Source organism: Homo sapiens, chromosome 5, assembly GCF_000001405.40.
Source record: "Homo sapiens chromosome 5, GRCh38.p14 Primary Assembly".
Taxonomy (NCBI): domain Eukaryota; kingdom Metazoa; phylum Chordata; class Mammalia; order Primates; family Hominidae; genus Homo; species Homo sapiens.
In genome coordinates, this window is record NC_000005.10 from 56,420,220 (window position 1) to 56,708,577 (window position 288,358).

The 288,358-nt window shown below is 42.0% G+C and overlaps 2 long non-coding RNA genes and 1 pseudogene across 2 annotated transcripts, besides 13 other annotated features; all 3 read right to left on the reverse strand.

Annotated features, from left to right (window-relative positions):
- Nucleotides 1-37,575: 37,575 nt before the first annotated feature.
- LINC01948 (long intergenic non-protein coding RNA 1948) lies at nt 37,576-61,550 on the reverse strand. The gene is made up of 5 exons (NR_104664.1): nt 61,334-61,550; nt 47,493-47,593; nt 44,768-44,848; nt 43,790-43,897; nt 37,576-37,724 (listed from the first exon to the last, which is right to left on the reverse strand). It is a non-coding gene; the product is annotated as a long intergenic non-protein coding RNA 1948 (long non-coding RNA).
- Nucleotides 59,949-60,118: an enhancer, noted in NCBI's record as "active region_22565". NCBI's record gives its function as "activates an Ori minimal core promoter by ATAC-STARR-seq in GM12878 lymphoblastoid cells {active_cell/tissue: GM12878}" and the evidence as "EXISTENCE:reporter gene assay evidence [ECO:0000049][PMID:35858748]".
- Nucleotides 61,319-61,478: an enhancer, noted in NCBI's record as "active region_22566". NCBI's record gives its function as "activates an Ori minimal core promoter by ATAC-STARR-seq in GM12878 lymphoblastoid cells {active_cell/tissue: GM12878}" and the evidence as "EXISTENCE:reporter gene assay evidence [ECO:0000049][PMID:35858748]".
- Nucleotides 84,373-84,895, reverse strand: RPL26P19 (ribosomal protein L26 pseudogene 19; annotated as a pseudogene).
- Nucleotides 91,063-186,037, reverse strand: C5orf67 (chromosome 5 putative open reading frame 67). Its single transcript, NR_161255.1, has 6 exons — nt 185,803-186,037; nt 135,922-135,968; nt 114,911-115,009; nt 112,863-112,936; nt 93,543-93,706; nt 91,063-91,517 (listed from the first exon to the last, which is right to left on the reverse strand). It is a non-coding gene; the product is annotated as a chromosome 5 putative open reading frame 67 (long non-coding RNA).
- Nucleotides 94,432-94,932: an enhancer, noted in NCBI's record as "H3K4me1 hESC enhancer chr5:55810478-55810978 (GRCh37/hg19 assembly coordinates)". NCBI's record gives its function as "activates a minimal SCP1, AML or CMV promoter by ChIP-STARR-seq in naive H9 embryonic stem cells {active_cell/tissue: H9 hESC(naive)}" and the evidence as "EXISTENCE:reporter gene assay evidence [ECO:0000049][PMID:30033119]".
- Nucleotides 113,982-114,534: an enhancer, noted in NCBI's record as "H3K27ac-H3K4me1 hESC enhancer chr5:55830028-55830580 (GRCh37/hg19 assembly coordinates)". NCBI's record gives its function as "activates a minimal SCP1, AML or CMV promoter by ChIP-STARR-seq in naive H9 embryonic stem cells {active_cell/tissue: H9 hESC(naive)}" and the evidence as "EXISTENCE:reporter gene assay evidence [ECO:0000049][PMID:30033119]".
- Nucleotides 124,869-125,069: a silencer, noted in NCBI's record as "peak5248 fragment used in MPRA reporter construct". NCBI's record gives its function as "represses an SCP1 promoter by STARR-seq MPRAs in K562 erythroleukemia cells {active_cell/tissue: K562}" and the evidence as "EXISTENCE:reporter gene assay evidence [ECO:0000049][PMID:32103011]".
- Nucleotides 168,581-168,660: an enhancer, noted in NCBI's record as "active region_22567". NCBI's record gives its function as "activates an Ori minimal core promoter by ATAC-STARR-seq in GM12878 lymphoblastoid cells {active_cell/tissue: GM12878}" and the evidence as "EXISTENCE:reporter gene assay evidence [ECO:0000049][PMID:35858748]".
- Nucleotides 168,791-169,050: an enhancer, noted in NCBI's record as "active region_22568". NCBI's record gives its function as "activates an Ori minimal core promoter by ATAC-STARR-seq in GM12878 lymphoblastoid cells {active_cell/tissue: GM12878}" and the evidence as "EXISTENCE:reporter gene assay evidence [ECO:0000049][PMID:35858748]".
- Nucleotides 180,127-183,023: an enhancer, noted in NCBI's record as "VISTA enhancer hs1638". NCBI's record gives its function as "enhancer in: midbrain (mesencephalon)[5/9] | forebrain[6/9]" and the evidence as "EXISTENCE:transgenic organism evidence [ECO:0001131][PMID:17130149]".
- Nucleotides 217,066-217,635: an enhancer, noted in NCBI's record as "OCT4-NANOG hESC enhancer chr5:55933112-55933681 (GRCh37/hg19 assembly coordinates)". NCBI's record gives its function as "activates a minimal SCP1, AML or CMV promoter by ChIP-STARR-seq in primed H9 embryonic stem cells {active_cell/tissue: H9 hESC(primed)}" and the evidence as "EXISTENCE:reporter gene assay evidence [ECO:0000049][PMID:30033119]".
- Nucleotides 217,243-217,537: an enhancer, noted in NCBI's record as "tiled region #1284; HepG2 Activating DNase unmatched - State 1:Tss". NCBI's record gives its function as "activates a minimal TATA promoter and a strong SV40 promoter by Sharpr-MPRA in HepG2 cells {active_cell/tissue: HepG2}" and the evidence as "EXISTENCE:reporter gene assay evidence [ECO:0000049][PMID:27701403]".
- Nucleotides 249,983-250,277: a silencer, noted in NCBI's record as "tiled region #489; K562 Repressive non-DNase unmatched - State 22:ReprW". NCBI's record gives its function as "represses a minimal TATA promoter and a strong SV40 promoter by Sharpr-MPRA in K562 cells {active_cell/tissue: K562}" and the evidence as "EXISTENCE:reporter gene assay evidence [ECO:0000049][PMID:27701403]".
- Nucleotides 250,227-250,276: an enhancer, noted in NCBI's record as "active region_22569". NCBI's record gives its function as "activates an Ori minimal core promoter by ATAC-STARR-seq in GM12878 lymphoblastoid cells {active_cell/tissue: GM12878}" and the evidence as "EXISTENCE:reporter gene assay evidence [ECO:0000049][PMID:35858748]".
- Nucleotides 266,389-266,538: an enhancer, noted in NCBI's record as "active region_22570". NCBI's record gives its function as "activates an Ori minimal core promoter by ATAC-STARR-seq in GM12878 lymphoblastoid cells {active_cell/tissue: GM12878}" and the evidence as "EXISTENCE:reporter gene assay evidence [ECO:0000049][PMID:35858748]".

Here is a 288,358-nt window from a genome sequence, read left to right on the forward strand (position 1 = left end):
TGGGGCTGGAGTTGACAAGTAGAGAGGTAAGAGTCAGACAAGAGAAGGTGACATTTGAACTGAAATCTGAGTATCCAGAGGCACCAGCCAGGGAAATATCTAAAAGAAGAGCTGAAAGATGAGTTGGAATGAATTCACTGAGGAAAGTATGCAGGAAAATGAGGTTGCAGAGGTAAACCACAGCCAAATCAAAAGCAACTTTTAGTCTATGATCTTGGAATTTATTCTAAGTAGCATAGGAAACTCTTAGGAGAGTCTGATCTTTGATTTGTGGATTAATGTCTTTCATTAACCTTGGATTAAATCTTAGCCATTATCTCTATAAATGTTTCTTCTGCCTTATTCCTTCCTGTTCTTTAACACCAGTTTCCTGTATATCAGACCATCTAACAGTGTCTCACATCTAAAACATTCTATTGTTTTTCTTCATTCATTTTCTCTTTATGGTTTAGTTTAAATAATTTCTATTGAACTGCCTTCAAATTTACTGATCTTTTCTTCAGGATCAGTAAAGGTTGTGTTCAGTATTGTAGTTAAACACATTGAATGAATTTTCCATTTCTAATATTGTAGTTTTCAGCTCTATAATTTCCCCTCAATCCTTTTAGAGAGCTTCCATTTTTATGCTAAAGTTCCCTGTCTGGCACAAACTAATTTCCTAAAATATTTTTGTTGAATGAATAAATTGGTTTTGCTGCTCTGTCAGGAAAAAGGATTTTTTAAAATACAGAAAAATGTTCACATCTGTACTGAAAAATTTAGTGTCATAAATTAGTGATCTTCCACTAAGACTCAATAACTCATGGTACAACCAGGTGATAGCCATTTCATTTGAATGTTTTGCAAATTTAACCTTATTTTGGAGACAGCTAATGTAATAAGGCACTCTCATATTACTAGTATTCTTATACTTGGTCAGTTCCTTCTGGAAGCTCATAGTAGGACTAGACCCACAGGCATATAAACATCAAGGCACTTTGCTCAATAGTGCAGAACTATAGCAACCATAATAAATGTCTCCTTTTGTGAATGATTTAAATAAAGCCAGAATGCCTTTGGGTTAGTTTTTATCCCTGGAAAAAGACAAATCATTCCACTGGCAACATATAGAATATGTTCCTTGGAATAAATGACATATGACTTAAATTTCTTCTCTCTAGAGGATAGTTTTGGCAAGCTTCTCTATGTGCAAATGTGAAAGATACAGTTTTCACCTGGAGTAGAAAGTCCCGGAAGTCTGTCCTGCAGAGCAATCACTAGAGTGCTAGGAATCCCAGAATTTAACAAGTAAAATTCAAAAGAAAAGTAAAAGTGAAAAGGAGAAGTCTCAAGTAATCCATTAAATGTTTCTGGAGCAGACAAAACAAAATAACAAGGCAAGGCTGTGGAGTTGCATAACAAGAAAAACATAAATGCATATTTTCCAGAAAGCACTGGCCTCTCACATAAGTTTAAAGAGACTGATGCCTCTGGCGAGGGGATTATACTAGAGTTGCAATCACCTTTATGTTTTATTAGTGCTTATTATTACCATGGTGAACACAATGCTATCTGCTTCCCTGAGTGTGTTTGAAGTATAGGAAAAATCCAAAGATTTTTATAAAGTGAGGGATGGTGATACAGTACAACTCCTACGTGCACATACATATGGACGTACACAGAGAGAGACTCAAAAGAGTTGCATTTTAATTTCTCAGCAGAAGGAAACTTAGATTCTTTCATATCCATCTGTAGTTTCTAGACATTATATGGAGAGACAGAAATCTGAATTTGGCCAGTGGCGAGGGCTGCCCAGGGTTTAATTAGATCAGCACGCAGACTGGGATATGCTGACCTTTTTTGTCCATGCTAAGCCTATAGGCTGTATTTCTGAATGCCTCCCTCTCTGCAAACTGTAACAGGAGCTTTCATTTTAAAGTGCTTTCCAAACTTTATTCCTTATTGCCCTTGAGGAGAGGCCCTTATTAGTCTCTCTATTTTGCTGACTGGAATGAACTGACCTGCTTAAGGTCCAGTGGGAATTAGTGCCCAAACTGGAATTACCACTTTGGTACCTTTGGACCAAGTCCCAGGAACTGGCTGTTAAGGACAGGGCTATTGTGGTTCTTTCTCCTCCTGCTCTGTCTCTGCAGAGTTAACCCACTCCAAGGAATCGTTTTTGTCCGTCTGTGAGCTTTGGTTTTGATTTCTGCTAACTGGATATAACCATATTTATGGTATTTTCTGATCTTGTCAAGTGTATTTGTGCTATTTATGATGTTGACAAAGGTTCACTTTTGATTAACGTTAAGGAACTACTCTGTGCCAGGATCTATATACGTCCTCAGACTTACAAAAGTTAGACAGCTGGACACATTCTGCTCCTATGTGTATATCCTTGGAAAATTTTCACATGGGCCTGTGAGGGGTACGAATAAGGACACAAGGTTGTTTTTTTTTTTTTTTTTTTTTTTAATGACAGTGAAAGTTGAATGCAACTTTTTTTTATCAGAGAATTTTCAGGTTATTCATTTATTCAAAAAATATTTATTGAGTGCCTGTGACTTGCCAGGTCTCAGCAAAACCATCAATTATCCTGCAGCATTCATGGTTGGAGCTGCGCTCAAGTCTTCTAGGGCCTTACTATTGTAATACTGGCTGCCCACCCAGAACTACCAGCATTTGAACCTCTTTGTCTGGGAGGCTTCCTCTGGTTGCTGGAACCTGTCTGCCCCAGGGCAAGCTGGAAGTGTTGAAGAACTGATGCCTGCCTGCCCATGCCAGCACCTTGCAGCAATGACTGCTCCAGCTCCCTCCAGCTCCCTGGCTCCTCAGGTGGAAAGACCAGCAATGCTCTACACTGGCTCCCAGAGCTCCCCAGTGGGGTAAGCTCCTCTTGCCAACAATTGGAATTTGCTAAGTAGTAATCCCTGTATACTGGCTGCCTTGCCTTCACCAGCTCACTTCTCCATGCCCTTATAAACATTTCCTGGGATCACCTCCCCAAACTACCCGTACTTGAATCCTGTCTCAGGGACTGCTTCGGAGGGACACCCTCTTAGGGTGTCATTGTTTATGTATCTAATATCACTAGTTTAAAAAGAAGTTTTAGAAGAACCCTAAAAATGTTTGAAAAAGAGGGGGTCTATGATCTCAAGAAGCTCCCAGGCTAGCCATCCTTTTTCCCAGAATGAGGGGAGAAAAGTGAGTGTTTTAATACTTATTGCAAAGGAATCTGTATATTAGATTAACCCATATGAAATTGCTGATATTTGGTCATTGTTGACATAAAAATGTCAGTTTCATCTTCTGAGAAATCAAAAAGAAAACAAAAACAAAAATGTCAGTTTCATATGGCTCAATAATACATGGATGGCATTTTTCTTTTCTGAGACAGAGTCTGCAGTGGCCTATCTCTGCTCACTGCAGCCTCCACCTACCGGGCTCAAGCAATTCTCCTGCCTCAGTCTTCCAAGTAGCCAGGACTACAGGTGTGCACCATCACCCTGAGTAATTTTTGTATTTTTACTAGAGATAGGGTTTTGCCATGTTGGCCAGGCTGGTCTCGAACTCCAGGCCTCAAGTGATCTGAATGGCTTGGCCTCCCAAAGTCCTGGGATTACAAGCATCAGCCACTGTGCCCGGCCAATACATGGCAGTTTTCTTGCTTTTCTTGCTTTGTGTTTTTGTTTTTGCTTCCATTTAAGTACCAAATTCTTGCCAACTGACAGAATGAATCACATATTCCAAAGTGGCTGGCTACCATAGCCAACATTGCAGCTGGCAGGATGCAGGAAGAGGGAGAAAGTTTATGCTTCTACCATTAACGATGTTTCAGAGGAGAAACACCTTGTTTCTCCTCAAACCCATTGAGCAGAACTTAGTGGCCACTCCTAGCTGCAAGGGAGTCTTAAACAATGTCATCTTTATTCCAGATAGCCATGTCTAGTTATAATAAAGGCTACTTTCACTATAGAAGAAGGAGTAAACAATATTGGAAGATATCTAGCACTCATGCCTCCCTAATTAAAATTTTTTTTACTAATAAGAAAGCAAACAACCAGAGAGGAAAAAGGGGTCTCCAATGAACCTAACATCAAATGTTTATTTTTCTGCAGTTCTTAGAATTAGAAGGAACATTTAAGATCCTTTGATGGTTTTATTTTATTTTACTTTACTTTATTTTCTATATTTGTGTTGGACCTCAGTTACAGAGGGCTAATTGAATCATCAGTTTAATTTCATGATGTATCACCATCACTCATGCCATGGCCTGCTCTTGTTTCTTATTTATTTATTTATTTTTTCTGTTTTGAGATGGAGTCTCGCTCTGTTGCCCAGATTGGAGTACAGATGCACAATCTTGGCTCACTGCAGCTTCCGCCTCCAGGGTTCAAGCAATTCTCCTGCCTCAGCCTCCCAAATAGCTGGGATTACAGGTGCCCACCATCGCACCCCGCTAATTTTTGTATTTTTAGTAGAGATAGGGTTTCACCATATTGGTCAGGCTGGTCTTGAACTTCTGACCTCAGGTGATCCACCTGCCTTGGCCTACCAAAGTGCCGGGATTACAGGTGTAAGCCACTGAGCTTGGCCACTTGTTTCATTTTGAAATGTATTCCAGGTCATCCTGAATAACTACCCCCATCCCTAGCCCCATCCTCATGTTAGGCTACACCCTGAATGTTTGATATCTATCTTTGAAATTGTGCTTTTCCTTACAAATTATCTGCTATTTTTGCATGTATGTATTTTTACTTTACATACACCGTATTGTGCTAAGAAAAACTTTGTTCTTTCTCTTATTTTTTTTACCCATCATTATGTTTTTAATATTAGTTTGTATCAAATTCTATATTTCACGTTATTTTGCTACACAATTTCTCTGGCTGTGGACTCCTAATTTGCCTCCAATTCCCCACTGCCAAGAAAGCGACACAATGATATGCATGCATACTCGTACTTTTCTGGACCTTTGTGATAATGTTTCAAGGGTTATTTTACTGTACAAAGTAAGATTTATGCACAGTAGTTGACTAGGCACTGCCACCTTGTTCCCCAGAATGTCCACACTGCATTCCCACCAGTGGCACACAAGACTTCGTTTCCTCATACACTGCCTGCCTTCCAAAAAATTTGACATTATTACATTTCTAATTTTATGAATTTGATGAGAATAAAGCATATGTCATTGCTGCTTTAATATGTATTTCTCCACTTACTATTTATTTGTCATATCTTCATATATATGTTAGCAATTGGGTTTTCTCTTCTGTGACTTGTCTTTTTATATCTTGACCATTATTGTCTTGCATTTTTGTCTTTTTCTTATTGATTTGCAGAAATCCTTTCATACTCCCTGTATAAACCCTTTGTCAATTAAGTCATAAAAATATTTTGTTCATGAGGGTAATTCTTTTCCTAATCTGTCATCTATCTCTGTCCATCATTGTTGCGGGTTTTGGGTCTTTTTACAATGCTCTACCCCATTCTCAATTATATTCGTCTACATTTTTTTTTACTAGCTGTATAGTTTTACCTTCACATTTAGGTCTTTGGTCCACTTAGAGTTTTCCTTTGCATTGGTATAAAGTATGAATTTTGTTTTGCTTTTTTAAATATAGTGACTCCGATTTCCTAACACCACTACTAAACAGTCTGTCCTTTCCCTATTGATTTGTATTAGCATTGTTTTCATATATCAAGTTCCCCCATACACTCTATGTACTTTCTCTCTCACTCCCTCTGAGATCTTCGTTCCACTCCTTTGGTTATTTGTCTTGAACTCTTAAGTAGTCCCAAGTTTTAAAGTGTATAGAGAGTGTATACACATACACACACACACACACACACACACACACACACACATACACAAAGCAACATAACTGGTCTGGCCTAGAAAATGTGGGACTTGAAAGGAGATTCTGTGCCATGTAAATGGCAAGAAAGTGGGAAACAAGAAGTAAACCAAAATTCCCAGCATCGATCTTTGACCCCAAGAGTGATGTCAATGGTGCCTATACCCAGCTTCCAGGCAGACGGGAACTATATTCCTCTTCTATATTTCTTCTTGCTCCATGTCCACAGATGTAGTTTTGTATTTCATATTTGTCCACTCAACTTTGCTTCATAAAAGTTTGAGATGTCTTACAAAAATGCAGTTAACCAAGCAAAAGATAATAACACTAAAATAAGTGGAGAAAATGAGCCAAGGAAAAAATTAAAATTGCAATTTATTTCATTCAGAGCCCAAGTTAGTTTATAGCAACCTCAACTCACTTTGATTTTTTTTTTCCATTTGTAGTTCCTCTCTTTCTGTGCTTCACAAGGTTGTTCAACTTTTAGTGTTCTTGTTACGTTCTTTAGGAGAGGAAATGAAGACCCCGAAAGCTGCAGGTTTGAAGAGGTTGTTGGACGAAGGAGGTCTAGGTGGTGAGGGGATTGATGAGATGCTGTGCAGTTACCTGATAAAAAGACTGGAGACAAAGACTCAAAGAACTAGGGCTCTTGTCCCTCTTCAGCCACTGACTGGCTGCGACCTTCACTCAAACACAAATCTCTCTTGGCTTTATTGTCCTCAGCTGCCAGTGGGGAGGTTGTCCTCATGGTTCCAAGGTTTCATCCAACGCCAGCATTTTCTGATTCCGCATGCTTTTTTCCTCTGGGGGCATCAGTCACCAGCTCCCTCTGGAGACATTTTACAGCTAATATGCACACCAAGCCAGCTGTTAGTGCTATAACTGGGACATTCCCAGAAGGCTAATTAGCCTGCTCCCCTGGCTCAGAATAATTACTCCACAATATTCACATGACTCTTTTACACCAGGAATTCATCTCCTGTAGAGGGTCTCACAGATGTATCTTACGTATAAAAGAGAAGAAACAGCAAATGCATTCCATAGCCAAGAGCAAATAGCCTCTATAAATTGCATTTTCCAGCAAATATCCAAAAAAGTTAGCACAGAATCAAAGAAACTAAACTGCTCTCACCCAACTGTCCTCTAGTCCTCCAATTTTCTGGTGCCACTCCTTTTCCCAATAACCAAATAAACCTACCTAGGCCTCCACTTGGCACTGACTGCACATTCAGGTATCTCCCAGTTACATCTGTACTCCATCCGGAAGATATTCTAGTTGACATCTCATACTCCTTGCTCCAGCTCCTCCCTGGCTCTTTGGTCACCCCAAATGTTTCATTACTTGGCCTGCCTTGCAGCTCAAAGTGATCTCAGCTGTAGTGGCCAACAGCACAGCCTTACTGAAGGCTGGGGTGTGCCGGAGGGGAACTGTTTCCCAGCATCCAGGAAACAACTCAAAATCAGGATTCAGGCCTAGAACTACCCTGAGAATCCACTGGCCAAACACCATCAAGGGGAGCCTCTTACTGATTTTCTGTCTTCTTGGTCTAGGTCTGCTGAACCCACTTCCAGAAAAGAGACCATTCTCCCATCACTCTGGTCCTCTGCTTCACTCGACATGGCCTCCAAGGCCCTACATGGTTGAATCTCTGCTCTCCTCTGAAAGCTCATCTCCTACTTGTCTGTCCTCGGTCCAGGCCCTGCAGCCACCCGGGCCTTTGGTAGTTCCTAGAGAAGCCCTCTGCCTTCTCCCACCCCAGGACTTTTGCACATGTTGCCTGCAACACTCTCCTTCCCCTTCCCTCCATCTATTATGTACTTAATTCCTATACTTCCTTTAGCTGTCATCTCAGTTACCCCTTCTTCTTGGAAGCCTTTCTGATGGCCTGCACCTAGGTCAGGTTCCTTTGTTACATGCTTGCACAGAACCATATTATTTCCTTCTACACTTTTAGCAACACATGGAACTAGCAAAAAATAGATTTTCCTCAATGGCCTCACAGGTCTTGGGTCAAATTCTAAGCCAGACATTAAATCTTGAATTCCTGCACTTCTCCCCCTACCCAAGCAAATCAAAAAGGCAGTGGATTTCCCCTATTCTTCTGCCATATGATAATACTTTGTATAACCCAGTGTTCCAAATGATCACATTTGAATTGATTAGTAGATTCCCAAATTACTGTAGTTCAACTGTCTTTCTAACATTTATGTTCCTAGAGCTATAAAAGAAATGGAAATTGTGGGAAAATCTCTGCACATCTGGATAATTTGTTTTTACCTTCCAGTGATCCTTCAGAACTCTAAATCTTTCATTTTACACATTGAAGGAGTTTATTCACCAGCATGGAAGTTTTGCATAAAATAAAATTCAATTTTAATTTTTATAATTATCACTGTTTTAAAAAAATCCTTCCTTTTTACATTTTTTTATTATGAAAAATAGAATAATATAACAAATCCCTAAGTACTACTATCTTCATGTACCCATCAAAATTGATCAATGGCCAATCATGTTTCATCTATACTCCCACTTACAGCAACAAATTACTGCTTTTTCAAATAGCCTATTTATCTCTAAAATAGATTGCTTCGTTGTTTTAAAGCATACTGGGAAAATTGAAATTTGGCATCAGTTTGGGTTCCTGCATCTATATCCACCTATTGAATCTAGAATGGAATAAAAAGTTGCATTGTAAAGTCTACTAGCTCAAATCTTAAATATCTGATATCAGTCAAAATGTCAGGTACTCCAACATGTACATGGATTAAGTATAGCTCAGAGTAAAGTTTGTATTGTTTCCCCTTTAAATCGAGAAGCAAGTTTGGGTAAGATCTTTAACATCATAAAAACAATTCAAGACAATTTTCTTTAAAAGAAAATTACACTGCAGTGAGGTAGTTCAACTCGCCCTGTAAATTCTGAAAAGGCATTGATTAATAATAATACAGTCTGAGTCTCTTAAAGTCTCCTTCTTTATTAACTGGCTCTTTTCCTCTGAAAGTAGAGCCTGGATTAATATTTGTTGATAAAAAGCCTGAGTGGACCGGCGGTATGATCGAGATTGAATCTGGGCTGACACTCTTGGTTGTTTACCAGACAAGCACACCCCTTCTGTCCACTCTGCTTGGGCACTGAGCCAAATGGTGTTAGGGAAATGCAACTGCTCCCCTGGGGCAGGACGGACTCAGACTGTGGGAGTTGCTCAGTGTGACCCCATTCCCCTGCACCGTGATTGGTGCAGAGGGACTGTGTGATTCACTTTGAGCCAGTTAAATGTAAGGGGAAGTATACTGAGGCGTCTGGGGAAGATTTTGTCCCAATGATGGATGGAGAGAAACTAGGAAGGGGCACTCTGACCCTTGCCTTCTACCTGGAATGCAGTTGCTGAAGAGATGGTATCGGGAGCTGTGGCAGCCACGTTGTGGGAGACAAGACAACTCTGACTCACTGAGGACTGAGCAGTGGAACAATGGAAAAAAACCTGGCTGCTTGATGTCCTTAGCAGGCCTCTGAATAGACCTTACCTCTAGATTTTTTGCTGGGTGTAGAGAAAACAAACTCCTCTATTATGCACATTTCCAGCAGATACAGCATGTATCTAAACAGAATAGCAAGGGCTGGTTATACTGGTGTGGTTAGAGTCACTTCAATCTAATTCACTGAACATTTACTGAGCACCTACTATGTGCCAGGCTCCGTGCTAGACATTGGGGAGCTAAATGTATAAAAGAAGTAGTCTCTGCTCTCAAAAACACCTATCTAGTAAAGTTTAAAAGAAAGGCATGAAACTTCCAGGGGATATTTCCTTGAAGAAATAAGACTGCTGTGCTCCAAAGTGGTGGATTTAGTGTCCACGGATTGGTAAGGGTGCCTGGGTAAGAAGTCACCTCTCTCAGAAATAATAAAATCACACATAGAAGCATCCTATAAGAAGGCATATATGCTTCTCATCCTATAAGAAGCATAGCTGACTGACAGGCATGTACAAGCTCAGGAGCTCTAGGAAGGGCTCTGACCCTCTCCTATTGCCTACATTCCACACCTGGAAACTCATGGCTTTGGCTTAAGAATTTGTCCCTTGCTAAATTGCAACTACCCCTGAGGAGCAACACATATTTCTTCTATCATTTAAAAGGAGAATTAGCGCTCTTGTGAAGGTTCTGGGGACCTGAAGAAAGGTGGGTGGAAGTGGAAGGAGAAGTGGGCACCAAAAAGGAGGTTGGGGACACTAAGGTGATCCACATTTTAGCTCAGGGCCTGCTCTGAGCCAGCTGAAATAAACCATAAAAGGGCAAGTGATTTGTGATTTTTCTGACCATTCCATCCTTGGCCTGGTTTTTCTTTTTAAAAAGGTTTATGGAAAATGGAGACACACCCAGAGGGTGTAGAGGCTTTCACATAAAGATCCAATTGGCCTCTCTAGTGTGGAAAGCAAGTAGGGTAGAATCAGGAGAGAGAGACCCCATCCTGCTATTCATAACTCTTCCGAATAGCCCTCCAGGGAAACAATGGAAGGAGAGAAGCCCTTTGAATTCCAGTCACTACATTGGAAAAGCATAATTATGCAAAATATGTAAACAAAAATTAGCCAACTGAGAGGGATGCTGGAGAGTGGTTTCACTACAGCTTGAGGTTTAGATGAACACCCCTAAACCTCTGAAGACTCTGCCTTCAGAGCACTGCAAGAATGTCCCCCCACCCACACTTCCTCTGTCCTGACCCTTCCTTTCTTGCCTGTAGCCCTAATTTCCTGGCATCTCCTTTTGTTTCCCAATGAAGCTCAGGCCATTGTCTGTTCCTGGACTATCTCCTGGGCATTCTCGTCTACAAAGGGTTTCAGCTCTAAAGTTTGAACTAATCATTGCAACCAAACTGAAATACAGAGAAGAAACATTTCAATATATGAGGATGAGAACAGCATTGCTCTGTCTATGCAAAGTTTTGCCTGAATTACCACAGGTCCTCAAATAACATCTTTGTTCAATGTCATTTCATTATAAGGTTGATGAAAAAACAATTGCTTTCTGGCCAGGACCACTGTCTTTGTGGAGCCTGCACTCTCTCCTCATACCTGCATGGGTTTTCTCCAGGTCCCCTGGTTTCCTCCTAGTACCAAAGATGTGCCCGTGAGGTGTATTGGCATGTCTATGGGGTCCCAGTCTGAGTGAGTGTGGGTGTGTGTGAGTGTGCCCCGCAATGGGATGGTGTCCTGTCCGAGGCCGGTTCCCACCTTGCACCCTGAGCTGCTGGGACAGATTCTGGCAACTCCTTAACTCTGAACTGAAAGAAGCAGGTAAGTATCTCACTTGTTTTTATTAACCTTTCTTAAATGCATGTATAGATCACATTTGTTTCGATGTTTAATATTTAGAAGTGTTTTGATCGGCCAGGCGTGGTGGCTCACGCCTGTAATCCCAGCACTTTGGGAGGCCGAGGCGGGCGGATCATGAGGTCAGGAGATCGAGACCATCCTGGCTACCATGGTGAAACCCCGTCTCTACTAAAAATACAAAAAATTAGCCAGGCATGGTGGCGGGTGCCTGTAGTCCCACTACTCGAGAGGCTGAGGCAGGAGAATGGCGTGAATCCGGGATGTGGAGCTTGCAGTGAGCCGAGATCCAGCCACTGCACTCCAGCCTGGGTGACAGAGAGAGAATCCGTCTCAAAAAAAAAAAGAAAAAAAAAAAAGAAGTGTTTTGATCTTTTTGTTGTTAAGAGACAGGGTTTTGCTTTGTCACCTAGGCTGGAATGCAGTGGTGCAATCATAGCTCACTGCAGCCTTGACCTTCTGGGCTCAAGGGATCCTCCCACCTCAGCCTCCTGAGTAGCTGAGACAACATATATGCACCAACACCCAGGCTAATTTTTTAATTTTTATTTTCTGCAGATGAGTTCTCACTATTTTGCCCAGGCTGGTCTCAAACTCTTGGCCTCAAGAGATCCTCCTGCCTCGGCCTCCCAAAGTGCTGGGATTACAGGCATGAGCCACCATGCCCAGCCTGTTTTCATCTTTATTTAGAAGTTGGAGATGTTTTTGTGACCAGAAATAGGCCATAGGAACTTAGCTGTTGTTTATATCAATTAGCCTACAGTAAGACTGGTTTTGTTTTACATCATTTTGCTTAAAATCAGTTTCCAAGAACATATCAATAATGTCAATGTTAAGTGAGGACTTACTGTTATCTCTATCAGAATAGTGAATTTTCCGTCTTTGGCCAGTGAGGAATCTCTGACCTCTTTCATTCGTTTTCTCCTTTAAGCATTTCTTGAGTTCCTACTATGTGCCAGGCAGCAAGATGAATATGGAAGGCACAGTGGTGAGCCCTATAGGCACAGTGTCCCCTCTTGAGCCACTTTTATTCCACTGGGGAAACCACTGAAAAAGTGTCCTAAGTGTTATAAATTGAATTCTTGGAATGTACATCAGGGAAACCCCAAGGAATGGGTGATGCACAGTTCTTCTTAAAGAAGCAAGAGGTGACATCATCAGGAGAAGATAGAAAGACACTGGATGAACAAAACAACAGCATCCAGCAGCTGTAGTGAGTTGAGACCATAAATGTGGACAGAACTAGCTTAGAGCCTCCAGTGGAGGAGATGACCAGTGAAATAACATTTGTGATGAGGCAGGGCTTGGCTGGGCCATAGGCAAAAGAGGGAGAGGATGAGATGCTCATCTCAGCCTTGAGGGAAAGTTGAGATAGGAACAAGCACAGTACAGTGGAGGATGACCAAGAGGCAGCACAATAGAGGCCCAGAGCTAATGTTGGGCAGCAGTGGGAACTAACGTGGCATGGAAAAAAGTTTTTTGCTTGCAAAAAAATGTTTCTAATTCAATTATTCATAAGTTATGTGAGTCTCCCCAACTGGCAACTGGTCAGCTTACTTGTGAACCAAGTAAATTTTAAGATTGTTAGGTTTGGGGCATTTTATTTAGATGACTGTCTAATAGCGTTTATCAGTGATTTCATTCCCACATACCATTGTACCTCTTCACCAGGCCAATAGATCAATAACCTTAGGCTTTCTCTCTCTCCTCTGTGAGACAGCAGAGGGAGAGAGGGGTGGGGTATCCCAGAAGGAGTAAAGGACTGATCCCTCACCCTGTACAGGGAATTCTGCAGCCATTCCTACCCAGCCTGGTCTCTGGCTCTAATTAGAGAAGTCGTATCTTTCATAGATCTGCCTTTTAAAGGTACATAAACAACACTGCCCAAGGCCATTAGTGCATTTTTAAAAAGCTAAAAATGCAGAAAATCCTCGAAGTATTTTATAAGTAAGTACTCAGAAAAGCTTGATGAACACCAGAACTTTCAGCAAGAAACTCTGCTTCACCCCAATGCTAATATGCCTTGCTAAGAGATCCCAGACTCCAGCCTCCCCAGTGGAAATGCTTGTGAAGTCTGTGCATTTTCCTGTAATACATTAAGAGGTCTACCCTGCCTGTAGGTGAGCTAAAGCTAAAGCTTAAATGCCTTAATTATGCTTAGGGGGCACCAGGCAAGAAGAGGAAATGGCTCTTAAAAAAACCAATGCTGCCTCCCTACTCTCCAGCCACAAAAAGTATTTTGCAGTTAAACTGCATTACAGAGATGTAACTTTACCAACCAAGTATGCTGGGTCTATGGGCGCTTGGTTTTCTTCCTGCCCAGGACTTTTTATGGCCTAGTGATTTTCTAGGTCTCTTGCTATGTGAGGTTTAAAGTCAATGGACCTTCTTAAATAGGTTGGAAGTGGCTTGGGAGGCAGAGATAGTAGTGGTGATAAAGGAACTGAGAGGGAGGATGGGAACTTGCCCTGTCCCTGCAAGACTTCTCCCAGACCCAGGACACTCTCCATCCCTACATTGGTGGTTAGGGAATGTGTGTTAGTCTGTTCTCACACTGCTATAAAGAATACCTGAGACTCGGTAATTTATAAAGAAAAAAGGCTTCGTTGGTTCATACTTCCACAGGCTGTACAGAAAGCATGATGCTGGCATTTACTTGGCCTCTGGGGAGGCCTCAGGAAGCTTTCAATCATGGCAGAAGGTGAAGGGGGAGCAAAGCACTTCACATGGCTGGTGTGGGAGGAAGAGCAAGTGCGGGGAGGTGCTACACATTTTTAAACGGCCAGATCTCATGAGAACTCTATCTGAGAACAGCACTAGGGGCATGGTGCTGAACCATTAGAAACCACCCCCATGATCCAATCACCTCCCTCCAGGCCCCACCACCAGCACTGGGGATTATACTTCAACATGAGATTTGGGTGGGGACACAGATCCAAAGCACATCAGAACCCAAGACAGTCACTGGGAGTCAAGACAACTAGTTCTGAAACTTACTCTTCCAGTAACTAGTTTAGCAGCCTCAAGAAAGTCACTTCACTTCTCTGGGCCTTGTTTCCTCATTGGTAAAATTCTGCTTTAGCCCAAGGGATGCTGAATTCCTTCCACCTCTACAATGCTCTGATTTGTGGATGTGAGGCCAGTCCGAGCTATTGCTGAGAAGGGGCAGGTTATAGCCACCATAAGTGTGCTCACAGGTCAGAACATGAGCATTTTAGATGAAGAGGCATTTTCAGGCAGCAGAAGCTGATAAGGCTATGGAGGATTTGTAAAGTATTGACAGTGAATACTGCAGAGGGTATGTTACTTCCCTTGCTTTAGAATGCCCATGAGATGCCCTTTGTGCACTAAGGCCACCTGTGCACGTCCAGTGTCCAAATCAGCCACCCCCCATGAAGCAGTCATCAGAGACACCTAAGAAATATGGCTTCTTCAGTGTCATGAAAGTGTGTGGGTACTTCTGTTCCTATCAGACCAATGAACTTGATTTGAAGAGTGCTTTATTATTATTTTTTTTTCCAAAAGCCTATGAACATCATTCTTTCTCTCCCCAGGCCTGATATTATTATAATGATAAGGTTTCCCTGTCATAATTATATCCCCTTGTTCTCTCTGAAAACCAGGAAAATACTTAAAAATCAGAGTCTGAAAGGGCAGCTGTCACCCTAAGACCTCATCCCTATTTAATTTAGATTAGAACAGGGCAGTCATTTTCATCAGTCATCAGGCTGAGTGAAAAAGGAGTCCACTCCTCCCTGACTCCCTGGATTGCTAAAGAAGCATTACAGACAGATGAATTAAATCATAAGCCCTGAGCCAACTCTCCCGCCTCACTCATTATTTCCTTATTTAATCCTTTCAACTTTCCTATCGAACAAATAAGCCCTCAGGACCAGAAGCACGCTGTTTGAGGGTAGATAAGGCAGTTGCCTTTCCCTGGAGCCATGTGTTCCCTGAGTTTGAAACCTAGAAAAGGACCTCCAGCTAGCCACATGGACACAAATATACCTGAATTCAAACGTATACATGTGCACCCAGTTGACAGTGGTGGAAGAAGCCCTTTTCCTTTGGTAATTTCTTGGTATCACTAGGGCATGTTTTTATTTTCTCTATTCCTCGGCAAGAATGAGGTGACCTCCTATAAGCAGGATTTTTAAGAAGGAAAGGAAGAGAGCAAGGCGCCTCTGAGCCTCCCAGGGAAGAAGGAGGAGACCACCTGGGAAGAATGTGGTATTGAGTGGAAAGGCTGGAGGTCGGACCACTGAAATGGTTCATACAACTTTATATGGAGATGTCTGATTATCACTAATTACTGTACCTTAGAAAATAATGGCTTCCCCCTCTGTGCTTCATTAATAATTCACTATTAGATCTGTACTGCGCTTGTGAAAGCAAATAGGAACATAGCGGAGACATCACCCCTGACTGAGCTCTGAGGGTTGCAGAGAGGCTCACGCACAGCGTAGGGGCCAGAAAGCAGACCAAGAAGATAGAAGGAGCTCCCTGTTTCTCAAGGCTCCCAAGGAGGAACACCACATGTGGCTCCATGGAAACTGACTTAGTGAGACAGACAAATACTTCAGGTACAGAGGCCAATAATCCATAACTCTATCACTGACTGTAAAAGTGGTCATGAATGATGAATGCACAACACAAGTCATGGGAACTTTCAGGTCAGCTTCACCCATTCAGAGAATGCTGCAAAGCCTCAGTCATTCAGACCTTACTATTTGAGAACTGGTAGGCACATAGATTGGAATTAAAGGTACTCAGAGACAAATGTGGTCAACATCCTACTTCATCTTTGGCCTGCCACAGGCACCTGAAGGAACCAAACATCCAGGCTTGCCCAAAATTCACTCAAGACATGAAGCAGACACAGCATGTGCTTGAAAAATGTAATGTTTTTAGCAAACTGTGGGGTTCCAAATGTGAGGTAGAGGAATTTGACTTGACAGCTACAACTCTCTCTTTCTCTATTCTGTCTGTCTCTGTCTCTCTCTCTCTCTCTCTCTCTCACACACACACACACACACACACACACACACACACTTACAAGCATGAAGGGTACGTTGAATCCAGAAATGATTCAGGCAAATTGTTTAGGTTATCTGAACTCTGCCCTCCTACCCCACCACATAAAAACCAAGAACAAAGTAAATTACAACAAGCATTCTTTTAAAGGCATAGTGCTTTTAAAGCAAAGAGCTTACAAGAAAGAAAGAGAAACCCCTATGTTTCAGATATAGAAGGAAAACTGAAAACCAGGCCAGAGAGTGTGGGAGCTTTTGTGGTTCTTTGGCTATGGGAGAGACTGGTATGAAGGGGTTTGGTTAACAGTAATCTTGGGGCTTGAATGCTAATGCCTATTGGAAACAGCAGTTAAAGTACTTTGTTATGGTGAAGGAAAGTGAACCTGAGACCCCTCATAAGCTTGGCACTCCAAAGGGCTGCATCTCAGTGAAAGAATGAACCAGGAAAAATCTCCAACCCACCCACCAGCACAGGGATGCTGTCTCTGCCAGAGCTTTCTATAGAGACAAACGTTTTTCTGAGAATTCATATTCACAAGCTTTGCCTTCATGAGTTTCCGGTTGACTATTTTTATATCTATATATTCTTAGAAACTTAGGTTGAAAAATTATATTAAAGATTGGTCTTGGCAATTCTCAAAATACGATATACAAATGGCCAACTAACATATGGAAAAATGCTCAACATCACTAATGATAAGGGGAATGCAAATCAAAACCACAATGCAATACCACCTTACTCCTTCAGGAATGGCCGTAATCAAAAAATAATAGATGTTGGTGTGGATGTGGTGAAAAGGGAACACTTTTACTCTGCTGGTGGGAATGTAAACTAGTACAACTATGGAAAACAGTGTGGGGATTCCTTAAAAGACTAAAAGTAGAACTACCATTTGATCCAGCTACCCCACTACTAGGTATGTACCCAGAGGAAAAGAAGTCATTATATGAAAAAGTTACTTGCAAACCTATGTTTATAGCAGCACAATTCATAATTGCAAAAATATGGAGCCATCCCAAATGTTCATCAATCAACGAGTGGATAAAAAATTGCGATGTATATATACTGTGGAATACTACTTAGCTATAAAAAGGAATGGAATAATGGCATTTGCAGCAACCTGGATGGAATCGAAGAACTTTATTCTAAGTGAAGTAACTCAGGAATGGAAAACCAAACATCAAATGTTTTTGCTCATAAGTGGGAGCTAAACTATGAGGATGCAAAGGCATAAGAACGATACAACGGACTTTGGGGATTTAGGGGAAAAGGTGGGGGGAAATAAAATTCTACACATGGGATACAGCGTACACTGCTTGGGTGATGGATGCAGCAAAATCTCAGAAATCACCACTAAGGAACTTAGTCATATAACCAAACACTACCTGTTCCCCAAAAACCTATTGAAAAAAAAATTGGGCTTGGGTCTATGGTACACCAGGGACACCTGATAGAAGTAAAAGGAAGATGTTTCCAGCCAATTCTACACAGACCCACAAATAAAGTCCTGCTAAAGTTGAACTAACAATCTAAAATCACAAGCAATCTTCCAAGAGACTAAAATTAAGCACAACACAAACAGCAGGATTGGAACCAAAGAACTTCAAATAACTTGACAATTTGATTACTAATTTAAGTATCATCAATAATTTGATGATTAAGGACATAAAAGAAAATCCAAACCACAAGGAATAGAAAAGACACTTAAGGAGTAAGCAGAATGGAAAATATAAAATTAGATCTCCACCTTTATCCTACATGAAATAAACTCCAGATATATTAGTATCTAAATGTGAAAAAGCAAAGTTTAAAACTTTTAAAGAAAGCATAGAAGAAGATGATATGACATTGGATAGGGGGAATTTTCTTATACAAGACACAAATATCTACAAACCATAGAGGAAAGGACTGATAAATTTGAATTTTATTAAGATGAAAAAAAATTGAGAGAAAGAGGGACCATAAACAAAGATAGAAGAAAAAAAACAGTCTGGGGGAAGATACTTGCACTTTATATAAAAATAAATCTCATAAATTAATAAGAAAGAGACAGTTAATCCAATTGAAAGAGGTATTTACGATTCACAGAAGAGGTAATATAAATGGTTAATAAACACATAAGAAGATGCTCCTGTTCACAAGTAATTAGGGATTGCAAATAACAACAAAAGTCTGCATGATGAAATACCTATATGCATTGTGAGTGTGGGGCATGTGTTGGAACCACTCTTGTGAAGAGAAATTTGGCAACACCTAATAAAGCTGAAGTTGTGCTCACTATCTCTTACCTATCCCCAAGGAGACTGGTACATGGATGTTTATTATTACAGCTCTGTCCGCGACAATCAAAACATGGGAGGATCCTAATGTCCACCAGTGAGCAGTGCATACACACAAAACCACCACATGGGTTCTTTATGGGCATAAGCACATGCTGAGAATGATACCCATCTACTTAAAGGTAGGGATTATCTTGGCAAAGAGAAGAGAGTGTGAATGGGGTTCTGGTGGCCTCTAAATACAGCCATACATCGCTTAACAATGGGGATATCTTCTTTCTTTCTTTCTTTTTTTTTTTTTTCGTGATGGAGTTTCGCTCTGTCGCCCAGGCTGGAGTGCAGTGGCGTGATCTCAGCTCACTGCAACCTCCGCCTCCCAGGTTCAAGCGATTCTCCTGCCTTGGCCTCCTGAGTGGCTGGGATTACAGGGACCTGCCATCATGCCCAGCTAATTTTTGTATTTTAATAGAGACACGGTTTCACCATGTTGGCCACGCTGGTCTTGAACTCCTGACCTCAGGTGATCTGCCCACCTCGGCCTCCCAGGGTTCTGGGATTACAGGTGTGAGTCACTGCGCACGGCCACAATGGGGACACTTTCTGAGAAGTGCGTCATTAGGTGATTTCGTTGTTGGGTGGCCATTGCAGAGTGTACTTCCACAAGCCTAGAAGTATAGCCTATGACACATCAAGGCTATAAGATACCGCCTATTTCTCTTAGGCTACAAACCTGTGCAGCATGATACTGTGCTGAACACTGGGCAATTGTAACAAAATGGTAAGTGTTTGTGTATCTAAACATATTTACACATAGAAAAGGTACAGTAAAAATATGGTATTATAATCTTATGGGACCAAGGTGATATATGTGGTCTGTTGTTGACCAAAACATTATGTAGTGCATGACTGTAATTGTATTTCTTAAAAGACTATCTGAAACTAATTAGTCAATATATTGAGGTAGCATTTATGTAATCTTGATGGTGAGTACATAGGTGTCTGTTAACTTATTGTCTGTATGTTTGAAATATTTTATAAGTAAAAATACAATTTAGAAAAAGGTGGCATTCAGGCAGTGATTGCCCTAAATGAAACCTAAAACGATCCACAGAGCTTTAAATGCTATTAGAGGAATAGGTTCATTGATTCCATAAATATTTATTGATTGCCTTCCCTACAGTAAGTGTTGTGCTAGGTGCACATGAAACATTAATTGAACCTTGCCCTTGGATTCACTTGCGGGCCATATTACAGCTGGCAGTGATTATGAAGGTCCTTGGAAGTCCAGGTTAGTGTTACCTTATGCTGAATTCTGCTCTATATTAGGCCATCTTGTAGGACCTTTTCAAGTGTACTTTATCTTGATATAAGCCTGGAAAAGCACATTATAATAGCTAATAAGACCTAACGTAACTTATAGAATTCTAGGCATAGCCCTAAGCCTTTGCATGCATTATGTCTTTTTATCCTCACCACAACCTTATGAGGTAGGTACTATCATTACCCTCATTTTATAGATAAAGAAACTGAGGCACAGGAGGTTAATTAATTTGAGTTACGTCACCTAGCTAACTAGTAGAGCCAAAATGTTCACTTTGTCAACTTAACTCCAATGCACATCACTCTTAAGGTCTCTTTTGGTCTGTCTGTCCTTGTGTAGTTACAGTTGAACTTTAAGTTCTCTGGGCAATGCTTCAGGACACCTGTTTTATGTGTTATGGAAGAGCAGGATGCTGGGTCTGGAAAGGACCCTTAAAGTTCATCTGGTCCAGTGGAATGGTAAGGTGTGAGCTTCATGAGAGCAGGAGGTATCTTCATTCCATCATTGATGAGTCCCCCTGCCAGTTACATAGTAGTAGCTCAGTAAGTATTTATTGAAAAAATGAGTGTTGAATAATTTTGTTTTTTAAAGCATTTATTCAAACCTCCAATATTAAACAGATCATATCAGAGATGCTCTGGTTAAAGTTTTTAAGTGGAGGTGGGGCCCAGAGTTCCACAGTCTAGAGCCTGCTCTAGAACTACCCACAGCTTGAAGGCTACTCATCTAATCCAGATCCCTGCAGTACAGATGAAGATGCCTGATGTCCAAGGAGGTTTAGTGTCCTATCAAAGACCACTCTGCTAAGGAGGAACAGAGCTGACTTTTCTGATGCCGAGTCCCAAAGTTCTTTCCCCCACCACAACATAAGGGGGTAGCCTGGCCCCCAGACTCCTTACAACTGAGAATATACTTATAGGAAAACGACAGCTGCTTGGCACATAGATGGTTATGTAATTCAAGTTACTCAAAGACAACCTTAATTTACATGTGATAGCTAAACAAAGATTTTCTGTCTCATAAATTAAGAATGAGCAATTGCATTGTCTACTACCACATCCCATGAAATACCTCTAAACTCAGAGAACTCTTTGTTGGTTTTAAAAGATACCAAGATCCATTTTATTGCTTGTTTGAAGATTATTCATTTTATGGCTGAAGGGAGATTATGGCACTTTTGCTATCCTCCAGCCTTTCCCCCATCCTCCAAGAACCTTTCACCCCACCTGCCTTGCCATGATGAAAATGTTACAGGAAACACTCAGCAAGGGGTTGCTCGGAAGAAACCTGTGTGAGAATGTGTGCCTTCGTTTGGGTATGAGAGGGTATCTACCAGCAGGGATGCCCATCCAATTATCTCTCCCGAAGGCGCACTCCCTATTCTTTTAGGAGCATATTAATCATTTTTACTCTTCCACAGGCATTTCCAGTGTTGTCAAAACAGTGCCTGCCTGCATCTGTTTTCTTCAATTGGCCTGGGTTCCAGGGAGTGTTTGTGAGAGAGGAGAGAACAAGAGATTGACAGTCTTGTGTTGACATTTTGTGGCTGTTTGGAAATGAAAACAATCCAGGTCTGATGTTGTAATTCCTCCTTTTATGGGCAAAAAGCAATGTCTCAGCATGAATGAGCATAACCGAACACACTAGGACACACCCCAGACACACTGTGTACTCCCGGGACACTCACCATGCTTTTAGTTACTGCTGTTGTAGAATGAAAGGCAGAAAAGGTCTTTTATTGAGCCAAAGAATCAAGAAATCTTTTGATTCTCCATACCCAAATCTCCTACTCCAGTGGGATGAATAAAATGTCAAAGAGAAAAAAAAATCCTGATTTTTTAATTTACTATATATATATGTCTTTTTTTCTTCTTTTCAAACTATAATATTAATCACAACTCAATTTTTAGTTACCCAAGTAATAGATTTTCATTGATAAATATGAAAACAATATAGATAAACAGAACTTCTCTTTACCTATTCCCCTAATCTGACACTGTTCTTCATTGTATATCATTATTATCCCTCCACTGCACATATCTCCAGGCGTTTTCTAAGTATTTACATTCATATATGTCTATTTGCATATAGGAATGCACATATTTATTTGGTGGGAATTTTTGTTTAATATATAAATTGTTTATATGGTACATATTTTACTATGACTAGCTTTTCTAACTTAAATATGTGTTGCATATTTTCTTCATATCAGTATGTATTCATTGATCTTATTTGCTTTAAGAGAAGTATAATCTTTCATAGAATGGATATATGGAAATTTATTTAATTATTTCCCAAATGATGAAAATTTAGATTATTTTCAATTTTTTATGATTACAAGCAATAGTGTGATGAAATTTGTTGTACTTATCTTTTTAAGCACATGTGCCAATGTTTTCTATGGAATAGACATGAAGAAATGAAATTTATGGGTTAAAGGGTAACACTTGCTTTTTAAAAGCAACAATAAAAACTATCTATCTAACTGTCTTAGCTTGAGCTGCCATAACGAAGTATCACAGACCAGGTGGCTTAAACAACAGACATTCATTTCTCACAGTTTTGGAGACTGGTAAGTCCAAGATCAAGATGCCTGCAGATTTGGTTCCTGGTGAGGGCCGTCTTCCTTACTTGCAGATGGCCACCTTTTTGCTGTTTCCTCACATGGTGAAGAGAGAGAAGGCTCTGGCTTATCTTCCTCTTCTTATAAGGACACTAATCCCATCACGGAGAGGGCCCAACTTCATTTAAACCAAATTACTTCCCAAAGACCCTATCTTCAAATACCATCATATTAGGGGTTTGGGTTTCACATATGTATTTTGAGGGTACACAAACATTCAATCCATTATATATCTATTTATCTGAATTGGTAATAAATTCCTACAGAAAAAAATTACAAAGTCAGGATCAAGCGGAATCATAAATCTAAAAGCAGGCAGACAAAAATGGTGGATTTTAATTTAACTATATCAATAATCACATTAACTGTAAATGTTCTAAACACTTTATTAGAAAACATAGATTGTCAGATGGGATTAAAAGAAAATAGCAAGACTCGACTCTATCCTACCTACAAGAAACCCACTTTATATCTAAAGACATAGATAGTTTAAAAGTAAAAGGAGAGAAACAAACAGTAGTCTAACACTAACAAAAAGAAAATCAAAGTGCTTAATAACAAACCGGACTTAAGAACAAGAAATTATTACCGGGGATGAATGGGTATTAGATTATAATAAAGAGGTCAATTCATAAAGAAGACATAATAATCCTAAATGCGTATGCGTCAAACAAAGTAGCTTCAAAATACATGAAACAAAAATTGACAGAATTGAAAGAGTAAATAGACAAATCCAGTTATAGTTGGAGTCTTTAGCACTTCTCTCTCAGTAATCAAATAGAAAAAATAGACAGGAAATTACTAAGAATGTAGATAACCTAAACAGCACTGTCAACCAACTTGACCTAATTGACATTTAGAGAGCGCTTTACTCAGCAACAGTGGTACCTCAAAAATATTAAAAGAATTTAAATCTTCCAAGGTATGCCCTCTGACCATGATAGGGTTAAAGAAGAAATCAATAACAGAAAAAGATTTTTAAAATCCCCTAATATTTGGATATTAAACAACATATTCTAAGTAACCCATGGGTCAAATAGGAATTCACAAGAGAAATTGGAAAACATCTTGAATTGGATAAAAATAAAGATTCAAAAGGTCAAAATTTGTAGTACAGCTAAAGCTGTAATTAGAAGAAAATATGTAGCATTAAATGCTTATGTCAGAAAGGTAATTGGAAAACTCACAAAATTGAAAAGAGCAATGGAGAAACAGAATCACAACAAGCAAGAACAAGGGACGAGGCAGTAGCTAGACACATAGCCACGATCATGCTTCCCAGCAGCTCTGCATCAGTTGCAGGCTACTGGCTGCCACAAGTTGCCTGGAAGCCTCTCTTGGCTCCAGAAATTGGTTCTTACCACCCCAGCTGTTGCCACCCATAACAAGAATGGTTTCCTTCATTTCTTGACACCAGCTCTCTCTTCATAGTCCAGAGCTTGAGAGTCTGATTGGTTGAGCCCAGGCCATGTTCTTCTATCCTAGCTATAAAAGTTGATAGGAGAGTAAGTGGCTTAAGTGTTCAGTTTCTGTGGTGGCAGGCTGTGTCTCCAGTAACAACTCAGAAAGTGAGGATCTCTCCAAACAAAAGAAACAATTTCAGAAAAGTTATCACTGTGCCATGCCACCATCTTTTCCCAGACTCCTGTTTTCCTCCCAACAGCCAATCATTCTCGTTAGTTTCTAGAGTAGCCCCAGAAAAGGATACATATGTGTAAATTTCTGTGTCCCTCCCCCTTCTTTATAAGTGAATAGAAATTTATAAGGTTATTGAGTGAGACTTTCCCTGATACTGTGTAGCTGGTTAGAAAGACCCAGACCTGAGATCGAAGTGTACCCTATAGTTTAGAGAGGATTTTGATTGGTAGCGTTTGGGAATATTGGCAGGAAAGGGAAACTAATGTCTCACTCCCTGACTTGCTGCCTGCCTCACATGGCTGGACAACTGGATATGAGATTTAAATAGGACATGAATGAAAAGTCTAAACTAAACTAGACTGAACATTGTTTAATTATGACAATGAGCCCTACCCAAGATGTTGTTTGTCACATGATGGCAAAGGAGACTTTGACAGAGTGTGGTGAAAGTATTTATTCATATTGGTGACAGTACTTAGTTGCAGTCAATAGAATCCACTCTAGCTAGCTTTAAAAGAGTTTTATTTAGGTATATAGAAGGCTCATAGAACCACTGATAAGGTTAAAGAATCAGACTCCAGGCTGAACCCCATGGACCTGACCTCAAAAGCATTTCTGCCTCTGCCACAATATAAAATGAACAAACAAGTAAACAAACAAACAAATCAGGAAGCCACCACAACTTCTGGCTTCAAGACTGTTTTTGCTGATAGAGGCCAAATGAATGCTCCATGTCCTACCTTCTTAAAATAAAGTTAGTTTTAAATCAAAATTTTTTTGTAGATATAGTTTATTTTTGCAACCTGAATTATACGTCCCCATCATTGGGGCATGGGAAATGGCAATATATGGTTGTTGTTTTTGATTCTACATTGGAAAATTTGGATTTAAATTATGGGAAATATTAGAATGTGGAAAAGCGTTTAATAGATTTGGGGCAACACAAATGACAGTATTGACTATAGCTACCCTTGGAAAAAATAAATCATTTTATGTTAATTCACATTGAACTGAGACTGTGCAAAAAACCGGTTGAAGAAATATATAGCTATGAACTACAAGTTATTGTTGTCATTTAAAATGTATCTATATCTGGTCGGGCGCGGTGGCTCACGCCTGTAATCCCAGCACTTTGGGAGGCTGAGGCGGGTGGATTGCTTGAGGTCAGGAGTTCAAGACCAGCCTGGCCAACATGGTGAAACCTCATCTCTACTAAAAATACAAAAACTTGGCTGGGCATGGTGGCATGCGCCTGTAATCCCAGCTACTCAGGAGGTTGAGGCAGGAGAATTGCTTGAACTTAGGAGGCAGAGGTAGCAGTGAGCCAAGATCATGACACTGCACTCCAGCCTGGGTGACACAGCAAGACTCTGTCTCAAAAATAAATAAATAAATAAAAATTTAAAAATAAAAAATAAAATATATCTATATCAGTTACACATAGATTTGCTTTGGTTTGTTAGCGGCTGTATAATATTTCACCATGAGGATGAACTCTATCATATTAAGCCCTCTAATGATAGAAATTCAAGTTGCTTGCTATCTTTTACTATTTTTTTCAATAGCAAAAGTTTTTTTTTTAAGCTGCAATGCAAATCCTGGCACACAAGTGCAAGTATAACAACATCTTCCATGATTATGTCCCTTCTAAATAACAGGCTAGAATCTCTTTGCTTTTTCCTCCTGAGTTAAATAAAAGGATCCTTTTGTTCCTCTCAAGAATGTACTACATAATTTTAAATCCATTCTTGAATAAAAGTAACAGCAATAGAAACAGACTCGTGGCAGATGTAGCTCTCACATCAGCCACCAGCTACGTCTGTGACCTCAGGCAAGTCACAAATCCCTTTGGACTTAATTTCATTACCTCTAAAATGTAAGGGTTGGACAAGGTGATCTCTGAGGCCCAGCTACTAAACGGTGGTCCTTAGTAGTGTCTTTAGGATACGTAATATTGCCTGAACATTTTATGGCATCAATAATTATGCCTTTTAGGTACAGTAACTTTCAGTTTCTTCTCGTGTCTCCATCCCTTCTCACTTTCCCAACAGCAAAAGCAGCACCTCAAACAGAGTAGATGGTTAGTAAACCAGTTATTGACCAATGGGACAAGCCTATTGAATGAGAGACAAAATTTGAATTTATCCATTCATTCATCATCCAAAATAACCAACCCTGTGCTTTGCTTGTATTTCAGTTCTAGAATATTATTTCCCAAGAATTTCTATACTTCCCTATGGCTAACGAATAGAACCATCCTTTACCGATTCCGTTCTTTTGCAACTGGATTATTTAGTATTGTAAAGTATGGTTATAAAGTAAATATTTTTTTCCCTTAAATTTATTCTATTAGTAATGTACTCTTTAGTCCTTTGGAAAATTTGGAACTCTAAATAATCCAAATCCCTTCATGGAAATCAGGCAAAACCTGTTCGAAGAGTTTCTCTTTAATGTCTATGAAAGTATTTTGTAAATGCCCCACCTTAATGCAGCTCTGTGATTGTGGACAAAAAAGTAGAGCCTGGGGTCTTGAATGGACAATGGATTATAATGAGGTAGATAACCTTGGAGCATGGTGAGAACAACATACACTTCATTGGGCAAATCACATTTTGCCTCACTAGCTGTGTGGCCTTAGGGGAGTTACCTTACCTCTCTGGGCCTCAAGTTAATAATACTTTCTTGGCAGGGCTATTGTGAAATCTAAACAAGTATATGTAACATGTCTGTCATATGTAACCCCCCCAATCATAGTAGTTGTTAATATGATTACCCATGCAGAGTGATGTTGATGAATACAGAAGGCATTCTAGAATAAATGATGTTGAAATGGTAGGCTAAATGCAAAGCCACAGTGAAGAAGGCAGGGCAGCCTGAACCAAGTGTAAGGAACTACCCTTTAGCTTCCACGAAGCCACCTGAATGGAATCTCCTGCTGTCAGCTCACCAGACGCAGTCTCCACAGGTTTATGTAAAAGCTGGTTATGCTCTTAATTTGGTCCACTAAAAAATTGTCCATTGTCTCCTGGAGTGACCTTTATGCCGAAAACATCATCTAGCTATTCATGCAGAGGTGTATGCAGTGTGTCTGGGCTATCTTGGAATGCCTCTTCTATTACCACATTCAGAACATCACTTCCGCATTCCCTCCTCTCCAACCCAACTGCTGCCTTGTCTCAGGCTGTTATCCACCGTTCCCTGACCCTTGCACTGGTCTTGCCTGGAGCCTCACTCCTCTATGAGCTGTCTTTAATCTGGCTGCCAGAGTTATTGCTCCACTCCCTCTCTGCTGTCTACAGGGGGAAATCATATTCTTCTGTAGCACTTACAAAAGCCTCCATCACCTCTCCTCCTGCCTCTCCAACCTAATCTCCACCATTTCTTGCCATTCTCTCCCCACCAAGCCCCGCCCAATCAAACTCTACTCTCCCAGGAATACTGATCTATTTACATGTCCCAGAATGTTCTATGTTTTGTATTGCACATAGAGTTCCTCCTGTCTGGAATGCCCTCCACAAATGTGTTCATTTGAGAAGCACCTACCAGTTTTCGTGATGTCTTCCCTGGCTCCTTTTCTCAGCTTAGCTGTGCTCCTCCCCTGCACCCACCCAATCTTCCAGACAAACCTCGATAATGCAATTGCCTTACTGCAGTGTAATGCTTTGTCTTTGGCCTCCCACAGTCATATCACAAGGCCCTTGAAAGGCTCTTTGATAATGAGAACTACATGTGTTTTCATCTTTATATCCGTGGGACTTAGAACAACACTTGGCACATAGCAGGTGCATGATAAATGATGGTACCTGCTCTCTGTATCAGTTGGGAATGAGTTTGGCTGCAAGTAACAGAATACCTGGCTGAGAGTATTTCCCACAGAAGTAACACAGGGAATTATTTCCTACAGATAACAAGGTTTCTGGAAGCAAGTAGTTGCTGGTGTTGGCTTAGATATTCACTGATGCCATCAGGGTCCCTGGTTCTATCTTTCCCCTTTCAGTCTATTCTCAACACAGCAGCCAGAGTGATCTTAAAATGTCAATCTCAATCAAATCATGTCACCCTCTCCTCCAACCCTCCAGTGATTTGCTTAATGATTTGCTTGTTTTGCTCAGGGGAATAGCTACAGTCCTTATATTAGCCTCTAATGCCCTGCCCAGGGTGAATACCTACTTTTCTTTTTTCCATAATACTTATCACCATGTGACATATTATAGCCTTTATTTCTCAGATGTTATATATTGTCTTTCTCTCCTGTTACCACTAAAAATAAACACCAAGGAGGCAGGGATTTTGTGTGCTTTTTTCACTGCTGTGTCTCTAGCAACTAGAACAGTGCCTGGCACATAACAGACACTCAATAAATACTAGTTGAATAAATAAATGAATGGCTCTTTCTACTTTACCTCCCTTCCAGTCTAAGCTTTGTCTTCATCTTTGTTGCCTCATGGCTACATGATGGCTGCTGCTTTCCAGACATCATGTCCATGTCCAAGGCAAAAAGAAATTGGGGAAGAGTAGTGCCAGACACATGGGCCCTCTTTATCACATAAGCAAAACTTTCTCAGGAGTCCCAAGCTGACTTTAGTTTATATCTATTTGGCTTGGGTTATGGCACAAGCTACCAGCAGCAGTGAGAGAAACTAGGAAAGCAAGTAGGTAACTGGGCACATTGCTGCCCTGAGCAAGATCGATAAGAAGAGAAGGGCTGGACATGGTATCACTAACTGGGTCTACTGTGAAACTGCTAAAGGAAGAACCCAAACTTTGGGAACAAAATGGGAAATGCACCACCCTCTCCTAGAATCATCTCTGCCTCACATCCCTTCATTTCCCAGATGACCTGCCCTTGGCCACTGAAGGAACATGAAAGGCACAGGCAGCCTGTGGCCTGAGGCTCAGAGAGTGCAACAGAGACCTTAGTGTCTGCTCCCTTGAAGCTCACCGGAAGGCCAGCATATAATAGCGTTCAAATAATTGCATCTCTCAGGCTTGCAAGCACGCTCAGCATTGTTCAGGCAAACTGTGCCTTCCTGTGCCTCTGAACTTGGTCACCGCAGATCAGCCCTGCCCAGTCTTTGGGTGCTCCAGACTGCACACTGATGAAGAAACTTTGGCAACTGTTAAATTGCCTGCAGATGGGTCCAGTCACGCAGAAACATTCATGCAGTGTCCTCCAGACCCTTTGTGTGCTTCCCCGGATACAAGAGAGTGGGACCTGGACCCCCCCTCTGCCCAGCAGGCTTATGCTGCTCTACATCCTCTGGGGAAGTGACTGCAGCTCATTTGAACCTAGAAGCAACCATGTGATTCTCTCCCAGGCCGTGGTTCTCCTGACACATGTAGCAGAAGCCATTCCAGGAAGAAAAGGTGCCTGGACCCTGGATATTAGGGCCTGAAGCAAGGCATCACCAGGAAATTCTCTTCAGTTATTTTGGCTCTGACCTCGATTCCATCATGATGCTTGTCACCACATTCTTCACTAGGTGAGGGGCACCATGAGGATAGTGACTGTGTATTTCATCTGTTTGTACCTCTAGCACGTAGCACACTGCCTAGTACCATAGCAGGTGCCAAATAAATAGGCACTGAAAGAATGAATGAAAGATTCCCTGAAAATAGAATGTGACAGGCATGTGGAAGCGAGAGGGGAGAGGGAGCCTGAGGCACCCTGTGGGTGGTACAATACTTCTTCATAGCCTTTGCGTTACAGTCTAAAGATTTTACCAGCTTCAAATATTAAACACCTAGAGAGATTTTTTTTTCCACTTTTGCTGTCTTAAGCTCATTAACTTTCTTCAAGGTTTTGCCCATTGTTGCCACTGGAAAGAAAGAGGGAAAAAATGTTAGCACGTCCATGGAATTTGCAAAGTTACCAAATAGTTTAATATCCAGGTAAATCAATGGCAGCTCAAAAATTCCATGATTGTGTAATCCTGCCTCAGCTTTTTAATATGAGAATATTTACCACTGAAGGAGTACCTTGATCCCCTCTGACCAGCTGTGAGCTTATTAGTCTAATTCCCAAGTAACTCTAATCAAACATGATCATTTAAAAAATCTTCAGTAGCTAATCTTCCTCTCATTCAATTAAAAATATCTGTCATCTTCTCGATGTGACATCCAAAGGCTGGGAGTCCCAAACCTTGCTAAAAGAGAAAAGACATTTTCCCTATATCATGTGCTGGGGTATTTCCAGGGCTTATAATGGTGAGAAAGAAATGCTCTCCTGTATCCTATGCCAGCCAGTAGCATTCTGTCCAAACAATTCCCACACACTCCCACCCAGATGAATTGTATTTAAAGAGAATAGATTTTCACCTGAACACTCTATCTGATTTAGAACTCTGCTTTTCTCCATGAATGCAGAGAGAAAGCTATAATTCTTCACAATCATGAGCATCTTTAGCCTTGGGAAGTATGTCAACGTGCTGGAAGAAGGTAGTTGCTTCTCAAAGGCTGCCATGTTAGAAATCCATATGGCCAATGTTTCTGCCATTGTTCCTTTCCTGCTGTGAGGAAAAGTGCCTATGTAGTCTCTGGCTACACGTGATTGTCCTGTGTGATACGATGCCATGATCTGGCCGTCTCTTACAGTACAGCTTTTCATTCCGAGATAGCCTGTCGTGCTGGCTGTTTTGGATGAAGCTTGGCATGAGCACAGAAAGTCCATACAGCCACCCACAACTTGATCTACTAGTTGTGAACGGAAACTTTTGAACACGTTCCACCAGCTGCACAATGGTACCATTTATTACTTTATTCTCAGGGGAAAACGTTTGCTGTGTGAATAATACCAGGGACTTATGTAAGCTTCTTCATTTTCAGGGAGCTTTATGGGTGTCAGCAAATTCACACAACACCCTGGTAAGGTAGCAAGGTATTGTTATGTCTTCTTTACAGGGAGAGAAACCAGATCACAGCATCGGATTTTCCCAAGGCCAAATGGACAATAAGTGGCATGGACTTATTTCCAGAGAGATCCATACTATTCTGCTGGAAAGCACAAAGAATTTCCCACTCACAGAAAGTCTCAGTGGGATTCAATCCTGGACTTAAAACTTGTGGATTAGTACCCTGACTTTTGATGTATCTCCTAAATGTTGCCTTACTTTGGGTTTTGTCCAGATAGGTAAAAAGAGCAAGATAAGGCAGGGGCACCCATCTAGGTGAGTGATGAAGATTTCAGTATCTCCCTTGCCACAGAGTAAATGTCTAATCTATAATCACAAGATCATGGGGGTTTGGGGGTGTGTGAGGGGATGTAAGTATCTATAAAGCCCCATGAGAAAAAAAAACTTGCAGTATAATATAGAACAGATTTGTTTATTTCAATTGCTGTTTAGGAGATTGAGAAAGGTTTCCCTATCAGCTCCAGGAACATACTAAATACCTGCTGTAGTGAGTTGAATTGTGGCCTCCAAAAAGATATGTCCAAGCCGTCAACCCCAGTACCTCTGACTGTGACCTTATGTAGCAAATGGGCCTTTGCAGATGTAATTAAGGAATGATCTTGGGATGAGATCATCTGGATTTAGGATAGGCTTAAATCCAACGACAGCAGTCCTTAAAAGAGAATGGCAGTGGGAGATCTGAGACACAGACATAAGGAGGGGGAAGACCAGGTGAAGACACGGGCAGGGACTGGAGTGATTCAGCTGTAAGCCAACGAACGCCACGGGTTGCCAGCAGCCACCTGAAGCCAGGAGGGCGTGGAATCGGTTTTCCCTCTGAGCCTCCAGAAGGAACTGATTCTGCCAGCACCTTGATTTCAGGCTTCTGGCCTCCAAAACTGTGAGAGAATTAATTTTTGTTGTATTTTAGGTCACCCAGTTTGTGGCTATTTGTTAGACTAGCCCCAGTAAACCCTCTTCAGCTCCTTCTTCCAGTCTTTAGAGTCATATGGACTTTAACCCAATTTAAAGCTGTATACACGCCATGCCAGACATTTCATTTTAATTGTTTTATTTTTGTAGAAATGGGGTCTTGCTCTGTTGTCCAGACCGGAGTGCAGTGATGTGATAATAGCTCACTGCAGCCTTGAACTCCAGGTCCAAGTGATCCTCCTGCCTCAGCCTCTCCAAATCTTTTAATTTGTGTGTGTGTGTGTGTGTGTATGACAGAAAGAGAAAGGGCATTCTAATTCGAAAGTGATTGAAAATTATTCTCCTGGATAACCATCATTAGTGAATGAAGAATTGGATTATCTTGACACATCTCACTGTGAAAGCAGAAGGGCATCTGGAAGGCAGAAGAAGTCAAGAAGACAGTGGAGTGAGTTCAAATTCTGATTGCAAAGCAACAATTTTCATACCTTCTCTTCTCTAGGCCACTGCACCAAGGAGCACACATGGAGCACAGAATAGCCTTTAAAAATAATAAGGTAATAATTACTAACACAAATTCATGACACGAAATTCAACTATTATTGAAATTCATAATATAGAAATGACAACCTCTAAAATACATATGGTACATATTCCTCTGATATTTTTATCCCTGCTCAACAATATAAATACACACACACACTCTTTCTCCCCCTAACATTTTAAAAATTGGAATGGAGAGTAGGTCTGCAGTCAGCCTGGTGCCTACTAATTTTTTGGAGCTAATTCAGCTTGACAGAAGCAATGTTTGCTGAGTGTGCCTGGGTGTAAGTCCTGTTTCTTGCAAGCCTTGGGTAAGGCACAAAACCTTCACAAAATACATCTGATATGAGATTACTTCTATGGTTAGAGAACAAGTTTGTCAAACCTTTTCTCTCAAAGACTCAGTAATAAATATTTTAGGCTCATGGGCCATAAGGTCTCCACTGCAACGACCCAACTCTCTGGTGTAGCGTGAAAGCAGCCACAGATCATGTGCACATGCATGTGCATTTGTGCTGTATTGTCAGTACACTGCTGCAGAACAGATTACCCCACACTCAGTCAATTAAAACAACACCCACTTATTATTTCTAGTTCTGTAGGTCAGAAGTCTGGGTGGACTTAGCTGAGCTGTTCACTTAGGTTTTACGCTGCTGACATGAAAGTATTGGCTGGCTGGGCTCTTATCTGGGGGCTTCCAAGCTCATTCAGGTTGTTGGAAGAATCCATCTCCTTGGGGTTGTAGGACTGAAGTCCTGGTTTCCCTGCTGCTTGTCATCAGGGCCACACTCAGGGCTCCTCTGGGCAGTTCATAGTACAGATGTTTGCTCTCTTCCTGGTCAGCTGTAGCATGTTTCTTTAACTTCTATTCTGCTACCAGCAAGAGAGAACCCTGTTGTAAATGGCTAGTATGATTAGGTTAGGCGCGCCTGGGTAATTTCCCTTTTGAAGAGCCCCCAAGTCAACTGATTAGTAATCTTAATGACATCTGCAAGAATTCCCTTTGCAATAAAATGTAACATAAATCACAGGAGTGATACTTCAGTACATTCAGAGGTTTCACTCACACTCAAAGGGAGGCGATTAAACAAGGATGAGCATCCCTGGGGGACATTTTAGAATTCTGCCCACCACAGCTGGGTTCTAATAGAGCTTTATTTATTGACACCAAAATTCAAATTGAATACAATGTTCTTGTGTAACAGAATAGTGTTCTTCTTTTGATTTCCTTCTTAATCATTTAAAAATGTAAAAATTCTTAACTATTGAGGCTGCACAGAAACAGGCAAAGGCCTGGATCTAGCCCATGGCCTGTGGTTTGCTGACCCCTGGGCTAGAAGATCAAGTAAACAAATCTTGAAAAAATACCAAAAGAGAAATTGTCATAGTGCCCCATCCAGTGCCTTGATCACAGTAGGTACTCAATGAATGAATGAACAGATACTGAGTTCCAGGAGAGACAGAAGACACATGCACCCCACATATCCTAGAGCTGAGTCTGCTGCTGTGGGTAAAATACAAACACTCCCATCTCTCCTTTTGAATGTGAGACCGGGCATAATCACAGGACGTTCAGGTGACCCAGAGCTCAGACTCCAGCGCCTTCCACATTTCCCTCAGGCTCCAAAGCAAAAGCACGGTATAATTACAAGGGCCATGTTGCAGTTTAGGTCAATCCAGCGCATGTTATCTGATAAATGAATTCCAAAGCCAAGCGAAACTCTCAGCAGTCTTTCCCCAAGATGCTGGGCTCAGCATCAGCGTTCAGTTCTCCTTAATTACAGGTTGGCTTGTTTTGTTGCGCAATAGTGCCCCAGCCCGGATGAATGTCATTTCCTTTCTTGGTAGGTGAAATGGATGAGGTGAGAAAGGCCCGGACCACACCGAGAATCGAATGCATGGTAAACATAGGGCCACGGGGAAGTCTTGACACCGCTCGGCAAGATCTCTCACCGATGGATCCACCCTCTATGTTTTCTGATTGGACACATTTCCTGAGATGGGAAGGATCATGCTATTGGCTGAGGCTGCATCAGGGGAGTAATATTTACTCTGGAAAATCTGGGAGAGGGTGTCCCAGTCTGTGAACTACCCAGACCCCCACGTTCACAGAATACTAGGATGAGGAGGATCCCAAGGAACACCTGCATCAACTCTCATGTTCTACAAGGGAAGAAGCCAGGTCTCAGGGACATTAAATCACTTTCCCAAATGTACCAAGCTAGTTAGAGTGAAGAAAGATCCTATTTATCCCAGTTCCCAGTGAAATGCCATTTCTGCTCCATACCTTCTCTTCTCCATGTGTCCTATGCTCTCGCACTTTTTGTGCTGCTTAGCGTTTTGCCCAGAGGTGTGCCAGAGATTATTGCTCATTCTTTCTCCTTCCACGGTCACAACACCTCCCTGGGCTGGTGTCACCTCTTACTTTGCAATTCAAAACGTTGAAGAAGGTGCGACCTGTCTAGATTTTCGTGTAGCCTTCTCTCCTGATTGCTGTTTCAGATAACACATTCAGGGTGTTGGTAAATAGCTGTGAATCAGAGCCTCGGGGACAGCCTGGTTTGGTGTGTGGATAGTCTGGCTAATGTCATAGCAGTCCCTGCCTTAAATATCAATGTCCGAGGAAGGTGGGATGCTGTTTCCAAAAGATTGATTTGCACTTCTGCTAATATATGGCTGAGTGTTCTTTAAAATGGAGTATTCTGCTTGCCCTCTGCCACCTTCACAACACCCTAAATCTTTGGAAGAACGTGCTTCTTGTTGGACCTACAAGTGGGGAGCATCTTGCCTTGTCCGGCCTGTCCCAGTTTCTCGGGAACCCTTGAGGTTTCTGTCCCTGTTCCACATACTTAGCCCCATCTCCAGGCTTCCTGTCCATCAGCCTGAGAGACCATACTCTAGGAGTCTTAAGTGCTGAGTTCCCTAGTGGGAACTCACTGGACTGCAACGCCCCAAGTCCCTCCTTCTCTCTCTGTGCCTTGGGATGGGCTTTGTGCCAGCTGTGCCCATCCTGCTGTTCTGCAGCTTGGTGCCCCTTCCTAACGTGATGGGCCTCTGCTAAGGTCATGTTCTTTCACCAACCCAGGGTCCTTCCAGCTCCTCCACCAAAACAGTGCCCTGGTTGTCCTCACTTGTCCCATCTTCAGCAGGGAGGCACTTGATTCTGTGGCATTTGGCACTGCTCACTGGGCTTTCTTTTCTTTTCACTGTAAGACTCATGCATTAGATCTGTCTTGCTATAGTCCTAACAATGTCTCTGTGTCCCCACTCCCATTCAACTCTTGCCATTCTCCAGCCATTGCTCTTGAAGAATGTGGGACTAATAACCCTGGGTAGGGTCACAAGGCCCTGCAGAGGTGATGCCATGAAGTTGCCTACACAGAACTGCCTCCCTGCTAAGAGTTCCAGGATCAAATTCTTCTAGGTGCCTGCTTGGGTGGGTCCTCATCCCCACCCCTGCCCAGGGCACCATCTGTGGGAGATTAGGAGGTAATCACTGTCTACCCCTCAGACACCACGTGCTGCATGACTGTGTCCTGAGGCAGCCACATGGCTGCCAGCTCTGAAGGTCCTGAGATCCCCATTCTGAGGCCCTTCGCTGACTCACTGCTCTCATTCTTCTTTCTCTGTCCACTCTCAGGGCAACTACATCCACACGGTGAAGGCAGGGCCTGTGTAGTGGATGCCAGGCTGTCTTCACGTACATTTCTCTTTCTCTTAAGCATCCTGGACCATAAAGCCCTAGTGTGCTGCTCCTACCTTGCCAGTAGGACTCCTGTCTCAGCTCCGTCTCCTGAAGACTGACCCTACAGGAGAGATACAAGCATCTCCTGTTACCTGTGCCCAGATGGTCCTTAAAAAATCATTTTCCTATTTGATAAACATAAAAATGTTATGTCTGACCAGCCAACAGGCTCTAGACCTGAGCCATCTAGGAAGATGAGGCCCCACCCCTAACTGGTGCCCTCTTTGCAGATTCACTGATGCAGATTCTTGTCAGCAGAGATAACTTGTCAAATTTTACTTTCATCAAGAGAAATATAATTAGAGTGATGTACTTTTCATTTCTAAATTATGAAATTCTATTATAATGTGAAATATGTATTTTCAAAGTATACATACATTTCCTTTTAGAAATGTTGATATACCTCCCTAGGAACTTTCCTTCCTTTTGTTAGAAAATCAATGCTGTAAAATGTTAGGGAACAAAAGAAAGGTATGGAGGAAGATCAACCTTGTGGGACCCAGGAAGAAGCAGGGAAGAAGAATCCCACTATGAAACTACCTTTCCAGGACAAATAATGTTCTCAGAAATGGGCATGTACTTTGTCTCCAGGCAGATAGCCTGCCCATTACATTTTTGTTTTGTTTTGTTTTGTTTTGTTTTGTTTGAGACGGAGTCTCACTCTGTCACCTAGGCTGGAGTACAGTGGCACGATCTCGGCTCACTGCAGCCTCCACCTCCTGGGTTCAAGCGATTCTCCTGCCTCAGCCTCCTGAGTAGCTGGGACTACAGGTGCCTGCCACCATGCCCAGCTAATTGTTGTATATATTTTTTAGTAGAGATGTGGTTTCACCATGTTGGCCAGGCTGGTCTCGAACTCTTGACTTCAAGTGATATGCCTACCTCGACCTCCCATTACGTTTTAAATAGCACAGCTCTCTGCTACGTTGTATATTTCCCAAATAAAAAGTTTTCAGCTCAATCTCTAGAAAAGCTCTGCTTTATCAACTTTCTGTTTCTCATGCCATGAGTTGACTATGACTCTCTCACGCACCTGCCAATCAGTTTTATCACTTGCCATTAGGAGGTCCTTGGGAAGCAATGGGAAAGCTCCCCAGTCCAGAGAAACTAACTTCAGGCATGTGTCTGAACTCAGAGGCTCCAACCAAGAGCAGGGAAGGGCCTTGTGGGAGGTGAGTGCATTTTGGATATGGGGAGCAAGGCTGGTGGGATTCTGCTAACGAAACTGATCACAGGTGACAGGGCTCTCCTTTGAACTTGATTATTTTTAAAGTTCACCTCTCCCTGATCCATAACGAGGTCTGGTGAGACTTGTCATAGTCCCAGAATTATTTCGATCATTCCAGCTCAGCCGAAACAATGAGAGAACATCAATATGGCAACTCCTCAGATGTCTGGGAAGAGGGATCATCACCCAGGCCTGGGAGCTCTGCGCAGTTTTGTCTGCCTTGGCTCCAAAGTGCTCTTTGCCCTTAACACTGCACCACTGTACAGATTCACACAGCTGGCACTAGCTCCACAGTGGCTAAGGTTGTGCTGCTTAGGACTGACCTGGAGGAGAGGGGAGAAAAAGATGGTATTAGTGGCTCCCTTTCATGTCAACAGGTTCACTGAAAAAGGAGCAAAGGGCTTAGTCATGTTTTAATGCTCTCAAAGCTTACTATGTATCCAGGATATTTTGGGTTATATTTAGTATTTGATTCACGTTTCAATTATTTTAGCAGTAGACAAAGCAAAAGCTGAGTGAGTCCCATGCAGTAAAATCCTAAAAGCTTTTCCCAACCTAAAGACAGCCCATAACTTTCAGCTTACATTTTACATGAGGAAAAACAAATGTTTCAGTGAAGCGTCCCAAATTCTTAGAAGAATCAGAGATAAGAAGCTCCCGCCAGCAATTTCAGTGTCCCTGGCCCAATTTAGTGGTTTGTGCCTTGGCAGAGCTCCTACTAACAGGACAGAGGACTCTTTGGGAAGACAGAGCCCATTTGAAAGGCGAGTGTTATTTATAAATTATCTCCAGATGGTCCAGTTCCTACAATTCCTACGTTGCTCAGACTCTCAGAGTGGAAATTTTAATCATAGACTGTTTGAGGTTGATTTGGTCTAAGCGAGGGACAATTTTGAGGATTCAAACGACAAAAAGAAGGCAGAAGAGTTATCTCTTGAGACTGCTCTCCGGAGACCTGCCCTTGCTTGTGGAGCCTTAGTTAATCACCATTTGTTTTCTGCTTTGCAATTCACAAAGCCCTTTTCTCAGAGTTTCAGACAGGCCTCCTCCCTTTGCACCTGGGAGAAACTACTGAAAACATCCTCCAGGGTAGGAACCACACTGAATATTTAATTTACCTTTTTAAAACATCTAATACATATTAGATGTATAGATATTATATAAAAGACACAGGTTAGGTATTAGAACTCCAATCCTACCTGTTTCTCTTAAGCACGTCCCCACATCAGGAACTGTTGTCTGATCTACACTTAGCCTGCCTGCCTACCTGCCTTCTTTCCTTCCTTCCTTCCTTCTTTCCCTCCCTCCCTCCCTCCCTCCTTCCTTCCTTCCTTCTTCTTTCCCTCCTTCCCTCCTTCCCTTCCTTCCTTCCCTCTTTCTGTACTTCAATCTTTCCACCAGTCAGTCCTTCCATTATTTCTTTCATTTATCCAGCAAATGTTTATGAAGAACTTACTATGTGCCAGGGATGGGGTTAGCTATGGCTCAGAATTCAGAACACACTTTATATCTCAGTGGAGAAAGAAGTAGCATGTGAGCCCTGCCCACCACAGACCTCTGCAGAACCTCATGAATTCCAGCCAACATATGACAGTCCACATATGCAAAGGAAAAAACCCTTGCCATGCTTACGTCTACCGTGGTGAATGCCAGCAAGACTCTGGGGAAAGATTATCTGTCCAAGTTTATGAAATTAAATGTGCCCTTGGAGTGGGGGTGGGGGTTCTCTTGGGCCTGTAGACATCATTTAACTGCTTTAATAAACCCGTCCTGGAACTTCCCTATCATGGTACTTCTTCATATCTGAGATAACTTCCAATTTTAGGTTACCTTTTCCTTTACTTTCAGCTAAAAGCAGCATACCAGGTGCATGCCTCAAATGGATTATACCATAATTCAGGAGTTGGCAAATTATAGGCCTATGAACAGCTGTCTGTTTTTGTTAAGTAAAGTTTTATTGGAACACGACCTCATCCATTCTTTCAAGTACTGTCTTTGGCTGCTTTTCCATTACAATAGCAACATTGAGTAGTTGTGATAGAGGCCAAATGGCCCTTAAGCCTAAAATTCCTCTATTTGGCCCTATAAGAAAAAGTTTGCAAACCTTTGCCATTCTTGAACATGATCATTCCTTTTGTTGTTGGATATTGTTTTTCTAAGCTTCTCCAAAAATCATCTTTTTAAGCAAGGTTTTAAACCTGTCACTTGGCCATATTCTTGCATATAAAACCAAATGTTATAAATCGGGAAAGAATCCAATTAGAAAATAAATAATGCAGGCATGGAAGTAATTTACAATAATCTTCTAGATCATCTGGGATCTTATTAGAGTCTGCCAAAGGTTGCGGTCAATGCGCAAGATTACATTTTCCACGTATAAATAAGTACAGGTAATTATAATAACGAATTCAAAACTACAGCCTAATCCAGGAGAAGAACAAGAAAAAATGTGAGTTTTTTTTTTCTCATTTTAGGTTTAAATCAGCCAAACTAAACTTCCTCCTGGGCTGAAAGATGTTGCTGGAACTCACATCACAATGAATATTTTTACAGCTGAGGGAGAAAGGGCCCTGAAATGAGTATCCAGGAGGCCCTCCTTAAGCACCCTTGCTTCAGAGTTCTGCAAACCAAATGTTGGGGAGATAACGACTATTGGTTAAATAAGGCACAATCAAAGTCTGTCATGTAAATAGAGCCAACTATATATTTGATATTTTGGCTTGTTGCCATATTCTCTCGCTCTCCTAAAGAAGAAAAAAAAACCCTTCTTGTTAGAAAGTTCCCTGGGATGGCTGAAGTTGCCTTCCTTTAAACTACTGGGTGGCAGGCAGCTCTGCAGTTAATTAAAATTGTGGCTGCACAGGTTGCAGGAAGGAGCAAATAACTTACTGAACTTTGTGGGAACTTCAAGATACAGTGGCCCCAGCCATGCATTTCTCCTTGCTTCTTTAGAAGCTGCTTACAAACCTTCCCCTTGGTGCAGAAAGAACAAGATATTCACGTCTCCTAAATGTTTGGGGGGCTTCCAGATTGTCCTCAGGTCAAAACCTGTCAAATAAACTGGTGAGGTGCATAATGATCTGAACAATCTTTGTGGATGAGCCGAGCCTGGTTCTTTTGTCAGGGGGAGTCATCTAGGACGAGCTTGGCATCCTGGACAAAGTCCAGAGTACACAGCCCCTGAAGGCAATGCTCCATAAATGCCCAGGATCTGGCGATGCTCTACACACACACACACACAATGCCAAGTGCAGCAAAAACATCACCACTGAACTCTCGGGAAAGCAACTAGACAACCACTGACTGCAACATATTAGACTCAGAGTGTGGACAATTAGAGACAGAAAGTTTCAACTTTATGAATATTCAACAGGAACCAATGAAATTGTTTTTGGAACGCTCCCATTTACAACTTCCAGCCCATTCCACAGTTATCTTCCTTCCAAAACATCTGATATGGGAGTCTTCCACTTCCTTTCCCAAAGAATGCTGGATGTGTGCTAAGTTTTCCATCTCAACCATGTAAATCAATAACTTTTGCTCCCTGTTTCTTAACTGAGAGAGATATTAACATCTGTGACTGAGAAAGTACTCAGTTTATTGAAGGGTTTTAACCTTTATAATAATTATAGTAATAGGAACATTTATAATTAACTGAAGTAAGTAAATTTTTCAACTTAGGAAAGAACAGTTAAAAGTTGGGCACCTTTCCTTTTTTTAACTTGAAAGAGTTTTGATACATGTTATTCGCTATCTCATTATAATTTTGACATATAGCCTTGTCAATGGGTAGAGAGAAGTACTATTTATTTGAAAGCATGTGAAGCTCAAAGTGATTAAATGATTTAGTAATGTTGCAATGCCTTCTTGTTAGCCATGTTTATGGTTATTATTCTATGCTACTACATCTTTTCAAAAGACAAAAACTTACAAAAATTTAGAAAATCACTCATTGTTTCATAACTTAAAAAGAAAAACACTCAACCAAAATCACTCATTGTTTCACAACTTATAAAAGAAAAAGACTCAACCAAACAAAGATAAATAAGGACATAATTTGGCGGGAAAGTGTGGGTTTAACTGTCAGAGCTATGTAACTAAAGGGATGCTTCAGGAAATTTACCTGGCCCTCTGAACCTCATTTTCTCATCCATAAAATGGGTATAATAATATCTACCAGGCAAAATTGTTGTGGGAATTGGGAATAAAATACACAATGTCCCTGGAATACGGTGGACCCACCACAAATGGTAGTTATTCACATTTTGGAGTGAACGGCATTAAGGCATCAGGCGTTTGGATTTTACATATGATTAAAAATATTTATTATACATTATGTTCTATTATAAACATTTGTCTCTTTATAGACTTACATTGCCTAATAAAAAGTGCATATAACATTTCCCATGTAAATAATTCCTATTACCAGACATATAGGTAGTTTCCTATCTTTACTCTTACAGATAACATTGTGATGAAAATCTTTATGCATGGTTGGGCGCGGTGGCTCACACCTGTAATCCCAGCACTTTGGGAGGCTGAGGCAGGTGGATCACCTGAGGTCAGGGGTTCAAGACCAGCCTGGACAACATGGTGAAACCGTGTCTCTACTAAAAATACAAAAATTAGCCAGGTGTGGTGGCACACACCTATAATCCCAGCTACTCAGGAGGCTGAGGCAGGAGAATTGCTTGAACCCAGGAGGCAGAGGTTGCGGTGAGCCAAGATGGAGCCATGTACTCCAGCCTGGGCAATAAGAGTGAAACTGTCTCAAAAAAGAAAAAAAAGAAAAGAAAATCTTTATGCATAAAGCTTCATCCACATTGAATCCTCAGGATCAGTTTCCTGAAGTAAAATTTCTGGGTCAAAGGGAATGAAGCGTCTAAAGGCCCATGATTTTTGGGGCCAAACTGCTTTATAGAGAGATTCTGCCGATTCTCATGAGCATCAGCAGTCGGGGGAGGGTCTTCTCACCTCACTCTCACTAGTCTCTGTTTCTGTCATTCCAGAAGTCTGTGCAAATGTGATTGCAAAAAGAGCATCTCCTTTGTTCTGATTTACATTTCCTTGGTTGCTGGTGAGGATGACTCCAAATATTTAAGTTTAATTACTAATTAATTATTCTTTTTTCCCCCATTTTTGGGGTCTCATTTTTTTTCCCCATAGATTTGTATGAGTTCCTTATTTATATGAACAATGTTAACCTTGCTGAGGTACCCAGCCACCTAAATCAAATGGGCAGGATGGGCCGGGAGAAATAAGGCAGAAATGACTGTAGAGGAACCAGTATAGGGGCCATTGGTGACATACTGGGCTCTCAGTAAAACTGAGCCCCATGATTTCCTCAAACTCTCTGAAGGTATAGAGCACTCAGAAAGTGAAAAAAGGGGAAGAGAGTCACATCACTAATATTTGTTGAATATTAAATATGACTATTTAATCTCTTATGTGCCACATATGTACTGTGCAATGATTACCTGTGCCAGTCTTTGTTCTAAATGCTGGGGATATTATAATGAAGATATGGGATGGGGTCTCCACTTTCATGGAGCTTATTTATCAAATGTTTCTTGAATGTCAGGCAGATTTTTAGAGGCCTTCTAATCCATCACCTCAAGAACTCTATGTGATATTGTTATTTCCTTTTTTCGGATAAGAAAACTGAGCCTCAGTTGGGTTGGTTTAGAGCAGAGATCAAGCAGTTTAGTACTGGAGTCAGGATCTGAACTCAGGCACTCAGGCTCCAGAGCCCACAAGTTTCACTATCCTAATAAATAAGATAAAAGCTTAAGTACAGACAGTCTTTGCTTTGCACCTTAGTGCAGGATTGTAAGAATGACCTTGCAGGCTGGGTATGGTGGCTCACACCTGTAATCCCAGCATTTGGAGAGGCCCAGGAGGGCAACTCATCACTTGAGTCCAGGAGTTCGAGACCAGCCTGAGCAAGATGGTGAAAGCCCGTCTCTACAAAAAATACAAAAATTAGCTGGACATGGTGGCATTCACCTGTAGTCCTAGCTACTCAGGAGGCCGAGGTGGGAGGATTGCTTGAGCCCAACATGTCAAGGCTGCAGTGAGCTGTGATGGCACCACTGTACTCCAGCCTGAGCGACAGAGTGAGACCTTGTCAAAACAACAACATCAACAACAACAACAACAACAAACAACAAAAAACACCAAAAGACCATGCAGAAACCTCACAAAGAAATAATCATAATGGTCCCATAACCTTTAGAAATATTTGTCAAAACATTAAAAACTCTCTCATTATCGGTTATAAATGTATAAAGAAATGAAAAAAATGGTAAAACAAATATTTATTTAGCATACTGTAATTTTACAGATTAGAAATGTTGAGAATTGTGTTATTTCTTTGTAAAAAACTTACCAAGAGTAGTCTGAGAAGTGCATTCTGTATTCTTTCATGAAATGCTCAGTCAAGTGCAGCCACAAGAGGAGACAGAGGAGAAGCTCAGGAAAACAACACTCACAGGTCCTAGAGACAGGAGACAAACCACACCAGGCAGGGCCACGTGGGGTAGCCTCAGGGTGGTCAGGAGGCAGAAAGCAGGGGTACAGGGAAAGCCGAGGCTACAGCCTTTATTGGGGTTTCCCAGCAGGGCAAGGGCAGTTTAGGACTGGCTAGTTTGAATCATTTCAGCAGGCACTTAACTATACGGGTGGTCTTTAGTTGCCTGGTTCCTGGCCTTTGGTTGACTAAGGCAGAGGAAAAATGTTGCCTCCTGAGGTGCAGGGGCCACATAGAGGAGAGATGGCTCTAGGTTGGGCAGTTTGCGTATCAAAGGCACACTCCCAGCTGAGCCCTTTGCTGTGTCTAAGGATTGGCCAGCCCTGGGAGGGGCAGTCAGACAGGTTTTTAAGATATTAAAACATCATAACATACAGAAAATAAAAAAGATAAATAATACACAGTGTTATCTTTTTGTCATACAACTTACAGTATAGAAAAATATATTTTCTATGCCCTGGTAAATTGTTACTCTCCTTTCTAAATTTGAGTGAGCACCCAACATTTAATCTTTTTCACTTTTAATTCATGAATTAACTCTGAGAGTTCCTTTAATGTGATTTTTAAAATGTAAATTTTAATTTTTTTTTTTTTTTTTTGCTGGCGTCACTTCCTCTGGGATATCTTGCTCCTTGTCCTCACTTTCCTCATTTATGTCAATAAGGTCACCTTCGCCAAGTTCCTCTGGCTGCCTATGTAAAGTCTAGGATGCCTGAGTGTTGACATCCCAATCTCAGCTATATCTTCTCACCTCCATTTATGTTGGATTTGAATCTCACTCCCTGCGTTCTCATTTTTCATTTCTTTGCTTCACTTTCATTTTTGCTGGCCACTTACCTCCATTGATTGTCCATTTGTGTAAGATGGCACATGGGTCATCACAGGAAGACAAGGAAGCACAGCGACATACTTTGCTGTCTGTGTGTGAACCAATAACAGGGTGTGGTGACCATCACTGGCAGACTTTGAAAGAAGTGATGTGAGTGGTCACTGACTGATCATAGTGCTCATATTTACAAAAGTGATGTGTGTCCTGAAGAGCTAGCAGTGAAGTCTGTGCTTCATGCAGGAACTGACAGTTCATAGACCATGGTGAATGAAATCTGAACCTTGCCCTTGCGGGGACTGCATCTACTTAACTAAACTGACTAAAGGGTCATGATTGAAATTCAAACATATTGGAAGCCCAATATGTTTGCAGTATGTTTCCCATATTGGCAAAGGAAGAACTATCTGCTTCTCGGTACTGAATCTTGCACAACTATAACAAGGAAATGATAGCACATTTTAAAGACGACGACATGGATTTTATTTTGTCAAGTTGTTTTTTTCCATTGTGTAAACTAGCAGGGTGTGGCCACAGCAAGCACTATTGTTTAATCATTCAGTTGAAAACTCAGCCCACACATCTCTCCTCACCCAGTGGACCTGCTCTTTTAGGATAATTCCATCTAGCTCACAAAGCCGTACTGAAGATATTTCCTGTCTTCATGCAAAACACTTCCATCATCTCCCTGCCCAGGGGAGGAAATGGAAAGAGAACGCTTATCCATCACAACAGGATATAGAGCTGTGGACCTGATTCTACCCCACGTCTCTGATTTAATGTGCAGTCCGAACCCAGGCACAAATCTAAGCAATACACCATATGTGCAGGCCCCAGGGGAAATCAGAACAAGCCTGAAGGAAGTTAGGCGAGAGAGCAAGCCCAGAGACAATGTATATTCTTTGCTACACATTCCATTTCCTTTGGGCCTGGATTCCATGGGTTTCTCTGTATGTATCAGTGTGCATGTATGCTTGGAATGTATCAGTACATGTATGTATCAGTGTGCATGTATGCTTGGAAGATTGGTTTATGAAGGGCACAGAAGTCTGCATCTGATTCATCCTGGTGCATACGTGATTGCAAAAGTGAGAAGAGGAATATCAGGAGGAGGAGGTGCATGAAAAGGGGAGAGTGAGGTTCTGGCAGGATCATTCAGAACGCACACTAAGGCCAATATGTTCAGAAAGGAGTGTGTAGTAAGGAGAAGAGTGTCTTAGTTTGGGTTTCCCAGAAGTTGGTCCTGAATACAGGAAGTTAATTTGGGGAGTAATCCCAGTAAGACCAGGAGAGTGCAGAAATGAACCAAGGACGACAGGGAAGCAGACAGGATATGACAGGGACAGGTTATGAATGCGGACACTTGGGGCTCAGTCACCCTGGAGACCTCTGTGTGGCGATTCAGAACATGCTGCCAAGTTGTCTCACCCAAGGGATGAGAAAGCCGAGGTATTTACACACCAAATCCCATCCTGGTTGAGGGCTGCTTGCTGTCGATTGCCTTTTCAGCCCTTATGGCCAAGCCTGCATATGCAGAGCACACTCTCAGGAGGCCAGGGGGAGCCTAGAGGCAGACTCACAAATTCTTACAGTACAAGGCCATCTGGAGTGCACAAAATGGGAAGTAGCCACAGGTACTGGTAGGGCACCAACAGGGCCTGCTATTAGGTTCTGAATGTGGTCTGGGCACTGCTGTAAGCACTTTGCATGTGTTAACGTGTGAGATGCTCACAACAAGCCTACAAGATAGGTCTTGTTATCACCATTTTATAGATGTGGCACAGAGAGGTTAAGTCACTTGCCCAGGCTCACAGGCTCTATGGAGCCTTAGCATATGTGTTACAGCACATTGGCAATGCCCTCCGCAACGCATGCTTTTATCTTCTCTCTTTCCTTGTTTTCCCGCAAACTCTCCTAGGTTTTTAAGGCTTATGATAACTGAAGAGCATTTGTTGGTGCTAGGTACTTTACATGAGCAGGATCCCCAACAACATAGGGTACCAGCCACCCCTGGACAGTACACCTGAGCTTATATAGAAGGAAGTACAGTTCTCTTATTTAAGTCACTGTGCTTGGGAATCTCGTCATCACCATGAACACACAGGGTAATGTTGGAGTTCTAAGCACGGCTCTGGGACACCAAACACAGAAGGAGATATGTGGACCCAGCCCTGCTGCAGCAGTGAGACCTTATACAGGAGGGGCTGAGTCAGTGTCTGAAGACATGCATCCCACCCCGTCCTGAGTGCTTCTTCTCTTGCTTTGATTAAAGGAGGACTCAGCCTCTTGTAGATTTCCGTTCCTTGTGGAGGGAGCTGATACAAGAGACAACATGATTGAGTCTTCTTTGGCTCCCCCACGAGTCACTGCTTGAGCCTGCCTCACCAAACCAGTCCTGAGGTCTCAGTGCACAGAGCTGTCAGCAAACCTCCCGCTCCCTGTTTGTGTTGGCTTTTGTCACTGTGCCATGGAGGTGTTGGCTAAAGCTGTTTACTGGCTTAATTTAAAAACACCTCGAGGTGTTCTTAAAATTCTGCTTTGAGCAGCAATATGGACAGAATGGCAATGAAGTCAGAAAGCAATGAAGATAAATAGAATATAACCAAACAAAATTATCATAAAATCACATGGAGTAGCTTAAGGGAACTTTTGAAAAAGTAGATTATTTAAATATAATATTACACACATATATCTACACATACATAGACACACATATATGTATATGTATGCACATACCTGTATAATTTCAGGAGATCTTATTGTCTTCATGGAGCTCATTTATTCATACCATAGAGGTCAGGCCATGTTCTAGGCTAAGTGCAACTCTGAAGCACGTTCTTCCAGACCAAAAGAACAGAACAAAGCACAGAAGACTTAAAATATTAGTTTTATATGCATGAAAAATAATGGCATCAAAAATCAGACTCCTATGGCAAAAGCCACCAACATGAGCTTTCTTGATTATTTTTATGGGGCCAGGAACCATTTGATAGCGGAATGTGGGTAAAACCAGGCGATATGAAGTGAGGAGCTAAAAATCGGCTTACGTAGCATTGTCAGTTGCCTAAACTGAATGTCAAGAGAAAAACCTTAGAAAACTGCTTGTCCAATCTCCAGGAAACAAAGGCTCAAAGAGGAGAAGCTCATGGAGCTATTTGGTGGCAGGGTGACAGCTAAAAGTCAGCTCTCCTGTCTTCAACTCTGCACAACACTTCACGGCTTCCCTCGTTCAGTGTTCTTAATTTGTCACAGTGCACTGCAACACGACATTGAGGGAAATTCCTAAAACTTACAATCCCTCCTTCTTCCTCACCCTATTTCCTAGAGTCATGCCACATAGCCACTTTCCCTACCCAACCCTGGCCACAGGTCCTGGCCGGCTGTCTTGGCTCTATGCAGGTAAGGGTTAGTCAGAGGGGAAAGTGAAGAGGGAAGTCAGGAGAGGAGTGGGGTAAGATTCTCTCTGCAAGCGGAGAGGCTCAATTAACAATGACAGAAGAAGAATTCCAGCACTGTCTCCCTTCCGCAGCCCAAGAATAACATCCAGGAGTCAACACCTCTGCCTCCCACATGCTAACACACAGTCTCTTTGTCTTGTGTTGAACCTTTAAGCACTCCAGAACCCAACTTCTATGTTTTCTCTCTCTCAAGGGTTGAATGGATTTAATAAGCATTTCTAAAAGTCACCTGAGAGTAGGCTTGTGAACCAAGGCAGATGTAAGCTCTCTGGGTTTTGCTCTTTCTTTGAGGTGACTCTATAGAAGAGAAACTCACTGGAACCAAGGTACTAACATTCTTCAGCCTCTAAGTAGGCACAAATTCTCTCATCAGAGGGATCTATAGAAAGCCAATATTGATGGGGCATGAGTTCCTTCTGTCTAGAAAATAAAGACCTTACTCCTGATTGAGCTGGTGGGGAGAGGGCAGGAATGTACAAAGTCTGAGATACAACATTATGTTGGTTAACAGCACCCATTCCCAACTCTCACTCCAGCAGCATTACTTAATGTAATATTTGTTCATTGCTTAAATTATTATTATAGCTTCAGAAAACGCCACGAGTGTATGATCATGATTATTATCTGGTTGTGGTTCTAGCTTACAACGTAAAAATGTAATCACATGGAATAAGAACCCTCAAAAGACAAGAAATGGAGGAAATTAACATGTTACACATCAGCATTGGTCTTTGTCTGTTTTTTATTAAGTATGTTCCCAAAGCACTTCATAGGGGAAACTAAAGACACGTGGAATGTTTAAAGAGCACTGCACATCCAAATCATTTGATTCCCAGCTACAAGTCATTAGGGTGATATTATTAACCTCAAGCACACTTGGGAAATGTAGGTAAAGGACTGACAAATTTGGAAGGTCTAAAGTAGAGATTACATTTGTGCAATTTCAAATTTTAGCTAAATGAGTATTTTAAAAGCAAAGTATATTAGGTGGTTTCTGTGTGCCAGATACTGTTCTAAATGCTTTCTATATATTTTATTTCAGTATCATAAAAATCCCATGGACTAGGTACTATTATTAATCCCACTTTACAGTTGGGGAAATTGGTGTTCAGCATGGTTGGTAACTGGCTCAAGGCTACTGAGCTACTTAGGTGGCAGAGTCAGGAATGTCTAACTCCAAAATGTAGGCTTTTAACAAGTATGTTATATTGCCTCTCAATACCTAGAATACAAGGGTAATTAAAAAAATAAGACACAAGAATTTTTGAGATTATTCATTCGTTTTGTGTATGTTTAGTGATGGTGTGTCTATGCCAGGAACTACACATGAGGAGCTGAAGATACAGTTGAAAACTGACTAGGTTCCTGCCCTGTGGCATTTACATTCTAATCTAGACAGAAAAAAATACATAACCATAGAAAAAAATAAAATTAATGTAAGCTGTAGTAAGTGCTATGAGAAAGACAAAGATCCTGATATATTAAATAAGGAAGGAGGACTCTCTTAGCATAAGTTCTCTGTGGAAAGCTTGGCAAAGAATTGCACATAGGTGGTTTCTTTTGGGAAGTGATCACAGGGAAGAGCAGTGGGGACTGGGGGAAAAAAAAAAGAAAGAGGAAAAGCTGAAACTAGGGTGCATTCTCAAGTTGGTCACTGCTGTGTGCCATGGGAACAATTCTGCCGGGACACCAAAGAGTAGAGGAGAATGCACCTCAGAACTGTCCAACCCATAGAAGGAAGAGATAAACACGGGTCCACCACCTCCCAATGGTCACGAGTTGTTCATTTCCTCCCGTTCCTAGGCTGTGCGTGCAAAGCTCCCATCGCAATACCAGAGAAATCCTGGGCCAGAAACTGAAAGAAGCCAGGTACAGCTGAGGCCAGGGGTTGCCAGGTACTGTCACCCAGACAAAGTTTGTTGCTACGATGGCTGGCCAAGAGGTGGGCTGAGTGGGCTGTGAGGACACACAAGGTGACCAATACAGAGACCTGTGTTAGGGGGCTGTGTCAGAGAAAGCTTCCCTGTGGAGGTGGCTTTTGTGATGAGATTTCAGGAGGACAAAGAGCTAAGCATGGTGAGAGCTGAGAGAAGAACATTTCCAAGCATAGGAACCAGCCATTGAAAGGCCCTCAGAAAGAGGTAGCATCTTTCAGGAACTGACACCCAGGGTAGCTGTGATAAGGAAAGGTGAGAAGCAGCCCAGGATGTCATAGGGGTGCAGTGCCAGGTCACACAGAGGCTTGGAGAACATGATAAGGATTTCATTTCTAGTGAATACAAACTCATTGAAGGGTCATAAAAATGCACTCTATTAACCTCCAAACAAGGGATCACAAGAGTTTCAGAGCTGAAAAAGAACCATAGGTGTGAAGCTGAGAGGTCATTCTATACAAGAAAGAACAAACTGGTTGATAGTTCCATTGGCCAAAGGTCCATACTGGGGCCAAGAACAAGGGCTTCCCTCAAAGTCAACAGGGCCAAATTTGTTGTGCACTGCTGAGTTGAGGGAGCTAGTCCGTAGTTCCAGTCTCTGACACAGAAATTGTTGGTAAGAACAACTGAGAACCAAGGGTGGGATGGGATGAGGGTCGGGACTCGATGGATAATATTTGAAGAACTTCTAAGAGTCAGGGTGTCTTACATTTTATTTTATTTTATTTTTGAGATGGAGTCCCCCTCTGTTGCTCAGGCAGGAGTGCAATGGCATGATCTCAGCTCACTGCAACCTCCACCTCCCAGGTTCAAGCAATTCTTCTGCCTCAGCCTTCCAAGTAGCTGGGACTACAGGCACACACCACCACGCCTGGCTAATTTTTGTATTTTTAGTACAGCCGGGGTTTCATCATATTGGCCAGGCTGGTCTTGAACTCCTGACCCTGTGGTCCGCCCACCTCGGCCTCCCAAAGTGCTGGGATTACAGGCGTGAGCCACCCTACATTTTCTTTGGTGCCAGCATAGATCATTGCTTTTAAAGAAAAGTCTCAAATCTCTAAGACTTGGGGTATTAGAACTCTGAAAGAGACTCTTGTACTGGGAGCTCCTGAGTCTCCCCACTTGAGCTTCAGTTTTATCTTCCTCTGATAAGTCTTTCACTTTGATTTCTCCTGTATCTGCTGTGCTGGGCCCAAAGGAGGTATTAACATTCTGGTCCAAGCCTCAACAAAACCCCTTACCCTTGAGATATTTGTTGAACAGGAATTGCCTATGTTTATTTAAACATATTTGCCACATGATTAATGAGCAACATAAAACGCTTACACCTGGGAATCATGAAACTTGTAATTTCCATGCTCCTTGCCTATCTGACCTTTCCTTAGCTCACAGGTACATCAATACACATCCTGTCTCTGTAATACCTTTGGTGGTTGTGTTAGAGCGGACTAACTGCTTAACAAGTCCCAAATTCCAGTGACTTAACACAGCAAAGTTTATCTTTCATTCTGGTCACATTCCCTTACAGAGCTACTGCAAAGTTCTATTCCATGCAGTCATTTAGGAATCCAGGCTCATTCCTTCTTATGGCTCTATCCTCTTCTGAGTTTTTGAAATCTTCTCCATTTGGCCAGTGTAAGGCAAAGAGCACACGTGGAAAAGGCACCACTGCTCTCAGGTGAGGCACATCCACTCTGATGGAAACTAGTCTTACAGCCCACCCTGGTGCACAGGGATTAAGAGGTGTAATCTATTGGGATCCCAAGAATAGGGGACCTTGGGTATTGTGAGCACCAGCAGCCCCTACCACAGTGGTGGAGGAAAACAAAGCACTATTAACCTTCCAAGAAAAATATGGAAGCTGCACATATGCTTTATCATGTAATATAGGCCAGGGTCAGGGGAGTATGCTTGGCTTCCTAAAGTGCATGCAGAAACAATGTAGAGTACACATTGCTATCACCAGAGCTTAGAAGAAACTCAAAGAGCCTGGGCGCGGTGGCTCATGCCTGTAATCCCAGCACTTTGAGAGGCCGAGGGGGACGGGTCGCTTGAGGTCAGGAGTTCGAGACCAGCCTGGCCAACATGGTGAAACCCCATCTCTACTAAAAATACAAAAATTAGGCCAGGCGTGGTGGCTCACGTCTGTAATCCCAGCACTTTGGGAGGCCGAGGAAGGCGGATCATGAGGTCAGGAGATTGAGACCATCCTGGCTAACACGGTGAAACCCAGTCTCTACTAAAAATACAAAAACAAAATTAGCCAGGTGTGGTGGTGGGCACCTGTAGTCCTAGCTACTAGGGAGGCTGAGGCACGAGAATGGCGTGAACCTGGGAGGCAGAGTTTGCAGTGAGTCGAGATTGCGCCACTGCATTCCAACTTGGGCGACAGAGCGAGACTCCGTCTCAAAAAAAAAAAAAAAAAAAAAATTAGCTGGGCATTTTGGCGCATTCCTGTAACCCCAGCTACTTGGGAGGCTGAGGCAGGAGTATTGCTTGAACCCAGGAGGTGGAGGTTTTAGTGAGCTGAGATTGCACCATTGCACTCCAGCCTGGGCAACAGAGTGAGACTCTGTCTCAAAAAAAAAAAGAAAAAGAAAAAGAAGAAACTCAAAGAATATGATATGTATTAGGACAGCAATTTTAAAAATATTACTACACTACTTATTCCAAATAATAAATATTGAAGAAATTTTAAGTGAAATATATTTAGGCGTCTTTTTCTCTCTCTGACTCTTTAGAAATTGTAAAACTTCTGAGCCTGCAGGTCTTCTTTTTTCCTTTTAATTGTGGTAAAATACACATAAAATTTCCCGTCTTAATCAGGTGTAAGTGTACAATTCAGTAGTATAGAGTACATGGCATGGTTGTGCAACCAATCTCCAGGACTCTTTCCATAAACCCAGAATAATTAGTTAACAGTCAAGAACAGGAATAAAATCTAGATTTACACCTCCCACATAAAGATCATAAACATTTCTTTAGAGTGACAATAATGTTATTTTGCCTAAAGCTTGATTTTCAGTATATTGATCATTATCGAGCAATGTTATTTATTATTTTGTTTTTTAACTGTGGTAAAACTTACATAATGTAATTTGCCATCTTAACCATTTTTAAGTGTATAGTTCAGTAGCGTTATGTGTAGTCACATTTCTGAGCAACAATCTCTAAGACTTTTTCATCTAGAAAAACTGAAGCTCTTTATCCATTAAACAATTCTTTCTTCCCCCAGCACCTGGAAACCACAATTCTACTTTCCGTCTCTTAAGAATTTGACTACTCTAGGTACCTTATGTAAGCAAGATTGTATGGTAGCTGTCTTTTTATAATTGGCTTATTACTTACTATAATGTCCTCGAGGTCCATCCATGCTGTAGAATGTGTCAGAATTTCCTTCCTTTTTAAGGCTGAGTAATATTCTATTGTATGTATATATCACATTTTGTTTATTCATCTACCCAGTGATAGACACTTCGGTTGCTTCTACCTTTTGGCTATTATGAGTAATGCAAGAGCAGCCGTTATTAAGGTAAGTTTTGAAGATGGAGAATCACAATGAACAACACACTCACTGGTGTGTGCGTGTGTGTGTGTGTGTGCGCGTGTGCACATGTTCATGCTCTTGTCACCTTCCTCCTACTCACAGACTCAGAGTGTGGCAGAAAACTAATAATTGAATCTAGGACACTTGATTGTACCATTTTCTTTACTCCCATAGGACAGGTTCTTATGTAATGAAAGTATCTCTTAAATTTCATCTACTAAAATGATAATTTTCTGAAAGAATATGGGACATTGTCCAAGTAAAGGGGTTTGAAGTTGCACTAGTTAATTACTCTCAGAGTTAATCCCTCAATAAGTTACTTGTAAGTACCTATTTGGTATTCTATTCAGCGGAGGTTCTGGTACATAAAAACAGTGCACAGTCCTTTCCCTGGTCATAGTTTAGGTATAACGTAAAATACTAGGCTAACACTTTCAAATGGTGTCTACTGAACATCAGTGTTCAGTGTGATGTTAGTAGATGCTTCATAATAATAGCGTTCCATGGTCAAATATGCTTGACCATGGAACACTGTGATACAATTTTTAAATTTTTATACAAACACAACTTAATTGAGGCCCAAGCACAGGGGTGATGGGGTGGGAGGGGAGTATGTCTGTGTTGAGTTCAGTTACGGGAGCGATTTAGCATCTAGTCAAGGCAGAGAAGTCAATCATTGAGCAATCACTGGTAAACAAAATGACAACTCATCTAGATATCACACATTATAATTTTCTCGAATTAAAATCTTTCTATTGGCAACTTTCAAAACTCTTGTGCATCACTGGGCTCATTAGGTAAACTGTGTAATGTCCGGGTGTCTCATGGTGGTAGATTTCTAGCCCATAATGGTGCCAAAAGTTGCCCACCCATCAAACGCACCTCTTTCACCACTCTCAACTTTAAGCCCCCGGAGTTGTAGATGTATCTCTCATGGGCTCACTCTTCTAGAAAAGGTGGGCTTTTCTGGACATAGTCCCCCAAACAATGCTGAGGCCCATGCCATGAGGGCCATCACCCAGGGGATAACAGGGAGGTGAGGGCCTTCCTAGGCTGTGACCCTAGTGATGCAGGAGCAGCTCTCTTGCAGCTCTCACTGAGGCAATGTCTCCCATGACCTAAGCAGAAATGCGGAGGAATCCCATCCACACTCCTGGAAGCCGGAGAGCCCTCTCTCCATAGGACGCATCCCTAACCCTTGGGGAGGGCCTTGAGAACAGCTGCCACAGAGGTGAGGCAAAGCTTTACCTCCACCCACTTAGGGTCCAAGCTAGGCCTGATAATTAAATTGACAGACGAACAGGACAAAAGCATGCAAATTTACCCTCAGTTTTGCATGATACAAGAGCCCTCATAAGAAAATAAAGACCCAGCTTCATCCATGTCCCTACAAAGGACATGAACTCATGATTTTTATGGCTGCATAGTATTCCACGGGGTATATGTGCCACATTTTCTTCATCCAGTCTATCATTGTTGGACATTTGGGTTGGTTCCAAGTCTTTGAAGCTGGAAACCATCATTCTCAGCAAACTATAGCAAGGACCAAAAAACCAAATACTGCATGTGAACACATGGACACAGGAAGAGGGACATCACACACTGGGGCCTGTTGTCGGGTAGGGGAAGTGGGGAGGGATAGCATTTGGAGATATACCTAATGTTAAATGACGAGTTACTGGGTGCAGCACACCAACATGTCACATGTATACATATGTAACAAACCTGCACGTTGTGCACATGTACCCTAAAACTTAGAGTATAATAAAAAAAGAAAAAGAAAAAGAAAATAAAGACCCAAAGAAATAGCAAAACCTACATATATTAGGTCAAACAAAGGGAGGCAATCATGGAAAAGTAACTTAATTATGTGTAGAAGCTGAAGGAAGATATGAATTATCTTAACAAGGTTTGTTTGTACAAAATTCTCTTGGCTATGACTCCCCATCAAAGAATGTTTCTTTTCTCCTGGCACAGGGAAGGAATCTTTTTCATGGCAGCTTTTATCTCCTGTTTTCAGGAAGAAAAGGGGAAGATTAGAATGCTCATCTTGCCTCTGCTGTTTTGCAAGTGTCTTTCACTTGACGTAATCCCTATGTCAAAGTGGCATATTTTGGGGTGGCATATTCTGCCAGCCTGCACCAGTTTGACCTCTTTGTCCCTCCCTCACCCTGAGCTCCATCTGAGTGCTAAGCACAAACCTCCCCTTCACTAGCTCTTTTCCCCCAAAGCAAAGCAACCCAGGCAGACAGCTGCCTATGGTCCCAGCCCGATCAGTCCCTCATACCGCCCCTGCCATGTCTGAGTCTCAAGTTCATGTACTTTTTCCTTTTGATCTTCCTTCAATATCATAAGCTCCCCGAGGACAGATGAGCTTGTATCTTATTTGTCCACAGCACAGAGTAAGTATCACAGTTTTTCACTGACTGACAATGAATGAATAAAGGAGCAAAGGCATCTATCTAAACAGTTTCCTTGGTGACCTAGTGATTCCAGGCCAGATAGCAGAAAGCTGCCACATTGTTTCCAAAAAGTTAGACAAGTAGAGGTTTTATTTACATGTTACCTTGTTTCTGAGCTCTCTAAATCTGTCATCTTTTATCTACAACTAGGGTTAATATTCACTAGCCATATAGTATGAAAACCCTTATCAGATTCCAGTGGTATGACTGTTTGTGTTTTCTACTCAAATAATAAGATGATTTTTTAGAAGGCCAACCTAGGTCGCTCTTCCGTGTCCTGGGGCCGAAGCAGCAATAGAAAGCCTGGTAATCGGACACCTTTTGCCCCACAGTGTCACCCTGAATGAGTCTTTTCTTTCCGTTCTCTCTTTGCTTGGTCTTTTCCAGACTAGCTTTCCATTTCACAGCTTTGCTAAACATTCAGGTCAAGGTCAGAGCAAAGGGACTATCTCAAGGTGGAAGGAACTGAATTTAGCCACATAGGGCCTCTCCCTAATGAAAGCATTCAGCACCCAGCCAAGGAATCTATCTATCTTTAGATTCCAAAGCAGAAAAAAGGAGAAAAAAAAACTCCCTTAAGAAAAATGCCAGTTTTGCTTTGCTTCTGCTCTAAGCCAAGCCTGTTTCAGGTTCCAAGGAGGTTGCTCCTTGCAGAAGGGAACGTGCTACAGAACACATCAGAAGACCTGAATTCTATTTCTGGCACTCACTCTGATATTCTGTGACCTTATCCCCGGCTACTTGAAGAGCTTTGTCCTGCCCCCATACCCACCCTCTGCCATCCCCTTCTTATTGCAACTTTGTGTGTAAGTGTGTTAAGACTCAGGGAAATTCTCCAAAAGCTCAAACTCAAGTGATCTTTATTACTTGGGGCCACAAGTGCCAACCAGCCTAGAGGGGTTCCTGGGAATAGGCGGGCGGATCACGAGGTCAGGGGATAGAGACCATCCTGGCTAAAAAGGTGAAACCCCAGCTCTACTAAAAATACAAAAAATTAGCCAGGAGTGGTTGCACGCGCCTGTAGTCCCAGCTACTCGGGAGGCTGAGGCAGGAGAATCTCTTGAACCCGGGAGGCGGAGGTTGCGGTGAGCAGAGATCTTGCCACTGCAATCCAGCCTGGGTGACAGAGAAAGACTCCATCTCAAAAAAAAAAAAAAAAATGCTGGCTTCCTGCCTTGTGATGTGGCAGGACTTAGTAGGCAGACTAAATCTGCCTACTAAGAAGTAGACATGGAGATACAGAATCTTCCACACGGAATAGATTTTACCAGTTACCTGGAAGCACTGGCATGCCCATAAAAATCTCCTCCTTTGAGAAGCCATGGAACTCTGTTCTGCCATCTACCCAACATTCTAGAAATTTACTTGCATCCTCTGAGAACCATCTGTGGTACTGGCATCCGCAACCTGTTGATGCAAAAACATGAAGCTTCTAGTGAGGAGGGAACAAACCCCTCTCTTTTGGAGGTATCAGTCTTAGTGTACTTTGTGAAAAGGGAAATGATCATGTGAAATAGTAGATGGCATTTTTCTGACGCTTTGCACAAACCTTGATTTCACATGGTGCTGTAGCTGTGTTGCTGGAAACAGTATAGCCTGGAGAGGGCAAACTTTGGAAGAGACCAGCTGGGTAAAATCCTGACTCTACACTAGGTACTGTGTGGCCTTGAGCAATTTATTTAATGTCCCAGTTTCAGTTTCTTGTATACAATAGAGTTTCCAAGTGGACCTAATTAATCATGAGTGTAAACTGAGAAAATGCCTGTACACTGCTTAGCACAGTGTCTGAACACATCAATTGCTGTATGAATGCTATTAGCAATAATATACATTATTAATAGTTATTAATAAATAGCACTTTAATTCATATTAAAATTAAATATTTTAATTAATAACTATTAAAATTAATGAATATTATTAATATTAACACTACATTATTATATTATCTGTTAATAGATAACATTATAAATAATATTAATAGTCCAGCCAGGCACGTTGGCTCATGCCTGTAATCCCAGCACTTTAGGAGGCCGAGGCGGGTAGATCACTTGAGGCTAGGAGTTTGAGACCAGCCTGGCCAATATGGCAAAACCCCATCTTTACTAAAAATACACAAACTAGTTGGGCATGGTGGTGCACACCTGTAGTCCCACCTACTTGGGAGGCTGAGTACGAGAATTGCTTGAACCCAGAAGGTGGAGGTCACAGTGCCCCGAGATCACACCACTGCACTCCAGCTCCACAGAGTGAAACTCTGTCTCAAAAAAACCTTAATAATAATAATAATAAGGCTTATAAAAAATAACCTAGGGAATTCATTAATGATGAGCAAATGGAAGTGATTCAAATAACCCTTTTGTGGCCCTAAAATATCCTGATAGGTAGCTATTTTAGCACGTGTAACATTCCATTGTATTCTTTATTTCTTTATATCTCCACTATTCCAAAGCCTCTCCAGGGCAGGGAATTCTCTCTTTTACTGTAATGTCACAAAGTCTCCTCTATTACCTGTCCTATATAAATGTTGTTGAGTAAATGAAAAGTGAAGCCATAAATTAATGAGTGAAGGAGTAAGCAAGTAAACAAATACTCATTTGAAGGGAATATTTTTTGCATTAAACCAAAACAACTGTATCTTATACAAACTATTTCTAAAAAGATAGCATTTTCCTTATTTATTATGAACTATTGCCAACTTCCCTTCCCCTGTCTCTGAGAAATGCAAAGTCCCTGATTTAGAGTAATTTCTCAAGAGTTGTTTAGGGGTTGTCTTAGTCAGCTCAGGCTGCTATAACAGAATATATATTGTAGGCTGGATGGCTTCAACAACAGACATTTATTTCTCCCAGTTCTGCAGGCTGGGAAGTCCAGGAGCAAGGTGCCAGCAGATTCTGTTCCCGATGAGGGCCTTGGTCCTGGCTTGCAGATAGCTACCTTCTTGCTGCGTCCTCATGCAGGTGAAGGGAGAAAAGGCTCTAGTTTTGCTTTCTCTTCTTATAGAGACTAATCTCATCACGGAGCCCCACCCTCATGCCATCATCTAAACCTAATTACTCTCCAAAGACCCCCCTCTAAATTCCATCACATTGAAGGTTAGATTTTCAATATCTGAATCTTGGGAGGATGCAAACATTCAGTCCTTAGCAGGTGCTGGAAGTATTAACACAGTGCCCAAAAACGATAGAATATTTTTGGTAGGATGAATCCACTTTCAACCCTGGAAGCCAGGCATTTCAGAGTGGAAAAGAAAAGAGAAGCAATAACTGCACAAATAAGCATCTTATTAAGGAAATCACTAGGTTTTTGAGGGCTGCACATTCTATGCTTTCTAAAGGATGATGTCTCAGCAGGCGGAACGAAGCTAATCTTGCCTGGCTGCACTCTTCTGTTCTGGCAGGGGGCTGGTGCCGCTCCCTGCAGATGCCCACGATGCCAGGCAGCCTGGTTTAGTTTGTGGAACGTGCTCTAATCCGTCAGCACAGCCACAGTAGATACTCTGAAAACTAAGAGAATCACCTTCAGCAGCTTATCGACTAACCACAGGCCCTTATCTCAAATGGGAACTGATTCAAACCGTTATTCAAGCTTATTCAAATGAATTTGAGAGTCTACTAACAGCCCTGGCTACATAATTTGCCGGGTGCAGTTCAAACTGAAAATGCAGGGTCCTTTTCAAAAATTATTAAGCATGTCAACATGGTGTCAGTAGAGCATCCAACTAAGCACACGTCGGCTTCTGAGCACAGGTCACAGGCCCAAAAACCCAGCCATGCCAAGCAATGACTATCCAATAAGTCAAACACCAGGAAACCCCAACCCCTCCACAGCCCTGCGGCTGCTGCAGCAGAAAAACAAAAACAAAACAGACACTCAACACCATCAGCATCAGCTCTTCCCAAACCACCAGCCTTCCTCAGAACCTCCCTCATTTGACCTGTTTTAACTCGTGTTCCCTCGACCTTCAAATTTTCAGTGTCCACAAAGCAGATCAAGGCTATCACAAAACAAAACAAACACCAAAAAGCCAACCCACTGGATCTAGAGACCTACGGACTTGCCCTCCTGATACTTGCAGCTGGTGTTTAAGGACGTGCCTGCCTTGGGCGATGGGCGGGTAGAAACCTCACACACCAAAGCCCATCGAGCTAAACTCAAGGTTGCGAACCCCAACCCCGGTGGGAACACGGTCTGCAGACACGCTCCCTTAAGTCCCTGTCGCACACAATAAATTGCTTTCTGAATATTCCCTTTACAACTGCAAAAAATAGAAATGGCTGTAACTGTGCAGAGAAAGAAAAGAGAAGCTGGGATGAGCTCCATCAGGGGCCGAATCTGCTTCTCGCTGGTGGATACTGTGATAAGAAACCTAGATCTGAACGGCCTCACAATGGCCTATTTATCCGGCTCTTACGCACGGCCGGCAGCCCCGGCTGGGAATCACGGGGGTGGCAGCCGTCCCCGGAAAACGGCGGCATTCCGACACAGGAAAGCCCGCGGATCAACTGATCTGCAGACAACGCTTCTTCCTTCCTGGGAAGCGGCCACAAAGGCAGCCAGCTGACCCCGGCCCAGCGCGGCTCCCGGCCGAGGAGGACAGGGGCGGGGTGGGGAGGGGGGGAATCGTCGCCCGCCCCGCCCCCACCCCCCAAGTTTCCTTTGGCAAAAGCATCCCAGGCGTGGTTCAGGCAGAGTCCACGCCAGCGAGGCTGGGGCCGAAACTCTCCACGCCAGGAAGGCGGGGTAGGCGGACCCGCCGCCCCCAGCCCCGCGCGCCCGCCGCGCCCCCCACGGCCCCCACCAGCTGGCTCTTCCGGCCGGGGCGGCCTTGGCCTGGGGCTGGGGTTGACTTTGGTGGGGGGACAGGAAGGACTGGCACAGCGCCCGCGACTGTCCCCTGAGGAGGACCCTCCCTACGACTTTTGGTCAAAAGCAAAAAGAAACACAGACATGTGCGTCACCCCGGGAAGCGCGCGGGGGTTTCGCTCGCGTTTCAGGAGCCGACTTCGCATCCTCCCTCGGTAGGGGGGTCGGGGGTTCCTAAAATTTACCCCCCAACTTCACTTCTCTGGCGACAGAGCACCTTAACAGTTCATTTCCCTCTCGCTCTCAAGTGAAAACATCTTATTTTTGTGTTAAAATGTATAAAGACACCATGAGAATTGGCAGGAGGTCAAACCGTAGATTCTGAGATGCTCCGGTCGCTCCCCAGGAAGCGCTGTTTTCGGAAGTGTTGACCCAGCAGCTGGTCCCTGCTGCTCTAATGACACGATGTGTGCTTTCACTTTTTCACTCCCAAAACGACGTGGTTTGGAGTCTTGAGAGCCTTGGAAATCGCTGCCCGTGGAGGGAAAGGTCTGGAGAGGCCAGGCCAGGAGAGCAGACATGCTGCAAGAAGCGGAGGCAGCCCTGTGAACTCGCCTGGCTCCGCAGGGAGGGGCGAGGCTGTCCAGGTCGCAGGTGGAGCTGGCCAGCTGCGAGCCAGGATGTCCTTGCTCTTTCCAAATTATACACAGTTTCCACAAGGAAAAAAGAGAGGGGTAGGGGGTCCAGGCAGATCTTCAGCTGTTTGTATACTCTGCACCAGGAGGCGCTATCATCAGCCCGGACCCCTACTCCACAGGACTGAGGAGACCACAATTCTTCCCTCCAGGCAGAATCGTGGACCCAATATTCCCGTCTCCCCGAATTCTCTTAACTCAGTATACTGCCATTAACAGCATAGTCAGCCTTCTGGACTTGAACTCCAGAAGGAATTTTGTCTCATTTAGTGCCTGCAGGGGAGCAGGATGAGATAGTACCTCTTGTACCGGCACAAGGTCTCTGAGTTGACTCTTACATAAACATTGCGCTGTTTCTAGGGACGGCATCATTTCTTGACCTAGAGAAACAAAGATATTGTGGGAAGGACCCCTGATGCTCAGTGGCAGTTTGGAGACCTGGCATTAGCCTTACTCAGTAAGGCTTCCTGATCTAGCAGGACTGATCCAGTCAGCTTTGATGATCCCCTAGCCTGGTACTGGGATTCTTCCAAACACCCATGAGATCACCCACATCTCACAGGGGCTGGTAGTGTTCCAGCAGAGAAAGGTGAGGGTAGCAAGCAGTAGTCACTTTGGGCCTGAAATGAACATCTTGGGGTTTTTATATCTGCCCACCCACTATGGGACATTATTGTCCCTTCCTCTTTGCTACAGTGTTTCCAGAAAATGAGAAGTAGCATCTTCTTAGAAATAGATTGGGTACCCTGTCTTAGACCTAGTTCCTTTTTTTTTGTTTTTTTGAGACGCTGTCTCACTCTGTCTCCCAGGCTGGAGTACAGTGGTGCGATCTGGGCTCACTGCAACCTCCGCCTTGGGGGTTCAAGTAATTCTCCTGCCTCAGCCTCCTGAGTAGCTGGGAATCCAGGTGTGTGCCACCACACTCGGCTAATTTTTGTATTTTTAATAGAGACAGGGTTTCACCATATTGGCCAGGCTACCCTTGAACTCCTGACCTCAAGTGATTCGCCTGCCCCAGCCTCCCAAAGAGCTGGGCAGTTACTTTTATTATAGTTCTAGATAACATAGAAAAGAACATGGAAAGCAGCTATGCAAGCAAAACACAAACACAAACAACCCTGTTAAAAAGTGGGCAAAAGACATGAACAGACACTTCTCAAAAGAAGACATGCAAGCAGCCAACAAATGTGAAAAGATGCTCAGCATTGCTGATTATCAGAGAAATGCAAATCAAAACCACGATGAGATCTCACACCACTCAGAATGACTATTATTAAAAAGTCAAAAAAACAACAGATGCTGGCAAGGCTGTGGAGAAAAGGGAACACATATACATTGCTGGCATTGCTGGTGGGAATGTAAATTAATTCAGCCACTGGGGAAAGTAGTTTGGAGATTTCTCAAATAAAACAAAACTACCATTCGACCCAGCAGCAATCCCATTACTGGTACATATCTAAATGAAAAGAAATCGTTTTACCAAAAAGACATTCATTTTTATGTGCTTCACAGCATTATTCACAATAGCAAAGACATTGACTCAGCCTAGGTGTCCGTCAATGGAAGACTGGTACATATACACCATGGAATACTATGCAGCAATAAAAAAGAAGGAAATCATGTCCTTTGTAGCAACATGGATGCAGCTGGAAGCCACTATTCTAAGCAAATTAATGCAGGAGCAGAAAAACCAAACAGTGCATGTTCTCACTTATATATGGGAGCTACATATTAGGTACACATAGACATAAAGATGGCAACAATAGACACTGGGGGATACTAGAGGGAAGCAAGGGTTGAAAAATAACTATTGGCTACTATGCTCACTGCCTGGGTAACAGGATCATTTTACCCCAGACCTCAGCATCACATGTATATCACACAATATACCCATGTAACAAATCTGCACATGTACCCCTGAATCTAAAATAAAAGTTGAAATTATATATTTAAAAAAAAAAACAGGACAGAACATGAACTATGGTGACTATTTTCAAAGGAGGGAGACTTTGCATTTGCCAGGGTTCAGGTTTTATAATATATTCTTGATATCAATATATTTTAAAAGATATCTGGGTGAAGTTTAAAAATCCCCTGAACACACATTTAATAAGCTATCTCCGAAACCTATTGAGAAAGGCTGTTCTTTGCCTGCCCAGACTCTGCCTCTTCCATTCTGACTGTCCTCACAGCCAATGGGACAACCCGTAAGAATAATGAGCTCTGGCCACCCAGCCCCATCCATGGTCAATGCCTCTTGCGGAACCCATTGTCTTTGCCTTATAGGATTGCAGACCTGGCCTCCGACTCCTAATGGCTTGCTCTATTTCCTGCTTGCACTCTGCCTCTCTCCATCTAATGGCGGAGCCTCCCTGGCTCCAACCCCCTGTGCTTTCCCTTAATGTCCTGCTCTTCCAGACACTCCAGTAACTTCCTTGCCCAACCTGTTGGCTTCCATGGCAAGTGCTCCTGGAAAACCTGATCGGCCCCTGCTCCTCTAAAGGGGTTCTGACACACGCTCCCCTTCAAGTTGCTATAGGACATCAGACACCAAGATTGTGGGCAATTACTACCATAAATAAATGCACAAGAATACCACGGTTCTGTTTGAAGAAAGTGATTAGGATTCAAGACCGTCTACACATAACGGTCTATATAATGGCTTCTTGCTTAGACTTGGTCACTTCCAGAGTCTTCTGTCCACCTCTCTCCCATCCCCCTCCTGCTTCCCCATTAGTTTAGTAAAATGTGCTTTGCAGAGAGCCCAGTTAGTGCCTTCCTACAACTGAGGATTAATGAGGCAGCAGAGAGGTCCAGGCCCCCACTTATTGTCCCTCCCATCCACTGGGCAGTTCCTCCACTCCACTGAGTCAGGAAGGAGAAAATTCTAACCACCAGGACTATTTTTTTTTTTTAACATCAAAGTCCTGCTGAATGTAAAATGGTACCATTACTATGGAAAACAGTTTGGTGGTTCCTCAAAATGCTGAACATTGAATTACCATATGACCCTGAAATTCCACTCCTAGGTATATGCCCAAAAGAACTGAAAACATATTTAAACAAAAATCTGTACATCAATATTCATAACAGCACTGTTCACAGTAGCCAAAAAGTGGAAACAGCTCAATTGTCCATCAATGAGTGAATGGATTAATAAAATGTATGTACATACAATGGAATAGTATTCAGCCATGAAGAGGAATGAAGTATTGATACAAACTATAATCCAACATATATTATATATAAAATACAACATAAATGAACCTACAAAACATTAAGGTAAGTGAAAGAGGCTAACTAGTTGATCATAATAATGATGATAATGAGAATGATAACTTATGATAGTGAAGATGACTATGATGATGGAAGAAAGAGGCTTAAAGGGGGTCCCACAAGTCTAGACAATATAGCATCCCTAGATTCCCTGGAGCAGGACAATATTTCTGAGCAATCCTAAGCCTTGAGCCACTTTGACCCCACTGTTGGTGCAGCCTTGCCCAGATCAGGGTTGGTAAGTAACAGAATCCAAGTTTGTCCAGTATCAGAGCCAACAATAATTCAACTGCACCTCAGGCTCCCTAAAATGGCAGTAAAGTTTTACAATTATAGCTCTGGGATCACAGAACTTCTTAGACATATATATATAATGAGAACATTCACTAATACTGAGTGCTTCGTATATACCTGGCACTGTTCTATGTGATTTATATATGTTAAGTTGTTAATTCCCACTGAAGTCTTGTGAACTAGGCATTGTTATTAGTCTCATTTCATAGATGAAGAAACTGAGGAACAGAGAGATAACATTTGTGTCCAAGACCTTATAGCTGTCAGGCAGCAGCGTCTGGATTGACACCCAGAGAGAAGGCTGCCACCAGGCCTCTGAAAGAGCTTACTGGGCAGGCACCTGCGTGATTACTTCTGGCTCTTCTCCTCCCTTGTAGAATCCCAACATGCTTCTCTTTTGTTCTTTCAGGGAGACCATGTCCTCCAACATCTGGCCCGGCTACCTTTGGCACCAAAACTGTATACATACCCTAGAGCAGAGACTTACTGAGTTTCCTTGATGGTATTTTTGTGCTGTTTCCTACATCAGGATATAAATACAACAAAACAATAGCTTGTCTTTTCATTTGCCTTTGCTGTTGTCTGTGCGATGAGCTCTGGGTGAAAGGACACTGGGACAGTATACAAATAGCTTTGGCTCTGAAGGTAAAGGCTTTTCTTTGCCACTGCAGGAAGTTCAAAAGAGATTTGTTCTTTTTTTGGGGACTGGGTGAGAGAGACTGATTCACGATTTTATTTTATTAGCGAGTTCAAGAGGCCTGGGATATTCATCTTGCAATGCTGTTTTGCATTTGTCTTTCTCCTTCATTCTCCAGAAAACCAGTAACACTAGGCTATAAAGCCATGAAGCTTCCCAGTTGGTGAATTCGGGGTGCTGGGGACCTAGATAGGGAAGAAGTTACTAGTCTGAAGAGGGCCTAGATGTGGCTTCAGTAATACCTACTCTAATACTTTCCCCTCCCCATTTTACAGATGAGGGAATTCAGTCCCAAATGGCAAAGAGACAGTTACCTTCCTAGGTCGGTAGTAGATGCAGAACTTAAGCCCTGGCCAGTCCCCTAGTTCTATATTCAAAGTTTTTCCCTGCCATGGAACCTTCCTCTCCACTGCCCCTGAAAGAAGTAGAGCACTGTTAGAAGAGTCAATGGATGCCAGGCCTGGCAGAGGTCAGGCTGACAGCAGATGTCAGAGGTGGTAGAAGCCAGAAGGGCCAGGGACAAAGTTTAAGGCTGTGGTCATAAAGCAGAATGTCTAGTCTCTGCACTGATGGGTCCCAATTTCAGAGACAGGTGGAGTGGTTCAAAAATCTCAATTGCTTATTAAGAGAATAATTGCTCTGGAAGTCATCATGCAAGGTGGCTGAAATGGGGGAGTGTATTAATCCATTCTCACACTGCTAATAAAGACTTACCCAAGACTGGGTAATTTATAGAGGAAAGAGATTTAATTGACTCACAGTTCAGCATGGTTGGGGAAGCCTCAGGAAACTTACGATCATGGTGGGAGGGGAAACAAACATGTTCTTCTTCACATGGTGGCAGCAAGGAGAAGAGCTGAGCACAAAGGGGGAAAGCTGCTTATAAAACCATCAGATCTCATGAGACATTCAGTATCACAAGAACAGCATGAGGGTAACCACCCCCATGATCCCACTGAATCCCTCCCATGACACATGGGGATTACGATTATGGGAACTACAACTCAAGATGAGATTTGGGTGGGGACAAAGCCAAACCATATTAGAGAGTATGATGTTCCTTCACTGGGAACCAGTGGTATTTCTGGTACTATGCAGGGAATTTCAGTGTATTATCTCATTTAATTCCCAGAACAACTCCATCATGTAAGTTTTATTAAACTCTTTTCACAGCTGAGGAGACTAAGGCTGAGAGAGGTCTCACAGCCAAAAAATATCAGGACAAACATATGATTATGAGTTCATTTGACTTTAAAGTTAGGAGGCTCTCCATTAAGCCATATGGCCCAAAATAAGACTGGGGTCTCTTATCTCAGAACTTTGGACTTCCGCCACGGACTTTTCCTTCCAAAAGAAATTTTTAAATTGCTATTGATATATTATCCATTTTTCTTAGATTTAGTCCCAATAGGACTAGTGGGAAGTTGGAAAATTCCTATGGGATGGTGTGGCTCTTCCTCTGACCTTGTTTAAGACACGCTAGTGAGAGGTGACAACCTGCTAGCAGCCCTTGCTCGCTCTCAGCACCTCCTCGGCCTCGGCGTTTGCTCTGGCCACTCTTGAAGAGCCCTTCAGCCTGCCACTGCACTGTGGGAGCCCCTCTCTGGGCTGGCCGAGGCTGCAGCCAGCTCCCTCTGCTTGCGGGAAGGTGTGGAGGGAGAGATGTGGGTGGGAACCGCAGCTACGTGCCTCCTGGTGGGTGTGAGCTCGGCGTGCCCTGCACTCGGGGCAGCCAGCTGGCGCCACCGGCTCGGGCAGTGAGGGGCTTAGCACCCAGGCCAGCAGCTGCGGAGGGGGCGCTGGGTCCCCCAGCACTGCCAGCTCGCCCACACAGTGCTTGAATTCTTGCCAGGCCTCAGCCGCTGCCCCCTGCTCCGTGGCTCCTGGTCCCAAGGGCTGAGGAGTACAGGTCAGCAGCGAGGGACTAGCGGGCAGCTCTGCCCGGGGCCCTGGTGCGGGATCCACTAGGCGAAGCCAGCTGGACTCCTGAGTCTGGTGGAGACTTGGAGAACTTTTATGTCTAGCCAGAGGATTGTATATGCACCAACCAGCACTCTGTGTCTAGCTCAGGGTTCGTGGATGCACCAATCAGCACTCTGTATCTAGCTTATCTGGTGGGGACTTGGAGAACTTTTAAGTCTAGCTAAAGGATTGTAAGTACACCAATCAGCACTCTGTGTCTAGCTCAGGGATTGTAAACGCACCAATCAGCACCCTGTCAAAACGGACCAATCAGCTCTCTGTAAAACGGACCAATCAGCTCTCTGTAAAATGGAACAATCAACTCTCTGTAAAATGGGCCAATCAGCAGAATGTGGGTGGGGTCAGATAAGGGAATGAAAGCAGGCTGCCCGAGCCAGCAGCGGCAACCTGCTGGGGTCCTCTTCCACGATGGAGTTTTGTTCTTTTGCTCATTGCACTAAATCCTGTTGCTGATCCCTGTTTGGGGCCGCACTGCCTTTATGAAATGTAACACTCACGGAGAAGGTCTGCAGCTTCACTCCTGGGGTTGGCCAGACCACAAACCCACCAGGAGGAATGAACAACTCCAGACAGGAGGAACGAACTACTCCAGATGCACCACCTTAAGAGCCTTGACACTCACTGTGTAGGTCTGCAGCTTCACTCCTGAAACCAGCCAGACCACGAACCCACCAGAAGGAAGAAATTCCAGACACATCATAACATCAGAAAGAACAAATTCTGGACACGCCATCTTTAAAAACTGTCACACTGCGAGGGTCTGCAGCTTCATTCTTGAAGGCAGTGAGACCAAGAATCCACCAATTCTGGGCACATTAGGGGAATGTCTCTGCCTCTAGGCCATTCAACAGACCATGGGGTGGGGAAGATGCAGGCTTGTCCTCTACCCTGTGACTGTCTGGGCCACCTAAGAGAGGTAGCCTGGAGGAGTGGCCAGGAGCAGAAACTTTGGCATCACACTGCCTGAGATGATACCTGCTATTATTTACCAGTTTTGGGGCCTTGGATAAGGTATGTGGACTTTCTATGCCTTATTTCTTTCATCTGTAAAATGGGGTAATAATACTACCTGCTTCATAGGATTTTGAGAGAATTAAACCAGTTAATATATGTAAAGGGTGTAGAGGATTGCCTGGCTCACCGTAAGTAGATTGAGCATCATTATTAATATGCTTCCAGGAGCCATTTTTCCTAAGTCTTGGATTTAATAACAACCAGGGACTGAATAACAACCAGAATCCTGGAACCAGCTACCACTTTTATTGAGCACCTAATCTCTTTGCTAGGAATGCTTTGTACGTACCACGTGTAACCCATAGAGATGTTAGATAAACATTATTATCTCCATTCTACAAACAAGGAAATGGAGGCATCGAAAAGTCAAGTGACTTGCCCCAGCTTACATGACCAGAAGGTGCCAAGCTGGTGTCTGAATCTACATCAGTCAGGCTACAGGGTCTCTCCACTGGCTCAGCTACTTCTCCAACGCTGGGTTGGTGGTTTCCAGCAAAAGTCATCTTTAAACATAATGTCTTTTTTTAATTTTTCATTGTATTTTTTTATTTTTTTGGAAGAAATGGGTAGTTAAAAAGTAAGCAGTGTGACTGTAATCAGATGTTCTCTAATTTGCCCCTTTGAAAAGAAAATTAAGGTGGAGGAGCATTGTCATTTAGTAGGAGCTGCTGAGGCCAGACAGTGTCCACTCTGGGCTGTGCATCGCCTTCCTGGGAATCTAGCCTGGACTGACTTAACCTCAGCCCACATGTACAGTAACCAAGCAAATTGAGGTCGATGACCAAGTTAAACACATTTTCATGGATTCAGGACCCTTGCTCTCAAAAAAGAGGTTTAAAATGATATTGATCCAAACCTCTTTGTTGTACAATGTTCTGGTACAGGAAACTGGTGATGATGATAGTGATGGTAATAATAAAAATGACAGATGGCTCTCTTATAAGAGCTTATGGAGGGCCAGGCACTGTGCTGCATGCTTTACACATATCATCCCATTTAATCCTCACAACTGTCTTTTAGAGCCCCTTTTATGGATGATGAAATTAAGACTTAGAGAAGGACAGTCCCTCATTCAGGTCACATAGTGACATGTGGAGTCAGGATTCACATTCCTGCTGAACTCCTAAACTCCTAAGGTTACATGCCTTCTGCACTCTTTGAAAAGGGTCTTTCTTGACCTAAGTCAAAAAGAAACATGCAAACTCTAGTTGTCCCAAAAAGAGATGGAGTCACCTATTCCCTCAACTCCAAAAGTCACTTGAATTCTGCCTTGAATTCTTGAACTTTGGGAAGAGATGGCAGGTTCTACCTGAATCTCTCAAACACTTTTAAAAGTGGAAGAATTATAGCAAAATATCAATTATTGACAAATGTTCTAATTGTCCTTGAATGTTCGTCAATCAACAAAGTCCTACCTAAATAGGTTCTCTCCTTCCTAATAGATCCTGGGGTAAGAGTTAAGCATTCTAATTTGCTCTTTTGTTCTGAGTTAGCTGGAAATTTTGCCACCAGTATTAAAACAAGAAGAATAAATTTATATGTGGAAACACTTTTACTTCCCAATACTCTAGAGTACTGTTACAATGAGACAGCAAAGTTATCCGTTTATTCATCCGATCATTTAATTGACATTTATGGAGTGCCTAGTATTTTCTCAATACTGCGCTAGAGGTGCTGGGAAGAGAGAGATAAAAATAAATGATACTCTCTTGTTCTCAAGTTGCTTGCAAATTTGCATGCATTGGTTCTAGTTTGGATTTTGCCAAATCCAAGGAAAAGGATCTTCAGCTGGTCCCGCAAAGCAAGCTCCAGAGAAACTCAACCGCAGAATTCCATTACTTGTATAGCTTTCTGGGTATGAAAAACAGTAAGAGGAACTATCACAACTCTAGGGTTTTTTAAGGCATGAATCATAAACCAGATCAACAGGTATGGTGACGGGCTTGCCAGTTTAGCAATTGTCTCTATAAAAGGAGAGAACTACTTGATCAGAAGGAAATGCCAACGCTCGCCCCCACCCCACAGCCCTCCCACGTGAAGCTCAACCTCTCAGAGTGCTGTTGAGATGCTGTCTGTTTTGTTTTGATTCCAGCTCCCTCTCTACCCAGCTGAGCCACATAGAGAGAATGAAGCCTGCCATTTTGCACACAGTTTTGCCTTTGCGGCTGTTTATTTTGCTAAGACTCTTAAACCTGTCAGCGAAGCGGTTTCCAGCCCAGTCTCTGTGGTAATAATCTCCCTTTCTAAGAGATAAGCACCCCGAGTGAGACAGATTGGAAGACAAACTAACACACCAAAGTTGCTGAGTACACACGACTCTTTAAAGATGGCCTCATTCACTACTCAGGCTTTATTAACTTCAAAAAAGAAAAAGAACAACAACAAAAAAGTCGAGCTTGGAGGTTTCAGAAACTCCCTAAGAAATTACTAGAAACCCCTCAGTGGAAAATGCCAATGCATGCACACATGTCTGACCCAGACCCACATTTCTTGCAGTACAAGGGCTGATGGAGAAACATCAGCAGGGAAGACCTGTTGGGGAGCTGGAGGGACAGGACCTCTTGACAAGCCTAGAGTTTACTCAGACGTCCCAAGTTCTGAGATATAAACCAAGTTTTATCCCCAGAAAACCAAACCAAACACTCAGATGAAAAAATGCCACTTCTCAATTTTCTAAAATCAAATTAAATCTTACTTTGCATCCCCTTTTCTCCAGGGCAGGAAATTTATTCTTGGTCATTAGGAAGGAACTCCTTACCAAAGATAATGCTAGATCCTTTTGGCAGGGTTCTTGTCCATCTTCCATGGCCTGTTTAGAAGTCATTGAACTTTTTTGTTTTGCTGCTTAAATCTTGATTTTATTCAACTGTGGGACAGCAACATACTCAGGGAAGGTGGGCCCTTCCCCAAGCTCAGGCAAATGGAACGTGGTTAGTTTAACCTGAAACTGTGCAGCAAACCTACCTTTCCTTCCACCTGCAGTGTGGGATGGGCATGTGACTGTGGATTTCTGGGATCTTCCATAGGGTGGGAGTGACGCAGGGCAAGTGAGCCCCCAAGTGGAGCTTAGCCTATAAGAGTTCTTGGCTTTGCCCAGGAAATAATTCAAGGGTGGGCCGGTGGTAGGGTAGAAGAAAACAGCTTTGTTGAAGCGGCAGTGTCACAGCTCTGTGACTGCTCCTGCAGAGCAGGGTTATCCTATAGGCAGTGTGTCCAGAGTAGCAGCTCAGTACAGTCTTGCAGTCATATTTATACCTGCTTTTAATTACATGTAGACTAAGGGGTGGTTTATGCAGAAATTTCCAGAGAAGGGGTGCTAACTTTTGGACCATCAGGCCATTGGCATGGAAAGAGTGGTAATTCCCTGTTGTTGCCATAGTGATGGTAAACTTACATGGCATGCTGGTGGGCTGTCTCATGGAAAGCTGCTTCTGCCTTGTCCGTGTTTTAGCTAGTCCTCAATTTGGTCCAGTATCCAAGCCCCACCTTCTACCTCAGGAGGAGAGTGTGAGAGGGGAATTTCCTATTTAATTAAAACAAAGGCATGTGAGGCAAAACTCCATTCTTTCCTTCCTTTTGAGCACATCCATGTGAGGCACGATGCTTGGACCTGCAGCAGCAGCCATCTTGTTGTTAGGAGGGGAAAGGAGAGCATCACCAAGAAGCCGCAGCCTCCTGACAGTGTTATGTTGCTGAGGTTACCTCTCTGGAACCTCTTGATGTGTACCATGAAGAACCCTTGATGTTCAAGGCTGTTCTAATTGGGTATTCTATTACTCACTAAAAGCAGCTTCCATTATACAATCTTTGAAGTCCTGAACACTGAGGACAGTGTGGTCTTCTGTGGTCCACCCTGTGGTTTTCCATCCGTGCTGGTCACCACTGATAATGTCTGAGCCCTCATCGTCTCCTGTGCAAACGTGCTTCACTGTTTTGGTGCCAAACGTGAGTAAGGTGGGGGACCTCTGCTGACGATTGCCCCCCCAAAGCCTAGTGTTCAGTGTCCCTGGGGCACCACACAGCCACTGCTCAGTCACTGTCCTGGGCTGCATTCAGGAGCCCACAGGAAAGCTCCTGCGTGGCAGTAATGCTGCGGTGACCTTGCCTCCAAGATCAGCTTGGGTGAAGAGGTTTTGATGTTGTCAGGCCTTCCTACGGCTTTTAGTAATAGGCAGTTGTCACTGGTAACAGATTCTCTGTCCTCAATTCATTCACTCAAAGCTAAGAAACTGGGTCCTGAGGCAACAGTCGGACCAGGCTTTAAAATGACCTCTGGAAATTTGAAGTAATGGTTTGGTTGAATAACTGCCTAGAAAAACACTGGGTTCTCTCCCTCCGCTTACCCCACCCACCCTACTCCATTCAGGATCTGCACAGCCACGAATCTGTTATGCGGATGCATTTTCAGTGCTCCCTCCCTCTTTCACAAGATATCTCCCCTTCAAGGACTCTCCCAGTGGCCAAGGACTTAAAAGCAAAAACAAACTGAATAAAGTTTCCATTTATCTTGAAAAGCTAGCCATCGAGTGGATTAAAGGGAGATCGAAAGACCTAGAAAGGTAAACCAAAGGTTAAGGATTCTTTTCTCTCCACACTGGAACTTCTTCATGTTACAGTTGATGGTCCATGGCTCAATAAGCTATGAGCCACTTCTGGTTCCTCAGAACGGTGCTTTTAGAAGCAGAGCTGTTACATGTCAATAAGCGTAACATTTGCCTGAAGAGCTTTTTTGGTTTAAAAGCATGTTTCTGGAGCCTAACTTCTTGCGATTCGAATTCCTCAGGCCTGGGATGGGGCCTGGAGAACTTGTTTTATGTTCAGCCAGCCCAGGCCATACTGACTGAGTAGTTCCCGAGTCCACACTGAGATACGCTGTCCTGCCCCTTGGAGCCAGGCATTTCATTTGGTCAAACGCAGCCTCCACCTTCTTCTCATTATAAGTAGCCTCTTAATTAAAGAAAAGAAAAAAAAAAAAAACAGAGTTAAAATAGTTCAACCTGAGGTTTTGCCAAAGCACTCAGCAAAAATGTTTGTTGATTCCAGAATCTAAAACGCTAAATGAGGGTCAAAAATGAACCTCAAATTACATTTGAGAGGAGACTTCCTACAGTTACTCCATCTTTTGTAGGAACTAATCGGAGCTGGTGTTCTCTAGCACACACTTTTTGGCAGCTTCATAAACTGTGTTTGAGGTTTCCCTAATTCTCCTGGCACCCCAGGGAACGGCCTAGGGAGCTCTTCCATGCAAATGAATAGTTTTCCTTATCTGGTTCTCAGAAGTTCCCCTTTCTGATGAAAACCACTCTGAAATTGGTTACAGAGCAGGGGCTGGATGAGAGGCCCCAGCTAGCCAGCCAGCACCTCTAAATAAACAGAAGGGGTCACATGATTTATCGGGTGATGAGTGTTTGCTGGAAAGCATGTGGCGTGAGGTGACTGTCCAGTCGGAGGGAGTGGGGGAAAAAAGGCACAAACATGCAGCAGAAAACTCCTACTTGCTTTTAAGGGAAACTCCCCTCCTGTAAGGACAGTCCCCGGGAGGCCCTTTATGAACCAGGCGAGGAGGAACGTTGTGGTTTTATGTGGGGGGCTGAGCTGGATGGGACAGGCTGGGAAGACGCCAGTGATCTGGGAGCAGGCAACTGTCTCCTAGAAGAGTCTCTTTTCCAAATGTTTCCCCAGCGTCTTCTCAGATACTCCTGTTTAATGGGGTCCTTCCTGTGATCTGGTCAGGTTTTCTATTGGTAACCTGAAAAATATTTGCTTGATACTTGAGCGATCACTCACTTGACAGAAGAACCTACTTATCCAAGGCTTTTGGGGTGGGAGGTGACAGAGGGAAGGGCTAGGGATGGAGGTGGACAGGGTCAAGCTGGCAAGTTAAAAGAGAGAGTGGCAATGGTTACACAGGCTCTGGTCAACTGCAAGGCAAGACTATCCGGGCTGATTATAGCGATCATTGAGCTGCTTTACCCAGTACTGACTAAAATTCCAAATGCTTAATATCCATTCTCAGGGGTCAACCACGGTTGATAAATTTCAGCATAATGCTCATATCTTTCCTACTGAGGACTGAAATGTCCTTATCTCTAAAATAACCTCTACAAATTAAGGAGAAAAATCAAAGAATGCCCAAAAGATAGGAACATACAATTCATAGAAAAGAAAATACAAACGGCTGTTAAAAACAAGAAAAGATGTTTGACTTCTGTGAAATCAATTTACAATTATTTCAAAATAGATGATTTTTAGAAGGTGGTTAAGTTTCACTCATAATGAGAGAAAAGCAAAAACTACATGAACTGGAAAGAAGTATAAAATGGGGGTTACTGGGCTCTCAGTCCTGTCCTGTTTCTTGACCTGGGTGCTGATCACATTGTGTGTTTAATTTGTGAAGACATTGAGCTACACACTTAGGATCAATATATCTTTATAAATATATTTAAATTTTAAAAATTTAAAAAGTACATTGGAATTCCATTTTTTTACCTGAGTGTCAAAGATAAACATGATAACACATGATACTGAAAGGGATGTAGAAAAATAGATACTCTCATAGATAAAAATTATAACACAATATTGAAAAGGATGTGAAGAAATACACACTTTCATACATTGTTAACAGGAATATAAATGGTACAGTTTCTATGGAGGGCAAATAGACAATATCTATCAAATATACCAATAAACATACCTTTTGACATAGCAATTCCACTTCTAAAATTTCTCCTACTCACACATGTACCAAATGATATGAATACAATGTCATTCTCTAACATAGTGTTAGTAATAGCAAAAGATCAGAAACAAACTAGATGTCCATTTTAAGGAGGCAGGCTAAATAAATCACTGTAGTTCTATAAAATGGAACATTACACAACTGTAAAAAAAGGAATTGGAAACTCTTGATGTTCTGCAGAATAATCTCCAAGATATATTGTTGCATTGAAAGAAAGGGAAGTATAGAAAGAAAAGCATATGTAGTATTCTATCATTTGAAAAGGTAAGGGGAAAATTATACATATCCTCACTGACATATAAATAAAACCATCTCTGGAAGAATATACAAGAAACTGGTAACATAGCTTTCAGGTGGGAGAACTGAACATTTGGGGAACAAGATTTGGAGGGAGACTTTTGCCATATTTCTTTTGAAACTTGAATTTTGAATTACATGAAGGTAAAATCCAGTCCAAAAATAAATGACGTTTAAAATCTTAAGCCTGGATTTTTTGTGCTATGTAATATCTTGACTTTTTAATTATTATTTGGACTCCACTTTCATATTTCTCTCTCTTACACTTTGTCATAAACCATCCCATCGTCAATTACATCTGTGAAGAGCAGGGAAAATTCTACCTTATAAGATCTGCACATCAATTATGATAAGACCTGACTTCAGAAATGTTTAACTGGGAAAATCACATGCCATCTAGAATGGAGAAAATCCGTTAATCTGCTTTGCTGACTTATCAGGCCCCAGACCATGAACTACCATCACATGGCAATCAGCGACATTTTTCCCTCCTGTTCAGTATCATTTACTAAGTAGCAGTACAGTCCATTAGCCTTTGGTCTGCCATGACTACTGTATCATTTTCTGCTATTCCCACTTGCTTCCTGAATAGGCTCTTGTTTCCTCTTTTCTGGGTAGTCTGTTTATTCTCCCTCAATTGTGCTATCTCCTGCATCTCACTAATGAGCTTCATCCTGTTTTTGACAGACCATTCTCTGTTTCGACAAGGTAAAATTGATCAGTGAATTAAACACATGTGAAACATCTCCAAATACAAACCCACTACAGGGAAAGATTTAAATGCTGTCCATTTCCTTGCCGATAATAACTTGGAAGGCAATTTTAATAGCCAGACGGATGCTGAATGGAGAGCTCTGTTTAAACTGTGTCTTCCATAAATAGAAACAAAGTGCAGACATCCTGCCTCTTAACTTGACTTCTTTTGTCATCTAAAGCTTTCAGAAGTATGCCTTTATTTGTTTTCTTGATTTATCTCTTTCCTTCTACTGCAAATGAGACTACAGCCAGGGAGCACCCACAGCAGGACTAGGGCTGAAAGGACTCCCCCTCAATTATCTGTCACTAGGAGACCCCCATGACACCTTGGGCCACCCCTTAATATCTCACTGCCTTGTGAAGATGAGCCAGGTGAATCTTTCATTTGAATTGCGAATTTGATCACTTGACTCCAAAATGAGACATTCCATTCAACCAAATGGACATTCCTTATGAACCAGGCAAAGTGGGAGTTCAGGTAATCCAAAAACCTGAAATTGCATTTTTAAGTTTTGTCTCTCAGACTCAGAAACTTTCAGAAATAAAAAGATGTTAGAAATGATTTAGACTCGGCTAGGCGCAATGGCTCATGCCTGTAATCCCAGCACTTTGGGAGGCCGATGTGGGGGGATCATGAGGTCAGGAGCTCGAGACCAGCCTGACCAACATGATGAAACCCCATCTCTACTAAAAATACAAAAATTAGCTGGGCGTGGTGATGCAAGCCTGTAATCCCAGCTACTCAGGAGGCTGAGGCAGGAAAATCGCTTGAACCAGGGAGGCGGAGGTTGCAGTGAGCCAAGATTGCGCTACTCCAGACTGGGTGACAGAGTGAGACTCCCTCTCAAAGAAAAAAAAAAGAGATGATTTAGACTTTTAGACTCAGAATTGATAACCTGAGGCTCTTAGAAAGCTCCAGAGTGCACGAATGGACTCACGGATTCTCTCAGTCCTGGTGGGCTAGGATATGCTGTGGAAATCTGTCTGAAACTGGTGGGTTCTTGGTTTCACTGACTTCAAGAATGAAGCTGCGGACCCTCACAGTGACTGTTACAGTTCTTAAAGGTGATGTGTCCGGAGTTTGCTTCTTCTGATGTTCGGACATGTTCGGCGTTTTTTCCTTCTGGTGGGTTCATGGTCTCGCTGGCTTCAAGAGTGAAGCTGCAGACCTTTGCACTGAGTGTCACAGCTCATAAAAGCAGTGCAGACCCAAAGCCTGAGCAGCAACAAAATTTATTGCAAAGAGCAAAAGAACACAGCTTCCACCAACATGGAAGGGGACCCAGTGGGTTGCCACTGCAAGCTGGGGCAGCCTGCTTTTATTCCCTTATCTGGCCCCACCCACATCCTGGTGATTGGTCCATTTTACAGAGAGCTGATTGGTCTGTTTTACAGAGAGCTGATTGGTCCATTTTGACAGGGTGCTGATTGATGCATTTACAATCCCTGAACTAGACACAAAAGTTCTCCAAGTCCCCACTAGATTAGCTAGACACAGAGCGCTGATTGGTGCATTCACAAACCCTGAGCTAGACACAGGGTGCTGATTGGTGCATTTACAAACCTTGAGCTAGACACAGAGTGCTGATTGGTACATTCACAATCCCTTAGCTAGACATAAAGGTTCTCCAAGTCCCCACTATACTCAGGAGCCCAGCTGGCTTCACCCAGTGGATCCCGCACCAGGCCGCAGGTGGAGCTGCCTGCCAGTCCAGCACCGTGTGCCCGCACTCCTCAGCCTTTGGGTGGTGGATGGGACCAGGCACCATGGAGCAGGGGGTGGTGCTCGTCCGGAAGGCTCCGGGGGCGCAGGAGCCCACGGCGCAGGGGAGGCTTAGGCATGGGGGGCTGTGGGTCCTGAGCCCTTCCCCGTGGGGAGGCAGCTGAGGCCCGGCGAGAATTCGAGGGCAGTGCCGGTGGGCTGGCACTGTTGGGGAACCCGGCGCACCCTCTGCAGCTGCTGGCCCAGGTGCTAAGCCCCTCACTGCCCAGGGCCAGTGGTGCCGGGAAGCTGCTCTGAGTGTGGGGCCTGCCGAGCCCACACCCACCCGGAACTTGTGCTGGCCCGCAAGGGCAGCATGCAGCCCCAGTTCCCGCCCGCGTCTCCCTCCACACCTCCCAGCAAGCAGAGGGAGCTGGCTGCGGCCTTGGCCAGCCCAGAGAGGGGCCGCCACAGTGCCGGGGCGGGATGAAGGGCTCCTCAAGCACGGCCAGAGTGGGCGCGGAGTCCGAGGAGGCACTGAGAGTGAGTGAGGGCTGCGAGGGCTGCCAGCACGCTGTCACCTCTCAGTAACAAACACTTTGAGAATCTCAGTGGCTTCAAAGCAACAAAGGCTCATTTTGTACTCATACCACATGATAATACAGGGTTGGCTGGGACATTGCTCCTGCATCATCAACATACTCCTGGACATGATAGAAATGCAATATCAGGAATATTGCTGGCATCAATGCAGAAGGAAAGAGAGCTAAGCTCTTAATTCTTCAACCTAGAAGGGGGACCCTTTGCATCCCATTGGCCAATGCCTGAGTTCAGTTGGGGTAAAGAAGTATAGCCCTTCTGCCAGGAGGATAACTACTTGGAGAACTGTTTACTGTAAGGTCCACAAACCCTTAAAATTGTATGCAGAATTATATGTTAGCAGACATATGTGCATGCTTCTGGGAGCAGTTCTGCAGCTTTCAGCCTCTTCCAAAAAGAGTCGTTAACCATTCCTTCCCCACCCCTCACAAAGTTGAGAACCAATGGTTTTAGTCCAAATTCCTTATTTTACAGATGGAAGAACTTGAAAGCCAGATCTTTAAACGACTTGCCAAAAATCAAAACGATGTCCCCAAACTTGCCAAAACAACTGTTAATTGGGAGCAGAAGCAGCCCCTAAGACTGTATCAGGGAAAGGCCACCCTTTCAGGCACAGCAGAAGGCTCCAGCCTCCGCTTAACCAGCTCTCTGCATCCAAATTTAATTTAGAGAGGAAGAAAAGAGGTCATGGGAAGGGTCTTTGTTTCCTGTAGGTTTCAAATCCCAAATGGAGGTTGGAAACTGGTAGAGGATCCTCCTTGGAAACTTTTGAAAAATAACTTGTTTGAAAATATTTCAATGCCAAGAAAAACGTGACCCCTGGTCCCTGTCCCCTACTGTTCGCCTTTCCCTTCGGCCCTCTTTCCTTGTGTCAGGTAACCTGGGCTTCCATCATATTCTTCCAGCTTCCTCATGTCTCAACTGAGCTTCCCGTTGGGGACCAACAAAAGACATTATCCTGGAAGAACTGTTTTTTCCATCTCTTTTCATAACTCCATTTCCTTTCCGGAAGACCATGTGTTTTCCTTAATTCATTTCAGCTCCCCATCCTGCCTCCTCCCTTTTTCCCCCCACCTCCATCTCAGGCTGGAATATCACTCAGCTTCTCAACCAGCGTGGCAATGTTTCATTTCGGCCTTCCAAACAAACAGAAGTTGATGAGTCTCCTCTTCTGATTCTCCAGCATGAAGACCCTCTCCTTTGACCACTGCCGCCAATACCAGGATGTATGGGAAGAGTTGGCAATTTATCTACGTTCTCGATTCTCTTTTCTCTTCCTCTTCACTCGGTTAACTATTTTCTCAGCATATCCCTCATTTGCTGTCCGTTTTCTATGATGGACTTTTGTCAGGCCATGGTGGGGGACCAGGAAAACCAAACATTATTTGTATAACAGGTAGAAGTTATTATATATCAGCATAGAAGGCAAAGATGAACTGAGACCAATAACTATGTGATGGCAGGAAGCCTAGAATTCAGGGACATCTGCCTTCAGGTTTTGTGGAGCCTGAAGTATTTGGGGACCTCAATAAGAAAAATAATTTAAAATTGCGAGAAGGTAGTCAGGCATCAAAGTAAATATTTGTTTAGACATTAATTTAATTACAAGTGAATATGTGTTTATAATTCCTCATCCTCCCCTCCACATCAACCCCTTACAGGACATCAAGTATAAGGGAGGGGACACTGGAGTGGAAACAGGCAGCAGTCTTAGCCAATTAAAGTAAAAATATACTGTATTTGCAAATTTGACAAAAATGCACAATCACATGAACACCTTGCTAGGGCTTCTCCAAAGGTCTTGGGAAGGCGCCCCTGCAAGTGAGTGGCCCTAAAGTGTAAGATTCACTAAATTTGAGAGTCAGACTGTGTTGGAGATAGATGTAGCCAAAATATCTGGAAGGTGAAACAGGTCAAGAAGCCAGCAATCAGTACCTAAAGTCTCAGGCAAGATCCAATATTTATAATTTTTTTTTATGTCAGCTCTAGTTTTTTTCCACTCCCCCTCCCCTCCAATTTTTTTTTTTTTTTTTTTTTTTTTTTTTTTTTACTGCTAATGGCTTAATGCCCCAAGCCTCTAAGGACTTACATTTTGACAAAAGGTAAGCCAATTAAGGAACTCTTCCCAAAGAAGTGATTTTCAGTGCCACCAATATTGAGAGGAGTGAAGATTTCAGGAGTTGGGGACATTGTGTCTTCTCCAGATTCCCTCCAATCACACCAGGGACTCCTGGAAGCAGAATGGAGGGATAATGAAGTTTTCCATACGGAGTCCTGGACAGCCTTTAAGTGAATTAAGAGCATAGCGTATAAGAAAGGAAGGACAAATTGCATTCTTTGCATGTACACTGAAGGCTGATCCTGAAAACACCTTATGATGCTTTCTCCCCACCACATATTCAGATTTATTCTACTCTGAATTACTACATGGATTTTCCCATTCATAAGGTAAAAAGATAAAGAGATACCCTCTCCCTTCCACTCAAGAATGGTTGAGAATGGGAAGAATTTTCTTAGAGAAAAATTCCAACTCTTCCAATTGTTGGAAGAATTTTGTTCAGCGAAAATGGTATAAAGGAAGAAAAAAATTAACCTCAAAGCCAGTAAGGGAAAGTATGAAAATGATAAGTTTGGGTCAAATATCTGTTACAACCCATGATTCTTTCTAATTCATGGGGTTTTTTTCTAAGTCCAATATCAGACTGTGGTTCTTATCTAGGGGAGACATCCTTTGGTACTTGTTCTTTAGAACTGTGCTTATCAACACTTTTCTCGAGTAGCATGGACCTGTGTTCTTATTTAGGCACAAATGGGATGCTTGTTCCCACATACGGTCCTGCACAGAAGTTCCTGCCCTTGCCCTAAGGCCTGGCCCAATGCATATGGAGACTAACTGGTAACACACCTATGATCTGACTATCAAAGTCTTAGTCACGCCACCAGATAGCAACTTCCTTGCTTCATAAGCTTTAGCATGTCTTCCTTCACAGAAACAAGACAACATTTACAGGGAAATTCCAAATGTAGGTGATCCATTAACTCACTTAAAAACAGTCTCTTATTTCCAGGGCAATGGAAAGAGATTATTTTCTTCCAGTCTAAATATAGGCACAAATGAGAACTGAAACCACAGGGCTGATAACAATACTGTGGTTGATTCTTTTAAAGTCACTATCAGCAGGAAGAGCCAATGGGAGTGTTCAGTGAGGGAGTGGGGGTGGGAGAGGGTCAGAGAGACAAGGAAGCAGCCAGGTGCCAAAGTCGAAAGCATCATTTGACTTTAATCCTGTTCTAGAAACTCTGGTTGACATCTAAGTAAAGTCTGTTTTTATTTTGGAAGAAAATCACTCTTGTTTATTTGGGAAAATATTTTTATAAATTAGTTAAGTCAAACAATTTCTGAGTAATCCTAAAATTTGAGGTACTTGAGTGGCTTATGAGACTATACAAGTGAAGAGTGTATTAAAATAGAGATCTAAATACTAGACTTAGGAGCAACCAAGTCCTATTAATTGAAAAGACTGCTAGATTGGGGTAGGGTGGGGAGGGGCTTTCTAGTATCCTGAAACTGGGAAAAAAATCAGGGAAAAGAAGATAAAAATATCTTCTGTATCAAAAACAGAGCCCAAGGCTATGAACTAGACCCACTCTTCACCATTTGTCCTGGTGAGACAGTCAAATTGGCGTGGCTCTGAGCAAGGTGGCTGGTCCGTGCTGCCTAAATATGGCTACAAAGGCATAACCTGAAACACCAGATGGGAATGTTCAGATGCAACCCAGGGATGATCACAGGCTGGGTGATCTTATAGACTAGAGCGTCCCACGGAGCCCTAGAGTGGGGACGAGATGGGAATCTGAACACAAACTCTGCCACTCACTAGCAGTGACACCTAAGACAATCACTCCATTGTTCTAGACTTCATTTTCTTTGCTTTCAAAGTAGGACTGAAAGCATATGATTTGGGAGGGTCCTGAGGTTCTGACTATAGTCAGACAGGTCCACATATGGAAGGGCATTTAATGCTTGGGTATGTATGTTTGCACTATTAGACTGCTGGGTTGAGATGTTGTAGAAAACATCAGAATGCTAGTTGGGAGCTATTGTTATTGTGATTCCAGTTACCCTAAATCCTTCTTGACTCCCCAATGGGTATAAATACATAATAATTATGACTATTACCCATAAGGCCTCAGTCAACATTAGGGGTGTTAAATTAGCTGAGTTGTTGGACCAGAACACCTCTGAGGCCCTTTTTAACCAAGGATGTCTCATGATCCCAAGATTCTTTTTGGACAAACTTTAAACAAGTTAAGATCAGGGTCTTTAGGAAAAAGTTATCTGTCTTTGCTTCTCTTTCATATCCTTCTTTCCTTGTTTTAGAAAATTAGATTCTTTTGGGGATTGGTATGGGGCAAGAGGAAAAATGAGGAGTCTAGGCAGAGTTTTTGTGATGAGGCCAAGATCTCCTAATTCCATGGAAGAAAGTGAGATGGCTTGTTTAATGTGGAAAGGACTGAAGTTGTGGATTCAAGGATCAAGGATATATTTTTCCCCTGGACTGTTTCTAGGCTGGAGGAGCTGCACAGGATTCACAATTGAGGCTACAAGATAATCTGCTACAAAACTTTTATTTTCCCACCATCCCAAGCACACCACCCACCTCAAGGCAGGAGCCCAGATGAAGCATATGATATTAATTCTCAAGGGTTAAAACACTTTTCAGTATTGAAATTTGGGAAGCTTGAATACTTGAAGGTCACATACTTTGTTGGTGGCAAAATGAGCTCTAGATCTCATCTTGTTATTAGTCTGCTAGGGCTGCCACAGCAAAATACCACAGAGTAGGCAGCTTACACAAGAGATTACTTTTCACATAGTTGTGGAGGCTAGAAGTCCAAGATCAAGGTGTCGGCAGGGCTGGTTTCTGGTGAGGCTTTCTCCTTGGCTTGCAAATGCCCGCCTTATTGCTGTGTTCTCACCTGGTCTTTCCTCTGCATGCATGCCCTAATGAGGCTTCTTCCCCTTCGATAAGGAATTCAGTTCTTTTGAAGAACAGTGCCATCCTTATCACCTCATTCAAGCTTAATTACCTCCTTAAAGACCCTGTCTCTAAATAGAGTCTGACTAGGGGTTAGGGCCTCAACATATGAAATTTGGTGAGACATAATTCGGGCCATAACACTCCCTAACTCCCCATCTAATGTTCTCTCCACAGCAACACACTACACACCAACAGCAATGTGTGTGCAATGGGTGGTAGGAGAATACTAATTTCATTATTAAGTTGTGAAAAATCAGTGTTTTTAGAGAGATTCCAAATAATTATGGCACTCTTGGGTATTCACAGGTATTTTTTTTTCTTTGTTTCAAGTTTTAATCGAAGCTTGTATATAAGATTACTTTATTCCTGCATCTTCTCAATTGTTTCTTCCTTGTATTTGCCCTTTTCCTTTCCTACTTGGCAAGATTTGGCTTTCCGTTCAAGGATCTTTTCACAGTCTTTGTCCAGTTTTAGCCTAGTGATAACCACCTTGCTGGGGTGAATGCCTACGTGGACAGTTGTGCCATTAGCCTTTTCCCGCTGCACCCGTTCAATGTAGATAACATATTTCTTCCTGTAAACCTGGACTACTTTGCCAATTTGCTGACCTTTATAGTGTCCACGTACAACCTGAACTTCATCATCCTTTCGGATGGGCATGGATCACACGTTGTACTTCTGTCTCAGCTCTTTGGAAAGAGGGGAAGACATAGTCTTCCTTCGAATGTGGGAAGGTGCATTGAAATGCCTTTTGCGATTCTTGCTTCGGTCGGAAGTCACAAAGGGATTAAACTTCATTTTGGCCACTCCTGCTTCGGTGATAGCCGCAAAAGGGAAGAGCCAGAGGTATCTAATAAAAGGTAATAAATGAAAAAATAAAATGCTCTTTCTTGCTCTAATTTTAAGGCCACTTCAAGGATGCCTTGAGGGGTCATCTTTTGATATCAACCAGAATTTACAGACTTCAGTATTTCTACTAGGTGCTTTAGCCTGGATGAGAGGCTAAGACAGGAAATTTTGCTATTTTATTTAATATTTTTAAAACTGTCATGAGAAAACAGGATTGGATGACAGATGGCAAGTATGTGACATATGTGACATCATTTTATCTTCTACCAGTGGCAGACATTACTTAACAATCATGGCATTCACTGAACAGAGCTTCAGAATACATTCAGTGCAGTGCCTCAAATAGCATTTTTTTTTTTTTTAAAGAAAGGGTATGTGACTTTGGGAGACTGAGGCAGGTGGATCATGAGGTCAAGAAATTGAGACCATCCTGGCCAACATGGTGAAACCCTGTCTCTACTAAAAATACAAAAATTAGCTGGGTGTGGTGGCATGTGCCTATAGTCCCAGGTACTTGGGAGGCTGAGGCAGGAGAATTGCTTGAACCCAGGAGGCAGAGATTGCAGTGAACTGAGATCGCGCCACTGCACTTCAGCCTCCAGCCTGGCGACAGAGCAAGACTCTGTCTCAAAAAAAAAAAGGTATATGAAGAGATGAAATAATGTTGCCAATAGCTAGCATTAATTGTGTGCCTACCAAGTCCCATACATTGTTTAAGTTCTTTACACATATAAACCCATTTTTTCCTCATGACCACCCTATCAAGTAGGCACCAATAGAATTAACATTTTTCTGGTGGGGACAATGAGGCACAGGCGCCCAGCAAAGAAGTGGAAGAACTTGGATTTGAACTCAGGCCATCTGGCTCCAGAGCTGTGATCATTGTCATTCTGCTATACTGCTCTCTCTCACTCTAGGGGCAGTACTAGAGTTAATGGGGGGATATTGCAAAGAGTCAACTTGGGTCAAAAAAAGAAAATAACTTTTTTTTTTACAGTAGGATGGTTCCAATAATTGAATTGATAGTCACTTGTAATATTCATCTCCCTATCACTAGAGACACCAAGCAGAGTTGTAGAGCTATCTGTTAGGGTTGTGGTGCAATTAGTTTCTGAACTGGATAAAGAATGGAGTGAGTTGGGTTATAGCACTTCAACTTCCATTTGGCTCTAAAAGTCAAGGATTCCTTGACTTAAGCAAGGATTCCTTGACTTAAGCAGTGCGAGCAAAACTAGAAGGAACCACAAGTGACATCCTTCCTGATTCCTTTTTACCATATCCTTTACCCCCCAGCATTGTCGAGCAGAAAGAATGCCCAAAATTTGAATAAATCACACTGCATTTCAAAAATAGACACTCACTAGATGCCATATAAAACTCACACAGCCCCAGAATACAAACAGTAGTTGTGAAAAACTAAACTGAATTCTATCAAACCATTGTTCCTTCATTAGTCTGAGCAGTCTTACTCCTCTTCTTATCACACTTTTCTGGGAAAGGGGACAAGTTACAGCAACAATAAAAGTTAGGTAAGTTTGTTAGTTGTCAATGAAGTTGACAATGTCTTCAAATATTAACTCTCTCTTTATCGTGCCTCAAGAATGGCATGCTTTGCAAGGCAAGCATCCTTCTCTGGAATGTGACCTTGGCCCTTCCAAGGAGCAGCAAAGAAAAATGCCATCCCTATGAGGTTACCATTTACTGATGGGAAAGAAAATTAATGGCGGTTGCCAAATCATTGCAGATGAAACTCACATATGTCAAATACTGAGGAATCTTCTAATACATTATGTGTCATTCCTTCCAAGATTTTTATCCAAACAGCTCTTCTACACTTCTGAAAGTCTGTAGTGTTACACTGTGAGCCAAGTGTGAATGGCCTGTGTCACTTGTACACAGCTCCTGTGACCTCCTGTTTCAAGACAGAGTTTGACCCTTTCCTTGGACCAGCTCCAACCCAGACTGTAGCCTTACTTCCTAAATTTTTTTTTTTTTAGACGGAGTCTCACTCTGTCGCCCAGGCTGGAGTGCAATGGCGTGATCTCGGCTCACGGCAACCTCCACCTCCCAGGTTCAAGCAATTCTCCTGCCTCAGCCTCCTGAGTAGCTGGGATTACAGGCACACACCACCATGCCTGGTTAATTTTTTTTTTTTTGTACTTTTAGTAGAGACTGGGTTTCACCATGTTGGTCAGGCTGGTCTCGAACTCCTGACCTCGTGATCCACCTCCCTCAGCCTCCCAAAGTACTGGGATTACAGGCTTGAGCCAGCATGCCTGGCCCTTACTTCCTAAAACTTAAAGAACAAAACTCACAGAGGAGTCCCTTCTGATTGACTGGTATACTTCAGAGGACCCACCCCTAGGATCAGCTTGAGTCCAAACTCCACTACTGAACCAACACATGGCACCTTGGGTGAGTCACTTAAGGCCTCCACTTTCTGTCACTTATTTTCTGATACCTGGAATAGAGATAGTGACCTTTGGTCTTGACTAAATCACAAACAAAAAAAGTGAAGATAAAAGAAAACTCAGTAATATATAAAGACTGGTTAGAAACACAGGCGTAACAGAGACACAAGGGCAGTAGAGTACCCTTTCAGTGATTCACTTACAGAGGTAGTTCTGGAGAGTCCACAGGGGGTGTAGTTATAACCAGCAGGTGCTAGTGTTTATACAGGACGGATCAAAATCTGTCCTCAGGATTTAAATATACTAGACTATTGAAACTGGATACCTAATTCCAGGTTTGAGTAATTATGAAAAAGTAGATGTATAGTTGCAGTGGGGGAAAAAGGTTTATGTTTCCATTTAATAGTTTTCCAAATGTATGTTCTGAGAAAGACTTAACAAATGGGTTTATAAGGATCAAGCAGTCTGCTACTAGACCAATGTAAACCTAAACAACTAAATAGAAAAAAAATGTTGTTTTGAAAGTTGGGTTTTAGATTTTAAGGAGATTTGGAGGGAATAATAGGAAAGATTGTTAGATAAACTTGTTTACTGCTTAAGAAAAAATAGTCATAAGTTAATACATGATGATAGAAATAAAGGAAGAAGAATGACAGCTAACATTTCTGAATACTTACATTCTATGTATTTACATCCTGGCTACTTACATTCTTTCCCTATTCTAAGCACTTTTCACGTATTAACTCATGTCCTCATAGCAACCTTCTAATCTAAGTATTATAACATTATTATCCTCATTTTACAGATAAGTAAACTGAGGTAGTAATCATCCTCTTCTCACTCTTCTCAGCAATCAAACTTCATACTTAAGACCAGCCTGTGAGGTGTGCATTACACATCCTCTATGTGGTTGGTTAATGAAACTGAGATTCAGCCATGTTCAGGTCATACAGTTGGCAACATCAGAATGTGACCCTGATCTCCTAACTTGAAGAACTTTCTCTCCTGAATTGGGATGCCATCCAGTTAAGCCATAATAATGTGCTAGAAGTCCTTGTCTAAAGACTTTCTGAAATTAGATGTCCTCTAATGCATCGTTTAGTGTCTTGGTCCCACACTTGTCTTAGCAGGTCAGCTACATCTGGAAGTGTGTTCAGTCCTGGGTCCTGCTCCAAGCAGGATTTCAGGGCAAGGGCATGGCGCTGGGCGAAAGGTCACTTCCCTTTTGAGATTCTCTGACACTCTGCCCTTTCTTTTTAAGTATCCGGGCACCACTGGGCCTTGAATTGTCCAGGCTACTATCCAGTTATTTCTTAAGGATAACTTTGGCCATCCAAAATAAATCCCAAAAAAGTGACCAGTTAAAATAGTATATTGACAAATTACTACCATGGGTAATATGCATTTTTCTTTTTTTTTTTTTTTCCTCACATATTTTGCTAACTGAGAAAAGGTTGGCACCCCTTGTCTGGTTCTCTGGTCCAATCTATTTGTGTTTCCAAGTTTTGTACTATTAGACTAATAAAAAAATAATGCTCAGAGACTTGTCAGACTTCTTCCTGTATTGAAGCTGACCACTGCACACCCCTGAGACAGTCCCTATGACCGGGTGTTCACCTTGAGGTCATACAGTGCATGGGAACAGTTACATAAAAGCCAAAAGAGGGGCTCAGCATGAGGTCAGGAAGCAGCCACAGGCAGCAATGATCAGCTCTTGCAGTTGTATTCCTGCAGCTCACATGCTCTGCATTTGGGCTGACTTACTCAAAGTTCACCCAAGTAAGCCATTGGATTGATCATGAAATCAGGATTAATTCCCCTGCATGGGGCCTCTGGCCTCTTTCCATCAACATTTTTAGAAGGGTAAAATTTTATGTGTTTTTTAAACTAATTTTTTCTAGTCTTTTCCTTTCATTCATCTGTACTATTGCTTGATTGTAACCATAGTGCATATACAATGGTTTAATCCTGCTTTTTATTTACTTAGTGGCTTATCATGGGCTTTTTTGTTATAGTTGTTTTCTACATAGCCTTCATAGTGACTGTTATTATTTGGCTCATGAGGCAGCCATTTCTACTCCCCTGCTCCCTTGCTTGTCTTCCATTATAGATTAAAACAAAAACCCCAGTGTTTCTAAACACCCTGGTGCCAGGAGTACTCATGTACTAAAAGGCCAAGGAAACATGAAGAGACGTCTACTGAGATACTTTAGAGAAGGATTTTATTTTCCAGATAAAAGGGACAGACATAAAAGAAGGAGAGGTGCTGAAATCACTCTTCTTTTCTTTTCTTTTCTTTGTGCCTTGAATTGGGTCATCATGCCTGGAGTTTCAGCAGCCATATTGCAGTCATGAGGAGATAGGTGTGCAGACCAAACGCCAAGATGCTAAGAATGGCAGATGTAAATGTTAGAAAGTGTTTAGACCAACCCCAGGACCTCTCACTTCTGGACTTTTTGTTTTGCGAATAAGAAATGTCCTTAGGGTATAAGCCTCGGTTAGTCAAGTATTCTGTTTCTTACAACAAAAAGCTTTCCTAACTGTTGGGGTCTTTGCAATCGTCATTTTAACTTTGTTCAAATATGCCTAGATCCTGCAAACCTTGGCAATAGCAGGCAGTTTGTGGAAGTATTTCATGGAACCTTCAGGTAGCTTTGGGGAGTGACCAGGGTGTAAGAAAGTTTGCTTGATGGCACAGGTTGCGACTAGTCTAACTTTGTCCCCTTGCCTTTATTTCCTGGAAGCTGCCTCGTGGCTCAAGGCAGAGGCCTGGTCTATTATTTACATTTTTCATGCCCCAAGAGTGTCTCTGAGAGATTCCCTAGGTATCTGACATACTCACATGAGGCTGACAAAGCATTAGGCTGAATTGTTAAAATTAAGCCAGGAGCTGGAAACCAGGCTGATTATCTGTAAAATTTAGAGGGTCTTGGGTAACTTGTCTTCTTTCCTTCCAACTTCTTTCCTCCAGTTTCCCCTTCTCCTAACTGCCTGTGTCTCAGCGCATCTACTCTTTTAAGGCCTCTTCAAGTTCTGAACCTTTCCCTGCCCCCCTTGCTCATTCTGCATCCCTTTTGCTCTCTTAACCAGCAGTCACCAAGGAAAAAACAGCCTTTCCCAGGATGGCTTCTTGGGCCTCTTGGGCCCACGTGCTGAAAGAGTATAAATCCCAAGGTCCAATAAGTTAGAGAAGTGTTGCCTGCTGAATGCGTCTTCTAGGAAATTCACTTTGTTTATCAGGATAGAGAAATTGTTTGAATCTCAATCAAGCCACTATTTCCCAAACATATAAGACTTCCAATCCTTTATTCCATGTTAATATTCTGTATATGCAGGTTCTACCCATCATTTGGGGGGAATATTGTGCTGAAGACACTCTGAAGTGACTGATCGTAGCCACAACTCCAAATTCTCTAATTTTGCACACATTTCCCCAATCCTGTAGGCTAACCCCAAATTCTTTAGTCTGGCTTTTTAAGGTCCTCCACAATATCTACAATCTAGTTTGGAAGCCTCATTTCCCATTATTCTTCTATATGAACTTTCTGCTTCAACAAAACTCTCCTATTCCTTGTTCCCTAAATAGTCTCTGTCCGTTTCTGCCTCCCTATTTGCATACATATTCTTTGGGGGGAGGGGCTTCTGAAATTTCATAAAGACGAGGAGAAGTGTCAGAAGTTCTTAATTAGTAATTTAATATTGTATCTTTTGGGATGCTTTGTTGCAAGCCACAGAAATAGGCTCTACTTAATTTAGGAAGAAGAATTTATTGAAAGGACACTGGGAAACTCAAAGAATTCCTAGAGTATCCAGAGAAAAAGGCTTGAAGACTGTGCAGCCAGGAACAACACTGTAAATTCCACTGCAGGATTCATTCATTGAGGACACCATAGCAGCCATACTGCACCTGGACACTGCAGCTCACACCATCTGCACCATCAGCAAGTGTTCTTGGATGCCGATGCTAGAACCACTGGCCCTGCTGCCTCTGGGAACTGGATGTAGCTGCCATTGTGTCTTAAATCTGCCAGAATGGATTTGGCATGTTCCTTTCTTTTTGTCACTAGCAGATTCAAAGACCATCTGATTGGTGGAATCTTGATCACGTGTCCATATCTAGTGGCAAGGGAGACTGGGAAGTCCAGTGTCTGGAATTTCAGCTTCTACAGGAGGAGCTGAGCTCTATCTCATAAGAGGATTTCCTAAAGAGAGGAAGAAGTTTCAGATGATGAGTGGTCAAAAAGAATGACAATTGTCTATATTGTTATGTCATGGATTATTGAGAAACACAAGAGAAAGAAAGACTTTTTTAATACCCCCAAAGGAGTTTACAGTTTAGCTAAGTAGACAAGATAAACAGATGAGATTATTTAAAAATAAGATAACATATAATAATGTAATAAATAAGACTGCTTAATTAAAAGATACTAACATTATGCTGAACATAATCAACAGAGTTAGAGAAAGTATATTTATATGTTACAGCTCCAAGCCATTGCTTTTCCAACAGATGTTTTTCTAGGGCAAAATGTATGTAAACAAGCCCTGTTTGCACCTAGAATATTTCCACACATCCACCCAGCTTCATTTTCCAAGCTTATTTGCACGAAGGCAAGCTCCTTGATTGCCCAAAAGATGCACGGTGCTCAGGACTGAACCATGTGTAATTTAAAAAAAAAAAAAAAAAAAAAAAAAAAAAAATATATATATATATATATATATATATATATATATATATATGACAGATATTAAGTCTGAAGAATCAGAAACAATGGCATGAACATGGTAATGGGTATAGGTTTTGACCTGGAGTCAGAGGGAAAGAGAATGAGCCTGGAGTTCTGGGAAATCCATCATCACTCTTCTGCATTGTGTGGTCACTTCTGTCCCTAGGGAAGGGCAGTGCTAAGCTGCGCCGGGGTAAAGGCCTATGCAGAGCCAAGAGTTGAGTGCTTTTCCTATGCTGTGTCAAGGTCACTGCTGCACAGGGCATTTGGCAGCTCCGCTCCTGCAGTCAGCCAATGGCCACTCAGGATTAACAGTGAATGCTGTGTGGGCAGAGCTGGAAAAAAATGGGTCACTTGGCTGGTTATGGGATATAGAAGGCCAGCATCCAGGGCCTCCACCCATAACAGCCATCCAGTCCCAGGGCCCTGCTGCTCCTCCACCTTTCTCTTTCACGCCATGCAGCTCTCTGCATCACATTCTCCACCTTTCTAGGTGTCAATGTGGCCTCCAGAAAGAGGGTGAAAGTGAAAACAAAACTAGGGGGAAGAAATTAGGTGACAGCTTCACTCCTCCAAGAAGGAAAGGGATTGTGCAATATGGTAGAAAGAAAACTGATTCAATAGCTTTCTCTAGCTATTATCTGGGCGATCTTTGGCAAGTGATTCTCCCTTCAAATCATCATCAGTAAAATGGGATGATATGAGACAACTCGTGTGAAATTATAGCATTCTAAAAAGAACAACTACCTACAACTAGGTTAGTTCAAAAACTATCTTCAGTCCTAAGTGATACTTAGGAGTGATTGCAGCTCAAGCTGCTGGTGAGGGACAGCCGATAATCTTCTGCTGTGGCTCTTGGCTTTGTTTGCATCCAAGAAGGTTCTTAAAGAAAAACTCTTCTATGTTAAGATTGGTTGGTGTAATCAGAGCACAGGCATCAAGAGGAGCTCTCATCCAGCCTCGTCATCCACCCCACCTGCTTGGATTCTCTTTTCCATATCATGTGTGCATGCATGCACACACACACAGACACACACATGCTCACACTCCCATCCACACACCCCTGAGGAATGCATAAAGTGTAATAATGAAGTAATGACTAATGCCTAACAAGGGCAGTATGTAAAATGTTGTGCCAGTAGTGGACCTAGACTCCCAGGTTTGGAAATCCTGACTCTGCAGTTTGCTTGCTGTATGACCTTTGACACATTCCTCAACCTCTCAGTCCCTCAGTTTCCACATCTACAAAATAGGATAATAATAGTACCTACCACATAGGATGTTGTGAGGACTACCTGGGTTGATACACGTAAAGCACTTAAGGTAGGACCCAGCATGCAGTCATTACTCAATAACATTAGCTGTTATAATTTTTAATATTATTTTCATACATCTAACTGAGTGCAGTTGTATTCAAAGCATGGGTAAGAAGAGGAAAAATGGATTGTACACGTTTTGTGTGCTGTGTCTTCTATATACATGACTTTATTGAATCCTTACCTTAACCTGAAGCTCAGGGCTATTATTATTCTGAGGCTGATGTCCAGACAGGTAACACGTCCAAGGGCTGGAAAACGGGGAGCTGACATTCAAACCCGGGTGCTCCTGGCCCTGTGCTCCCAGAATGCCATGCTTTCCCTTCTCTGGGACACTGCCACCATCACCTGAAATCATCAAAATTCTTCTTTGGGAATTTCCTTCAGAACTTGATGACTGTGTTTAGAATTTCCTCAGCACTGGCAAATCTTCTTTTGAAAAATACATTGTTAGCATTTTTAAAAAGTCATTTATTGTCAAGATGAATAACTCAATAGGGTAATACTGTTTGGGGCTAAAATTAAGGTATGATTAATGTTTTTAAGTGGCTGGTTAACCAGTTCTGTAAACAATTCCAAGAGTAAAAGTTCTGAAATATTTTTGAAAAACTCAATATCCCAGAAAAACTGCACTTCCCAGCCCTCTTTTGGCTATGTTGGCTCTGACATGCTTCTGTAGATGGGTTTTTAACAGCTTGGTTGTTCCTTGAATATGTAAAAGAACATAGATTAAGACTGTTTGCTATGGTTTGGATACTTGACCTCTCCACACCACATATTGAAATTTGATCTCCAATGTGAGAGGCGGGGCAAAAGGAGGGCATTTGGGTCAGGAAGACAGATCACTCAGGAGGAGATTAATGCCCTCCCTTGGAGGTAAGTGAGTTCTCGGTCTATTAGATCCTAGCTAGAACTGGTTGTTAGAAAAATCCTGGCACCTTCCCCTGTCTCTGGCTTCCTGTCTCACCCCGTGATCTCTGTACACACTGGCTCCCCTTCCCCTTCCCCCATGAGTGGAAGCAGCCTGAGGCCTTCACCAAAAGCGGGTGCTGGTGCCATGCTTTTTGTGCACCCTGCAGAACCATGAGCCAATTAGCCTCTTTTCTTTATAAATTCCCCAGCCTCCGGTATTCCTTTACAGCAACACAAGTGAACGGAGACACTATCTGAGCATAATTATGAGTTGTGTTTGGGGCCTGTGGTAGGATGTGAGAGTTGGCATTCCCTGCTCTTTGCCTGTCTTTCTACAGTGATGTTCTCCTCCATGGTCCCTGGAATATTCTTCTGTCTCCAGGCCCCACAAAACCCAGAACCATTTTGGAGGACAGCATGACAGAGGAAGAGGAATGGCATCGAGAGAGGCACTGTACATGCATTATTTTATTTATCGTCAGAGCAGCCCGTTTCACTGGGGGAAACTAGGCCCAGAGTGGGTCCAGAACCTACTCCAGGTCACACAGCCGGACAGAGCAGAAGCAGGGGTGGCACTTGCCTCTAGATTCCACTTTGCCTGTGGCCAGAGCAGCGTTCTGGCCACCCCAGGCCGGAGCACCTCCCTGCTGAGCCCTTTTAAGTAGCCTAGATTTGGAGGCAGAGCAGTGTAGGCTGGGGTGTAATTAAGTCATTAAGCTGACTGCTCTGGCAGGATGAGGCTTTCTGGCCCACTTGTTCCCGGCTTCAGTAGCACCGATGGTTCCCGGAGATCATCCTCTTTGTGCAAGTGTTTGACTCAGTGGTCTGTACTGGAATTAGACGGATCCCTTTGCCACCACCTCCGGCCTCTAGGGCTTGTGCTTTGGAGGCCCAGCCTTCACATGCTTCTCCTCCAGAGTAGGCTGCTAGAGAGAAGCTGCTAGCTGTGTTGGTGCCCTTGACACGGCTGTCCACATTAACTTCAAGCACTGCCAAATTGGCAGGTTAAACAGGGAACCATCACGTTTTCAAATTCTGTGTTTATCTTATATTTTATCTACCCCAGAACTCATCTTCAAAAAATGGGGAAAGAGAGATGAAGGGGATGATAGAAAAACAAGGTAGCTGAACTTGTACTTTAATTGAAAAAAAAAAAAAACATAATTACTCTAAGCAAAAAATAGTTGTAGACGAAAGCACATGTTCAAAGAAACAAAGTGATCAAAACCATACTAACTTTATGTTTTTTCTCTTCCCACCTAACCTCCAGATTCCTGACTTGTTTCATCCTACTGGTTCTTTTCAAATTATACCTGTGATAATTCAGCTGTTAAAAGAGGAGTTTTGAAGTCCTGTTAATACGTGACTCGAGGAAAATCCAAGGTAGGGAGAAAAATTAAACTCCTCCACCGCTCTGGGGAACTTGGCTTTCTAAGGAGACATTGTTTTGAAACCAAGAACAAGCCAGAGATGACCAAGATTAGGTTTTATACTTTGCTTCTCAAGTCCTGATCCTAATCCATTAGAGCTAATTTTGCCTGATTCCTTTTCTGTATGCTCTGGGCTTGGGTGGGTTTCTCTTAGATGGAGGAAGAGTCAGGAAATGGGTTATGGGGAGGGAGAAAGGGACAGATTTCATTAAACTGCCAAAAATAGGTTTATGCCAGTAATAGCACGTATGATGCAAACTTGCTTCTACATGCAGAATAATCATCTGTATGGGAAGTTGCTTATGAAGATGATGACATTTAAGAGTTTGGCATCCCAGCAGTTTTACCTTTGATCTTGGAAAACTGCCCAAAGTAACTAAGTCATTTACAATCTGCCTTGCTTGCCATTTGAATTATTTTGAGGGTTGAGGGGGCACTTTCTTCTTCATTGTGCATTACCGGAGGCCTACTTTCTGATCTAAAAGAAGCAAAATAGGTGAGTCTCACACTCTGTGATTAAATAACACAAGCTTTGCTCTACAGTGACCTTATTTATACTCCAAATGACAGCCTACAGCAGATCGCATTTGACAAATTTTAATCCTCTTAAACTGAAGTCTGAAACAGATACTCGATAGGCTCTTCATTGCGCCAGAAGTGACAATGCTGTGCTCCTCATGAGGCTCCAGTGGAAGCTGAATCCTCACAGAGGGGCAGCCATCTGGGACTCTGGGTGGAGGCCAGCCCACAGCTCTACACCTCCTGTCTCACCTCCACTCAGCTCTGAGGGTGGGCTGAGGGCAGAAGGAAGTGGAGCTGGAGTTGTAGAGACAGCGGTTTAGTGGAGGGCTCTCTGTCCTGGCTAGTTGAGGTGCGTGATGGGTAGTGGCAGAGAGAGGGGGTAGGGAGTGGGGTGAGGGAAGTCCAGGGAGCCCCGACAGGTGGAGATGGGGAAGTTGGGAAGATTGGAAAGAGAGCGTGTAAAGGCAATGAAACATTTCCCCTGCTCCTGAAGAAAAACATGGACGAGGAAGACATGGATGTTGAGGCTTTAAAGCTGACTTTAAGTAAGGGAGATTGTTCCAGATTATCTGGGGGCCTGGTTCACTCCACTGAATGGCCTTCAGAGCAGAACTGAGGCTTCCTGATGAAGAAATTCTGACTGTGCAGAGCAACTTTGGCCCGTGTCCAAGAGTTGAAGTCTGTCTTTTCTGACAGCCTGCCCTATTGATTTCAGACTTGCCTATCCAGTCCCCATAATCAGGTAAACCAATTCTGTGCAATAAATCTGTTAATATCTGTCTCCTTCTGATGTGGTTTTACTGGTTAAAACTTGACTGATGCAGATTTGCAGCCTGGAGTCCCCTTCCAAACGTGAGAATTTGTGGCTTCAGCTGCTGGAAGCCTGGCTGTGGCAGAGGCCCTCAGCTGCCAGCTGTCCTTAGGGAGTGCTTTGACTGAGCAGAGTCCCCTTGCCCCAGGTCACACTCCCTTCCCAGGGCAGCAAAGCTCCAATGACTGTCTGATGTGGGGCTAGAAAGGCTGGGCCCCTGGCCCCAACTCTGGGTAAACCCAAGGGCTGCCTCAGCTTCAGAGCTCCCCATGAACTTGGCTGAGACCTTCATTGTGGCTGCATCATAGCCCCACTGCTCCCTTCACCCCACCCTCCTTTCTTCCCTTCTTACCCAGGCGTTGATTCCCAGAGCACTGCCTGATAAACCTCCTGCCCAAGAATTCTCATCTGCTCCCCAGGAAACCCCATCTGTACCAGGAACCTTACTCCACTGAGTTTCCATCTATTTCCTGCATCTTTGACTTTCCCTTCTTATTCATCTCTTTCCCCTCGCCACATGTAAATGCTCTAGGCTCTCCCATATTAAAAAGAAACACAACCAGGAAACATAATAACCATTCCTAAATTGTGTCATCCTCAAGTTGTGGCTGGTTTTGTTTGTTTGTTTGTTTGTTTTTTCCATATCCCAACTTCTTGAGGAGCTAACTGGACACTGTCTCATCTTCGCCTTCCACTTACTCCTCGATACAGCATGGCTTTTCTCAGCTGCCATCACTCCCTGAAATTGTTCTCAAGAAGGTCACCAGCAACCTCCTCTTTATTAAAATCCCATGACACTCTTCAGCCTTTCCTATATGTGACCTGGTGACTGGCAATGTGATTTTCTTTTGCCTTGATGAAGTTGTTGTCTGGCTCCAATAGCCTCCATCGCCCCCTCTGCACTGGATTCCCATATATCTCCCTGGCTGCTTCCCTTCAGTGTTCTTCATGGACTCCCTTTGTCAGCTGTTCAGTAGCTCCCTTTGTCAGCCTCTTTCTACTCTACACTCTCTCCTTGGGCGATTTGGCCACATCTGTAATTTCAAAGGTCACCTGTGTGCTTAAAGCCTACCAAATCCTTATTTCTAACCTCAGCCTCTGTCCTGGACTCTGAATGCTGCATATCCAACTACGGAACGTTTCTCCCTAAATGTTTTATCTTGTCTAATACTGAATTCACCCTCACACATGTTCCTCCCTTCTGAGCTAATAATACAATACATTCTTCCCACCAACAGAGCCTGCAGTGATCTTCAATTCCGCACCCCCACCCCACCTCCTCCGCCGCTCTCTCTCCCTCTCTCTCTCTCTCTCCCTCTCTCTGTCTCTCTCTTTTTCTCAACTCAGCCACTGGTCACTAGGGATTGTGGTATCATCCTCTTAAATAGTGTATTCTCTCAAAGTAGCCCTACTTCTCCCACCTTAATATTTCATCTCAGATCTTCACTGTTTCACATATTTTATAGCATAATAAACAGCGTTTAAAGCTGAGTGATCTGTGCTCCACACTGTGGAGGGCTTGGCTCTGTCCTTTCTCTGGTTACACCGCTAACCACAAGTCAAGAAGTCCATAGGACCTACAGGACATTGCCACCATGGGCCCACACACCCCAATTCCAGGCCATGTTTCCATACCTAGAACTGTGGATTCCCTGTCCAAATGGCCTGAGCCTGCTTCCAGGGCTGACGTGGGACTCTCCCACAGATCCATGCCCCCACGTGTATTCTCCATTGCTGGAGTGCATGCCTGTAGGCTTGAAAGTGGCAACAGGTGGCTGTTTGCAGCGGGGAGGGACAGAGGCTGGACGGAGGAGTCAGATAGTTCATATGCACATGTGTGCAGAATTTCTTGTGGTTCTAGATGGAGCTGGGGTGTCAGGCAGAGGGAGAACAGGGGTAAGCTGTGACTACTTTCAGTCTTTCTCCCAGCCCCATGAATGCTGGGGAAGAGGGTTCTGGTTATGAAGCATCTTTTATACACCAAGTACAAAGCTAAATAATGGGAATTAAAGATGAACCAGACATACTCATTGCCCTCCAGAAGCTCAGGAACAGACAAGAAGGGGAGCCATTATAAAATGAGATGAAATCCATTTTCATAAAGGCATGTTTGAAGAGCTGTGTGGGGTGGCAGGGTCAATCCCTGCCAGATAATAGGGAAAGACTTCTCGCATGGGAGAACATTTGACCTGAAATTTGAAGCTTGAGAGTAAGTTTGCCAAACCTGAGAAAGCCACTGTCAGCAAAGAAAACAGCAAACATTCAAAGAACCATGGGCGGCTTAGTGGGCTGGAAGCTCTGGGAGAGGTGGCTGGAAAGGCATCAGGACTGTCATGAAGGGGCTTGTGGGGTTTGCTTAGGAGCTTCTACTTCATCCCAAAGGCCATGGGGAAGCTTTATGCATTTAAAGTTGGGGACTCAGTGGGTATTAGCCACACGTTTGAAAGATTTCTCTGGACTAGCCTCTTAAGGGGTTTCCTCTTCTCCAGCATCCACACCCCTCACTGAGAGTCCAGCCATCACCCTGCTGCCAATCTCAACCTTCTGAAACCCACATTGGATGCTGTCACTCTTCTGCTTCTTCCCATTGCCTCCAGGTGAGAGCCGCATTTCCACTCCCTTTCTGTCCAGCCCCTCTCCTGCCTGCTCAGTCTCTGCCATGTGCTTCTTCTGTTGCAGACATACCCCATCGCTGGCCCCACCCCAAATACACCACACTTTCAGATTACTCTGCACCAATGCTCTTCTCCAAATTGCCAGCCTGAATAAGTCCTTATCTTTCAGGCAGTATAGTGGAGAGAAAAGAGCACAGATTTTACATACAGATTGATCAGGGGTGTAGTCCTGGTTCTGCCACTTCCTGGCTCTGTAATGTTCAGCAGGCCACTGAAACTCTGAGCTTTGGCTGCCAAACCTCTCTAAGGGACATAACACCCACTTTTCGAGGCTACTGTGAGGATTAAATGCAATAACAGAGGTAAGTGTGTGGCGTGAGCACAGCAGACTGCACCTGGAGTGAGCCTGCTGGACCCACAAGCCTGCTGGACTTCAGCTTTCCCCGCAACAGACCCCTGCTGCGCTTCCCAGTATGTACATCTGGAATCTGTCTTAGTTCCTTGCTCTAACCCAGCCTGGTTCCTGCCACATTCTTCACACCAAGGGAGGCCCTGCTCCCCAAGCCCCAGCCATTGCCTGGTGTCCTGCTGCAAACCCAGGGGATCCCTGGAGGCCACGATGCTGCCATTTGCCCGCACTCCAGCCCCTCTCCACCACCATGTCAGCCCCTGCCAGAGATGGATGCTGACACCCATGGATCCGAGCTCATTGCATTGTTTGGATGTAATTTTGATTTCATTGCTATTCACCTACAAAGTTGCCTAGCTCCTAAGCCCAAGTTCTGCCTTTTTCCACCTTATTCGCATCTTCCCATCAGCTAGCAAAGGATGGCTTTGAAATCTGTGCCTTATACACTGTACAATAAGTCCCATGGCTTATGACCATAACTAAGGTGATTATGTAATTTATTATCTAAATCATTACTTTTTGAGACTGAAAGGGCACAATCAGAGTTAACTAAATGTGTGGTCATTCAACCCATAACCCAGATAGCATTGGTCACTGGGGAGATGCAAGAGTGAGCCCAAGAAAGAAATTTTTGTCTTCATCTATCTCCTCTATGGGCTGTGCCTATGTTGCCTTCAGCTGTAGAGACGTCACTTGTAATTTTAGTTTGTTCTCATCAGCCCGCTCTGTTGTTATGGTTCACCTAGGGAAGCATCCAGCCACTAAGAAATAGAAGGGAGAACAATGCTTCACTGCCTGCCATGCCTGAGGCGCAGAGCGGCTGTTGGCTGCTCTGCCAGGAGCTCTGCAGGGACATGGCAGCCGTGCTCCGTGTGGGTGGGAAAGGTGGCAGCATTTTGCGGTGCTCGTCATTCTTATTTGACAACTGTTTGGGGTTTTAGAAACTCTTGGCATTGGTTTATAACACCCCACCCACCCTGTCTCGGTAACTACCATTTGCCCTCCCTACAAGAGGTCATGCCAATTCTGAGATGAGGCAAGGCAGGCTCAGCAGCCCTGGCTGGCTCCCACTCTGACACCTAAAGAGCTTTGTCTTGCCTCTGGTCAGACTCACAACTTCCTGTACCCCTCAGAATCAAGCCCTTATGAGGGGGTTCAAGTGCCAGAATGCTGACTTCCCACAGACTGGCAATGGAAATGCTTTCAGAAAGCATATTGAGTTAACATGATTTTTAGTCATTTGCATCATTATGAGAGAATCTGTGGGTGTGTGCCTTAGAGAGTGTGAACACATTTATTCTGGCGTTTGATAATATATTGCCATTTAAAGGAAATTCCCTTCAGCTCTTTTATTTCACCATCATGTATGGCCTTGAGCTAGCCCGCCATATGAACCTCCTAGGAGTAGGGTGAAATGGAGAAAGGAACCAGGACCAAGTTACCCTGTATACGTGACAGAGATAATGGAGGAGGGGGTACAAAAGTGCCCACTGAGGGGCTCAAATAATACTCTTTAAAGTCTCCCTGCAGGGCAGGGCATGGCAGCTCATGCCTGTAATCCCAGCACTTTGGGAGGCCGAGGCAGGCAGATCACGAGGTCAGGAGTTCAAGACCAGCCTGGGCAACATGGTGAAACTCCATCTGTACTAAAAATACAAAAATTAGCCGGGCGTGGTGGCAGGTGCCTGTAATCCCAGCTACTCGGGAGGCTGAGGCAGGAGGATCGCTTGAAACCAGAAGGCAGAGATTGCAGTGAACCGAGAGCGCACCACTGCACTCCAGCCTGGGTGAAAGAGCGAAACTCCATCTCAAAAAAAAAAAAAAAAGAGTCTCCCTGTATTGTGCCCCCACCTCAACTTTGAGAATTACCATTATATTTGTTTAAGTCCTCCTAAAACTAGTAATTATTGAGCGATTGCTTTGTACCAGCAGTTCCTAACCCACATAATCACCATGTGAGCAGGCACTGTGGTCCTCACTTTACGGATGTGAACACAATGGCCCACAGACCTTAAAACAGTTCCCCAAGAGCACACGCTAGTAAGAGGTAGCTCAGAGCCAGGTCTCTTGGCTTTGAAATCTGTGCCTTATACATTGCACAATAGTCCTCTCAATTTTATGCTGCAGACCTTAGCCACAACGGAGAGATTCAGTTCTGTGTGTGGTCCATTTATCATAATGACTGTCATCTCGGGTAGAATAGACAAGGACAAAATGTATACTGCCTACCTTTTTGAAAAAGAAGTATATTTGGTTGTTCTGGGATAAGGGATGGGGAAGAGAGTGAAAGCATTCAAATTAAATTATAAGGATATGATAGGCCAATTTAAAGATAATCAAAGTCTTTGGGTTTTCATTATTTTATTTTGCTTGGATTATTCTTGAATTGGCTGGAACTCCAAATCATGCTTAGAATTAATTCCCCAAATCTTGCATTTAGGAAAATGGCCTCAGAATGCAATTAATAAAATGGCAAATTTTAATTCATCATTCTAAATTCTCCATTACTTCAAACACATATTTCAGGCAGATTTGATATATAGGTATTTGAAATTACTAGGAGTCATAAAACAAGGCATTAAGTCTGGAATCTGGAATTTTCCCTTTAGAATAAACCTGCATTCGATGATTATTCCTACATGAAACTGTGCTATTGCAGCCCTTGCTCCATTATTCAACTTTGTAAATAGGGTAGATGGAATCATAGGAAGCAGTGCTGACAGTTACTAAAGTGTAGTTGGAGGCCTTTACAAGTTTAATAAAACGCAGGGGAAAGGGGAAGAAAAAGAATGGGGTTTGCCCTGGAAAGGAGATTCCAGGGTCAGGAGACAATTGTGTAACTTTCTGAGTTCTGCCCTCCCTGGGCCAGGCCAGGTCACTTGGCCAATTCTTGCCAAAACTTTTCAACCCAGTGACTCAGGAACTGGACTTTTCCATTCTAGCCTGTGGGAATGTGGCTGTGATTTTATAACTGAAGTCCACAGAACAATGGGATTTGCCTTTTGAAAAATTGCTTTTCAGACACCAGTACTGCAAAACACCTACTTCTACTGGCTCACCAGTGGAGCTCTTAAAACTTTTTAAAAACACTCAGTTCTTGGGTGAACAACACACCCAGCCTCTCCCCAATAACTAGAAAAAAAGGTCAGCATCCTCCACATTTGAAGGTCAAAGTCCTGGTCAAAGATGCTGTTTTGAGTCACCCATGGATAATGGCCAATTTGATAGAAGATATAGAAACAAACAAACAAACAAACAAAGACCATGTAAATCAAGCTTGCCTTTAGATGTTTGGCCTAGAATAGGGAGTATAGCTTAGTGCCTAAAAACTTGGACTGTGAAGAGAGACAGGTCTGGGTTCCAATCTCAACCACATAGGCAAGTTATTTAAACTCTATAAACCTTAGTTTCCCATCTGTAAAATGAAGATGTCGATTGTACTAACATATATTTGTTATGAGGATTACATTTTTAAAAATTCACACAAAATACCTGACATAGGGGAAATAATAAAATCATATTGTATAGACAGAAGCATGCTAAATAGAGGATTCTTGTGTCCACTGAATGCAGGTGCTACTGTGTGAGGCAGACTCAAATGGCCTCTCAAGTGGCTGGCTTGCTTGCCTCTTTCTCTGCCTTCTTACAGGAAAGCAATTCCTAATGCCTGACATGGCTTGAAAAAAGCTGACAGGGAACAGCCTCCAGATATAACTGAGCAGGAAGCTAGAAACAGCAATCCCTGCACATTCTGCTAAACTCAAGTTTGAGGGAAGTCTGGTGGTGCATCCTGGCTTGGACTAGGGAAAAGCAACTGGCCAAGATCATGGTCGAGCCACCAATTATCACCTCCTCTGAGGAACGCACACCCTTTTTTAAGTAATCAACCAATTAAAATTTTAAACTCAGGAATCTTTCTCTTAAAACATACAGATTTTTATTACAATTTCAAAAACATCCAAGACAATTATTTATAGCCTAAATGCAATTATTTATAGCCTTGTAAAAATATGGGCCAGATGAATAGAAAAGACGGCTGGTTTTGTTCATTTGTTTTTACTCTCTCACTGCACCACTATGTGGTTTAGAGTTACTGCATTTTGTTGTTAGCAACTGGATAATTTCCAACCGGTTATAAGAATCGAACCTGTTTGGTTTATCACACACAGACACACACACAGAGTTGTGTATATAAATACAATCTAAATGTCCCCTCAATGGGTAAACAGGAGTTGAAACAGTTGGAATATTCATTACTATGGGTAAGTTAGAATTGTATGAACGTGGGCAGAAAATTTTCCTTCCCTGGGTCTTGGGTTTTTGAAATATAAATAAATGCACCTAATTATGCTTACAGATTGTTTCATTCACCTAGCGGTGTTTTAAAAATGTGAATGTGAATGACTTTTCTAAGCACTCACTTCCTAGTTCCCTAATATCACCCAGCTGCCTGCTTCTCACATTTGCTTCTCTTCTTGGTGCCTGGAAGCATTTGGGCTTGCAGACCCTGCATGAGATGATTTAGGCTTCCTCTAACTTCCAGACTCTGCTATCCTGATTCTTACTGAGTTGCTGAGTTGTCGAATCTCTTTGTTGGGAGAGTAAGTAAAACTCTCACTCTTTTACAGATAGGCTTGCGGATTTATTAGGAAGAAATGAAGCATGCTCAGACAAAAAGAAAAAAAAGTCAATTTCTTATTATTCTTCAATTTTTTAATTTCTTTGCAGATATTTTGGAAGATCCCTGTTCTGTAACTCTACATTCTTATCTGCAAGGTATCACTTATTTCAGCCAGTTAATAACCACCTCTCCTTGTCAAGATGTTATATCTGAGACACTCCCAAAAGTTTCTGCTGGTTTTTCTTCCTTTGTCTTTGGCTTTCCTTAGGGATATTGGGCAAATATCCCTGACAACTTAAACCTTGATGTGACAAATAGAGATTTCACATTTATGATTAAACCATCATGATTCCACAAAGGGACAACCTGAGCCTTCATTTGGTTTGGGCTTGGAGCCAACAGAAGTTGAGTCAGACACTCCTAGTGAGTAAAGGCTCGCGGGCTCAACTTGGAATCGAGCAGGGCAGAGGGGCCTTTGGTTGTAGAGCTGTACTCAAAGAACATAACACTCCTCCTGCCAAACCAAACTTAATGGCTCTGCCCTCCAAAAGTCACAGCTTTTATCAACCAACTGGTATTCTACTGTGAGATGCACAATCTATCCCACTTTGATCTCAGCAACAATATGCTTGAGGCAATGATCTCAATTTTGCAATCATAGCTGAATTGATGTAAAACTGGGGACAATCACTTTACAACTTTCTTTACTCAAATCTCATTTCTCCCTAATAGCAGAGCCACTGCCCCCAAACTGACAATCGGCTAGAACAGTGTGCAGAATCACCTGAGGATCTTGCTGAAATGATAATCCCGACTCAGTGAGCCGGGAGTGGGCCTATGATTCTGCCTTCTGACTGCTCCCAGCTGATGTGGGTGCTTATGGTCCACAATTGCATTTGGAGTAGCAAGGACCTAGACAGCTTTGTCCATTTCAATTAGGTGTTTATTTGCTTCCAAGTGCTGACTTCTGTGCTAGGTGCTGGGAATACAAAGATGCATGAGACAATTGCTTTCCTCGGAGAGCTCACTATTTAATGAAGAGGTAGACACATAAATATCTAACTATGGTGTACATGATAATTGCTATCATTACAATATGAATGCAGTCCTTTGGCACCAAAGAAAGAAGTGAGAGATAAAATTATAACTTACAATCAATGTACAAATACTCCTATCTCTACCTACCTCTGCCCTTTTTTTATCCTGTGCATGTTCCAACATGAAAAACACTTGTAACGTGGAACCCAGATCAGACCTCCCTTAAAACTGATATTTCCAAGAAGTCAAGCTCTGGACAAACTGCATATAAGCAGATGCTTTCAAAAAGGTGAAATCATGATTCTCATATAAATATAAAACGAATGTGTGTCAAATACTTTATCCAATTAACACTGGTCGAAGAGCATTTGAGAAGCTACGTATTTAGAGGCAACGTTAGGATAAGATTGCCAGGTCAAGCACAAAGCTGGTCAATATCCAACAGAGCCATAAACTGTAAGATAACTTTTGGGTTATCTTTTCTAAGGGACAGAAATTATTTGCACCTCCAGCAGATAAAATCTGCCTGTTAAGAACTGGATCTCTAGAGCTGTAAGGTAGCTCAAACAATAGAACGTCAACCTAGCACTAAGTCCCTGGTAACCTCTTTCGCTTATTTTCAAGTTTCAGATAAATTTTCTGATTTCACACCCAGCCTCCAGAAAATTATTGCAAGATGGGAGAAGATCCCCCTTTACTTCAACTAGCTCTAAAGGTACTTTAGAAACTGAACCTTCCTAATTTACCTGATTGGATCTCATTCCCAGATGAAATGATTGTTAGTAATAGCATCTGTCATTGATTGAGGTACTAGATTATGTGTTTTAGGTACATTATCTCTCTCAGTCTTCACGTCAGCCCTTGAAGTAAGTACAACTATCCCTCCCTGACAGTTGATGAAATAATCTCAGGGAGGTTAGATGAGTTGCCCAAAACCATGCAACTACTGGCACAGCCAGGATTCAACACAGTAATATTATTATGAATACAATAAGTAATTAGCAAATGAATGTGAGGCCTTAATGTTAGACAAGAATAGGTTGGGTTTGGGATCAACGTGATTTGTACGATTTTTTTTCCACAGTGCTTAACATTTGCAGGTCCTTTGGATGAGGGCATTGTTTTCAGAACCTATGTTAAAAATAGAATAATATTTGATTGAAAAAGAGTGGGGAGGCCAGGAGAGAGCAGTTTGCTATGGGACAGACACTGTGGCATTCCAGGCTGCAGTTTTAGGGCCTGGAACCACAGGAGCGCAGTAAGGGCAGGGCTGGGCAGGGCTGGGCAAGGCAGGGTCGGCTCACACTCCCCACCTCTGGCTGCTCCTTGGCACCTGGCTGCATGGCTGGTTCACTTCCTCTGCTACCACGAAAGCTATTTCTCAGGACCTGGGATGAATAATCTAATCAAGAATGATGCCACCTTCCCAAGAAGCACTTCCTGGCCACTCCCCAGTCACCTCCTCAGGACTACATCCTCCTGAGGGCCTGTCATAGAACTTTTCTGCTTAGGGTAGGTAAAGGGACGTCCTAAGAGATGAGCCATTAGCTGGGGTGGGGCAGATTGCAGAGCAGGAAGGCAGTCTCTCTCAGAGCAGAACAGGGCTACAGGCAGGCAGGGAGCCACAGCACCTATCCCAGAGGTCATTTCTGATGTTAGAGTTCCCTTGGATATTTGTTAAAAAATGTGTCCTCCCAGACCCCAACCCAGACTTACTGAATGAGAAGAAACTCAGGGATAAAGCTCAGAAATCCTTAATTTTTAACAGCCTCTCTTGGTGATTCAATCTGAAAACCTTTTGTCCCAGATCACTAGTTCTTACCCCTGATTTCACATTAAAAATTAAAACCACCTGAGAAACTTCTTTTTTTTGAGACAGGGTTTCACTCTGTCACCCAGGCTGGCGTGCAGTGACACAAACTTGGCTCACTGCAGCCTCGACTTCCCAGGCTCAACAATCCTCCCACATCAGCCTCTCAAGTAGCTGAGACTACAGGCACACGCCACCACTCCTGGCTAATTTTTGTATTTTTTTGTAGAGGTGGGGTTTTGCCATGTTGCCCTGGCTGGTCTCGAACTCCTGGGCTCAGGCAATCTGCCTGCCTCAGCCTCCCAAAGTGCTAGGATTACAGGAGTGAGCCACCATGCCGCCCCCCACCCTGTCCCTGAGAAACTTCCAAAAGCAGCATGTCCTGGCCCAGAAATCTGTACTTTTTAAGTTCTCTGTCCCACCCATTCCAGGGAGATTCTAAAGTAAAGCTAGTGTGGAAAACCATTTTTCTAGAATTCAGTGCTTCTCAAACAAGCGTGCATTCAAATCATCTGGGAATCTTGTTAAATGCAGATATTGATCCCGTACGTCTGGGGCAGGTCCTGCGACTCTGCATTTCTAATAATCTGTGGTGCAGCAGATGCTGCTGGTACTACTTTGAGTGGCAAGATTCTCCATGGTAGATCCTTAACCTTGGCTGATCACTAGGATCACCCGTGCCGATTGCATTGGTTTCTTAGGGCTGCTGAAACGAATACCAGAAACTTCTGGCTTCAAATAGCACACATTTATTCTCTTACAGTTTTGGAAATCAGAAGTCCAAAACCAGTTCCACTGGGCCAAAGTCAAGGTGTCAGCAAGGCTGCCTTCCTTCTAAAGGCTGTAGGAGAAATCCATTTCCTTGACCTTTCTAGTTTCTGGAGGGCACTTACGGTCCTTGGCTGCTCATGGACCCTTCCTCCATTTGCAAAGGGCATCATCACTCCTATCTCTGCTTCCCTTGTCCCCTGGCCTCCGACTCCTCCCCAATAAGGAACCTTGTGGTTACGTCAGGCTCACCTAGATAATCCAGGGTGATCCCCTCATCTCAACACCCTTAACTTAATCACACCTGCAAAGTCCCTTTCACCATATAACAGCATGTTTATAGCAGTACAATTCGCTATTGAGAAAATATGGAACCAGCCCAAATCTCTATCAATCAACGAGTGGATGAAGAAATTGTGGTGTGTGTATATATATATATATATATATATATATATATATACACACACACACACATATATATATATACACACACATATATATATACACACACATATACATATATATAATTATGTTTTTGTATTTTTGTATATATATTGTGTATATACATATACCACAATTTCTTCATCATATATTCATATAGATATATGACGGAATACATCATAATTCATATATATATGATGGAATACTACTCAGCCATAAAAAGAAACGAATTAATGACATTTGCAGCAACCTGGATGGAACTGGAGACTATTATTCTAAGTGAAGTAACTCAGGAATGGAAAACCAAACATTGTATATTCTCACTCATAAGTGGGAGCTAAGCTATGAGGATGCAAAGGCATAAGAATGACACAATGGGCTTTAGTGACTCGGGAGGAAAGGTTGGGAAGGGGGCGAGGGATAAAAGGCTACAAATTGGGTGCAGTGTACACTGCTTGAGTGATGGGTGCACCAAAATCTCACAAATCACCACTAAAGAACTTACTCATGTAGCAAAACACCACCTGTTCCCCCCAAACCTATGGAAATTAGAAAACAAAATCACAGGCTCCAGGAATTAGAACATTTTTGTTGGGGGTGCATGCATTCTTCAGCCTACCACAGAGATTTTTTTTTTTTTTAATTCTGAAACTGAGGTCCCTTGGTAAAGACCCTGTTGTGTTTGGTCTAGGGCAAGGCCAGGCCCAGGTATTGTCAGAGGCTCTGGGCTGAGGACAGCACTATGCATAGGGGGTTTGCGAAATGCCGCTCCCCCTAGGCCAGGGCACACTCGCGCAGGGCTTCCCTCCACCCCTTCCACTGATTCCACCCTGGACTTCCACTCAAAAACCCCAGCACACAAACTGAGGCCTCACAAGAGAGTCAAGGAGGCAAATGTTGGTCTTTCCCCCTGCTTGGGAGGCCATTGCAATTAGGGACCTGGTTCCTGCTTTTTGTCCTGGGCATTCACAGAGCTAGGGCAGCAGGCAGAGGGTTGAATCAGCCCTTCTCCACAAGCAGGCCCTGGATATTAGTGCGTTTCCTTTTTATTTGGCATTTATAGTATTCCCAGCCACTTCTCAACCCTTATAATTATAACCCGGATCCCACTCAGCCTCCTTCGGCTCGGGTTTAAAAGCTAAGCGATCTCTTGAAGCAGCCAACTATTAAAACTTCATGGCCTTTTACGAAATATCAGTTGACAGAAGGTATTATGAAACATTGCCTAGTATAATTACAATTACAGTGCAATTGTCGACACCCATGAGTCAAGCATACTGTGTGAAGTGACAGTCGGGATGGCATAGTTTCTTCCCTCGCTGGCTGCCCAGGCCTGGGGCTTTCCTAATCCGTCTCCATTGCCTGGTCCTTGCCATCAGCTCTGAGGGGCGAAAGCCAGCCACTCAGCCAGACAGGGGCCAACCGCACTGGTGGCTTCTGGCCTTATCTTTGTATGATGCAGCATGCTGGTTTTCTACTAGGCCTTTCCGGGGACTTAAGGCATGGCTTTGAGCAGGGGCTGGGTGTTCCATTTTCCTTTACGACTTCAGCTACAGCAATACAAACAAGCCCTGGCATGTGCCTATCGGCATGGCCACCTAGGTGTCCCAGATGAGTATGATTTTTGGTGGGATCCCCAAGAATATCTATCTCCCTGCCCTCTCTGACTGCCAAACTTCTCCAGGAAGGGCTGTACAGATGCTTTAAGTCTCTCAACACTGCAGACTAACTTCAGCCACCATCTCTCTCCTGTGCTATCTTGAAGATCACCTCAAGGCTGAATCCAATGGCATTCTCCCAGTCCTCACTCTCCTTAATCTCTGTTTTCAGTTTCATGCTGTTGAAATTCGCTCTTAGTATAAAGTCCAAATTTTATTACTATGGGCTATGTCATCTGGCCCCATCCTACCCTTCCAGTTCTATCACATGTCCCCTTCCTCTCTGGTCTCTGTGCACCTGTCACCCTGGCCATCTGCTGCCCTCCAATGTGCCAAGCTCTTTCCTGTCTCAGCAGCTTTGCCCTGCTTTTCCCTCTGCTGGAAAGCCCATCCACTCTTCTTCCTTGGCTAGGTGCTTTTTCACCTGCACATCTGAGCTGGAATAGCACCTGCTGAAAGAGGTCTTCCCTGGCCGCCTCTCTAAAAGGATGTGTCACCCATTCTTAATACCCTCTATCACAGCAGCCAGCTTACTTCCTTCATAACCATTATTGTCTTTTGTAATTATTTGTTAGTTTCTTACTTGGCTCATCTGTTTTTTTCCACTGGACAGCAAGCTTCTCAAAGAGAAGGACCAGATTTGTCTTGTTCATCAATGAATCTCCAGCGACAGGAGCTGAATACATAGACTGAATTGACTGGCCCCCTGTATAAGTTCTCCCTTGGCTCTGCGCTGTTTTGCTCTTCTGCTCTTCTCCCGCTTCTTCTTTCCTTCATTGGCCTCCTCCACCATTTCTTAAGGTTTACCTTGACCCCACCTCTTCTTGTTTGGTTTGTTCATGAACTCCTGTGAACTCAGCAGCCTCCTCTTGAGGGCTGAGAGCTACGTCTCTACCCACCTACACCCTAGGGCCCAATATCCAGCCTTCAATGCCCATCTTCTATTTTATTGTGCTTGCCAGACATTTCCATCAGGAAGGTCATTTTCCCCTAAGCCAGCTTTTCCTCCGGATTTCCGTATTTCTCTTGATGGTATCTTTCTTTAGTCATTTAGGCTTGACATCTCGGCACCATTTTTTACTCCAATCCTCTTCCTTTATTCAATCAGGTAAAAAGCTACATAGTAGCTACACATTATCCTCTGCCATGGGTCTTCTTCAGAAGCATAGCCCCTCTTTCCTGGATTATGCAAATAGCCGCTTAACTGATTTCCTGACCTCAGCTTCTCCCCACCATGCTCCATCTTTCTGTCACTGTATTAGTTGACACTGTATTCTTCCAGTGCTCAAACACCTTTAGTGGCTCCCTACTGGCAACAAAGTAAAGTCCAAATTCCTTAGCCTGATAATCAGGCCCCAAGTTACCTTTCTGGTTGGCCTTCTATTATTGCCCCATCTGTAGTCTCCATGTTCTAATCCAATATTTGTCATTCCCCTCTGAGCCTTCCTACCTCTGATTCTTTGCTTCTGCCATTTTCTTCATCTGCAATGCCCTCCTCCATCTTTGTCTGACAGTATATCAAGAACCACTCCCAAGGCTCCCTTTTTTATACATTTTCCTTTGATTCTGTCCAACAAGAATGACTGAATGCCATGCCTATCTTTTATGTCACTTTTCTCTGAATTTCAGTTATATCTATACCTATGTCTTTTTTAGACCATATTCAAGTTCTATGAGGATTTTTAAAAAAAAACTATGTCATAACAATTGTTACTGCTTCAATGCATGAATACCCCCATGCCCACATGTGTGTGTGTGTGTGCAGACACATACACACGCACACACACAGAGGTAGTTAAAAGTCTTTAACAAGGGCTGTAAATAATTGTCCTCAAGGCACTCTACGGAGAACTCACTGACACCCATGAAAGGATGGAGCAAGTTTATGTTACACAGATGTCAGAATAATGTTGTGGCTTACTCTCTATGGAGCTTGGACCTCTAAATTAAACTGAAACAACCCTTGTGATCATCCTCCCAGCCGTGATTTAACTGCAGTCCCTCATGGAAGGAAACCAGTCTGGACCTAGAGGAAATCAAGCTGTTGTCTGAAAGGCTGGATGCAGGGGCTGAGTGAGCACAGGCTCTGTCAGTACTGATCCCAGTGAGCTTGTCACAGGCATCTGTTTCTGCGGCACGACATAGAGTATTTGCCAAAGGAAGTTGGGGACTTCTTAACCAGTGACAAATGGCTCTCTCATCTCTGAGCTCATGTGGCACTTTTTACCATTCATCTTTAGGGAACCAAAGCAGTAAACATGTCAAGTAACCATTGTAGTGCCCAGTGGCTAGAACACACCCGACCCATAGTAGACACTCAATGTTTCATTAAAGAAAGAATAAATGCATGGGCTTCTCTATTCCCCTCTCACCACGGGGAAGCTCATACTTCCAAATATTAGGATGAAGTGCCTTCTTACCTGGCCTTCTGGGACAGCTCACAGAACACCGGCAACCACTATTGCTTACCTGGAAGCTTTGTCCAGGCACCTGGCATCATAAGTCTCAGGCTCCATGGAAAGAGCCCACCTGGATCTGGAGTTCTGCATGGGGGGTGGGGGGGAAAGAAAAAAATGCTTTAAAATCAGAGAAGGCCTTGTGTTGCATCTCAGTTCTGTGACCTTAGACCTATGCCATCCAATATGGTAGCCACTAGCCACACGTGGCTATTTAAATCGAAATCAAATAAAATTAGATACAATTAGAAACCAGTTCCTTAGTAGCACTAGCCACATTTTCAGTGCTCAATGGCCACATAAGGCTACTGGCTTCCACACTGGACAGCACAGACATAGAACATTTCCAACATTGCTGAAAGCTCTACTGGGTAAGCACTGCCATAGACAAATCACTTAGCATCTTTGAAGTCTCAGTTTACTCATTTGTCAGTTGGATTGGATGGTAACCAAGGTTCTTTTTTCTGAAAATTTTGGAAAGTCTGGAATCCACACCTATTCCCTTCGAAGTGCTAGAATATGACTGGTTGACGAATAATTAGAATATAAAATGGCCAGAGAATAATGACAACAGAAGTTTAGCTACAAGCTTGGTGCAACAGTTGGAGAAAGGGGAGAAATTTGCTTTGACCTGGTACTTTGCAGACTCTCACTATGCTAAAGTCACACCTTGTCTTTCACCCCCTGCACTTATAGCCCCGCTCCCAAGCCCTTCCCCAGCCTCAAAAAATATATTCAACTCCTTGAGCCTACTCTCTGCTAGTTGGCTAAACTGATCAACTAAGTACCACTACATTTTAGTGTTGATGCCCAAAGGGTTCAAATGATAGCTTAGCATGCTGCAGGGCAAGAGCACAAGCCAGGATTTAGCAGAGCTCAGAGCTAGACCTTGACCTGTCACCATGCAGCTGGTAACTTTGGATAAGTCACCTGCTGGGGCACAATTTCTTCATATGTAACATTATATATAAGTCTAAGGACTTCAAGGTCATCCCCAAATCCAAGATTCTAGATTGTAGCATTAGGGTTTTCCATTGCACTGGCCAGTTTGCACTGGCCATGAAGGGATTAGCAAGATTGTCTCTAGAGTGATGAGGAAGGTCTCATAGAATAGGCGTATTCCCCTTCCCAAAGCCCTAGGCTAGGTAGTACAGTGCAAGCTGCCCTTGTTTCTAATCGAGCTCCCTCCTGCAGATGAGTCACTCAGCAGAAAAGGTGTGTCCAGGCGCCTGCCTGCCTCGGCTCATTAATGGAATTCCTTATATGGCACTTGTTTTTCTGACAGGCAATATGTTCTTGGAAATGAAGCTTAAGTCAGGTCTTCAGGTGACATTCAGAGAACATTTGCTTTGTTTTGTTTCACAAAATGTGGTCTCAAGGCTAACAGTCCTTTCACCAGGAAGTTTCCTCCTGGACATGTTCAGCTGCCACAGAAATAGTTCAGATTCAGGGCCAAAAGCAAGGGGCATAGTGTGCCCTACTCTCTCCCACAAATAATCCCATGTTCTCTGAAAAGAGGGCACCACGAAGGCAGAAGCCCAGACAACTGGAGCCCTGCTGTAGCCAGTGTCTCTGCCAGGGTGGTGTGGAGATGCAGAGTCCTGCACGTGGTCTTCCCTTCCTTCTCTCTCTTCTTATGGCACATGGGCTGCTGCAGTGCAGAAAGGCTTGGTGTGTCCATGCTGGCTGGACAAGGACAATGAGGGTATGGCCATATTCCCAGAGGGGAGTTTGGGTCAGCATGACCCTGTACAGTGAGGGTAGCTCACTCTGCTCACAGACTGAACACAGGACCTTCTGCCTGCGCCCCCACCCTCCATCTCTGGAGAATGCTGGCCTCTCTTAAGTCAAGACCGAGATGCCCCAGCCCCTGGCAATAGAAACTGTTCACCCTGCCTGCCTGAACCTGGAGTTTTCCAATACCATGCATGAGGGCTAGTTATGTGTCAGGGGCCATTTCATGCCTCACCGCATTGTCTCTGAGCCTCATGGTCACCCTGCAAGGTAGGTATTATTATCTTTCCTACTTTACCGATGAGAAGAATGGGGAGCATGACTTACCTATAGTCACCCAAACAGACAAGTGGCTGAGCTGGGACCAGAACTAGCTCTGGGAGGCTTTGGTACCCATGCTCTGGTTCTTTGAAGACTGGAGCCCTCCTAGAATAAATGAGTTTAAGGTTCAGCTATTAAGTTTGAAGAAAAGTCTAGGAAGGGAAATATATTTCTTTCCTATTGCTGCTGTAAGAAATTGCCACAAATTTAGTGGCTTTAAAAAACACAGATTTATTCTTTTAGAATTTTGGAGGCTGGAAGTTCGAAATAAATTTCAGTGGGCTAAAGTCAAGGTGCCAGCAGGGCTCATTCCTTCTGGAGGTTCTAGAGGAGAATCCATTTTCTTCCCTTTCTATCTACAGGCTGTCTGCATTCCTTAGTCATGTATCCAAAGGCCCTTTTGCCATATAAGGTAACATAGTTACAGGTTCTGGGGATTAGAGAATGGATACCTTTGGAAGGCATTTTTTCAGCCTCCCACAGGGGATTTCTCATTCACCTTGAGAAACATAAATAGTTGTTGAAAATGCATTTCAGTTACCTCCTTCACCTCTGCTCAGCCCTTTTCTCTTCCCCTTGGGTGGAAAGCAGGTCTGCAGAGACCCAGGGGTCCTGAGATGGTAGAAGGAGAAGACCCCACACAGAGGCGCTGGGCACATGCACCCAGGCCACTCCTTGCTCCTGTGCACTCTTTTCTGTGGGGGTGGAGGCAGGAGAGTGAGAGGTCAGCGGCCTAGGGGCTGATACATTAGCTTTCTCAACCTCCTTTCTCATATGAAGGAAGCCCCCATTTCCTCTAAACTGCTTCACTACGATGGCCAGAAAAAAGAGCACCTATTTGCTTTAAGTATGTATTTTGTGTCCCATTGCATTTGAAATATGTCCAGTTTCCTCCCATGGTCTTCACAAGGCCCTGCAAGATGAGCCTCCTGGCCACGTTTCCCGTCTCGACCCATGCCATTGCCTTCTTCCTCCCTATGTTCTAGCCACACAAGCATGGCTGACACAAGAGAATGCTCACAATTTCAGCAGAACCAGCCATTGTTTTTTTCTGGTACTGCTTGCTGATAAGACACGTGTGCAGTGGCTTAATGTGTCCACATATGTCAGAGTCTTGCTTTCCACAATGCTTAGACTGTCTTTGAAAACAGAAATGTTATCTAAGCAACCTAACCCCCTTATAGATTTTTTTAAAAGCCCACAACAAAAAAGCATTAAAGTAACTAAACCAATACCTTTAAGTCACTCAAGTTCTAGCTAGGGACTGTTAGAACGACTTCTTCCTTCAAAGCCTAATATATTTTGCAAAATTACTCCCTGTGTGGCAAGCAGGATGGTTAATATTATCCTTACTTTAGAGATGGCGAGACAGTCTCAGAAAAAGGAAGACAAACAACTTTTAAATAATAGTCCCAAGACTAGAGCCCAGTCTTTCTTTCTTTTCTTTTTTTTTTTTTTTGAGATGGAGTTTCGCTCTTGTTGCCTAGGCTGGAGTGCGATGGCGTGATCTCGGCTCACAGCAACCTCTGCCTCCCAGGTTCAAGCCATTCTCCTGCCTCAGCCTCCAGAGTAGATGGGATTACAGGCATGCGCCACCACACCCGGCTAATTTTGTATTTTTAGTAGAGACGGGATTTCTCCATGTTGGTTAGGCTGGTCTTGAACTCCGGTCCTCAGGTGATTCGCCTACCTCGGCCTCCCAAAGTGCTGGGATTACAGGCGTGAGCCACTGCGCCCGGCCGAGCCCAGTCTTTCTAAACCACCCCTCCTTCTGTGCTTTGCACCTTAGGGTACTTGAAGATAAAGGATAAGGAACACTGTGAAAAGACAAAACAACAGCGAGGTCTGCAAAATGATAAGCAACACAAATTGGATGCTGATAAAAAACTGGACACAATCTATAGATATATGATATATGATATATGATATACCACTATAGAGTTCAGCTTGGCGGGACCAGAGGGTGAGAGCTACTTCTGGGGAACCCTAGCCTACTTGGCTGCTTTCAGCCCGTATGTGCCCTGCACCCTTCATCCCTTTTCCTGCAATTTTTCTGTTTCTCCCTCCAACTCCACTCTGACTCAGACGTCAGGAGACAGCAGCTGAGGCCAGTGGGAGATGAGAAGGGGAGGAGGGGGCCAGAAACCATCTCTTCTCTGTGCCCCACCCACCCTCATGGCCCTTCTATATGTAGTTGATTAACTTTGCCCAGGTCATTCTTGGAATGCCAGAAGTTGGAGGGCAGGAAAAGAGGCATTTCTTCCAGAGTTTTCAATGGACGGGTCTTCCTAAAACATTTGCAGGGGCACCAGAATATAAAGTTTTAGGCTCAGGCCAGTAGTAAAGTGTTATGTATGCATGTTTTATTGCTTGTTTGCTTATTTCTAATGACCAGATCTTAGAGGAGAACATGGGCTCTGCTCTCTGACCAATGGGCTCTAACCCCCATACTATCTTGGCCAGGTCACAAACTTTTTGAGCCTTAATAGTCTCATTTGTACAACTGAAGTAATAAGAATACCCACCTTTCTGGGATTGTAAAGAGGATTAATTAAGATAATGTATGATGCCGAGTAGTTTCTCAATAAACTAGAGTTATCATTGACTTCACCGTGCCTGCCATCTTGAATACAGTCTTTGATCAACAGGTGAATGGATGATACATAAAATAAGGTTATATCATTGCATCCATGTTGCAGACATGAACCAGAGCTCTGGAATCCAAGAAAAGTTTTGGCATTCCACTCTCCCTTCTCAAGGATGACTTTAATCTTCAGAACCCATGTATGGATGCTCATTGTGGGTAAACGTGAATTAGCAGTAACAAATCACGAAGCTTCCAGGAGGATCCAGGAGTCCTTTTTCTGACCAGGCTACAACCATTAACAGGTCTCAAACAGCATTAAAAGAAATAGGCTGGAATAGAAAATACCAATAGTAAGGGTATTTTTTTAGCTTTTGTTTTTTTCATATGAAATTAAAATATAGTAGAATTTAATTTACTATAAATTTATAGTAAATTAAATTCAGTATGCTGTACTCATGTATACATATAAATATGCAAACATAAATACTTATATGTATTATTTTATTTATACTTATTTGTATTTATGTTTGTGTATTTATATGTATACATGTGTATAGCATACTGAATTTAATGTACTATATAGTTCTTACTTTGGGTTATAATCCAAAAACTTTCAAAGATGCTGTTCTTGGTATAGACATTGCCTTTGCCCAATTTTCATAGAACAATAATTACTGTGGATTGTCCACCTCGTGACTATTTTTGGACTGTGTGTTTTAACAGAGCAACACCAAGAGTGAATATGAGAATCTAGGGTTTGGGGAAGACTCATGTTCTCAAGCTGCCTGCCTAGGTCATCCCCTGTTTCTTCAGGGAGCAGAGTTAATGGTACATTTTAAGCAATGGAGCCATTGAGTGAGTGACACTTGGGAGTTTACATTGGTGGGGGTATGTCAGTGACTGCTTGTGGGTGCTTCCGCTGCCCATATGTATGGTGCAGGCTGGACTTCAGGGAAATATCACGGAACACAATGACCGCTTACATTCCTTGCCCTGCGAACCACATCTCCAGCTCGGTCTCTGCCATTTCTGAGCTGTGTGTTGAGCCCTTCCTCTATAGGAGGAAAGTCTTCAGGGTAGGAAAAGAACCCTGTGGAGGAGCACAGGAGCATGCAGCATCCTGTGACTACCCCTCCTGGCAGAAAAACAATGGACTCTCCCAATGACGCCAGTGGTGATTCCTCACAGCACCTCCACTCAGAGATAAGTATTCATACTGGTTTGAATTAGACAGAAAATACAGGAATAATAAATAATGCTCATCTTTCAGGGACCATAAAAAAGGAGTAATTAATGTGAAATTCAGAGCCATTTGATGATGAGAAAGGATGAAGGCAGCCTTCCTGGCGAGACGATGTGGAAAGAGCAATGGACTGGGAGCCAGAAGGCCTGGTGTGCAGGAGCAAGTCTACCACTAACCAACTGATCTCCTGGACACACCATAGCCTCTCTAGGCTTCAGTGTCCTCATCTGTGAAATGAAGGAGTCAGTATAGGTCATGGGGTGGAGAAGGAAGAGGGTGTGGCCAGATAATTATTTAAGCCAAATAACTGTTCATTGAAAAATTGACCAGAAGATACAAAAACCCATCAAAATGAGGCAACTCTGAGGCAAAATGGGGCCCCAAAGTCTGGGGCCCCACTTTGATTTCTCCCATGACAGGTAGAATCCTCAGGTGGCCCCTAAGAACCCCAGCCCCACTGTGTACCTCCTTCCTCTCATTTATTCAAACACTAATCTAAGTACTGCTATGGGGGAATTTTGGAGGTGTATTTAGAAGTCCAAATCCATTGGGCTTAAGATGGGGATATTTTCCAGGTGGGTCTGACCTGATTATACGAATCCTTTTACAGTAGAGAGTTTACTCTGGCTGATGACCAAACAGAAAGCCAGAGATTGGAAGCACAAGAAGGATTTGACACATCATTGATGGCTTGAAGATCTAGGGGCCCAAGTGGCAAGGAAAGTGGCAGTTTCGAGTAGCTGAGAGCAGCCTCCACTCCACGGCAGCCAGCCAGAACAAGGACTTCAGTCCTATGGATGTAACAAGAAGAAACTTAGAAGTCAGCTTTTCCCCAGAGCCTCTAGGCAAGAACTCAGCCTTGTGAGACCCTGAGCAGAGAATTCAGCCACGCTGTGCCAGACTTCTGACCTACAGGACTGTGAGATACTAAATGGAGGCAGTTTTAAGCTGCTAAATTTATGATAATATGTTTCACAGCAACAGAATATCAATACACTCCCCACATCGCATGGTGGCTGGCAAGGACCTCCACAAAATGCCAACCTCTGAGGATCCCCATAAAGACACCTGAATTAGATTGTCTCTGCCATCTTTCATGGCTGCAAGTTTCTACATTCCCCCCAACATTTCATGTCGTTCTGAGAATAGCTTGATGGAAACCATATTTGAAGCTGTGAGCTGTAGAAAGTCTCCACTTCTTGTTTGTTTTTTTTGTCTAGTGACTTGTGGGCCATCAGAAAGAAGTGTGAATTGCTAAGTAATAATTGTATAACATGGAACAGGGTAATAAACATTTTTCAGGGTTTGGTTGGTCCGAGAATATGGAAAATGTATTGGTAGTCAGTAGAACCAAGTTACATGTCACCCTTGGGTAGGCAGCTGACTGGATGAGGCAGTTTACCGCCTAACTAAAGCTCTAATCTCAGAATGTCAGAGTCTCCTTTGTTCTGGCCACCCCAAGATGAAATTACAGCCAAGCATTATGTTCAGAGAATAGTCAGCCCACCTAGGCCACTTACACCAAGCCAAGAATGAGAAGAATTTGGCCAAGGAAGCTGGTGGAGTCCATCTTTATCCATTGTGTTGTTCTCTTTGAGTGTCCTCTGATGCAAAGGAGGAAATTCATGGTGACTTTAAATGTCACCAGTGTTTCAATGAAAACAGGAATATTGCCTATGGAAACACTTCCTGACTCAGAAAAATCGTTACGACCTCCAAGACCCTAATTATCCCAGGCGGGTCCCAACACTCCCTTGGTGGAACTACTTCACAGTAGGGAAAGAGAGCATAATAGTCAGAAACTTGGATCTGATTCTTATCCCTGCCACTCACTAGCTGTATGCCTTAGGTAAGTTGCACAAATTCTTTGAGCCTCAGTTTCCTCATCCACAGGGATGACTAAGAATGCCTTCCTAAATAGGAATAATAGTGCTCACTTCATAGAGATCTAGTGAAAATTGCCTAAGATCACATGCATAAAAGATCTCATACAGTATTCAATAAATGTCAATCATAGTAGTAGAAGTTATATTTTTATCATATTTGTCCTTTAACAGTTTCCGTATTGGAAACAGTTCTTCCATTCTAGGGGAAATTTATCATTCTGCCTCTGACCTGGTCTTCATTCCTGAAGAATTTATGGAGTTCCTACTGAGATAGCCAGGGTTCTCCTGGTAATCAAAATATTATAAATGACCTATAAGAAATAACCCTTTTTCTCTAGGAGCTCATATTTTTATATTAAAAAGATATGCAGATTATATAAGCAAAATGGAATAAGTTAAAGTATCAACCACAAATTGCTGCAACAATCTTTGGTATCATTTATCATCATCATAATTATTATTATTACTATGAGTAGCTGAAGAATAACCACAGGATTCAGTGTTTAATATGCATTCTTAGGCCAGGTGCAGTGAATCACGCCTGCAATCCCAGCACTTTGGAAGGTCAAGGCCGGAGGATCACTTGAAGCCCGGAGATTGAGATCAGCCTGGGCAACAAAGTGAGACCCTATCTCTACAAAATATTAGCCAGGTGTGGTGGCATGTGCTTGTAGTCCCTGCCTCTGGGGAGGCTGAGATGGGAGAATTGCCTGAGCCCGGGAGGTCAAGGCTGCAGTGAACTGTGATCAAGCCACTGTTCTCCAGCCTAGGTGACAGAGAGAGACCCTGTCTCTTAAAAAAATGCATTCTTGGCCAGGTGCAGTGGCTCACACCTGTAATCCCAGAACTTTGGGAGGCTGAGGTGGGAGGATCACCTGAGGTCAGGAGTTCAAAACCAGCCTGGCCAACATGGTGAAACCCCGTCTCTACTAAAAGTACAAAAAAATTAGCTCGGTGTGGTGGTGGGCACCTGTAATCCCAGCTACTCAGGAGGCTGAGGCAGGAGAATTGCTTGAACCCAGGAGGCTGAGGTTGCAGTGAGCCAAGATCACACCAATACACTCCAGCCTGGGCAACAAGAGCGAGACTCCATCTCAAAAAAAATGCATTTTTAGACTTTAGAATAAGCAAAGTTCAATGTGAACTTATAGGTTGGGAAAGGTCCTATGTGGGGTGGGCAGGCAGCAATGGGACTGAAGCCATGGAGGGGGTGGGTGGAATTCACTAGATGCATGGAAGGACAGCTCAGCAGGATACCTGAAGTTGAGGCTGACTAAAGTGTCGTCAGGATTTAAAGGTGTGACATGTTAGGAACTGAAAGTTTGTGTTAGAACACTGCAGGTGAGAAGCTTCTATCAGTAAAGAAGACGCTATTTTAGCAAGCTTTGAACATCACACTTGAGTGATGGAGACTTGGCACTCAAACAGCTAATAAGAAGTCATGTAGATTGTTTAAGAAATGGAGGGCATGTGGAGATTGGCACTTGAGGGCTAATCATGGGTAATTTGCCCACCTCTTTTGAGTCTCAGTTTCCTCATCCACGTGGGCAGTGGTGTGTAGGCTGGGTGGCCCAGTGGGGAGACTGGAGGAGACAGGGAGGTCAGTGCAGAGGCTGCTCTACAATGCTTCTGACAGAGGTGAAGAGATTCTCTAGGGAAGTGCTTCTTAAACTGCAGTGTGCACAAAAATCCCCTGAGACCTTGCTCAAATGCAGATCCTGATTGAGTCTCTGCCAGGACTATCTCCCAGGTGATGCTGATGCTAGTGATCAGGGACTACACTTGAGTAACAAGGACCAAGACTAAGAGTTACAGCAGAAATGGAGAGACAGAGATGCATGCATCAAAGGAAGACCTGGTAGAAGCTAGCCTTTGATGAAGTACTGAGACATCCTGCAACGTGGATGAAGGTGAACCTCCAAAACATATGCTCAGTGAAAGAAGCGAGGCACAAAAGAACACATAGCGTATGGTTCTGCTTTTTTTTTTTTTTTTTTTTTTTGAGACGGAGTCTCGCTCTGTCGCCCAGGCTGGAGTGCAGTGGCGGGATCTCGGCTCACTGCAAGCTCCGCCTCCCGGGTTCACGCCATTCTCCTGCCTCAGCCTCCCAAGTAGCTGGGACTACAGGCGCCCGCCACTACGCCCGGCTAATTTTTTGTATTTTTAGTAGAGACGGGGTTTCACCGTTTTAGCCGGGATGGTCTCGATCTCCTGACCTCGTGATCCGCCCGCCTTGGCCTCCCAGGTTCTGCTTATATGAAATGTCCAGAAAAGGCAAAAAGCAAAAATATTGGGCCAGTAAGCAGATGAGTGGTTGCTTAGGATAGAGAGTGGAAAAAGAAGTGATTGTGTGTGGGCATGAGGCTTTTTAGGGGGTGAGAAAAATGTTCTGAAATTAGATTATGGGGATTGTTATACAATTTTATAAACATACAAAAAATAGTTGAATTGTATACTTACAGTAAGTTAATTTTATGGTAAATAAAGTTGTTAATTTTAAAAAAAAGATTCAATACAAGTTTGTGTTTGAAACATAGGAGATAACAGAAAGGAAACAATACAAGAAGAAATTCATCTGTTAAGCCTGTTCCATGGACAGGCTAGCTTTTGTTCTCCCTTGCTTCCTCCTCTTGAAAACAGCGAGTCTGATGGACTGGGATCTGAGCTCAGAGCTAACCTAGGTATTTTAGACACTTCAGTAGTTAGAGAAATTCCTTTTAGTGATCCCAAATCACACCTTGGGTATAACTACCTCCACTGCAGGACTGGTCAGGTTAGCAACCTGGAAAGGCATGAGGGGAAAAGAATGAATCATCAGAAAATATATAGTGTAATCATCTGAAAAGGTGACTCACGCATGAATTTTTACATGCCTATTCTTTACTCAGACCCCAGTAATATCTCTTACATTGAAAAACTATACGTCCTCAGGTTTCCAAGCACAAAATTGTGTTCAGACATTGCATTGCTTTTACCACAATCTGCATACAGCACCAGAGTCTGGAGATTCTGGGTCAGTGTGATCCCAGGACCAGTAACATCAGCATCATCTGAGGACTTGGTAGAAATACAGACTCTTACGCTCCACCCTAGGATTACAGAATCAGAAACTGGGTGTGGGGCCCAGAAGTCTGTTTTAACAAGCCCTCCAGGTAATTATTTGCATGTTAACATTTGAGAACTACTACTGTAGGTCATGATATGTGCGTGCACACACACACACACACACACACACCAGCCTCACTTGGGAAATGATGCTTATTCCAAGACAAGAGCTACTGTCTTGTAAGGGCAGAAGTTATGATGGCAAATATACGGCAGGAATGCAACCACTTCCATCTTCCCTATACATGCCTGTCACCACTAATCCATCACTGCAATCTTTCATAATGAGTCAGGGTAGCAGTGCCTTTGGCCATCTAGCAGGAGAAAACCTCACCAGGTGTCCTGCACTAACATGGAGTTGGGTGGGGAAAGGCTGAAGTAGATTTAGAAATTGCAATGTGGAGAATTTGGCAGAAAGTGAGAGCCTGATATAGATAGTGTTACTAATTCCCCACGGTCTTGGGTGGCCCATAGGAGATTAAGAATTTCCTATTATCCAAGCTGGGGAACATGGGCTGAAAGATTGGTAGATCCAACAAGGCCTGGAGTCCAAACAAATAAACTCACAAAGTGCCAGAATCTCAAATCCAGAATTGAGGGGCAGAATGAAACTGTCAGATGCGAACATGAGGTCCCAAAGGCCAGGTGGAATCAGCCACATCTGGTGGAAACTGATGCAAGTTATCCAGTGACAAGGTAGGACAAGGGACATCCTGGAAGAGGTCACAGAAGATCCACGGGACAGCTCACACCAAAGACCCCCCTCCCAGCTTCCTTGTTCAAGAAGAGTAAGCTTTCCCCTCCCAGAAGCCATTTCGGGGAGGAGAAGGTAGAAAGGATTTTCTTTGAGAACACAGATATAGCCCTGATATTGAAATACTTAACTGAATACTTACCCCAAAGAGGCAGTTATAAACTGGAAGAGACTGGGTTATCTGTGAAACTGTGAGGTAGATAGGAATTTTAGATCTGTTTCAGAGAATAAAGTTAAAATTTGGGGGGCAAACATCTGATTTGTAACTGTTCATAAAGCTACCTATCAAAATGTTATGGATTTCAGGTTTTTTTTTTTTTTGTCTTGACATTAGTTTCTCCTGGTCCAGCTAAAACAAGCAGGGCGTGGGAGGCAGATGCAAAGGTCGGCATTGGCCTCAGAGGGTTGACCAGCTCCAGGTTTCAACACGAGGTGCCCCTTGTCCTATTTCAGAATGCTTCCCCTTCAGCCTAAAAGGTTTCAACAGTTAGTGCTTCCCCTTCAGCCTAAAAGGTTTCGACAGTTAGTGCCATTTGGTCCAGTCACATAATCACAGCTGGTAATTGGAGAAGGTGAACATGTGCTTCCAACATTCACTTTTCGTAGACTCATTAGGTCAAAGATCATCTGAGCAAACCCTCTCATTTTACAGATGAGGAAACCAAGGTCAAAGAAGCTAAACTAAGTTACTCGCGAGCTGTAGCTGGAAAAAAGCTGGAACCAGAATCCTAATTGCTCCAAGTCCAAATTCACAGCTCTTTCTAGCACATCAAGCTGCTCATAAACCAGAAATGATCCGTTCCACACACTGTAATCATAAACCAAAACCCAAAGATTCCAAGTAGTCTCTTTCTTGAAAGAAACCATTGGTGTTTGCTTTACTTCTTCTTCCTACATGTGTTTTGAGAGATGTTGTGAATCTCCTGATGAAAAGCTGTTCTGAGAGAAGCTGAGACAAAGCCTCAGTGATCTATGGCTGCCAAAGTCAGCCCCTCTGCAGCTGTACCAGGACAGAGGAGGCGGGGAGGCAGCCAAGCTGTCTTCAGTGCTGTATTCAGAGGTGCGAGCGCCTGGAATTCTGCAATCCAAAAGGGCCTTCTGGGGGTCAGCTGCCTTCTTAGTGTCTTTGAGGGATCACCCTTTGAAGAATCATCCTTCGACTGAAGGAGGACTTTGCACATGTCATGCAGTGTGAGTTTCAAAGACTGCCAGAATCCAAAGTCTCGATCAATCCATCAGGATGGGGACAACTTTTAGACAGGATCTGGTGATAATGTGGTGCATATCTTCTTTCTTCCATGACCTCAGAAATTTTGTTTTTAATTTGTGCTGGGAAGAAAAATGGAAATCAGAGCAATCACCTGGATAATTTTCTCCAAAAACACACATTTGCTTTAGTTTCCTGGAATGACTATTCATGAATGCGTTCAGATGCAAGTGTTATTTATCTGTTAGCCCCATAAATCTCATGGGGAGCTGTGCTTGGCTAAGGGTATCGGGTTGGAAGCCTAATTGCAACTCTTATCCAAAGTGACCAGAACCTTCCCAGTTACCCAGAATAAAGGACCCCCAGTTCCTTCTTTGTGTGTGTGTGTGTGTGTGTGTGTGTGTGTGTGTGTGTGTGTGAGAGAGAGAGAGAGAGAGAGAGAGAGTGCCATGTCCTTAAGTTGCATTTTCAGTATTGATTTTATTGTGGTCTGCTAATGTTTATATGGCTTAAAAAATGTTCTCTCCATGGATAAGGTCTCCACCTCTCAGGCCACAATAATACCTCGCAGAATGGACAAGCATGGATAATTTTCTAGTTTAACTCCAGGGCCATGTGCATGCCTCCTATAGGCCCTAACATGAGGGGGGCAAATAAATTCAATAAAGTTTCATCAAGTCTTACTTGTTTTCTGCTATGAACGATTTAATATTATAATTATTTTTAGCATAGAGGAAATGTGTATCTACCTTGGGGATAAATGATGATTCTGAAGACATCTTTGCTGTCAATTAACATGTTTCAGCTTCCCTAGAACTTGAGGAGAGAGGTTGGACAATATTATATTTGGCTAATGGCAAAGTCTGCAGACACTTCAACAAGAAAGTGAATGGTAATATCGCCTTGCTGATGCTTGCCATTTTCATTTCTCATTCTCATATTGGTCTGAATAAAACTGTGAAAACTTTCCCTCCTTTTTCTAAATAGTCCTCTTTTATTTCTCTAGAAACAAGAAAAAATAAAACACCACATACACGTATCTCACCCCTCTTCCCTTTGCCTCTCCTACTGCCTGGGCCTTCACTAGACCCATTAGTGCTGGTGGCCAAGTTGTCCTCACTCTCATATGATTTCAAACCCTTACGTTTGAGAAGGTTGATCACAGCGGGAGGTCACAGGAAGGCAAGCAGTCTGCATTGGTTCTAGAGGGCAAAATTCCTAGATAATAGTTCCTTCCTCTGCTCACCTGGGTTTTCCTTCCTTACACTGTGGAAACCAAGGTGCTGGTGAGCCTTGTGAAGCAGCTATTAGGTCTCAGCCATTAGCAGATGGGCCTCTTGGCATATTCACGCCTGGGTGAGCTGAGTCCTTGGGACAGATAGTACCACGATGGAGAGAAGAGAGAAGACACACCACCTGAGGATATTAGGACCAAAGCCCCCATGGGGAAGGCTTGCACACCACCATCTGCACCAGAAGCAAGTAAGCAGGTGCATTTTATAGAAAGAGTAACATTTGTTTTCGTGGAGGAAGTTATTATTTGTATGCTTAAAGCTTTTTAAAAATATCTGCTTTGAATAATCATTCACATGAAAACCACACACTAATGGAATTTTAGGGTTGGAAAAGATCTCAGCTCTCATCTAATTGAGCCCTTGCATTTTAATGATAAGGAAAACAAAGTCCAGAAAGTTTTCCCCAGGCTCTCGGAGTAGAGAAGCCACGGTTAGAGCTAACTGAACCCAGCAAGACAGTTCTTTAAGAAGAATGACAACAACAAAAAATCCACATTATTTAATTATTAGCAAAAAAAATACTTCTTGAGAGAGACAGATAGAAATACAGAGACAGAGACAGAGAAAGGTGGTATAGAGCATGCAATAGGATAATATAGTGGCTAAAGTACAGGCTTTAGGACAAGCAGACCTGACTTCAAGGCTCAGCTCTACCTCCTATTAACCATATGCCCTTGGTTTAGACCACTCTGGCCCTCAGTTTCCTCATCTGTAGACATTTGGATGATAATAATAGAGCAGACAGTGATCTAACTTCTCCTTCCATATTTGTAACAGAACTCTGATCCTAGTGACAAGGATGAGGGGACAGATTACCTGGCCTATGGTCCTTAAGGCAGCCTAAGGAAATTTAGACATATATTAGTACACATTCCCTATAAATACTTTTAATTGATAGCCCTGACTAGATAGGGGCTTGAAAATGTTTTCCCTCTGGCTCTAATTGACTTTTTTCAAAACCTTATTCCTCTGTATGCCTCAGGTTGGCCATGAACCTTGATTGGTCTGGAAGTCAACCATGTTGGTTCCTTTCTTCTTGTGGTGGCTGCTTTGGGCATGGGCATGTGAGGCAATTGTGTGTACTGTTTTAGGGGAGTAAGGGACTTCTAGGAAAGATTTATAACAAGAGGCATATCAGGGAAGAGACTGGATGTTGCCCCTTGTGGATGTGATTTAGCAGCCAGCTTGAGGTCATGATGGGAGCTTGGTTAAGAACCACCTACCATTTTGATGATGGCAGAGCAAAAATATAGAAATATCAGATCCTGATGCCACTGAATTGGGCACCCCTGTAGCCACTTTACTATGGAATGTCTCATAATGTAAGGCAATAAACTTATTTGCTATGTAAGCCAATCTTAAGCTACTTATAGCTGAATGCATCCAAAGTGGTACAGTAGTACTTACTATGTAAGGTTATTGTGAATAGTAAATGATAAATGCAGTAAGAGAAATAGTACACAATCAAGCATAAAGAAACTCTTCAATAAACAGTAGTTGTCAATAGTGTTGCAGTTGTTATTATTATAGGAGAATATATGCCAAAAAAATCACATATCCTATTCTTTAGTGACAAAAACTTCTTAACAATGTCTTGATAGCCTTATGTCAATTTTTTAAAATAGAAGTAAAATACTATACACATTGTTTTTCAATTCCAAGATGTTTCCTAATAGAAATGTTGATGCCCATGGTAACTTGCCAAGCCAGTTGGAAATTACCTCTAATTCCCGAGAGTGTGTATCACTTAATAATCTTCCCAAGATTTGAAAATGTTGTCTTCCAACTGAAAACATTTGGATTTTCAAAATTCTTCTTTTAAATGTAGAAAAAAGTGCTAAGAAATGTTAAAGGACATAACCAACATAGACTGCCCTAAAGCACATTAAGGGCCAGTTCCTAAGAGAGACAGGGCCTGACCACCTCAATACAGCATTTTTGTTGGAACTAAATTTTACAGTATCTGCAGAGGCAGAGTGGCATTCACTGTATGGGACAGTGGCAAACACTTGATCTGTTTCCAAGGGCATGTAACCCTAAGTCAAATGACCATTAGGACTTAGTTTGCAGTTCCGGTCTCTAAGGACCGTGCACTATTCCCTGTGGTAACCAAGTGAACCACAGAAATTCAACAAAGTTCAGGTGATCCAAGAGGAAATCACCAAGCAGAGATGAAAAGAAAGGCCAATTGTCAGCTAAAGTTTCCTCCAGAAATTATGGACAGAGTGTTTCTGACTGATGAACAAGATTCAAAAATGTGAGGATTCAGGAAAATTTTTACAGATGTTTTTCTTCCCCTGGAATTTGTAGTAACTATTCCCTCTGAGCTCTTTGGGCCACAGAAGCATAGAATTACTTGTACATTGAAAGGAGTAAGGGAAATGATTAAAAATTTCCCAGGAGTTCAAACCTGTCCAGAAACTTCCTGTTTCTAACATGTGGTCTGTGAAGCACTTCCTGGTACTTTAACAGGGATGGGATGGGAGCGAAATCAGCCATTTGTGTAGCAATGTGGTACAGTGTGACTTTGGAGTGAAGCCAAAGGTTCTCACCCCAGCTACACTTTACAATCATATAAGAAGTTTAGGTAAAATGCTGACACCAGGCTACCTAGGCTACCAATTAAATCAGAATCTCTGGGATTGGGTCTAAGCATTATGTAAATAGGTAGATATTTGTCTGTGTATATATGAGTTTTCTAAGCTTTCCAGCTGAGTCTAGGGGTGAGAACTTACTGAATTAGGTCTAATATTCACTAGTGGCTTCCCAGCTTCTAAGCTATACAACCATGGACACGATGTTTTCTCTCTATGCCTCAGTTTCCATGTCTGCAGACTGGGTATTACAATCGCAAGACAGATTAAATGATATGATGCATATAAAGAAACAAGCCTAGAACTCACTAGCTCATGTCAAGTCCAAACCCTCTGCATGGGACTGTTCACTCCATTCCCCTGCACAGTGAGGTTTACAGTGACAGAAAGAACTGGCAGGTGTAGCGGAGGGCTGGGAAGTTCATTAGAAAGAGAAGGTGCCACTTTCTCTTATCTTGCCTGTCAACTGAACTTGTACATTCCTGGAAGAAAGCAAGTGTCCTGAAATAGCCACTTAAAATGAGTCTGTTAGAGTGGATTCCACATTAAGGGGGGGAAAAAAAGTACTTCTCCATCTCTTCTCCCTGTTGGCAGGCATACAGGAAGATGATGAAAGGGCTACCACACCCTGCTGTGGACACTGGCCAACCTGTCGCAAATGTCCACAGGGAGTAAACAACAATAGTATTGATCCCTAACATGAAAGATACAGAAAAACAAGGACCAATGTTCATCTGACATTACCTGTCAACAGGTCAGTCTTTCCATGAGATTATAAATTTGTATGTCTGCCTCCGTCAGTATACTGTAGGCTGCCTGGGAGGCAAGGACACACTTCTTAACAATAGCCCTTTTAGTAAATGCTTTCCAAGTACCAAGCATATATGTATTTATCTCATTTAATATTCACGACGTTTAAGGAAGGCACTGCTATTCCCCTCACTGTGAAGAGATGACACCTAAGGCTTAGGAACATAAGTAACTTGCCCAAGTCCACATAGACCATGAGAATGGTCAGTTTTGAACCCAGGTTTGTGTCTGGCTGTAAAGATTTTATATCTCAGGCCTTAAAAAGAAAAACCTGGCACCACCTGTTTCCAAATAACCCATGGAAATAAAAAAAATTTTAAAAATCGCCCAAAAAGTTAAAAAAAAAAGAAAAGAAAAATTAACATTAGAATGGCGCAAAAGCAATACACGTTAAGTAAAAACTACTTTGAGTACTCATACAACAATTCTGTTTTTCACTTTCAGTATGGTATTCAATAAATTACCCGACGTATTCAATGCCTTATTGTAAAAAAAAAAAAGAAAGAAAGAAAAGAAAAAAGAAAAACCTGGTGTGTAGTATGCGCCAATATTTGATGAATGAAGGAAGTTGGGTTTTTTTTTTTTTTTCAGAAGAAAAGCTAAAGAACTGAAAGTCAGCATCTATACTACCCTTATAATCCACACTAGTCCTTACTGATTTCTTCTGAGCCACCTCTGGAATAAATCTAATTGAGGAGCAGCAGGGTCTCCCCAAGGTTACTATACATTAAAAACAAAATCAACCTGAAAAAGCCAGACATTATGATTTACAATTTTATGTAAAACATGAAGGTAAAACTTACACGTGCACCTGTCTTATCGCCCCAACTCAACTGTAAGCCCCTGAGAATAGAGTCATACATAATACTTCTTGCACTGTCCCACAAGCCTCAGCAGAAATATGTGTCATCCCTGGGAAGGGTTCGAGGCCTGGTTAATATCCTGCTGTGAACTTGGCCTTCCCTCAACTTTTTATCCATGTGGAATCACATTAGATTCATCATTCAGGGCAGAAAAGAAAAGGAAAAGAAGTCACAAAATGACAGCAAGAGGCATGACCATGAAAATGTAGAGCAGCCCTCCCAGCCTCTGAGCTAGGTGATAGATATTTGTATTGATTCGACATCTAAATGTCCAGTCACTTTAGCACACCTAGAAAAACCCCTAGCAGATCCTCCACCTTCTTTATTGCTGCTCCTGCAATTCCTCTGTGAGGTTAAGTCAGTTCTACAATAGTGAAAGGGCTGGGAAGAGGGAGGAAGCAGGCTACAATCCACCAATACAGACAAACTTGAAATCATGGGTTGAAGAAAATTTACACTTGAAAAATCCTTGGAAATGATGCAGTCAAGCCTCCTGATTTCACAGGCAAGTGAACGAAGAGAGCAAGTCAAGAATTGATTGGCTCATGGTTACACGATCAACTAGTGCCAGGGCGAGAACTTGAGCCCTGGTTCCTGGCTCCCAGTCCTCTGCTCTGTTGACTTACCTAGGCTGTCCCTTTACGAAGTGAGTAAGGGAAGAGACTACACACTAATGTGCAGTGCTGGGAAGAGTCAAGATGCTGACCAAGGGCGGGGTGGTAAGCACAGTGTAGACCCGGAAGCCTAGTGCAGGCTTGTCAAGGAAGCTCCACAAGTTGGTCCAGTCTGACTCTCTTAGGGCCATGATTTTCCCCGCACATGGAAAGTCAGGTCAAAGGCCATTCAACTGGTCACTGAAATTTCAAACAGGTGGCTGTGATTACATGACCTTGGCTTTATTAGCAACTCTAAGGATGCAGTAAGCTACCAAGAAAACCTAAGAATCAAATTTTGATAAATTAGAGCCCTCCCATTTTCATATAAACAAATCTAGAGTGAAATTAATAGTTTTCAAATTCCAGCCTTCTCATATTAATCAGAAAAAGACATTTATGATGCCAACACACATATAATTAGTCTTCTTTACAGCTTGATAGCAAGAAAAGAAAAAAAGAGGACCATGAGTTTCATACGAGTTACTCATGTGAAAATCTGAAATTAATAACTTCATGGACCTGAAAAAGCAAGAGCTGTATAGATTATTCAGAAGAAAAGAAAGATTTCTTTCCTTAAGCTTCAAATACTTGAATCTTTTCATTATGAAGTTCTGTCCAATTTAAATCTATTTCAGATTGTCCCAGAATAGCCTTCCTTGGTAACCTGTGCCAATCCTTTGTGAGTCTTACTCTAAAAAATGTCCTTCTATTAGCTAACATATTTCTTAAGCTAGTTCATGGCCAACATTCCCCTCTCTTGAGAATTGGACTAATAGTAGGTCCTCACTCTCCTTAATGGTGTTTTTTTCTCAGGAGTGTGGTGACTTGAACCATCAGCCTTCTGGTGAACTGGGCCTGGAGCACCTGCAAGCCAAGCCTACAGCCACAGAGTTGGCTGGCACAAGCTGCTGCTGTGACTGTGGCAGGCTGCTGTGACTTGGGATGGGGATCTTAGAACCTCCAAGGTGAAGCCATTGTCAGTACCTGCCTGATCTTGAAAGATCTTGGCCAGCCACATGTTCTCCTGTTTTTCCAGCAAGGTCAGCTTTCATGAATGATCTTGTAATTTTGTTTGTCTTCTGGCACCACAGCTGTCAAACTTTGCAGCATGAATCCATTCATGTTGCAAGATCCACAACACACCCAGTAAAGCTGGCATTGACCTTGAATCAATCTTCACTTGTAAACTTCATGTCTTGATATCCAATTACAGCATACTCACCCATCAAATCTTTCTGGGGTCCACTCAGAATCATGCAGTGAAAAGTCAGTTTGTGCAAATCATGTTCTCCTTCCACAGTGGTGTCCTTTGGTGGATAAGAAAGAGCTATATCTTGAATGGAAGGAGGTGGTTCTTTTAGCTAATGGAATTTTCATAACTTCAAGAGAAGTCTGATTATTTTGGATCTGAGACTAAACTCTTTAAATAGTAGACTTTAAGTTCTTGCAGAAGCTTGTACCTATGTTCATTTTTGATAAGTACTTTTGTTGTATGGTGAATCTCAGCCATGATAGATGACCTTCCTTGTGTTTTTCTTCCCCAGATTACATCAATGTTAGGCACTTACTATGTGTGAGGCCTTTTGCTTAGAGTTTTGAAAACAAGAGTATATCCTTTTGGATCACATTGTTCATCTTTATTAGTGCTCAGTTTTTAATGCTTTGTCCCTCAAAGGGACAAAGAACACAGGTGGGGAAGAGTGGGGCTTGAAAAGGGAGGCAGTGCAGGATGACCCTAAAGACATCATTCTCAAAGGAGAAGCTGTAAACCACAATGTCTTCATTCCTCCCTAGAATAGCCCATGCTTTTATTGTCCTGTTTTGATTCTAGTAATTTTGCCCTGTTGCATCTCAGAAATAGGGAGTTTCATAGATAAAGCAGCACTGTCTTTAATTGCCAGAAGTCCATTCTCTTTCAAGTTTCAAAAGAGTGCCTTGGTGAAGTTGTCTGTGTACACACTGTCAGAAGCCATCAGATTTTCAGATTTGGTTCTGTCGCCAGGTATCCCAGAGTGTGCTCTTTTCTCCAACTGACATTTTGAGTATCAAAGGCTGATTTTTGTTCAATGACCCTGTTGAAACCATTGACACTGAGCCCCTTCTATGCACCCTGAAAGTATTCTTAGCTGCCTCTACATTGCATAGAAATAAATGTTGGTGGTTTTGCAGTCCTATTCAAACTGCCATTGACCACATGATGTCTTGTCTTGTCATTTAGTTTTGGCATGGCTATCCTCCATCTCCAACTAGATTCAGGAGATGAATTCACCTTTCTAACTCCAGAGAAGATAGTCTAGTTCTTCTGCCTATTTTAACACTTGGTCCCAGCTCAGAGCTCAGGTTTTTCTTGAAGGTCAAGATGCAGTTAAACAAAGAGTCTTCCAGAATTGGGTTGCTTTGTTCTCTCAAAAATCACATATCTAAATCTCAAATCTTAAACCTCCAGAAACTCCCTCTTGCAGAAAAATTTCAAAGACCCAGAATATTACTATAGTTAGGAAGAAGCTAAATATTCAGCTGGTCCGTCACCCTCATCTTTTAGACACTGAAGTCTTTCTAAAAGGAACTTGAATAACGTCTCGAGTTCCAGAGAGAGTTATTGGTTATTCCAAGCTCCAGAGAGAGCTTGGAAATGGTTATTCACCTTTGATGAACTTACTACTTTGGCAAAAATGTGTAAGTGAAAAAAATTCTAGGCCTTTTTCCATGCCCTGAGGGAGGGATAGTTTCAAGACTTCATTGGATCAAAACAACAATAAATAAAACTCTTTACTTGTAAGGATGGATTGTTCTTCCAAGGATCTCAAAGTGGGATGTTATTAACAGAATTTTTTTTTTCTGTGTTTTTAATCTGGGAGTTAACAGCATCTCTACCATGATCGGAGGGGAACAAACAAACATGCCTACAATGTGCCTAGTTCTGTACAGTGGGCCAAACACATCTTCACTAAGAATTGCTTTTCTCGTAAACTTGGGTACTTGATGAACCTGTCAACCAACATGGAAATTCCTCCCTTTTCAATTCAATATAATGGATGAAAACAAGTAGATTGATTAACTAAATAGCTAACTAATGGGCTTCAGGACTGACTCTTATTGAAAGAATTCAGGACACAGTTCCTACATGTGAAATTGAACTTCACAGTTCCATAATGGGAGTCAAGTGTAATTTTTAAAAAATTTCTAAGTATGATAGTATGAGGGTAGTTTTAGAATATATTCTGCTTAACAACAATATAAATTGACATATGTTTTGGAAAACAATTTAGAAGTAGATATCAAGAGCCCTAAAAAATTCAGGCAACTTGACTCAGCAATTTCACTTTTTGAGAATCCTATCTTAGGAAATTAAGCAAAACTTGAACAAAGTTTTAAGCCCAAAGATATTCTTGGCAGCATAATTAATAGTAGGCAGAAGTTAGAAACAATCTCAATGTCCACTAAAAGAAGAAAGCTAACAAATTATGGTACAGACTTTCAGTGGTCAGCACTAAATGTGATGTTTATAAGATTTTTAATGACATGTAAAAATATTTCTGATGAAACATGAAGTAAAAAGATTAGGGGCTGGGCGTGGTGGCTCACGCCTGTAATCCCAGCACTTTGGGAGGCTGAGGCAGACAGATCATGAGGTCGGGAGTTCAAGACCAGCCTGGCCAACACAGTGAAACCCCGTCTCTACTAAAAATACAAAAAATTAGCTGAACGTGGTGGCACACACCTGTAATCCCAGGTACTCAGGAGGCTGAGGCAGGAGAATCGCTTGAACCCAGGAGGCGGAGGTTGCAGTGAGCCAAGATCGCGCTATTGCACTCCAGCCTGTGCGACAGTGTAAGACTCCGTCACAAAAAAAAAAAAGAAAAAAAAATTAGGATGTAAAAATTGTGTGTGTATGTTTATGTGTATGTATAACATCCAAACGTTGCATGTCCACATAAAGATACTCGAAGGAAATAAATATAATGCACTGTAAACAATATTTATCTTCGGTATCATTCCTTTAGTATCTATTTTTACCTTTTTCTATGCTTGTAAAATATCCTCTTCATCAGAGTATACTACTCCTATGGAAAAAAAATAACTTTAGATTAAATGATCAAAGAAAATAGTAAGCTTGAATGATAAAAATACACAAAGGTAAGTCACAACTATTACTTCTTTTTGATTCTGCATTTATTTTAGGGAATGGATAAATAAATGTATGAGTGAAAGAATATGTGTGCTTAATTTTCAGAATTCACTTGAAGCTGTCCCCAGGGGATTATAGAAGTTGTCAACAAATAGGGTATTTTTCATATACAGTGATGGCAACTACCTACATGCCTAGAATAGCCAATCTGATTGTCCATCATCAGAAGGAGACCATGCTGTCCACCTTAGCCAATAAGCCACAGCATTAACAAGAAAGTTATTACTTTAGTTCAGTAAAATTTGACATTATCCACTGTGCATACGTTAGACTGCACTAGCTGCTACTGAGACTATAGAAGTGAGTAAACACTCACTTTTCACAGATGAGATGCTAGCCCTTAAGGAATACTGATTTTGTAGCTGAGACAGACCTACATGTGCAACAGTAATTCAACATAGGTGTGCTAAGGATGCTGGTGAAGGGACTGGGAAAATGATGTGGGAGTGCAGAAAAGTTAGCAATGAAATCAGACACCCTTAGAGGGGGTGTTTTTTGCTTGTGTCTAGATATGTAGACAAAAACAACTGTGGGCGCGGTGGCTCACACCTGTAATCCCAGCACTTTGGGAGGCCGAGACAGGTGGATCACTTGAGGTCAGGAGTTTGAGACCAGCCTGGCCAACGTGGAGAAACCCCATCTCTACAGGTGGATCACTTGAGGTCAGGAGTTTGAGACCAGCCTGGCTAACATGGAGAAACCCCATGTCTACTAAAAATACAAAAATTAGCTGGGTGTGGAGGTGCTTGCCTATAATCCCAGCTACTCGGGTGTCTGAGGTTGCAGTAAGCTGAGATCATGCCACTGCACTCCAGCCTGGATGACAGAGCGAGACTCTGCCAAAAAAAAAAAAATCATTTTATGCAGGGAAATGTTTTTGTCTAATCCACGGAAACTGTAGTATTCTGCACTCATGAGACTATTTTTCTTTTACAGTGTTCTATGATATTTTTATGACATCTTTCTAGGTTCTAAAAAATGTACTTTACCTAAATATTTACATATATCCTCTTCAGATTTCATTTAATAAGAATGAGAACCTATCTCATCATCATTACTTAATGTTTCACCACTTCAGGAACAAGGAGACTAAGACAAGGGTTCTGCTGAGTCATTTTTTCTTTTGCTGCTGTATTCCTATCTGGAACGTGGAGATGGCAATAGTTTCTGAGCCAGGACTGGAGCCCTGGTTCGTTTGGACACTTTTTGTTCAAGAAAGTTCCTACTGAAGATGTTAGTCTATAAAACATATAAAGGAACTATGGAGTCTTGAGTTTTTTAAAAAAATTACAGGTTGGCTCTGTGAGGAGGAACCAGAAGGCTATTCCAACCAATTCTCCCCCAACCTTGAAACCCTGACACTCTGTTCCTGGACAGTCTTTAGCCTTGGGAATAATGAAGGTGTTTCAGGAGTGCTGGTTTTTATCTTTCTAGGGAGCAGGGGAAGAATGATGATAGCTGTCAAAAACCCAGAGTATCACACTGACTTGCCTTCTTTTCTCACTTGCTCCCTCCTTCCCCATTAAGTAATTTTTAGGGTAGGCACAAAGGAAAGGAAAGACTCCAGTCTCTTAAAGAATTTGCATTGTAATAAGACAAATCTAAATTTGTGTAATGAAGCCTTATAGTAAACTTGTATCCATACGCATCATAGGACATGGTGTTCTCAGATGCTCAAGTGTTGAATATTTGTGAATAGGGCTATTGAGAGTTAATCCATGAAGACTTTTGAAAGAAAGGAAAGATCTGAGTTTGAGCAGAGGCAAAACATCATGTTTATATTAAGTGGAAGTTAAAAATGCTTTATTCAAGTTTGATTCAAAATCAGATTCTAATGGTCTAGCCTTGGTTTCAAGCTAAGCCAAATTTTGTTATTTTAATGATGCGTTTTAGGAAATAGGGGGAAAATGGAGTAAAATGAGGTCTTTGGTCAGTATAAACACAAGTAAGATTGTGATGCTTGAACATGGTTCACTAAGTCAAAATCTGCCCTAAATATTTTAAATCTCTGAGCGTTTGAGAATCTGGGTGGTCTGAGCTCATAAAACAGCCTCTGTGAAGGCACAGTCTCTCTTCCGTTTCTCAGGACTCTGAGCAGTTGCTCACCAGCCATGTTGTCTGAATGACATAATTGCCAGATAAACCTTAGTGATACTGCAGAGTAATTACTTTAGAACAGTTCAATTAGTTTTAGTCTCATGTCTAGTTAAAATCATGCCCTTAGAAAGGTCATGTGAAAGACTCCAAAGAACTTAGTAGAGTATTTGATGAGGCCACAGTTCTCAGAAAGCCATCAAGCCATAGAAGCTGAAGCTACTCTCTCCTTCCTCCAGACCTTATCTTTAGGTGGGGCTTCATTTGCCAAAGCACCGCTCCTGGAGTCAGCCCAGGAGCTAATAGCATTGTGGAAGCAGGTTTAATGAACAGAAAGCCCCACTGAGCCAAGCATGAGCCTGCATTGTGCATATAGAAGCAATCATACTTGAGCATCACTCTAAACGAGAGAGGGCCAGAGATCTTCCCATCCCACCAGGGAACCAGCATGGGTGTCACCCTCTGTAACAGCTTCATATGAGCTTTACTTCTGGCCCAGGATCCCCCTCCCATGCCTTATTCCTTCACCTGTGGCTTTTCCTTATCACACTTTCCATCTGGGCAAGGAAAGCATGTCCATTCTCCTCCATGGCTATTTGATCTTTCTCTCCAGTTTCTTCCATTCTCACTGCAGTTAAGACTGCTCTTTTCTATGATGAGTTACCCTTGCAAGCCCGAAGTCCTGCTTTCTATTCTCTTGAGAAAGATAAGTGCTTGATGTCCTATGGGGCTCTCTTCCCCAGAAAAATTCCATTATCTCAATGAGGACTGGAAGGCAAAACGTGAGTCCCTAATAGTCTCTATAAGTTGCCCTTTCCTTTCATAAGATATGGGATAAGGTGATAAGCACATAGAAGCACACAGTTTGCAGAAACGTTTTGGGTGCTATCAGAAGAAACTATCAAAGAACAGGAATCACTTATAGACATAGGTTTTCAACATTTTAAAATTACATTTTTAATGGTTAAGTCTAAAGTGAGCTTTTAATATTTTCTAGACTTCCAGTAAAACCATTTAAACCCAATTAATATCTCAAAGAAAAACAGTTAATAAAATAAGAATAATTCTATTCCAATTTCTATAGAAAAAAACTAGTCACTGACTTAAATTACACTTTATTACCGATATCAGTAGGGAAAAAGCATTGTTTGAACCTGAGTCCCTAGTGTGAAATTATCATCAATAAAATTATACCCAGCTCTTCTCATATTCAGGGAATTGTGTTAGAAGTAGAAATGAATTCAGATATAGGTAGAAATTCATACCCTAATATTTACTTGAGAAACTAGTGATTGTAATAAAGCTTGATTATCAAATGCTTAACTTTAGCAAAAGAAATACAAATGAGACTGGTTTGACAGTTTGGTAGTGGCTAGTGCAGAATTTGATCAGAAGGGAATATGGATTTATATGGGTGTCACTCCTTTCTTCTGTACATTCCCTTGATATTTAGTTCTAAACAATAGTGATTTTTCTAGCATAGTCATCTATTTCCAAAATTATGAGGAATCACAAAATTATACAACTAATATGGTCCTCCCTATGTCTAGTTAGTAATTCTACCATGAGGAACTGATTATAAGGAAGCTGCAATCACCATGCAGTACCAATCTTTTAATTCTCCCTATCTCGTCTGGAGAAGCTAAAGAGGTAGCAAATACTCCTGGTTCAGATTCCTTCTGATGTCTCCTTTATGCTCTTTCCAGAGGTACCTCTGGCTCTGTTATCTCCTGGGGACTTATCTATGGAATTTCAACTTATGTCTTTTCAAGACCCTCATGCAGATTTTCTTCCTGAGGCAATTTATTAGTTATGTGTTGGGCTTCCTGGTTTATTATGAAATCTAAAACCTTAGCAAAGATGAAGGACCCAACTTTGATTCCCTTTATCTCTGCATCATCATTTTCCTTGCCCTCTATTTCCTTCTCTGGAAACAATGACTCCTGTTCTCCATGTTCTTCAAGATTCTCTCTCCCCTGAACATCTGTGGGACTATAACACTGTACCCCCACCATGGTACTTTCCGTAGCCTAAATCCAAAAACAGTGAACAACCCCAAACCATCAGCCTGCTACTTCAGGCCTAACTTATTCATATAATGGAGGCATCTTGACCAGCACGCCCTGAATGGCAGCCTGACTGGGGCCTTTTTGCCAATGTGCTAGTTCACTCTGTTTAGTCTTTCCTATGTGGAACATTGCTTCCAAATGGCATTCCAACTCAGATATTCCAGCTCCAAATCACTTGCCTTGACTACCTTTTAATACTCAATTTCATCATCTCTTGATTCTTGCAACGCTCATCTTTTCTACCTATGCTGTGTTCCCATCCTCTGTCTACTGTCTAGAATTGATGCACAGCACCATCTTCCTGGGTGCCACATTGGTTCAGCCTGTCAATTAGGCTGGTTCTTCCATAGCCATGCTGCTTAAGTAATGCCTGTCTTGCATCTCCTGGTAGCTTAAGATCTTATTAGGTCAGTGCCATCTTCTGCACCCAACAGATTTCTTCCTGACCAAGTAAATGAAACTCAGAGTAAAAGATTATGAACTTATAAAAGAACAGCTGGGGCTCTCTTCTTTAGTGCAATCAGGATCGGGTAATTGGTCCGTTAATTAAAACTCAGTGGGAGCTGAAGTACTGAACCCACCAGAGAGCAGTCTTCTTGCCACAAGCAAGAAGGTGAGAGATGGAAGGTGAGAGATAGTACCCTGTGCATGGGGTACTACCAGTTAAGCTGGTGAGTTGGTAAAGTGGAAATCAGTTAATAAAGCGTCTATTCTAATCCTCAGTTTTTTTTATAACACTTAGCAAAATTTACCGTCTAGCCTAAAACAGAAAAGAAAAAAAGTAAGATTTATGTTAAGCAGTAAACTTAACCTTGTGACATTCCCTAGTTCAGGGAAGTGGCCTCTTCAGAAGCTATATTCCACTCGTTCGTGACCCAGAACACCTTATAAAAATTATCAGTGCCCTTGGCTGAGGCTTTTTGTGAAATGCAGAAGATGTTAAGCACAAAAACTCAAATTCAAATCCCAAAGCAGATGGAACATGAATAATAGAAATCATAGTCTACTAATAATTCAAGAATAGCATCTTATGATTGGACCAATTCAGAGTGATAATTGCAACTTGGTACATTATTCGTTCATCTATTTGAAATCTTGGAAGGGACTCTACACAGCACAGTAAGGAGGCTTTGAGAGCCTAAAGCCGTTTCTGTTGTTGTTTGAATGGTGCCAGCCACAGCATGTTTAAACACCACTGCTGCTAGCTGGGTGCCAATGTGGTTTCACCAGCAAGTGTGGGCAAGGATTTTTTTTTTTTAAACTGAAAAGGATTGCTTCCAAAGCATGAAATCAACTGTTAAATCTATCTACTTTTTAAAAACATCCTCTATTTATACTTAGTGAATCTGTGCAAAAATCTTGTCACAAACACACTTAACTCCATGGCCTTAGTGAGAAACCTCTGCTGGCGGGGCTCCGACCTATAATCAAAGCATTAAGTGATCTCTCCACTCCCCTTCCTCCATTCATCGACAGCCCTAGCCAGTCAACAAATGGATTCTCAGGAGCATACCCAGATGAATCCAGGGCCCTGACAGGAGACCTATGTAAAGGTAGACCACTTAGGGATAATCACCAACCGTTTGAAGGGCATTTGTTATTAAAGGATTTTGCTTTTTGGGTTTTGTTTTTTAGCAAAAAGAAAGAAAGAGAAGAAAGAGAGTAGGTTTAGAGATGCAGACTGCCAAATTCATAAGTATTTGTATGATTATAAATACTAAAATGTACACATAAATTGTCCACATGGATCTGCTACTTTCTTCTTGGCCCATAACTGGATTATTTATTTCTCGAGTAAGGACATTGCATTCCCATTCGTTGCTCACATGCTTTAGCTTTCATCAAACTTTGTGTAATGCCCTACACACTATAGCATAGTGAATAAGAGCAAGGGCCCTGGAGAAGACTGACTGAGTTCAAATCCCAACCCCCCATCTCCTTGAGCACACCCCATAACATTTCTGTGCCTCACATTCATCAGTTGAATGTATTAGGTTGGTGCCAAAGTGATTGCAGTTTTTACCACTGAAAGTGGCAATCACTTTGGCACCAACCTAATAAATCACTTAGAGGAGATGACTGGTGCATAGTAAATGCTTAATAAACATTAGCAATTACTGTTAACTAACTGCAACTTGGCTAACTTGGCTACCCTATGTGTGTGAGTGACAAAATGGCCTGCTGATTTTGAGAAAAAAGGACCCTAGAATGGAAATGGAAATGAAGTTTCCAGTTAGTAAAATGGTATTAGAGTATAGATAATATGGAGCCATCAAAATTATTTCTCCAAGATAATATATAATGTAGATGTGGCATACTAATGACGACAGGAGAGAGCCTGTGGATCCATAGGTGTCTTTGTCACCAAGTGGAAAATATCTTGAAGTAGAAATCAAAACACCTAAACTGTAGTCTAGTTCTTTCCTTAACTAGCTATGTGATTTTGGTATAATCGTTTCACCTCTCTGGACTTCTGGACCTCAATGTTTTCATACACAGAGTGAGCAGGTTGATCTAGCAGTGCTATCCAATAGGATTTTCTGTTGTGATGAAAATGTTCTGTCTCTGTACTGTTGGGTGTGGCAGCCACTAGCCACATGGGGATATATTGAGCACTTAAAGTGTGATGAATACAACTGAGGAACTGCATTTTTAATTTTATTTTTATTTTTAACTAATTTAGAGTAAGATTACATAGGCACATATAACAAGTGGCTACTATATTGGGACAGCACAGACAGTATTTTCTAAGATCTTTTCTGATTCTAGCATTCTGTGCTTGACAGAACCTCTCTAGGAAAACCAGTATTGTTACAATGGATCTTAAGACCTTGTCTGATCTTTATGGTCTGTGTACTTTGGAAGAGAACTAAAAGCAAATTTGTAGAGACCCTTAAGAAGAACATGGATCTTGAGAAACTAGGAGTGTGTTTCCTGGAGGCTGATGAGTACTCTAATGACCGTCAATGGTATTTTCTAAGTCTTTACATGAATCAGGTTTGAACTATCTCAACTTCTGAAAAATAATAGCTAATAAAAACTGACATTTTTTGAGTACTTACTCTAGATTAACATACTTCTTTCACAAAAAACAAATAACATAGGCATATTATTATTCTTGATTTACGGATGAAGAAAGTGAGGAAAGGAAATGTTAAATAACTTGTCTCAGGCCATCCAGCTAGAAAGTGGATAGCCAGGATATGAAACTAGACAATGAGCTCCAGATCTTATTTTGTAAAAATCTTAATGAATAATAGCACACATATACAGCAGTGTTCAAGTCAAAAATGTGCAGATTAATTACTTTTCATAAAGTAAACTTGCCCATACCATTTCCAGAATATTACCAGCATCCCAGAAGCCCTCATTAGGACCCTATTCAGTTACCGCTCACCCCATCCCAACTAAGGATAACCACTACGCTGATTGCTAACACCATAGGTTAGAAGAACTTATACTTTAACCACTATGTTGTAGATCCCTGAAGACAGTATTAGAAGATCACATTCTTATAATCAAGAGAAGAAACAAACATGTTTGGTGGTTTCAAATTAATCGGTAGTAAAAACAGGCAATCCGCAGACTAGAGAACTACTCATTGATTTGATACATATTCATTGAGCATCTACTATGTAACAAGCATTGTACTAAGCACTAGGTATTCAACATTGATTGAAACAGACAGAGCTCCTCCTCTATAAAGGTTTTAAGACTTGGTCCACTTTATCAACTAATAGGTGGCTTAGAGAGTAGAAGAAGACTACTCAGTGATCTTGGTGGTGGCTGACAGCCACAATAGTGGTGGTCAATAGCCTTAGTGATGGGGCCGACAATAGTGCTGGCACTCCAGAGAAGAGTTGCCCTGGCTCTGGTCTCTAGAATTTTAGCAGAATGTCCTTTGAGTCTCCTGGAATTTTGGAAAGGTGACAATTAGAGCTAATTGCATGACATTCCACTAAAAACTATTTTATAAACAATTTCTGAATACTCTCTTTATAAGCAATAACTTAGGAAAAGTCTACAAGCTTAATGTAACCAGAGAGATTACAACATGAGATGGGAGATGTGGGGATATTGCATGAATAGGAAAAAAATTTAAAAGACCACCAGGGAACTCCACCCCAGCTAATGAGGAATGATTACTCCCTGCTGACAAGCAACTGAGCCACTCTAACTAATATTTTCCAGAGTAATAAAGAGGCTGATGCAAGACAGTGAAGCATCCAGGGGCTATTTCCAAACAAATTCTGGGAGATACAAAAGCAAATAGACCAATGACAGTTAAAAAAAAAAAAAGGCTTCTATGGGCTACTGCAAATTGAGCTACTTGCATCACTGTGACCCAGTCGTGCCTTATGCCCAGGGATACTTTAGTAACTGCTCTCTTGTGGTTCAGGGAGAATGTAGATGGAAGGTGAGTTTTAAATGTACCGACGTCTTGCTTTTTCCAAAGTTGACTTGATCTCTCCCTTGAAATGCATATGCTAATATGACCCCTGGGAATTGTGCAAACCTACCAACACACCACAAGGTCAGCTGTTTAGACATTGTTGGGTTTCCGTAATGCTGAGAAAATAGCATGGGAGCCCTGCAGGAACCGTGCCATCACTGTGTTTCTCTTATCTGAGCTCGGTTCTCACACTAGCTGGAGCTCTTGCATCTACTGTACAATGAAAACATACTGTGGGAACAACTGAAATTTCATCTCAGGGGAGGAGAAGGGGTGCATTTTCTCCTATTACCCAACTCCATGCTATGCAACCAGTCTCACCCATCCTTGTGTCAAATCCGCATAGCTAATGGAGCATGAGAAGCCTTAAGTGCCTCAGTCTATTTATTGTAAACAGTGAAAGGGTGTAAGCAGCAAACAGGACTTCTAATCATGGAAAGCTGAGTGGAGCTGTGCAAAGGGCTTGCAGGGAAACCCAAGTCCAGAGAGCACAGCTAGTGTGTAATGAACTGCAAGGGTGGCCTCAGGTCTTTTCCTATAAATGAGCGACAGGCAGACTCCTAGGAGCTTTGCAGCACCAATGAGGAGCAGCGAGGCCTGAGCGGGGAATCTGCAAAGCTCAGGAAGTTCTGACTCTATGATGAAAAGACTGAGCAAGAGAAAAGCCCCATTTCCAAATGGAAAAGGTCTAGACATCTAAATCCTTTCCTCTCATTTTTTTTTCTCACCATGATTTCAGCTTGCATTCAGTGGGAGCTGGCAATCTTTCCACTCAGGTCTTGTTCCTTGACAAACACAGTGCAAAAACTGATGCTTAGGCTTTAAACTATGTGGAGCACGCCCAAGGCTACTTTGTAGAAAGCGAAGGTCTGTGCAATGACCTGCTCCCTGGAGCCCTTGTAATAGTTGTTGGGAAGGTCTCAGAGCCAGCAAAATGATCGTTTCTGACTCTGTGGCTGAGGGATGGTGCTGCAAATGTGTGTTCTCTTGGGTTTCACTTCCTCCTGCCAAGATCACTCTGCCCTGCACCCTCCTCTTTTCTTCAAGGGATTAGGGGCTAGACCATTCATTCACTCATTCACTCAGCAAATATTTATTATTTGCTATGTGTCAGGCACTGATTTATGTGCAATGCACAGGACAGACAAAATTGCTCCCTTCATGAAGCTTACATTCTAACAAGAGAGAAGGACAAAGACAAATAAGGAAATGCATAGTTTAATATTGGGCAGTGATGAGTGGCATGCAGAAAAATAAAGTAAGCTAAAGGGACAGAGAGTTATTGTTAGATAAGGTGGTCTGAGATAATCCCTCTAAGGAGATGACATTAGAACCCAGACCTAATGATGTGAGCAAGCCATGTAGACACCTGGGAGAAGAATGTCTCAGGTAATGGAAATAGCACATGCAAAGGCTAACAGGTGGGAACATGCTTGGCATTCAGGAGGAACAGCAAGACCAGTCCTCATGAGAAGCCATGGGGAAAATAATAAAAGATGATATCAGAGAAGCAGGCAAGTGCCTGATCATGTGGGACTCTGGTATGGACTTTGCATTTTATTCTAGGAGGATGGGAAGCCATTTGAGCATGGCCGAGATATCATCTCTATTGCAAAACTTTGTGACTGTCAGTGGCCCTACCCACAGAATAAGACTGAGAGCCAAAGCTCAAACTGGAGAATAGACAGCCAGAGCAGAGTACGACAAGTCATAATGACCACAGCAATTCCAATGATCAAAGCTCAGGTATGACTGCAAGACCAGGAGCATTCTGTGATCCAATAGCCTTTTCTCTGTCTCCTCTTTTTAGAAGGGCCCAGTTGCCACTGTTAGGATGTAGAGAGACAACAGAGAGACATCATATCTATACCTGACAGGCTACAGGTCCCTCCTTGCCATGCACAGCTCTTGTTTGCCTCCCCGCTTTCCTTGCCTGCTCTTCCCAAGAACACCTGAGGCTCCCGTCACAGTGAATTATACATCTTCCCCGACCGTGTTATTCCTCCCTTCCTGGAATGTGCTCATTCTTCTGCCTAGAGTGACATTTTCTGCCTTGTATGCCGGAGGAAAGACCCACTCGTCCTTAAAGAGTCAGCTTAAATAGTATCTCCTCTGTGAAGGATGTACGGTATTTCTGCTGACATGTGTCACACTGCATTGAAGCATAGACAGGTGACACTGGATAAGAATAAATAATGAAGACGAGTTAAAATGTAAAAAAGGTTTTTTGTTAAGGTCAAGGAGATAACACACTCCTGTTGTAGAAGAGGCAGGCCACTTCGAAGGGAATATATGCTCCTAGTGTCATTCATCAGGCGGTAGGTAACTTCTAGGGGAAGAGGAAGCACACCAGAGTGGGAAAGGAACTTTTAGGGGCTGGGAGACATTGGCTAGACACTCAGGCATGTCTGGATCAAGCTGAATTGACTCTGGCCACTGCGATTAGGCAGGAAGCTGGCCCAGGAAGCAATCATGCATCTGGGTTTGTATGACAGTTCAGTTCCCGCTTAAAGTGAATTGGTAAAAGGAGCACAGTTTCTGCTCTCCTGAGGTGAGCATGGCAGGGAGGGGTGCTTTAGCAATGAGGAAGACACAGAGAAAGCAGAGGTGAACAGCCACCTGCAGGTGGATAATCACCCACTAAAGGACACGTGCTTCCATTGAATTAGATATGTTAAATAAAGGAGCTGCCCTGCATTGCCATCTTTGCTCGGGAAGAAGAAAGCTATTATAGCCTAACAAATGGTAATCGATTGCTTCTTATGACCAAATTTAAATTAAAACCGAAGAAGTTCCTTGAGTAAGACCAAACCTGTTGAAATTTCAAAAAGGCAACTAAACTTCGAACTTCCCCCTGACTCCATGCAGCAGCCGAAAGATCATAATTACTAGTTTGATAACTGAAAGGAACACTATATTTTTATTTAAAAGACACAAGTTTGAGTCCCTGGCTGTGCTGTCATTTGATTGTGTGATTGGCAAGTCACTTCACCACTCTGAACCTCAATATCCTCACCTAAAAGGCAGATAATATAGCTAACTTGCAATGTTGCAGTGAGAATTAAATGAAATGGGCCAGGCACGGTGGCTCACGCCTGTAATCCCAGCACTTTGGGAGGCCGAGGTGGGCGGACCACAAGGTCAGGAGTTTGAGACCAGCCTGACAAACATAGTGAAACCCCATCTCTACTAAAAATACAAAAACTAGCCGGGCGTGCTGGTGTGCGCCTGTAACCCCAGCTACTCAGGAGGCTGAGGCAGGAGAATCACTTGAACCCAGGAAGTGGAGGTTGCAGTGAGCCGAGATTGAGCCACTACACTCCAGCCTAGGCGACAGAGTGAGACTTCATCAAAAAAAAAAAAGAATTAAATGAAATGAAGTATATGAAATAACTTTGTATAGAACATGACATGAATAGAAGTAATTTAATAATACATTTCTGTTATTAGAACTACAATGGAATCAGCAATATGTTTATAACTTATTTACTGTATTGTTGTTACTAAAAAATGTAGTCAAGATCAACGCACTGAACTTTATGCAGGGATGTGCATTCTAATCAACATATGTAAAAATTGTTAAAGGGTTTTCTTTAATATCATGCATCAGAGTTAAGGCAAATGCAGAAGTCCCAGGGAGAAACATGTGAGAGTAAATCACATTTTTTATAATTTATTGTCTTTCACATTTTGCTTTCCAAATGCTGCCTCAAAATGTTGGGTTTTTAAAAATGGCCATCTAGACTTGGTAAAATCATCTAGCCAAAAGAAAAGGCCTTTTTGGGCATAACAAGACCAGAAACTATAAATATAAAGATGGATAGATTTGATGACATAAAAATTCTGAATGTCAACAGAGCAAGAACCAAGCAAATATATTAAAGCACAGTTGAAAGACAGGTTACAAACTGGGGTAAAACGTAGCATATGGGAAAGAGAAAGTGTTAAATTCCTTAATTTAAAAATTTTTAAATAAAAAATTATGAACAATCCAATGGAAAAAATTACATATAAAGATAATTTATCAGAGAAGAAACACAAATGACCAATAAGAAAGAATGCCTAATCTCCCCAGTGATTAAAGGAGAACAAACTAAAATAATAAGATGCTATTTTTCATTTATCAGATGGGCAAAGGTTTAAAAGAATGCTAATACTCATTGTTGGCGAGGGTGTAGGAAGTGGGCACTCTCATAAAATGTGGTGGGAATTAATTTTGGTACAACCTTTCTGGAGGGCAATTTGGCAAGACCTCTAAAAATCTAAAATATGCAAACCCTTTGACCCAGCGACTCCAATTTAGAAATTTATTCTAAAGAAATGAGACAAATGTGCAAGATATCTCTACAAAGTTATTTCTCATGAAGTTGTTTATGACAGGAAATTGCAAACACTTTAAATATCCAGGGGATTAATTGCATAAGTGATAGAATGTACACACAGTGAGACATTAAAAACAATGATGTAGGCATAGTTACTGACATGAAGAGATATCCTTAATTAGAAAACAAAACAAAAATTACTATACCGTAAAATATCCATCTGGTTATTGCTAGTGGGTGGGATTTGGGGTGCTAGTCTCTATAATTGTCTCAATTGGTTTATTAATGCTTTGATTATAGCAAGTATATCATAATAACTACTTTTACATTAAAAGAAATGAAAGGTATTTCTAAAATAGTTTTTTTAAAGCAATATTGCTTCTCACAAAGATTGTCTTACATCACAACATTTTAAGTATGACTTCCTTTTTTCTTAGTAGATTCCAATTGAGACATATTCGAGACTATTCCAACACAATATTCTCTTGGGGAGAGCTTGATTTGTTTTCATCCTCACAGTCTGATGTGCTGACATAAAAGCTGAAACAAAAACTTAATGAATCATCCTTCCCCTAATCCTTCCCTAGGAATTTTTGCTTCCTTTTCAAATACTTTTCTGCTGCTAGGACAAATCTCAGCTCTAAATCAAATACCCTAACTGCATGGAGCAGGCTTTTTGCACAAGGCTGCTGGTCTTTTCTCTAGCTTTTGCTTGCCTTTCTCTGAAGCAACCAAGGGTCCAGGCCTGGGGTTACCTTGTTCAATAACTGCAGTGTAATTCCATTTTTAAAAAATCAGTCAATTCAGTGAAAAATCTGTTCAGTCCTACAGAGAGTACTTAATATAGCAGAGAAAACAGAGGATACTGCTGAAGCATCTAGGTTCTAGAACAAGACTGCACGGATTTAAATTCCAATTTTACTTACCAGCTAACTTGCAATGTTAACTTTAGCCAATTACTTTAAGCCTCAGTTTTCCCATCTATAAAATGAGCATATAATGTCTTCTTCATAGGATTATTGTGAAGATCAAAAGAGAAATCATATGTAAAGCACTTAGTGCAGTGCCTGACACTTAGTTGACTTTGAAGAATGCTAGTCATTAATATTATCATTTGTTTTAATTACCTGTTGTGTAATTATTCTAGTTTCTGTAGGTCAGGAATCTGGGGGTGGTTTAGCTGGGTGTTCTGGCTCTGGTTCACTCACAAGGCTGCAATCAAGGTATCAGCTGAGACTAGTCGTATCATGGGTAACTTCCAAGCTCAGTCAAGAGGTATTGGCAAGACTCAGTTCCTTTTGGGCTGCTGGACTGAGGGTCTCATTTCCTTGCCTTGTGGGCCTCTCCACATGGCAGCTCACACCTTGGAAGCCTGCTTCATCAAAGCCAGGAGTTAAGAGCGTGAAAACAAGGTAGAAATTACAGCTTTCATAACCGCATCTTGGATGTGGCTACACATCACACTTGCTATATCTGACTCCTTAGAAATAAGTCACTGAGCCCAGCCTACAAACAATGGGAAGGGATTACATGAGGGAGTGAACCCAAGAGGGTAGGAATCATCAGGAACCATTCTAGAAATGCACTCACTGCCACATCATTGTCCAAGTTTTACAGGAAAATACTAAATTTTGAGAACTATGTTAGGTGATTTTGTAGACTTTTATAAATCCAAACAAATTGCAAAGTGTCCAGTTGGAGCTAATGGGTCATTTTATCTGAATTATTATCTATGTTAATATGGTGATGAGTATTACTGGGAGTTCACAGAGAAACTCCCAGTAAGCAAAAGAGTGGGTGCTGTAGAATAGGGGTCCCCAAACCCCAGGCCATGGACTGGTACTGGTCACTCACAAGATGACCACTCACATTACTGCCTGAGCTCCACCTCCTATCAGATCAGCAGTGGCATTGAATTCTCATAAGAGTGTGAACTGTATTGTGAACTGTGCATGCAAGGGATCTAGGTTGCATGCTCCTTATGAGAAACCAATGCCTGAAGATCTGTCACTGTCTCCCATTGCCCCCGGATGGGATTGTCTAGTTGCAGGAAAACAAGCTCAGGGCTCCCACTGATTCTCCATTATGGTGAATTGTATAATTATTTCATTATATATTACAGTGTAATAACAATATAACACTTGAATCATCCTGAAACCATACCCCACCCTAGTCCGTGGAAAAACTGTCATCCATGAAACCCAGTCCCTGGTTGCAAAAAGATTGGGGATTGCTGCTATAGAAATCTTCTCTGGTACTTACATTACAAAAGCAGTAGGGTTTTTCATTTGTTTTCCAAATATAATCCAACTCTGTGCCCTTGAATACATGTCTCAGCCAACTCTTGAAGGAATTAGATGCCATCAAGCTCTCAGAATCACCTTCCTCTTAGCACAAAGGAATGTAACCCCACATGTAGGGTCCATCCAAGGCATAGTTGGTCTCTTACTGTCTTCTGGCTCCTAAGCATCCCAGGGCTGTTGTTTTATCTTCACAGTTCACTCCAGGTTTTGAGTACCCCTGTTTTCTTCACTCATCAAAGTACCAGAGAGACTTTCTGTTACTTGATTTCAGAAAGCAATTTGATTCTTCCTGAATCTCTCAATTCTCTTTCCAGATCACACCTTATACTACAAAAAAAAAAAAAAAAAAAAAAAAGAGCAATTGTCTCCCTAAAAGAAATTCTTTTATACTCTGAGAGGGGCAGTCAGCTTTAAAAATTGTATGATGTTGTTTCTAATCATACAAATTCTACTTAATATTAAATATTATTCTTCCTTTACAATGACCTAAATTAAAAGTGTTCATGGAGTGAAAAAAAGTTAATTTCTCTCCTAATTGATTTATTAGATTCAGTGCAGTGCGAATCAAAATCCCCGCAAGCTTTTTAAAAATACAAGTTGGTAAGATAGTGTATTAGGCCATTCTTGCATTGCTATAAAGAAATACCTGAGTCTGGGTAATTTATTTTAAAAACTTTAATTGGCTCACAGTTCTGCAGGCATAGTAGCATCTGCTTCTGGGGAAGCCGCAGGAAGCTTCCAATCATGGCAGAAGGAAAAGGTGGAGTAGGCACATCACATAGCAAAGGCAGGAGCAAGACAGAAAGAGAGGTGTGTGTCAGGGGGTGCCACACACTTTTAAATGACCATATCTCACGAGAACTCACTGTCATAAAGACAGTACCCGAGCCATGAGGAATTCACACTCATGATCCAAACACCTCCCACTAGGCCCCAACTCCAGCACTGGGAATTATATTTCAATGTGAGATTTGGGCAGGGACAAATATCCTAACTATATCATTCCATTCCTGGCCCCAAATCTCATGTCCTTCTCACATTGCAAAATACAATCAGACCTTCTCAACAGTTCCCCCAAATCTTAACACATTCCAGCATTAACCCAAAAGTCCAAAGTCTCATCTGAGACAAGGGAAATTCCTTCTACCTATGAGACTTTAAAATCAAAAGCAAGTGACTTACTTCCAAGATACACTGGGATATAGGCATTGGGTAAACATTCTCATTCCAAAAGGGAGAAATTGGCCAAAAGAAAGGGGCTACAGGCCCCATGCAAGCTCAAAACCCAGCAGGAGAGTTATTAAATTTTAAAGCTCCAAAATAATCCCCTTTGACTCCATATCTCACGTCCAGGGCACACTGGTGCAAGAAGTCAGCTTCCAAGTCCTTGGGAAGCTCCATCCCTGTGGCTTTTCAGGGTTCAGCTCTGGTAGCTGCTCTCACAGTTGTTGAGTGTTTGCAGCTTTTCCAGGTACAGGGTGCAAGCTACTGGTGGATTTATCATTCTTGGGTCTAGAGGACAGTGGCCCCTTTCCCACAGCTCCACTAGGCAGTACCCCAGAGAGGACTCTGTGTGGGGGTTCTAAACCCATATTCCCCCTTGGCATTGCCCTAGTAGAGATTTTCTAGGAGGGCTCTGCCCCTGCAACAGGCTTCTGATCTGAACACCCAGGTTTTTCCACACATCCTCTGATATCTGGGCTGAAGCTCCCAAGCCTCCTTCACTTTTGCATTCTGTGCACCTGCAGGCTTAACACCACATGGGAGCCACCAAAATGTGTGGTTGCACCCTCTGAAGCAGCAGCCTGAGCTGTATCTGGGGCCCTTTGAGCCAAGGCTCAAGCTGGAGTGGCTAGGATGTAGGGAGCAATATCCCGAGGCTGCACAGGGCAGTGGGGTCCTGGGTCTGGACCACAAAACCATTCTTCCCTCCTACACCTTCAGAGTTGTGATGGGAAGGGCTGACAACATGGTCTCTGAAATGCTTTCGAGGTATTTTCCACATTGCCTTGGCAAGTAGCACTTGGCTCACTTTTAGTAATGCAAATTTCTCTAGCAAGCGGTTGTTCTACAGCCTATTTGAATCCCTCTCCCAAAAAAAGCTTTTTCTTTTTCTGCCACATGGCCAGGCAAATATTCCAACTTTGTATACTCTGTTTCCCATTTAAATATAAGTTCCAACTTTAAAGCATTCCTTTACTCCCACATCCGGGAATAGGCTGTAAGAAGCAGCCAGGCCACCTATTGAACACCTGCTACTAAGAAATTTATTCTACCTGATACCCTAGGTCATCATCCTCAAGCTCAAACTTCCATAGGCCCCTAGGGCATGAACAGAATGCAGCCAAACCCTTTACTCAAGCATAACAGGTGTGACCTTTGCTCCAGTTCCCAATAAGTTCCTCATTTGCATCTGAGACCTCCTCACCCTGGACTTCACTGTCCATATAACTATCAGAAGTTTGGTCACAACCGTTTAACCAGTCTCTAAGAAGTTCCAAACTTTTCCTCATCTTCCTGTCTTCTGCTGAGACCTCCAAATTCTTCAACCTCTGCCTGTTACCCAGTTCCAAGGCTGCTTATACATTTTCAGATATCTTTATAGCAATGCCCCACTCCTCAGTACCAATTTTCTGTATTAGGTCATTCTTGCATTGCTACAAAGAAATACCTGAAATGGGGTAATTTATTTTAAAAAGAGGTTTAATTGGGTGATGGTTCTGCAGGCTGTACAGGAAGCATAGCAGCATCTGCCTCTGAGGAGGCCTCAGGAAGCTTCCAATCATGACATAAGGCAAAGGCGGAACAGGCACATCACATGGCAAAAGCAGGAGCGAGAGAGAGAGAGAGTGAGAGTGAGGGGGAGGTGCCATACACTCTTAAATGACTAGATCTCATGAGAATTCACCATTATGAAGAAAGCATCAAGCCATGAGGAATTCACCCCCATGATCCAAAAACCTCCCACCAGGCCCCACCTCTAGCATTGGGGATTATGATTCAACATGAGATTCGGGCAGGGACAAATATCCAAACTACATCAGATGGTTCTAAATTTATATGGAAATATAGAAACTAGAATGGCCACAGTAATCTTAAAGAAACAAAGTTGGAGAATTTAAACTACCAGATTTCCAAACTTATTGCAAACTAATCCATAGTAATCAAGGTGCTGCAGTGTTGTCACCAAGATAGACTAAAAGATCTGAGGAAAAGAAGAGAGAGAAATAGAAATAGAAGAGAAATAGAAACACATATACAGTCATGCACTGCATAAGAACATTTTGGTCAATGACAGACTGGATATATGATAGTGATCCCATAAGTTTATAATGGAGTTGAAAAATTCCTATTGCCTAGAAACATCATAGTGCAGCATGTTACTCACAGATTTGTGGGGATGCTGGTGTAAACAAACCTACTGCACTGCCGGTCCTATAAAAGTATAGCACAGGCCAGGCAAGGTGACTCATACCTATAATCCCAGAGCTTTGGGAGGCTCAGACAGGAGGACTGCTTGAGCCCAGGAGTTCAAATCCAACTTGGGGAACATAGCAAGAACCTGTCTACAAAAATTTTTTTAAAGTAGCCAGGTGTGCTGACACACACCTGTGGTCTCAGCTATTCAGGAGGCTGAGGTGGGAGGATCACTTGAGCCCAGGAGATAGAGGCTGCAGTGAATTATGATTGTACCCCTGCACTCCAGCCTGGGCAGTAGAGTGAGATCCTATCTCTAAAAAGAAAAAAAAATACAGCACATGCAATTATGTACACTTTATAATACTTGATAATGATAATAAATGACTGTGTTACAGGTATATGTGTTTACTATACTAAACTTTTTAATCTTTAATTCAGAGTGTTCTCCTACTTATTTTAAAAAGTTAACTGTAAAATAGCCTCAGTCAGACCCTTCGGGAGGTATTCCAGAAGACATTGTTATCACGGGAGATACAATTCCGTGCATGCTATTGCTCCCAAAGGCCTTCCAGTGGGACAAGATGTGGAGGTGGAAGACAGTGATACTGATGATCCTGACCATGTGTAGGCCTAGGCTAATGTGTGTGTTTGGAGCTCAGTTTTTAACAAAAAAGTTTAAAAAGCAAAAAAACAAACAAACAAAAAAAACCCTTTTTTAAATAGAAAAAAGCTTATAGAATAAGGATATAAAGAAAGAAAATATTTTTGTTTTCTATAAACAAATACTATACAATGTGTTGTGTTTTAAGCCATACAATGTGTTGTGTTTTAAGCTAAGTGTTTTCACAAAAGAGTCAAAAAGTTTCTAAAAATTCAAAAGTTTATAAAGTAAAAAGTTACAGTAAGCTAAAGTTAATTTAGTATTGATGGAAAAATTTTTAAAGAAATTTAGTGTAGCCTAAGTGTACAGTTTTTATAAAGTCTATAATAATGTACAGTAATGAGCTGGGCCTTCACATTCACTCACCACTCACTCACTGACTCACTCACAGCAACTTTCAGTTCTGCAAGCTCCATTCCTGTAAGTGCCCTGTACAAGTGTGCCATTTTTTACCTTTATACTGTATTTTTATTATACATTTTCTATGTTTAGATACACAAATATTTACTATTGTGTTATAATTGCCTACAGTATTCAGTAGAGTACCATGCTGTACAGGTTTGTGGCCTAGGAGCAATAGGCTGTTCCATATAGCCTAGGTGTGTGGTAGGCTAGGTTTGTGTAAGTACACTCTATGATGTTCGCACAAGGATGAAATCACCTAACAATACATTTCTCAGGACCTATCCCTGTCCAGTGATGCATGACTGTATACAGATACTGATTTTCAACAAAGTCACTAATAAAAATCAATGAGGAAAGGAAGGTCTTTATATTAGGCTGGTGCAAAAGTAATTGTGGTTTTTGTGATTGAAAGTAATGGCAAAAATTGCAATTACTTTTGCACTAACCTAAATAAATGATTGTGAGAACAGCTGGCTATTCAAATGGAAAACAATGAAACTTGACTTATTTTTCACATCACATCAAAAATTAATTTGAGATAGACATAAACATGAAAGCTAAAACAATAAAACTTCTAAAAGAAAACATGAAAATATCTTCACTAACTTGGAACAGGCAGAGTTCTTAGACACTAAAACATTAATTACAAAAGAAAAATTGATAAATAGTACTTAAATTCATAAGTTCTCCTTATCAAAAGATACTAAGTGAAAAGATAGGCCATTGACTAAGAAAACATGTGCAATAAAATATCTAACAAAGGTTTATCTATTCTATTATATTGATCACATTTCTATCTGAAATCTATCATATTATTCCAATGATATCTGAAATTAAGTAGTTTAAGTTCTCCATGATACGTATCAGGAATATATTTTTTAAATTAATAATAAAAAGACAAGCAACCCAACTTAAATATGGGTAAAATGCCCAAATGAGCACTTCACAAAAATTAGTATATAAATAGCCAACAAAGGTATAAAAAATGCTCGACATTATTAGTCATCATTGTAATGCACATTAAAACCACAACGAGATATCATAATACACACATCAGAATGGTCAGGGAAAAAAGACAATATCAAGTATCGTCAAGGATGTGAAGTAAGTGGAAATCACATACATTGCTGGTGGGAATGAGAATGTTGCAATTATTTTGGAAACATGTCTGTTGATTTCTAATTGAGTAAGTTAAATAAACATCATCAACTCCTTGACCTGGCAATTCTACTGTTAGGTTTATAATCATGATACATGAATACATATGCCCACAAAAGACTTGTATAACAGTGCTCATGAAAACTATATTTATAATAGCAAAAAGGTAGAAATAGCACAAATGTTTATCAATAGGAGAATGGATAAGCAAATTGTAGTATATACAATGGAACTACCTACCATTTGTGGAATACTATACAGCAATAAAAAGAAATGAACTCTGGGCAATAACAACATGGATAAAATTTTTTTAAAATACTTTGACTAAAAGAAATCAAATCAACCACTATAGAGGACAACTTTTAAATTATATTTGAATTTCAAGAATAGGCAAAACTAGTATCGGAGATAGAAGTAAGAATAAATGTTACCCTGGGCTAGGAAAGTGGGGTGTTATTGACTGGAGAAGGTCATGAGCTAACTTTCAGCAATGATGGAAATGTTTTAGGTCTGGATCTAGGTGATGGTCACATGAATATATAAATATGTAAAACGTATTTAAGCTGTACACTTAAAATTTCTGCACTGTATAATATAAAAATTGTATCTCAATAAACATTGAAAAAGTCAAAATAGTATTAGAAATTCCTTTTTCTAATCATATAGAAACGCTTACTCCACTTCTGCTGAACCCCCACCAGAAAACCTTCAACATTCTACTGTGTCCTGTTTGGAGAAGTATATCCTCTAATCCTTCTTTGTTGAGATTACTAAATAATTCACTTAACAGCTTGGAAAGCATCCACCATATACTTCACAGAATGGAGTTGGATTTGTGGAGCCACAGATGGGGGACAACCACTTTATCCCTAGAGCATATCTGCCCCATAATTGGCTCAGGGATGGCCGCCTGAGATCCTGAGTGGAACATAGGAGGAGCTAACTCCCAACCATACAACCAAACTCCTGGTTCAACTAGAAATTCGGGGGTAGGTGCCTCACACAGGGACATGAGCATGAGTGGGTAGGTGGGAGAGCCTTACCTTGGCTTAATCCCTTGTCCTTTTTTTCATGGACTTGCTTGACAGAATGTGTGGTGGGGGCTGGGTAGGAGGCTCACCTTGACAGACAAAACGCTGACAAATCACCTTCAAAGGAGTTGAGATAATTTGATGGGAATCATTTCTTCTCTGTGGAGTACTAAAGGACTGATGTAGGGTAGTTGACTAACTGAGGGCGGTGTCAGAGCCAGCTTTGTAGTAAGGGAGGAAGGTTAGGAAAACAGGTTTCTCACGCACATGGGAACATTGGGGTAGGTAGGGGGCTTAATGTATTTTCAGGGTCTGTGCTAGCTGAGGGCATCTGGTAGCACAGTCTTCAGAGAAATTCTCCTAAATATTTTCCACGTTTTCTATTCTACAAAAGAGAATTAGACCCAGGTGCTAAAGGCACAATCACATCTCATTGGTGTTCACCAAAGATTGTATTCATTGTTTCTAAAGATGCAACAGCCCATGTTTTTTTGCAGCAATTCCAGGCTCCAATGCAGAGAAGCCATGTTATGTATACAACTTGCATGAATCCCATTCTACTGTTCCTTGTTCCCTGTCTCGTTATCCTCAACTTCTAAGAAAGCTGATATCCTCGCTTACCTTAAATGTTTATAACCTTACACCAAGAAATACCAACAACTTTTTAAAAATTATTTACTTATGCCATTTTTATAATTAGGTACTTTGCTATTTAAGGCTTTCAGGGGCAAACACACAAAAAATTGTTTTGATCGAGTTACAAAATAAAATCTTAAACAAATGTACATAGAATACTCAAGAGTTTATTTTAAAAGTGATTAAAAACACATACCAACCTTAAGTGAATATCATTTCCTTTAAAATAATACCTAGGAAGGTACTTAATCCAACAAAAACTCCTCTTTTGCAATTGCCCCTAGAGCTAGTTCACAGCTGCACGTAACACAATAACAGATAAAATGAAACTCATTATTTTATAATTACACTGTCTTTAATTAAGAAAGATGTTGGCCTAGCTTACAATCAAAATCAAAACCCCCCCTTAACAAAGATGATTGGCCATCACTGAGGCAATTGCAAAATACCAGTTCAAAAGTGTGATTTTTTAAAAAAAACTGTGACAAGTGATGGAGGATTACAAAAACAAGTGACAAGCCTCCCAAACTTGTCTCTCAAGCTTGTCCTTTGAAGGAGACAGTAGTCATTTTTAATAACAAGACCTTTTTGTGAAATAAAATAAAAAATAAGAGAAACCCACTGAATCTCATTGCGTTGTTCTCATTCCTTTTGCAGATGAGTGCATACTGTGTATTGTGCCATTATTCTTTGAATGATCCCTTTTTATTTTTTAAAAACCACTTTGTCAATTTTTCCATTAATAAATTGCTATAAATTAATTGAAGAGTTCAGAAAACACAGAAGAAAATATGATCATCTATTATTCCACCACAAGAGATTAGTCATTTTAAAGGTGGGTTTTGTATATTACCTTAAAAATGATTACAATAAAGCTGAGATGGCTATGCTGGTTGAGATATTACATTTAGAAAAATGTGAAAGATCATTACTGAAGCCTTGATATTTGTTTTGTAGAAACTGAATATTGAGGGTAAAAATCAAGTTACAGTATTCTGTCTACAAGTCAGACTTCAAGTAATAGTTTCCAAATATATGAATGCCTTTGGCACTAGGGATTCTTAAGTGTATCATTTAAGAAGTAGTGCCTTCTCCAGCTCAGAAAGCTATGTCCCACAAAGCAAAGAAAGCCAGAAGTTACTTGTCTTTCCAGGCAAGTTGGCAAGAGTGAAACAAAAGAGGAGGTGATACCCATTAACTTTCCCTTCTGGATTATAGAGTGGGAGCCACTGCAACCTTTCATCCAATAGCCATGGTCACGGCCAAAGCCAAGCAATCCTGCCATCTTTGGGCTCCAGAATAAAAGAGCTTCACTCTTCCCAAGGTTTACCTGTGAGGACCAAGGTAAGAAAGAAAACTTTCTTGACAAATATTTGTCAAGAAATACTTGTCCTAAAGTCCAAATCTAAGTTTATTCACTAATCATTGTACTTGTAAGCCAACCGAGGTATACAGCATCTGAATTCCTCAAGCTATATTGCTGGAAATCCATATGAAACTCATTGAAAGGGCATTTCTCTTTACCACCTTCTTGCATTCCTTTGGCCACGCTGATGTCTGTCCCCTGTGTCTCAATTACTGAGCTGGGTACGGACTTTATGGACCTGAGGCAGAGAAGGGTGGAATCTGGGTTGACAGGGAGACTTAGGAGATACTAGGATGTAGTGAAGGCTATAGTAATTGATGGAATAATGCCTCCGAGACAGAACATGTAGAGTAAGAAGAGGAAAAGACAAAGATGGAGATTTGAGGAACCCTTGAAGTCTGACAGGGCATGGTTGTTCATAGGATTTAGAAACAAGAAACAGGGCATGCACAATGACACCCACATGGTGAAAGCATTCTATCTGATCATTATGTGTTATAAAACTGTATAAAACTATCTGTTATAAAACTTTATATTGAGCATCTCAATGGCAGGAACTTTGTCTTGTCTATCTTTGGGTCTTCCTTAGCTCCTACAAATGCTTAATTGATGTCTAGAGGGGAAGAAGAAGGAGAGGGTAGAAGCAGAGAAAAACAAGAAAATAGAAAACACAGAGTGGGAACAAGGAAGACAGGCAGGAGGAAATCAGCTGGAGAGGTAATATTCCACAAAGATTCTCTGTCCAGCTTGCTTGCTAGAAACCTAGAACTTCAGTGGCTAAGTCAATCTCTGAACAAGAAGAGGCATTGCCAAGAAGCCTGGGGGAACTGAAAGCCAACCCCAGGAAACTAGCCTGCAGAGTAGAAACAAGGAGTGTGCAGTGTTGTTTCTAGACCCACACAAGAAATTGATAATAACTTCAGTAAAGTCAAGGCTTCTGATGTGAAGATACGTTCATCGGTTTTTTGGACTGCTTAAAGACAAGGCAATAAAACAGATCTTGAGGACTCAATTGACCCAATACTGAAAAGAAGTTACTAAAGATTTGGTAGCAGTAGATGATCACGTAATTGTGATTATATGTCACTCTGGTGCACTGGCTTGCAGGAGGTAAGACTGTGAGGTGGCAAGGAAAGAGAATAGCGGTTCTGGTTCACAGAGCACTAACACTGCATTGATAGCAATGATGGAAAATGATATTTTCCCAAATCGCTGTGGTCTGCATCTTCTAAAATCTACTATTTATTTTCTCCCAGTCAAAGTTTACCTCTATTTGACTTTGTAGGTTCTTGAAGCTAATAAATTATGGAACTACTTGCCTAGAAAAATATTTTTGTGGAAAGAATTGTAATCTAGAGGAAACACTCACTGACTGAATTCCAACAAACCTGTCCAGTGGTATGGTTGAGTTCTTGCCCTCTGCCCAAAGCCAAGAGATTTACCATGAATAGAAACCATTCAAGGCTCTTAATTCAACATTCTTGAACTGTGCTGCAAATTTGGTCCTCCCATAGGAAGGTGGGGTGAGGGACAGGGAGGGTTAGAAAAATCTTTTTATCTAGCCATACTGGAAATGTTTTGTTTAGTCTGGAGAAACCCAAATGATATAGTTTTTCAGATTCTGTACTTTTTCATTTTGGCTTTGTTTGTGTATGATATGTGCACCAAAAAACCGTCAAAGTACAAAACTCATTCTAGAGCAATTTAAAGTCTACTCATGCTAAACAATGAGTTAAAAGAGTGTGTTGCTTTTCTGTAGTTCCTTTCAAGCAGAACATTAAATCTCTGAGTATTTTCAGAAATTTCTGCAAGAACTCAGTCAGACAGTACTTGTCCCATTTTCCCAATGGAAAAATATTTTGATAAATCGCATAACATGGCCTAATCTTTTCAGTAGAGTCCTCATTTCCTGCCCAATTTTCCCCTCTACTCACCTTCCACCAACCCCCAAGAAAGGCGCCCGTCACCACGCCCAGCTAATTTTTGTATTTTTAGTAGAGACGGTGTTTCACCATGTTGGTCAGGCTGGTCTCGAACTCCTGACCTCAAGTGATCCACACGTCACAGTCTCCCAAAGTGTTGGGATTACAGGCATGACCCACTGTGCCTAGCCTGATTTCTGTCTTTTGTATGGCTGCATAGTATTTCACAGTTTATATGTACCACATTTTCTTTATCCAGTCTGTCACTGATGGGCATTTAGGTTGATTCCATGTCTTTGCTACTATGAAAAGTGCTGCAGTGAACATTTGCATGCATATGTCTTTATGGTAGAATGATTTCCATTCCTCTGGGTATATACCCAGTATAGGATTGCTGGGTCAAATCGTAGTCGTGCTTTTAGCTCTTTGAGGAATTGCCGTACTGCTTTCCCCAATGGTTGAACTAATTTACACTCCCACCAACAATGTGCAAGTGTTCCTTTTCTCCATATCCTCACCAGCAGTCTAGACTTTTTAAGGGTAAGTTAGACTACCTACTTATATCTGAAAGTAACTAGAAAAGCCAAGGTATCTGCCACAGAATTCATCCATAGGCAGGCAAGGAAACAACAGAGTGAATTTCAAGAGTCAACAATGAGCAGGAATAAAGTTGCTTTCTATTTATACCCTACCAACTTCAACTTGTTCAATAGACTGCTTACAAATATGTACTACACACACCCATACATATACTATACTTCTATTCTCATGGATACTTTTAGTCACCTAGATTCTCTGCAAAGACACAGTACAAACTGATAAAAGCAGTTTCCCCTGGGAAAGGGGAACAGATGGTTTTGGAGCAAGAGTGAGAGATACCTTAAATTATGCCTTTTGGATTCTGATCATAAACACATAGTTTTAAAAATTCATTTAAATTCAAAATATTTTAACTAGTATGGAAAGTAAAGCAAATAGAAAATTAAAATAGGAAAGTAACGTGGAGCCAGGCATAGGTTAGTTTACTAAATACATAGCATAAAGTCAGATAAACTTGCTATGGAGTAGAAGGCAAATTTGGCTCTAAGTCTCTGGTTACCAGCGTGAAGAAAGAAACAGCACGATTTCCACTGTTCATCAGGAAAAACAAACCATTTGCTCAGGACAAACAAAGCTACTTCTAGAACTAAAGCCAGAGTTAAATTTCTCCTATGGATTCTCTCTTTTGAGTCCCCAAAAGTAGTGAAGAATACCTTCCCTAACCTCATTATTATAAACACAGGGCAAAACTAATAGCGTTGCCAATCTTATGATGTTTGTTATTATTAGTAACAGGAGCTAAAGGTGATATGAACCAGGGTTCATTATTGGCTTTGTAGGTGAATTAATAAAATCACAGCAATTATTTGGCTTTAGTAGAAGTAATGAGAAGAAAATTAAGTGGTCTTGTTACCAGTGGAAGAGACCCAAGTTACCGGCAGTGAATCCATAAGGGGTCCACAGCAACTTCAGTTCTTGCCTCCTCTGAAGAAAGAATTTGACTGAGGGGCATATAGCAGAAGAAGAGACCAAGGCAAGTTTCGGGGCAGGAGTAGAAGTTTATTTAAAAGGCTTTAGAACAGGAAAGAGAGGAAAATTCGCTTGTAGGAGACCCAAGCGGGTGCTTGAAGGTCCAAGAAAGAAAAGAGAGCAAAAGAAGACAGCAAAAAAGAGGGGCCTTTAACCTTGATCCTAGGACTTTATAGGCTTGCCTCTTTCCCAAGATTTTTCCTTTAGGGTGGGCTTTCCACATGCCCAGTGCTTTCCTTACCCGTTGGAGTTGAGAATGCACAATGTATTTAGGGAGTTATACACATGCCCATCTAAGGCTTTCTTCCCTTTTCCGGTGGAGTGTGCCCCCAGAAGATCATACTTCACCATTTTTGTCTCTTAACACGCATGCCCAGGAAGTTGCTTCTCCCTGGGGCCTGCATTCAATTAACATTTTGAGGTTAACAGGTGTGGACCATCAGGAAATGGCCTCTCCCTGGAGCTGCCAAATACATATTTTTAGAGAGGCAATGCAATAATTGCCAAACCATCACCCAACATTTCTAGTGGGTTGGGGGAGAACCCTGTCCTGCCCTGCTCATGCCTAACTACCTGTAACAGTCTATGGCCCTGAATCATTAGGCTGCTCCTACTTGAAATTCACTCAATCTTCAGAGTCAGATGCATCCAACTGTCCATCAAAGATTTAAGTTCACAACAGGTTGTCTTCAGATAATATTTGAGCTTTGAGGCCTGTGCACTGTGCAATGAATGAATGATATAGTTGCACAGAATGTTCACCTAAATATCTTCACTACAAGCCAAAGTAAATGTGAATCACCTACCACTACTCGCATATGTGAATGGATAAAATTAGAAAGACTGACCACACCAAGTGCTGATAAGGATGTGGAGGAACTGGAACTCTTATAAGCCACTGATGGAAACACCAGATGATGTGACTACTTTGGAAAATTGTTTGACAGTTTCCTTAAAAGTTACACATACAGCTACCATCTGAGCTAGCCATTCTATCCCTAAGTACTTACCCAAGAAAAAAGGGAAAATGGCCAGGTGCAGTGGCTCACGCCTGTAATCCCAGCACTTTGGGAGGCCAAGGCAGATGGATCATGAGGTCAGGAGTTCGAGACCAACCTGACCAACATGGAGAAACCCCATCTCTACTAAAAATACAAAAATTAGCTGGATGTGATGGCATGCACCTGTAATCCCAGCTACTAGGGAGGCTGAGGCAGGAGAATCACTTGAACCTGGGAGGCAGAGGTCACATTGAGCCAAGATTGTGCCACTGCACTCCAGCCTGGGCGACAGAGCCAGACTCTGCCTCAAAAAAAAAAAAAAAAAAAAAAAAAGAAAGAAAGAAAAAGAAAAAAGGGAAAATGTATCTATACCAGACTTGTACACAAACAGTAGCAGCTTTATTTGCAATAGCAATCCATACATCCATCAACAGGTGAATGAATAAACAAATCGTGATATGTACATACAATGGGACAACAGTAAAAAGAAATTAACTATTGATACATGTAACATCAATGCTTGAGTGGTTCTTATGCCTCAAGAACTTTACACTGTTTCATTTAAGTCCCATGTCCGCCCTATAAGGTAAATACTATTGTTCCCTCTTTGTAGACTTGAGAAAACTGAAGGTTAGAGAAGGTCAGCAATTTGTCTGGGGTTACCAGCTGATGAGTGGATGAGACACAGACCAAGTCAGTCTGACACAGTATTCACACACACTGTGTAGCAGGGAGCAGGACTGCTTTGATCGCCTTGGACCTAAGAACCCCTTCAAGGTGAGGTAGTACCATGCAGGAGATGACCTCCAACAACCAGAAGGGGCTCAGGGATGGTGCAGAGAAGGCAACTTTGAAAGAGGAAGACATTTTTTCTTTCTTTGGATAATGCCCAGATGACTCACCCTTTCTCCTCTCTCAGCTCCAAATCTTCATGTCTTAATCTTGATGTGTCAGATCTGGGGACCTATTGGAGTGCTCCCCAGAGAGGTTGTCCTTCTGTCTCAAAGCACAGGTTAGGACAAGCAGCAGCTCTATTTGGGCATCTATTCCTGAAGCGAGCTGCAATTTGATATTCTTTTACTGTTTACTTCTGCTTTAATTACAGGGTGGGGGAAAGAGCTCCTAAAATTTGCCAAAAACTTTGGTGATTTTTAAAAAGTCCTTCTTTACTTTCCAATTATTCAACTCTGCTGGGAAAGGCAATAGGAACGCTTTTGGAACTGAGTTTGCTGCTGAGTTGCCAGGGTTTCGAGATCTCTGCAAAGGTCATTGTTTTTTGTAAAGGTCATTGTCTTTTCATGAAAACCCCGGCAAAGCATGCCAACGCAGGAAAGCCACCAGCTTGCCAAATGTCCGGTGTCCCAGTCACCTGCTCTTCCTGCCCTAGGAAGGATGTGAGATGATCTCTGGAGTAAAGACATCAGATGGGGTTTGTTCCTTTCTTGCTCTTAAATCAGCTGCAAAATGCAAGAACAAAGCACACACAGGATGATTCCCTGAGCCCTGTGCCGCCTCCTCGTTAAAGGCCAGCAGCTGCTGGGTGTTGCACAGAGCGAGATAAGCAATACGACATTTGTAGCCGTTCACATCCTGAACGTAGAGCATTGTGTTCTCAACGGAATTTCTGAGGCTTCAAGCCCTGAAGAATACCCAACAAGTGAAAATACAGAGAAAGGGTGTGCTCTGCTCAGGGGTCCTGGGTGGGGTGGGGGATACACAGCAGGAAGGGCAGGCAGAATCCAGCAACCAAGTCACGAGTCGCTAGCTCTTCAGAAAAGTGGCTCTGCTGACAAGAGAATTAGGGCAGGATGATTTTGGCAAGCCCCGTGTTGTGTTAGCTGCGCAAACTTTTTCTGTTCTCTTATGCAGCCTCTTAACAACTGGGTGGGGGCATCTTTTCACATTTCATGGAGAGGCTGATTCTTGTCAGATGTTTAGCAAAGGGCTTCCACATTAGGTTTATCAAGCACACACAATTCCAGATGCAACGCGGAGTCCATTTAGTTTGAGAAGATTAAAATGTGCCGTTTCCTGCCATTGGCAGCATTTTCATTTTTCCTCTTTCCTTACAGTTTTCTCACATTACTTGAAGTGATTCTTACCCTTATCTTTACACTGTGTTTTAAAGAAAATTATGGGGGAGAGGAGAAAAGACCCAGAGTGTCACCGGGAGCACCTGACAGGAAGCCGCTAAACTGTGTGAGCACCTCCTGATTGGAGATATTCTCCTCCCCGTTGGATGCCTCTGATTTACCTCTCTATGGACAGATACTAATTTCAAACCCATGGCCATAAGATTATTTCAATGACTTCCCTTCCATCTTCCTGCCTCCTCCAATAGCCTCGATGTCCTTATTCCTCCCCCCAACAAGCCTACCTCAGTCACCCACCATCAACAAACACAAATGCAGCTCTCCACAGGTCTCTCACAAAGAGTCTACACAGATCCCACACCAACCAACTCCTACACCCAAGCCAATGCCCCAAGAATGTTATCATCATCTGAGAGAAGGGCTAGGACAGGCCACCCAAATACAGTAGTGACTGTACTGTACTGACAGAAGCAACTCAGGATATATGTGTTTGTGTGTGTGTGTGTGTATCTATATATATATATATATCTCCATATGTTCTCTTCGAAGGAGATATCCCTAGAGAAATATATGTGTATAACTAAATATATGAACACTTTCACTTAATGTAGATTTAAATATATGTAGATACATGTATATATATTCTTTCCCCTATCCCATCCATTCATTCATTTATTCAACTTAAATTCATTTAGTGTTTACTGTATGCCAAGCACTGTTCTAGGCAGTGAAGACTCAACAGGAAGAAAGAGCCAGGTGAAGACTGGCTAGGCAGTGAAGACTCAACAGGAAGAAACCGCATTTCCTGCACTTTGATAGGAAATGTTGGTAATCCTACATTTGGTAGAGTAAGACAAAAATAAACACATAAATGTATATTTCAGGTTATGATAGGGGATATGAAGAAAAAGCAAGCAGGGAGGTAGGAAGTGATGGGGATTGAGGGTGATGTTTTAGATGGGTGGTCAGGGAGGCCCTTGCTCAGAAGGGGAAGGCTGAGTGGAAAGCTGAAGGAAGCGAGCATGAGCCATAAGGACATCAGAGTGGACACCCAGGGAGAGGAAAAAGCACGTGCAAATGTCCTGTTTGGGAGCATGCTTCTTACTTTGAAGAAGCAGCAAAGAGGCCAGGAGTAGAAAGAGTAAAGGGAAGCGGTGGGAAATGAGGTAATAGAAGCGGGGCCCAGAATGAGAAAGGCAGACTCTGGCAAGCTCTGAACAGAGGAGAGGCACCATCTGATGACTACTGGCATAGCAGGATGCCTGCTGAGTAGGAAGAGTTTGAGCAGTCAGGGACAGAAGCAGGGAGCCTAGTTTGGAGGCAGCTGCAGTAATCCAGGTAAGAGGTGATGGAGCTGGGATAAGGTAGCAGTGAGAGAGGTGGGAGTGGAGAGTTTCTGGATATACTGAGAAGAGAGAGCTTCAGGAAGTGCTGATGGACTGGGCTTGCGGGATGGCCTTGGTCCTGAAACTCCTGGCAAGGGAATAGGCCCAGCTGTCAGCTTAGAGAGTGCAAATGCATCAGAAATCAAGGCCTCTTGAATTCTGGCTCTTACGCAAGAGGCAAAGACCCCATTTATTTAGCACCTACTATGTGTCAGGTGCTGCCTTAGGTATTTTCACAGAAACTTCTTCCTCACAAATCTTTGAGATGGGTTTGACTACTTCCACTTCATGGGTAAGGAAACCAGAATCTCAAAGAAGTTCAATCAGTCAGGGACGGAGATCTGAACCTGTGTCTACCAGTCCCCAGGGCTGTTAATCAGAGACCTTTACAGAGGGAGAGCCTAGCAGAGTGGCTTGGGGGTCGGGGGTCGCTGCAAGCTCAGCAAAGGGAGGCACCAGAATAAGGGAACCCTCACACCCTCCCAGGCAGCCACAGCTTCGCACCAGAGCTCCAGGGTGGAGCTGCAAGTCACGGGTCTGACCTAGCACCAAGCTTCCTCAATAGGATCCAGGATGTAGCTGCTGGGGCTGCAGCCACCGGAAGCAGGAAAACCAACTAGGGACAGGCAGGAGATCCAGTTGACCCATCCAAGCCCCAGGCCCGGCTTTCCTGCGTGAGAGGGAGGGTGCCACCAGGTGCTGCCCACAGCCCCTGTAGTCAACGCCCTTCAAATTTAGTTTCCACATTTCAGCCTCCACACACCAAAACTTTCAGCTAGCCATCCTGGGAGGAGCCCCTAGGTCGCTGCCTCTGGGCTGGCTGGGGCCGATTGGAGGAAATGGGCCTGCACTCAACACTTGTGCACCTGCACTGGGCGTTGTGTATTTCTCCTCTGGTTGCCAGAGCAACAGAAACAACAGTGGCTGCTGAAACCCCCTTAACACCACAGCCCAGGCTGACCCTGACCAATGGCAGCCAGACCTTGCATCTTGGCCTCTTCCCTTTCCTCTCACCCCCCTGAAAGTATCTCCTCTGAAACCAAAAACTTAACCGGCCTCTTTCACTGAGCTGAAATGGTTCTCAGAGCTTGCCCAACTCTGAGCTCTTCCTGACACGCCTGGGTTTCTGACTGTCAGCACCCCAGGGAGAGGGTGGGACGCCCAGATCCAGGCATGGAGCAGAATGTCGCCTAGGGAGAGCGCCGGGAGCCTCCTCCTCAGAACCACTGCGGAAGCTACTTTACTGCAAACAACCTAAGTAAAGTGGGCAGCTTCCCAAGGTGTGGCCCCAGCTGCTGACCCCAGAGTTTGTACTCAAACACCCGTGGGCCTGGCTACTGCCCTTATTGACAAATCCAATCTCATCAGATGCTCTGGGGCTGTAGGTCTTCATTCCATGTCAGGAATGCCCCGCTTTGAGAGGACTTGTGATTGTGGTAATTTATGACACCAGCTGCTGTGAAAATGACTGGGGAATGGGCAAATTGCCCTGCCTGTAAACTCACAAATGGACATCCAGGACCAGAGATGCCCTCGCTCGGAAGCAAGCACCCATATCGCCCTGCCTCAAACTGTGGGGTGCTGGGCTAGCTCACGTTTCATCTCTCAGGTTGCTGTTCAAGTTGCAACCAGAGAATTCCATGTGCTCAGCTGGGAAACAGGACACCAGGGTCCTTCCCTCCATTCTGTGAGTATCCACCACAGGAGGGTGAGGGAAGAGGGCACCTCTATGCTGTTTTTTTAGTTATTTCCACAACCCCACAAGTTAAATATAGCATTTTCCACATGTGTACAACTGAGAAAATCAAAGTTCAGTGAGGTTAAGTGACTTGTCTGAGATTGCACAGTGAGCAAGTAGCAGGACCAGGATTTGAATCCAGATTTCCTATCTCACATTATACTGTAGAGGCATATTTAAAGTCTTTAATAAAGGGCTCAGTTCCTTGATTATCCCACACAATAAACAAAATCATAGGTACTCTATTAGTTTGCCAGGGCTGCCATAACACAGTATCACAGTCTGGGAGGCTAGCAACAGGAGTTTATTGTCTCACGATTCTGGAGGCTAGAAGGCCAAGATCAAGGAGTGGGCTACTTCTGAGGCCTCTCTCCTTGGCTTGTAGGTGGCCATCGCCTCCTCCCTGGGTCTCCACATGCTCTTCCCTCTGTACATGTCTATGTCCTACTCTCTTCTTATGAAGACACCAGTCACGTTGGTAATCCTAGCGGGATAATTCCAGTGACCCCATTTAACAATAATTACCTCTTTAAAGACTCTCTTCAAATGCAGTCACATTCTGCGGTATCAGAGATTAGGATACATGAATTTGGAGGGGGAAGATACAATTCACTCCATAACAGGTACCAAGCCCTGTCTTTTCAATGCTTGTTTTAGCTCCTCAATAATAAAATATAACAACAATATTCTAAATATAAATAAATATGGTAGGCATTCAAATGATCATGAAAAAAGAAGGCTTTTACTAAAAGTTAATTGTCTTTCTTTTTTTTTTTTTTTTTTTGAGACACTGTCTTGCTCTGTTGCCCAGGCTGAAGCGCAGTGGTGTGAAGCTCAGTGGTGTGATCTCAGCTCACTGCAACCTCTGCCTCCCAGGCTCCAGGAATCCTCCCACTTCAGCCTCCTGAGTAGCTGGGACTGTAAGTGCATACTACCATGCTCAATTAATTTTGCTAATTTTTGTATTTGTTGTAGAGATGGGGTTTCATCATGTTGCCCAGGCTGGTCTCGAACTCCTGGGCTCAAGCAATCCTCCTGCTTCAGCCTCCCAAATTGCTGAGACTACAGGCTTGAGCCACTGTACCTGGCCAAGAAATTGATTTTCAGCTGCCATTCTGTTAGCAATTTTTTTCCGAAAGCATTTCCTATGTACAAAACACTTTGATCATTACAATGCCATATGGTACATAGCGCCTCTACTCATTAAACTTTCACTAGAGCTGAGAAGATAAGAAGACATAGACCCAAATAACAACCATACAAAGCAGACATGCTCTATGCCCCAAGAATGGTGCCCTGTAGAGTACCAGGAAGTCCACAGGATGAGACATCACTTCTATTTGGGATAATCAAGGAAGACTTCCTGGAGGCGGTGACTTTAAAGCTTGACCTTAATGTCACATGGGATTTTAATCGACAAAAATCGGCGATGTTGGCTTTTCAAACCATACATTTGGACCTTATATTTGGATTTTTACCCCTAAAATTTCTATATAAAAATAGGAATAATATTTACAACATCATCCTGCTACACATACCTTGATGAGGAGCATCTCCAAGGAGACCAAGAAAGAAAAAGGGCAGTGTCCAGAGAAATAGAACCCAGCAGTCTGGTGCACCTGAGTCTCTCTTAAGCCCATATAAAATAGATGACAGGCTTCCATGTGTGCTGCGCCCCTCTTCCCTCACTGGTAACCACATGCCTGCAGCAGCCAGCAAAAAGTCTGACACTGTTGTGAGGCTGTCGTCAGCCCAATTTCTCGTTTGTTTGTTTGTTTGTTTTGACAGAGTCTTGCTCTGCCACCCAGGCTGGAGTGCAGTGGCAGGATCTCAGCTCACTGCACTCTTTGCCTCCTGGGTTCAAGCAAGTCTCCTGCCTCAGCCTCCAAGTAGCTGGGATTACAGAAGCACACCATCACACCTGGCTAATTTTTGTATTTTTAGTAGAGACGGGGTTTCTCCATGTTGGCCAGGCTGGTCTCAAATTCCTGACCTCAGGTGATCCACTCACCTTGGCCTTCCAAAGTGCTGGGATTACAGGTGTGAGCCACCACACCCGGCCGATTTCTCATTCTTTATTCAGAAATCAGGAGGGGGCTCGTTTCCCAAGATAGGATAAGACGTTGGGCAGACAGGTGGCTCCAGAAACATTTTACCCAAGAACTAGGTTTATCCTCCATCTTCTGTGACTTTGGAACTCTTAGCCTTTTCCTTTCATTACTCTTCTGTATCTGTCTTTAATAGAGCAGAGACCATTTAAATCACAAGGCCAGCTTGCTGTACTTGGGGGAGTTCTCAGGGTACAAACCAAGCATGGGGTATGTCTGATTTTGTACTTAGTTCTCCCTGCTAGGAAAGCTCTTCTGTCTCCCATCCAAAGTAGTTTTCTCTTAGCCCTCAAAACTCAGCTCAAAGAGCACCCCTTCAGAGAAACCAATTCCTTTCACAGACACTCATATCTAGGGCAGGTTTCTCTACTATATTGTCCCATTATTCCTCTCCTTCACAGTTTGTAGCAACATATTAGTTTGTATCTCCTGCAGCAGATCTTAACTTCCACAAAGGCATGTATGGGCCACGATTATCCTCATGTCTGACACATGGAAGGTGCCCCCACATGTGGACCAAACCACTGGGAGGCAGCCTGATGTACCAGTAATTGGAGTCAGACAGACCTTAGTTGGAATGCCAGCTCCAACACCTACTATTTGGACAATTGATTACAATTCCTGTATCTCAGCCTCCCCTATTACAAAATGAGGATAATCATGTTTATTTCACAAGATTGTTATGAGAAACATATAGATAAGAACATCTAGCTGGCATTTTGTGAGTGCTCATGCAGTAATATTAATTGCTTTACTTCTTTTATTACCCGAACAGGCTCACCATGGTTCTCAGGGAAGCTTGACTCTCAGGCCACTCAGACCTTCCTTCATAAATCCCAAAGTCTGCCCTAGAATTTTAACTCAAGATTGAAAATGCTTTCTGGAGCTCTCTGAAGCTGAATTGGGAGGTTTCATTATCCACTGTGTCTGTAAGTGTTCTAAGCTGCAAGAAATGGGAACGAACTCCTTCGTCTAAGATGAAAAGGAAGTCCTCAAAAGTAAATAGGCTGCTCGGAGTTTCTAGAATGATGCAGAACCAGGTGCAAGGGCTCTCCCTCAAGAACAATACCCCACATCAGGCCACAGAGCTGGGCCACGAAAGATGCTGCTGCAGTTGACACCAGGCACAGGCCAGCTCCAAGTACTGTGTGTGGTTGGCCCTGGATGCTGGATGCTGGCTATGGAACCACAGTCCTTGTTGCCTCTGGGAACTAAGCATAGAGTCACTGCTGTCTTGCCCTCATCAGAATGGAGGTCTGTCCATAGTGCCTCTTTTAGCGCTGCTTCAAAGTCTAGGAAAGGGGCCATGCACAGTGGCTCACGCCTGTAATCCCAGTACTTTGGGAGGCCGAGGTGGGCAGATCACCTGAGGTTGGGAGATTGAGATCATCCTGGCCAACAGGGAGAAACCCCGTCTCTACTAAAAATACAAAAAATTAGCTGGGCGTGGTGGCGCATGCCTGTAATCCCAGCTACGTGGGAGGCTGAGGCATGAGAATCGCTTGAATTCAGGAGGTGGAGATTGCGGTGAGCCAAGATCACACCATTGCACTCCAGCCTGGGCAACAAGAGTGAAATTCCGTCTCAAAATTAATTAATTAATTAATTAAATTAAATAAAAAGCATTTTAAAAGTCTAGGAAAGGCAATTCTGACTGGTGGAACCCAGGTTAACGTGCCCATAAATTCGCTGCAAAGCAGGCTGAGGAAACACAGGTCTGCCACATTCAGCTTTTCTATGAGAGAAGCCTCTGCCTTATCAGCTCAGGAATTCCTCCCCAAAAGGAAAGGGGTTCAGTCACTGGACATCTAAAACACTGACAACTGCCTGCCATCCCCTGGAATGGACTCGGCTCCTATTTCCCGAGTCTTTCCTCACTCTACCCGTGCTAGCCTCATTGACTAAGTCCTTAATTGACCACTCTCCACATACAAGCATGCTCTAGGTGACTCCTCCCTGCCCCATATCCCTGTTCAAATATTTTCATTTTCTTTACTCTTTTTTCATCCATTTGTATCAGTTTTCTTCCTCCAAAGTCATATGTGCCCAGGATTCTACATGCATGTAACTCCACAGTCAGTCCATTTCACAGCTCAACTCTTATTTCTAAAGTTCAATTTATTTCAGAATTACCCTTAACCTATTTAGAATGGGAGCAAATTCACATTTACACAATATTTTAGGGAAGAGTTCCTTCTCTCATGTGCCCACCCATGTCAATGTCTGAAACAGCCAGCCTCAGTGAACATTATGCTCTTAAGATGGTCTTCAAAAAGTACTATTCTTTGGTCAAATGAATTTAAGAGAAGTTTCCCTGTGAGAGTTACAATGCACATTAGGTAATTAAAGGTCTGGAAAGTCATGAAATACAGAAGCCTATTTAACTTTTAAACCCAACACTTCCAAAGCGTATTTGACTACAAACCATCCCCACATTTTTTGTTGTTGTCTTTATAACACTTTTTTACATCCAAAGCATGCTGCAATAAAGCTTCTTAAGATACTTTATTCAGAAGATTCTCATGTTCCCTTCCTCCTGAAAAAACTATCCCCAAGTAAATGAATCTCTGCTCAGCTTGGAGAAGGAGAACAGAGACAATGGGGAGAGGTGCCATACTGTAGACCCTTGCTACTCAAAGTGCAGTCCGTGGACCAGAAGCATTACCATTACCATCACCGAGGAGCTTGGGAAATGTAGCATCTCAGGTCCCACCCCAGACCTGGGAAACCGGAATCTGCATTTTAGCAAGTTTATTCCTATGCACAGTAAAGTTTGACCCATACTGGCATAGATAACTCCTACACCTAAAATCTCCAATTCCCCATAATGAACACGTCAGGAGTTCAACTCATGCCCAAGTTTCCATAAGTAGAATTTGCTCCTCCCTTTAGGGTTTTACAGAGCTCAGCATTCTTTTTCAGGGTGGGCCCACACCCTTTGGAATTCTGGGAGTTTAAGGAAACCTTAGCATTTTGTGGTTTGACCACAAAGAAGCTGAGCTGACTTCTATGATCTTTTATGAAACATCCCGTGGGGAACCTCTGGCCTCCAGCATTGAGGGATGTGCCATCAGGACTATCACTGGAACACCTGGGAGGTACTGTTATAACAAGCCACAGCCAGGTAGCGTTTAGAAATCCAATTCTGCACAGAGTACAAATGGAATTCTAAAAGGGCACTTCATTCATTTTCTGCAAAACTAGTCTCCCAACCACCAGCATGTGTATTTACCAAATGCAGTAGATTTTAAAACAACATAAACTATAACCCAAAGCAATGCTGGTATCTGGACCTCAGCCAGCCTGCCACCCTGTTCACCTGCCTTAGGTTACAAAAGGTTCCTATAATGACCTGCTTCGTAGAGTTGGATGTGAAGGGATTTCAAATCAAACAAACCCAGGTTCAAATACTGGTTCTGCCTCTTACCAGTCCAGTTGAGCCAACCATTTTGCTTTTTCTCTCTTAGCTGTGGGTTCTTCCCTGTAAAACAGGGCCATGAGGATTGGCTTCACAGAGCTGTTGTAACGAGGACTCCATCAGGTGAGATGTGGGAAGCACCAGCTCAGTGCCTTTCTGGTGCCAAGAGCTTCAACCACATTAGATACTTCCCCCCATCCTGCCATTCCCAGCCCACTCCCCAAGTGTCAGCTCAGGAATTCCCTTCCTGTAGGCTTCCATCCTGAGGCGACCACCCTCCAAGCCCTGTGGCTGTGGAAATAGCCTGGATCCTCCTTCACTCTTCAACCACTGTGGTCACCTAGCCTCTGCCCTCCCAATTACCACAGACCACAGCTCCAGAGGCAGCCTGGAGAGCTAGCAAATTTCTTTTTCCACCTCCCTGACAGCCCTGTGGGACCACTCCTAATCTGTGACAGGCTTGGGGAAGGAGGCAAAGGAGGAGAGCTTGGAAGTAAATGGGAGAGGCAGGGCTGGGGGGAGTCCTTTCTCCACAGACCTACAGTCTGGGGTTTATACCTTCTGCCTCTGAGAAGAAATAAAGAAAAAGGAAAATGTGGTATACTTTCCTCTTAAGCCATTGAAATAAGGTAAATAAATGAACCTGTTTTCTTCTATTTAAACTTGGAGCTGGTAGAAGTTGATTCTACTAACCAACTCTCATGCAGGGATACCGAGGAAGAATCTTCATGGAGGGAAAGCACGTCTATCATGGGTAAGTCACCATTCCCTTAAACGGAAGAGGCAGAGATATAACCATTGAGTAACCAGACTCCCAATGACATGTGAACTGAGACTGAACAAGATCACGAGCCACTGATTGATGATTGCTCCAATGACTTGTGGCTCATTGTTAGTACCAAGGGAGCATTGTTGCTAATCCTCCCAGCTATGAGTGTTTTCCAGATGAGATAATGTTCTGTGGACTGAGAGTGTGCACATTAGCAACACTGGCAAGGTGAAGATGAAGATGATCAGTGTGAATAAACAGCAAGTGGTATACAGCCAGGCCTCAGAGATGGCAGGCTTGGTTCCAGACTATCCCAATAAAGTTAGCATCACAATAAAGCAAGCCACATTAATTGTTTGGTTTCCTACTGCATGTAACTGTTATGTTTCCACTACACCATAGTCTATTGTGTGCAACAGCATTATGTTTTAAAAAGTAATCCACATAGCTTAATTTAAAAGTACTTTATTGCTAAAAAAAAAAAAGTGCTAACAATATGGAGCCTCCAGCAAGTCATAATCTTTTTGCTCGTGCAGAGTCCTGCCTAGATGTTGATGGCTCCTGAGTGATCAGAGTGGTGGTTGCTGAAGGTTGGGGTAGCTGTGGCAATTTCTTCATGGACAATGAAGTTTACTGCAGCAGTTGACTCTTCCTTTCACAAAATATTTCCGTTAATTTTTTTTTTCTTTGAGGCAGGATCTCGGTCTGTCACCGAGGCTAGAGTGCAGTGGCATGATCTTGGCTCACTGCAACCTCCGCTTCCCAGGTTCAAGCAATTCTCATGTTTCAGTCTCCTGAGTAGCTGGGATTACAGGCAATCACCACCACACCCAGCTAATTTTTGTATTTTTAGTAGAGACAGGGTTTCACCATGTCAGCCAGGCTGGTCTCAAACTCCTGACCTCAGGTGATCCACCCACCTCAGCCTCCCAGAGTGCTGGGATTATACGTGTGAGCCACCACGCCCGGCTCACAAAATATTTCTCTGAAGCATGCAGTGTTGTTTGACAGCATTTTACCCACGGTAGAACTTCTATCAAAACTGAAGTCAATCCTCTCAAACTCTGCTGCTGCTTTATCAACTAAGTTTATGGAGTACTCTAAATGCTTTGTTATCATTTCAACGGTGTTCAATGCATCTTCACCAGGAGAAGATTCTATCTCAAGAAACCAGTTTCTTTGCTCATCTGTTAAAGTTCTATCATGAGATTACAGCAATTCAGTCACATCTCCAGGCTCTACCTCTAATTCTAGTTCGCTTGCTATTTCCATGACATTTGCAGTTACTTCCTCCACTGAAGACTTAAATTCCTCAAAGTCATCTATGAGGGTTGGAATCAGCTTTTTCCAAACTCCTGTTAATGTTGATATTTTGACCTCCTCCCGTGAATCACGAATGTTTTCACTGGCATCTAGAATGGTGAATTCTTTTCTGAAGGTCTTCAATGTACTTTGCCCAGATCCATCAAAGGAATCACTATCTATGATAGCTATAGCCTTGCAAAATACATTTATTAAATAATAAAACTTGAAAGTCAAAATTACTCCTTGATCCACGGGTTACAGAATGAATATTATTAGCAGGCATAAAAGTAACATTAACCTCCTTGTACCTCTCCATCAGAGCTCTTGGGTGACCAGGTGCATTGTCAATGAACAGTAATATTTTGAAAGGAATCTTTTTTTCTGATTAATAGGTCTTAATAATGGGCTCAAAATATTCAAGACGCCATGCTGTAAAGAGATTTGCTATCATCCAGGCTTTGTTGTTCCACTTAGAGAGCATAGGCAGAGGAGATTTAGCATAATTCTTAAAGGACCTAGGATTTTTTTGAATGGCAAACAAGTTTTGGCTTTAACTTTACGTCAACAGCTACATTAGCTCCTAACAAGAGAGTCAGTCTGTCCTTTGAAGCTTTGAAGCCAAGAATTGACTTCTCCTCTCTAGCTATGAAAGTCCTAGATGGCGGCCGGGCATGGTGGCTCAAGCCTGTAATCCCAGCACTTTGGGAGGCTGAGGCAGGCAGATCACAAGGTCAGGAGATCGAGACCATCCTGGCTAACACGGTGAAACCCCGCCTCTACTAAAAATACAAAAAATTAGCCAGGCGTGGTGGCAGGCACCTGTAGTCCCAGCTACAAGGGAGGCTGAGGCAGGAGAACGGCATGAACCTGGGAGGTGGAGCTTGCAGTGAGCTGAGATAGCGCCACTGTACTCCAGCCTGGGTGACAGAGCAAGACTCCATCTCAAAAAAAAAAAAAAAAAAAAAAAAGAAAACAGAAAAAAAGAAAGTCCTAGATGGCATCTTCTTCCAATAGAAGGTTGTTTCAACTACACTGAGAATCTGTTGTTTAGTGTAGCCACCTTCATCAATGATCTTAGCCAGATCTTCTGGGTAACTTGCTGCAGCTTCTACACTAGCTTTGCTGCTTCACTTGTACTTTTTGTTTGTTTGTTTGTTTTTTGAGATGGAGTCTTTCTCTGTTGCCCAGGCTGGAGGGCAATGGCACAATCTCGGCTCACTGCAATCTCCACCTCCAGGGTTCAAGCGATTCTCCTACCTCAGCCTCCCAAGTAGCTGGGGTTATAGGCATGAGCCACCACCCCCAGTTATTTTTCGTACTTTTAATAGGGATGGGGTTTCACCATGTTGGCCAGGCTGGTCTTGAACTCCTGACCTCAAGTGATCCACCCACATCGGCCTCCCAAAGTGCTGGGATTAGAGGCATGAGCCACTGCACTCAGCCCACTTTCTACTTCTATGTTATAAAGAGGGCTTCTTTCTTTAAACCTCATGAACTAACCTCTGCTAGCTTCAAACTTTTTTTTCTGCACCTTCCTCACCTCTCTCACCCTTCAGTGAATTGCAGAGAGTTAGGGCCTTGCTCTGGATTAGGCTTTGGCTTAAAGGAATGTTGTGGCTAGTTTGATCTTCTATCCAGACCACTGAAACTTTCTCCATATCAGCAATAAGGCTGTTTTGCTTTTTTTTTTTTTTTTTCTCATTTTTGTGTTCACTGGAGTAGCACTTCTAATTTCCTTCAAGAGTTTTTTTTTCTTTTTTTTTTTAATTCACAATTTGGCTAACTGTTTGGAGCAAGAGACCTAACTTTCAGCATATCTCAGCTTTCAATATGCCTTCCTCGCTAAGCTTAATCATTTCTAGCTTTTGATTTAAAGTGAGAGATGTGTGACTCTTCCTTTTACTTGAACACTTAGAGGCCATTGTAGGATTCTTAATTAGCCTAATCTCAATATTGTTGAGTCTCAGGGAACAGGGAGACCTGAGGGGAGGAGGAGGAATGGGAACGGTGGGTCAGTGGAGCAGCAGAACACACACAACAATTGTCAATTAAGTATCTTACTCGGGTGTGTTTTCTAGTGCCCCAAAACAATTACAATGGCAACATCAAAGATCACTGATCACAGATCATGATAACAGATATAATGATCATGGAAAAGTTTGAGATATTGTGAGAATTACCAAAATATGTCACGGAGACACGAAGCAAGCATATGTTAGAAAAATGGTGCTGATAAACTTGCCACAAACCTTCAATTTGTAAAAAGCATAATATCTGCCATGTGCAATAAAGAACTATAAAACAAGCTAGGCCTGCTGAAATGCATTGACCACTAAAAGTGTACAATAAGGCCATTTTCTAAAATAAATACTCCACAAATAATAATAAACGATTTTAAATATTCAGCAACAGTCCTCAGTTTTCTAAAGTATTTGAAGAGGGCACCATTTTTATATCCAGGGCTGAGGATGGGCCACCAAAGAATTTAACATTTGTTCCAGATGCCCGCCTTTCCCTGCAGAGAGCACCTGCTCAGAGCTCCATCTCACAGAGCTACTCAAAACGTGGCCCATGGACCAGAAAGGTTGGGAGCTTGTTAGAAATGCAGAGTCCTAGGCCCTGCTCCAGATCTATGGAATCAGAATCTGCACTTAAGCGAGGCCTGCAGGGGATCTGTGTGCTCATTACGATTCGAGAAGGGCTGTTTTAGAACATTAGAAACCAAAGCAGTTACTGCACCAGGTTATTCTCTGAGGGTGGTCAGGAAAGGCAGATTTATTCTGTCACATCCATGAAACAACTCTAAAGGGACAGTGCTCATTTGTGACATTACTCACCAGGGTAGGAGAACAGCACCTTTGTTCAAAGGCCCCCTGACACACTCCTACTCACCTAAATTAATGGCCCCAATGTGGTGGTGAACTCTTGAGGTAGGAGCAAAAAATTCACGTGCTAATGTACCCATGGAGCTGCATGACTCCCACAGGAAGCCCAGAATTGTGCTTTCAGACTCACAAGGCCTATAAAGTAGCAAGTTGGTCTTGGTCTTTCTGGCCATGATCATAAACTTTCAACCAGCAGCCAGGTCATAACAGGGAGGCACTGGAAGGTGTAATGACAACAGGTTGTACAACATCAGTGAAGTGGAGCCAAGGACAAAGGAAGAGGCAAGGAGAGGGAGGGATGTTTTACAACTTACCGGGAATTGTGACCAGTATGATGCACAGAGTTTCAGGCTTAAGATAGGGATGGGAAAAAGTAGAGAGGGGTTAACAACAGATGCTGATCTGTGGCTTTCATTAAATAAGTTCACATGTGTTCTTAAGGACCTTTGAATTTTGGAACATCTGTGACAATTTATGATTAGAATATTTGATGAAATGGTTTAAACTGAACAGAAAAACTTCCATACCAGAGCATTTTTATCAGATTTTTAAAAATGCACCCAAAGTCTCTATGAAACATATAAAAATAGGCTTATTTGGGTGTAATGTGAAAGTGAACCAGTCCAACTGTGCCACCAAGATCCTGCCTCTGATGATGCTTCTTTGCCCTCATTCTTCTCTGCCTTTCAGAGACCAGCCAGAAAAATCACAACATTCAACTGAATTAGCATCCTTCTACTTCCAAATCCTGTAGTGAGGAGGACGGTTAAGTTCCACAGACAGCTGCAAAAAGACTAGAAAATGCCCTTGTGGAAAAAGGCCTGATGTGGTTTCTTAGTTTTCAAGGAGTCCATTAACATGGGGAAAGGGCTTCATGGCGTAAGACTGCCAATCCATAGTACTTATCTGAATTTTATCTTCCATATTTACTCATAGATCTTCCACTTCAAAATCCTCTTTCAAAATTTCCAGGAGAAAATATGATTCTTCTCCAAGGCCACCCCCTTCCTCCCAGGAAGAAAAGGCAGGCTTGAGGGCAGCAGCCTTGAAAGACCCCTGACTTGGCTAAGAGGAACTGAACAATGTATGACAATGTGTGACATTCGTATGGCCCTGCCCTTATAAAGCTCCTTCACATGCATCATCTCAAGTTTCTGAAGAGGTATGAATTGTGTTTAATTAAAGCCCGAGTGATGGAAGCGGACAGAAAGTTATTTCGAGGCTGTTCACACATCTTCAGCCCCTCTTATCAAGCTTTCAGAGCTCTATTCTAAAGGTTAGGGGTGTAGGAGGCAATTATGTCTCTTCTCTAGCAGCTGCCAGAGATTACTGCCGTCAGAGTGATTATCACCAAATAATTGTTCCCTTTCTTCCCTGCTGACAGGGCAGAATGGGAACAGAGACTCATCTGAAATAGATTTTGTACTTGCTGAATGCAAGTTGGATAGCTCAGGTCAATGAGCATCCACTGAAGTATTTCAGCATCGTGCCTGTTGACCTCAGAGAAAAATTAAAATTCATCTGATACAAAAGGGAAAACCATCAAATGTCACCTGCTTGAGGTTATGCAGCTTTCTTGGAGTTGAGCAACTGTGGTTTCAGACTAGAATAAACATTTATTTTAGCCTGAAATAAATTGTCCTTTGCTGAGGATGATTCTAGAGGATAGAAACAAGAGGAGTATTTTCTGGAGCCTGAACTCTGAGACAAGTAACTGGCTTATTTCCATAGTGGTAGATATGAAAAGACTGCTCATAACCCCTCTCCTCCTGCCTGCCTTTATGACATTCACAGGGAGGTTATTAAAATCGTCCACTAGGCCTGTCTCTGGAGCAGTCACAGAATCCAAATTTTCCGATGAACTCCTCAAAGTTGTCATGATACTGAAGATAAATAGGCTATAATGTGAGTGAAGCATGCTGCAAATTCAGTAGTGTCACCTTTCAGCCTATCTACCCAACGAAGCTCTAGACTGCTGGGAAATGAAATGTTCCACACTAACAAATATTTATGTGCAATTCTATACAGGGTGGTGAGCAAGAATAAAGTAGAGTAGGTCATCATCATAATCTTTAATGTCTGGTAATATGAAGGGAGAAAGGTGGCCATCTCTTTTTTCTCTCTCATTGACAGAGATTTGATGTGATTTCAACCAACAAACCTGTATTATAGCCTGATGTATACCAGACATTATGCTAGAAGTTATGGGAACAGGGAGGATCCTGAGGTAACAAAGACAAGGTCTCTGCCCTCAGATGAGTTCACAGTGTGGCTCTTCCCTTTTTTCTAAAAGAGCCAGAATGATAATGAGACTTCTGAATCAGAAGAGTCATGGGATCGAAGTTTGAGATTTGGCTTCTCCACTTGCTAGCTTTTGACTTTGGGCAGGTCACTAGCCTCTCCATGCCTCAGTTTCTCTCTCTACAAACTGAGGATAAGGGTACTCCAGTAACCTACCTCAAAAGATTGTTGTAAAGACCAAATGAAATTGAACATGCAAAATCTCTTTCTAAATGGCAGAGCATCGTGCGAATATGATCTTATAATTATGAGTCACAGCAAAAGAGCGATTAGATTCCTAACAATGATACCTTCTACATAAACAATAACCTTGCCCAGCAACTGCCATCTTCTAAATCCCCTAAAAATCAGCACATGAGAAAGGCAGACTGGCTTTCCTTCAAAGGTAGGGGTGTGTTATAAAAAACATTTGTGTGACCCTAGCACCAAGAGCATAGCAAGTACTCAATAAATGCTGAAAAATTGGAGTTAGTCTGAGACTCCACAGTCAGATTAGAGAAAACAGAACCAAAGGGGCTACTCTGAAAGCAGGGGGTCAAACCATACATCTTAGTGGTCACAAATTAGTCCATTTGTTTTCGTATGTAATGTCAATATGTCAGTAGTAACGGTAAATGTTGCAATGATTTACCATAGACCACAATCATAAGGGATTCCTCTACCCCTTCTCCCTGCCCACTATCACCACAAGATTTTTCGCTAGTAGCTTTTATTGTTGATCAAGTTTCACTTTGACTGCAAAAGTCACAGTAGGTATCCTGTAGAAAGTGTTTGAAGAGATTGGGCGCGGTGGCTCACGCCTGTAATCCCAGCACTTTGGGAGGCCGAGGTGGGAGGATCACCTGAGGTCAGAAATTCGAGACCAGCCTGCCCAACATAGTGAAACCCCGTCTCTACTAAAAATACAAAAATTAGCCTGGTGTAGTGTCACGTGCCTTTAATCCCAGCACCCGGGAGGCTGAGGCAGGAAAATCACTGGAAACCGGGAGGTGGAGGCTGCAGTAAGCCAAGATCGTGCCACTGCATTTCAGCCTGGGTGTCACAAAAAAAAAAAAAAAGTGTCTGATTGAATAACTGGAAGACAATTTCAAAGGTATAAAGTTTGCATAAAAGAACTCAATGTCAGATTCTAGACCATGCAGGGCCCAGCACAAAGGCTCCAGACGCACATCAACTGTGGAGCATTGTTTTTTGAAGGAGGCAATGATGAGTGTAGTTCTAGTTAACATGCTCCCAATTTTTGACCTTTAGGCAAATAGTTTAAATTCATTCATCTACATTTTCCAAATCTATAAAACATATGTGCCACCTTTCTCGCACACACTTACACACAACAACAACAGCAACAACAAAAATAAACATCTCTAGAAGCCATGAGGGTTTGTTTTTTTTTTAAGATCTTATTTGTTCATTTAGGCCAATACCAAAATTAGCGGGGGGAAGGGTGGGGAGCTGAGCTGGAGAAATGGTACAAGAGCCAAGCTAAGGGCAGTTGGAAGCTGGCCCATGAATAAAATTCCCTGCGTGCAGCTGTAAAACATACACCTGTCCTTCAGGGACTGAGTTCAGGATAACCAAACATTCCTTATAATAAGTCTGCACACTCTGCTGTGCCAACAGAGAAGACCAATTATATGTGTGAGACGATCTGCCATGAACTACTTGGTCTCTGCTGGCCATTTTAGTACTAAAATTTATGACAGCACTAAGCAAAACTCCCAAAGTGCAGAAAGCTGGGGGCTGGGGCAGATCAAGTCAAACATGTCGCCTACACAGGCCCCTCAGTCTCCTTCCTCAAGCCAAGCTTCCACTCTTCCCCCCGCCCCGGGCCACTCTCTGCAGGACAGGGTGTTCAGAAATTGCTTGAAAAGGGAGAATTATCTTGAAACCAAAGACATTCATTTAGACTTGAACAAAGGTGGTTGTTTGAGGGAATACTAGGGAAAAAACAACTTAGAAGAAGGGAAAGGAGGCATATAGATGGAAGTTAAGTCAGACTCCACATAGTTTCAATTAATATGATTTTTGGAAAGGCTCTTACATCCTCATTTCTGTGGAGGCCGACTTGGCCAAAGTGCTGAACCAAAGTTTTGCCATATAGAACACAGCCACACAAACAGGCCCCTCCTAGTCAATCACTGAATCCAGCCTCTCCAGACTCAACAATCTGACTTAGGATCTCAGAATTCCAGGAAATACTAGGGATGGCTTGGCTGCCTCCTTGGTTATAGGTGAGGAAACAGGCGAATGGTGAAATGACTTAACCAAAGTTCCCAGAGCTGGCACATTTATAGCTGAGATCTCCCAATACTGTTGTCTTACTCCTGCACGCAAAAATTAGTGGATGTTTTGTTCTTTTTTTGTCTTTCAAAGGACTTGGTTTCATTGTTAAAAGAAACCTCACTGCAAGTTACCAAGCTGTCAAACCCTGAGGCGGGATGAGCCACTATTTTTCAAATCCGTGCACCAGTAGTGCTTCTGTGACATCACCCAACACAGAATATCTTAAAATCGATTTCAGGAATGGATCTCGTAACCAAAAAACAGCTTGTTCAGAAAGGGGCACCTATGCACGTAGCAGATGCCTTCTATCTGGTCTCCATCTTCTATCAGGTCTCCCTTTCTCTCTCTTTATTACTGCCCCCCACCTCTGGGAAACTGCCACACCCAGCCACTAAGACCAAGACTTTGCGCACTAAGACTGTGTCGACAGATAAGCAGAAAAGTACAGCACTAGTTTCATCTAGTGTTCTGCCCTGTGTTTCAGTTGAGAGAAATTTCACACATATACACAGACACAGACACACACACACATACTCTCTCTCTCTCTCTTCCTAAGAAATGAATATAGAGCAGCTAAAACCAGATAAGTTCTAGATCCCTGAGGCTTGAGACCCAAGCCTGAGACTGTTCTTAATTGGCCTCATTGACAGCAGATGCCCAGCTCCTCTGCCCCACTCTCTAGGATCCTGCACAGATGTGGCCAAATTCTTCCCCACCAAACCAGCTTTAGACTCTCCTGGGCCTGGCGATCCATGCCTTCTTCTTCACCCCTCTCCTGAAGATTCCTGTGACTATGGGTCTGGAAGCCCTTTCTGCCAAGACACCACTTTCCTCTTCTGGTCTCATTTGGTTTGTCTGACCCTTGGCTGGTTCTAATCCTTGGTGGATTCCTTCACATACTGCTCTAAGCTTGCCCTTTGACTGCATTACCTCGAGCCTTTCTACAAGGCACCAGCTCTATTTCCTGGCCAGAAGTAGAAATTCCCTCCCCCGCTGCGCAGAAGTCCCACTCACAGAATTCGGCTTCATTGCTTCTCTGCCTCTCCAGCTCCATTCCTCGAAGAGCAGAGATGACAAGATGTAGGTTCTGTGTATGCATCCATGTTCTCACTGATGGCTCAGCCAGCATCTCTAAAGTTTTTTTTAATGATTAAGGGCCTTTGGGTTCCCCTGTGGCACTTCCTTGGAGGTAAGGGCTCAGGTGAAGTTGTTCATTTGGCTGTTGATCCCAGGGGAGCACAGGGAATATGAAACAGGGAAGAGAGGAAAGCTAATAAAGAATGTGTTAAGAAGCTTTGGGCAATCAGGGCTTCCTCTAGCAGGAAACCCTTAGGAGACTGCAGAACATTCCTTGGAATGAGGGCAAGGACTTTGGATTATTTATCCAGCCAGGACTTTCCCTCTTTGGCCAAGGGTCATTCCTTGGGCAATAATTCCCTGGCACTTGCAGACTAACCTGTGTGCTTCCAAGCTCATTTCTTTTTTCTTTTTTCCTTTTGTCTTTTTTTTTTTTTGAGATGGAGTCTTGCACTGTTGCCCACGTTGGAGTGCAATGGTGCGATCTCGGCTCACTGCAACCTCTGCCTCCTGGGTTCAAGTGATTCTTCTGCCTCAGCCTCCTGAGTAGCTGGGATAACAGGTGCCCGCCACCACACCCAGCTAATTTGTTGTGTTTTTAGTAGAGATGGGGTTTCACTATATTGGCCAGGCTGGTCTTGAACTCCTGACCTTGTGATCCGCCTGCCTCGGCCTCCCAAAGTGCTGGGATTACAGGTGTGAGCCACCATACCCAGCCGCTTCCAAGCTCATTTCTATGGCTGAAGAATGCCCTCAGGCAGAGAGAAGCAGGAGGTTGTCTGTCTACACAGCATGTGACTACAGCCAAACTCTGGGGTGGCCAAGGGGACATGGGTTGGACACCAACAGCGTCTGCTACAAAAGTGGTTGTTGCCACCCCTCAGAATCCCCCTCTCTGTGTGATCTTCCAGATTCAATGTAATACGTACTGAATGCTGCCAAATATAATGTACCAGACTAGACTCAGGTAATCACAAAGATGTGTAAGACAGAGTTCTTCTCCACACAGAACTTTCAATTTGATGTAAGAGACAAACAGAAATAAAAGTCTTTATAGAAAAGTAAGTCTTTATAGAATAAAGAAGAATATGAGAAGGGCTGTATTAGAGCCATGAATCACTGGCTGTGAGAGCTGCGGGAAGATGAGATTAATTTTGACTAGAGGGAGAAGGCTATCAGGGCAGTTTTCCAAAGCTAAAATATTTTAAACATATGCTAAATCGACAGACATCCAATTCCCACCAAGAGCAAAAGAATAAACATTCTTTCGCAGGGCCCTAAAGCCAGAAAGCAGTGAAAGAATTAGAACCATTTTATCTCAATTCACAAAAGGAAATAAGTGACATCTTTCAGTATCACCCCATCTTCTAGATGCAACGTTTAAAACCAAGTCACAAGAGCAAGATGTTCTTCCTGCTCCACGTTCAACTATGCATTTGAAATCTGTTCTCATTTGTCGAAATGAGCAATTAATTAACAGTCTTTGTGAAGTTCTCAGACTCAACAAGTGTGCCCCTCTCCTGCTGCCTCTGCCACAGGCAGCCACTTTGCATGTCCCTGCTTTTGAAAGACAACTTAGGAATGAAGCTAAACGAGACATCAGCAGTTTTCCAAATCCAGGTGAAGAAAGTGAATGACTTCAGCATGAAAGACAGGGCTGGGGCGACAGGGGAGAGCAGGAGACGGATGAGTCAGCCCATGTTCGTGGAAAGCTGGGGTTTGTTGGAAGAATCTCAAGCTTTCATTTTGTGGTGTTTGGAAGCTTAATTCCCAGCTTCTAATTAAACATATAAACTGTAATCACAAAGGTATTTCACAAGTAGTTCCTTGGATGTGGCAGGGGTTCTAAGAACCAATTTGAGATGCAGGGAGGAGCGGGAAAGGCGTGGAGAGGAAGCAGGCCTGGGAGTGAGAGTGTACTGGGCTTCAGGAAGCTACCTGCTGAGGAGGTGCTGGGGACCCCACACCTGAGCTCCACACTGGAGGGATGCAGACAGAGAGGATGGGGATGGAGCCGTGCAGTGGGGCCTTTTTGTTCTTCTTGCCCAGGTCCTTCTCTCCTGCCTCTCTGGCTGCCCGGCTCCAAGTCAGAGACTTGAATATGCAGCTGGAAGTTTGGGTATTGGCAAGAAATAGCAACTGCACCCCACCTCACCATTCAAGTTCATATGTGGCCCTGCCCCTGCCACCCTCTCAGAAAGGAGATGCTAACGGGCAATGACAAGGAGGAAGTTATGGCACAATGGCAGACTTAAAGTGCCCAGTCATGCTATTACTGCACTCAGCTGAGAATTCTGCAGGGGCAGGGAGCGGGGGATGGAAACCCCTGGGCTTCTCTCGTTTTGTCCCCTGCAGAGTGACTCTGCAGCATTATAATATCTGCCCCAGCCAAAACACAACTGCTCTCCTGCCAGAAGGGAGATTTTTGCCAGATGCAAATCACATGCTGGCCAGAAGCACCAAGGCCCTGGGAAGAAGTGTGTGTTTTCTGGTGGGGAGAAGAATGTGGTATTCAGAAGTCCAACTCAAGGAGATATATAGATCTTGAGCCCTTCACCCAAGGTTGCTCTGTGACTCCACTGCCTAGCATGGTTTAACAACCATACAGCTTAACCATAATAGAGACAAGTTCTAGATCAGTGGCACTTGATCCCCCAAGCGGAAACGTTCCAGATCACTGGAGTTTGAGATCCCAGTCTAGCCTGTCTCCTTTTCTCTGCTCACAAGACATTTTATGGATAAGAGCAGGAATGAAACCATAATACGTATGATTTATTGAGGGTCTCAAATGTGCCTGCTGATGCAGAGTCATAATCTCCTCTCACAGCAACACTGAAAAGTAAGTCTTGTCATCCTCCAGTTTATAGTTGGGCTCAGTGGTCAAGATTGATTTGTTAAAGTTTCTATCACTTTGAATTCACCCCTAATCATACAGCTAATAGTACTGAAGCCATCTCTGAATTGAGCTGTGACTGACTGCAAAGGCTTTCTTGTTTCCAGGCCAACATACCATCTCTTCCTGACTTGGAGCACAACCCATTAAATATTCAGACATGTATGTGTGGAAAGCAGTGGCGAGGTTGGCTGTCAGCCAGACATGAATTTGGTTCCACACTCTGCCATGGGAATTTGGGCAAGTTATTTAGCCTTTTTGAGACTCAGTTTCCCCATATATAAAATGGGAAAGAGACTATTACTACCTACCTCTTAAGGCTGTTAAAAAGAATAAATGAAGTGATGTCTGTAAAACACATAGCACAATGCCTGGCACATAGTCATGCTTGATAAATGTTTATGATTGTCGCTTTTAGTGTCCCCAAGATCCCCAAGAGATCCCCAAGAAGGCTTTTTAAAAAAACTTGAGTATACAGAATTAGATTAATTATAATCTTTGATTTATGATGTATTCTCATTATTGATCCGTGAGTGGTCCTTCTTATTAATGTATTCTTATTAATGTATTTATTTCTTATTAATGTATTTCTTATTAATGTCCTTCTTATTAATGTATTCATTTTATGCTAAATATCCACAAAATTACCACTCAACATGAAAACTATACCATTGACAATAACTTACAGTTTTTATATATAGAAGGGATTTCACAGTTCTAAAATATGTATTCTTGCATATACCATAGCTATATTCTAGGTATTAGCATGTTGAATGAATGTACTCAATGTTCATTGAATAAAGGAATCAATACATGCAATAATTCATCAATAATAACTTGTATTTAGGGACCAGAAAACAGACACCACACTCTGAAGTGAAATGTGAGATTACAAGGTAGGGTTTGCAAAGGCAGTATCTACAAACCAGGGTTTAGTCATGATTAGCCATTTGCCACATTCGGAGTACACCCTATTAAATTAAAAAGTGAAAGGGCACTAAATAGAATAAGATTTTTGGAGAGAACTATGGGTGTGCTGAGAGTCCCACTCCCACCCATGGGGTAAGCGTTGTGGGTGCTTTTCCTTTATCTGAAATCAAGGGAAGCTGGCATAAATGGTCCACTCTAATAGGTGTGGACTGAAAATGGGGTCACAGTGGTCGGGTGTCTGTCTCATGCATAAACCACGTAAAGGGTGAGTAGTAAGGGCTAGCAGGCTACCTCTCCAGTGGAATAAAAGAGGGATGGCTGCACTGTGATCAGACAGTTCACCCAGAGGCAGTCAGAGTAGAGAAAGCTTGAGTGTTTCCCATAGATCAGATATCAGCCACAGAGAAGAGACGGCAGGCTGAGATCACCTTGGATCCTAAACAAGAGGACTGTCTGGAGAGGCAAACAGATCCCCCATGCCTTTGGTGGCAAACCACCAGCACCCCCAAGGTGAGAAACTTTATGCCACCAGCAAGAGAACCACATGAGCTATCCCCATATGGGCAGACTATACCTGAAGAACTTGCCAAATTCTCTGGTAGAGCCAGCCTTAAACACACGTAGGCTCTGAGATGACTCACAATGGGATTGTCAAGTCAGAATGGTCCTACCTCTGCACTCCTCCCCTTCCTTTGCTTCAACCCAGTAGGGGCCCAAGGCAACCTAGAGAGTGAATGAGAAGGCAGAAAAAAATCAAGGCAGTAAGATGGAGAAGCCAGTCCTCTCTCCTCCACTGCAGGTCTGGGCTTGGGGTGGGGTAGCAGTGATAGAAACTTTAACTTCAAAATAAGTGTACATTTGTATTACTACATTTGACTGGACATAATAATAACTAAACTGAGACTGTTTTTCTGACTAGCAGTGACAGACCACTATCTGTTGCCTGAGAGGGGCCAGCCACCAGGATAAATTTGAAGAGGCAGTTTGGGAAAGGAAAGTAGCTGTGCTCTGCTTAAACTCTGTGAGTTCCACTTGCTGAGAGTGACAGTTATAGGGTCTCAACTGAGATCCTGTAAGAATTAAGATACAGTGCTACAAATGTACAGTGGGCACATAAAAATTTTTCAGACCCATTTATAATGAAAACTATAAAACATTGGTGAAATAACTTGAAAAAGATACCAAATATATTAGTTCATTTTCACACTGCTGATAAAGACACACCTGAAACTGGGAACAAAAACAGGTTTAATTGGACTTATAGTTCCACATGACTGAGGAGGCCTCAGAAGCATGGCAGGAGGTGAAAAGCACTACTTACATGGAGGTGGCAAGAGAAAAATGAAGAGGAAGCAAAAGCAGAAACTCCTGATAAACCATCAGATCTCGTGAGACTTATTCACTATCATGAGAACAGCATGGGAAAGACTGGCCCCCATGATTCAATGACTTCCTCCAGGTCCCTCCCACAACACATGGGAATTCTGGGAGATACAATTCAAGTTGAGATTTGAGTGGGGACACAGCCAAACCATATTACCAAAAAATGAAAAGATACTCCATGTTCATGGATTAGAAGAATCAATATTGTTAGACTGTCCATACTAACCAAAGCAATCTACATATTCAGTGCAACCCCAATCAAAATACCAATGACATTCTTCACAGAAATAGAAGAAACTACCCTAAAATTTATATGGAACCACAGAAGACCCAGAATAGTCAAAGCTGTCCTAAGCAAAAAGAACAAAACTGGAGAAATCACATTATCTGACTTCAAATTATACTACAGAGCTATAGTAACCAAAACAGCATGGTACTGGCATAAAAACAGACACATAGACCAATGGAACAGAACGGAGGACCAAGAAACAAATCCACACACCTAAAGTGAACTCATTTCCTACAAAGACACATATACACAATGAGTACTATTCAGCCATAAAAAAGAACAAGATCCAGTCATTTGCAACAATGTGAATGTAACTGAAGGTCATTATGTTAAGTGAAATAAGCCAGGCACAGAAAGACAATAGTGTGTGTTCTCACTTATTTGTGGGATCTAAAAATCAGACAATTGAACTCATGGAGATGGAGAGTGGAAGGATGGTTACTAGAGGCCAGGACATATAGTAAGTGGGTGAGGAGGAGGTGGGGATGGGATGGTTAATGGCTACAGAAAATATTTAGAAAGAATGAATAAGACCCACTATTTGATAGCACAACAGGGTGACTATAGTCAATAAAAGTTTAATTGTACATTTAAAAATAACTAAAAGAGTATAATTGGACTGTTGGTAACACAAAGGATAAATGCCTGAGGGGATGGATATTCCATTCTCCATGATGTGATTATTATTCACTGTATGTCTGTATCAAAACATCTCATGTAATCCATAAAAATACACACCTACTGTATACCAACGAAAATTAAAAACTAAAAAAAAAACAAAAAAACAACAACAACAAAAAAACAACAAACTGACCCAAAATGGATTAGGAAACCTACTTTGGATCCCTTCTTCTCCATCAAGGGTCTCCATCCAGGTCAACTCAGGGCTTGATTTGTAACCAGAAAATGCTACAAGAGCCTCGAGATTTTCTCCAAAGGAGTCATCCCTGAGATGCTCATTAATCACTGAAAACAAGTAGTTGTTTCATGCCAAGGCTGGGAGCAATCTGTTCCTAAGCAGTCCTCTCATCTCTCTGATCTTCCAGGAAAGAGCGTAGCAATGGTCCATCCTTTGGGGATGCAAGCCCTGTCCCATTCACAGTTTGAGGGAATTGCTGCCTACTTCTATGCCTCCAAGCACAGCTGTCTATTCCTCCCCTTCCAGAATTATGCCACAATATCTCCCCTCTGTGAGCCCTTAGGGACACATCTGGACTCTTCGTCCAGGGTTTGCACCTGGAGGAATAGTCTGTGTAGCAAATTCTGCCATGTTCCACCCAGATCTGTGTGTTAGTCCCTCAGCTTTGCATCCTTCTGCTAAGGGATGGGAGTTCACCTGAAATCACACCACTGCTTGGTTTCCCTTCTTACTTGCTTGCTTCCCCACTTCCTTCCTGGTTTCTTCTTAGAACACTTTACTACTAAATAACTTGTATACTGGGTGTGATTCTAGCAACCCAACCTAAAACAAGTTGTTAGACCTACTCAGCTTTACCACACTGGCTCACCTTCTGATTTTGTGCTATAAAACTAACTGGTCTCTAAGCAGCACTCAAAGAGGACAAGAATGCAGGTCTCAGGCATGAGTAGCTGGAATATAATCTCCGCATAAGGCACCCCAAATCTCAAAATACTACACCTTTCAAGCGGTGACTTCTTAAGCACTCTTTATAAATATAAGGACATTAGTCGCAAACAAACATTTATTCAAATTTGTTTTTACTCTTCCCCTTTGTTTTTCAATCTATTTTGACTGCCATTCTCCTCTAGTATCTGAAGAGACTGAATAAACAGTCCACTTGAAAGCAGGCATACTGAATATCTATTGAAAGTTAAGAGACCATACAGGTAAGAGTCAAAATATGCCTAAAATGAAACTCTTAGTGAAATGCAATACCTATTTCTTTATATGGAATGGTGTAAAGCTAAGTTGATTGAATCATATAATAAAGTAATAGTCAACAGAAAAATCAATAGAGGTACATTATGCACCCATTTAAAGGACTTTAGCCTATAAAAAAGACCTATACCACAGAACTTTTAGTTATGAAACAGACAGAGAGACAGCAGCTCCTTAGAAATCTACAAGTGGAGGCTCTAATTCCTGGAGGGGTTGCACCAATTTGGATGCAACTGCTTCTTCCCCATTTGGAGCACACTGATGAGCCACAAAGAACCCAGTAGGCTCCCTCTTGATCGCCTAGGACAGTCAGCCATGATTGTCTTCTCACTTTGCACAAAGGGCAGTGTGGCAACTGGCCACTTTATAGGGAGAAACATGGTGACAGCCTCTCACAGTTCTCCATTTAGTCTGAGCCTCCTTCTCCCAAGCTGCTCACCACTACGAGCCCACATCAGTAAATACCCAAATTTACTTTTATTGGCCCCTTCTCTGCACCACCTGGATTAGAAATAGTGGTCAGGCAAGTTTTGAGAAAGACTTCAGTTCCAAGAGTTGAAACCATGGGGAAAGGTTTTACATATATTTTCATCTACTGGGAGAAGCATCAGCTGAAGAAGATTGAGAGGCAAAACTGCTCAGAAGGTGCTAGAGACAGACTGCCAGTTTAAATCCTACACCTGCAACAGGACATCCTGGGTCAAAGTTCTTCAACTCTACATGCCTCCTTTTCCTCCTTTGTCAAATTAGGATGATAATATTTACCTCAAAGGGTTGCTGGGAGGATTAAAAGAGTTAATACTTTTAAAAGTGCTTAGATGAGCACCTAACACATAGTAAACACTCACTAAATATAACCCCTGGCTGTTGTTTCAATCGCTGTTATTTGTGTCTTCCTATTCTTCTTCACCATCATCATCATTATCACCACCTTTCCCTAAGAAAATTTACAAACTTGAAGCAATGTTTATTTAATTCAAAATAAAGGCCCCATAAGCTTCACACAGGAGCACACTCCATGTCTGTAGGAACTCTCATCACTCCTGGGTTCTCCCTATATATTTGCATCTCTTACTGGCCAGAAGACCTAGCTCTGGTATATATAACTGAATTAGTCAATGGAATGCGACTATGGCTGCCATTTTTTTTTACAAGCCTATTTGTATTTGTCCCATTTCCCAACCTTGAGACCTCAAGATGTCAGGAAAAAAGACTAAACTTGGAGTCAGAGCCTTGGTTCCTAATCTTGGCTCCCACTAGTTGTATGACAAAGAGCAAGTCACTTAACCTCTTTGCACTTCAATTTCCTCACCTGCAAAGGACAGAAATTGGGTAATTAACATCTGCCTTTCATTACCTCCCAGAACTGTAGTAAATCTCAAATAAGATATGGTATGTGAAAGTGAACTCCCCCATGCAGTTTCAGTGCCCCATTCACTCATTCATTCTTGTCTCTCTAAACATACTTTGTGTAGACAAAGCTCATTTACTTCCATTTTTAATTCCAGTGTCAAAAGAGTACAACATACCTTCCAAAGGGCATAAGAGCATTCCATTCTTAACACAAATGGCTGCCTCCTCTTTTCTTCCCTTGGGTTTCAAAGCTGTAATGTGAGTACACAGCCACTTTTAAATTCTTTCCTATTTTCCACTCTCTCTAATTACATGATATCATGGACTAAAAGATAGATCATGAGATCTTCATGTTGCTACAACTTACAAGTGATGCAAAATATCATTAGCAAACTGCATCTGAAACTGAGAGCACTTCACCCATAAGGATCCCAAGAAGAAACAGCCCACTCTAATGACAGAGTAAAAGCAAAGGCTGAGTGCGGAGCTTAAGGAATACATTGGGACCAACCTGTAGATATTTCAAAAGCACTAATTATTGGTACAGCTGGCACAGGAAGACTAAACCAACTGCACTTATCTGTAATGATTTTTTTTTTAATGCTACCAACGCATTTCACACGTGCTAAAAACTCCAGGCTAAATTGGTTGCAAGACATAAGACCATCAGGGCATTCAAAGAAATAGTCTCTGCAATTATCACTAATTAATCAGCCCTAACAGTTGGAAGCCAGTTGGAGAGGTTTACGCTTGAATGTAAATGAGGAAGGAAGGACCTGCTGGAATGAGATGGTGTGGCATATTTGTTTTGTTTTGACTTCTTTCCAGACATATTTCAGTTTACATAAATATTTGAAGGTTGGATCAGACAGGATTTACAGCACAATGGTATCAGGAATGTCTTTATAAAAACTTTGATATGGTCTAAATTAGGTTTCAAGAAGGAAGGGCAGCCGTGGGAGCAGGAGCCTTTTTCAGTATTTAACTTTATGTCCTGACCAGTGCCTAACACCACTTCATAAATCACAGGTACCTTGGACTTAGAATGCACAAGCCCTGTTTCCATGGCCTCGATTTCAGCAGGGACAGATACTGCCTGGAGAGAGAGCTTGCCAACCTTCTGTTTTAAGCACTGCATGTGTGACCTTTGGTTGACCTTAGGTTCTGGGATTTGAGGGTTAAAGTTGTCTTTTGGCACTGGAGCCTGATTTTTTTTTTTTCTCCAAAAGTGTTTAGAGAAATAAGAGAGCGCCCCACCCTCTGCAGCAGGGCAAGCTGTTTCCTGTAGAAGCAAGAGTTAGTGGCTATCCCAGTTATTCCTTGTAAAAAATACTTCTTCAGGAGAAAAACTCTTTCTCAAGGGGTCTGTTTCTGTTTCTCTTTCAATGCCTAACTCTCCAAGGAGTTTACTTAGAATTAGCATGGTCTTTGCATAAAGGCGGACAAAGCAAAGGCGATGCTGTTTGTTTTCAAGGTGAGAATTAGACCAAAACAAGAATCTGACAGGTTGAACCAAATGAAAAGCCCTCACTTCTCTGAACATGAATTTTCTTTGCACAGATTGTTTTTTCCTGAAGGCAGATCACTGAGGGGCAGGTGGATTATAGGAACCTAAACTACATAATCGTCTCTAATAAATGAACATTTTTACCGCACCAACGGTTGATTAGGGATATACCACGAAACATACTAGCCTATTTCTGAGTGAAGCAGGAAAGCTTTCATAGAGAGGTTTTATTGTTTACATTCAATGAAAGGAAAAGTCTGACTTGAAGTAGTCAGATATAATCTCTCTCTGAATTAAAAGGGTTCTATTGTACTAAGATGCTGGTGCTGTTAGCAAAGGTGAATCCAGGATTTTTGCCCAGGCACAGAATGCCTTTATACAAGCGAGCTATACATGTGGCCACAAACAGACAAACTTGCCTGGTTATTGGCAGCCATTCTCAGTGTAAGAAGAGTTTATTTTCCTTTAGGAGCCCACAGTTGAACAATGTTCTGGTGCCCTAGCTGTTTCATAACTTTCCATGTAATTAAGCAGTTGGCATGACCTTCTGTAGCAAGATAATAATAGGAATTAGCAAAGGCGGGGCTTGTACACAAGGACACTTTGGACTACTCAAGCTCACAAATAAAAGCTTTCAAATAAATGCAAAACTGTCTTTCAAATTCAAAGAGCTTTCCTAGTGAAGTGACACTCCCCCAACACACACACACACAAACACACACACACACACACACACACACTGCAAGCAAACATGACAAAATTTCCTGTAACTTGAGAACTGCAAGGGACAATTCAAAAAGGTGGGAGGAAGCAGACCTGGTCATCATTTTTCAAAAGCCACCTTCACTGTCTAGATGAACTTAAGGATGAATATCAAAGCTAGTCATTTGAAAAAAGAAAAAAAAGTCACTACAGATTTCTAGGAGTAAGCTGGTTTTGAAAAAGAAATTATGATTTAAAGAAAAATAATAAAACCATGAGCAGAGCAGAGCACAAATTACACGGCCACTGAACACCAAGTGGTTTCAAACCAAGATCCAGTAGAACAGATGTGCACCTTTCCTGGGACAGAAATCTGAGCACTTTTGTCCAGGATAGTTCAATAAGCAGGCAACAGATATGTGGGTGTGGTAGATAGCTTCCAAAGATGGCTGCCATCAATGCCTGCACTTCCTAGACACATGGGCTGCTTCCCCCATCAAGATGGGAATCTAATTCCATCTGGAAATCTGAGCTATCCTTGGCGCCTAGCTGGACAACAAATATGGCAGAAATGGGGCTGCATAACTTTTGAGGCTAGTTACTAGGGCTGTGCAGTTTCCCCCGGATCTGTTGGAATACTCACTGTTAGGATGGACCCAGCATCTCACTGTGAGAAGCTCAAAACTCATGAGAAGCCACACATAGGCACTCTGGTCAACAGCCTCATCTGGGCTGTCAACCATCGGCCATCAGGAGCTGCTGACCATGCCAGTCAGCCATATTGGTTGTGCAGCCCCAGCCAACACCTGCCTGCAACTTCATGAAAGATGCCAAGCAAGAATTGTCCAGCTGAGGCCCATTAATTCACAGAACCACGAGACATAATAAATTTGTGCATATATATGAAGTGGGTATGAAATTACTTTGCTCATTTTTTCCTTATTGACTTATAAGAGCTTTTTGTAAGTGAGGGATAGTAACTCTTTGCCTAACATTTTAATACTGTTACCAAATGAAAGGTCTTGACTGTAAGTTGTCCAGGTTTTTGGCTTGTTGAACAGAGTTGAACAAAACACACAAACAAAGCAACAAAAGAAAAAAGTAACAAAAGCACAGATTTATTGAAGCAAAAGTACACTCCACAGAGTGTGAGCAGGCTCTAGCAAGCGGCTCAAGAGCCACCCCCACCCCATTGCAATGTTCTTTAGGGTTTTTATTAAGCTAAAACAAAAAACTTGGTAACACCCGTAGGTGCCCTTTACAGGCCTCCAATTGGTTACACCCTATGAAGGATTGCCCTACGACCAGTCCGAGGCTGAAGTGGAGACTTCTGTCTTGTTGTCACAGGAGTGAATATGTGGCCTGTTTACTGCCTAATCTTGCCTAGAACTGGCTGCACCTGCTGTTCCCTTGCTTATGCCTTAACCCCTGGTTACCCTAATTCCCTATTCTTCTATCTCAATACCATACATTTTCTCAATTTTGCCATTTGCCTTTTCTCTGGTTATAGAATTATTGTGTTTTTGTGTCTGATGTAGTCAATTATTCAATTATTTGCTGCTATGGCTTTTGCTTTCATAGGCCTGCCCCATATCAAATTGAAATCCATTTCTCTGATTATTTATGTGTGAATTTAACATATGTTTATTGAACACCTACTCTGTGCCAGGCACTCTCCACTTTGCTAGTGAATAAGATAAAATAAGGGGCTGGGTGTAATGCCTCGTATGGGTAATCCCAGCGACTCAGGAGGCGTAGGCAGGAGGATTGCTTGAGGCCCAGGAGTTTGAGACCAGCATGGGCTAAATAGTGAGACTCTGTCTCTGCAAAAATGAAAAAAAAAAATTAGCCGGCCATGGTGGTATGTACCTGTAGCCCTAGCTACTTAAGAGACTGAGGCATGAGGATTGCTGGAGCCCAGGAGTTGGAGGCTACAGTAAGCTGTGATCACACCACTGCACTCCAGCCTGGGCTACAGGGAGAGATCCTGTCTCAAAACACAAAAACAAGAATAGTACCATACCTTCATTGAGCTCATAGTCTTCTAGGGGGTTAGAATGGGGTGGATTTGAACACAGAACTGCTATGAAGAATGTTATCTGTAGTAATGGGGAATATATAGGCTGCTTGGAAGCCCACAGCAGGAGCATTTATGGACTTCCAGGGACGTCAAAGAAAACTTCCTGTAGGAAGTGACATTTAAGCTGCATTCTGAGTCTTATATTTATGGCTTCATTCTACATTTAAATCAGGAGTTAATTTAAGTTCAAGCAGCAATGTACCTAGTAAATGTGATCAAAATAAGAGCTATCATTGCTTTTACATGTTGGATTTCTATATGTGCTTGGGTCTGTTTCTGGGCTTTGCATCCTATTTTTTTAAAAGCTGCCTCTTTTTGGCTCCTATGTGTTCTCTTTATAATTATTGTCTTAATTTTGTATTTGAGCCAACATATAAAATCATTTGCTTTGCTTTTATTAATACTTTTTACACTAAATTAATTTTCTTGATGTACACCTGTACTTTTGTCAGTTTATTACAATAAAATCACTTTTCACCATATTTATTATAGTTTTCCATTTAACTTCTTAAAATACTTAAAAATTGTATGTACTAAAAGTACATACAGTATATTTTCACTACTTAATGAAAAATAAAAAATGACACCCATGTCCCTCACACTGTGCTCTGATCCATGCAGAGGGCTTATGTGCTGCTTTCTGATCTGTCCATTTCTATGCCCTCAGCCGTATCCTACATTGAAATAGCACTGAGCATTCCCTTGCTTTTCTTCATAGTTTTACCACCTGTGTTTCCTCCAAGCAATATATCATTTCATTTGCCTTGTTTCAACTTTTCTTAACGAAATCATTCTATATTTTTGTAACTTCCTTCTGTGGTTCAGCATCATATGTGTTTACATATACAGATAGAATACAGCATGTTCATTTATTTTTACTGCTACATGGTAGTACAGTATATATATATCCTTAAGTTTTTTAATCCAATTCATTGTTGATGGATATTTATATTACTTTAAGATTTTTGCTAATAGGAATAACGCTTTTCTGAACATGCCCTGGTTCACCTGTAAAAGTTTCTCTAAGATTTATACATAGAAGATAAATACCTGGGTCTTAGAGTATGCACATATTCACCTTTACCAGTTAGTGCTGGATTGTTTAACAAAGCAATTGTAACAAGCTACGCTCCCACAAGCAGCCTTTGAAAGCTCCTGTTGCTTTCTCGCCAACACTTGGTATTAACTGACTTTTTAACTGTCATTAATCTGATATGAAAGGATACTATTGTAGTATTTATTTACATTGTCTTGACATATAATAAGAGCAATAATATTTTATATATTTACTGGCTGTTTGTATTTCCTCCTCTAGAAAATGACTGTTCATGAAAATTGCCCATTTTTCTATTAGTTTATTCCTCTCTTTCTTAATGATTCAAAGGGTTCTTTTGCATTCTGAGACTAGCCCTTTGGTCACATGTGTGGCAAATGTCTTCTCCCTCTTTATGACTCTTATTTTTTCTCTCTCAGAGAAAATAAGGTTTCTTCTGATAAGCTGAAGTTCTTGATTTTAATATAGTCAAGTATAATAATCTTTTCCTTTATGTTTAGATGCTTTTGGTGTCTTGCATAGGAAGTCTTTCCCTACCTCAAAATCATAAAGATATTTCCTATTTTTTTCTAAAAGGCTTAAATTTGGCCTTTCCATTTTTAAGTCATGAATGAATCTGGAAATGATTTTTGTGTAAGGTCTAAAGAGAAAGGCATTTTTAATTTTTTTATCCTTTGTAAGGACAACCAATTTTCTCCCATTACTTCTAATTGAATAGTCCTTTTTTGCCTCATTGATTTTTTACTCACTGAAGATGACATCTTTTAGAAGTTCTAAATTTATGTGAAGGCATTCAATCCACCCTGTCCTGGATTAAGCTCCAGTTTTTGCTCCTGTCCCTTGAGAATATCTGGCCCATGGAAATCTAGACAAAATCCTCCAGGGATTTAAGGGAGTATAAGGGGATATTGCACAAGGCAAACACAGATCAGAGTTCACTTCTACCTGTGGTATCATCCTTTCTTCCGTCTCTGGCCTCCAATTGTTTCCCCACTTTACCACCAGCTCAGTCCTGCCTTTATAAATATTAATTTCAGGTATCCGTATAGGAAGAAATTTCTCTATACTTTCAATTAAAATTATTGCCCTTAATTTAAAATCTAAATCAATTCGATGTTATTTCCAGTTCTTTTTATTTCACTTATAAAGTTAGGATTCTTTCTTTCTTTTTACATCATTGTTATTACATTTAATCTGGTTAGCTGAGTTATGTTTCTCAAAAAATTTTCCAGGAAGGGTACATGAATAATTCCATTCCTGTGAATATTTTAGTATTTCCCTTACATGAGAAAGACATCTTGGCTGAGTGACACTCTTTCCCCTCTGCATTCTTTAGATGTTATTCCATTGTCTTCATCAGAAAATGATCCTGAAGTGCTTGAGATCAGGCTAAACTGTTGGCCTGTTTTTGTTTTTGTGGGCTGATTTTTATGGAGGTAGGGGTAGAAATAAAGTAATAGTGATCTGCTTCTGTTTCTATTGTTGGATGATTACAGAAATTTCTTTTTTTCATTTCCTTTTCTTTTTTGATGTTATTTAACATCACCAGAATATACTTTGATATGGGTTGTTATTTATTAAGTTTTCCCAGGTTACAATAATCCCTTTCAATCTGCAGATTCAGATTGTCCTTCATTCTAGGAAAGTTTTCTTATATTATATCATTGAATGTTTTATTTTTTCTCTTTTCTTGTCCATGAATTGCTATTTTCTGTGTATTAAATCTCCATCGACTATTCTTCATAGCCATAATGTCATTTCTAATCTCTCGCAATTCAGTTCTTTTCCTCAGTTATTTTTGGATTTTTCTCAATTCTATCTTTTATCTCACTAATTTTAGTTCTTCATAGTATCAATGTTGTTTTTACTACTTCTAATGTCATTTAAATTGCTTTAACAAAATGGCTAGTCAGGCTGCAGTCATGAATATTCCATAGTATTTCAGATTTAAACTGGCCTCAATCTCACAATGTTTTAAAACTTGTATGAAGAGTGAAAATAAAAAAGATAATTGACTTCATCGTTGAGAAAAAAGTGTAAATATAATATATAACATATATATAAATGTACAAATTTGGCATTTGTGATGTTTTTACATGCTCTTTTTTTGTCTCTTTTCTCCAAATGTACATTCCATTTTGAGAAGAGACTTAGGAAAGTAGCCAGACATGAGTAAGTTTGGCCGCACCCAAAGAGAGGGCTGATGAATTCCCTTCCAAATATACAGTTCTATAATATGTAAACTGTAATTGTTTCTCAGACTGTTAAAAAATTCCATCAACTTCTCTGATACATTAAGTAGATTTGTACATTATTTTTTCTTTTTTAATGAAATAGCAACTGTCCTCTATCAAAATCAAGAGACCCTAAATAAAATCCTGTCCAAAGTAACAAAAGAAAGGTATAGCAATCATAGTGTTTTCAATTCTTAAGATCTAAATTAAACATTAAACCCCCAGAAAATAAATGCCGTCTGTGTTGAAAAACTCAGAACAAATAACTTCTCCAATCGTGTTGGAATATAGTAGGTACTTCAGATATGAAATGATTTCACAGATCCTAATTTTAACGATCATGTCATTTTTATGAATGGGGAAATCTAAGGTGTAGTGAGGGGAGATATTTAAAAATATCTAAGGAACCAAGAGTTGAACAGACCAGAACCCCTTAGCAACCAATGTTATTTTTTTAAGTGTATATGAGAATGTCTGTGCAAGGATTCCCCTGCTCATTAGGAGTAGGTAGAACTATTATTGCAAAGTTGTCATTTTCAAGTGAATAGTGTGTGGGTAGCTTCCTTTATGTCTGGACAAATTAGAGCTGTGCAGGAATTTGCTAATTAGTATGTGTTGATGGCTCAGTTCAGTAGCCCTGCCTCAGGACTCAGATCAGGATACCATAAGTATTTTTAAACTTCTTCAAGCATAATAACTATAGGAAAAGATGAACAGAATTAGAATTATTCGACTTGGAAGAAAGAATATCAAAAGCTAAACGTGCTACTTTCTAATAGGTCAGAAGAATTACAACTTTGTATGACCCACAAAAAGGAAAATTAGATAATTGCAACAGGAATTGGTTAACATCAAAGAAAGAACTTCCCAGTTATAAAGACTGGGGAGTAAACACCAGGGAAATAACAAAATAATAATGACAACACTAATAATAAGTATGGTTTATTGAATATATTATGTGTCTTTTCCATTTTAAGCACTTTGTAGACATTATCTCATTTAATCTTCACAATAATGTTTTATGGTCAGTGTTGTTGCTTCAATTTCACATTTATTTGTTCATTTAACAATTATTTTTGAAGGCCTACTATGTACCAAGCACTGTTCTAGACAGAAGGATTAGAGATTCATAAGACTGAACAAAGTCTCTGTACCCATGAAGCTTTTATTCAGGCATTGGCAGATGGGGGAGGTTGACAATGAACAAAGAAATAAGAAAAATAACAGAGTGATAACTATTATGCAGAGAATTGAAAATAGAGGGTTATGATAATCATCAATGAACTAGGCAATCAGAGAAGCATTTCTGAGGAGGTGAATTCTGATTGACAAGAAAGAGACAACATGTGTGGGGAAATGGAAGAATATTGCTGGCAGAGAGCAGGTGGAGGCAAGGCACTAATGCAGCAACAAATTTAACCACTTCCAGAGGCCAAAAGAAGCCCGCTGTGCCAGGGCACGGTAGACAAGGGGAAATGTCTACCAGGAAGTCCCATAACACTTAAACACCATACAAAGGCTTTACCCTGACCCTTGTAAAGCACCATAACCTGTTCTCTGACCTTCCTTTGGTCTTCACCCTGTGCCATTTCCCCTTGTCTACAGGGAGAGTACAGTGGTGCAATCTCAGCTCACTGCAACCTCTGCCTCTTGGGTTCAAGCAATTCTCCCACCTCAGCCTCCCAAGTAGCTGGGACTACAGGTGCGGGCCACCGTGCCCGGCTACTTTTTGTATTTTTGGTAGAAACAGGGGTTTCACCATGTTAGTCAGGCTGGTCTCGAACCTCTGACCTCAAGTGATCCTCACGCTTCAGCCTCCCAATGTACTGGGATTACAGGCATGAGACACTGTGCCCAGCCTATTTCTTTTAAAAATACCTCTATTGTAATGACTAGAATAATTCTGTATAAAAATTTGATACAAAATCAATCAATTCATTATGTTTCTTAAACATCATTTGGGCTTCTGTGTAGAGAATGGATTGTAGGATGGCAAGCACAGAGGTCATCTGCAGGAAGGTCATGAAGCCTTTCCTCTGGAGCAGGGAGGCCTCCCCTGGGAAGGTGGAACCAGGAGGCTAAGCCACTGACCTGCTCTGCAATTCAGCCACAGCTAGGGCATACTACATTCTCCCACTCTATAGTGGCTGACAAGTGCCAATTAGAGCCCCAATTTGCTATCAGTTGCCCATGTGGTTAAGTACTGTCTTTTTGTTTATTTGTTTAAACTCAAAGTTGTAGCAGCAGTTGACCTACTTGCCAACATAACCCAATTCCTACACACACACACACACACACACACAGACACATACACACACACACACACACACACACACACACACACACACACACACACACAGGTAATGGGGGAAAATCATTTTAAACTGTCTTTAGTTACATGGAAATGCATTAGAATGAAATGTGTCTGACTTGGGTCAACTGTTATCTATAATACAAGGATGACTCTACCCAAAGAATTTCTTTCCTGTCTTTCTAATAGTATGTTCCAGAAGAATTAAGATCCAGATGTGATCGAGGAACTTCTCATGACAGTGGAAAAACTCAGCCTGCCAATATTACTAAAGGGGAAAAAAAGGTTTTGAGGTAGATATCCTCCAGATTTTGTTGGACAAGGGGGAATTAATAATGTGGCATATGAGATCAGTCCCATAATGAGGGAGAAAAGATCAGAGGAATCTTGAACATTGATGTGTCCATCATGAAATCATCTACATGCATCTCTCATTCTCCTTCTATAATATTCTCAAATCAAATAAATGATGTTCAATATCTATGTTCAATATGTGAAACAGATATTGGAAAAACAAAAGTAAAACCTTGAACTTCAGTGATTAAACAAAAGTAATGTAGGAACTCTTGATCTGTTTCTTGAAACAAACAGTCTACTCAAATCACATCCACTACAGGACATCATTACGGTCTACAGACACAATGATGCAGTACTAATAAAAAAATTAGCCATATCAATAATAATAATATTTATTAAAGATCTCCTCTAGATCAGATATTGTGTCGAGTGCTGCAAGATCTTTTCCTAAGGATGGAAAATATTTATAGAACTACTGGTGACCTATGTCTCCAAAATTGAGATAAATTTCTGCAACATTCTTTGGGACTCATTAGAAACATTTCCCATTTGGGAAACTTCTTAAACAAAAATGGTGATTGACTGTTCTGCTCATTTATCCAAGAAAGAGTTGAATGGATTTCATCTGGAAGAGTTTCCTAACACCAAAAATACTGAAAACAAACAAACAAACCACATACGTTACTTAAGTCACACAGATTTGGCCTCTAATCAAAAAAGAGAGGGGGAAATATTAACATAGAAAGCATTGCATTCCTTCCATATATACGTAAATAGTGTACTTGGAGCATAACAGCAAGAATCCAGAATCAATGAATCATGGCTAAGATATCCATAAAATACTTGAAGCAAAAATAGTGTGGTTTCTTTCAATACTTACACAAAAATTCAGGGCTTTCACATAAAGATAATCACTAATGAAAAAATGCCACTTGTTCTAGTCCTTCATAATTGCTAAATATTACATTCACTTTGTTACCTATTCACTTTTTCTGGTTTTAAAAGTAGTATTTCCTCACTAAAGAAAAGGTGGAAAATCAGGAAGATTATAAAGAATTTGTCCCACGTTTTGAAGGAAAATCTCCCATAATCCCACAACCCAGAATTAATGGCTAATATTTTGGGTAGGTTTCATTCAGCCTTTTTCTTATATGAACCTTATATTTTTACACAGTTAAGAAACAATCATACGTACACTTTTTAAAACTTTTATTTTAGCTTTGGGGGTACATATGAGGGTTTGTTACATAAGTAAACACATGTCACAGGGATTTGTTGTACATATTATTTCATCACCCAGGTATTAAACCCAGTACCCAATAGTTATTTTTTCTGCTCCTGTCCCTTCTGCCACCCTCCCCCATCAACAACAGACCAAGTGTCTTTTGTTTCCTTCTTTGTGTTCATAAGTTCTTATCATTTAGATCCCACTTATAAGTGAGAACACGTGGTATTTGGTTTTCTGTTCCTGCGTTAGTTTGCTAAGGATAATAAACTCCAGCTCCATTCATCTTCCCACAAAGACACGATCTCATTCTTTTTTATGACTGCATGGTATTCCATGGTGTATGGAATTTTCTTTATCCACTCTGCCATTGATGTCATTTAGGTTGATTTTATGTCTTTGCTATTGTGAATAGTGCTGCAATGAACACTCACATGCATGCGTCTTTATGGTAGAATGACTTATATTCCTCTGGGTATATACCCAGTAATGTGATTGCTGGGTCAAATGGTAGTTCTGCTTTTAGCTCTTTGAGGAATCAACATACTGCTTTCCACAATAATTGAAAAAATTTAGATTCCCACCAACAGTGTGTTTTTCTCTGCAACCTTACCAGCATCTGTTATTTTTTGACTTTGTAATAATAGCCTTTCTGACTATTATGAGATAGTATCTCACTGTGGTTTTGATTTTTATTTCTCTAACGATCAGTAATACTGAGCTTTTTTTATATGCTTGTTGGCTACATTCTTTTGAGAACTGTCTGTTCATGTCCTTTGCCCACTTTTTAATGGAGTTGTTTTTCTCTTGTAAATTTGTTTAAGTTCCTTAAATACGCTGGATATTAGACCTTTGTCAGATACATAGTTTGCAAATACTTTCTTCTATACTGTAGGTTGTCTGTTTACTCTGTTGATACGTGCAGAAGCTCTTACATTTAATTAGATCCCATTTTCCAATGTTCACTTTTGTTGAAATTGCTTTTGGTGTCTTTGTCATGAAATCTTTGCCCATTCCTATTAATATGTCCAGGATGGTATTGTGTAGGTTGTCTGTCTTCCAGGGTTTTTATATTTAAGTTTTTAATTCATCTTGAGTTTTTTGTTTGTTTGTTTGTTGTATGGTATAAGGAACGGATCCAGTTTCAACCTTCTGCATACAGCTAGCTAGTTATCCCAGCACCATTTATTGAATAGGGAGTCTTTTCCACATTGCTTATTTTTGTCAGCTTTGCAAAAATCATATGTCATAGCTGTGCAGCCTTATTTCTGGGCTCTCTATGCTGTTCCATTGATCTATGTTCCTGTTTTTATACTAGTACCATGCTGTTTTGGTTACTGTAGCCTTGTAGTATAGTTTGAAGGCAGGTAACATGATGCCTCCAGCTTTGTTCTTTTTGCCTAGGATTGCCTTGGTTATTCAGGTTCTTTTTTGCTTCCATTTTAATTTTTAAATAGTTTTTCATTCTGTGAAGAATATCATTGGTAGTTTGATAGGAATAGCATTGAATCTGTAAATTGCTTTGGGCAATATAGCCATTTTAATGATATTGATTCTTACTATCTGATATGGTTTGGCTCTGTGTCCCAACCCAAATCTCATCTTGAATTGAACTCTCATAATTCCCACATGTTGTGGGAGGGACTAGGTGGGAGATAATTGAGTCATGGGGACAATTTCCTTCATACTGTTCTCCTGGTAGTGAATAAGTCTCACAAAATCTGATGGTTTTATCAGGGGTTTCTGCTGTTGTGTCTTCCTCATTTCTCTCTTTGCCTGCTGCCATCCATGTAAGATGGGACTTGCTCCTCCTTGCCTTCCGCCATGATTTTGAGGCTTCCCCAGCCATGTGGAACTGTAAGTCCAATTAAACGTCTTTCTTTTGTAAATTGCCCAATCTAGGGTATGTCTTCATCAGCAGCATGAAAACGAATTAATACAGTAAATTGGTACCAATAGAGTGTGGCACTGCAGAGAAGATAACCGAAAATATGGAAGCAACTTTGGAACTGGGTAATAGGCAGAGGTTAGAATAGTTTGGAGGGCTCAGAAGACAGGAAAATGTGGGAAAGTTTGGAACTTCCCAGAGACTTGTTGAATGGCTTTGACCAAAATGCTAATAGCAATATGGACAACAAGGTCCAGGCTGAGGTGGTCTCAGATGGAAATGAGGAACTTGTTGGGAACTTGAGCAAAGGTGACTCTTGTTATGTTTTAGCAAAGAAACTGGCAGCATTTTGCCCCCGTCCTAGAAATTTGTGGAACTTTGAACTTTAGGGAGATGCTTTAGAGTATCTGGAGGAAGAAATTTCTAAGCAGCAAAGCATTCAAGAGGTGACTTGGGTGCTATTTAAAACATTCAGCTTTAAAAGGGAAACAGAGCATAAAAGTGAAAAGTTTGCAGCTTGACAATGCAATAAAAAAGAAAATCCCATTTTCTGAGGAGAAATTCAAGCAGGCTACACAAGTTTACATAAGTAACAAGGAGCTAAATGTTAATCCCCAAGACAATGGGGAAAATGTCTCCAGGGCATGTCAGAGGTCTTCACAGCAGCCCCTCCCATCACAGGCCTGGAGGCCTAGGAGGAAAAAGTGGTTTTGTGGGCCAGGCCCAGGGACCCCTTGCTGTGTGCCGCCTAGGGACTTGGTGCCCTGCATCCCAGCTGCTCCAGCCGTAGCTGAAAGGGGTCAACATAGAGCTCGGGCCGTGTCTTCAGATTGTGCAAGCTCCAAGCCTTGGCAGCTTCCACATAATGTTGAGGCTGTGGGTGCACAGAAATCAAGAATTGAGGTTTGGGAACCTCTGCCTAGATTTCAGAAGATGTATGGAAATGCCTGGATGCCCAGGCAGAGGTTTGCTGCAGGGGTTGGGCTCTTATGGAGAACCTCTGCTAGGGCAGTGTGGAAGGGAGATGTGGGGTCAGAGTCCCCACACAGAGTGTACTGGGGCACTGCCTAGTGGAACTGTGAGAAGAGGGCCACCATCCTCCAGACCCCAAAATGGTAGATCCACCAACAGCTTGCACCGTGAACCTGGAAAAGCTGCAGACACTCAACACCAGCCAGTGAAAGCAGCTGGAAGGAAGACTGTACTCTGCAAAGCCACAGGGGCGGAGCTGCCCAAGACCATGGGAACTCACCTCTTGCATCAGTGTGACCTGGTTGTGAGACATGGAGTCAAAAGAGATCATTTTGGAGCTTTAAGATTTGACTGTCCCACTGGATTTCAGACTTGCATGGGCCCTGTAGCCCCCTTTGTTTTGGCCAATTTCTCCCATTTGAAATGGTTGCATTTACCCAATGGCTGTACCCCCATTGTATCTAGGAAGTAACTAGATTGCTTTTGGTTTTACAGGCTCATAGGTGGAAGGGACTTACCTTGTCTCAAATGAGACTTTGGACTGTAGACTTTTGAGTTAATGCTCAAATGAGTTAAGACCTTGGGTCACTGTTGGGAAGGCATGATTGGTTTTGAAATGTGAGGACATGAGATTTGGCAGGTGCCAGGGGCAGAATGATATGGTTTGGTTCCGTGTCCCCACCCAAATCTCATCTTGAATTGAACTCCCATAATTCCCACATGTTTTGGGAGGGACCTGGTGGGAGATAATTGAATCATGGGGGCAGTTTCCTTCATACTGTTCTCCTGGAAGTAAATATATCTCACAAGATATGATTATTTTATCAGGGGTTTCTGCTGTCACGTCTTCCTCATTTCTCTCTTTGCCTGCTGCCATCCATGTAAGATTGGACTTGCCCCTCTTTGCCTTCCGCCATGATTGTGAGGCTTCCTCAGCCATGTGGAACTATAAGTCCAATTAAACCTCTTCCTTTTGTAAATTGCCCAGTCTTGGATATGTCTTTATCAGCAGCATGAAAACAAACTAATACACTATCCATGAGCATGAGATGTTTTTCCACTTGTTTGTGTCTTCTCTGATTTCTTTGAGCACTGTTTTGTAATTCTCATTGTAGAGATCTTTCACCTTGCTGGTTAGCTGTATTCTTGGGCATTTTATTTTTTATAGCTGCATAGTATTCCATGGTGCATATGTGTCACATTTTCTTTATCCAGTCTATTATTGATGGGCATTTGGGTTGGTTCCAAGTCTTTGCTATTGTGAACAGTGCCACAATAAACATACATGTGCATGTGTCTTGATAGTAAATTATTTGTAATCCTTTGGGTATATACCCAGTAATGGGATTGCTGGGTCAAATGGTATTTGTCTTTTGAATGATTTTTCATGACTTGACTTCCTTTAGTGCAGCTCTGATTTGTGTTATTTCTCATATTCTGCTAACTTTGGGATTGATTTGTTCTTGCTTCTCTAATTCTTTCAGTTGTGAAGTTAGGTTGTTAATCTGATATCTTTCTAATGTTTTATGTGGGCAATTAGTGCTATGAATTTCCCTTTTAACATGGCCTTAGTTGTGTCTCAGAGATTCTGGTATGTTATATCTTCGTTTCCATTATTTTCAAAAAACTTCTTGATTTCTGCCTTAATTACATTATTTACCCAAAAGTCATTCAGGAGCATGTCATTTAATTTCCATGTAATTGCATGGTTTTGAGCAATTCAATTTTTGTAGTCTTGACTTCTATTTTTATTGTGTTGTGGTCTGAGAGTGTGTTTGGTATGATTTGGGTTCTTTTGTATTTGTTGAATATTGTTTTATGTCCAATTATGTGGTGGATTTGAGAGTATGTGCCATGTGGTGATGAGAAGATACATATACTTTTTAAAACTTGCTTTTTTAATACTACGAGCAGTTTCCCATGCCATTAAAACTTCTTCATAAATGTTCTTTTGATAGGTACAAAATATTATATTTCTAAGCCTCTATATTTTTAACATTTATGTTGCTTCTAATGTTTTTCTATTATAAAATCTCTACAGTGGTTGTAATGACTAGAATTTTTGCATTACATTTTGAATGACTTTATTGTAATGACTAGAATAATTCTTTATAAAAATTGCTACAAAATTAACCAACCAATCAATTCATCATATTTCTTAAACATCATTCTGGCTTCTGTGTAGAGAATGGATTGCAGGTGGGCAAGCACAGAGGTCATCTGCAGGGAGATCATCAAGCCTTTCCCCAGGAACAGGGAGAGGCAGGAAAAAGGACCCAGGGGATCTAGCTAGTCACCTGTTCAAAAATGTAATATTAATCACATCCCAGCAGAGTTTTGAAAAGAGTAAAACTTTTTTCTATTTCTATTCCATGAATAGGCAAATTCATGGAATAGGCCTATTCATGGAATAGAAATTCCATTTCTATTCCATGAATAGGCAAATGGAAGTGGTATTTTCCCCCTACATTTTCCTTCCTCAATCTGGGTCATAAAGAAATTGATTGAAAAAGAGACTAGAGGGTTCTTCTCTAGGTATGGCATATTGATTGACAGGGTAGCAGACATCAGCAGAGACATGAAGTTGCCCAGTACTTTTTTTTTTCCCATCTCACTATCAGCTACCATGTCCCTCCACTCCAAGAACATTGGAAGTCAACTGCTCAGAGGTATTTCAAATACCCAGAAATGTCCTTATACACCACAGTGTTCAATCAACTTCCCCAAAGTCCCAACAGTCGTTTAGAATATGACTTCACCCAGGACTGCTGGGTTGCACAACTCCAGGTATACTGTTTGTATTATATTCTATGTGAAGGTCTCCCCTGGAGTAGTGCAGCATTGCCCCAGGCTGTTTTCCTACATTTATACGAGAGTAAAAATGAAGAGGAGAACTCTCTGGCTACCTAAAAAACCTTGTGTTGATCTCACCTCAGGGCTAATGCTGGAGTCTCTTTTGGCTTTAGTGCCAAGGCTCTACTTGTTGATTCACTTATCAAAATATATTTGAATATATTTTCCAGGCAGAAAGCCTTTTAAAAGATACAGAGACACAAAGCTTCTCTAAGACAAACTCTGAACCAGGGCAACAGAGAAACCCTCTGCTCCCACCACCAGGCTATCTAGTTGAAACAGGAGTTATGACTGGATAAGTGTCAAGAACATAAACGGAAACTGTCTCTGAAGCACAGGGCATAAAGCAGCCTTAAAGCTGAAGATGGAGTAGAAGCATTGAAAAAAATCCTCCAGTAATCCAACCTCCACCCCAAGGGCAAGGTAAAATTAGATGAATTGAACTCAATGACACACTGAGGGCAACCATGGCAACAGCAAAAGCCAAACACAATTCAGCTCCTGATTAGACTGATTCAACATCACCCCCTCCTTCCTGATTAATAGCCCAGCAGAAGGGACGTGTCCATTTCTAGGCATAAGGAATTATTCACCTCAGTCTCTACCTTTCTATCTTTGATTGATTGATATCAGGCAATCAATCAAAAATTAGAAGACACACAAAAATCAAAGAAAAATAACTAATTGTAAAAAAGACATAGTAGGCAACAGAGCCAGACTCAGAGATAACCCAGATGTTAGAACTATCATAGAGGGAATTTTAAATAACTGCTTAATATAATATCTTACATGCTGTAGTGGAAAAGGCAAGTAGTACATAAAAATAGATGAGAAATTTTAGTGGAGCAATAAGTGCTATAGAAAAAAATTGAAAATGCTAAAAATGACACACATCATAACAGAGATAAAGAATGCCTTCAACTAGCTGATCGAGAGACTCAACAAGCCAAGAACAAAATCAATGAACTTGAAAATAGATAAACAGAAATTCCTCAAACAGAAACACAAAGGAAAAAAAGGAATGAATGACAAATGACAAAAAAATAAAAAAACACAGAGCATACAAGAGCTGTGGGTCTAATATATGTGTAGAGTAGGAGAAATATTTGAAGAGATGACAGCTGAAAAATTTCCAAAAAATAATGAAATATATTAATCCACAGGTCCAAGGAGTTCAGAGAAGCCTAAAGAGATTAAACAACAAGGTAAAGAAAAAGGAGGAGCAGGAGGAGGGAGGAGAAAAATGAAACCCATACACTCCCACACCCATCTAGATCCATCATAGTCGAGTGGCTTAAAACTAAAGATAAAGAGAAAATTTTGAGGAAAGTTGAAAAAGAAAACATTGTATACAAAGGAACAAAGCTAAGAGTGACAGCAGGAGTCTTATCTGAAACCATGCAAGCCAGAAAACAGTAGAATGATCCCTTTAAAATGCTGAAAGAAAAATACTAGTAACCCAGAATGTATGCCCAGTGGAAAAAAATCCTAAAAATTGAAGAGAAATCAAGACTTTTTCAGACAAACAGAAACTGAGATAACTTATTATCAGCAGACCTACACTACAAAAATTGTTAAAGGAAGTTCTACAGGTAGAAGGAAGATGTTACTGATCAAAACTTGGAATATGGAGCCAGACAGATCTCCAGAAATGGTCAGAATGAAGGTTTTTCTAGCTCTAGGTGAATTGAATTAAATTATTATTATTATTATTTTGAGATGGAGTCTCGCTCTGTTGCCAGGCTGGAGTGCGGTGGTGAGATCTCAGCTCACTGCAACCTCTGACTCTCTGGTTCAAGCTATTCTCCTGCCTCAGCCTCCCCAGTAGCTGGGATTATAGGCATGCACCACCAAGCCCAGCTAATTTTTGTATTTTTAGTTGAGACGGGGTTTCACCATGTTGGCCAGGATGGTCTCGATCTCCTGACCTCGTGATTAGCCCTCCACCTCCCAAAGTGCTGGGATTACAGGCGTGAGCCACCGCGCCCAGCCAATTAAATTATTTTTAACATAAAGTGTCAATTAGCAGACACTGTTGTTGCCTACCACATTGCCTTCAATGGGCTGAAATACTCTTCTCCCACTTGCAGAAGAGGTAAAGAGCTGCTATCAGTTCACAGCTATATTCTTCTCCTGAGAACTGCCCTTGACCAATGGCAGCCACTTGGAAACAGAGTATGTAGAAAGCTATGCATGGTTCCCGGGGTGTCCAGTAACCAATGACTAACAGATGTGAGGCACCAAAAAGGCCTGCCCTTTTGCCTGAAGATGGGATAATTCTGTGGTACCATTCCTGTTGTAAGGTTCCCTATGGGATCACCAGAAGCTGGCTTCATCTGAATTCACATCTTTGGCCTTTTCCCCTGCCCTGACCTGCTTCCTTCTCTTTGGCACAGGTTTTGCCTGAGAGCTGTCCCTCAACATTCCCTCAATCTCTGCTTCTGGGGAACCTGACCCAAGGCACTCTACATTTCACCACAAAGCATGATGTTTGCCATAGGTTTCTGTGCTATGTATCATGTTGTGTATCCAGTTAAGAAATTCCCTTCTGTTCCCAGTTTCCTAAAGAGTGTATATCAAGAATGGAAGATATTTTTTGTAAAAAAATTTTCACATTTATTCTTATGATCACATGCTTTTATTCCCCTTCATTTTGGTAACATGGCAACATACAAAATCAACCTAGAATTCTTGGAATAAATGCAACTTAGTCAATTTTTTTTAATTTTAATCTTAATAGTTTTCAAGACTAAGCACGGAGCAGCAGGAGAAATCCCAAATACATTTAAACCTTCCAAAGCTGCTAACCACAAGAATGCTAGCCATTTCATATTCAACAAGTTTGTCCTCTATCAGGCTTACAAAAGGAACACGACTGTCCACAGGTAAGGGTGGAATGAGAGGGTCTGCAAGTACCTATCAATCTTTTGGCTTCTAACACCAGCTTTTGCTTGAAGGAGCAGTAAAACTTTATGCTTCAGCCATTAGGCAGAGCCCTTCAGAGGATCAAAACACATGGCTAATCAATCCCATAGGATTATGTGAGTAGGGAGTACAAAAGGAATTTGCGAACTGGCAAAGGGCCTTTTATAGACTAGATTTTCAAAAAATATTAGCCTATTAACAGATTTTTACCACCTATTTATCATAGACAACTTTCCTCATCTTTACTTTGTGCATATTAGAAGAAGTTGGAGGAACTTAAACTCTAAAACCATAGTCCTTTTATCACCAAATCCTTGTTTTTATTACTAAGGAAAGAAATAGCTATCAACATTCTAACTAGAAAATACACGAATCTTTGTGTATGGAATAAGTACCCTAAAACAGAGAAACACACAAGCTCTAGAGTGATGGTGAGTTAATTCTGTGAGAAATACCTTTATCCAACTTTATTTGGTCTCTCTCGAGACCCCCATTCTGGAAATGGCTCATCAGGGCTGATAACACTTTTTTTTTTTTTTTTTTGAAACAGGGTTCTGCTTTGTTACCCAGGCTGAAATGCAGTGGCACAATCATAGCTTACTGCAGGCTTAAACCCCTGGGCTCAAGCAATTCTCCCAAACAGCTGGGATTACAGGTGTGAGCCCTGACACCTGGCCAGATGACACAGTCTGGCTGTAAGGTTAAAAGTTTTCCAAGTTTGTTACTCATTGTGTGTTTTTGCATTCTCTGCTAAATTCTAAATTCTTCCAAGGCTGTGAATGTATCTTGCCTTTCTTTTGTCCTGTCTTTCTTGGCAAAGTATTAAGGACAAAAGGGATTTGCTCAATTATTACTGAATTAGAGATGACAGGCCCATGGGAATCACCCCCGGACCCTGGCCCTGCTAACACCCTACTCTAATCAAATGTGTTACTGAAGAAAGTACCCACAGTGGCATCAAAGACAGAAACACTCTGCCAAAATAGAAATCCTAATAAACTCTGAAATCATCAGCTTCCTCTACATTTCTTTCTATTGTCTTTCCATTGATTTATGAGGTACGATGCTTACTGGACACCTTTAACCTGAAGGTCTGGTGGCTGAGAGTACTTTTTATTTTGTTTTTTGTTTTTTTTGTTTTTTGTTTTTTTTTTTTTTTTGAGACGGAGTCTCGCTCTGTCGCCCAGGCTGGAGTGCAGTGGCGCGATCTCGGCTCACTGCAAGCTCCGCCTCCCGGGTTCACGCCATTCTCCTGCCTCAGCCTCCCGAGTAGCTGGGACTACAGGCGCCCGCTACCACGCCCGGCTAATTTTTTGTATTTTTAGTAGAGACGGGGTTTCACCGTGTTAGCCAGGATGGTCTCGATCTCCTGACCTCGTGATCCGCCCGCCTCGGCCTCCCAAAGTGCTGGGATTACAGGCGTGAGCCACCGCGCCCGGCCGAGAGTACTTTTTAAATAGCTGATCATTTGTGAAATAAACACTCTGATCGTCTGATGGCTGCTGACTTTCAATTTGTTTTTTGTTTTTTTTTTTTCCTCCCAGGAACTTTTCCATGGCTCAATGTAATCATTTCCTCAAATGAGAAACATGCCTTTTGTAAAAAACAAACAAAACCCACTGTCATTGGTAGAAATTGGTGCTTCCTTTAACCCTGTCAGGCTCAGCCTGTTCCTTTCCACTCTTTATAAACTTATTTCCCTGAACAACCTTATTGGTGACACAGTTTGTATTGATTTGCCACTCATATCTCTACTTCTTCCCACAACCCCAGAATTGCTACAATTTGGGAGGAAAGAAGCTATGGAAAATGACCAGTATCCCCTGCATTCCTGGCTCTTACCTTTCACTAGTGCCCTGACTCTAAGAATTTTCACTTAAATAACATCCCACAAGTTGCACCAATTAATTTTAATTCATAGATCTCAGAGATCATCGGGATTTTTGAAGCTAGAAGGAACCTCAGTGATTGCCTAGTTGATTCTTTCGTTTTACCAAAATTAAGTTTTGGAATAAATGCATTATCCTAGATCTAGAGACAGAACCAAGATGCAACAAGTCTGAACCCTTTCTAGTGAATACATAGTACCACCCTATATGCATGAACCAAATCTGAGAAAATGAGCTCGCAGGTTTATGCACAGCAACTTGAAAATGTTCCCAACTCCCTCGAAACAACATGCTAATTTAATTTCAGCCAGCAAGACCTCTTTCCAAGTTCCCACCCCACCACCCAAAAAATAGGGTAGCAGGGCTGCCCTGAACATTGAAGCCTCTTGGGGAATTCCCTGACATATCCCAAGGAAAAAGGGTATTGATGCCCAGTTTCAACAGACCTTTCTCACATTCCTGATTCAGAAATCTTACCTAATGTGTATTAGGGTTCTACTGAAATCGGTCTCAAACACCTTATCCAGCAACGTTTGAGAAATCTCTGTGCTACTTGTCCTGCCCACCCCAACCTCAAGCCTTGTCTTCCAGAATGGCTCCACAAAGAGGAGAGAACAGAGACGGATCACCACCAGAGCCTGAGAAGAGGGCCTGTGAAAACTGCCCTCCTTCCAATCAAAAAGGATTTTTTTTTCCTGACTGCTATGTGAATAGAACGTTAAAAACTTGAACTTTGAGCTGTGATCCAATACCTGAAATTCCTTTCATTCCACAATTAAAGATAAGGCTTTCAGTGAAAACACAGCAGGAATGAGCATTCCCCAGACTCTTTAATGCCCAGGAAGAGATAAATGACTGACGTGGGCCATTTCTTAGAGATGGCTTTGGAGGAGGAGGAGGGAAAGGAGAGGTCAAGTGTACTAAAGGAAGAGTGAGCACAGGAAAATGAAAGGCTAGAGGCTTTGAAGAGAATCTCTGCCCACTTCACCATCTGCCCTGAACAATGCCAGATCTAATTGCTTCCAGAACTGCTCCTCACTTTAAAAAACAAAAATCTCCTTTGACCACAAAGCCAACTGCTACAGGTTTTTAAGTGGACAAGGATGTCTTTGGGTGGCATCTACCCAGATGAAGATGAATAGGAAATAGATCCTTATCCAGGTATATTAGAAAGCGACTTCAAAACATGTAATAAATTTGTGCTATCAATCATTATATTACCTCATGAGGTAATATATATGAATATAGCCTTTTCAACTGGGGAGTTCAAAGTGAAAAAGGAACCATAGATTTGTAGAAAACAGCAAAATCAGCTTCCCAAGCACTCAGCAGAGTATCATATGTAATAGAAATCACACACACACACAAAAAGATAAAATCGATACACAGGTTAAAGGAATTTCCAGATTGGTATGATTGTTTCCATAAGTGAAAAAGTGGAATTAAGGATGATATTGAGAATGTGGTAGAATGCAGTCCCTTTTTATTTTCTGAGGAGGTGGGGTGGGAAGCCATTGAGAAAGGCAGAGAAAAAGAATGAGGATTGTGCTCCTGTTTACACACAGCCTGGGTTAATGTGTAATTGACAAGATTAATGGCTGCATAATAATTGCCTCTATTGTTTACTGTCTGGATGGTGGCCAGCCACCTTCCCGCTCTGCCCACCAATGGGTTTGGGTTTGTAAGGAATGCAGTCAGTGGCTGATAGGGTCTGTGTGCCAGGTGTAACCTTGCTAAAGAAGACATTCAAGAATCATACAGGGAGACCTGGTGAGGTTTTGCCATGGCAGGGCATGCCTTCTTCTTGTTGTAAATAGTCTAACTTCAAATCTGCTAGGTGAGCTGTATCAGAACAGGGCCAGGCTTGGCCTGACCTAACTGCTCCACCTGAGAAAGACAAAGAAAATAAAACCTCAGGATGTAGAGAAAGGTCTCATTTCTGTCCTGGCCATACTGTGAACCAAAAAGCAGAGTGTTCCTCTGTGCCATTCCTCGCACTGTCCCGGGCTGTGCTGGGAAGTGCCCACCTTTCCCCCACAGGGATGCACAAATACCTTCCTCCCCACTCTTCCCTGATCTGCTTTCTAAGCTCTTGCCTCTTGTGCACTGTGAGACAAGCAAACAGACCAAGACTCTGGGTCATGAACCCCAGACAGGATTTCCATGGAAAGGTACCATGCGTCCAACCCTTCTCCTGCTGATCTTGTCTTGTCTTGCCTCTCACAGGGACCAGCATGGTTTTATGTACAAAAACAAGAGCTACGTAATTCTCACGTGGCCTTGTTCTCAACTGGGTCACAAGTGTTCTTCTTGATTACCTCAACCTTTGTGGTTTTCCATTCCCTAACAAATCAATTTTAGAGTCTTGACGTCTGAAGAGGCCCTCCTAGGGCTGGTACTAGTCTACCTTTCCTGTCTTCCCTTCCAGCCCAGCTTAGACTGCTTTACTGTGCAGCTCTATTCCTCCTTCCTTCCACCTAGAAGGTCTCCCTGCTACCCACTCTCTCTCAGTATATTCAAATCTAATCCCTCTGGTGCAGACTCCATAGTGTCTCCCTATTATACACTCTCACATCCTTTGTGCTTTTCCTTCATAACACTTACCCCTCCTGTCATTAAGTAATGATTTGTGCAGTCATCAGTGGGGTGGCTCTCTCCCTTGCTAGACAGTAAGTTCCTAAAGACAAAAACTGCACATGCTGTGTTCTGTGATACCTCTCTAAAAGAGGGTCTTTAGTATGTGCTTAAATCAGTTGTCAAGTTAATAACTATATGAATACATGCAAAGACAAGTTCAAAATTTTCACTTCCTTGGTGAGCTCAACCTTCAGCCTCTCCAGCTGGGTATATTCTTGTTAGTCCATCTGAAGTAACAGGGGAACTTTGTGCTTCCCTGGCACTATCATTTCCCTGTTTTATTATCAGTATCTGGGCTTAGTCTTATCTCTCGTGCTTCTCTAAGCCTCCTTGAGAGCAGGGACTCTCATTCATTCTGTGTGTGGCTCACAACTCCGAACACAAAATTTTATGTAGCTGGGAGTAAAAAACTGTCAGCCAAGTAGTGGGCTATTTGTTTATTCAGTCAGTCATTCATTTGATGTCTATAGTCCTACATTCTGTACACAGTCCTACATCCTCCACACACTACTTCTTCTATATTAAAATAACATTTTAAAGAATTTTCCCCAGTCTACAAATCTTATCATTTCAGAATCTCAGCCATACAGCATATACTCTTTCCAGGGGCATTCCACTCCAGTCTGCAGTCTTGAGTTTAAAGACATTGACATGGTTTGGCTCTGTGTTCCCATCCAAATCTCATCTCAAATTGTAATCCTCATATGTCAAGGAAGGATCTGGTAGGAGGTGATTGGGTCATGGGGCGGTTTCCCGCATGCTGTTCTCGTGATACAGAGGGAGTTCTTAATGAGATCTGATGGTTTAAAAGTGGCAGTTTCCCCTGTGTGCGCGCTCTCTCTCTCTCTCTCTCCTGCTGCCATGTAAGACTGGCCTTGCTTCCCCTTCTCCTTCCACCATGATTGTAAGTTCCTGAGGCCTCCCAGCCATGCAGACCTGTGAGTCAATTAAACTGCCTTCCTTTATAAATTACCCAGTCTCAGGTATTTCTTTATAGCAGTGTGAAAACAGACTAATACAGATATAAAGTCAAGGCATGAAGGTGCTCTATGTTTTTGACCACAGACAGCAGAAGAGGCAAGAGGCTGGAACAGTAGAAAAATAGAGGCAGCAAGAGTAAGTCCTTGCAACAGGTGGTTTAGGTGAATTAAATTAAAAGCCCTAAGACCCTAAGAAATTCAAAGCAGTAATAGGCTTTGAGCTTAAGTCTTCACCCTGTGTATACAGCATAGCCTTGGGAAAGTCACTTTTCTCCCCAGATCTGTTTTCTGATGGGTGGATTGGCATGGATGATGTCTGTCTTTCAGATTGTATATGGGATTAGTATAATTTCTGAGAAATTTCTCTGTCAACTCAAAAGGGTTATGCAAATGGTATTACCTAAATAAAAGCCCAGAGCTTCTAGTTTAGAAGACAAGGTGTGGGCACACAAGGAAAGAGGGGAGGTGGGCACTGAGGAGGCTGAAGTGAGAGGACAGGGAGCTTGTAGTTCTCCTGCAATGTATGAGGTAAACGAAACAGAGAAGCTTGAAAAGGGGAAGCAGAACCCTGTAGAAGCACCACTCAGGGCTAGGAGCAGGCTGGCTGCCAAGGGGCTCCCACAGAAAATGAGTCTGGAGAAGAAGAGGTGACAAAGGAAGACCAAAGTCTCTCTAAGGAGATTCTGCTGTACTTGCTACTGGGAGGACATAAGAGGATCAGTAAAAGCATCCAATGAAAGGAGGAGGAACCACAGAAGCCAATGCTGGAGAAAGTGGTTAAGCCAGGCAGTCTGGTCAGATCACAATCCCATTTCTTCTTCCTGGACATGCAGCCAACTACAATTCTCAGACTCCCTTGTAGTTAGGTGTGGTCACCTGACTGAGTTCTAGCCAAAGTAATGTGAACAGAATGATATGGGTCACTTCCAGACCAGGCACATACCGACCTTCTGCCTTTCTCTGTGCTGTTTTCCATCCTTGTGTGCGCACATTCAGGGTGACTTCAGAAGCCAAATGTTGAAGATGGTAGAGCCACAAGACAAAAGGATCAGGTTCCCAGATCACTGCTTGGAGGATAGAGACCTATCAGTCATGACAACCATTTTAGACTCTATATCACCAAGAAAAAAAAAACAATTATATTGTTCAATCCAATGTACAATTGGGGGTGAGTTTATTAGAGCAGCTATCATTACCTTAATTAGTATAGCACGATGAGGCTAGAGAGGTGACTGAGGAGACCAATGGCTGCATTTTTAAATAATCAAGTGTAAATTATATAAGAGAGGAAGGAGAAACAGGTGGGAGAAAGAAGAGGCTGGTAGATGGTATCTATGGACGGTTTTTGAAGACAGGACTCCAAAATAAAGAATATTGAAATGTTCTTTTACACAAAGAATGTGCACCTCACGACCTGAACAGTCCACGTCCACTCCTGCTTGGCAGCTCCCATCTACTCCGTGACCCCGCCCCTAGCACTTAACCTTTCCTTGGCTTTCTATTTATAGCCAGAAAAGAAAAATACCAATCAAATTTCTGTAAAAGGTTGCCTAAAACTCCAAGTTCCTGTCCTGCTTTTCTCTCTCTTTTTCCCCCCAAATAATTTTTGATTGTTTAATGTGGGAAAATGTTTTATGAGAATTGCATTCCTTTCTGAGCCGCTGCCTGGGTCATTAATTAAACAATAGACAAAGGGAAACATTAACTCGAGGGGATTTTATAATAACAATCTTTAGGGCTGAACCAGGATTGGCTAAGAACATGAAAGGAATTGGAAGATTTGCGGCCATCTAGCTACAGGAGAACAAAGTTCACCTTTCCCTTCTTCTCCTCCCAACAGGTATGCTCCAAAGATGATGCCTCATTAATTCTGTGGTCCTGTCAGTTTCTAATATTTCTAAAATGTTCTCAGATGCTCAGGCAAGCACAGACCAATGAACGAATGTAGATACTAAAGGCAAAGTTTTACAGGACTCTAAAGCCATTCAGGCAAAGACAAGGTGTAAACAGAATTTATTCTAATTACTATTATTATTTTTATTATTTTAATCAGATAGGTCTATTCAGGACATGCAAGCTTAGCTTTTGAGTCTTGGTCATAAACCTTTGGGCATTTTTTTCTAAGTCCTTGTAATAGCAACAATGAGAGATTAAGCTAGAAAATAAATCTACTAATGAGTAGCTATCTTATAATTAGTAAGCACTCTCCTTCATATAAAATTCCATGCCAGTCTCTAATAGCCACCCTCTGTACTCACGTAGAGCCTTTCATCTGAGATGCCCAAAGTACTTCTTGCTAATACCAGTGCCAATTCTCTCAGAATTTCTGTAAGTCAGGGAACTAGAATTCCCATTCATACGGCATACTGACTGTTCCTGACATCTAAGCCCTTCTGTCTCCATCTTATGTAGTTGTAGGTGGGCCCCTGCCCCAGGTCACTGTGGTACCCACAGCTCAATGAAGGGGAGAAAGGATCCTATCAAGGTAGGAAATTCTGGTTGCAGCCACATAGGAGACAATGGGACAGAAAGGAAGCTACTTCATTGGAGTTAGGCCTGACTGCAAACCCTGGCTCCTGTGTTTCAGCAAATTAACTACCCTCTCTGAGCTTCAGTTTTCTCATCTATAATCAAGAATGGGGCCAGGTACAGTGGTTTACACCTGTAATCCCAGCACTTTGGGAGGCCAAGGCACAAGGATTGCTTGAGGCCAGGAGTTTGAGACCAGACCAGGCAACGTGACCCCATCTCTACCAAAAAAAAATTTTTTTTAAGTTATCTGGGTGTGGTGGGGCACACCTGTAGTCCCAGCTACTCAGGAGGCTGAGGCAGTAAGATCCCTTGTGCCCAGGAGGTCAAGATTACAGTGAGCTATGATCATGTCACTGCACTCCAGCCTGGGCAATGAGTGAGACTCTGTTGAAAAAATAATAATAATAAAACAAAAAAGGATGTAATATAATAGTACAGTTCTTGACCCACATTAGGCACTCAATAAATACTTGCTTGGGGTATGAGGCTGTATCAGCCTTCATATCCTCAATTTCATTGTATCTTTGAAAGTAAGCAATGTTGTGTCTGGTTAATACTTGGTTGAGGGCCTGCGTGGGAATAATGCTCATAGTAAGCACTCAGTAAATCCTAGTGGAATTGTCTTGCATTGGGAGAGTCTATTTCCAATGTCCATGCCACCCAAGCCAACTTGAGTTTTCCACAAGAACAATCCAATATTATCTCATGTAAATTCTAATCCCTGTGTTTGAAAGATTTTTTTTAGGTGCAATTGTAACCTCCCTCTTCAGTATACCTGGGTTGATTTTCCAAATCCCTTCCTGTTCTGCATTCATAACCAATGGGGAATACTGTTATGAATTGTATCACTTTGTTAAATACCAATAAAAAATTATTAGTTACAGCCAGATGCAGTGGCTCACACCTGTAATCTCAGCACTTTGGGAGGCCGAGGCAGGTGGATCACCTGAGGTCGGGAGTTTGACACCAGCCTAACCAACATGGGGAAAACCCGTCTCTACTAAAAATACAAAATTAGCTGGGTGTGGTGGTGCACACCTGTAATCCCAGCTACTTGGGAGGCTGAGGCAGGAGAATCGCTTGAACCTGGAAAGTGGAGGTTGCAGTGAGCCAAGATCAGGCCATTGCACTCCAGCCTGGGCAACAAGAGAGAAACTCTGTCTCAAAAAAAAAAAAAAAAATTATTAGTTACAGGGATTTGTTGAAAGGATTTCTTATGTAAAATTGTCTTGTATAAACTTTAATGTATTAATTATACTTTGTGGATTTGTTTGAATTATTTTTAGAATGTGAATCGTTTAGTCCTTTCAGATATTTGAAAACAAAATAATATACTTTGGATTATAAATATCATATTTTCATTAGATTTTTCATAACTCTACCAAAAATCCAGTCATGCCATTCGGCAATCAAAAGCTATAAAGTTACGAGAAGCTCCAATTTTCTGGATCTGAAAATTAAAAAACAATTTATAAACTTATTTGGAAGGCCATGATAATGACACCACATTTACTCAGAACTCACTTATCTAACCTCAGCCTGTTCAAAATATTGAAATAACCAAAAAGTAAGAATGAGCTTGGAAAAGGGAAGCTTCTGAGCAGGCAAAATAGACATTAATATGTTAAACATCTATATTTCATGGTTGTGAATTTCATTGACAAGAGATCTTTTAGAATATCACTCAGAGCTAAGTACTCTTATTTTGTCCACAATGCTAACAAGTTTTTCATTCGATTTTGCCCATTGTTGGTGGATGAAAAGCAGCATATCAGAAGTGTGTAGACATTAGAGAGAAGAAGAGTTCTCCTGGGTGTCAGCCCATAAGCCAAGAAACCAGCTGGTTTTTGCATAACTATTTGTCTGGCACTTTAGCAGATATTAAGGGAGAGAAAAGTAATAGTGATTGTCCTTACCTTCCCCACCTTACACCTTGGTTGGTAGTAGAAAAGGGACACATACAGGAAACAACTAGAGAACAAATAAATTGTGCAGTACCGGCCATATGCACTAAAATAACTCAGAGAAGGGAGACATCAGCATGGAAGACAGTACAACAGATTTCACTGAGACCAAATCTTCTGAAAAATTATAAATTACAGCAAGCTCTCTGTCTTAAAGATAAAAAAAAAATCTGGAAAGTGGTATCTTGAAATCATTGTGGTAAACATTTCTCTTTGGCCCTAAGACCAATTTTGAGACAATTACATTTTTATTTTACCAGGTGGTAAGGCAGTTAAGAGTGGGGACCTGCCAGCACCCATTCTTTTGTCCTACAGAGCATATAGCTGTGCTGTGTACAGAAAAGCCAATTGTAAATATTTGTCAAATTGAATTTCCAAGTCAGGGCATATTAATATACTCTGTTAATTATCACATTAAAACCTAAACAGGTGGTAAATTTAGATGAGATGCAGAGAAAAATGCAAAACCAGCTAAGAGCTCAAACGGACTAGGAAATACCTAAAAGATTGGGGAGAAAAGCAAAGGTTTGCTCAGAAGAGATGAACAGGAAGTTTTAGGAAACTTCAAATATCTAAAACACAGGGATGATTTCTTTGCACATACCTGGAAAACCAAATTAGGGGAAATCAACTTAAGGTGTAGAAGGAGCGATTTCGATACCAAGGCATTTGGAATGTACTCTTGAATAAAATTATGTTTTTTAATGTTTTCTTTCATATGCTGCTCTTTAAATGGTTCTGTGAAATAGCATGGAAGCAGAGTCATGGGTTCAGTGACACATTCAGTAGCCCTGGGCTGAAAGAACTGTGTAAGGCCCACTCCCCCACCCCACCCCACCAACCCTGCCAATCCACAAGAGCACTGATACCTTCTGAGAAGGGGCTCCTTCTCAATGGGGTTCATGCAGATTATACCTGGAATCAGGATTCTGAACAACTCCTTCATGAACCGCTCTGCTCATGACCCAGGTTGGGAAAGAGGCCCATCTGTCTGCTAGAATCAGCGGGAAACAGTGATGGTAAAGGCATGAGCCAAAGGTTCTGAAGGTGGGAAAATGTACACACACAAGACTCGCTGCCTGACTCCTTGGACAAAGACAGATGCTGGCTTGGTGTGATTTAAGGGACACCAAGATAATTCGCCAAATCTCTTTCCTATCAACAAGAAAAACAAGCAACGCAGTATAATGAAGAGAGGATTGTGCTAGGCCTGGGGAGGTCCGAGTCCAAATCTTGGTTCCATGTTATATTGATCTAGCTACTTCACCTTTCTGGGACTCAGTTTCCTCATAACAAGTTATTCTGAGGACTAAATGAGATCATGTATTAAGTACCTGGTACAATAGTAGCCACACAGTACACGCTCATTCTGTGGTAGCTTCTATTCTGCAACAGCAGGGACCTGCTTTTGACCTAAGCATTGTTAGGTTGTCACTATTGCCCTTCTGTAAATGAAAGTATAACAAGGAGTTGCTCTGCACACCCATAGATAAATACACAGGTAAGTTAACTTCTGTTGCTTGGAACTCAAAATCTTTTTTTTTTTTTTTTTGAGACGGAGTCTCGCTCTGTCGCCCAGGCTGGAGTGCAGTGGCGCGATCTCTGCTCACTGCAAGCTCCGCCTCCCAGGTTCACGCCATTCTCCTGCCTCAGCCTCCCGAGCAGCTGGGACTACAGGGAAACTCAAAATCTTAGTAGGAAAATCCTCAGCTTGCTTTGTCAACCTAGGAAAGGAAGTTCACCAGGAAAGTATAAAAGAGGGTGGTTCCCAGAAAATTAAATCACTTCAGCAGAATTTGAGGTATAAAATGAAGCACTGAAGAAAACGGATGCTTTTATTTCTCCATATAATGGAATTCAGAAGTTCTGCACATACATCGAAGAATATTTTAAGAATAACAATTATTCACCTGGACACTTCCAGACAAAACCAAAGGTTTGAATCCATGCTGGCATAGAAGACACAAGAAAGGGAAATCACAAATGACACAGTGGGAGCACAGGAGTCTCACTCTCAGCGGGCCTGTGGCCAGTGACATTCTTCAGTTTTCCTTGCCATTGTCTGCTGCCCAATCAGCTCTACTTGGTAGAAGGAGCTGGCCACTGGATCCAGATGGAGCTGCTGGGAATGAATGCCACACTGGGCAAGCAGGGCCCTGTGGTTCCATAGGGAGGCGAGAGTACCAGGACTGCTCAGTGGAGAAGATGGGCACAAATTGAAACAAACCAAACTGCTTGACTGAATGCTGCTGCCCAGAAATATAATTGAGGGAGGCTAGGATTGGAGTGGGAATCAGTGAACCTGGTTAGAGCTTTCTGGGGTAACTCAGAGGAAAAATTATGCAAAGTGAGTTGGGCAAATTAACTGTAGGAACTACCCTGATTTAGCAAGAGATAAGATAGGGAGGAGTCTAGAGCAGAGAATGGAAAAAACAGGCAAAGCAAGGCCCCGTGCACAGGGCCCAGGCTGCCTCACCCAGACAGCTTCAGGAACTTGGATAGGAATACTAGAGATAAAGCATATTCTAGTCCCCAGGACCTGGGGCCTCAGTTCGAAACCTTTCTCTGTCTCTTTTTTTGCATGTAAATATAAAACAATGGCTGGCCACTAATGGTTGTTTCTCCCCAAAGTAAAACACAGACAAAGAAAACAAAAAGTTCCACCAGCCAGACGTAAACTAATGATATATGTTCCAGGTAAGTGGTTATCTGCAAATCTGTCTTAGATCAAAGAATTCTCTCTCTCTTTTTTATTTTTGGTCTGTGAACAGGCAGGAAAAACTGGGGTTTCCCAGGCATGCACACTTACTTGCTGCTCAAAGAAACACTCAATCTGTTAGAACTTTTTGATGGCATGTGAGGCCTAGGGTGTGATTTCCATTATCTATTAAATGGTAAGTACGTAATAAGCATAGTAGATTTACAGTAGAGTCTATCTCAGTGAAGATGTTATTGCTAGAAATATTTATTAAAATTTTCTAAAAATATTCACTTATGCTGTGTAAGAAAAATGCTGCGTAGGATGCTAAAAGTGGCGTAAAATATTAGCAAAAAACCTACCCTCTCAGAGTGTACATTCTAGGAAAAATGATGCGACCTCAAATAATGCTCCCCGACTATTATCTGAGTATTTGCTATATGCAAAATGCTTTGTGCACATTGTTTACTTAATCCTCACAATAACCGATGAAAGAGATTAAATTATCTCAATTTTACTGAAGTTCAGAAAGATTGAATAACTTGCCTAAATTCACATGGTCACATGGTAAAAAAGACATCTATTGTTTCATCTATCTACATCTCCTCTTCTTTTTTTTCAATCCCAATCTCTTTCTTCTGAGGATCTGGTCTTCAAGATCCCCCTGTCCCTAATGCGCGAGTGCATGCACACACACACACACACACACACACACAAAATGTGCTTCTATTGGGCCAATCATAGACCTCTGCATTCCTGATCGTGTGATACAAATCAAACCAATCAGAGTTCTTCTTTGGTGTCTTCAAATTGGAACTAAGGTGAGAGAGTTCCTTCTTTCTGACCCTCTTGTGAAATGAAGCTTGGGCACATGAACTTTGGGGTTGCCAAAACACATAGTTCTAGCCTGTTGGAAGATGCTGGTCTGAGGAAAGAGAGTCAATACCAAGAAATAACTAGAAATATGAAATAAGAGACATCAAAGACAGCAGTGTGCTGGTCATTAACAACTAGTTCTCCAAATGTAGTTCTGACACAAATGGTGGTTGGTAATTTTCTTTAGGTGAGTAAAATGAAAGTAAATCAACAAAGACACATACTGGAGCTTGACTCACTTTTCAGTGATATGACTGACTGCTTTGCCAAGTCAAATAATTGTTCTTAAAATCTGAAAGATCTTAGCAATTTTCGATGCTATTCACAATGTAAGAACTGCAGATACAACACACTTTCAAGTTCAATTTGCATTGTCAACATTTTCTTCCTCACTTTCTTAAGTCTAGAATCTAGACAATCAACAAAACAATAGATTAAGCCTTGGTTTTAAGCATTCATTCATTTCTATGGTTTAAATGCCTCCACTACGGACATTTTCAAGCTTCCAACATGACATCAATACATATGAAGTTGGAAAGAGATGTATAATAGCACACCACTGTACAGGGTTTCCACCATACCAATACCACAGATATGAAGAATCTCAAAGGTGTAGATAATAGCAAAATGCGGTAAAATAATTGAGAAGTAATGAGGTTTTAGAGTTTATTACTTTTGTATTTAATACAATTTTTACTCATGAGTTTATATCATTTATTTTTTAATAATGTTATATTTAACAACTGGCTTACAAAATCCCTCAAAATCAAACAGTTGGCTCTCAAGAACTAGCGCGAGCCACATTCAGCACCCCACAGGCTCCATTTATTCCTAAGAATAAACTTATTCCCACCCTGATTTCAGGAGCCTACAAATGCTCTAATTTGTTCAACCTAGAGATAAAGTGTCTTTTCAGTTGCTTGCAACCAAAAGAATCTTAGCTAATTTAAGAAGTCCCTCTTGGCTACAGTGGACAGGGAAGGCTTCGTCAAAGAGACAGAGCTAAAGCGCCCACCTCTGAAGGCCAATTTTCCAGACGACTTAGTTTCATTTTTTTGAAAAAATTGAAGAAATAACCATGCCCCCCACTTTGATAAAAGGAATTTTCAACTCTGGAAAACCTGGCCATGCTGTGCCACGATCCCTTTAAATGTCTTCCCAGATGAAGAATGTTTCATCAGCTGAACGGAGCCTCCAACCCCTGCAGAACCTGGGAGGATGTTAGCAGCTCACAGCCCTGCTCCCAGGAGGCTCGGCATCATTCTGTGAAACTGCACAGGGTGGAGCCCTGGCTTCTCCCTGGAGAGGAAGTAGCTGCAGGAATGCCAGATGTGGCATTCCCACAGCAGCTGGTGGAGGGGCCGTGTCTCCCAGCATGAGGAGCAGCTGCAGAGACTGAGCCCCAGAAGTTTGCACAGGCCAAGGAGAACCCAAGCTACCTGGGGCCTGAGGCAACACAGGCTGATAAATAGAGCATAATTTGGGTCTGATTCTCCCACCCTGCCTTTGTCTCCTTCCACCGGTGTTTAGTAAACCTTTTTAAAGAGTTATTCCAAGTGCTTTTTCAAGCCTCTAATCTGTCTTCAAAAATATCCTGGAGGAGGAAATGAAGATTGTTTGCTGCAGAAGACAAGGTGGAAATGGCCAGGAAAAGTCTCTTCTGAACACCTAGATGAAAGCCACAAATGAGGGTGGGGAGAGCTTGGACAGAAGCCAGCCAGGGCTACTGGCCTGCCTGTCCTGCAGTTTTTAAACTAAGGGGTAACTGAAGTCCTCTGCTCTGTGTGAAGGCCAGGGGTGGGGGATGCGGCGGAGGAGAAGTCGGGGTGGAGAGGCTGTGGACAAAAAGGATGAGAGGGCTAGAGGTGGGGGAATGAGAGGAAATCAAGTGTGAGCTCATCTTAGGTCTTGTTTAATGTACGGTTTTGGGGGGTGGGGTAGGAGATGGACCTTCAGCCCTGCATCCAAAGTTGATTAAAATCCTGAAATTTTTCATAATTGGACCTCATTAATAAATTCCTCAGGGTTCCAGGAGGCTCTGTAGAGGTAAAACAAGGGTTTGGAGAGATGAGAGCAACAGGAGGTTGGAAGATCCCAGACCACAGAGTTAATTCCACTTAATCAGCCTGGAGAAACTCCACATTTACAACACATCCGAGGACTCAATGAGGCCTCCCACCCTCTGCAGCACGGCAGGGATTTTTCTCATTTACTTCTCCCTTATTTTTTAACCCCTATTTCCAACATGAATAATAAGCTGCCCCACAAGTTAGCACTAATGCTCCTCTTCTCTCCGGAGGAAGTTTACTGTGTCTGCGGTAGGCATAACTCCAGAGCTTGGGGAAGGGAGGATTCCACCTCCCAGCCTCCTCTCTTCGTTTTGCCACCCACCATCTCCCACCACCCCCTGCTCCACTTGCTTCCTCGCCTCTCACTTTTGAGAACATATATTCTCAGTTGTTAGCTTGTCCTCCAATTCACACGTAATCTCTGTGATGCTTAATTTTATGTGTCAACTTGGTTGGGCTAAAGGATGCCCAGATAGCTAGTAAAACATTATTTCTGGTTGTGTCTGTTAGAGTATTTTTGGAAGAGATTAATACTTTAATTGGTAGACTGAGTAAAGAAGATCATCCTCACTAATATGGCCAGTCATCACCTAATCAATCCATTGAGGGCTGAACAGAACAAAAAGGCTGAGGAAGGGAGAAGTCAGTCTCTTCTGCTTGAGCTGGGACATCCATCTTTGCCCTCAGACATCAGCCCTCCTGGTTCTCTAGCCTTTGAATTTGGACGGGGATTTACATTAGTGCCACACCCTCCCTTGCTTCTCAGACCTTTGGGTTTGGACTGGAACTACTGCCCCAACTTTCCTGGCTCTCTAGCTTGCATACAGCAGATTGTGGGACTTTTCAGCCTCCATAATTACGAGAGCCAAGTTCCATAATAAATCTCTTTCCATATATCCTATGAGTTCTATTTCTCTGCAGATTCCTGACTAATACAATCCCAAACCTTGAATTGAGACATTAGCATTAGCTTGTTGCCATGCCAAATCTTTAGTGGCTAACAAGTGGCAAGCTTGCTTGGTTTGTAATGTATCTTTTCTCTTTCCGTTACTAAAAGTGAGCCTGAGCTGCAAAACACCCAACAACCAGATACTTCAGAAAAAAAGCAAACAAGAAACAAAGAGCCTGAGCGATGCCCAAACTGGGAAGCCAATCTCTGAATAGGAGTGGGCCAGGGTCAAATGCAGGCTTTTGTCAGGGATCCAAATGGCTCATTCTCGTAGCATCTATATCTTGCAAATGTCTCCTTCCTTTCTTGAACATTTTAGTGAGGAGAGTTACCCAGCAAAACTATGTGGCACGGAAGGGGCATTGCAGTTCAACCTCAAGAACCATCCCCAAGAACCATCACATAAACACCAAGGTGGCTGGTCCTCAGCACAGGACTCACTCTCATGTCTTCTATGAGATGTGACTTTTTTCACTGTGCAGGCTAGGGTTGAACTACAGAGAAAAGGGAGTAGAGAAGGAGGGAGAAGGGAGAAAGGGTCAATTTAGCAATGGCAGTGGAACCTGAGAAGGAAAGTCATCCCAGATGTGCAGCTACCTCCTTACCACACCCTCAACCCATGCCCATCTCCACACCCCAATTTCAAGCTGGGGAGCAAGAGAGCAGGCTGCCTCCTTCACTTCCAACTTTGCCTCTCTTTTCCTATCCCCCTGCTAGTGTGCATTTGGAATGTTCCTTTCTCTTCACTCTTCACCATTCTGTGCTTTAACATCCCCTCATCCCATCCCAATACAGAAAAATAAAAGGTTTCTTTTTGTTGTTCTCTTACAATTACAGAGAAATCTCAGGGGACCCAATACTGACATGAACTGGCCCAGCTCTCTCTACCTACCTTGGGAAAGAGTCCAGGAGGCTTCAAAATCCTGCCCCCAGGGTTTGATTCCAACTATTTGACATTCTGGAAAAGTCAAAACTATGGCGACAGGAAAACATCAGTTGTTGCCAGTGGGAAGGAGTGAGGGAGGGATGAATAGGTATAGGTGGAGGACAGAGGATTTTGAGGATATTGAAACCACTCTGTATGATACTATAATGGTGGGTACATGTCACTATATAGATGGTCCTGGACTTACAATTTTTTGGCTTTATAATGGTGTGAAACCATTGCAATTTCGATGCACTTTGAATTTCTAATTTTGATCTTTTCCGAAGCTAGTGACAGGGTACATGAAATATTCAACACTTTATTATAGAATAGGCTTTGTGTTAGATGATTTTATGCAAATATAGGATAATGTAAGTGTCCTGAGCATGTTTAAGGTAGGTTAGGTGTATTAAATGCATTTTCAACTTACAGTGAGTTTATCCAGACATAACCGCTTCTGAATTGAGGAGCATTTGTACATTTGTCCAAGCCCATAAAATGCACAGCACCAAGAATGAACCCTAATGTAAACTATGGGTTTTGGGTGTTAATGATGTGTCAATGTAGGTCCTTCTGTTGTAACAAATGTACCACTCTGGTGGGGATGCTGGTAATGGGAGAAGCTATGCATGTGTGGGGGCAGGAGGTATATGGGAATTCTCTGTACCTTCTTCTCAAAAAAAGCATTTTATGTGATAATAGATTATGATTAATGAATGCTTGTTCTACACTAAATTTTCAAAAAACTAATTCTGACCCTCGGCATTGGTACGGCATCCCTCAGGAGGCAGGACAGTGATGTGTGCTCATCTCCTACCTGCTACCTACAGCCTGGGTCACGTTTCACCCTGAACTGGGCTTTTCAGGGCTTGGCCAGGTTCCACCTGGAATTTCACCCTTAAAAAGTGAAGGGTGGATGAAGAGGGGGTTCACTTTTTACTCCACATATATTTATAACTTGGAATTTTACAAGAATACCTCCATGTATTTCTTCTATAAAAGTAAAATAAAATAAAATAAATAGAACTTTGCAATATTAGTTAAGCCTCTGATTTCAATTATAAACCAGATGTCTGCTTGAACATTTCCACTGTCGTGGATCCCTTATACTTGGTCTGTACCCCGCATATGATGCCTAAGATGGATGAATCCCCTCCCTGTGATTTTCCTGCCTTTATTCCTCTTCGTCCTCTGCCTTGGCCCTGCTGCCTCAATGGAGCCCTGTAGCAGTGTGTCACAGACTCCAACCCCTTCTCTGTTTCTACAGGAAACCCAGGCTCACTCAGCTTTTCATGAGTTTGGTAACTCCATGGGGAGTTGTGAGAAGGCATCGCAGGACTCCATCCCCAGCTCCTGCTGCCCCTATCTCAGCCCCTTGGGGAGTAAACTCCACACCCTCCCACTGCCTGCCTTCCTTGACACCCCCACTGGAACTCTCATGAATCCATTCCTTTCAATCTTCTTCCAAAGTAACAGAAGCTAACTCTAGCTAACTTAAACCAAAAGGGGAAATATGTTAGGATGAGAGGGTCTCAGGAAATCCAGATGGACCATAAGAAGATCTGTAGAGCCCTGGCATCTCTGGGCCTCTCCTCTCTATGAAATGGAGATGGCTGCCATCCACAGGGTGGCTGTGGGTAGGGGATGCTCTCTTTACCTGAAGCATCCAGTTTGCAGTGGGTTCTCAGGAAATATTGATTCTCTTCTTCCCTTACGTAGGCCCTTGACCCCATGAGAGTGATCTTTCTACAACACCATGTGGCCAGGCCACTTCCTTGCTTAAAACCTTCTGTGCCTCCCCAGATCCCTCAGCATAAAGTCCTAGCTCCTCCATCTGCAGTGTTTTTTCTCTCTGCAGTTATCTATCTCTGCTTCTCCATCCATGCAGTGGGCTGTAGCTGTCCCTTAGCACCCAAGTGTCCAGCTACACAGAAAGAAAACTGGCTCCTCAGTTTCAGACTGGAAAGGAGTATCAGACTGGCCCTTGTCTAACAATCTCAACCAGGAGGAAAGGGGTCGTAGAACAATGGGTCACGCGAAAGGGGAACGATCCACAGCTAGGCATGCTCAGGCGTGATCACAATCTTGCAGATGGCTAAGTAAAATTCCTCTGAAGATTTGATATTTGGGTATAGTTTCAAAAAGGGGATTTGTTTTGTTTTGTTTTCATTGAATGGAAACAAAGCACAGATTTTGAAAACAAATCCATTTGGTTTTGAATCTCTGCTTGGTCACTTAATAATAACTGGGCAGTGTTGAGAAAGCCACTTAACCCCTCCGGTCCTCAATGTCCTCATGTATGAAGTAGAGATGGCTGCCGTTCACAGGATGGCCATGGGTGTGGGATGCTCTCCCTCTTACCTGAAGTTTGTGGTGGGTTCTCAGGAAATATTGATTCTCTTCTTCCTTTACATAGGTCCTTGATGCCATGAAAGTGATCCTTCTACAACACCATGTGGCCATGCCACTCCCTTGCTTAAAACCCTTCTGGGGCTCCTCATATCCCTCAGCATAAAGTCCTAGCTCCTCAAGATAACATAAAAAGCCCTGAAAGCACTCTCTGCCCTCCTCTCCACTCATTCCCCACCACTTCTGTGCCCCTGCCATGGAAACAACTTACCGTTCCCAGCACCCCTCGTGCCCTCTCTCCTTCCCTTCTCCTCTTTCCCCCACTGACTCCCCAATCTTGTCTGTCTAATGTCTACTCCTTCCTGGGGTCTATTTACTCAGGAAAATCTTCTTTGGCCATCACTTCCATCCATAATGCTGTACTGAGTCTCTTCCAGATGCTCCTGGTTAGAACCCTCCTCAGTGTTCCTGAGAACCAGCCTAGACAGTGAGAATGGCCTCAGAAACTCTACTTTGCAAGGCAGTCCAGTCCACTGCTATCTCCTAGAAGGTTCTACCACTCTCATCCTAATTGGCAGTAGAGCCAAAAATGCCTCTCCATAATTTTCATCCAATGATCTTAGATTTTACCCTAGAACAGCCTTCAAATTACTTGGAGCTTGAATCTTACTACCCCTAATCTATCTTTCCATTCCTTTTACTGGACCTCAAGAGACGTGGTCCAGCGAACATCTATCATCCTGTAATATTCTTTAATTTGTCAGTATTCTTCTCAATCCCTGGCGCTCTTAGGTGAGTCCAACCACCACCTCCTTCATTATGGATCCTACAGACCTATGCAGCCTCAGACTTAGGGGCCTCTTTATCCAGGTAAGCCACCCTGCCTAGGTCCCGTGAGCTTCTGGTTAACCATGCCCCCTCCAAGCCCTTAGCATATGACCTGCTGCAGTGCCATGTCCAATCTCTCCCCATTCCCAGGCTCATGGAAGTGCCTAAAGTTACACAACAAGCCAAGGGCAGAGACTAGGAGATATCTCAAGATTTATAATCTCTAGTCTAGCATGGTTTAGCAATTCACTTGTCCACAATTCTTTGAGCTGATGGCCTTATATATGTTAATAATAATAAGTATGGCTAATACATATTGAAGGTTTACTCTGTGCCAGGATAGGCTAAGAAATATATGTGAGTTTTCTCATTTAAGCCTCACAACAAGTCCTTAGGAATTTTACAGATGAGGAAACTAAAGTTTAGGGAGATTAAGAAATGTAATCCACTAGCTTAATAGAATGAAGGCTTAGGTTAGACATCAAAGCAATAAGATCTCAGAGCATATTAAATACGACAGCTGTGAACTCCCATATTTATTTTCTAAAATTAGGAATTTCCTAATTTAAGCCCTCCCAATGACCAGACTTGATTTCAATTAAACACAGAGGAAGATAACTCACATCAATCAAGTGAAGTCTGGGGGTACAGAGTACTAGCACAGCCCCCAGGGCACAGTCCTCTCAAGTGTTCTTCTAGGCATGGACAGGCCCCTCCTTACAAAATGTTCAGAAGTCCTAGAGCTTTTGCCTCATCCACTCACCCTGTTTCTAACCCCGAATGTGGTGTGAGAACAGGTCTTGCAGCCTTGCAAAGCTTCTGTAGACATCTGCTGTCTCTCTTACATTTACATAACAAGGCTCATCTCTGATTAATTAATTTGATGACCTCCAGTCAATCTGGTGTCCGAACTTCAAACTGTGGTAAAACCTTATTTATCTATTTAACACAATTCCAAGCGTTCCTTATATTCCATTTTTAAAGCCAGTAATAGCTTCTTTTTATAGCTAAACCATGAAATGAGAAACTGGCATTGCGTTAGATTGGTTCCTAGGTAAAAGAGTGCTCATAAGGCTAGTGGCTTTCTGGTAACACTGATCCACCTGGGACTGGTGGGTAAAGATGTCCTCAATCCCATCCCATCCCTTGTAATCCCTGTACAATGAAGACAGCTTTGTCCACCAAACCTTTCACCCACTCCTGGAGCTCAGGAGGATGAGAGGCTGTCAGCCAATGTTCTGGACAAATGCTCCCCATGGAAATTTCTGCTAATTGAACTCAGATCTTGCCTTGCTTGTTCTGAAGCAGGATCAGAGATCTGACTGCTGACTGTGTGGCTTCCCAGAAGATTTAGAAACATGCTTGATGTGGGTATGGGATAGGGACAGGGGAATTCTTGTGGCCTGGGGGCAGAGGAGGGCTCCAAACACAACATCAGGGCTTGGCAAAACCCAAGAACACTATGCCAAGACCTTTTCCCTTCACTTGTAAGCCCATATGCATTTGAAAGGGAACTTAGTCCTCATTTCAGGAGTGAGTACACATTAGTCATCAGTGCACAGTGATAGTAGCACTGGGGACTCATACCTAGAATGCCCCCCCCCTTTTTTTCCTATCCAATTTCTTCTTATCCACCAGAATCCAGTTTATTTTTACCAGGACTTCTCCATCAAGTCTAGCTCACAGTAACTACTAGCCTATGACAACATAACACTTGTTGCTAGAAAGATATCTCTTGACATGTTCAGCCTTAAGGCATCTTTTGAAATTTTTAGACTATGTGTATTTATACACATATACATGCATGTGCATATTACAGTTTTTCATGCACTTACTCAAAAACTGTTTACTGACAACCTACTGCTGCCAGACACTGAGCTGGGTACTAGGGACATGATGGAGAACAAGATAAGCAAGGTCTTGACCCTTACAGACCTCACAGTGGGGAACTCTATGGCTCGATGACTATATCCACAGGATTTTAATTTATGGAGGTGACCAAGTGATGACACAAAGAGCCTGATGCTATTAAAAGAAGATATTTATCACTTACCTTTCCCCCAGAGAAGGCACACAACACCATGCAAGGCCACCTAGGGAGCACCCGGTTTTGGTCAGGAGGCAGAAGCAGGAGCAAGGAGGGGAAAGTCTAGGCTGGAGTTTTCATTGGGGTTTCTGCAGGAGAACTAAAACTGGGCAGAGTAAACAGTTTCAGGTTGGCTAGTTTGAATCATTCTGGCAGGCTTTGGGCTCTAGGAGTGTTCTCTAGTTGTCTGATACCTGGCCCTGGAATGAATTAGGGCAGATAAATACCGGACTGGTATATGAGAGTTAAAGGGGGTTACTGAAGGTATAGACTCTGTTGTTCTATTGGTTTGTTTGCCTATGAAAGGCGAGCCTTTTGTTATCTGTAAGACAGACCCTAGGAGGGTCAGTCTCTCCCCGGACAGCAAAATTTTCAAGATGTCAAAACATCATAAAATTCAAAACATTTTTAAAAACACTATTAATACACTGTATCCATCAGGGCTCAGAATGGACAACAGAACATACTGTAGATATTTGAAACAAAAAGGATTTAGTGTAGGAACAGAGTGTTTATGAAATTACTGAAAGGGCTGAAGAGGAAGTCTCAGGGTCCACCAATGGATAATGTATTTTAATGGCATACGGTTCTAACTTGGATCTGGAAGTAGCAAAGATGCTGCTGCTACCAATACTGCTGTCCCCTCCAGAATGACATATCCCCACAAAGCTGGTGACTAGACATGGAATGCTGGTCCATCTGCCACAATTGACTCAACCATCTATATAACCTTGCTTAGCAGTAAGAGAACATTATGTGTATTTCTGAGTTTCGCAAGTACAGGAAGGAGGGGACAACTGTGGCCACACATTTCTGTGTTCTATATAGTATAACACACAAATGAAACGTGATAAACACGCAAGACTGAACTGCCTCTCTGTCCTTCAATTGATAGGTTTTTATGCCAGAAGGCTGTCCAGCTAACATTTCTATTCTAGGCTGGACTGGTCTGTCTGTCCCACACTTTTTTCAGCTGAAAACTCTCTACTCTTCTTTGAAGATACAGTTCAAGCATTGCCTCCTTTGTGAGGCCTTTCTTCTTCCTGCTAAGAACTGGCCACTCCCTCCTCGATCCTCCCCATGGAAGCAGAGGTAGACTCTCATCGCAGTGCCCACCATACTTCTTTGCTCTTACACCAATGTCTCTCTGCTTGATTGTGAGATGCTTCAAGCCATTCCATGGCATGCAGTAGACACAGAATAAATGATCCTTGGATGAATGGGAAAGGCTGAGGCTCTTACCACAGATCCAAGATGCAGGTAGGGATTCCAATATAGCCTGTTACCCAGTCCAGTCATAGAGGAGCTGAGTGGATAAGTCCTGTTTTCATCAAGGCTAAAATCTTGGATATTGTTAAGGCATCTTGGCTCTGGTACTGTTTGGGACAAAACACTGTAGCAAATAATTAAATAAGAGTAGCCTGAGCAGGGATTAGGAAGCAGAAAGAAGTTTAATATCTCTGCATGACTCAGACATACCAGGTAGTTTCGGTTGCAGCTAACAGAAACACAGCTCAAATGAGACAAACAAATACAAAAAGAATATACTGACCAGCATAACTGAAAGGTCAGGGTGCTAGCTTCAGACATACCTGGGTCCAGTCTGTACCCTATGTCATCAGGGGTCTGTCACTTTGGCTCAGCTTTCCTCTATAACCTGTATTCTCACACTGACTCTCCCCATGTGGTAGCAGAAGTGATTATTTTTTCTTTTACTTTTCTCAACTTACACTGTACCCATTCATCAATCTCAGTAGAAATGGAGTCTCTTTCTCAATGCTTCCAGCAAAATATTTCAGGATGGACTGTGACTTGGACCAGTCTGGTTCCAAGTACCCCTCACCCAAGCCAGAAGAATAAAAGATGCAGGCTTCCATTGGCAGGTGCTGTGTTCACCCCTGAAACGGGGGACCCATGGGTCAGATCAACCCCACCAAAGCCCGTGGGCTGAGTAGGGAAGGAGGTGGTGTTATCAGAAAGAGGCGTATAAATGGTAGACGTGAAATACAACAGCTGTTTCCCGGAGTGGTTAACTAGTATTTTGCTATCTCCAAAGCCTCATTCTTCATTTTGAAAGAGTCTTTCAACTACTCAAGAGCAACAGCAAAACTGCAGCCATTCTCAGGGTGCTTCTTGGATGGGATGCCCAATGAGATTGGTACAAAACAGAAAAATTTGACATCATTTCTAAGTTTCAGTTGAGACTGGGGAGAGAAAGGAAAAACCCATCAGTTTCGGGTCTTGAGTAGTAAAACCAGAGTGAGAGGGAAGGGGGGAAAACGCTTGGGATGTAAATGGAATGAACAACAGAAAATAATTAAAAAGGAAGTGGCTTCCTCTCGTTTGTCAGTCGGGCCCTGTGAGGAACAAGAGCGGTACCTTTTCTGGAGCCTCAGCTGCTCTGCTGCCTTTCCAGCCGCCTCCTTGGGAAGAATGAGGTCTTAACAACCAGCATGGTGTCAGGGCTGGCCTCCACCCAAGCCTAAACAGTGCCCCCATTGAGGGACCCCAGGGGCAGCCCTGGATGCCTCTCCCTTCTCCTGCTCCCCTCAATGGGCTATTTGTGGGACTAACAAGGACTGGGAGACACACTGCCTATCTCCTCCGAGGCCCCAACAGCTGCAGGATTCTGCAGGAACTCCACAGGGCCCCTGCACATCCCTGCAAAGACACCAACCGGAGGATGCCGGATTCAGAAAGGGTCTCCAGGCGCCTCCTGGATGAGGGAGAAAAATACTCCTCAGTTCTTTCCTTCCTCCCAGCCCTTTCTCCCGTCTCCTGGGATAGCGACTCTTCACCCCAAAAATATTTGGTAGCCTGCCTTCCTGCAGCTTGGATACCCTCCCTGTTCTATCCTTCTTGCTGGCTGGGAGAAAGAAGAAAAAGGAGAAATAATCTTCTAAAGCTGAGAGTTTATGATTGTAGCCATGTCCAAATATTTAATCTTCATTTTCCACTTCCTCTGCTGAGATAAAAGTGACCTAGAGTGGAAAGTGGTAGCTAAAAAATTCTCATCACAAACCAAGATCACAGCTACTGTTCCCATTGATCTTTCAACCCCACAACAACACCAAGGAGCAGTAACAGGCCGGGCGCGGTGGCTCACGCATGTAATCCCATCACTTTGGGAGGCCAAGGTGGGCAGATCACCTGAGGCCAGGAGTTTGAGGCCAGCCTGGCCAACATGGTGAAACCCCGTCTCTACTAAAAATACAAAAAATTAGCTGGGCATGGTGGCGAATGCCTGTAATCCCAGCTACTCAGGGAGGCTGAGGCAGGAGAATTGCTTGAACTCAGGAGGCGGAGGTTACAGTAAGCAGAGACCGTGCCACTGCACTCCAGCCTGGGCAACAAGAGCAAAACTCCATCTCAAAAAAAAAAAAGGAACAGTAACAGTTCCTGTATTCTATTTCTCCTGAGCCCATTAGGTAATGATTGCTAATTGCCTTGAGGAAAGAGACAGCATACTGTCTAGAACAGATAGGTGAGGAAGAATCATTCCTGACTTTCTACTTCTATAGGATATAAAGTCTTGCCTGTGTCTTTTCACTTAAGAGATGCAAGTTGACCCCCTCCCCAAATGTCTCCTTCCAGGAGTTTATTGTTGCACATGAAAATCCTATTCTCGTGATATTCCATGTTTGTTAGTGGAAGCAAGTGTATTCTGCATGAATAGAAGTATGTCTGTTTTGGTGGAACTTTGCTGAAGTGTAAATACCCATGGGCTCAAGACATCAAGCTTTACAGGTGATTAACTTTAGGGTGCTATGTAGTTGATCCTGTCCTTCCCAGAGTGATGGCTGTGATAAAGGGGAGAGGGAACAGCCCCAGGAAAAACCTGTACCTACTTTGCAACGAACAGAATCTGTAGGGGGATCTGGTACAACTTAAACTTTGTTCCCCCCACAAATTTTTGCCAGAAGGTTGGGACCTGGCCTCATTCTTCAGGGTCAGGGGACTGTTTCCCATGCCAGTCCATTCTACTTTTGAACAAATCTTACTCATTAGATCATTGGAGAATCCTTTCTTGCATCAATTTCCATTTGATTTCCCTTAAACATGCAGACATTCATCCTGGTCTTGCCCCACTACTACATGCACTCTAAAATCTATAAAATCTTCTAAAATCCATAAGCTCTTCAACCCTTCCATAGAGAAATCACTCATGCCTCCTCCTGAGCTTTTCCATTTTGGGCTAAATCATGGTTTCTGCAATTTCTGCAACAGTTCCAGATATGATACAGTTGCCTGATTTTTAACCAGCTGGTTGACTGTCTCCAAACTCTGCTTTTTTGTTTTTTGTTTTTTGTTATTTGTCTTTGACCCTATTAAGTATATGGAACTCAGCTGCAGTTTGACTAGAGTTAAAATGCAGACAGGCCATTGCCATCCTTTATCAGAGGATTCTACTCCTGTGAATGCACTCTAAGACTTGATGCTCACCACGTGGCAACCAACTCCCATTGGACTTCCTCGGTGATAAAACTCATGAGACTTTCCACATGAACTTCTGTTAAGCCAGTCATCTCCAGTCAATTTGTTTTTTTTAACCGAAGATCTGATATTCATTCCTCATTTAACTTTATCCCCTTAGTTTCAGTCCATTGATCTAACATGTGGAGCTCTTTTAGAAATACTGATTCAGTCAGTAAAACCTCTCAAATTTATGTAATCTACAAACATCTAAATATGTCTTCTCTATTTTCATTCAACTTGTTGATGAAAGTGAAGATAAGACCAAAAAGCTCAGATATTCGAGACCAAATGTCAGAGACATCACCATGTCCTGTTCAGAGCCATGTTGATACAACAAAAGCAGATGCCAGATGCTGGAGAGTTCAGTCCTGCTTCCCAGTCCAGAGACACTTCACATAAAGGAATACCACATTTTTGGACATAAGAAAGTATTCTATTGTTTTCCTTGAGTTGATATTGGATAGGGGTGTTTGGTATTGCTTTTCATACTATGCACACATAGGATTCTATGGATGCAGAAAGAACAGCCTTTTATCCTACCTTACACATTACATAACAGGCCTCTGACCTTTAAAGAAGATTATTTTTTATTAAAACAGCCTTCTTGCCAAAGTCCTATGTGCTCCTTTCTAAGAGAGATTCCCAGATTACCGCTTATCCAATCAATACGACAATAAAAGACACATCAAAACCTTAGCCCTGTATTTTCCTAGGGTTCTCTAAATCCTGCCCAAAGAGGTGCTGTTTTCATTTCCCAAGAAAAATAGAACCATTCTACGAATTACTTGTGAAAACTAGCTGAAATTCTAAATTCAAGATCTTGCAAAGTAGATTTGAATGCTAAGTTAAGACAGCTTTCAAGGTAGAAGCTCTCAGTTTGAATACAGAAACCCGTTTTGGCAAAGTCATGTGAAAAATGCAAGCATGTCCCAATCAGAAGTTCTCCCAGCCGTTTCCCAGCTTCATGTCTAACAGAGGTTGAGTGTGAGCTGAAGAATGGTTTGAATAATAACATGAGAATAAATAAGTCACTTATTTGGGGATTCTAATGGGGAAAAAAAGTCACTAAGTAAAAAGTCACAACTAAGTTGAGATTTGAATTAGCTTCATCATGGAATGAACAAGAAAAACCCAAGTAATTCTATTTCTTTTGGAGTTCAAGCCCATCAGAGCATGAATTCCTCTCCTATAAGATTCTATTACAAATAAGTTGGATCATAGCTCACCTTGCCACATTTCAGCCTTATAAAAGAAGCCTTCCAGAAGGGATTAGCCTTTCTCTTTCCAAAAACCCTGAACAAATTTTCATGTACCCTTCTTGATCATTTTGCAGGAATTGTTCTGATAAAATAGCATTTCCCTCCTCCAGGTCTAATGCCCATCACCTTCTGACACAGTAAGTGACCAAATCTTTCCCTCATAATATGTCCCCATTCAACCCTTCCTCTGTTTTCCCTTATTTGCTGTCAGAATGACATAACAACTGAATCCTTCAGGCTCGGGGGCCTCTCTTTTCTTCAGTATTCAAATGTAATTATTTGAACTGCAGGAAGTCTGGTATCCATCTCAAGCTTCCAGAGGCTCTGCCATAGGAGGCTTCTGTTGGGTGGGTGCCGGTCACTCATTTCCCAACCCCTGCTCCTGGCTCCTGCTGAGCTTCTCAACCCTCTTGCTCACCCTCACAGCCCTCCTTTCTTTGCAGGTACACTGTTCCCCTTCATTCCGCAAGGCACCACTAATGTACAGCCGTATTGAATAGGACTTACACTGAAGGTTTGGAAATTTTGGAAAGGCACTATGCAAAATTGGACTCAGCATCACTGTAGCTAGTGTCTATCCATAAGGAGTCCCTTCCTGGCTAAGTTACTGGGCCTGCCCTCAGAATGGGGTCTCTGGCACCCTATCCTCTCTGCCTCACTCACCAAGGGAAAACTCAATCTTCTTTAACAATAAGAAAGAAGAAGAAAGAAAACAAAATAAACAAATGACCAAAATCTTTAATAACCCAGCAATCCTAAAATGCAGACATGTCTGCAGTCAGGTTTTGTTTTTGTGGGTATTTTTTAGTAGCAATTAAAAATGTTTAGCAAGCAAAAAATTTAACAAGCAAAAAAAAATTTACGATATAAATGTGCAAAATCACTACAGCATTTTTAAAAATCATAGTACATCTATATGATGTAATAGCATTTGGTTATTTAAGGTTATTTGGCTTCCTGTATAAGGTGCAGCCTCCCAGCAGTTATTTGCAGTGTCTTTCAATGGTAGGAAAATTACTCATTATATAATGTTTAGGGAAATTAGGATCCAAAATTGTATGAAGTGTGACTTCAACTCCATAAAAAATCTGGAGGAAAGCATGCCAGACTATCAACAGGAATTAAAGGAGCAGGGGTGATGGCTATTTTGTTTCAGTTTCCCTGGGCTTTTTATTTTTTTTAAATTTTTTAAAAATAATTCCAACTTTTATTTTAGATTCAGGGGTTACCTGTGCAGGTTTGTTACATAAATTTATGGCATGATGCTGAGGTTTGGGATGGGAATCATCCTGTCACCCAAGTAGTGAGCATGCTACCCATAAGTAGTTTTTTTCAGCCCTTGCCCTGCTTCCTATCTCTCCCCTCTAGTAGTTCCCAATGTCTGTTGTTCCCATCTTTATGTCCATGAGTACCCAATGTTTAGCTCCTACTTATAAGTAAGAACATGCAGTATTTGGTTTTCTGTTCCTATGCTAATTCACTTAGGATAATGGCCTCCAGTTGCATCCATGTTGCTGCAAAATACATGATTTCATTCTTTTTCTTGGCTGTGTAGTATTTCATGGTATATATGTACCATATTTTCTTTATCCAATTCACTATTGATGGGCACCTAGGTCGATTCCATGTCTTTGGAATTGTGAGTAGTGCAATGAATATGTGAGTACATGTGCCTTTTTTGTAGTACAATTTATTTTCCTTTGGGTGTATACCCATAATACAGTTGCTGGGTTGAATGGTAGTTCCGTTTTAAGTTGTTTGAGAAATCTCCACACTGCTTTCCACAGTGGCTGAACTAATTTACATTTCCACCAACAACGTATAAGCATTCCCTTTTCTCTGCAGGTTCACTAGCATCTGTTTTTTGACTTTTCAATAATGGCCATTGTGACTGGTGTGAGATGGTATTTCATTGTGGTTTTGATTTGCATTTCTCTGATGATTCATGATGTGGAGCATTTTTGCATACGTTTGTTGGCTGATTGTATGTCTTCTTTTGAGAAGTGTCTGTTCATGTCCTTTTCCCACTTTTTCATGGGTTTTTCTTTTGCTTGTTGAGTTGTTTAAGTTCCTTATAAATTCTGTATATCAGACCTTTGTCAGATACATAGTTTACAAACACTTTCTTCCATTCTTTAGGGTGCCTGTTTACTCTTTTGATAGTTTCTTTTGCTGTGCAGAAGCTCTTTAGTTTAATTAGGTCTCACTTGTCAATTTTGTTTTTGTCGCAATTGCTTATGACTTGGGCATAAATTCTTTCCCAAGACTGATGTCCAGAATGGTGCTCCTAGGATTTCTTCTGGGATTTTTATAATTTAAATATAATCTTATATTTAAATCTTTAACCCATCATTAATTAGTTTTTGCATATAGTTAAAGGTAGGAGTCCAGTTTCAATTTTCTGCATATGAAGCTATTCCAGTACCATTTGTTGAATAAGGAGTCCTTGTTTATTTTTGTTAACTTCATCAAAGATCAGAAGGTTATAGGTGTACGCCTTTATTTCTGGGTTCTCTATTCTGTTCCATTGGTCTTTGTATCTGTTTTTGTACCCAGTAGCATGCCATTTTGATTAATGTAGCCTTATAGTATAGCTGAAAGTCGGGGAATGTGATGCCTCCGGCTTTGTTGTTTTGGGGGTTTAGGATTGCTTTGGCTGTTTGGGCTCTTTTTTGGTTCCATATGAGTTTTAGAATAGTTTTTTCTAGTTTTGTGAAAATGACATTTGTAGTGTGATAGGAATAGCATTGAATCTGTAGATTGCTTTGGATAGTATTTGCCCATGTCTTTTAAAGCCCACTGGGTAACCATTATCTTTTATGACCATGAAAATCATTCAGATTTACTTACAGAGACACTGGCCTGGCAGATGCAAGTCTGTTTTCAGGCTGGAGTTTACCCTAATCCCAGGGAAATATCCCCTTGCACATGATTCAGCTCAAACCTCACTCATGTAACCCTCCATGCCCCTACCCCATGTTCCCTTCCCACTGTGCAGCTGATCGCGTTCTCCACCTCCAGCCTATAATGCTTCGTACAAACCTTTTTTAGTCCTTCTCACATCTGTATGAGTCAGGTCTCAGAAACCTCATACTGAAGAGTGTTTAAAACAGAGACTCTTTACAAAGAAGCAGAGTATAAGGAGACTACAAAAGTTAGTACATACCGCTGGGCAAATTAAGAGGAGCTCTATTACTATCCCTAGGCTGGAAAGGTAAGAGGAAGAAGTAGTTCTCAGAGCTTGGAGGGAGAAGAAGAGGGATGCTTCACAGGAACTGCAACCTTGAGTAGAGGAATGTAGCCAGTCTGGAGCAAACCCTCAGGAAAGGAGCCACTGGAAAAGCCCTGAGTTTGGCTCTTCCTCCCTCCTTCCAATTATCTGCTGGTGCTGGAGGGAACTCCAGCTGGAATCCAGGGTCAAGGGAGCCCTTTCCTGTGGTCCATACAGGGCAGCCTCCAAGGGAAGAAAGTGGACCTTTCCCTTGGAGGGACAAACCAAAGACTGGCCACAACAACGTACTGTCGTGATTGATTCGCAGGCATGCCAAGTGTCTGCTGCCTAAGAGATTCCCTTTAATTTTACAAAACACTAGAGCTCAAGGCTGCACCCTCTGTACTTCAGAATATCCAGAGCCACCCACCCACGCAGTCCTCTCCCTTCTCCTGAGGCGGTCCTTGCTACATCCTTCCTGGTTTCTACATCTTTCCTACTCTCTCATTAGCCCACTTCCTGGACATGCTGGACAACACCCTTCTTCCGTCCTATTTCTCAACTCAGCATAAATTCAAGGGTTATTGTATGTATCAGATTTCTAACTGAAGGATAGTGGGTAAAGGGGGATAAAAGGCAACACAGAGTGAGGAACAACTTCAAAACCCTTATTAGATACCTCTTTCATAAATATTCACAAACCATTCTCCACTATGAAGACTTTCTCAGCTATGTACCACCATCTTCTAGAAACCCAGGCTCCTTCCACAGACTTCTTTTTTCCCTCTATTGACAGCCTTCTAAAACCCTAAATTCTGTTCTACTCTTTTTTTGTCTAAACTTTATTATTTTAATATTTATATTTTAGCATAAAATTTTATATTTCAATATAAAATATTACATTAATATTAATATTAAAATAGTTTACTATTTTAATGCAATTGTCTTTAAAATCAAATTGGCAAGTTTTTTTAATGTTCTTTTTTAAAAACTTTTTCATTTCAATAGTTTTTTGGGGGAAAAGGGGTGTTTGGTTACACAAATAAGTTCTTTAGTGGTGATTTCTGAGATTTTGGTGCACCCATCACCCAAGCAGTGTACACTGTACCCTATGTGTAGTCTGTTATACCTCGCCACCCCCCCATCCCTTGGTGACAATGGCTTTATAGTACAGTTTGAAGTTCAGTAATGTGATGCCTCCAGATTTGTAATAAAATTAATATTAATAAATAGTAATATTAAAATTAATTATGCTAATTAATATTATTGTGATATTTTATATTTTAATATAAAATATTCAATTATATTAATATTAAAATATTCTAATATTTTAATGCTATGCTTTTAAAAATCAAATTACAAGTTGTATAAAATTTTAATAGAACCAGGGCCAAGATTAGGGGGAGGAAAGTGAGGAAAGGGTATATACACATGCAGGATCAGATCCTCTCTTTATTTTAAATTTTCATCCTTTGTTCATCAGGGATTTTGTTTTCATTAATTTTGATTTTTAAAAGACTACTTTATAGTGCAGTTTATCTTAACCACGAAGTTTTTTGACATCCCCCTCGACCCCTTTTTTTTTTTTTGTATCCCAGGCAAGTGCCTCACTCAATATCACCTTAGTTATGGCCCTGCCAGTTGAGGGGGCTCAGGGAAAAAGACTTATCTTTCTACATTAAACATGTCAGTTTAGAAGCTCTTCCAAACCAAAAGGTAAGTTCTTTTCCCAAGCAGAATTTTGTCTTCAAACTCCTGCCAATTTTGAGAAGAATTTTTTTCTTGTGACCCCTCCCTCATTAGGCTATGAGATCCTTCAGAATAGAAAATGATGCTGTATCCGCTTCCATAGCCCCAGCACCCAGACTTGGTAGATGAATTATAAATATTTACTGCATACAAGGATCCAGTGCAGAGCTTTGTAAATTCCATTTGTTATTTGTTGAATATATTCACAGGTTTTCTTTTTATGTTAAAATCAAACATCTTAGAAAACCAGCTGGCAAGTACCTGAAGACATCATTTAATCTAATCTTTTCATTTTGTACATTGGGAAGCTGAGGCCAACCTCCATGGTTATACTTGCAGGCAAGTTGCTTAGAGTTTATCCAAAAAAATGATATTTCTGATTGTCAGGGTACTAAATAATTTTGGTAGCATCCCAGTAAGCAGAACAGAGTAAAATTCTCCCAGGGGTTCATGAAGCCCCTGCAATAACACAATGCTACTAATTAATTAATTAATACAATGCTGTTATTTCTGCCAACAGAAATCTCAGAATATGAAAAACACACAAGAGAGGCTAAATGGGAAAATTACTGACACCCAAGCCAATGACCTGAGTCAGAACAACTTTTATCAGAATGAAGCGCAGAAATATTAATATCAAGAAGCTGAACTTTTAAATCAAAGCCAGAAAATGTATTTGCCCAAGGTAAAGGCATGAGCAGAAGGTTTACAGAGAGAAGGACAATGATGATAAGGAAAGCTTGCTTCTTTACAATGAATGCATTGTGACAAACTCGTGAGGCACCAAGCAAGCTGACAAGGGTCCCTTCTTCCTTGCACCTAGGACAGTTTGGCTAAAGGACATCTAGGGTGACACGCCTCAGACAGTCCGCATTAATTTCACATCCTGGAATAGCCCGAAGAACCTGTCCAACCTGACTGTCAGCCTTTTCAAAATCACTTTTGGAATTCTTTGTTCAATCCTGCTTGGTTTACACTGGAACGTCTCTTCTGGGACTTCTCTGGTGACTTGATCTTTGTCCACAATGACATAGCCCAGGAGACCCACCAATACCCAGATTTGCCCAGTGGGTGACACTAATATTAGATCCAATTAGAAGTGTCAATTCAAAACAGATGAAGGACACATTTACACACAAGTCAGGGCTGCCACAAATTCATTTCTTCCTCACAATATCCTCTAGCAGAAAAAAGGGCAAACTGACCTTGAAGAAACCTCCTTTTTTTTATCGGTTACCATGGCAGCATGAACCGTCTCTCCCCAGGGCACCTGCCCATGGGTTTGCACCTGCCAGCTGGTAGCAAGAGTGCACCAGCAGCCTTGGTTCCCAGTGGCTGTGCTCACATCATCAACAAAGGTACCAGCAGTGCCAATTGGCTTCACGATATGGATACCTGCCCGCTAAGCATTGGCCTGGAGCTCGGGGACTTTCACAAAGGCCAGCCAACAGCTGGCAGGCAGGAACCTCCAGGTCATTGTCATCCTGGGCTGAATTGGAACATGCACTTGGGAGACAAAGGCTCTGTCTGTAACCACAGCATCCCTTCCTCCCTGGGTGTTTTATTTTCAGCTCTGGGTCCCCTGCTATGGGAAGGCCATGTGGCTGAAGGTGTCTTTCTTGTTTTTTTTTCCCCCCCCTCCTTTAGCATTGTCCTGCCTTGTGCATGGTGCAGAAAAGCTTTCTCTGTCCCATGTCTAGTTTTATTGCAAATCAGAGAGCTCACCATAAGTCATCCTGGGCCAGTGGGTTCAGAGGTGGAGCTGGTAACCAGAGGCCATGTCAAACTTCCTCCTCTGGCTCCATACCAAGGCCTCGGAGGATTTTTTGTCACATGAGGTTACTGTAGTTTCACATCCTCTAAAGCAAAGCTCTGTCGAAACTCTCTATTCTCACATGGCTTCAGCTCAAACAACCACCCTACTCAGCTGCCTTCCTAACCCTTTCAAGCCGTGAATCAGGAGACCTGGGTTCCAGTTTCAGCTCAGTCTGCGTGCCCCAGAGCAATGACGGGGCCTCAACTTCTTTATCATGAAAATTAAGAGGCCAAAGTACCTTTCACTCAGGTTCCTTTCAACTCTCTCTCCCCTATCTTAAAAAAAAAAAAAAAACAACAGCTTATTTTTCCTGTTGCTTTTAGAAGAAACTCTTAACCTGAGACTCTCTAAAAATGAATAGAGATTATTGTGGTTTAAAAAATAAATGGCTACACACAGCAACCTGACTGTATCTCAAAAATATTATGGTAAATGAAAGAAGCTTCACATACAAAAGAGCTCATACTGTATGGTATTATTAACATGGAATTCAAAAATAGGCAAAACTAATCTACAGTTTTAAAAATTAGAATAGTGGTTGCCTCTGGCTGTGAGGTAGGAGCAGGGATTACCTGGGAAGGGGCAAGAAAGAATTTTCTGAGATGAAGGTTATATTTTATATCCGGTTAGGACTGGGTCACACAAGTAAGCCTTCATCAAAACTCACAGACTGCTACTCTTGAGAGGATCAATAGAGGTAATAAAGCAATTATAGCAAAATATTAATTGCAGGATCCAAGTTGTGAGTAAATGGGTATACCCTGTTTAATTCCTTCAACTTTCCTGTAATTTGGGAATCTTCATACTAAAATGTTAGAAAAAAACACGTTCTAATACATTTCAAAATTCCTGTCTCACTCATTCTCTCCTTTCTTCCATCCCCTCCCTCTTTCTTGACATGTGACCTTCTTTTCCCATTAAATGAGTCAATGGAAATGGGAATATTTATTGATTTGAGCAGTTAAGTCACCAGTGCTCTGTGATGACTAACTACTTTATCATTCATTGCCCATGGCTTTCAAGGGAAGAGGACAAGCTCTGTGCATCTTTCTCAAAGAAAGCGTTCCTACCTGTAAAAGTCTGTTAGAAAGGACTGCAGATTTAATAAGCATCTTTCAAGAGCTCTGTCCCCATTCCAACTCACCCCAACCCTCCAGCCCCAACACATTTGTTAAAAATTCACATTCAGAGATGCAGGACCCTCAACCTTGGACTTCCCAGACTCCAGAACTGTAGGACATAAACCTCTTGTCTTTACTTTAAAAAATAATAATAACATTCAGTCCCTTTTTTGAAGGTTTTTATCAGGATATCTCAAACTTAACACTGAAAGGAGGTAGCAAAATTTCTGTTTCCTCCATGTCTTTGTACTTGTAGAAATGGAGGCACAAAGGTAAGACACAGGTGTGACCAGGCCCTTCGAGTGGTTCAGCTGACTGAATATACACCTAGAGACCCTAAAACAAGCCACAGGGGTGAGAAATCAGAGAATTAGGAATGCGCAATTTAAAAGCACTGCGGTTTCCAATGTGAATTGACTGGAACTGAGGTTAAAGAAGAATTTCAGCATTTTTTGGTCACCAGTTTCTCAATGGACCATTTCCTGTCCTCTCACTGTCAAGTTTAGAGAATAAAACAAACCTCAAGGATGTATCTCTGCTCCACACCCTGTCTCAAGGCAAAGTTAGTGGTCACCAACAGCAAGATAGCACACACTGCATCTACAAATGTATGTGACATATCTTCACATTTTGTGTGTGTGTGTGTGTGTGTGTGACCACAACTTCAAAGAAACGAACAAAAGAAGCAACCAATAATCATAATGAAGAGGTTAAATTTTACCAGAGCCAATTGGGCAGAGAAAAAAAATCCAAAAACACAATGAAAACAAAGAATATTAGACCTGTTAAAAAATAATAATAAAAACCTTAGAGTTCATTTTAGTCAAACTTTTCATTTTGCAGAAAAAGAAACTGGATCTCAAATTTCCAATTTAATGAAAGTTATGTCTGAGAATATAAATCTGAGACCTGATCTCACCACCAGAAAATAGGGTTGGAATTGACCTTATAAATAATATATCTAAGCCCCTCAGTTCACTGGTGAGGAAACTGAGGTTCAAAGAAATTTCAGGGACTACTTCGAGTCCACACTGTTACTTAGTAGGACTAACTCCCATGTGTTTATGCTTCTGAGGAAGACAGCTTCGGTACCTTCCTTCCCTGTCCAAATCCTATCGGCAGCCTTTATCACTCTTTCGTTCTTTGAAATGAGCAGTTGATGTTTTTCTCATGTTCTTATACAAATAACCACCTTAATTCAGCTTAGAGACCCACATCTCCTTTCCAACCAGATTAGTATCCCTTACAGAAATTCAGGCACTGAGTCTCCCTCTGTCGCTCAGGCTGGAGTGCACAACCTCAGCTTACTGCAACCTCTGCCTCCTGGGTTCCAGTGATTCTCCTGCCTCAGCCTCCTGAGTAGCTGGGATTACAGGCATGCACCACTACGCCCAGCTAATTTTTGTATTTTTAGTAAAGACAGGGTTTCACCATGTTGGCCAGGCTGGTCTAGAACTCCTTACCTCAAGTGATCTGCCTGCCTCAGCCTCCCAAAGAGCTGGGATTACAGGCATGAGCCACTGCATCTGGCTACATCCAGGCAATTTTAAATACCTGTCTGTGTTTTATAACCACTCCAAGCTGGTCAGCCTCAAGGAAATCAACTAGGAGAGTTCAGAGTTTTTCCATGTTAAATTCTGACTCTATTTACCAAAGCAAACAAATTAAGGTACTGAAAGACTTTAGTAAACACAAATATTTTTACTTGTGGTTACAGAGGCTTTGCAAGAGCTCTTGTTCTTAGCAGTGATTATGTTGAGCCATTCATTTCATTCACGTAATAGTCTGACAAAATGTGAATGCCTACCATGTGTCCAGTACTTTCTAGGTGATGGAGACGCAGCAGGGAACAAAGTTTCTGCACTCTTGGATCTCATATCTACTGCAAGAAACAGACAAGCAATAAACAAGTATAGCCATAATATGTCAGATATTGATATGTGCCATGGGGAAAAAGAAAGTGAGAAAGTAGGTGAGTGGGTACCAGACTGCAGCAGTAAGGAAGGGTGGTTGCTAATGTCATATATAAGATGGACTCACTGATAAACAGACTTGAAAGAAATGAGGAAGCAAGCGTTGTGTACATCTGGAGGAAGCCGTTTCCAAGCAGAGGGGGAACAAAAGTAAAGGCCTGAAGTAGGAGTGGCATATTCTTGGAACAGCGAGAAGGCCAGGGTGACCAGAGCAGAGTGAGCGAGGAGACAGTGGAAGGAGATGTTGTCTTGAGGCCCAGTTGTGTGGGGCTTTGTAGGACATTGCCGGGGCTTCAGCTTTTTCTCAAAGTGAGGTGGAAAGGCATTAAAAACTGTGGAACCCAGGAGTGACATGATCTGATTTCCATTTAAAAGAATCAATTTGCCTGTGTATTGAGAAACAACTGTAGCTATCTATTATTGGCTACTACAAGACTCCAGGGATAATGGTGGCTTGGACCAGTGGTGGTAGCAGTGGAGGTGGTGAGAAGTAGTAAGATTCTTGGAGGTAGAGCTGACAGGATTTATTGATGGATTGGAAGTATGAGGAAAAGAGAACCAAGAATGACTTTCAAGGTTTTAGGTTGGAGCAATGATATGGTTTGGATCCCACCCACATCTCTCGTTGAATTGTAATCCCCAGTGTTGGAAGTAGGGCTGGGTGTGAGGTGATTGGATCATGGGAGCAGAGTTCTCATGAATGGTTTAGTACCATCCCCCCTTTGGTACTGTATAGTGGTAGAGTTATCATGACATCTGGTTGTTTAAAAGTGTGGAGCACCGGCCGGGCGCGGTGGCTTACGCTTGTAATCCCAGCACTTTGGGAGGCCGAGGCGGGCAGATCACCTGAAGCTGGGAATTCGAGACTAGCCTGACCAACATGGAGAAACCCCATCTCTACTAAAAATACAAAATTAGCCAGGCATGGTGATGGGTGCCTGTAATCTCACCTACTTGGGAGGCTGAAGTAGGAGAATTGCTTGAACCTGGGAGGCGGAGGTTGAGGTGAGTCGAGATGGCGCCATTGCACTCCAGCCTGGGCAACAAGAGCGAAACTGTCTCAAAAAAAAAAAAGTGTGTAGCACTTCCCACCCTCTCTCCTTCTTGCTCTGGTTCCAGCCATGGAAGATGTGCCGGCTTCCCCTTGCCTTCCACCATGATAGGACGTTTCCTGAGGCCTCCCCAGAAGCAGCAGTCACTATGCTTTCTGTATAGCCTGCAGAACCATAAGCCAATTAAACCTCTTTTCTTCATAAATTAACCAGTCTCAGGTATTTCTTTATAGCAGTCTGAGAACAGAGTAATATGGAGCAACTCTTGGGCAGAATTGCCTTTTGCTAGAATGAGGAAGGCTGGAATAGATTCGGGTTGCCAGAGGGGTGAGGAGTGCTCGTGGGTTATGAATCAGGACTTCAACACTAAACATGCTGGGCCGGAGATGCCTGTTAGATATCCAATTAACAGAACTGATTGATACAAGTAATGAAACATTTTATTAGAGATATATCTCAAGAATGCAGTTAGAAACACAATGGAGATTTGTCTCTAGCCTAGAGACATAAATGTTTGTGTCATTAGCATATGGATAATTGGCTTATGGTTCTGCAGGCTATACAGACCCCTGAGACCAGATGAGATCACCTAGTGAGGGTGGATAAAAAAAGACAAGGAAGGACCAAGTACACAATTATTTGCAGGTCATTGAGATGAGGAGAAAGCAGCAAAGAAGGCAGAGGAAGGTACCAGAGAGGCAGACAAAGATTAGAGAGCAGTATTCCCGAGTCAGGTAGGTGGTCAGCTATGCCTAATTCTGCTGATTCTAGAGGCAAGCTGAATTATAAGGGGAAAAGCAAAAAATAGCCACCGGCATCTCCTGCTGTCATATCTACAGTCTCCTGTTACAACAATAATAGCAAGAATAGTAGGAATAGGCCGGGCGCGGTGGCTCACGCCTGTAATCTTAGCGCTTTGGGAGGCCAAGGTGGGCGGATCACTTGAGGTCAGGAGTTCGAGACAAGCCTGGCCAACATGGTGAAAGCCTGTCTCTACTAAAAATATGAAAACAAATTTAGCCAAGCATGGTGGCGGGCACCTGTAATCCCAGATACTTGGGAGGCTAAGGCAGGAGAATTGCTTGAACCTGGGAGGCAGAGGTTGCAGTGAGCTGAGATCGTGCCACTGCACTCCAGCCTGGGCAACAAGGGCAAAACTTCACCTCAAAAAAAAGGAATAGTAAGAATAAAGAACTATCATCTATTGAATGTCTATCATGCCCCAAGGATTGTGCTTCAGTAAATATCACATGTCAACAGTGATGGGTTGGTAGTGGCTACCTGGAGCATTGTGCTGAGAGGGATTCTGAGGCTGCCTCTTTGCTCAAAGGAAAAGGATTGAGCTGTGATATTTGCTATGTATACAATAAGGAATTGGCTTCACAATTGCCAGGTGTTTGTGGACATTGTACTAAGATTTTACGTATATCATCTGAGGAGCTCACAACGCCAGAGTAGTGATATAATTAGCCCCATTTTACTAATGCAGAGACCCAGGTCAGAGAGGTGTACTAACCTCTGCCCAGTGACACAGCTAGATGTGCCAAAGGGGAGGCTTGGCCCAGGTCAGCTGACCTTTGTCCCACACTGCACAGTTTCTCTCTCCTTCTTTCTCCACCCAATCAGAAAAGCACATGGAATTTCAGATCCCCAGGGTGCCCCTTTTCTAATTTAAACTTATGACACAGAAGGCATATAATCAACAGGATCAACATCAAATGCGCTGATTCCTTTAGGCTCAAAGAAAACGTGGTAAGCTAGATTCATGAACTTATTTAGGGACACATGTTTGCAAGCTCAAATACAGGAGAAAAAGAAACAAAACATGAAGTAAGAGTAATAAAACCATTCAAATAGCAAGTTTTTTCAGCCTAGAGCAGTTGAAGATGACACAGTAAGAGCAACCATTAAAATATGACTATTATTTTGTCTTCATCATTCCCATAGCAACCTAGTATTATTCCCTGCCAAAAACTAACTCAGTAGGCACCAAGAGTTCACAGCTCCTCGTTTAGCACCAAGTCCTTCCCACAGTCATTTGTATTAACATTTGCAAAAGATTTATTTCCCTTTGATTCAAATAATTCCACATTCCCAAGAATACCTAGACTGGAGAGTGGCCAACTGCCTGCAGGGCCTGCAGTCATCTCCCCGGTCCAGGGTAGTTCCCTGGGCGCCTGTGAATGGCTCATTGTTCAAGACAAACCCACTGCAGAGAACAGAGAAGACACAGAAGAGGAATTAGTGTCATGTTCTAGAGACTGATCTGGACTTTGAGCAAAGAAACTGCATGCCCATGGCCATCCCCTAAGGCTACTATGAGTCACAGCTATCAGTGCCTCCCAGCCCAGGGCTCCCCTGAGATACAGCTCAGTTCATAATCAATAATCAACACACATCTGGAGGTTTCTAACCCACGTTCTTCCATATAACTAAGCAGAGGGCTAGTAAAGCAGGGCCCAAAATGAAAATCTTCATCATCCTCAAGTATTTGTTAAGTACCAACTGTGCAGGATTAAACACGCTATTCAGGGAAAAGTCTGCAGGCACCTTCAAATAGTCTTCATGGCTTTAGCAACTGACCAGAAATCTAAGAAAGGTGTGATGTTTAGACTCTTATATGATGGAGGCTGGAAACCTAAATCCTGCTCTGAGTTTTGCTACTGAGTTTCTGAATCTATTCTGTATATTCAAACTAATAGAGTACTTCAGAGAAAGGTCTAACTACCCACTTCAAAGTCCATTGAAATCAAAGATAAAAGACTGTAATTTTAGAATTTCTTGGGATTAATCAACCTGTCACCAAATTCAATTGCAGAGTGCAAAAAATGTTTCCTGGTGTAGACTTTCTACATTTAGACCTTATTTGTTATTTCAGCAATATATTAATGAACCACACAATTAATGCTTGATAAGTATAATTTAGTAGCCACAAGCTTATTTTTCAGAATATGGCTATTTTCAAAAAGTTACACTTCTTCGTACTTATTCAGGTCTTTTATTGTCCTTATTTGAGCCTTTTAATAGTCAGAAAACTACATTTCAAGATAAATTTCCATGCCACATTACTTCTCCCAGCTCTCAGAAACCCATCAAAATACATTAGAGAAAATCAATATGGTAATCCAGAAACAATAGCTTAATTCAGTTATGGTCCTGACTTACCCATCTGCAAAAAACAATAGCTATATCTGCCCAAGTGAATATATATCCGACTTTACGCCATGGAGAAAAATAAATCTAACTTGCCAAGACATGCCTCTACCCTTCAACTTCCCTACTTACTATCTACAAGTAAGGCAAAAAGGCTATATGGAGTCTGAACTTCTAACCAATGTACACATCTCAGTCTTCATTGAGGCCATTAATACATTAAAAACATGGATGAAGGGCTATTTGTTGCGTAAAGTCATTTTTCCCTTGACATTTATTATCAGTAGAAAAGTTTTTCTGTTTTAATACCCACATTCTGGCATATAATTACTGTAATAAAGTCTACTTCTGCACTCTGGGTGACTGCTGCCAGTATTATGAAATCATGGCAATGGTTGTAAAAATAAGGGAGGTCACAACCCTTCCACACACACACACACCCACTCTGCAGCTGATATTAAATAGCTCTGGTGGGAAAATGCAGACCTTTAAACTTTCTCTACCAAACTCAATGCATTCTGTATTTAACTTCTTTAAAACAATTTGTGTTATAAGAATTCAAAAACTGCATATGGCCATGGAAAAAAAAAGAAGGAGCTTGTACTTAATTAGCTACTAAGTCCAACTTGGACGAAGCACAATAACAACCATTTCTTTGTGCTAACTATTTTTAATGATATGCATTACATGCATTGGCCTGTCTACTGCCCAGACTGTTCCAGCATCAATCTTGCTTTAGTCTTATGCTTTTGGCAAAGAACAGCATTGGGAAAAGTCTTCATTGTGATGTTTTGCCATTTTGGGAGGGATAACTCCTAAAGCATGAATTCCCTCTGAACTTTAAACTACCAACATGGCTTCATGACCACAAGACAATCAATGTCCAAGCACATCAGAAGCTGTACAAATATTCTCCTTGCACCTCAAACAGTACTCAATATTTTGATTCATCCTCTCTGGGCTTAAGCCGCTTGAATATTTTAATCCAATTGCTTCCAGCTATTCTCTTACATAACTGTTGAATACAATTTTTCTGCTTCCAACCAAGAACCAAGTCAAGCTAATTCAAGATCATGAAAAGGACAGACAGGTCCAAGAGGCAGTGGCCTGTGCATTAAAAAATATATATATATTCTAGTTCTTTACATAATAGGAATTTCCTTAGAAAGGGTCTGTTTTTAAAAGTAGAATCTTGGGTTTCCAAATTAAAATAATCCTGAGTAGGGCTGCTCCTTGAGGGTCTGAAGGCCAGGATCTCCTCTTGCCCTTAGAATGAGAAATCCATCGTCCTCCAAAGCATCACAGAGAATATAGAATGTGGGAGAACAAGATGTCTAAGGACCACAAGAAAACATCAACAGAACACAGTACAAAGAAAACCAAGCCCTGAGAATGTCACCTCTGCTCTAAACACAGCAACTCCGCCGTCATCTATTTTATTTCCTGGCCTTATGTATCAAGTTTATGTTTAGGAAGTAAAAGAGCCACTAAAACCGTTTTAGAAAGCAGTTTGAGTTGTGCAAACCCTGCAACCAGCAATTCCACTCCTAGGTATGTGTCCTGGAGTAACTGGTACATATCTGCCCCAGAATGTATGTATGTGAATGCTCACAGCATTGTTGTTCATGATGGCTGCAAATCAGAATCATCCCATAGTACAATGGATAAATACATTGCAGTGAATTTGTACAATAGAAAACTATACAGCAGGAAAAGTAATAAACCAGAGGTTTGTGCCACAACATAAATGAATCTTACAAACACAATGTTGAATTAAAAAAGGCAAGATGTGAAAGAAAACATAGAATCATTCCACCCATATAAAGTCGGAAAGGAGGCAATACTAATCTATCTTATGTAGAGATGTATATATGAGTAATAAAGCCAGGAAGAAAAGCAAAGAAATGATTAGCACAGAAGTCTGAAGAATATTTTCTTTGGAGGGAAAGCAGGTGAGAGAAAGTTGTGATTCAGATTCAGGATGAGAAGTAGGGGAGACTTCTGGGGTGCTGGCAACATCTTATTTCTCACCCTTTAAAATCTTTCCGTGTGAATATTTTATCATTTACTTCACAATTGCAAAAATTAACAAACACAAAAAGCACCACCTAAAGAAAAAATGTTTGAAGAAATCACTGTTTCAATTTAATTTCTTCATGTTAAATAAGGAACTGGAGGTCAGGAAGATTAAGTCAGTTGCCATTTCTCCTGTTGACCTGATGTGGGCTCTTGGATGCGGGGCTTGTTATGGAGCCTCTTCTTTTCTCAGAACCTGGGGACCTGGAGAGGCCAGGCCATCTGGAATTAATGTCCTTCCCCATATTTTACTCTGCTGGTTCCCCAAGCACTTTACCCAGCCAGAGCTTCTTTGCCTTTCCTTTCTCTCCCTTCAAGGTAAGGATTTTTCTACTTTGAAAGGAGTTGTTAATGGATAACCTTTCTTCTCCAGTGGGTTTTAGGGGGTCAAGGGCCTGTCATTATTCCACTGGGCTCTTCCATCCAGCATGCAAACTGACCCACTCTTCTTCCTCCTCCACAGCTCCTCTTCCTCACAGGCAGCCCTCAACCTCTCTCAACTCTGTGGATCCAAACTGGACAGACACACGTACTATACAAACATCCTTGTATACACGCATACCACCACTCAGACCCTGTCTTGATTCCATGTCTGCCTGACTTACAGTCCTATGCAGACCGTATCTAATGCATAATCTATACCCTAAAACCTACTATACTTTGCATTTCATGGATGTTTAAAACTAAAATTTTAGCCCTACATGTTAAACTCAATGCTTCTTTAGATACTTTTCGATCATCATTCATATAAACAATTGAAAGTGTCAGGGTAAGTTACAGACATGTACTTTGGCTACTGCAGGGGTGTCATTCTAAACTCCTACTGCTTGAGCTGCCCAGTATATATTGCCTTTATAATCAGGTTTTAAAAATATTTGATTATCTCCTTCCTCTAAAAAAAAATCAGTTGCTGAGGAAACATCTAGCCAGAACATTGTTTAGAGGTAAAATTGTGTGTTAAGAACTTCCACATGAGGCATTTGTAAATAATAACATAATGTAAATAATAACATGATTTTCACAGCTTATACAGGAATCTGTTTACTAGATTTCTCCAAGTCAGTGGCATTCTTGGATTTTAAGAATCTAAAAGAAATTTAAGAAAAACCGAAGACAGAACCTGGAGAAGTAAATGAAAGGGTAACAGCAAAAATTCAGAAGTGCTGGTAATTGTGTTTGTTTGTTTCTTTTAGGCAGTTACACAAGCAAGAAATTGCAGGGCGGAGCTTGACCTTCCAACAGAAATCTCTACAGAGGCCACTACAAAGATTACCAAGCCCAGTGTATGTCCTCACTGTCGGAACAATACTCATTACAGTTTGCAAATTTGGACATTAAAGAAACTGTATCATCCTTGAGTGTTCAGAGTAATGGAATTTCTGCTGCCTCTCAGCATTCATGTCATTGCCCTGAAGCATGGTGGCTTGATTGCAAAAATCTTCAAGGAATCTTCATTCCAGGACCAGAAATTTCAGGCTTGACAAAGTAAAGGTAGCAAAGTGAAGCTATGTCCCATAACTGAGAAACTCTATGATAAGTCTCTGAAAAATGGAATTACAGAGGGAACCAAAAATCCAATGTAGTCCATGCCACCAAGCAGAGCAAAAACACAGAAGAAAATGGCAAATAAAAATGTAGGCAGCAAAAGAAAAATATTATGTATGAAAATCCAAATAAAGCGATAGATTCTTTAGCCCCATGAACAACTCTCTCCAAATAAACTTGCTATCACTCTCAAAGAAGCTCATATGCATGTAGAAGTTTTCTAGCCATGGATAAACAAGAAAGAAGTGTCATTTCAAGAAGAGCTGGCCATAAGAAAAAATGTTTTTGTCAGAAGAACAGCAATATTTGCAATCTCCCACCTTCTCTGCAGAAGGCCAATGTAACCAAAAACATCTGAAGAAGCCAAAATCTTCTATGTGTCATGTGGGCACAATGCCAGTACCAGATAAAGCAAAACAAGAGGGGTGATTATTTTTCTCTTCAAAACAACCCCATGTGCAAAGACTTGATTTGCCTCCTGCTGTGTACCTTCAACAAGATGAACTCATGTAGTTAAAATTCCAGATCACATCACTTCTTTAAAAATCGCTCCTAGGGACTTTGCTCTCTGGTTTTCTGTGCCTTGCTGTCATCTACCCATCCTTCCCAGCACTGCTTGACCCCAGCAGCACACACAGAGCCTCCCTTGCCTTTGGATTCCCAAGGCATTAGCTGTGCACATCACTCATTCTGACCCAATGCACGGAGCACTGCTTCGGGACCAAACTGCCCCCCAAGAGTTCGTGGTTTGTTTCCCCAACCAGATTCTAAGATCATGGAAAACAGAGAACTTTATTGTACTTTCTTATCCATCCCCTACCATAGTGCTGAGCTCATAGTAGGTGCTCAGACCTACTATGCTCCACGCTGCCTTCCCCCCCACCGCTCTGGATCATCACGCAGAAATAAATACCCTTACAGCGCGAAGGCACCACCATCAGGGTGGTTGTGGCTTCCCTTCTGTTGCTTCAGTGTCTTCTCTTTCTCTGGTTTGCTTTTTAGACAAAGAGTGGGCAGAAACTAAAAACACCTGCAGGTCAGTGAGTGTCTACTTAATGCAAAATGATGGCTCTGAACACTAGAATACAGGTCAGGTCACCACTGAACTTTAACATAGCATGATGGTAACACAGGTCATAACCACCCTGAGCAATAAACAATGTCAGGATCACTGAATAGCAAACAATTGTAGGGGACAGATAGAAGTTTTCGCAGTATTTGGAACTAAGTCCCTAAAACATCCAACAGGACCGTTCGTTCTGCTATAATGTGATAGTAGATTCTTAAATATTATGTTTTATCAAAAACTGGGATATTAAGATAGTTGTTTCAGTGGAAGGGGAAGATGATTAGGGTTAGGATTGGAAAGTTTCAGACATGATAACTAACAATAGAGGAGTTTCATAGTTATATGTTATTATCATAACCTAAAATATACATACCCCATTGGTCAAGGTTGACAGAATAAACCCAAGTGTTTCAAACCACACACTCAGTAATATCAGTCTTCTCCATCTCCTTTGGCTTTTATTTTGTGATTCTGCTGATTTGAACACCCAATCTTAAACCAAAGAGAGAAGGATATAAGCAAAAATTCAGAGCAGCTCACCAAGGAAACATGCAACAGTATCTTGCTAGGCTTTGCAGGGCCTTAATTTTCTCTTCCCCCGTGGGGTTCCCGTTCCTCAGTCACCCATTATAATCAAGAGAAGTTGTATAATGCAAAAATGCTCCGAATTAGTAGAATAACTTGTATTATTTTCCATTATGAAAACTCCCAATAGAGGGAAAATGGCTAAACTCCAGGCTTAAAATTCAATTTGGGATTTTCATATCAGTCACTGACTTCCTGGGACCACATCAGCGATGTTTCTGTCAGGAGTCTATGGCCATAGAGATATTAGTCTTGCCCATTCCTGAACAGCCTCTCCAGATTGTTTCCCTCCAAAATGCAGGAAAATGTCCACTGTACAATTTTTTAAAACCATAAAACCTAGTAGAAAGGACCAGAGGCATCTCCTTAAGGTATAGGCATCCTCCAGAGCAAGAATGATTCTAGGGGTAAGGCTGAAGGTGCCTGTGGCTGTACCTTCAGGGCAATTCTTCATGTCACGTGGATCATGGGGATTTGGTGTTTTAAAGGAATATTGTCAACAGGGAAAACTAGCAGGCCCCTTAAAAAGGTGAGAGTGGAAATCTAGTTTAAAAAACAAGGCATCTCGTTCATCTTCTACAGAATTTGCCAAATCCATCCTAGATGAGTGGATGAAAAGTCTTATTTCCATGCCATCAATTAAGGCCATTAATCCTTTCCAGCACTGACATATTGGTCTGGGCTTATTCAGGATTTTGACAAAAAGCTTACACAGCAGGTTTTCTGATTGAGTCATTCTAAGTAATTCTGAGGCCCTGGGAAAGTCAACCTGCTGTATCATTATAACTGCCAGAATGCTAAGTGTGCCACCTGGATGATCTAGACCATCTATGTGACATTGCCAGGAAGCTTTTATAGCACCATCTCACAGATGAGAAAACCAAGGCATAGGGAAGTTAAGCATTGCTATGATCTGAATGTTTGTGTACCCCCAAAATTCTTATACTGGAATCTAATATCCAGTGTGATGGTATTAAGCGGTGGGGCATTTTGGAAAGTGATAAGTTATGAGGCTCTGCCCTATGAATGGGATTCGTGCCCCTATAAAAGAGACTCAAGGAAGCTCCCTTGCCCCTTCTGCCATGTGAAGACACAGCAAGAAGGCACCATTTTGAAGCAGAGAGAGCAGCCTTCACCGGACACTGAATCTGCTAGTTCCTTGATCTTGGACTTTGCAGCCTCCAGAACTGTATGCAATACATTTCTGTTTACAGATTACTGAGTCTAAGGTATTTTGTTACAGCAGCTCAAATGGACTAAGAAAAGTGGCTTCTTCAAGAACATGTGCCTGATAAAGTTGATGAAATCAGGATTCAAACCTAGGCTGTCTGATACAGGCCCACAGGCTTAACCACTACACCACACTGCCTTTCTCCATGTATGCCACAAGGACTTAATATGAGTGGCTTACAAGGACTCATATTAAGTGACTTCCCAGTCAACTCTTTGTGCTCACATCACATCTCCTCAGCCCACCTCTGATTTCAGCCCTGGTTTTGGCATTGAGTTCTAGAAATCTCAGGTCATTTTCTTGCTTTCTGCCTCAGGACCTCCTGTGAAGGTGTGGGAGCCCAGGCAGGCCACTTTCAAGTCAGCTTGGAAATCCTCAAGCAATGAGGCGTGAGAACTGTGAAGAAGTGCCCCAGGCTCCAGCATAACAAAGGACAATCTGGAGACTTTCCATGCACTTCTTAGAACGCCAGGGTAACCATGCTCCCGTTGTCCACAGCATCAGCCTTGATAACATACCCTAATATTTTCCTTTCTGCCACATTCTCTCCATCCCCTCATTCCTGCTTCTTGGGTTCAACTCCTAAATAAACTACCTGCACGTGAGATCTACTGTCGGGCTTGCTTTTGGGGAACCAAACTTAGACATCCTGCCTTTGCAGCTTGATGAACCACACTGTTTCTTGGGGCTCCTTCCTAATCTGTTATTCAGATTTTTACATCCTACACAAATTTTCAGCAACCTGCCCTGAATGAAGTCCATCAGGGCATACATTCCAGAAGGAGCTACTGCCAGTACATGAGACAATTCTCTTGTGTTAAAATTTACCTAAAGGTTCCGGGCTGTGAGTTGCTGAATCTGCATTTCCACCTAGTTTTCCCAGAAGTGGCTGTTCATCCAGGAAGACTTGTTCTGCTCACTAGTCTATACGGAAGGCTTGGCATAGTTCTGTACTCAGTTATCCAGAAAGACAGTTCTGGTCCTCATATAATCGTGTGGATGTGTTTAGAGATTCTGTAAGGTGAAAAAGCAATCTGCCAGTGCATTAATTTGGAGAAACTATGTATTTCTATTTTAAAACTGGAAAATTGCTTTTTAAAATTTGTCATTTCTCCAAATATTTTATTTTTCACTATGCTAAGTGATCCAAATGCATTGTACATTCCCTATGCTGTAGGTACAATTATTGTGCCCTCTAACCACTATAGATGCACAATAAACTCAGAGTAATAAATTAACATTCAAGACAAATCATTAAATTCATGTTCACAATTCCCCCCATAAAGAAAGACTGTAAGCATCTCTTTAAAGGTATGTGACAGTAAGGTTATTTTGGCTTAAGACCAATTTTCAGTGCACAGATCAAGAATGTTACTTATTCTTTTATTTGTTTGTGTTTTAATTGTGGTGAAATATACATAGAATTAATCATGTTAGCCATTTTCACTGTTCAGTTCAATAGTGTTAAGTATATTTGCACTGTTGTACAATGAGTCTCCAGAACCTTTTCATCTTGCAAAACTAAAATTTTCTATCCATTAAACAACTCCTTGTTTCTCCCTTCCCCAGCCCTTGGCAGCCACCTTCTACCTTCTATTTTTATGACTTCACATACTCTAGATATCTCATAGAAGTGAAGTCATACAGTATTTGTCCTTCTGTGACTGGCTTGTTTCACTTAGCATAATGTCCTTGAAGTTCATCCATGTAGTAACTTCCTTTTTAAGGCTGAATAGTATTCTACTCATGCAAATACCACATTTTGTCTATTCATTCATCCATCCGTATACACTTTGTGTGGCTTCTACTTCTTGACTATTGTGAATAGCTCTGCTATGAACATGGGTGCACCAGCAAGTTGCTGTTAATGAAAATGATTCATTCTGTAGTGTTCCTTCCAGCTCACAGTCTTACATTCCTGTTATCAAGAAAAGCTAACTTAAAGTCCTTCTTACTCAGTTATCCACATTTGGAATTAGCTTAACCTGTTGGCCTAACAGTCATGACCCAGTGTAACCACTCATGTCTCAGCACAGATGACAAAACGCAACTTGGCTAGGAGGAAATAGGCTCAGTGGAGGGCTGGCCTTGGAGAACTCATCTTAACAAAGTGGAGACAAAGTTATTTTGGGAGGTCATGTAAGCAGAGTGATTATCATCATGGGGTCTGGGATCAAAATCCCAGCTCCAGCCTTCACTAGCTGTGTGACCTTGAGAAAGTTACTTAACCTCCCTAAACCTCAGTTCCTAATCTCTAAACAGAGGCAGTGATCATAATAGTATGGACATCTAGGAACATGGTGAGGAGTAAATAAAATAATCCATGTTAAGAATTTAGTGTCTGGCATACAGTAAGCGCCCAACAACTGTTAGCCCATATTCTGTAGTTACAGGTCACTGTTCCAAACCCCTCAATTTACAGAGGAGGCTCAGCAAGTTGAAGGAACATTTACTCCTGCCTTCACACGTAGCCATATGCATATGCAGACACAAAGCCACAGAGCTCCGTGTGTGCAAAGACCCCCTGTTTGATTTTAAAACCCTTGTGATCAGGGCTTTACTATCTAGCTATGAAAGTTTGGTTTATCTCAAAACTTTGATTTAAAAAACACGTCAATTAACCTAAGTTTGACCCTGAGAGCCCACAGGCTTAAAAACAAAAGCTAAAAAACAGGAACTGAAAAAGTTAAAAAAAAAAAAAATGTGAGCAAAACTAAGTAAACAGCATGCACACTTTTCTACTTTTCTGCTAAGAAAATCCTTAACTTTGTATTTCTTGAATCCTGTTTAAAATATATTTGGCTTTCTTTTGCATCAAATGTGGACCATCATAACCATCATCCAAAGACCACTGCACTTTAAATAATGATCCACGCTTTTACTTGGCCTTTCACAGGCTGGAACCAATTACCAAATTTCTCTCCCCACCCCCCCACCCCCACCCACCAGCACATTTCTGCCTTTGCAGCTCTGATTACTAGAGTTGAACACATTTGAGCAGTTCATTAGACAACAGTCCAAAGCTTCAGGGCAACTTGGGGGCCACATTCACATAGAATTCAGAGTTTGCAGCCTGCCAGCCAAGCACGCTCCCTCATGCATGCTGCTGCTGAGCAACTCCCAGTCCCATAGAACAGCCTCCCAGCTACAGTGTCCTCTCTAAATCTCTGGCTCATGGTACCTTTCAAGTACATGGTGAGCTTCCTCTAGCATTCTGGGACACTTTAAGGAATCTACCTGGCTCTTTTTCATTTTTAAATTTTTAAAAAATTATTATGTATTATTATTATTGTTATTTTTTAAGCCAGGGTCTCACTCTGTCATCCAGGCTGGGGTGCAGTGACAGGATCACAGCTCATTGCAGCCTCAAACTTCTGGGTTCAAGCAATCCTCCTGCCTTAGCCTCCCAAAGTATTGGGATTATAGGCATGAGCCACTGAGCCTAGCCTTCTTTTTTTTGATCAGATTTACATTCCTCAATATTCAAGGTTCACAATGCAAAGCAACATTAACGATTTATTTTCTTCTCAGGTTTTGTGTGTGTGTGTGCACACGCATGTGTGTGTAATTTTATTTTATTTTCTAGCTGGAAAGAGGCTGTTTCTCTTGGGGCTAGTCAATTCTTAGAGATGGCAAAGGGCTCAGCCTTTCATATGAAAATGAGCCAATCCAGCCTTTCATAAGAAAACTACCCAGTCTTGCCTGTGCACCCAAGGAGGCAATATTCCTCTGCCTTAATTAACCCAGGGCCAGGTATCAGGCAACTAGGGGCCACCCCTCTATCTTAGAGGCTGCCCCAAATAATTCAAACTAGCCAATCCTAAACTGTCTACCCTGCCCTGCCTTTCTCATGAAAACCCCATTTATTGGGGGCACTGGCCAAATCTTCCCCCAGTTCCTATCTTCTGCTTCCTACCACCCTGGTGTTTTTCCATGTGCCCCTGCATGGCACGACCATGCCTCCTGTCACGAGGACCTGTGAGCATAAACTTTGTTTTGCTGAGCTTCTCCTCTGTCTCCTTTTGTGGCCACAGCTAACTAAGCATCTCATAAAAAAGTGCAAAATATCAGGTCACCCTGCCTTGCTCCTGTTCCTGCCCAAGAACCACCCAGCACATGAGGGGTTAGCAACACAGGCTGGGCATTAAAATCACCTGATTTTTGCACTTTTCTATGCACATTTCTATAAAACTATGGATGTCTAGATATCACTCCAGGCCATCTGAAGCTGCACTTCTGAGGATGCCTCGCAGGGCTCAGCTGTTCCTAGGAACTACTCAGGTGATTGTGATGAATGGCGAGGGCTAAGAACCTCTGCCCAACCAAAACAGGATGTCAGTGTACAGCCCCAGGCCCCACACTCCAAGGGCAGGCCATGTGCAAGATGAATTGCTGCAGAATCCTTCAAGGCATACCAAAAATTCCCATAAGGAGTGACCCCAATTCACCGTTAAAGGGGAAAATGTCCTTCCTCAGCTCATCTAGAAATAAAATCTACAGGACTCATTTCTACTTGGGGTCACTGAAGGCCTGATCCTACACTCCAGCCAACATCACACCCTGAGTGCACATCTTATCTGGCTGAACACTGCTTCCAGCCTGTCCTCATGAGTACACCCACATAACTCCAGTTCACTGCAGATTAAGTCAGAGAGAACCTTGCTATGGTTGGAGCTCTGCAGGAGAGCTCAGGGACTACCAGCAGAGTTCTCTCTAAGCAGCAGGACCAGTCCATGTCAGATGACCATGACCCAGGGAGCAGGCAGACCCCTGAGCATCATCAGCAAAAGATGAGGGAGGCAGACAATGTAGAAGGTATTCAATGGCTGGACTAAAAGCAGCACATACAGGAGGATCATCCCAGTGTAATCAGGGCTGCAAAGAATTAGGGCAGAGATTGAATGTTGAAGCCGGTGCAGGGGGGAAAGACACTGACCAGAGCACTGGGCTCTGGGGGTAAAATGCCTGGATTAAACCCTGGCTCTGACCCATAATTTGTGGCAAGCAAGAAAACAAAAACTCTGTAAGCCTCAGTTTTCTTATCTATCAACTGGGAATAATTGCTTTACTCATAGGGTTATTATGAGGAACAGATGAGATAGTGAGGTTGAGTGCCAGCACAGTAGCCAGTACTCAATCAAATATAACTGTAAAACAAAGGGGCAGTTCCTAAGGCCCAAAATGGAGTTTTAGTCAAAAGGAAATAAGGCAAAAGGCCAGTTACAAGATGGAGCAGGCCCTGCAGTGGAGTTGAAAACCCAGGTCACCATGATGACTGTGGACTATAACTTTGGGTTCCAGTTTCTTTGCAAAAACAAGATTGTCCCCCAAGTCCTAGACAAATTGGGCAGCCGTGGCCTTAGCTACAAAGGTTAGAAAGAGCCAAGCAACCATTACCCTGACTGTCTTGGCACAGGTTCAAAGCTGATGATCACTCACCGGGACTTTGAAAGGCCACTTTCCTTTCAATCCACAGGTCCTTCCCAGTATGGTCCTTCAAGAATTATTTCTTTTTTTGTTTTTTCAACTAACCCCTGGTATTTTCCATGTCCAGTGCCACGCTTCTATCCTCATTCTGGGCAGGGGCCTCCCTCCTGTCTAGCTCTCCAGCCATTTAAGTTTCTCCATCCGGCACTGCCCCGGTTTTGCTCTGTTTCCCCATCAGCCTTCATTCTAGACCCTTCACACAGGCAGCTCCCCAGCCCACAGAGTCCAAAAGCAGGCTTTCTTCTCTACCCTTTCTCCCCACTCTCACCCAGTCCCATCCTCTGCCCTACCCACCCATCCCCGACAAGCTAGGATTTCATTATCCTCCAACTGAACCATATAAAGCCTCCATTTAGGAATTCTCATACATATTTTCATGTTAGCAACACCCACCATCTTCCCTGGAAAGTTCCCATTAGCTTTCCCTTAAGCACTCAAAATACAGTGAGACTTCACATTAACATTTTAACACAGAAACCTCTGTCCTGGCTTTTCGGTTCACTGTCATTCAGGGGGAGGGAAGCATTTTACCATACTCTGAGAATCAATTCCTGAGGTGGAAAAATGGGGACATTTTTCTAAACATGTTTGTTTCTGATCTTCCTTGCTGTCCTCCCCCAGCCTCCCATGAAGCTGATATCCCCATCGGATTGGACCTGCACTCTTGGTGAAATGTTGCTGCTGCTGCTGCTGCTGCTGCTCATGAGAGCAGAGAGATTTTTGTGATCTGTTTCTGGCACAGACCAATAGATCTGTTGTTTTCCATGGCCAAAGCTTGAACTTCTAATCTTGTCCAGCCATTTCATAAACTTGGTTATGAGACCTGTCCTACAGGGGACCAAGCAAGAGAACCATTCGAGAGCATCAGTGTGGCTAAAGATCAGCAGGCCCAAGTGGTAGAAGGTGGCCAAGAGGGTACTGACCCATCAGGCAGCATGTCCTACCTACTACCTGTGCTACAGAATCTTGTCTTCTGCTTATTCTCTGCACTCACACAAAGGAACTCAGTGAAAAAAGCAAATAATGATATGTGATCAGTTGCATTCCTGGGTTAGCCAGTATAGGAAGAACATTGCCTTTTTATAGAGATACCAATTCATAGACCATTTTTAAAGCTGAAAGAGAACACAGGGATAACCTCTCCAACTGCCTTTTTTTTTTTTTTTAACAGATGAAGAAATTGAGGTTTTAAGAGATAAATGGACCGACCAAGGATCACAAGAGCTGAACAGGAACTGATCTCCCTCTTTCTGTACTTTTTCCGTTGCACTACACTATTTACAAATATTATTTACAAAATGCATTTTTAAAATATAAGCGTATGATCAGAGACAGAAAGAGGATGTATTGGTAGAATTTTTTCCTTGAAAATTATTTGTAATGCCATAATGTTTTTACAGGCAATATGCATAGCTGAATTGTTCCTGGAGAGTGATAAAGTACTCAGGATCAAAGAAGTTATTTGGTTGCCAGGAAGAAAAAAGGAAGAAAGTAAAGTTGGATAGAGAAAACCAAGATGGGAGGTTTAAATATGTATTGGGGTGAATATCAGATCAAGGAGGGAAGAATAGGGATGAAAAAGGAAACACATAGAAGAAGGATATTAAAGATCAGGAGAGACAAAAACACTTCCAAGAAACCTAAAAAAGTAGTTTCAATGGTAAAGTGTGAGAATCCTTAATGTTAGCAATTTAAAAACCTGTGAGTCCTAGAAAAGGACAATGGGGGAATGATCTCTACTAAGCAGGTGATTTACCTATTTTCTCACTCCATCCTCACAAAACCCCATTAGAGGTTATTATTATACCTATTTTACAGGCAAGAAACTATGTCTCAGAGAAGTTAGCTTGCCTAGGTTCACAAAATGAAAATGTAGTAAAGCCAAGATTCTAATTCAAGATTGTCACCAAAATCCATCCACCAATCTAGAAGTCATGGCTTTCTTTACATCAGTAGATAGTAACACAAGTAATAGTGCAGAGATTAAATCTTTTCTTAGAGTAACGTTTAAAAAGTAACATTAGCATGTCATATTTGTGCCTCTAACATCACAGCCTGGAAATGCTATGTTCTACTAACCTTTACTTTGGGTCAGAAGAAGTTACTGCCAGGCATTACAGGAACTTGGACTTGGGTTTTGGAACAATCAAAGAGTAACTGATGTGGGAAGTCCTTTAATTCTTCCAGTGATAAAAAGATGATTGTACCAAGGGCTCATGTCCCCATTTCCAAGTGAGACAATGTGAGTCCTCACCTGGCAACTATAGTTTATTTTTTCTACCTCATTTTAATTCAGAGTAGGCTTCAGAAGTCCTAGTAAGTATTCAGTTTCATTTCCTTCATTCTTATGTATTTTTTAAAGTTTGGTCATATTTTCAGTATAACTTAGCTCCAAAAATTCTAATAGCACCTCTATTTAAGAATATATCACAAGGTATCCATATGTTGGGGAAATGATAATTGACTAAAAGTTCAAATTCTCTTGATAATTTTCTGTTCCAAGGAAATTGAGTGTGTGTGTGAGTGTGTGTGTAAATACATATATATGGAATATATAGATACTCATTTAGGAGGTACATTTTGCTTTCTCTTAAGATTACAACATAGCTGGAAATTAATTTAATTTTCTTCATCTCTTGTGTGGTTTCTTCTTTTGTTCTACATATTACTTCTTAATCTCCCTACCCGCAAAGGGGTTATAATAGCAAAGTAACTGAACTGATGCCATTTTTGAAGTCCTAACATGACAAAAGAATTTTAACAGTTATCAGAAGTTGATTTGATAGATTTTAATAGATTTAGTTGATTTCAATGGATTATGATTTCAAACGACAGCAAAAAGGGAGTGAGGAGATTGGAAAGGACGAGAACATCAAATTAACAGAATGGAGTTTCCTCAACTGAGATAACTTTTGTTAAAACTTTTTTTAACCCAAAGCTGAATTTACTTTCTATTCATTTCCACACTGAATTATAAACAACACGTTTTGAGGTGTTGTATTTAGATGTTTTTAATTTGGCCAGTCTAATACACAACCTAAAAAGTTTCCATTAGGGTGCGACAACGCCTAAAAACAAAACCAAACAAAACCTTTTCCTGTTCTGCTTAAGGTGGGTGGATCAAAGAATGTTTAGGCAGATAAGAGGGTTTCAGAGGTCGTACAGTCCCAGTTACCCAGAAGATTATAAAGAAGGATTTTTAAAATCATGGCTGTCAAGGGTTTCTTGTCCAAAAAAGCAAGAGAATTCTCCAAACAATTGTTGGTTAATGTCCAACGCAGTTTGCTACATTTCACATCTTCTCTGTCTTCAAAGGCTACAAATTTGAAACTTTACTGGGTAGGAAGGTTTTGAAACTCAAGTTCCATTTATTCTTGGCCAAGCCCAGCCGTCTGGTTCCCAAGATGGGCATGCGAGAGGGTCAAACTGTTGAAATAGTTATTTCCCCATCACCCGAGCTCCCCAGAGGATGAGTTAAAAACAACTTTTAAACAAGTATAGATCTAAAACACAACGAAAAAGGTATTTTGGGTTGTAACAGCCAAGGTCCAAGGTGTCCTGGCTCTGCAGATTGAGCCCCACCTGTCTTTGTGAGTAACTTCTTATTTCCTCCCCAGAGTGGTGGAAAGACATGTTCATTGCCATTTGGAAGCAAGACATAAAAGAAATCACAAAGGGTAAATTAGGACTGCTGCACCACACCGGAACTTAAAGGTTGATTTAATGTTTTTTTGGCTTTGGGGAGTTTTTTTGTTTGTTTTTTTTTGTTGTTGTTGTTGTTTTGTTTGTTTGCTTTTATTATGGTACTCTCTCATAAATATGAACTGAACTTGCCTTTATCAGAGTACAAATAAGAGAGACATTCTGAGATCTTCGGTTTGACTCCTGGGTGAGTCATCCTGCACCCCCACCGCTCGCCCACCAGTCCCCAGGCTGCCATTACATTTGAAAAATAGCAAGCGAAGAATTATCAGAGGGAAAATCTAAACTATAAAGAAAAAACTAGGCCAGGGACAGTGGCTCATGACAGTAATCCCGACACTTTGGGAGGTGGAGCCCAGGAGTTTGAGACCAGCTTGGGCAATATAGTGAGACCCCCATCTCTACAAAACACTTAAAAAAATTAGCCAGGCATGGTAGCACACGCCTGTGGTCCCAGCCACTCAGGAAGCTGAGGCAGCAGGATCACTTGAGCCCAGGAGGTTGAGGCTGCAGTAAGCCATGATCGTGCCACTGCACTCCAGCCTGGGTGACAGAGCGAGATCTTGTCTCAAAAAAATAAATAAATAAAATAAACAAATAAATAAATGAGCAATCTTCCTTTTTGTCCCCTACGCTGCCATACACAACACAGGATTGAAAGTGGATACCTCAATGGTTAATCAACACTCTGACCTCAGTTTACACATGCTCTGGGAAGGAAGCCCCTTTATGAGGAGTGCATTGTGGGAAAACAAGGGGAATGTTCTACATAAATCTCAGGGCAAAGTGCCTGTCCTGCAGCTGCATAACAAAACAGTTCCATACACACCATCCATCCACCCATGCCCTAAATAAGATTCCCTCTAGATAAATGTAGGGCATCTCCCACATTTTTCATCCCCTTTCTCCAGTTTTAGGGCTCATTTTCTTTTATACTCCCCACATGGTCCCCAATTCTTTTTCCCTACATCATTCTCCTTCATGTTGAAATTAAATAATGTGTATAAAACACCCAGTGCAGGGCTTGATACTCTGTGGACTCACAATAAAACTGTTTGTTCCCTTCCCTTTTCAAGTAGTGGCTCTGATGCACCCTGCTTCCAACCCTAAAGCTTCTCTCCCGTCCCCTTTCACCTTCTTGTCTCCCCCTCTCCTTATCCCCCCTACCTTACTGTGCTGATCCTCATCCTTCTCCTCCCTCCCCCGACCAAAACAGACCCAAGCACATCTGCTTTCTCCTCCCAGTTCAGTTCCAATGACATTAACTGAGCACCTGTGTCAGTGCTTGGCAATCTCTAGTGCCACCTTCACAATTTTTACCTTGTGCCTTTTCTACACATGACCTGGGCTGTCAGTATTTCTATTTAAATCAACTCATTTCTTAAAAAGTAAAGAAATGTATTTTTAAAGGAAAGCTTATCCCTGCTATGGACAGAAACTTATATTACTTTCCCTAATTAAAGAGAGCAAACACATAACCATTAAAAATTATTTTACATATTTGTGAAACATCAAGCTGGAAAAAGTTTATAAAAAATATGAAATAAAACAATATATGATCCCTGCCCTCAAAGGACAGTTTCGAAGTGGGTAGGACAAGAATAAAGTACAGCACAGAGGCAGACGCAAAAACTAGACCTGGGAAGATATCAGAGGTGTTTACGGAGAGGACATGACCTTATAAAATGGCACACTGCGGGCCGGGCACGGTGGCTCAAGCCTGTAATCCCAGCACTTTGGGAGGCCGAGGCGGGAGGATCACTAGATCAGGAGATTGAGACCACGGTGAAACCCCGTCTCTACTAAAAATACAAAAAATTAGCCGGGCGTGGTGGCGGGCGCCTGTAGTCCCAGCTACTCAGGAGGCTGAGGCAGGAGAATGGCGTGAACCCGGGAGGCGGAGCTTGCAGTGAGCCGAGATTGAGCCACTGCACTCCAGCCTGGGCGACAGAGTGAGACTCCATCTCAAAAAAAAAAAAATAAATAAATAAATAAATAAAATATGGCACAGTGCCGTGAAAACAGGACACTTCGAGTGAAGTGCTTATTTATTTTCTCATGCTCTCTCTCACCCTACCCTCCCATCTACCATCCATCAGAACACAATTTTCTGTAGTTCTTAGCATGTGAGCACATTCCCAAAAGTGAGAAGTATCAACAATCAAACTGACAAGTTCGTTCTTTGTAGGCGAGACATCATCCAGCTTTGCCCCAGGCAAAGTTTGGCACTCACAATGCCAGGAGACACCATTCATGCTACAATATACATACAAATCAGCTCTGCTCTAGAGGTAGATAGTGGAGAGAAGGTATAATAGATTCACAAAGCCATTAGGGATGGAGATTTCTTCTGGCTTCTTGCTGCATTCTCCTAACCATGTGGCTTTCATTCTCATAGTTGCTTCATGGTTACAAGAGGGCTGCTCCACTACCAACATCACATTTATATGACAGGAAACAAGAAGAGCAGGAAGAGGGTGGTGCCTGTACAGGGAAACCAAAGCTTTCCTAGAAACCTTCCAAGTATAACGCTGGCCAGGAGAGGAGAAACTCCAGGAGAGGAGATGTGATTTTGTCGCAGTTGTCATTCTAGTTTTGTTTTTGGACACATTGCTGCTTTGAAAGAAACTGGAGACCTATTAGCAAGGATGAAGGGAACAAAAGACTTTTGGATGGAAGTCACGGCCTTTATAACCTAATCTCTGATGTGATACTCCATCACTTCTGCTGTATTCTGTTGGGCACCCTGACTCCATTACATAAGGGTGTGAATACCAAGAGTTGGGCATCTCTGGGGCTGTCTTGGAGTCCAGACACCACAGAAGGCAACTAGCAACGTCTGCCAGACATCGACCCTCTAACTTTTATTTCATACACCTTTATGGAACTTTCACACAGCCACAGTGCCAAGGGCACTCGATAAATGTTTATCAAATAAAGAAGTTGGAGAATGAACATTTCAAACTATTGTGCCAGGCTGCTATCTTCTAGCAAAAAGTTGGCAGTATAACCATTTTATTAGGATTCCAGATTTTCTTTCTGCACTTGTAGGTTGGTGCAAAAGAAATTGTGGTTTTTGCCATAAACATAATGGTAAAAACCACAATTACTTTTGCACCAACCTAATATTTGGATATTTTGTTAGAGTGATTTTCAAACATAGCTCCAACGGGTCCCAAGTGGAGCCCCCAGAAGGTATCTCTTCACTTCTTCCTGGTTGAGTCAGAGAAATTCCTCTGACATCTATTTTTACTTATTGGGATTCCCTTAAAAAAACAATACTTTTGCAAAAAAAAAAAAAAAATTGAAGCTTTCTTCTTGCATTTGCCTATGTTATTTTAAATGAAAACATGAGAAAATGAATAAATGAAAACTGTGGATAGTGTTAAAAAGTACAGGTTGCTAGATTTAATACAATTAAAAGAAAAATGAGAATCCTCAGAAAAGCCATAAGCAATGAGCCCTTAATCCCAATTCAGACATCAGATTAAGCTGGTTGACTTTGGATTCAATTATACAAAACATAAAAAGAAAAAAGATGAGAAAAAAACATGTAGAAATCTAGATATATACGATTGAAGATTATGTCTTAAAAGGGAGGTAAAATTAAAATTTTCTAGCTCTTGAGGAATAGGAACTGTCTCAGAACATACAAACCTATCTTTTGACCTTTCTGTCTGATTTTCCTATTAGTTTTTGGATACAAATTACACAGAGAAGTAGACTCTTTCCTGCCTGTGTGTGCCTAAATTTACCTTGACTGCCTCTCTGCTGTCCTCAGCAGGGGCTCTCAGGCTGGCACTGGCCTTGAAGACAGGTTTTATTTGGCTGTTTTTTTTTTTTTAACTTGATTTCATCTTCACATTTAAAGTTGGGAAATTCCCTCTTAAAATCTGGACTCACTGTTTCTCTTGAAAAGTCAGAAAATCTGGCAGCAAACTCAAATTTGGCAGGATTCCAGGCCTCCTTTGTGCACGTGAACTCATCTGCCTTGAGTTATAGTTATTTTTATACTTGCTTTTCCCTCTTACTAACTTAAATAAGTTTCACTTATCTACTTATTCCCTACTACAGTGGTTCTCAAACTTCAAGGGGCATCAGAATCACCTGGAGGACTTGTTAAAACCCAGATGGGGCTGGGCGTGGTGGCTCACATCTGTAATTCCAGCACTCTGGGAGGCCGAGGCAGGCAGATCACCTGAGGTCAGGAGTTCGAGACCAGCCTGACCAACATGGTGAAACCCCCCCCCATCTCTACTAAAAATACAAAAAAAAAAAAAAAAAATTAGCTGGGCATGGTGGCAAGCACCTGTAGTCTCAGCTACTCAGGAGGCTGAGGGAGGAGAATCACTTGAATCCAGGAGGTGGAGGTTGTGGTGAGTGGAGATCATGCCACGGCACTCCAGCCTGGGCGACAGAGCAAGACTCCATCTCAGAAAAACAAAAACAAAACAAAACAACCAGATGGCTGGACCCACCCCGGAGTTTCTGATTCAGTAGGACTGGGGGAGGCCAATGATGTGCATTTCTGACATTTTCCAGGCAACGCTGCAGCTGCAGGTCCCAGGACCACACTTTGAGAACCGCTCCCCTACAACACAGTGCAGGGCCTTGCAAATAAATTGTTGAATTGTTATAGGTATTGCAGAGATTAAGAGTGCACAAATGTCTTTGGTAAATTCCCATTTCACTGCTTACTCTATCTTCGCACAAACTATTTATCTCTTTGTACATCTCTCTTTACCTGTATAATGAAGAAAATAATAGAACTCATGTATTTCAAAGGATTGTTATTAATATTCAGTGAGATAATATATATATATAAATACTGCATCTGGTATAGTTAGTGCTAAGTAAACATGGTTATTATTATTTTTAATTATCTCCTTTCCTAGTCCGTTAGTTTGAAGTCAGGGTCTACCTCTAGTTTTTCTTTGTGTAACTACCCCTTAGAAGTCCCACCAATATCTAAAGCTCTGCCTTACACAAAGCAAATACTAAATAAATATTTCCTGAGTGAATAAATAAAGAAACAAACTAATACACCCTCAAATTTCATGGATCGAATGCTGAATAGGACAACCAAGTTCAGTCTACATTTTTATAGAGACCTTTTAATCATAGCATAAAGCCAATCACAATGGATATTTCTGCATTAAAGTGTAAACTCAGAGATGATTAGTAAATGTAACAATTCCCCAAGCAGGTATTAACAGCTAGTCTTTATGCACTCAGTGCCAGCATTGTTCTCTGTACTCTGTGCAAATTAACCCATAGAATCTGGCCTCAGTTAGTGTTAAACCTCAAGTTGATCTATCAGTTAGAAATTGCATTTGGCTACAGAGGACCCCAAAATAGTGGCTCAAACATGCAAAGGTATTTTCTCTCACATAAAAATGCATTTTAAGGTAGGCAGGTCAGGGCTGTGCAGTGGCGCAGCAGAGTCTCCAAGGACTAAGACCTTCTGTCTTTCTGCTCCAGACACTGACACACATAGCCTATCTTTGAATCCACCTCAGAGTCCAGGATGGCTGATGAGGGCATTAGCTTCCTATCAGCTTTCCAGCCAGGAGGAAAAGGAAAGGATTTGGGACAAAAGTCTCCTCCCTCCCTTTTAAGAAGCCTTCCTGGAAGTCCCACAAAATAAATCTAGTCTGCCGGAGCAGGGCCACACAGCCACACCCTATCTCAAAGGAAAAGCTATCTTTGAACTGAGCACGTTGCTGGCCTGAGAAATCAAGCTTCTGTTGGTAAGGAGAGCAGGGAGAATGGGTGTTGGTTTAGAGAATTTGCCCCGTCTGCAATAACTAGCATACACACACACACACACACACACACACACACACACAGTCTTCTTTCTTGACTTCCAATGAACAACAAATCACAGGTTTCAATATTTGCTAAGTAAGCTGCCCTGAGTATGGGTTTCACTCACACATTTTTGCTATCACAGTTTTGATAAGGCAAAACTTGAAACTTAACCATGCCTCAGCCTTAGGGAAAGCAGCTGGCTCGGCAGCAGGGCCACATGCTGTGTATATGCAGAGTGTAAATTTGGATCACACACACTGTGATGATGCTGGCAGTTGGGATAAAAATAAATACCTCCCAACACTCTCTGCATTGTGATTATTGTATTCAAACCTTGAGTGTGAGAGTGATGAAAGCAAACAGTGGGAGAATGAATACACTATAACACCTCCTTCAAGGAAAGCTGATGGGATCTGAAATAACAGAAGACATCATTTAGTAGGAATCTCTCTCTCTCTGTCTTCGCTCTTCCCACCATCTACACTGTAGCACAGCTGCAGTTTTACTTAACTTTTGCAAGCTAAATTGTAAAGCACCTATATGCCAACCTCCAAAGAGAGCCTTCTCCATTGAAACACTCCAAGCCATCAGCTAACCTTGATCCGCAGCTCCTCCATGGTTGGAGCCTCAGAGGCAGACAAAAACTCCTTTATAAAGAAGCTCGGAAAGAACTAAACTCTGAAACGATAGGGTCTCTGTGTTCTTTGTGTAGGCAGGCAATTTCCCAGCAAGGTTTCGGGTTTTGCAGTTAGCTTTTGTAATTACAATAAAAGAGAGATAGTAACCTTTAGAGTGAGTGGCAGCAGCACCCTAACACTAGGCTGTGTGAAAACAGATCACATTACTCCGGAGCCTCACATTGCAGCCGGCGTTATTGTGCAGAACTGGGTTCTGCTGTAGGCACCCGGGGAGCCTTTCTTCATCAAGGGAGGTCATTGCACCTGTGCAAAGAAGATTTTTTTTCCTTTAAGATTCTTTTTTTTCTTTTTTTTCCACCCCCAGTTCAACTGATATTGAAAGTCACTGCAAAGTGGATTTGTGTGAGGACATATCAGGGGATGGGCGGTAAAGGAGAAAATCTTGTAGGGGTCAGGGGACAGTGTCCACAGGCAGAGTAAATTGTTGGGTGAACCACGCCGGGGATGAAACTGTTCTGCAATTCCTTTGGATGCTGCATGTGACTTGCTGGGGCAGACAGAAACTCAGATGTTTGACTATCTTGATCAAGCCACCGCATCAACAGAGTTTAGAAGCTGCTGGTCACCATCACTTGTGCTTTCCTGTGATAAGAATGAATATTAGTAAATCAGGAGCTGTTTTCAGCTCTGAAGACTTTCTTTTAACTTTTTTCACGACATATGAGCCTTGCATATAATGATAATCTATCTAATAGATATCAATTAAAAAAAACATATCCTAAAGGAAAATCATTCTTCAAGCTGAGCATCTGCTAGTGGAAGGATTTCAAGGGCATGGTTCTCATACTCATGGTAATGGCTCCCTCCGCATCAGGATAGCAGGGTCGGAACTGTGTGGAAGAGGCAATGAACGGTGGAAATTCAGTCCCAGTCAAGGCGGCTCAGTGTATCAAAGACATAGAAAATGTGAAGTGAGGAAAGCAGTCAGTCATTCGTTCATTCAACAAGTACTTATTGAGTGCCAGCTGTATACTACCGTTTGACCCTGTTCTAGTGTTAATCATCATTCTAGGAACTAGACAGACCAGATCCCTGCCCTTGTGAAGCTCAAGTTCAACCAATGTTTCTTGTGCAGGATGTATGGGCAAATTTTCATACTAGGCGCTGTTGGGGGACAAAAATCAGTAATTCACAGCCATCAGAAATCCCCAGGTTTCTTATGAGCTTGTGAGGGAGATACCAATGCCATGTTAGGAGCTTATACAGGACGTGGTCAGGGCTCAAAGAAGGATGTGTATGGGTAGGAAGTGCTCTGAGCCTAATACACATGAAAGAGCAAAACAAAATTAGCAGAAGCTGGGAGGAGCTGCAGAAGGGAGCACGGTAAAGTGAGGCCCACACAGGGAGAGGGATCTGGACTGGGTTAATTTTGAATTTGGAGTTTAGGGCTCTTCGCTCCATGTCCCTTGTCACAACCTGTAAATTTCTGTTGGACCTAATCAGGCCATTCATGGAGCTTCGGAGCCCACCCATTCTGTAGCCCAAGTGGCTAGAAGTAGGGCATAAGGGTTAGCAGGACATTTTAAGCATGTGTATGTGTCCCTCCCTATCCTTCAGGCTTCTTGGGGGCTGAAAAGGGCGTACTGAAGAGGTTACAAAGCAATCAAAGTAGTATTTTGTTCAGCATGCAAATTATTTGAAAAACATTTTTGAGCCAATATTTAAAAATCAAAAGATTTCCATTTCGTAACGCAGCTTTCCAGCATGTTTATTAGAGATCAGACGCTATGGCAACACTGGGCCCACACTACTGCAATGTAAGAGGAGGCCAGAGCAGAAGTTTCCACTGACCCCTCCCTCCCGGATAGATGAGCCATGCACCCACACACCCAGTCCCCACTACTCCCATAGGTCTGCCCTACTCTAAAGTCAACGATCAGTTGCCATTTCTCATGAAAATTACAATGTTGGTATTTTAGCATAAAGAAATATCCTTTTCCCATGTTGCTATCAAATATGGGGACATGAAAGACCTGAGGGATGGCATATCTTTCAAGAAGCAAAAATCATTCTTTCCTTCATTTTACAAATATTTATTGAGGGCCGACTATGAGTCAGGTACTGTTTTAAACACTGGGGATATAGCAATGAGAAAAAAAAGACAATGCTCTCCTCTACCCCCCACTTGAGGAGCTATTTCTTATTTGCGAGAGATAGACAATAAACAAATACATAATATATCATCAGGTAGTGGTATGAAACATGAGAGGAAAAGGTAGGGGTAGGGTGAGAGAAGAGGATTAGTTAGGATGGGGTGAAAGGGGCAGATGTGTCATTGGTCAGGGAAAGCTTCTCTGACAAGTGATGTCTGAAGAGAAACCTGAGTGACTAGATAGGTGAGTGCTGAGAGGGTATATTTCCTTGTAGAAGAAAAAAATATTCCAATGTATCTAATACGCAACGAGCATTTGAGTCAAAAGAATTTAAGGCCGTTAGGAAATAAATTAAGGTTAAGAAAAAACATGGAATAGCACACAGAAAGATCAGGGTCCCATCTTCAAGAATCCTGCTTTTGCAATTAAAAAAAAAAGATTTGAATTTTTATAGTCATTTTACTGCATGGGAGACCAAAGTCAAGTTTAATATTAGCAATCTAATTACATTTCAATCTTTGTGACTGTGTGAGATAGGTAAGAACATCTCTCCATGCTTCAGATAGAGAAATAAGGCTCAGATCAGATCATCTAAGGTCTCTGCTTGCAATAACATGGTTACTAAGTAGTAGAGACAAGATTATCCTAACTCCAGTCCAGCATCTTTCCAAGGTTATGCTTCAGTAAATTCCTCCAGAGCACCCCGAACAAGAGTAGAGTGAAAGCAAACCTAGGGAGAGGAGGTAAGGAGGACAGAGGCAGAGAGGTCCAGGAAGCATTTCAGAGCAACCAGCTCTAGATGTGGAATTTCTTCACGATGTCATATTATCTTGGAAATGCATATACATTTTGCCTCTATTCTATAATATATCCATATTTGTGCATTTCAATCAAATAAAGAAACACATTACAGGAAAGTGTACCATGTTTACTACCCAACTTTGCTTGCCAATCCCCCAAATGCACTCAGGACCTCAGTTTTGAAAATGGTGCCAGGGGTCTACAGAATGTTACAAGCAGACTAGCAGAACAAGAGCTAATAGGGAATTGACCCAGAAATGCTACAGAACATAATATTCTCTATCAAATGCATAATTATTAAGATGCATCAAATTGATTAAAATAGTCTCTACACTACAAATATAAGCAAGCATGTATTACCAAACGGTATTCAAGCATCAAACCTTTGTTTCTATCTTGAAGTTTAATTTGTAAGATGTTGTGCACATCTGGAGAGAAAATAACACAGTCCAAGAAAGGTGGAGGTGGTAAAAATCCAAGAATAAAGTCATTGTCATTGAGTGCAAATAAGTGCTTTTCTGAGACAATTTTCCTTTACTGTATAATAATTCCTTATTCATTAAGGGAAAAGTATAACATTACTGTTCTGGAATGTATCATATAGATGTTGGTATCTCTGCACTTTTCTAATCATAAACTGTTACAGATGGGTTTCCAGAGTTCTGTAGGTCACAGGATGAAAATCATTCTCCCTTGCCCTATCTCTCGTTCTTTTATAATCGCAGGGGTTTTTTTGACCTAGTTTTTTGTCCATCTCTAGTAGAGATACTCTTCTTTCCGACTTTCCCCTAAAGGGCTATATTTATATTGCACCTGATATTTTCCCCAACCTCTGAGTAGGAAGATGAACCTGGCAAGCATCTTTCTTCAAATCATTTATCATGCTTGCAAATGGCTGGCATGAGTCCACATTATTTCCTCCGCATTCCAATGCATGTTTTAAAGGCATCTTTTAATGTACCATTTAGGAAAGAGCTCCATACATCAAGAAACAAAAAACAGCCAAGGAATCTAATATTCTGTCCAAGACCTGTGAAGGAGATGCTGATATTGGTTCATTTGAATCAAGCCTTCTAGAAATGAATCTGGATATGAGTTAGTAGTGGATTTAAAAAAAGGAGTGTGGCATTGTCCTTCTGGGGCCTATTTCAAGAGAGGGGAAAAAAAAGACTTCATCTGTAAGCCATTTGAGAAAAAAACTGATGGGGCAGTTCTCTCCAAATGCTTTGCTTCGGCCTCTAACAAGAGAAAAGCTGCCACTTCCCTCCCATCTCTTTTTCCATCTTCTAATTCATGTCCTTTAAAAAACTTGATTGTGTAAATCACTACAGTCCCCACTTGCTCAGTTGTCCTAGTTTAGGCTGTCATTATTGTTCTCCCTTGCTGGAATGGCCTCCTAATTCATCTGCCCACCTGTGCTTTCTTCCCACCACAGTCTACCCTTCCCACTGCCCCAGAGAAAACTTGGTAAAGGACAGATCTGGTCATGTCCCTCTTGTGATTTAAAAGTCTCAGAGGCTCCCACTGCCTGCAGGGGAAAGTCCACACACACTAGCATAACACACCAAGTCCTTCCTGTTCCACCCCGCTCACCTTTCTCCCTCATCTCAGGAGCTCTGTGCCCCATGCCGTCCTGGCCCAGCCTCAGTAGATTGCTCATCTGCTCTCCCTTTGGTGCCCTACCCTCTTGCCTGTTGGCCTCTCAGAGTGAAAACCCTTTTCCTTTTCTCTGCTGGTTTGACTTCTACTCAACCTCCAGGATTTAGCTCATATGTCTCCTTCTCTCAAGGTTTCCCCAGCTCCACTCAGCATACCTCCAATATATTTCTAATTTAGCAGGTATATTTTAATAATTTTACTTTACCATCTCTACTCAGCCCCACCAGCTCTCAGAGGATAAGGACTATGTTTTCATTATCTATAATGCCCCCCAGGGGCACTAACTCCTATGAACATCCAATCTGCCCTGCTTTGAAAAAAAAATCTCAAGGAAAGAAGCTGAGAGATGTTGCAGCAGGTGCTTGAGGTAGGCTCCTGGTGGCAAAACTGGATCTGTTCACCATAGCTGCAGCTGAAATCAGGTGAGCAGAATGCATGTAGCCCGGGGCACAAAATATGTCTGCCACAGGCATGTTGATTTGAATAAGCATGGAAATGCAGGGTAGGAGGGCACGTCACAGGCCCCAGCCCAGCTGCCCATGCAGCATAGGAATGCTTTTACAGATTGCTTCAATGGGGAGCTTCCACTGTTCTCCCTCCTTTGACATGAGCAAATGATATCACCAGACAGCTTGTTGATGGGCATTTTTGCCAAACATAATTAATCTGATTTTAATGATAATAATAGTAACATTATCAAGTGCTTATTTTATGCCAAGTAGTGTCCTAAGAGCTTTGCATGTACAGTTTGATTTTCATAAGCACCATATGTGGTAAATACATTCATTAATTATACACCCATTTTCTAGGTAGAGTGTAGCAGATGCTGCCTGTGCCCTATCCACCTCCCCTCAAGCCTCCCCATTTTAGTGCAGGCAAGCAGAACTCCCCAATGCCAGCACCTGCAGCTCTTGGCCAGAGATCATTCTCCAGTACAAAAGCCCACTTTCCTGCAGTATGTTTGGTCAGAAGTACCAGAGAATTAACACCTCCTAGAAGCATTCCTCAATCAATGACTGAGAGGATTGCTTCTCAAGTGGGTTGGCTCTGAGTTATGTGGTCTACACTGGCTCCCAGAGTTCCCTAGAGGGGTTAAGCTCTGGTTTGTCTGCAATTGTAACACGCTTGATAATTCACCTGTTATTGGCTGCCTTACCTCCCCCTGCTCACTTTCCCACTCTCTTACCAGTGTTTCCTGGAATACCTTCTAGTATTTGCATTTTGAAACCTGATCTCTAGGTCTACTTCTGGAGGAACCTAACAAAGATAATCGGGCCAAGGCACTAAGAAGATCCAGGACTTGCCCGTGATGATTTCTCACTCTAGGGCCCACACTCTTATCCACTACCCCGTACTGTTAACTCATCCAGGTTTTCCCGCTGTAAAAACAAACAGCCGTCATTTCCTTCCTCTATGCCCAAATATGTGAAGACAGCCAAAGACTCTCCAATTCCTTCTGCCATGACTGTTACAAACATGGTTTCCATACCAATCATCCTCTCGTGAGGCAACCTCTCCCCTGCACAAATTCTCCACTTAAAATTAAACACATGAATTTTTTTCTGCTTTTTACCTTACATATTTCATCTATCTGCTTTTTATTCCTGTGCCATTATAGAAGTACAGAATTCAAAATATGGTATGGTAGACTATTCAATTTTAATCCTGTTTTAATACAAAAAATAAAGTTCCTGGAACTAGTTCTATGTTCAAAATAGCATCCATGCAAACAAAATGTTGAATTGGTTACAATGAATCTTACTAATATAAGTAATGCTTACATTAATAAGGTCTTATAAATGTGGCAAGATATGAATATTGATGTATTTATTAGGTATTTATTAACAGCAACAACAAACACTCTGATTTCTTCTGTGTATTTTAGTGAATTGCACCCTCAACCAGAGGTCCTGAATTTATCTTTGACGTGCTTCCTTCTCTATCATCTACGTCAGCCATAAACAAAAAGTCAGGCATCATAGATTAGCTGCACATAGAAAGCATTCCCAGAAGTAAGCACCACAGTGGGATGCACAAAACGTATTGTTGATGAATTTAAGGTTCTTGAACTGCTATCTGGAATCAGTCTATATACAACATAGTCAAAGTAAAATAATAAATTTAGGAATTATAACATGTCATAAACAGATCCTAAGATGAAGAGTCACAGAATGTTATGGCAAGAGGCTGGGTATGGTGGCTTATGTCTATAATCTCAGCACTTTGGAAGGCCAAGGTGGGTGGATCACTTGAGGTCTGGAGTTTCAGACCAGCCTAGCCAACATGGTGAAACTCCATCTCTACTAAAAATACAAGAATTAGCTGGGTGTGGGGGCACACGCCTGTAATCCCAGATACTCAGGAGGCTGAGGCAGGAGAATCACTTGAACCCGGGAGGTGGAAGCTGCAGTGAGCCAAGATCACACCACTGCACACCAGTCTGGGCAACAGAGCGAGACTCAGTCTCAAGAAAAAGGAAGATTATGGCAAGTGAAACTCTAGAGAACAACTATTTCAATTTCATCTTTTACAGAATTTAAGATCTTACAACTAGGTAGTGACATAATCAGAAATAGAACCCAGATTTCTTAGCTCTGAATTCAGTGCTTAGTCCACTTACCACAACCTGTTACAAATTGTGAATAATTTATTTTTCATCCTAATCACAATAGAGTATCTTTGCATACCAAGTCACTAATTCATCTCCTATGATGACCGATACCTGGTTTGAAGTAATACATGAAACTAATTAAATGTTTGTCACAGAAATTTAGAATTAAGGACAATGAGGGACTGAATCAATGAGGGACTGAGCCAGTGGATGGCACTTGAATTGAGATGTCATGCTAAACAGTAAATTTAGAATTTAAATTTAAATAAGATCGATGTAAGTGACAACGCAGAGCCCCCAAGAAACAGAGAATAGTCTGAGCCTCACTTTCCCAGACCAGTTCTTCTGAGAGCTGGTGATATTTATACTTCATGAAGCTTATTTGTTTTTTGTTTGTTCGTTTGTTTGTTTTTTGAGACGGAGTCTTGCTCTGTTGCCCAGGCTGGAGTGCAGTGGTGTAATCTCCACTCACTGCAAGCTCTGCCTCCTGGGTTCACACCATTCTCCTGCCTCAGCCTCCTGAGTAGCTGGGACTACAGGCGCTCGCCACCACACCTGGATAATTTTTTCTATTTTTAGTAGAGATGGGGTTTCACCATGTTAGCCAGGATGGTCTCAGTCTCCTGACCTTGTGATCTGCCTGCCTCAGCCTCCCCAAGTGCTGGGATTACAGGCGTGAGCCACCGTGCCCAGCTGCTTATTTGTATTTTTAAAGTAATATCCTTTAACACATTTACTTGGGCTAGTTTGAGTATGTATCTCTTCCTGTAACCAAAAGTCCTGGATAGAAGACTCTTCCCTCTTCTTGCTACTAAGCTAAACAACTACTTTTTAAAAAATGGGTGTCAGATAATGGAATAGTAAGAATGGCCATTGGAATTAGCATGAAGAACTGAATCAGAATGAATGAAGTAGGAGACTAAGTTTAACCAAATACCAGCTGTGGTTGGAGAATGTTGTTGTATGGGGAAAAGAGGCTGATATTCCTAAGTCCTTTAGCAAGTTTAGAAGCAGGCCCTTGATAGTAGAAATGTATGAGAGTCTTCAAGAGGCCCATCTGCTGTTGGCTGTCTTCAAGAGACCCAACTCACGTGGAATTATACCCACAGGCTCAAAGTAGAGTTGAAGAAAGATCTATCACATTAACAGAAAACAAAAAGGAGGAGGGGTCACTATTCTTATAACAGACAAAACAGACTTTAACAGTGAAAGGGGACAAAGAAAGGCATTACATGATAAAGGGTTCAACAAGAAGACTTAACTGTCCTAAGTATTATACACCCGACACTGAAGCACCCAGATTCATAAAACTACTACTTCTACGCCTATGAAAAGACTTAGCCACACAATAATAGTGGTGGACTTCAACACCCCACAGATAACATTAGACAGATCATTGAGGCAGAAAACTAACAAAGAAATTCTGGACTTAAATTTGACACTTGACCAATTGAACCTAACAAACATCCGCACAATACTCCACCCATAAGTCACAGAACATACATTCTTTTTCATCTGCACATAGAACGTACTCCAAGATCCACATGCTCAGCCATAAAGCAAGTCTCGATAAATTAAAAATCAAAATCACTCACGCCTGTAATCCCAGCACTTTGGGAGGCCGAGGCGGGTGGATCATGAGGTCAGGAGATCAAGACCATCCTGGCTAACAAGGTGAAACCCCGTCTCTACTAAAAATACAAAAAATTAGCCGGGCGCGGTGGCGGGCGCCTGTAG